Source organism: Cnephaeus nilssonii (genome assembly GCF_951640355.1).
Source record: "Cnephaeus nilssonii genome assembly, chromosome: 4".
NCBI lineage: Eukaryota > Metazoa > Chordata > Mammalia > Chiroptera > Vespertilionidae > Cnephaeus > Cnephaeus nilssonii.
Window position 1 is genome coordinate 73441169 of NC_137075.1, and position 288358 is coordinate 73729526.

Consider the following 288358-nt stretch of genomic DNA (forward strand, 5'->3'; position numbering starts at 1 on the left):
AGCAGTTTTGATTTTTGTGGGCTTAATGTGTTTAATTCCCCCATTACTGCGATGAAGCCGCAACCTTGGGTTAAAGTCTTTCCTAAGGAATGAAAAATGTCATTTTGTCTTATTATTTCGCTTAAGGGAGTAGTTATAACTTCTACCTATCTGATGTTCGTTCCTACTTTAATTGTTAACCGGGAGGTCAGTTCCATCTGTGCTGAGCCGTGTGTATTAGCGTGCCCTTGAATGTCCTGTGTGAACTGGCACGTGGCAATGGAGATGAGGTCACACTCTGCGGCATGTGTTGGTTTTGCAGCAAAACATACCTGATCACCCGTGCAGTTGCAATGGCTGAATGTAAAAAGGTTATGCAAAGGTAAGAATAAAACAAGTGCATTCAGTATCATTTTAAGGCAAACGGACATTCATAAGCAACTTGGAGATGGATGAAACATTAGATCAAAATTTGAGACCTAGCTTCCTGATATCAGCTCATCTTTTAGTCCTTCCCTCATAGAACCATGCTATTGTATAGCCCTTGCCAGTTTAGAAAGCACTTTCATGTGGGCTCACTTCTTATTTAGATTCCCAGGTCCTGGTTGCTACAACTGGGACATTTCACAACTAGCAGGAAAGTTACAGATTGTGCAGACTGCAGCCAGAGCCCCACACCCTCCCTCACAGTCCCTCATTCCAGCAAAAGGATTTTACCTCCTGAGTGGGAGCCTCTGGGACTCCTGGTCTCCTGCTGCCTTACTTGCAGCTGTGCCACTTGCTCTATCTATCACCGTGCCTTAACAGAACAGGTCCTAAATAAACATTTATCAAATTGATTTATTATCACTGGGCTGCACAAAACGAGTATAGGAGCTTTCAACACATATTTATTAATTCATTATTATTTAATATTTGCACATCCTCCCTCCCACAATATTACTTCTGTAGTTTTACTCAAAAATGACAATACTTGACGTGTTTTAATACTTCGTAGCACACAAGTTACTGTCACATGCATTATCTCATTTAATTTTCTCAAAATCCTTGTGGGATATATAGCCAGGATATTATTATTCCAGTTTCACAGATGAGATAACTGAGGCAGGTATAAAGAGATTGGGATGTAGAACGAAGGCCTCTCTGTCTCCTAAACTAGCCCTTTCTCCACTCTGTAGGCTGCCTTTCTCCTGCCTGGTTAACCTCTTTCCTTGAATCCCCGTCTCAGTGGTGAATGAGAGTAGGGAGGCCCTCTTCTAGGACGATCTCTTTGCTACAAGTTCTCTTCACTGTTTGCAGTGACTCTGGCCTTGGGCTAAGAATGTAAAAATAAATTCTTTTATTAAAAAAATCACTAATCCTGTAGCTTCTAAAATGTGTATCTTGATTTCAGCAAAGGGTTTATGATCTTATGATATCTACGTAAATAAAGTTGCTAGAAGATTTTATTTTATTATTGTTTCAATACCAATACCCAACTCTCCAGTGACTTCCACTATCAGAGAGAAGAACATCAGATGTTCACAGCATTACCCTGGTGCCCTGTATGATCTGGCTCCTACCGACCTCTCCAACCTTATCTTATACCCCTTTCCTGCTCATTCAGTAAACTCCAGCAACATGGAGTTCTTTTTGTTCCTAACATATGCCAAGCTCTTTGCTACCTTAGGGCATTTGTACTTGTTAAACCTGCTGGGTGGAATATCGTCAAATCCCTCAAATCTCGCAAAGGTGACTCTGCCAGTTAGTCATCTGCTCAAGGGCTTCTTGAAGGGTCTTTTCTTGGACTCCTTGTTTAGTCAAAAAAGCTAAGTAAGGGATAGTGTATACAGTGTGTGGCATTTCTCTTTGAGATTATTTATACAAACAAACACATACACAGAGAATAGCACGGGAAACACTCACAAGAAATTGATAACAGTGGTTTCCACTAGGGAGAACTGCAGGATGAAAGTCGGATTAAGAGACTTTTCACACTTTTGTATTATTTGAATTGCTTATCGTCTGTGTTAATACCTATTAAAATAACGAAAGCCTCTTTAAAAGAATGAGAAAAAAGAACTCATTGAATTATTCAAACTTTACAAATTGAAAATGTAACAAGAATAAATATTTAATATTTCACTTAGATTCAATAATTCAATTGTACAGGTCCTGGTGAAATGGACCCCACTTAAAAGCAGTTCATCTGAGAAAAACCTAAGATTTTATTGACCACAAGTTCAATACGACCCAACCATGTGGCTATTTAAAAAAGTAAATGCATCCACCCAACAGCAGCAGAATACACACCCTCCTCACGCGCACAGGTAACATTCTTCAGGATAGATCACATGTTTGGTCACAAAACAAGTCTTAACAAATATGAGAAGACTGAAATCATACCAAGTATTTTTTTCTGATCACAATTGAATGAAACTAGAAATCAATAGCAAGGAAAATTAGAAACTTGAAAAATGCTGTATGCAGAAATTAAACCCACACTCTTGAACAATCAATGGATCAAAGGAAAAATCAAAAGGAAATTAGAAAATATCTTGAGACCAACGAAAATACAATGTACCTTCTGGGAAGCAGCGAAAGCCGAACCAAGAGGAAACTTGGTAGTGATAAATTCTTATATTAAAAACGAAGTAGGAGCTCTAGCTGGTTTGGCTCAGTGGATAGAGCGTCGGCCTGTGGATCAAAGGGTCCCGGTTTCAATTCCGGTCAAGGGCATGTACTTTGGTTGCAGGCTCCTCCCCGGCCCCGGCCGGGGTCAGGGCTTATGCAGGAGGCAACCAATCGATGTGCTTCTCTCACATTGATGTTTCTCTCTTCCACTCTCCCTAAAAATCAGTGGAAAAGTACCCTTGGGTGAGGATTAATAACAACAACAACAAAAAGTCGGATCTCAAATAACCTAACTCTACACCTCAAGGAACTAGAACAAGAACAAACTAAGCTCAAAGTTAGCAGAAGGAAGAAATAAAGCTTAGAGCAGAAATATAGAAAATAGAAAAAGACTAGAAAAATCAACAAAACAGGATTGGGTAAAAACATGGCATTTACATGCAATGAAATATTATTCATCCATAAAAAGAATAAAATCTTGTCATATGCTACAATATGGAAGAACTTGAGGACAATTTGCTGAAGAAGACAGCAGGACAAATACTGCATGATTCCACTTATATGAGGTATCTAAAATAGTCAAATTTATGGAAGTAGAATGTACAATGTTGGTTGCTAGGGGCTGGGAAAAGGGAGAAATGGGAGTTGCTGTGCAATGGGTATAAAGTTTCAGTCATGCAAGATGAAAAAGTTCTAGATATCCGTTGTACAATGTTATGCTTGAGTTAACAATACTGTGCTATACTCTTAAAAATTTGGTGAAGTTTGATCTCATGTTATGTATTTTTTACTACAATAAAAAAACTGAGTGCACCTCACAGTAGCAATCAAAGAAATGCAAATAAAAAAATCACCACCTGTCAAATTAGTAAAGATTTTAAAATGCTGGTGATAGTTCCCTGAGGCAGGCTCTCCCACTTACTGCTAGTTACAGTATAAATTGGCAGGCACAAACGTTTTTAAAAATGCTTTGGAAATATGCATCAAAGGGTCTTAGAAATGTTTATACCCTTTGATGTAATAATGTTACTTGTAGGAATCTGTTCTCAGGCAGTAATAACAAATGTAAATATGTTTATTATTTATAAGACCAAATATAAGAAATCTTCCAGACATTCCATAAGGGAATAGTTAATAAATGTTGATAGATATGATGAAACAACAAAAATGTTATGAAGTCTTAGCGACAAGAGAAAACTGCTCAGAATATAATATTAAGTGAAAAAATGCAGGATAAAAAACTGTGAATGGTGGTTATAGACAGTATTATCTGTCTATACGTCAACAATTAAAAATAAAAAAAGATTAAGAAAACACAAAAAAATGTCATATGGGGTTGTTTCTGGGTAATGAGACTATAGATATTTGAAATAAGATTTTTTAACCACCCTCTACATTTTCCAAATTTCTGACAAAGAGCTCATATTACTCTCCCAATCAAGAAAAAAACAGGTATAATTTAAAAATGAAATGTGATCTAGGTTTCATGAAAAAGATGATCAGTTGTCCAAAAACATATATTATCACATATTGCAAGACTAAATTACTCTTTAGTCTTTGCAAACATAAACATCTAAGGTGGAATGCAGAGTGACCAAAAGTTAGACTCTTCATCCCAGAAATACTGAAAGGTATTTGATTTTTTTTTTTAATGTATGGCAAGATAAACATAAACTCTTTCACAAAATCTTTTAATTCTTACAAGGGGTAGACACAACAGGGAGAGAAATCAAGAGAAAACCTTACATTATTTTTCTGTGTAGTAAACATATGCCCTCTCGTTGTCCAAGAAGCAGCATATACTCCCTCTGGGGTGCTGTGGGTGGGTGATCTGATTCAGGAGAGTGGTTTAGGGGAGGCAGAAATGGAATGGCACGCAGGGAGGGAAAAAGAGGGTCTGCTCTGGCAGCCAGGTCAGCCAAACCCTCTCTGGCTTTCAGCGGGCTGGCAGATGGCACAGCCAGATTGTCCCACCAGCCTGGAGCTACTAACTAAAACAATTACATTCAAGAAGAGAGAAATGTATGCTACAATCAGATTCCTCATATTAGCTGAGGATGATGGGGTGATATTATAATTGGCTTAAGTTGTGAGCAAAAAAACTCTAGTCAGGGATGGATGGGCAGAAAAAGGTATAAGCTGGCATCCATAAGGACACAAAAACGGACTCTTTGAGAAAATCAAATTTATGTCCCACCACTCTTCTTTGCTTCTGCCCTGCCATTTAATCTCAGATGAGATGTGTTCTTTTACCTTCACTTATATATGTTTCCTTGAAATCAGAGAAAGCAAATTTAGGGAATTTGGGGTGAATCTAGAAAATATGTATGATTTCGGTGGGCCATGGTGTGTACATATATTAAAATAAACACAAACCACAAAACAAAAATCTTGAATAAGTTGACAACAGTTAAAAATTGAAAGATTTGTCATAAAAAGAAAGATCTGGGGCTTTTAAAAATTAAATTTAGCATTGGTGCGTTGATATTGTCCAATGACAACAATTAGCTGGAGATGAGTGACATATGCCCCTTTTAGGTGGCATGGGCTCACCAATTTGCTGCAGTCCTCACTTAGCCCATTTGCATTCCCATTCCTGGCCCCTGCACACATTCCTGAGATTTTCCTGTCTCAGTGATTTACAAAACCGGTGCGCCAGCCCTGAGCTGCCTAGTATAAAAAGCTTCCTCTGATACAAAAGTCATTCAAAGCAACCCTTTCGGTAAGTAACTCTGATAAAGACACTATAAACGTGCTCAAAGATACGCTGGGAAAGCAGAAAGAAAGATACTCCTCTGGAAGTCAGGGGTGCCGTGGGCAGACAGTAGAATAAAGGGCCTTAAAAGACTAGGACATCTTATGGGAAACTCACAGCCTAGTGTTTGGAACTTAGTAGGAGGTTAATAAATATTTGTTTCCATCCTCCTAAGAGCAGATGCAGAGCACAGCGAGGAGGAAATGGAGCCAAAACAGTGTAATGCAATGCACAAAAGCACAGCATGCCAAGAGAGAAGGAGGGAGGAAGTAATTGTAGCCCAGAGAGCAGTAGAAGCAACAGAACAAGCCTAGAGAAGTTAGCATGACAGAGCCAGGTACTATAATCACGGGGACTGCATAACTGTGACATGATTCTGACAGATCTTTGCTAGCCACACATCCATATGGTAAGCAGGAGCACAGAGTAGATAGATGAAAAGAGCATGAAGCACGCAGAAAACCAGACAGAAATTCACACCAAGACGCTGGTCATGGGAAAGAATTCAACCCTTTAATGAAAGATTGTTGATGAAAACTATAACCATATGTATAAAAATACAGAGAATAGGTAAATTTTGCAGAATAGCTATATTTAGTTGAAGAATAGCATTTCTATGCTTAGCTGAAATAAGTTGTTTAAAATTATGTTTTGTGTCGTTTTGGGCTTACCTTTGGTGAAGCTTTAGTTACTTGGGAATAATTTATTTCTAAAGCCTCAATTTAAAACAATAGTTACTGAGTGAAGTACAATTTCCTGAAGCATCATGTCACTACAGTAATGACCTGTCAGAGAATGTTAGACAAAGGGTGCTGAATGCTGGATGGAAGGTTAGAGATGCAATTCTTTTCTTCCCAGCCCTTTCTTAGGGTCAGAGCCAACCAGTCACTGTTTATGCATAGGGTAGCTTTTGCAGTATTTATTTCTTTAAATATTTAACAGTCTTGAGAGACAGTGACTGGCAGTACTATGTAGAGTTTCTAGCATGTTTTGAATGCTTAATAAATGGTAACAATAAAATCCTGCATGATGAAAACAGCAGTCAGTACACCTATTACACTCCAAAATATTTTAAAGCCATAGAAAGAACTATTTAGAAAAGTATAAAAAGCAAGCATGGTGCATTGACTACATTATAGTAATAAAGGAACATTTATATTCACTAAAAAGTTCAAATTTCCTCTTAAATTCCTTAAGGAATTGAGGGTTAAGTATGGGAAAAGTGGATAGAGCATGGATTTGATAATAAAACAAAAACACAACAAACTTCTTATTTTTTATTTAAAAAAAAACAAAACAAACCATGTGGAAACCTGCTATGGACGAACCCGTACAGCTACACCCTGTATAGTGGCGGGGTGCTCCAAGCGCCTTCAAAACTCCCTCTAATCCAGCACCAATTGGCAAAGCCCTCCCACTTTTTAGACATCCTCAAGTTTTGAAGGAGTTTGGTTTTGGAAGAGGAAGCACGCGGGTGCGTGTGTGCGACACCTCCAGATGGAAGCCACGACCCAGTGACACCGGGGAAACCAACGCTCTCGCACCCCAGAGGAAGTTCTGTATGACGTCTCAGCCAGGAACTGGGTTGCCTAGGAACCTGGACCGCCGCCTTCGGGAGCCGGCGCAGCCTTAACCGGCCCGGGAACTCGGCCGCGAGGGCTCAGGACCCCGCGCTGTAAGTTTAGGGAGGGAAGCGAGGAGGAAAAAAAACAGAACTGCTCCTTTAAGAACTTCCTTTCCCTTTTACTCTATGTTTACATAACACGGGGGCCGATCCGCCGCGGGGCCCGGCGGGGGAAGGCGGAGAGTGGGCGCGGGAGGCCCCACGCACCGGGGGCGGGAGCGCCGCGCGGGCCGGGGATGCCGGTTCCCGGCGGGGGGCGGGGCGGCTCCCACCTGCCCGCGCGGCGGGGCGGCTCCGCGGTCCTGCCCCCGCCCCTCCCCCGCCGCTGCCCCCGCCCTCCCGCCTTCGCTGGTTCCCTTCCTCCCTCCCGCGGGGTTTCGGCGGCGGCGGCGGCGGCGTTCGGCGCGGGCAGGTCCCCCTGCTGCCCGGTCCCATTTGTTGCCTAGTCTGGCTCGGGGCGGCCGCGACTCGCGGAGCTCCCGGGAGCCCAGCGGGGCAGCCGCGCAGCCACGACGGAGCAACCTCGGGACTGGCCGCCCCGCGCCCCCTTCGCCGCCGTGCCCTTCCCCGGCGCGCTCACCCCCTTCTCGGGATGGGATTGTAGCGGCGGCGCGGACTCGGCGGGGATCGCGGCGGAGGAGGCGGCGGCGGCGGCCGAGCGGGGCTCCATGTTTTCCCCCGGCCAGGAGGAGCACTGCGCCCCCAACAAGGAGCCGGTGAAATACGGGGAGCTGGTGGTGCTGGGGTGAGTTCGGGCATCCCCGACCGCGGGGAGCTGGGGGCGGTTGGCGAGCGCTCCGGGCTGCGTGGCCGCCGGGCGCCCGCATCCCCCAGCGGGGCCGGTGTGGGGGCTCGGGCGCTCTCTGGGGACCCCCGGAGCGCTCTCTGGGGACCCCCGGGGCGCTCTCTGGGGACCCGCCCCCCCAGGCACTCTCCAGGGACTCCGGGCGCTGGGAACGGCGGGAGCGGCTCGGGAAGCTGGGACGGCGGCCGCTGAGGCGGGAGCCGGGATGCGCTCTCCGCACGGAGGACGACGGCAGAGGGAGTGGGGGAGCGGGACCGCCCCGGGAGGCGGCGGCGGGGACTGGGGCGACCCCACGCTCCGCGGGGCTTGGGGACGGAGTCTGAGGTAAAACTGCGGGGGCGGGAGCCCGACTTCCCCGAGCGCGCCGGGCCGCGGGGGGTCGGTTGGGGCCGGGGCTGAACAGCCACCGTCTCGGGCTCTTCGCTGTGTCGCACGAGACCCCCCCCCCCCCCGCCCCCCGATTGGCGGAACGGAGAGGCCGGAGGCCCGGCCGGAGTCCTGGGTCCCCGCTCTCGGTGGGCCGGGGCCCCGGCTCGGCCGCTGCCCGGGGCTGAGTGTCTGCGCGGCGGCGTCCGCGGGCGGCCCCAGCATATTGTTCCGGTGACCGCGCGGGCCGCCGCAGCCGCGGGCAGTGAACTGTCTGTGACCCGGCGGGCGGGCGGGCGGGCCCCGGGCTGTCCGCGCCGGGGCGTCCCGGAGGGGCAGGGACGCGGCGGCCGGGGCCGCACCCCCTCCGCCCCTCCGCCCCTCCGCCCCTGGCCGCTGCCTCGCAGAAGTCCTCCGGGCGGCGGGAGCTCGCCAGCCTCGTCCGCCGCGCCGCCCTCTCCGCTGGTGAAAACCACATAAGAAGATAGTAATTATCTACCGTCGTTAAACGGCTGCAATTAGAGACTTCATCGACTTCCTGAGTTTCCTTGTGACATTTCTATTGTTTACCCTTCACCAGCCGGGAGGGAGGCTTTCCCGGTTTGCAGCCGGATCAAGGGGGCAGTGAAAGGGGAGCGGAATGGAGCCGGGGCCGTGCAGGGAACTCGGGAGAAGAAGGGGCGACTTGGGTGTAGGACTGGAGCTGAAAGGATTATTTTTTCTCCTTTGGATATGTCACTCCCGGGAAAAACTCGCGCTTTTGTCCTTCTCTGTTGAAAGGCCAGTTATTCAGAACATCCTGGGTGCTGATAAGTAGGCTTAGCGCACATGTGAGAAATCATGGGTATGGGGAAACTCAGAACTCTGAAAAAAGTGTTTGATAACCCAACACCTTGAAGTAAGTGCCGACTTAAAAATAATTGAAGAGAGAATTTTTAAGAGAAGCTTCCAGATACAGTACAGCCCAAAGTTGTCTCTAGTCCTCACTTGGTTGCTACAGGATTAAGTGCATTATTATTGGAAATCTCTCTGCCTCTTTTGAAGCGGTGCGCAGAGAAGCGTTTTTCTCACCTGCATCCAATTGCACTTAAAAGACAGATGTTAGGGTTCCCTGGAAGGAGGGAGGGATGACAGGAAAAAAAAAAAAAAAAGCCAGAGTTTAGCTTGTCTTATGTAACCTCCAGCCCAACCTAATTTTGTGGAGTTTGGTTTTGTTTCTGTGGCTGGCTTCAAAGTATGTTTAACATTGTGAACCTGACAGGAAAGATTAACTTATGCCAGAACTTTATTTCATTATTTCCTTTTGAGGAAATCATTGCTGAGATCTTTTAGAAAAGCAATGTGTGAGTGGGCCTGGAGAGGTTTTGTGTTCATAGCTGGAAGTGCAGGGCATTTCAAAGCCCTGAAAAGGATTTATAACCGGGATTGCCCTGGTATCACAGGCTTATGCTAAAGTAGGCTATGTAAATGCATGGTCAATTGCCTGTGCTCTGTCCTTTACTAATGCGTTTCTAGGAGACCCTGAGTATGACATAATTGCCATTTACCAGACACTCAACAGTTATGTATGCACCTACTGTGTGCCAGCACTGTGTAGGCATTGAGGATTAGCAGTGAACAAGGAGCTTTCATTATAGTGTGGTGTGGCAGGCATAAACAGAAAAAAACACATGTAAACAAATGAATAATAAATGACAACCCGGGGTTGCCAAGTGGTCAACAGAAGTGGGTTAACTTAGGAAATGTCTGCTCTACGCAGGTACTGCATTCTTTAGCTAGGAGGTCAGGGCAGGTCTCTGAGGAAGTGAACTGTGAGTTGAGACCAGACTGCTAAGAAGATGCTAGTTTGGTTTTTGAATACTTGAAAAGAGTTGTGGTCTTTTCCTTTTCTTTTTTGAGAGTAGGTTTTTGACTTTCTAGCAGTATTGAACACACTGAAGAATGCTGGGCGGGGGACCATGGGTAAGAGTTTTAAAAGACCCTTAGGACTTGAAACAGTGCTTTCCCTCTTAAAACAAAAACAGTCAAATAAACATTAGTATCAACTTTGCATGCCTGAGCATCTAGGACATAAATACTGGTAAATAGAGAATTTCTAGTAGATTTTCTTATTGATAAAATTAATCTTGAGATCCCCAAATGCTCAATATTGATAGAAGCTTTTGCTTATAACATGCAGTGCCTTCTTTTTTTTGGAAACTGTTGTGTGACACTTTTTTTTTTTTTCTCTTCTAAATTTCATAGTAAAATATTACTGAGAAATCCTGGAGTGCAGACTGAGGAATTGTATATGTCTATACAGTAGTGCAGACTGAGGAATTGTATATGTCTATACAGTGTGTGGTGTGTGTGTGTATATATATATATATATATATATATATGTATGTATCTGTGAGGAGCTATATTATGTATATGTCTGTGTCCATGTAGAAATAATTCTATATCCTTTCATGTGTTACACAATATTAAGGGAATTTCCAGGTAGGTATGATTTTAGTATAGTCATCACTTTCTTGGCAGGTAAGTGGAATTGACTTATTTCATGACTCCAACCAGTAAATGTATCATAGTCACAACTCTTTGTTGTGTCCATGATGGAATTAGAGGTAGAGAAAATGATTGGTCTGTCATTGGTTTAAACCAGGCTACACTGTGAAAGTTGGGGAAGTGTGTCAGGATTTGAGAGGCAGTTCAGTGTAGTGGGAAGAACATGAAGGTAATGGTCAGGAGACCTGGGTTTTATTCCTGCTTTCTTGCAGACTGGCTTTGTGATTTTGGCTTAGTCCCCCACTTTATCTCTGTTTCTCTGGCACTAATGACATATGATCAATGGCCTTCCTGGTCTGTATCCTATAATATTGTTCATTGTCTGAAAAGTGGAAAATGTGTAATTAACATATTCTGGGTAACTCGGCTTGTGTTGATTCTGTATATTCGTGAGCTGATGGTGCTAGAATTTGAATGGGAACTTCGTTTAAAAAGTAGAAAAGACCAACACTGTGATTGCTTTTTATGAAGTAGATATACAAGATAGGCTTTTTTGTTTTTGTTTTTTTTAGTTGTAGTGGTATACATACCAGGTATATATGGCTCATTGGTGTTAGTTTATACACGAGGGCATTTAAATTTGGTAAAATTTTCTGTTCCTTGTTTATGAAAGGCATTGATGTTTTGAAATTAAGTAGGCTGAAATAGCTAGAATAAGGAAGAGACAATCAGATAGAATTTTAAAACTGGAAGGAGCCTAAGAAATCATGATACATGTTCAGCCCTTTTATTTTGCTGAAGGAGAAACTGAGGCTCCAGGAAGGAAGATTTTTTTCAGGTTCATAGCTGAGCTGGGGCACTACACTGCCAGGTCACTTCAGTGCTGTCAGTTCCTCAGAGCTCCAGGGTTTTATTGTAAATTGCACAAGGGGAACTGAATCCCTTTTGGATCCAACTTGAAGCATGTAGTGTTCTTGCTGACTAATGGCCCTTCATGGTTTTGGGGAAAATACTGCTTATACTTTTAGTTTTCCTAACCTCACAGTTGAATGGATAGTGTATTTTTGCAAGGCTTTACTTTTCATTTGATGTTTCACAAATGTATTTTTATTGGCTCTTTCAACCGAGGGTTTTTAACCTAGGGTCCACAGATGCAATCCAGGGAGTCCTTGAACATGGATGGGGGAAAACGGCATCTCTGTTTTCACTATAACTCAAACTGAAATTTAGCATTTCACTAAATTACGGGAATAGGCAACAGACTCGCTGCTAGATTTGTTACTTACTGCATTGATACAGAGTCCCTATACTATTTTACTACAATTTAAAACTATCTTGATAACTGAATATAATCGACTTCACTTGTTATCCTTTGTATTTTACTTTATGCCCTTAAAAACATTTTTCTTAGAAGGGCTCAGCAGGTTTTACCAGACTGCCAATGGGGTCCTTGGCACAAAAAAGGGTTAAAACCCTCTACAAACAAAGGCTTATAAATATGACACATAACAAAGTATTTTAGTAGAAACGGACCAAGGCCCACATAAAGGTCAGGGAGTACCTGCCTTTTTTCCTTTGGATGGTGCAGCATTCTATCAAAGAAGACAAAGAGGACTGTTGCTTGAAGAGTTTATGGTCTTTACTTCTTTTAATAAGCAGCTCCTGATTTCTAGGTGCTGTTTTTGTTTTAACCTTGGCACTTTGCCTTGACTCCCCCTCCCCTTGGAGTAATAAGAAACCTTAAAATATTCTCTAACACTTTCCCTTTTCTCATCCTCTCTAATTTGGGCCCGAAGACATCAGACACTAGTATCCTTTCTAAACTAAAAGAGGCCTTTGAAAAAAAATTTTTTTTTAATAAAACAAAACCTTTACTGTTACTCAGTGTCTCGGTGTGTGGGGTGATCTGAAGAGCTCAGATCTGTTGGTGTGGAAGGAGTGTCTAATTCTGTAGGCTGTTATGGGTCATGATGTTCCAACTTTGGGTTGCTATATATTCCTTTACTAACTTTAGCCTTGTTTGGGGTGTGTGGCTGTCTGTATGATTTCTCGTCTGGCTTGCTCTGATTTGTTTCTCTAACACACCAAGACTGAAACCTTCACTACGACTTTTCATTTTTGGTTGTATTTTATCATGCAATCAATATTGGGGGATGTTTTATGTAAACAAAAATAAAACCAGGTTGATTCAGGTCCCAGCAACTTTACCAAACATGTTTTATGCAAAAGATAAAGCTCGTACACAGAAAACACCAACAAACTCAAAAACATACCAGTTGCTATATTTGAGGGAGACTAACATTGCCACTTTGGGCAGTGGTTTTGTATCTGCTGTGTGGGGATCAGCAGTGGCCTCCCTAAAGTATGTATGTGGGGCTATAGATTGGCTTTTGAATGGAGACCACAGCAACTTTGTGAACTTCATTGGGAGAAAAGGGTATTTTTAACCTCTTTCAACTTAATTAAAGACTTCTCCAGGGGTGTGCAGAATCTGTTTTATAAAAAGAAAAGTGAGGATAAGAATTATTTCATTATTCTTATTAGGCTTATTGTCACCTTCATCTTTTGGAAAGTAAAATAATGAGAGCAGAAAGTGCTTCATATTTCCTAGTTTTATCTAAATCAGCTATTTTCAACCACTGTCCCAACTACCTCATATGTGATGATCAATTTTGAGGTTGTTACCAGTAATTTATGATAAGTAATAAATAATAAACTGTGGGATCTTTCAAATGATTCAGAGATGTCCTTTTAATAATGTCACTTTTTTACCCACTTGTATTCTGATATGTTTTCTCAAGTGGGAGAGAAAGGGGTGAAGTTACATTAGGCAAGCCAGGAATTTATTCATTCAACAAATATTTATTGCGTGTCTACTCTTCCACACATGGGGAATACTAGTATAGCTAGACACACCGATGTTTCCTGCCCTCGTCAATTGTCAATTGCTATCTCATTCTTGTCACAGCCCCTTAGTGAAGAGCCATTACTGATACACAGTTCATTAATGTATTCCACTAATATATGAGCATCTACATTCCGTGTTCAATGCAGTGGTGAGTAAGGCAGGGCTGGTTGTTTTCTGTGGAGCCTACATTTCAGTTAGGAAGATAGAAAGCAATTTAGAGCATAAGCTATGATGGGGGACACATTAACAGGGTCATCTAACCCTGTGCCAGGATAAGAAGACAGTGGCCTGTGGAGGTGACAGAGAGAGAGAGAGAGAGAGAGAGAGAGAGAGAGAGAGAGAGAGAGCGCTGTAGGAAGAGGAGACATCTTATTATTCTAAGACCTAGAGGTGAGTGCTTCTAATGCTCCTCTGAGGACCAGAGAAGAGTGGTTGAATGAACTAGTAAGAGACATGAGAATGGGGGGACAGGTCATGAAAGGCTTATAAGTTATTGGAAGGATTTGGGATTTTATCTTAAGGGCATGGGAGACTAGCTGGTGGGAAAAGCAAAGGGGTGCAATGAGAAGTGAAGGGAGAAACTGAGGCTGGGGCCCCAGAGGCAGGCAGAGAGAGAACCAGAATGTGAGCCAGCAGGCAGCTGTCCTGGTTCCAGTTTCTGGTTCTGGTCCCCTGTGAGACCTTGTTACAGCCCCTTCCCAGAGTTCTGTGTGATTGGCCATTTGTCACTCAGTGACCAGCACTGCCCTAGGCACTGGGCCACATACAGCAGCAAATGAGATAGACTATGACCCTGCCTGTGTGGATGGTGACAGTTGAGCCAGCGAACGGGTAGATAAAACATTTAATCTCAGAGAGTGCTGTGAGGAAAATAAAGCTGGATAAAGGGGAAGAAGGAGATTGGGCAGGCAGGAGTGGGACTAATGGGGTAAAGTGCTAGGGATAAGGTAGTGGGAGGGGGCTTATAGACAGAATACTCAGGAAAAGCTTTTCTGAGAAAATAGCCCTATGTCCTCTGGGAGCACCCACCTTTTTAAAATTTTTATTTTCATTTTTCTGTTTAAGCCACCCTGCGTGGGTTCTGCTCCTACAACCAAAGAATTCCAAGTTTTCCATCAGTTAAGGAGGCAAATATATACAGTTTACCAAAGGGAAAATAGAAGTGTGAACAAACATGGGACATGTATTTAATATCTCTAGATACAAACAGGGTTCCGTCCACTGTGCTGCTCGCCACGTGCCGGGAGTGGTAATTGTATTCCACCAGAGTTCATTGAAACTGTCCAGGCTTTCCTTTGAAGTTTGCCCTTTGAGGGCAGGGACCCTTAAAGTGTGGGATTCTTTCCAGGTGCATGGTAGGTACTTACCAAATGTCTCGAAGGAATGGATTTCAGTGGCACACTCCAGGGCTCTGCTCTGCACCGCACAGACGTGTCTCTGGGGCAAAGGAACTCGATTCTGTAGCCCAGCTGCAGCTTTCTAAACAATCCTCCCAATCTTAAGGGCCCAAGTTGCAGGCTCCCTGCAGTACTAACCACCTCCTTTACTGACATCAGATACTCCAGTTTCAACCTTTGTTTGTTGTCCCTTTTGTCAGTCACCTAACAGTTATTTTGTCACCTGCAGAAAGTTCTGCTTTGAAGGGAAGCAGGCCATCTGTTCTGACTCCACCAGCTGCTCGGAGCTGCATTGCAGTGCACCATGGTGGCGTTGAAAGGCTGTGGTCATTAGTGCCTGTTAATGATGGCTGGAGGTACTATGGGATTCAGCCTCTTGGATGACAAACCTAATAAATATGCATCAGGGGTATTTTCAGTAGCAGGTTTTAAGACTATTGCAAGTCTTTCTCTATTGAGGTTTTAGTTCCAGCCATCCACTTAATGCTTCTCACTCTCAGACACTTAACTCTGTTTGTTCCCTGCTTTTCTGCTTGTGCAGAATCTGTTTTCAGGACAAGAATCAGTATTTCAAGCTTTGTACTTTCATTCTAATTAATGCTGGTTTAACAGAATCCAACCAAAACAGGCAGTTGCATGTTTCGCTTCTAGGCTTTCAGTATAAAACGGTTGTTTCCTAACCAAACCCCTCAAAAGAGCCCTGGAAGTCCCTCCTCCGTTCCCGTCCTTACCTGGCCTTCATGTGCTTCCTGCCACAGTGACAGGACATGGAACTTGTGATGGGTGAGCAATTAGGGTTTTCTGGAGCACCTGACTGATTGATTACCTTGAGGAAGGGCCCTGTCTGTACAAGGACTATAGGCACAAAGGAGTATGCTTCACACCAGCTCCTGGAAAATGAGTCAGACTGGATCCTTGTAGTACATGAGATTACTTTGTAGTTTGGGTGCTTTTGCTATTATAAGCTCTTGGATAGGCTTCAGAATGGAATCTGTAGTTTTCCTCCCTGTGTTTGTCAGTCATTTTTGCTTCTCAGCATAATTTTTCACATACTTGATCTATTTTCACTTAATAAGCTTTCAGTTGTTTGGCCCTTTAAACCATCTAATAATGGCCAAGTTATTGAAGGGGACATTACCTAACTTCCCCAGTTGGTCTTACAGCCAGTTGGAGACCAGATAAGGGAACTCAAGGTTTTGACTTTATCCCAAGTTCTTTCTCTGTTATCTTCAAATGTGTTCAGAAACAGTTCCTCAGATATGCATGCTGGACCTGCCAGAAGGAGGGGAATCCCCCCTTTTGAATCTGGGCTAGTTTTGTGATTCACTTTGACCAGGCTGCATAAAGGAAGTGAAGCTTTGTGACTTTGGGATGTTGCCTTAAGGGGTGTTGTAAGCTTCTGTTTTTGTCCTTTGTATTAATTTGCCTCAATGGCCATAACAAAATGCCACAGACCAGGTGGCTTAAACAACAGAAATTAATTTTCTTACAGTTTTGGAGGCTGAAGGTCCAGGATCAAGGCGTCAGCAAGTTTGGTTTCTCTCTTTAAAAAAAAAAAAAAAAAAAAAAAAAAAAAAAATATATATATATATATATATATATATATATATATATATAATTGATTTCAGAGAAGAAGGAAGAGGGAGAGAGAGAGAGAGAAACATCAATGAGAGAGAATCATTGATTGGCTGCCTCCTGCACGCCCCCTATTGGGGACCGAGCCCGCAAACCAGGAATGTGCCTTGGACAGAATCGAACCTGGGACCCTTCAGTCCACAGGCTGACGCTCTATCCATTGAGCCAAACCAGCCAAGGCTAGTTTGGTTTCTCTTGAGGCCTCTGCTTGGCCTGCAGATGGCTTCTCTCGCTGTGTTCTCTTTGTGTGTCCATCCCTGGTGGCAATTCCTTTTCTTATTAGGATACTAGTCATATTGGATTAGGGCCCGCCCATAGGACCTAATTTAACTTTAATTACCTCTTTAAAGACCCTATCTCCAAATATTGTCACCTTCTGAGGTATACTGGGGGTTAGGACTTCAACATATAAATTCAGGTCGTAATACCCTCTTAGAAGGCAATTGCCGTAAAAAGTCTGACAGCCCTGTTAGAGAGAGTGGCTCTGGTGGGTGTGAGATTATAAAAGCAGAGACCTGCCAACCTCCAGTCAGTCCAGCTGAGGCAGCAGACCTGTGAGTGAAGCCATCTGGATCCTTGGGCCCATCAAGCTGCCCTAGTCCTGTCCACATGGAGCAGAGATGAGCTGTTTGCACCAACCTCTGACAAAATAAAGAACTGTGACTGCCAGTTGTTTTAAGCCACTATATTGGGATGGTTTGTTACACAACAATAGACAACTCGGACGTCATAACACTACATCTGCATGTGGTTCAGTTGTCAGGACAGACTAATACAAAATAATTCCCTGAGTTTTTGTTGAGTTTTCTGTTTCCTTCAGGTTATTGATTATTTTAATATGCAAATTTTTAGCCTTTTAGATGAGATATTCCAAATGTTAAGTACTATATGGTCTGAAAATCTTAGCTTACGAAAGCATTTATTTAATAAATTTATCATGTATAAGTCATCTACGATTCTCTTTGCATTTGTTAATCTCCATAATCAATATTATCTCATGAAATTCACTGAGAGCATGACAGTTGAAGAATGGCCTGGCTTAGCTGAGAACCATGCTTCTGGTAGACTCGAACATAAGCATTTTTAACCTAGGACAGCTAATGCGTGACATGTTTTCAGGCTTTAAAGGCCTCCTGACATGAAATAACACAACTAACAGGTTTGAGTATGGAAGGTCATCTTTGCAGGTACAGGGTGGCGAATGGGCCAGAAGAATGTTTTAACACTGCAGTTGTTTGGGGAAATGACAGGATGAAAAACTCACTTACATTGGTTATTCCATGTGGAAGTAGCAGGCACAGTTCAGTTTTCTGAGAAGGTAAGTCAGCACATCTTTTTTCTTTTTTTATAGATCATCACCCAAGGCTATGTTTTTATTGATTTATTTTAGAGAGAGAGGAATAGGTGGTGGGGGGCGGGAAGAGGGGGGAGAAACATTGATGTGAGACAGAAACACTGATCGGTTGCCTCCCATACACACCCTGACCAGGGATTGAACCCCCAACCTAGATATATGCCCTGACCAGGAATCGAACCTGCAGCCTTTTGTTGTACAGGATGACGCTCCAACCAACTGTGCCACCCAGCCAGAGCAGGACAGATCTTATTTGAAATCTCCAAAATGGTCTGCGTTTTCTCTTTTGTCATTCATTTCCTCCTACTTTTGCCTCCCTTCCTCTGCCACTGGACAGTGACTCATGCTGGCCCTAGCCCTCCCTGAGAGATGGTAATGGTGGAAGAAAGCCATCAATTCTTTCACTCAGTAATGTGTTTCGGAAACTTGTGCTGGAACCTCTGAGTGCTTTGGGGTCCAACCCCACCCAGCAGAACAATCAAGGATAAAAGAATCTTTATGCTCTTAGCCAGCTGTCCTCTGGTGCCTTGCTTTCCCTGAATGCCCAAGTGATGGTGTCCCGTGTGCATTGTCCATTGACAGAGAGGATCTGCAGCCCCATGGCGCTCCTTCCCCAGACTGAGGAGGTTGTGTGCAAACCATCTATGAATCACCCTCGGGGAGGAATAACTGGGTGCTCTTCCTCCCAGGTAGACCATTTTTTTCAGCCCAGCGTCTTGTCTGTCTCGGACTCAGTTGTGCCAGCAGCAGAAGTGTGCGGACAGGTGGGACTGTGTTGCCTGTAGAACAGCCCCTTTGGGTACATTGATTCTGTTACCAGGAGAGCAGAACAGATTTATGTTCTTGTGATGTTTGCAGCAGGTACAGGCCCTCCGATCACTGTCCTGTTTGCTCCCCCTGCTTGCCCATTGCTCCCATATCAACCTCTGTCTCATATTCAGGGTTTTCTGCACCTTTTGATTTGAAGTGCAGGTCCCTCCCTGGTCAGAAGCCTACAGTTTAAAATCATCATTAATGAGGGAGCATCAGGATTTGAGCTTTCTCTCTCTCTTTTTTTTTTTTTTTTTTTCCTGCAAGAAGGAAGAAATTCTGGCCAGGCTGTTGCTACCTAGTGGCCTGGTTCTTTCTCACTTTGGGGAGGTGCACAGGATGATGTTTTAGTATCTTGCACTGAGTGCTTACTCTTAGGTCCTGTGCGAAGTGCTGCTCATGCTTGGCCTCCTTATGTTCTGACCAAGGGAGGTGGGTACCTTCACTCATGTGCAGCTGTTGAGAAACTTTTCCAGGTTCACTGGATTGTTATGTGACAGAGCTCTGATTCGAACCCAGGCCTTTCTGACTCCAACACCCTTGTTCATAAATCCTGCCTCTACTGTGTGTGTGATTTTGTACCTTCTTTATTTTTTTAACCAAATTCTTTCTCTACTGGATATTCTCATTAAACACAGTGACAAACCTTTACTCATTTAATGAAGTTACCAGTAAGGTCAAAAAATTTTTTTTAATGTTTACAACTTACATGTACTTTTTTTTGGGGAAATTACTTACATATGTACTTTTCCCCACTTATGTATTACGTTCCTAATGTTTTTTCAAAAATAAATTTATATATGATATCCAGGGAGTAAAAATATGAATTCTCCTCTTACCTGCCTTATTTACCTGAATATATTACAGTTAATGTTTCAAGGAAGACCTACTTTTATAATCCAAAATAATTCAAGGTTTATTTCTCTGGTTTTGAAGCTGTTCATTGAGGTGTCCTTCCTGGAGAACAGCTTTCTAATCTCATTAATTGTGGCATGCACCCCTGAAATCTTCCTTTTCTTATTTGCCGTTGTTGGTGATAATGTAGGCTCGCGTTTGTGTTTTGTTTCCTAGCTTGGAAAAGGAGCTTCAAGCACTGTCTTCTCAAGTAAAGGTCTGTCTTTTCCTGGATACTGGTGTCTCTGCATGTTGATTTTTCCTTTCCCGTCTCTTGATCTTCCTGTTAGTATTGATTAAGGAAAAAAACCTTCACATCTCCTCTCGGTCTCCTCACTAACAGTTCTTGACACAACTTGTTCGTCAGCGGCACTAGTTCAGCTAATCCGAAAAGCACAGGTCAGGAAAAGTGCCTTTTATTTGTTTATCCTAAGTGTTAACTTAGACCAGATGCCAACTTTAAGGCTTTGATGGAAGTGTTGACTTGGACCCTTTTGGAAGCTGGCGTGGATTCATGCTGTGCAGTTTCGGCCTTCCTGTGAAGGCAGTTAAGCCTTTTCCGTTACAGATGTGGAGAGGCGCATAGGACCCAGAATTTCTGGGGGGAAAAAATCTTAATAAACATGCGTCCTAAGATATCAGATGGCAAAATACCAAAGGACAAATATAGTATCTTGATAAGCAATATTAGATATTATATGGAGAAAAAGCAGAGACTTGGAAGCACTGCAGGGAAGTAATTCAATCTGGAGGTTCTGATAATGTAATAAACTACACAAGAGTGAAACTTGAGAGGTTTACACACCCTAGAATACCCTTCAATTGAATTATGGTTTTATAATGGTTGTCTGCTTATGTACTACTGTTTTAAATATATAAAAAAAATAACAACTCACCTTTCCCCCAGATGGGAGAGAGAAAAAACAAATCTTCATCACCTTAATAATCTGTGTGCCCATCTCCTCCTGTCCCCTTCCTCCCATGACTGTCAAAGCTCATGTTTTGTGTTTATTAGTTGAAATCCTGTTCTGGATAATTAAGCATATAGTCTCTGTGTTGTAGGGGAAATCAAACTGCTTCTCAATTGTGCTGAATACGGTTTAGCCATGGTGGCAAGCCTGCAGGCTTCTTTAGCTTGGAGGGGTACACCCTGATACCCTCTCCCACCCCACTACCCCTGTCCTGTCCCTCCCTGAAGAGAAGAGCATGGTTCTCTTGTTAACCTGTTTTTCAGGGGCAGCTGGTAGGGATGCTTCTCTTTTTGTAGCTAATGAGGTCTGAGCAGAGAGTCTTTCCCCTTACTGTGTTCGCCTGCCTCCTGGACACTGTATCACTGCAGGAGGCAGTAAGAACTTGGGGTCCCTTGCACGGGGGCCCTAGCCCCTGCCATGTGCTCGTTGCTCCATCTCAGCAGGCCTCAGAGGATGTGATGTCATCCCCATTGGAGAAATGGGGAAGCATAGATGCCCGGAGATTTGAATGACTCCTATGAGCCTGCATAGTTGTTAGTTTGTAAAGGATTTTGAAGTTTAGGAATTTGAATCCAGGTCTCAGATTCTAAAACTTACACATATTGTACTTCTCAAAGTCTATACATCGTACATCACTGTCAGTAATAACTTTTGATAATGATCTGAAAGGTGTAGCTCTTAGTGTTTGGCATTAGGTTCTGAAGTGTGTATACAACAATAGAAATGCTGGCAATATCCCCGCTGGACTGGCTGGGGGGGGTTGGACAATGAGGCAATAGCCCTGCGGGGAACCGGCCCCTCCTCGCTGCTTGATGGCTCTGCCTGCTAACACTTCCTTTTATGTTCTACTCCTTCAGGCCCACGGAAAGGGTCAGAGGTTGCCTGCTCTTGTTTTTCCTGTTACCTCCATTCAGATCAAATGTGGACAATAGCACTCGACTCCCTCAGGAGAAGGGCACTCCGGGGGCCCCTAAAACTCAGTTGAAGTGAATTTCTTTCTGATCTCATTGTATTGTTTTCTTTAATCCACTTGAAGACTCATTATGCTAGTTACCATAAATCACGTACTCTTGGAGTTTGCTTGTGTAGTAATTTCACCCCAATTTCTCCTAGGGTTAAATCACTTTTAAGTTAGGTGTCATAGACTCTGGTAAGTTTTAGGTGTCAGCACTAATCATTAACACTAATCATTTTCTTTCCTCCACTGACAGATTTGTAAAAGGAAATTTTTTTAAGGCAAACAATTTTTATTCAGCTAATACGGAATTTAAAAAGCTGTATGCTAAAAAGATGACATATAAAAATTTGAAAGAAGGAAAAAAGTCACCCACAATGCTAATATTTTTATTTTTTCACATACACTTTTAGTTATTGTCTATGTACAAAAATATTTTGTATACTTCATTGTATACCTAGTATATGACCTGCCTTTTACAGTGTTAGTTAACTGGCCTTCATTTTAAGAATTTGATAAATGATAGAAAAAAATGTCAAGTAAGCCAAAGATATTTTTTCTTGATCAGAGAAGCTATGTTTTTATAGGTTATCTAACACAAATTCTGCTTTTTTGGGGGGTTGGGGTGCAGTATCAGGAATTGCTATGTGATTTCTAAGGTTCTTATCTGGAACTACAGGTTTATTATATCCACTGTTTGAGATCTTTAAAAGATCTCTGAAAGACTAGTAGGTGCACTAAGGGCATGGCTCCTGAAAATAAGTTTCTTAGGCATTTAGAGGAAAGGACACTTTGAAAGACTAAATTCTAAACATGTCTCACCCAGTCCAGCCCAAGATAACTTACCTTATTGCCCTTGGGGCCTACCTCCCTGCTCCCCATTACACCTTCATAGCCCTGCCTTCCTTTTCATCTTCTGTGCTTTTGCACCGCAGTTCCCTCTGCTCCGGTCCTGCTCACCTGCTAGGAGTTAGCTCAGGTATACTTCCAGCATGATGCCCTTCCTGACTCTTCCTCCTTTCTCCTCCAGCCCGGAGCAGTTATTTCTAATGAGCTCTCTGTGCCTTGGAAATGTTCCCTTCTGGCCATTGCAGTTTCACTCGCCTGCACTCTATCCCAGCACCTCCTATAAGTCAAGGATATTTATCCAGCAGATGAAGAAATGCTGCCCAAGAAATGTAAGCATTTTTATATGGATGGCTTTCACCCCATCCCCAACCCACCCCTTTTCACCCCTCCCTGCTCTGGTTTCAAAGAAGGATCATTTACTCTTAAATAGGTATTTGGTTTACTTATATTACTTTAATTAGCTTCCTAAAAGTATAGTTCTGTTTGTGTCTTCCAAGTTGCCTGATGGGTGCTCCCTGACAATTGTCTGTTTGGCCTTGAAATGTGATGGTGGTGAATTTTTAATTTTCCTTTTAAACTTCAAGAAAGAGAAGGGGTTAAAGTGGATGAGTACTGGGGGGATGTGGTCTGAAGCTGACAGTAATTTCAGCTTTAAATTATCTTAGTGTGTAGTATTAAAAATCTCCCTAGAAAAATCAACAAACCCAAACATGTTTTGACAGTGATAAATCTTTATTTTTACTCAAAATTAGTTGCTCTGGTGTCTTATCTTTTCACTCTGAATTCACAGATAAATATTCTTTCCATTATTTTTTCCTGGTGCTTATCACAACTGGCTTTTGTGTTCCTATGCTGGCTGGGTCTGTGCTTTTTCACTCTGCATCTTTTTTTCCAAGTCCTTTCCTTTGATTTTTAGACAGCTTTGTGCTTATAATGTATATATGATGTTTACTGTTTAGCCAGTTTTCATGTGTTCTTTTTTTAGGTCCTTACAAACATACTTGTTTGTTGACTTTTTCCTTCCTTCAGACCATGTTAAGTACAGCTTGTTATATATTTGAAGCAAAACAGCTGGGGTACTCTGGAAGCCTCCTTGAGTTTATTTTTTCATTTATTTTCTTTTTTTAAATCATTATCCTGAAGAACCGGAAATCTTGCCATTAAATTTTGTTTCTCTTTTGCTGGAGAGAGGAATATAAACCATCTTTTTCTCTGGTTTTCTTTTATTCTTCCTCTCCCTTACTCCCAACCCTGCCTTCAGTTTGTAGAATTCGCCAATGAATGCTTTTCTCCTTTCTTTATTCCCACTCCAGTTCTTATAGGAACCATAAGAGATATGAAATGTCTAAAATGCAGGTTATTCATGGGATTTATAACAAATAAAACTGGAAATGTGATATAAAATAATGAGGTACACATTGGAAAACAGTATGTGGTGGTATAAATTAGTCTGAATTAAGTCCTTTTCCTTTGTGTTGTCTCTGCAACCTCAACGCTGCATTCTGAGCATCAAATCTGCACAAATCTGGTTCTGTAAGCACGTGTGCTGCCTCATGACTTACCCACAAGTAGAAGGAAAATGGTTGCTCTCAGTGCGTGCACAAGTCTTTGGGAGTGTGCTGTGGTCCATTTTATTTGTGAACTGTGGTTTTGCAAAGTGGCTTGTTCATTTAGTTTTGATTGTATCATAAGAGACTGTCTTATGGTGAGTACTGGGGTGATTGTTTTTGCCTTGTAGATTTTCTTTCTGATGAATTATGGGCACCTGCTCTCAATTTAAAAAAAAGATCCAGAAATTGCAGGTACGTTCTCAAAATGAGAAATAATGTTCAGGGATGGTAGCCAGAGATTTTGGTGGAATGTTGGTGGTTGATGAGTCAATTTATTACTGAAAATCTGTCTAAAGTGAGATTTTTTTCCAAGCTGACATTTTTGGCTTTCTGTTATAAATCTATTAGAGGCTCGGTGCAGGAAATTCATGCAAGGGGCTCTGCCCTCCCAGCCACAGCGGCTTGCCTCAGCCCTTGCAGCTGTGGCTTAGTCCGGAAGGTCGTTTGGAATGATGTCTGGAAGGTCATTTGGCTGTCTGGTCTAATTAGCATATTATGCTTTTATTATTATAGATTAGCTACACCTGGTGACTATTATTAAATTAAGAACAGCTTTATTTTTCTGTCAGAAAACATCCCCAAAGATGGATCTCTTGTCTCCTCTGGACCAGAAGTAATTGGGTAAAAAAAGGCTAAAAATATGCTGCATTTTCTGCTTATTAAGAAAATTTAGACAAGTAGGTAACAAGCTCAGCTTTATATGTTAAGGATTTCAGTTAACCAAAATGTTTCAGGTGTGGCATACTTATGGACTGTTGAAGTTTTAGGCTAACTGATGATTAAGTAGAAATCTCTATAGAGCAGTGGTTCTCAACCTTCCTAATGCCGTGACCCTTTAATACAGTTCCTCATGTTGTGGTGACCCCCAACCATAAAATTATTTTTGTTGCTACTTCAAAACTGTAATTTTGCTACTGTTATGAATCGTAATGTAAATATTTGATATGCAGGATGTCTTAGGCGACCTTTGTAAAAGGGTCGTTCGACCCCCAAAGGGGTTTCGACCCACAGGTTGAGAACCGCTGCTATAGAGGATCCTCCCCCTCTCCCCCACGAAATATAATAGACATATAACATTAGTTTCAGGTGTACAACATAATGATTTTATATTTGTGTGTACTTCGATATGACCACTACAGTAAGTCTAGTTAACATCCATCATCATATATAATTACAAATGTATTTTTTCTTGTGATGAGAACTTTGAAGATCTGTCGAGGATTTTGTTAAAATACAATATGTGGAGTCTGAGTCTGTCTTTCATGGCTTAGGCTTGCCTTGTTGATCCTTCTGAACATTAGTCATTGAATAACACTGTACATTTTAAAGGTAGAAAACTGGGGCCCAAGGGAATCCTCTGAAAATCTTTTTTTAAACATTTATTCCTATAAGTAAAATTTTGAAATAAAAATTCTCTGTTAAAGGTAACTTAGCTCTCTGTGAGAGTGGATTGTAGGGAAGGCACATGTGCTGGTTGAGGGTTGCACTGGTTCACCTCCATTCTGCATACTTGTGGTTGTCAGTATCTCCCGTGGTGTGGTGGAGTGCTGTGGTCCACAGCTGCTTTGGTCGTGCCCAGAGGCTCTGGATTTAGGTAGGTTGCTAGCAAAACAAACATATTTGCTTCTGTGGAGCATATAATTTAGAAGCATCACTGTTAGCTGCCAGATTATATTTTTAACCTTTTAACTGGTGGTTTCTCTTAATGCATTGGGCTGTTCAAAATGAGATTAAATCAGGGTTTCAGCCGAGGAGAATTGGTACCAGAAAGCAAAGCTATAGATTGTCATGTGTGAGATATCATTCTGCAGGGCTGTTCATTTGGAGTGATGACTTTGTTTAAACAAGAACAAAAATAACAGTTGACTCCTTCAGCCCACTGACCTTGGTAATTGTGGCATCGTCTGATGTAATTTATTGAATGCCAACTTTTTAAATTATGTTTAAAGCATGGAGTTTATATGGGACACCAGCCAATGGTCTCACTTTAAAGTGAATGGGTGTCTTTCTTCTCTCTTCTCCTTCTTCATTCCTCAGTCTTCTCCTCCTCCTTCTCCTCCTCCTCCTCTTCTTGTAGGTGTGCACTCTGAGACCATTCCTTTTCAGAAGACTGGCAGTTTGCCTTTGGCAGCTTCTTGTAGGAGTTTCACGTGGAGCAGAACCTGCCAGTGTAGAATTATGTTTTCCAGCTCCCCCATGAAAAGCCACTTCACACATTTTTCTCCTCTGGCTAGAGGTGACTGTTTTTAGGGTTGGTGTCTGGTCCTACAGGACTGGAAGGTTTGGTTGGGTGTTAGCATAACAAAGTGAATTTTACCCACCCCATAGAAACTTTGTTTTCATTTGCTTATTGCACTGAAAATGAGGGCACCAAGTTTACTGGGAGGAGTCCAAGATAGGGTCTGTAACCTCTTTCAGAAAGTGGTTTATGTCTTCTCATTAGCGTAAGAATACTCAAGTAACTTCTCTTTCCTTGGGAGATGCCTAGTAAGATGATTTTCTCAAGTGAAATTTAAGAATTTCTTTTCAGCTATTGGAATGGGTAGTAAGAGAAAAAAGGACTTTTGTGGTCACATTAACAAGTAATTGCTTCGTATTTGGATTAAAGTGGAGGAAAAGAATGAAAACCTAACATACCCAGAGATTAGTGGGCATTAGATCCTGTTCTGTGGCCAGGACAGCACTTTTCCAGGTTCCCCTCAAGGTAGCCTGGTTCCTTGTCACCTTCAGAATGTTGCTGATCTGAGAGTATTTTAGGTTTGATTCTTCTGCGATGATTAGGCAGGTGTAGACAAGGTGGTTTTGTACAAGCTTCCCCTCTTTAGGGCATTTAAGAGTATAGTTAGTGTAAGAAAGATGACTATTGACATTAACGCGTGGTCGCTAACATTTTCATCAGTCATTTAAAAAACAAGATGGTGTTGATCAAATGGAGGCTGGTGGTTTTAAGACCTTAAACTGTTCTGAGTTAATTTAAGTTGCGTATGTGCTTTATTTAGGAAGTCAAACATGGATTCATCTTTGCAGAAGAGTTCAGAACCTGTAGGAGTGATTATTCTTATGGAAATGTTACTTGATTCCAGGTATTTCTGTTTGAAGTGGGGACAATGAGCCGATCTGCTCTGGGTGGCAGGTCTGGGAGGTGCCAGGATGCCTCCCCCTGCTCCTTCACTGCAGATACCCACCTGAGGAAGCTGCCCTGGGTGCTGTCAAGTGCTCAGATGTGTGGAGGGGCCAGGCCACGAGTCCTGCCTCTCGCCTGCTCTCCCCTCCCCCCCTCCCCGCCACCGCACCAGCTCACCAGGGCAGCCTGCATATGCGTCTGTTACATGCTCACCGGAGCATTACAGTGCTCAGAAAATTGCTTTCTCCAAGGACTGGCTGTTTTTGTTTAGAGTAGTCATTTTTCATGAGGTAAAAGTAACTTCAGGAGTAGTTTTTGAAAATTGTACATGTAGTTATTAGTAAAATGTGCTGAGTCCCCAAACAGATAGTGTGTTTTTACATAGGTTTTGACACAGCACCTTATATTTGGAGTTTTAGTCCTATTATGGAATTGGAAAAGGCACTTTCCAGGATTTGAGCATTTCCTCTCTTTGGAATCCCCTGCAACTTTTTCATCAAGTCAAAATGTGATGCTTTTTGTCTTTCAGATACTAAAGTATTTATGAATTACTGTTTTTATAATATCTGTACAGGAAAATACTTTGAAATTCAACTTCCCAAGGGGGATATTATCTAAAAGGGTATTTGCAAAATTTGAATTTCTATAGCTCTGACTTTAGAAACTTTGTAAAATGATCTATTTGGCACATTTAAGAAAAAGTCAGGTTTTATTGTTAGAGATGTATGATTAATGATGGAATATTAAAGTTTTAAGGATTTAATCCACCAAATTAATAATATCATTTATTTTATTTCTGACTAGTTCATTTGTGGCATAAATAAAAGATAGAGTGAGCAAATTGTTTTCAGTATATTGTTATATTGTCAGTCTAGTAATATCTGTTGTTCATTCATTCAGTGAGTTTGAGGTCTCAGTAGCATGATTATGGAAATACTTAGTTCATGTTGAAACAATTATTTCTCCTGTGTTTTTGGTGTGTTTTCTCAGGTGCCTTTTCCTAGCCTGGCTTTCGCTTGCTTCCTGCTGACAAAGTTGATGAACATGTGGGGAAGTGGTGGGAAAAAGTGGGGGTTACAAGTGATTTAAGCTGGTTCAGTCACCGAGAACTGGAGGGATTTTCAGAATTTAGGCCACACAGTTGCAGGGACAGCTGGGTGGAGGTGGACTTATTGGATAAGCCACAGAATCCTTAATTATCTTACTGCATGCCTTGCTTCTTGGATACCCTAAATGATAGGGCATCACATACCCAATCGTTTTCCTTGGTTTGGTTTTGGCAGGGGGAAGAGGAGAGGGAAGGAAGGAAAAGGAGACAGATGGGCCAGGGAAGGTGGGACTGTAGGAGAGAGGATGAGATGAGAAGAATTGTGGGGCTGTCAACAGAGTGGGGTTGAAAAATTTTGGGTTTTCTTTGTATTTGGTAGTTTCAAGATTTAACTGTCTTAGGCTAATTATGAAACTCTATTAAAAATTGGTATATCTGTATTTTGTATTTGATTGCTTGTTTTCTAAGTAAGAGTATCCTATAGTTTTTTGTTGAGTGCTTTTAAAGTTCATTTCTTACTGAACTGACTCCTCTTCCCCCTCTCTGTTCCTTCTTTACCATTGTTTACCTTCTTTCTTCTTTGAGTATGTTTATATTTTGGTTTATTTTTTAAGTCTTAGATTTACTTTTGAGTCAAGTGCCTTAGGATCTTTTTAAAATGCTTACTGCCTTTTATGTTTTAGCTCCCCTTTTTTGTTATTGCTGTTCTTCCAGGTTGCAAAAAAATTTTAAAGTTAATTTTCTAAAAATAATAATTCTGGTAACCAGTGAGACTCCACCAGTACAGATGAAGACTAGAAAACCTAGGGCCAGGAGAAGCCCTGACAATAATCCTATCACACCCATTCCAGTTAGCCAGCTTCTGGTTGGTAACATTGAGCTCCTTTCTTTGGAGAGGGTGGTGCAAACCAACTTCATTATTAAAAGGGAGAAGTGAGATTTTAGTATTTGAGACTTGTCATTGTTAGGACATTTCATTGTTGTTTAAATTGGCTTTCATCAGAAATCAATGACTGATTGTCTGAAAATGAGTTTTTCTTCCTTTCTCCCTTCGGTTTCCTCCCTTGTTAACATCTTAGCACATATATGAATGAAATGAAAAATGCAGTCCTGTGGATTATGGCTAAGTCATGCATCATGGCCCAAACATGTAATTCAGACAGGAGTATCTCAGTTGAGTATACTTACATCTGAAAAGTTTGTAATTTGACAGAACTGATGCATCTTTTCCATTAATATATTTAGGAGTAGTAAAGAATAGTTAGTAACAAACCCCCCTACTCCCAAAACACAAACAGTTGAAACAAATTCCTTTCTCTAATGCCAGATACCCATTTAAAATGATTTAAAACAGTACCAATGTTTACTTTAAATGAACCATTTGAATATATTCTTGTTAGGTGCAAATTAATCTAATTTTTCAGAAGTAGTAACAGCAGCAGTAAATGCAACAGTAATAAATCCTTTATTTTTATTTTACCTTTAAATGGGGTCTAAAGAGAAAAGGACATTAAATTTAAGCAAACCTTTTAAAATGATTCCTTCTTTGAAAATAAGTTCCTTTTGGAAGTTCCTAAGTGAAGACTTACAGTAGAGGGTCATGTGCAGACACAGCATAGCCTTCAGCAAGTCACTAAACCTCTTTAAGAGGGTCTTTGTCAACATCTCCTTATGGAATGACAGCAGGAAAAGAGACTGTCCAAGGCTTAAAATTATATTTCGTTTTAAATTTGATGCCAAGGACTAATTGTGTTTTCAGTTTGAAATTTTAGTTCAACCACAAGATAAGGAAAAATTGATGATCCATCAACTAGAGCCAGTGAGTTCTAGTGGATAAGTGGGCCATTGACTTGTTATCAGGAAGATGGTGGTTCTCCTGCAGGCACTGGAGGAAAGGCCAAGAGAATGGGTGGGTACATGGAGCTTGGCAGGTTTGCTGGCCAGAGCATGTGGAAGTTGACAAAGCAGCTGAGAGCTTATGTCTATCTTCTCCCTCATCCATTATCATTTAGTTGCCCTATCAACTGAAGAGAGCATTAAGTAAGTAATATAAGAACAGCAGCCTTGTCTAGTTCAGTTAGATCCCTGTGGGATCGAGCCTAAACCAGGGATAGGGCCTAAACCAGCAGTCGGACATCCCTCTCACAATCCGGGACTGCTGGCTCCTAACTGCTTCTGCCTGCCAGCCTGATCGCCCCCTAACCGCTCCCCTGCTGGCCTGATTGACGCCTAACTGCTCAACTGCTGGCCTGATCGCCCCCAACTGCCCTCCCCTGCAGGCCTGTTCGCCCCCAGCTGCCCTCCCCTGCCGGCCATCTTGTGGCTACTTCGCGCAAGGGTGTGTTGCCACCTAGGCTTTTATTACATAGGATAACTCACAGCACTCTAAGTTTAAGGAGTATACACCATAAGGACTTAACATATGTTGCAAAATGATAGTCACAAGTTTAGTTAACATCTGTCAACTCATATAAAAGTATAACTTGTTTTAATCAGTTGAAGACCGTGATAATTTGATTAACAGTGAAAACATTTAACGCTTTTTGGGCATTCAGTGTACTATATGTATAGATCTGGGAAATCGAGCGCAGGCATAGATGTTGGACCAGAATATTGCCTGTGTCTTGAGTGCACTTCAGGAATGTATGTAGAGGACTGGCTGGCCTGTCAATGGCCAGGTAGGCAAATATACACCTTTTCTTCTGAGTGGAATTTGCCTCATAGTTTTTAGTATGTAATTTGTTTCATGGACCATATTAATGGATTTGAAATACTTTATTACAAGGAAAATACTTTGTAGCATTGTACAAAGGATATTGGCAAAGCTTAAATAAATTCAGGTTCATTGCACATGACCATTCAGTATAGTAACAGTATAGTTCTTACCTTTTTCCATTCTAGAGTTCTTTCATGAGCAGCGATGTCTAATTTACTGTAACTTTAGTGGCCTCTGAAAAAGATAGCTGTGGGCACACAGTTATTAACAGTGGTCTCCATTCTACCTTTAAAATATTTGCTCATCCTTTAAAATTAAAACATCAAGTTTTCTTCAAGTAAATAAACAATACATACATTATGCATTTATAAGTCTGTGGAGCAAAACTGGGACATGATATGTCTTCACTGTTGTTCTTTCTCATGAGGTTTTGTTCCACCCACAGCGCTATCTGTGAATACTTGAAGCTCACATCAGGAATTTGCTTCCATTTACAGTGATTGTCCTCGGATGTCTCGCACTCAGCAAATTTTCAGAGTTAGGAATTTAATGCTTAGAACTGATAGCTTCTCCTCTAATCCTGAGCTTCTTAGCCAGGAGATATTAGATTTCAGAAACTTTTGAGTATGCTTCATACAGAGAGAGCCATGTCTTCCCAAATTTGAAAATAAAATTATTTTCTGTTCTATCATTTCCCTGAACACTGTTATTAGAAGAAAGAGTTACAATAGGAAACCTCAGGGTTACCAGAAATCTACAGATACAGCAATGGCAAATTGAAACACCTCCTGATTTCTTCTTACAAATAATTGCCTGTTCTTAAGCAAGCTTCAATGTACTCATTGTTGGCGATGTAGGAAATACAGAAATGTATGAAGGGGGAAATACTAGTATGGCACCTCACAGGGTCCACCACATGGAGGAGACAGTTGCCACCTGTGCAGTGCTTCCCTGACCCTCCCTAAGTCCCTTTCTGCTGCTCTGTTGGGCAGACCCCACAGTAGTGGAGGGCCAACATGAATCCGATCCTTCGACATGCCTCTCAAACTGTTCAGTGGCTGCCAGGGCATGTGCTTATGTGTTTTCCTCTTCCCACCCCTTAGTCTCTATCACAGCATCTTGTGTTCAATGGACTAAATTCTAGTGTTATTTTACATTTGTTTATTTGCTTTTGTCTCTCTCACACTAGAATGTGTGCTCCTCGAGCGTAAGGACCATGTCACAGTTGTACCTGGCAAATGCCTGCAATATTGTAGGGACTTAGTAGAAATTTCTTAAGCAATGAATGAATGAATCTTTTAGGCCCTTCTCTTTGCATACTCATGCACACATAATTACATATACTAGAACATTTATCCTTAACCAAATTCCTTACAAAATTCTCATTTCTTTTTCCCTTTTCATTTTTTAAAAATGTGTTTTTATTGATTTCATAGAGAGGGAGGGAAAGGGAGAGAGAGATAGAAACATCTATGATGAGAGCATCTTTTGATCGGCTGCCTCCTGCACGCCCCCTACTGGGGATTGAGCCACAACTGGGGCGCATGTGCCCTGACCAAGAATCGAATGGTGACCTCCTGGTTTGTGAGTTGATGCTCAACCGCTGAGCCACACCAGCCAGGCTTCCTTTTCATTTTAAACATAGAGGATGTGATTATAATGATGCTTCTAAAAAAAAAAAAGCATGAGAGATTAATATTTATTTTTAGTAGAAATAGGAGTACATAGTCTTCCTATTTTAAATTAGAATGATCCAGACTACTGCACTATATTTAAAACTTTAAAAAAATTCAGGGCCAGATTTAGATCTTTTAAAAAAAACTGTAGGTCTTTTATTTTTGCTTTTTATGATATATAACTTTAATATTACATAAAAATTATAAAAATAGTCCAGAGTTCATGTACACCTTTTACTTTGCTTCCTCTAGTGTTTTTAGCTTGCATAACCACAGAACAATGATCCAAGCCAGGAAATTAACACTGATAGACTACTAGTACCTAAATCACAGATCTTTTTTTTTTTTAATTTCTTTATTAAGGTAACACATATTTGTCCTCATCCCCCCATTCCCATCCCAAACCCCTCCCCACGCATGCCCCCACCCCCCTGTTGTCCGTGACCACTGGTTAGGCTTATATGCATGCATACAAGTCCTTTGGTTGATCTGCTGTGTTGCTGACAATTACCTGAAAGAGAAGTTGGGGTGCTTCACTGGGCTGGAAAAAGTTTAGCTATATCAGAAAGCAGGTCTAATTAAGCAAGTTTATTCTGTATATATAAAAGGCTAAGTTGACTCATGCATGCACGATAAATATAAAGCTCTCACTGGCTTACCTTCCTTCTGAGGTTTGACAGTCTGATCGATGCTTCCCTGTCTCCGGGTCTGTTTTTGTTCATCAGTTTATGTTGTTCATTATTTCCCCTAGATGAGTGAGATCATGTGTAAATCACAGATCTAATTTATTTTTTGCTCACATTGTTCAGCTTTCTGGTCATTGGGAGCCCCTTCAGGTTGGCTCCATTTTTTGTAGAGCACTTCCTTGTTTTTTTGGCACCACAAGATGTTCAGACTCATCTTGTATTTTTCCTGCTGCAGCCCTGGAATCAACCATTTTCCCAAGAAGCTTTGGTTCATTTTATTGGAGAATGATATTTAGAAACCCATATCTGGATGTTAAGGGAGCTGAAGTTCATTACTCCTAGGCCCTCTCTCAGTGGACAGAGCTAGGGAAAACCCCAGATATATACTAACCTATGCTTGCATGCACATCTATATTTATTTTTATATCTACTTATATAAATATACTAGTAGCCCGGTGCACAGATTCGTGGACGTTGAAAAGAAATTAATTAGAAGAAGTATTTTAACCTTTTGGACTCGGATGTCGAGTGTGACTCGACACGGTTAGCATTAGAATAAAGGAATCGAGAAAAAAGCGAGCGAGTGCAAAGGGTTAATATCGCTATTCGCCCTTTATAACAGAAGTGTCAAATTCACAATGACAGATCGAAACACATGCCTGTGATTGGCGCCAGTGAGAGCTTTATATTTATCGTGCATGCATGAGTCAACTTAGCCTTTTATATATACAGAATAAACTTGCTTAATTAGACCTGCTTTCTGATATAGCTAAACTTTTTCCAGCCCAGTGAAGCACCCCAACTTCTCTTTCAGGTAATTGTCAGCAACACAGCAGTAAATATCAACATGAAGCAGATTATTATTGTAGATCACTCAGGGAGAACAAAGGGTAAAATATTTAACTGCAGCAGTGTTTGACTATATTCTGGGCAGTGAGAAAACCTGAAGTCATTTTCTGGGTCCACCATTTCTTATTTCTTTTCAGTCGGATCAAGTTTCTAAACTTTCTAAATCCCTGTTTTCTGGCTAATGAAAAGAAAATAGGATTCCAGCAAATCTCCTATCTACCTACTCCAGGACTTCTGTGAGGATCAAATGAGATGAGGCATGGGAAAACACTTCACAGACATTTGGTTACAGTGTGAAATGTTTCCACCTGGCTATAAAGCAAATCATGTTCCTGGGCTGAAGAAATTGCATGGAGACTAGTCGTTGCTAGGGAGAGGAAGCTGGGCTTTGCTACGTGATGTCATTACCCGGATGGACACTTAGCATATTAGCCTTTTATATATATATATATTAAAATGATTAGTTTGACTGATACCTCTGATTCCAAGCCAACACCTCAAGGTTCATTCTAGCCCTTGCCTCTTTCCTTATTTATACCTTCTTTCTTAGAAAATGAGAAACCTGGTTCTCATTGATTTAGTTATTTGTTCAATCCTGTTGTATTATTGAGGGTTCAAACAGAGAAATGGAACTGGTAGAAGATACATTAAAAGATTAATTGTAAGGAATTGTCTCAGGTCATTCTGGATGCTGGCCAGGCAAGTCAGAAATCCTTAGAGTATGCCATCAGGCAGGGCAGGCTGGGACTCCCAGGCACGGGGTGAAGCTGCGTCCACAGGTGGAATCTCTTCTTCAGGGAAGCCTTGGCTTTGCTCTTCAGGCCTTTCAATGGATTGAATGAGGCCCACACAGATAATCTGGGATAATCTCCCTTACTTAAAATGACCTGATTAAGGACTTTAATCACATCTGCAAAAATCCCCTCACAGAAACACCTGATTCGTGTTTGATTGGCTACTTGGGGATTCTAATCTAGCCAAATTGACACATGAAACTGACCATCACACTTCATGTGTGCATGAAGTAGTTACAGGTTTGTTTCTGTGTGAAACAAATAAGATATCCCATTTTGGATTATAAGCACTGTTTTCTATGTAAAATTTATAGATGTGACAGTGAATATAGAATAGTACTTGTCAGAGTCGCCAATTTTCCCTCACTGGACCCCTGTTCAGTCTTTTCCCAGTATCCCCAAGATTTGATACTGTGTCTGGTACAGTGAATAGCTGTTGAATTAATAAAATGAACAAGGTCATCCATCCTATTATTTTTTAAAATTAACTCTTTATTGTTGAAAGTATTACATACCATATTTTCCTGTATATAAGATGCTCCTATGTACAAGACGCCCCCCACTTTTCCAACCCAAAATTAAGAAATCAAAATTTTAAACATTTTGCTGGTTTTCCTCTTTAAGGCCTTCTTTTTTGGTATGTTAAGTTGTTCTTCCTGTTTTCTCCACTGTCTGATCATACACTCAGTGGGAGGAGGTCCACATTGTCTCTCTGCAGCTCTATTTCCATGCTCTTTTGCATAGCTGATTACATTCAGTTTGAATTTTGCAGAGTAAGACAATAGCTTACAGGTATTTATCTTTTTATTTTTTGACATCTTTATGGGCTCAGAATGCTCCAGTCCCTGTTGCATCTGTGCACTCTCCACTTCCACCTCCACCTCCAATTATGGCATCAGTTGATGTCACTAACAATAAGGCTCATAATTGGAGGAAGCCTGTTTGACAAGATATGGGCAGTTACAAACCTGTGAGGCTCCCTCCTCAGCTGACTTCCATGTATAAGACGCCTCTCAATTTCAGCCTAACGATTTTAGAAAAAAATAGCAACTTACACACTGAAAAATACGGTATATTTTCCTGTTTTCCCCATTGACCCCTTCTAGCCTGCCCTCCATCCCCTGCCCCAGTCCTTCTATTATTTCTTTCTTTTTTTTTTTTTTTTTTTTTTTTACCAACTTTCTTTTCTGCCAGTGTTTGCATTAGGAGAGAAGAGTGAAGTAGAAGACCCCTGTTTGGAAGGGGTAGAAAGAGACCAAAAGATGGGTGTTAGGTTAAATCCTGGATTCCAAGGAAATATTTTACAAATGTTCTCTTTGAGTTAGTTCTGAAATACTTAGTGAAAGACAGAAACCCTTTCCTTTCACAGAATCCCTGCCAGCCTCCTTTCTCTTCTCACTCCCCCATCCCCACTCCTTCTATACCTTCTGCTTGGTTTGTTTTTCTACCTTTGAGAAAAGGATAACTTCCCATAGTTTAAAGCTTCCAAATAGGTTCCTTGAGGGCATTCCCAGACAGCAGCAATGCACATTTTTGCTGTTTTGGACTAGTAGCAGCATAATGCAAATTGTCATTTATTTAACCAAATTTTGTGTTTTCCTATGCCGTGCATTTGGGCTTTAGAGAGAGAGAGAAAGATATGGATTCTACTAGTAAAACATATATATTCTAGTGCAGCGGTCACCAACCGGTGGTCCGCGGACCACTGGTGGTCCGTGAGGTCCGAAAGGTTGGCGACCGCTGTTCTAGTACACTGTTTTTCTAACTTGAGTAATGCATGGTTCTTTTTCAAAGGGAAAAAATTATCTGGCATCCCTAGTGTTGATTTACATACTTTTATAATAATGTTACTTAGGGATATACAAACACATAACTAGGAATAAACACCGTATGCTTATATCTACTTTACAACTATAAGCCAATTTGCACTGAAATATAAAACTACACAGTCACTGGAATCCAGATTAACTATATTAGTTTAACGTTATAGATGATGTTGTTTTGCTAAAACAAAGCACCATTTATGGCACGAAATACTGCATTGACTTATAAAGGCCAAGGTGTTTGAGTTCGGCATGCCTCTACTGCCATGGGGTGATTCAGTCTTTGTTCTTCTACAGTTCAGTGTGATTTCATTTAGCCTTCTGTTGATCCATATGCATCACCTGCCTCTGTTGGCTTCTTGTTAGTACCAGACAATTAAAGTGGTAATAGTTAGCTCCATCCTGATTCTAAATGCAGTACAACTGGGACACTGAGAAGGAAGATAGAAAACATCTTGATACATTATGGGCCCCCAAGAATATGTCCATGAATCCCCATCGGAGAAACATTAGTTGAGTAAAGAGAGAGGTGTGCAAACACATCGGTTCAGTAAAGAGAGAGTCATCATATGACTGAGTGTAGTACTGGAGGTATGTACAGGTACACTGGGATGGCGAGAGAAGGTGTCAGTGTTTAGGGTGAAACTTGAAGGGTGAGAAAGACTTTAGAGAACTAACAGCCTGTAGAACAGTGGTTCTCAACTTTCCTAATGCCGAGACCCCTTAATACAGTTCCTCATGTTGTGGTGACCCCCAACCATGAAATCATTTTCGTTGCTACTTCATAACTGTAACTTTGCTACTGTTAATGAATCATAATGTAAATATCTGTGTTTTCCGATGATTTTAGGCTCTACAGCAGCGGTTCTCAACCTGTGGGTCGTGACCCACAGGTTGAGAACTGCTAGCAGGATCGCCTAAGACCATCGGAAAACACAAATATTTACATTATGATTCATAACAGTAGCAAAACTACAGTTATGAAGTAGCAACGAAAATGATTTCATGGTTGGGGGTCACCACAACATGAGGAACTGTATTAAGGGGTCGCGGCATTAGGAAGGTTGAGAACCACTGCTATAGAAGGTCATGAGGGCTGGTGGCATGGGTATTTTGGTATTGATGGGCTATACTACAAAGGAGAACTTTTGAAGTTGATGGTAGCATTCTCACACACTCCTTACTATGGAATTCTGGTGTTTACAAAATGAGAGATAAATTTTGCTTGTGTTATAGCGCGATATAAGATTAAAGTCTTCATTTTTCTGTCGTTGAATAGTCTGTTTTTCTTTTTTACGGTGTTACTGAGATATAATTTATATGCTGTACCATTTACCTATTTCAGCATACAGTTGAATGGTTTAGTAAATTTGTATACCATTTATTTTAAATTAATCACCACAATGCAGTTTATAACACTTTCATCACCTAGAGTTTGTTGTAAATTCCTGCTCCCACCCCCCATCTCTAGGCAACCGCTGATTCACTTTCTGACCATATGATTTGCCTTTTCTAGAAGTTTCATATAAATAAGATCATACAGTATGTAGTCTGGCTTATTTCATTTAACATAATGTTTTCAAGCTTCATCCATGCTGTAGCATGTGTCAATACTTAACTCCTTTTTATGACAAAATATTCCATCTTATGGGTAGTTGTGTATCCATTCACCAGTTGATGGGCACTCGGATTGTTTCTAGTTTTTGGATTTTGTGAATAATATTGTATGGACATTTGCATGCATGTCTTTGTGTGGGCATATGTTTTAGTTTTTCTTTGGTAGATACTTAGTAGAATTACTGGGTCTTATATTTAACTTTTTAAGAAACTGCCAGACTGTTTCCAAAGATGCTGTACTATCTTACTGGGTGTATAGACTTATTGGCAAGAATGTTGTCACGTACAGGTATGGGGACAGCAGCACATGCACATGGGCAAAGGGAAGGAGAAGATGTGACAGTCACTGTGGTGGGATGGGTTGTTTCTTGGTCTCCCACTTGATCTGAATTCCTATACCAGCACCAAAGCGCATAGGGTGGCATTCTGGGGATATTGCTTTTTTCTGTTTAATGTTAATATAGTTCTTTTTTCTCTTTATGAAATCTGGTTTTATGTGAACTATTTGACACTGGGATGTTGAAGAAGGCCCCTGTAGTAATCTTCAACTGGGCAAAACAGCACCCCATAACTGTCTGTCCTGTGATGGAACCTTCTCCCTCAGATTTTAGAAAGTGAGGGAAAAGTGAGAAATGTGTAGGAGGATGAGTGGATATTTCTGTAAGTGTGTGGTTTCGGTGTGTGTTGAAAGGCAAACTAGAGTATTGTTATGTAATCATTAACCAGGGCAGCGTTTTGACCATAACTTATCAGTGTGACAAGTTGTCTTGAAATCAGATTTGTATGAGATGTATGTTCTATGTGTAAATAGCCTGAGAACAGACAGGTTGAGGTTTAATGTTTTAACAGCAGTAGATGGGAAGTCCAGATTACTTCATGCCTTTTGGTCACAATATGAAGTTTAGCACCAAGATCAGTATCTCTCTTCCCTCTTCAATCTGATTCCTTCTCTGGGTGTTGGTACCACAAGCCATACCACCCAGAACCAGGAAGTCAGCCTCACTTCCCACATCGTATGGGTTACTAAGTTTTTAAAAACCTTTTTCCTTACTTCTAAGTTGACTTCTCTTTCCTATCCCTACCATGTCAGTCACCTAATTTCTTTTCATCTTTCCTCCATTCCAGTCCATCCTTCCCTATGCTACTAGAGAGATAGGTTAACAATAAAAGGCAATTTATGTGACTCTATTAGGATTTATGTTAAAAAGTATGTGCATGTGTGTTGACTGTATAAACTATAAACTCTCCATGGTGTAAAGGCCATCATAGTGCAGGGCCTGCCTGCCTGTCTCCCTTGGTCCCCTGCACACAGCCTACAGCTTCTTGGAACTGCTTGTGGCTGCTCAGGTGTCTCTGGAGCGGGCAGCCTTTGCAGATCCTGCTCTGGTTGTCTTGGAGACCCTGTCCTTCACCACCCTTGTCCACTCTGAACATATACATTCATCCTTCCAAGACTTAGTGGTGGTGCCCAGGCTACCTGACACCTTCGCCGACACCTTTCCCTCCCCACCCCTCTCTTCCTGTCGCCTCACAACACTTTTACAAACCTCTCTATCTATTGGACTTTGTCCCAGGGTGCTGTAAGAGTGTGCTTGCTCCTTTGCCTCCTTGCAGGACTGTGTGCTCCTTTTCTCATATGCTTGTGACCCTGACATCTAGTTCAGTGTGTGGCACCAAGAATGCACTCAATAAGGACTTGCAGATGAGTGAGCTGAGGAGTCTGGGCTAAAGGGGGCGGGGCTGAGGGGGTGGGTGACAGATACTTGTGAGAGATGAGAGGCCATTGGAGGAGGCATGTTGGAGCACTCTGCCTCTTTCAGGATTAGACTTAACCCACTGCTAATTGATAGAGCTTCATCAGATACCACTTCCTTATGTGACTTGTTTCAGTAATCAAAAGCCCTCATGCTCAGAATGTGTAGACTTATATTTTATCCAATCCCTTTACACTAGGGTTGTAATAAAAATGAAACGAGGATTGTGAACTTGGATGCCAAAATGTGGGAACCTGTTAGATAAGCCTTAAACCACATACTCATGATTATTGAAAAGTGAGGGCTTTGCATATAGTGTCTCTTTTCCTGTTTAACTTTCTCTTTATGCATAGCTCTGCTTTATTCTGGTTAGATATTCTGGATGCGGCAGCTCATTCTTTGTCCTTTTTTATTTCTACAACTTGCCAAGCATGATCACATGTGGAATTGTGCTTTATAAAAGAATGCCTGCCTGAAGGAGCATGGGACTCCATGAACACAATGCTAGGAAGGAAGAAATGTAAGACTATATCTCATCACCAAGTAGTTCTCCATTCGGTTTCAATAGTTCCAGTTTCCTTGGAGATGGGAGCTCACCTTTTACTTTTTTGTAAAACTACATCACAGTTGGGAAGAATCTTTCTGTGGTTCTGCTCAATTAATTTTTACCTGAATTTCAGGAGTTGTATTGCCTCAGTTCATTTCCAGATTGTATCACTTCTCATACCTTTGAGGCATCTGTGAATAGGTTTTAAGATCTCTATTTAAAATATTGCATACCTTATATTTTTATACTTGGCCTGAGAGCCCGTGTCTGTCAGGGGATAATGCAAATATTTTGTCGTTTTCTTTTATTTTTAAAGGACATTTACTGTCTGTTGTTGTATGTACAGAAGACACATTTTTCCTGCCCTCTTCCGTTTTTGGTGATGGTGGGAGACTTTAAAAGGTCTTGCTTCCCCATAATTTTCTATGCTGGTCACAGCTGCATTGTGGATAGGATTGATGGTTTTTTGAGAAATCTATGGGATAGTCATTACCAATATTGTTATTAAGAAGAAACTTTAAAACAGACCTTTATAATTATGCTTGCTATCTTCCTTCTGAAGGCAGGTGTAAGGGTAAATAACGTAAAGTGCTTTGATCTCCTCAAAAGCAAAACAGTTTAAGGAGGAAATATTATGGGGATTATGTCCCTGGCAGAAAGCACTATGTAACTGTCAAGTGTGTGTGGTGGTTAACATTAAGATTCGGTGTTAAGTGCCAAAATGCCAACTTGGAGGAAACCATTTCCCCACAGATAACCAAAGTAAAGAAATTCATTTAAACAGAGTTTAAGAATGAAGATGGATTTTAATGAGTGCCATGTATATTGATTGATCCAATATAATCTTATAATTGATCCCATTTATTACCTCTTACCCTTTCGTTCTTTCCCCATTTTAAGTATTTTTTTCAGATTACTCTGTATCTGATGTAACACTGCATAGTGGAGTATTTATTAATGAATTTTGGGATTAGATACTTGCCTTCTTGTTTTAGTATGGACGGCTTGTGAGGCCTCTGTCCCAGGGGTAGCAGAGTGGACTCTTGATGGCAGTGGAGAGTCTGGACCAGAAGATGCCCAAGGTTCCTCAACCCTAGATCCTGAGAAATCTGATAGAACTTTATACACAAGAAGCCTGAAGTCTAAAAGATAAAATGATTTTGCCTCTTGGATGTTTAGAACTTAAGGAAATGACAGATTCAAGCTCATCTTTGTATGTTTACAGCTGGAGCTTAGAAAGAAAAAGTGAAAATGAGGTTGAGGGTAACCTGGGTGCTGCTGACCATTTTTCTGGCAGTGTTGTCTGCCCACACCCAGCACCGTACCCTGTTGAGCCTCTTTGACACATCTTTGTCCACCCTGAGAGCTCACATGTCACATGGCCTTTGCATATACAGCCCTTCTGTTTCTCCTTGCCCCCTCCCCACCTACCTGTGAATTTTTATTTCCCATCCAATGCATTTCTTTCTGAACTCTCTTTTGACTATTGTTTACCCTATACTTAACTGGCCCCAGGCATTCCATCCCTGGTGCTTTGTTATTTACACAGATCTGTTTTAGAACAACTTTGTATGTAAATGTTATTCATTTCTCAAGGGACTGAACTTGCTGAACATGTTACATGAACTTGATAATACCACAACCATTGGAATGTACCTGTTCAGTGAGGACATTAAGTCGGTATTTGGGTTTTCATCTCAGCTGTGTGATTGTGGACAGGCTGCTTAACCAATGCCTCATTTTCTCATCTATTAGATAAGGATATTCATAGGGCCTTCCCCATAGAATCAAATGAGTTAATACATGTAAAGTGCTTAGAACAGTGTTAAGTAAGCATTTAATAAGTTTTAGTTATTATCTGGACCAAAGCTAAGAAGTTATTAAGAAACAAATTATTAGTAGAGTTTATTTAAGAAGACAAAGCAAGTTTGGGGCTTAAATAAAATGAGGTTAAGTTTCTCTTAGCAAAGATCTCCAAATAACCCAAATAATAAGGCTGAAATTTAATAGGCATTTCCTCTCTCATGGAATAGTCCAACATTGAGCAATCCACGATTGCTATAGTCCACAGGGTCATTCAGGAATCCAGGTTTCTTTCATGTTGTTACCCTCAGAAAGTTGGTCTCACTCACATAGTATAAACTGTTCTATCTCCTGTATGTGTTCCAGCGCTCCGGGAAGAGCAAGGTCAGGGAAAGTGATTTTATTTTTAAGGAAAGGAGCCAGAAGTTGTATGCATCACTTGTGGTGCTGTTCCATTGTCTGCTGTGCCATTGTCCTAAAGAGTCACACCTAGCTGCAAGGGAAACTTAGGGGACTTCCCTCTTATGGACTAGTTAAGAGTTCTGCCACTGAATAACTGTAAGACATTGGGGAAATTGCTTAACCTCTCTGTGTCTATTTTTTATCTTTAAAACGGGGTAATAAGATGTACCTTATAGGGTTATGGTGATGATTACAGTAAGTTAATACATGCAAAGCATTCAGGACAGTGCCTGGTACAAAGGAAGCATTATTTAAATGTCAGTGATTATGACTATTATTTTATTAAAAGGAAGCAGGTAGAGTGAGGACTGGGGGACAATGAACAGTCTTCCATGAGAGGGAAACCAGACCCAGGCTCCCTAGCCCACCTCACTACCTGAGGTTTCTGAGTGGCTGCAGCTTTGTTGTAATTGCTGTAGGTCCCAGGAACTTTGGGGCTCCTGTCTTACACAGGTCTTGTATATGCTTCCTTGGGTCATTATGAGGAAGGTTTATGAGCTGAGTTTAGGGTTTTGGCCTCTCAAATTTTCCTTTCCAGATATTCTTTCACTGTAGCTTGTCATGTATATACTAAGGAAATAAATTAAAGGGAAATTCTGTTTATAACTATATTATCATTATAACATTTATTCTTCCTTATATATATCAGTAAAAAGATGTCTGTAAAGTGAGGTTTCATTTCTTGAAATCCATTTCCAGTTGATGTCAATTAGAGAATGTGTGTTAATGGGAAAGGCAGTATACAGTCCAGTTATTTCTTAACTCCTCCTGCTTTTTTTCTTCAAGACATTATTATCCCATATCTTTTAGTAACACAGTGGGCTGCATGGTCTATATATACAGCAACCTTGGCAGTTCTCAAACTTTGCTGCTTTGGGCACTATTCTAGGAAATGGTTCTGCATATGCCATGATAGAATAGTCGATCAAATAAATTGGGAAATACCGCATGCTGTATCTGCCACTTGGAGATTCATAGAGGACATATTAGCATATTAAAATTTTGAGAAAGATGATAGCAGAAAAACCTGTTTAATTTTCTTTAGCTCACCTGACAAACTCTTGAAAATGAACTTTTTAAATTTTATTTATTGGCTTGTTTGTGAATACCACTACTATAACTATTCTAGAAAACAGGGTTCTGTATATTCGGGTTTGGGCAGTATGAAGAGTCCTGACCCACCTCAAGGTTTAACATATCAGGCTGCTAATTCTGTGAGGTGACTGAAATTTCTGCTCTTATTTGTCGTTAGAGTCAAGGTGTAAATATAAAGCCCAGTAACATGTTCATCTGGAGAGAAGGTATCAGGAAGATGGTCCCATGTGAGGGCAATGGAAGTTTGACATTGCCTGATGGGTGGTGTTGAGAATTCTCTTCTAGGAATTAATCCAGAAAGAGATATTTTATTTTATTTTTTAAAAATATATTTTATATATATATATATATATTTTTTTTTTTACAGAGAGGAAGGGAGAGGGATAGAGAGTTAGAAACATCGATGAGAGAGAATTATCGATCAGCTGCCTCCTGCACACTTCCTACTGGGGATGTGTCCACAACCAAGGCACATGCCCTTGACTGAAATTGAACCTGGGACCTTTCAGTCCGCATGCTGATGCTCTATCCACTGAGCCAAACCGGTCAGGGCGAGGTATTTTAAATTTACACTTTTCAGAAATCTGTACTCTAATGATAAATTACCTGAGTTAAAAATTAGACTAAGGTTCTACATAAAAGAAGTAATTATATCCATATCAAGAACATCTGTGGTAGAAGTAGAAAACTGGGGATTTTTTTTAAATTTAAAAAGTACAAACTATGATGGATACAAAGTGTTTTTTTGTAGAGTGACAGCTGTGAAAAACTTAGTTCTGCTTGTCTGCCAGAGATAATCCATGCATAAATGGTATTTGTGAATGTAGCCATTTAACAATTTAGACACACTGTGGCCTTCTATTGTGTATAAATTTATATTTTCTTCTCACCCTAAGGGTTGATTTTATTTCTGGATCTTATTTCAGAAATGAGCACTACTATACCATTAGAAATTACAGAAATGAGGCCACCTTATTATTTAACAAAATACATGCTTTTAAAAATGTTTAATTCTCATTTTAAAATACTCAACATAGACATTTAGAAGATATAGAAAATATAAAAAAGAATTAAATCACATAATTATACTATCAATAACCATTGTTAATATTTTGGTTTATATATTTCAATTTTTCCTATGAATATTTAATATTTTGAACATATTAGCAATATCATATGTACATTTTGTTGTACTATTGTTTTTGTTAACCCTTTTTCATTGCTGTTAAGAATTTGTGGTAAATGTGATTTCACATGTAGTGTTACATTATCTACTTAATCCATTATTATTGAACATTTAGGTTATTTTCAGTTTTTTTACCATTATGTATAATGACAGAATTTAACATCTTTGTGCATGAAACTTGACTTGCATTTCAGTACTATGTGCTGAGCATAGAACCCTCAAATTAGAATTACAGGTCAAAGAACATGAGTACTTTTATAAGGGTGTTGGTGTATGTTGCTAAATTATTTTGCAGGGAGATTATTACCAATTAAGATTCTCACCAGTGGTATACTAGAGTACTGTTGCACTTCAAAAATTTGGTAATTATATTGGAAAATAATGATATCTTGCTTTCATATGCATGTTTTTTATTCCTGATGAGATTAAACATTATAAAAACCTAATAGCTACTATTATTTTTTTCTCCGATTTTCTATTCATGTTCTTACCTAATTTTCTATTGTGTATTCATGTGGATGTCTGTGTTTTTCCTTTCATTTGTAAAAACATTTACCTATTAAAGATATTAAGCTTTTCTCATATTTTTGCAATATTTTTTCTAGTTTTGTTGCATGTGTAATTTTATAATTTTCAATATGAAGAAGTTTCAGATTTTTATGTATTTAAGATCTTTTTCTTTGTAATTTTTTCTCATTGCTTTTATGTTTTAAACTTTATTTCTAATTCTGGAATAGTGTAAATATTCAACTTCGTTTTCTTTAGTTTTATGACTATTTATCTTTTGAGTATTTTAGATTTTGTTTTGTGGTAGAATGTAAGATGCAGCTCTAAACAGTTGCTTTTGGTGGTGGTGGTGTCTTTTTCCTTTCAAAGTAACTGGTCAATTTCTACACACAATTAATTGAATAATCCAATTTCTTTCATATTGACTGCTGGTCCTTCATCTTCTGTTACTTTCTTATATAGTTAAGGGTCTATTTCTGTAGAGAAGTATCTTCTGTTCCGTTGATTTGTGGCTTTTGTTCTCAAGTAATGTATTATTTTAATTATTATAGCAATAACACTAGTTTTGTGTATTCTTTTTCTGTAGTGTATATCCTTTATTTCTGGTTTAATGTTTTTGGTTAAGCTAGGACTTTTAGACTAGGGTTTAGTACAAGTGGTAATAGGTGAAACATTTTTATTTTCTTCCTGATTTTTTAATAAATATGTTTTAATGTTTTACCTTTAAATAATTTATGGGAAAGAAATATTCTTTTATTCTTGACTCCTAAAAACATTAATCCGGAACTGATGAAGAATTTTATCAAATCCCCTTTAAGTATCTGTATTAAGCCTGAATTTAGAAGTTATTTATAAAGTGAGTTTTTCTGAGTGAATCACATTTTACCAGAACTTGCACTGTGAATTCCAAAATGTGTCCCTAGAGAAAATGCTTTGGCCTCAAGCAAAATACATTTTTTGATGCCAGCATGTTTTCTTTCCCTCAAAAGGCAGTAGAACATTTTCTTAATTACCAGATAGAGAGAAAAACATCTTTAAGCAAGAGATGGAGTTTGAGAATGTCTCGTAGTCCTTGGCATTATTCAGAGGAGCTACAGTATCCCAAAACTCAAATTCTAGAAATCTTTTTTTTTTCCTTCCAATAAATTCTTTAATGAGAACTGAGGTCTGTAACATACATAGCAATAACTCCCCTGGCCTATGCCTTCTGCTCTAGCCCAAGTTTGGGGCTAACCAACTACATTTAATCCACATCAAATTTTAGAATTCTCGAGGGTAGAGTTGCACTAGGATTCAGAATCCTTCTACTGATAGGCTGTGTGACCTTGAAGATGCCTCTTCATTGACTTGCTTGACCATCTGTACAGCATTGTCCAGTAGAGTTTTTGTGATGGTGGAAATGTTCTATAGCTTAGCACGCATCATGTAGACACTGTCTACCTGTGGCTGTTGAGCACTTGAAATGTAGCTCATATGAGTTTAATTTCATTAAAATTTAAATAACCCTGTGTGGCTAGTAGCTATTATATTAGACAATGCAGGTATATACAATGAATAAGTATATATATATCTTAGGCCATGTGTATTTCTCAAACAACTTCTTGTGATGATGGCTAGGCATTTCCTAAGAATTTGCTTATATTTTAAGAATTTGTAAATTGGGAGATTGTGGCAGGGTGGGGGAGGCTCTGATGTGTTCTGATTCTTAAATTATTGATAATATGCCCCTGAATTCACATTATACTAGTATACATGGCTATTGACTGATTCCTATATCCATGTAAACATGCTATTATTTATGGTAATTGACAAGTTAATGTATTTTCAGGGTGAATATGAAGGTGTGTGTTTTTTTTTTCTCTGCAGCTGGTGGTTTAATGCTTCAAACCCAAATTAACTTCTTGATAATATGCATTGTAGCACTGAAGGACCGGTTCTTATACAAAGCAACCTTTTTATTTCTGATATTTTTTAAATCTTGTGTTTTAGCTATTAGTTATATGTAGGTGTCGTAGAAATTGAAAAATCTTCTTTAGAAAAGTTAATATGAAAGGGAGTGGATCTGTATAGCATCATTAGATATGACATACAGCCATGAATGTCTTCATGCTTTGTAGCTCATTAAAATCTATTTATATTTGGTATAAAATTACCCCTCTGTCCCCCAAATTCTGGTACAGGTAATTGAATAAAGCAAATACGTTTTATATTTTAAATTGTTTTGAAGACTCAATTGTTGTATACAATATCAATTATATATCTTCAGTAAGGAATCTGTTAGGGCATTGGCCATTACTGTTCAAAAGTTGGATTTGCTTGCTCTGGCATGTCCATATTTCTAGGAATTTCTAAAAATTCTCTATGCATACTCTAAAAGTTTAAAGTAAATAAACATTAGTAAAGCATATATTAGTGCCATTTTTTTTAGGAGTAGTAAGAGAGGCATGCCATGAAATTTTTAAAAAGGAAAGGAGATTAGGAAGTAATTATTAGAAGTAGGACTAATTATAGTAAGTTATGATGCAGAAGAAATTTCAATGCTAGTTTTTATTTCTGGATTTAATACTTACTCAGACTTTGGGCTAATAATCAAATTTCTTTGTACCATCAAGTTCTTTATTTTCTATGCCCCTAGCTTAATACGTGTTAGATGACGGCCTGAATGCTAGTTTAAGGTGCTTCCTTTTTTAGGCAGCCTCTGAGATGCTCACTTTTTAGAGGCCTCTTACTGTCGTAGAAGTTGTTTAGAATCAGTGCTTTACCAAATATTTACTAATTTTATCCTAATTCTTTTATGTCTAAATTTGGTTTGTAGAGAATAAGACCTTTGTATATACATTATATAGATTATTTGAGGGATGACAAATTTTAATTGGCATAATGATTTATTGAAAGGGAAAAATACGATGTATAATTATATATTTCATCTCCCTCTTTGAAGAAGTATACATTTTTTTACAAATCCTATTTTCTTCTAGCCAATTTAAAAAGGGACACATTTGAAATTATCTCTAATTTTAGACTTCTTCCTTTAGAATGAAAGAGTAGTCTTCTATATAACATTTTGATGGGTATATATTGGATATTGTACATATGTGTCTTTAGCCCAAAGTCTTTAGGTACTGAGGAAGTCTCTTAAGTTAATTTGCTTTTGAAATGCAGGGTATCATTTAATTTTTGCCACATGATGCTGTGTAACAAATCATCATCTCCAGACTCAGTGACTTAAAACAACAATCATTTATTCTCATGAATCTGTGGGTTGGTTGATGTGTCTGCTTTAGTGGTTTTGCTTCCCGCTGCAGTTAAGTGGTTTGGGTCTCCTCCACGTGCCTCTTATCCTCCTTGGCAGGCTGGCTGGGACATATTTTCCTATGGCTGTGGCACAGGTGCCAGACAGAGGATAATCCCAACTGCCAAGCACATTCCAAGGCCCTGTTTGGATCACATTTGTTAACATCCTATTGGCCAAAGCAAGTCACAAGGCCCCACCCAAAGTCCAGGGCAGGAAAATTAACTGTAAGGATTAAGTCATGGCTAAGGGCATGTCTTCAGTGAGGAGTGAAGAGTTGGGACCAGTAGTTCAATCTACAACATTCAATTTATACACCTGACCATCTTAATTTGGGTGATAAGAGGCTAAAATAAGCACAGGTTAAAGTGATGGAAAAGGAATATGTGGGACTTAATCTGTTTTTCACATGTATAATTGATAAAATGCATAAAGAAGTATGGAGTAAGATAGTACTACTAATTCAAAAATAAGATCTGATAAATCTTGACCTAGTTGTTCTTGACTTGTACAAATCTTGTACTGTATCAGATCCATTTCTTGGGTTTTTCTCTTCGTGTGATATTTTCCCCTTTTTTTAGGAATTAAAAATTACTGCAGGGTAATATTTAAAAAATAATTTTTGCCCATAAGGTAAAAAGTAGATTCTTTGACACAAAGCATTCATATGATATTAATAAATACTTAATCAGAAGTGTTTTGGACTGTTGGAGCCAACGGCAGAATAAAAGAAGTAGTCTTACATGTTTTAAGAGTAACAGAAATAGCCTTTCATATTCCTGATTCATTGCGTACCTCCAAGTATTCAGTGAAAAAAGCTGTTGTTGGCCTGCTAGCAATGCTCAAAAATCAAAGCTTCAATACAGTAAAGAAAAACTAGATCTTGTGTGATTTGGTGATAGTAACAATTTGAAATGGAGAAAACTTCAAAGGAGCAAATGGCTAACTATTGGTTAATATTCTTTTCATAAACAATTTATTTTTTAGGTAGAGTGGAGAGCATGTTCTTGTCTTTTGTTGGCCTGCGGGAGGAAGAAGCAGGTAGGGAAGTGTGACCCTCCTGAGTCCATAGATACTGAATAAGAAAGAACAGTGATTGCCCAGGGGTCAGGGTAGCTGTGGTGCTGTTGAGACTGGGGACAGCCTCCAGGTGTCTCCTGAGCTAGGTAGCTTTGCCCTCATCTCTAACACCACACCGTTCCAGAGTCCAAACTGTAGAATGTTAGGCCTCCTGACTTTATGGGGAAGGAAAGAGGTTCTGAGTAGTTCAGGGACTTGTGCAAAGTCACACATGAGATTAGACGCAGAGCCAGGATACGGTCTCCCTCTTGCCTTCACACTCTACCTTGTGCAGCAGGGGGCTGGATGAGTGTGGGTGGGGATGAGGGGTATAAATCCTGGAAAAACAGCTTAAAATCTTTTGAGCATGGGGTAGTACTATGTTCCTGATATAAAAAAAGGTTTTTATGTTTCACCTTGGGAAATATTTTGTATGGGGAAACTAGAAAACCTTGAGATAAGAGCAAGGCAATCTGGAGGTATACTGGCCACGTATCAACTGCCACAAGGATGTGGGAGTCTTTTGGAACTGTAGTCAGTAGTTAAAATAACAATCGCAACCTTCACCTTTCTTGGACTGGTTGCAGATAATTAGTTGGATGAAATGCCTTCCATGTCCATTTTAAATGGAAATGTTTACAAGAGGTTTTGGAATCTCTCTTTAAAACTGAATTTGGAAGTTTGTGTTTATCTTTGTAGCTGAGGAAACTGAGGCCCACTTAAGGTAAGCTTGCTGCACTAGCTAGGAAAAGCATTGGAGCTAGAATTCCTGTCTTGATCCCTATACCACTATCATTATTTCCATACAAATACGGTGACTGTTTTATTGAGCTTTTCCTCAGTTTTAAGGTACCATGCAGAGTGAAGGGGGAATGCAGAGAAATAGGAAACTCTCAGCGAGCATCCAGTCCAATGATCTATAATAATAAAAGCATAATATGCTAATTAGACAGGACAGCAGAATGTCCTTCCGGACAAAGCCACGGTGGTTGCAAGGGCTGAGGGCAGGCAGCCGGCAGCGGCAGCAACAGCGGGATAATGGGCGCAGCACTTTCCCCTGATCAGCCCGGTCACCTCCTGCAGAGGGAGGTCAGACTGCCACTTAGGTGAGCGGGCCTAAGCCGTCCTAGTAGGACATCCCCTGAGGGCTCCCGGACTGTGAGAGGGGGCAGGCTGGGCTGAGGAAACTCGCCCCCCCCCCCCTCAGTGCAAGAAATTTTCGTGCACCGGGCCTCTAGTGTAAGATAAATGGAAGATTAACCTGTGTTGTCACACAGGCCTGGTATAGAAGACTATAATTAGGTTCCATGACATGAATCATGTGTAGGACACCCAAGACACCAGGCCAGTGTCCTAATTCAGAGCTTACTGTTCTGATTTATTTTTTTTTGCCATTGTGTTTTGTTACTCAATTTCATTAGCATTTGTCAGTGTTTTATAGTTTTGTTACCTTGTTTGCCTTGTCCAAGTGATTGAGTCATCAAGAAACAAGGCATTTTTTTGTATCCTTTGGTGCTTCCCCCTAGCCCTTGGGGCCTAACTCACCTGAGGCACTTCATTTGATGTGTTTTGAATGAATATATAGATTTTCTTATTCACTAGATCTTAAGTACTTACTTGAAACAAAGACCATTCCCAAGCAGAAATGGGACATTGAGAATTTTCATTTTAATGCCAAGCCTAGGAAGATTTACTGAATGAATTGATGTTTAAAAGGCCTTAGTGGGTTATCACTAGAGGGCATAGACTGTTATGGTGCTGCCATCATTAGTTCTTTGGCTAGAAATTAAAGACTATTATTTATTTTATGAAACCCTACAAGATGCAGCATTTGCTAGGCACAGGGAAATAAATATTGTGTCCCTGGGCTTTATATGTAAAGTTCATTCAGGCACAGGGCAAGTCCAGATGTGGAAGATAGGTTAACTAATAAGGAATCTCTCTCTATATATATAAAAGGCTAATATGCTAAGTGTCCATCTGACCGGTCACTATGATGTGCACTGACCACCAGGGGACAGATGCTCAATGCAGGAGCTGCTGTGATGCGCACACTGGCCATTTACAGAGAAACGGCATCGCGGACCTGGTGCCCACAAAGCAACACTCGGCTTCCCCCAAGTTGGACAGACCCTGCCACCACCCCAGAGCGCCAGCCCACCAAATCGCAGCTAACACTGCGGAGACCCCATGGTGTAAAATGTGGCCCACAGCCCAGCCCAGCCCGGAAACAGTGGCTGTGGGTGCCAGGTAATGATGTCATGTAGCAACGCCTGGCTCCCTAGCGACAGGCCATTTAACAATAATCGGTATGGTGGATCTGGCAACCATAAAGCAACACTTGGTTTCCCCCAAGTGGGACACAGGCCCCGCCACCACTCCGGAGCAACAGTCCACCAAATCGCTGCCAAGATCACATGGCGCAAAATGCAGCCCACAGCCCAGCCCAGCCCGGAAACAGTGGCTATGGGTGCTGGATAGTGACGTCAGGTGGCAACGCCCGGCTTCCTCTCCCTAGCGACTAGCCTCCTTGGAGTTTCTTCAGCCCAGGAACATGACTTGCTTTATAGCCAGGTGGAAACATTTCACACTTTAACCAAATGTCTGTGAAGCATTTTCCTGTGCCTCATCTCATTTGATCCTCATAGAAGTCTTGGAGTAGGTAGATAGGAGACTCGGTGGAATCCTATTTTCTTTTCATTAGCCAGAAAATGGAGATTTAGAAAGCTTAGAAACTTGACCCAACTGAAAAGAAGTAAGAAATGGTGGACCTTGAAAATGACTTCAGGTTTTCTCACTGCCCAGAATATAGTCAAACACTGCTGCAGTTAAATATTTTACCCTTTGTAGTTACTTGAAACAAAGTGATCTACAATAATAATCTGCTTCATGTTGATATTTACTGCTGTGTTGCTGACAATTACCTGAAAGAGAAGTTGGGGTGCTTCACTGGGCTGGAAAAAGTTTAGCTAAATCAGAAAGTAGGTCTAATTAAGCAAGTTTATCTATATATTAGGTGTACCAGTTAATAATACAGATTTTTTCAATAGATAGAGTTACACATATGTTGATATATATGATTTGATATGTATGCTATTTTGTTGTATTGACAACAAGCTTCAAAACTTCGTATGTCAAATTTGCTGAAGGTGTTAACATCACAGATATTTTTACACTTAAAAATGTTGAATTTTGTGCCAAAAAAAGAGCATTTGCGGGAAGTTTTAATTCATTACTTTATTTTGAAGAAAAGTGCTGATGAATACTTTGGGAAATTTATGGTGAACATGTTCCATCTCAAGATACTTGTGAACGCTGGTTTAAATGCTTTAAAAGTGATGATTTCATGTGAAAGACAACGTCCAGGTCAACCGAAAAAGTTTGAAGACCGACAATTACAAGCATTATTGGATGAAGATGCGTGTCAAACTCAAAAACAACTTGCAAAAAGATTAAACGTTGCTCAGCAAACAATTTCCAATCGTTTATAAGCAATGGGAAAGATTTTAAAGGAAGGAAAATGGGTACCACATCAATTGAATGAAAGACAAATGGAAAACCTAAAAGTCATCAGTAAAATGTTGCTTCAATGGTACGAGAGTCTTTATTGCATTGAATTGTGACTGGGGATGAAAAGCGGATTTATTTTGAGAATCCCTAATGCAGAAAATCATGGGTTGAGCCAGGTCAACCATCAACACCAACTGCAAGGCCAAATCATTTCGGAAAGAAGACAATACTCTGCGTTTGGTGGGATCAGGAAGGTGTGGTGTATTATGAGCTTCTAAAACCAGATGAAACCATTAATACTGATCGCTACTGACAACAAATAATTTGAACCACGCTTTGATCGTGAAATGACCAGAATGTTCCAGAAGACATGGCAAAGTAATTTTGCTTCAGGATGACGCACCATCACACACTTCTAAACCAGTTAAAGACACATTAAAAGATCTTGCCTGGGAAGTATTAACCCACCCGCTGTATTCACCAGACCTTGCTCCTTCAGATTACCACTTGTTCTGATTAATGGCACACACACTTTCTGAGCAGCACTTCAAAATGTACGAAGAAGTGGAAAATTGGGTCTCTGAATGGTTTGCCTCAAAACAAGAAAAGTTCTATTGGGACGGTATCCACAAATTACCTAAAGGTGGGGGAAATGTGTAGCTAGTGATGGACATTACTTTGAATAAGGCACTTTTGATGTTTCTCTTGAAATTATCGTGTTTTCTTTGATTACAAAATCCGCCATTATTAACCGGTACACCTAGTACATAAAGCTCTTGCTGACACCAATCATACACATGTTTCGATCTGTCATTGTCGATCATGAATTTGGTTGACACTTCTATTATACAGAAAGGGTGAATAGCAATATTAAAATATTTCTTCTAATTAATTTCCTTTCAATATGCACGAATTCGTGTACCGGGCCTCTAGGTGGGATTATGATGATGTACTGCCAGTGCCGGTTGGTTTCTGTGCATTTTCTTAGACACAGTTGCAGTTGTGCATTCACTATTGTGGTGAGTCAGTTGTGCTCCCTGAAGACAGGTGCCACGTTGCAGGTTTATGAGACTCTGCCCGGCCTTTGTGTCTCTGGTGTCTAGTGTCCCTGGTCTGTTCATCTGCAGTGCACAGTCTACTTCGGTTACAGTAGTTGCTTGCGATTTATCTGTGACAGAGATGTCACTTTTGACGGAGGGCAGAGACTTCAGTCAGCAATGAGAAGCAGGCTGCATGTGGAACAGGATCATTTGACACTGATGACTCCTCTGCTCTGTAGCCACATTCTCTTTCCCAAGGCCACGTGGGTGCTGCTCTGTGTGTTAAGGCTGGTTAACATCAAATGTGATGCCTCCAAATTGTGACTGGGAGCTCCCTGGCATCGAGCCTCTCTCTTGCTGTTGTTTCCTATAGAAAATTCTATTTTGACAAATGCATTTTTAGATGGCAGACATCTTTTCAAGACTCTTTGTGTTGTATTCCAAGAAATTCCTTGAATTTAAAAATTGTCAGTGTCATCTACTGGAAAGAGTATGATATTTGGAGTCAGACAAAACCAGGTGTGGATTTGGGTCCCATCTGCCCTGTCTTAGTTCAAATTTGTGTGTTCAACCATTCAAGCCTTCTATCTGTCCACTAGGAGTAATAACATTTCAGGGTTTATTGGTACATAGTAAATGCATAGCAAATGCTACTAAAAAAACATTAATACATGAACTCTGAATTTTCATCCAAGGAAAACCCTTTATTTTTCTGAGGTTTCTTACACAGGGTTTTCATTATCCTTCACAGCTTCCAAGTACCTTTATTATGATGACCAACTATTTGCTTTGCCTATATGAATAGTTAAATTTTCATTACACATTTACTAAACAAGTCTCCAGATTTATTTTTAAATGTGAAGCTTGAAAGGCAACTTGTGGGGTTGAACCAAGGTACCCCTGTTCAGTAGCTGAAACAGGTATGTCAGCAGCACTTAGAAATCTTGTTTCTACAATCCTACTGACTGGACAGCTTGCTAGGCCAGGAAACATTCTGACCTTCTTTTGTGGAATAATAACTTTTTGCCTTGGTATGCAGAATCTTATCTCATGTCTGGGCTCTATTCTGCTATACAAAAGACAGTCCTTCTGTCCCATCATGTAGTTGATTTAGAAGGTTTGAGTGCTTGCCGTGTTCCCTGTGCACTGTGCCAGGTGCTGGAGATGGGCTCCCCATTTTCTAGAGGGGAGAGGGGGCAGATGGGGAGGCAGGAAGGGGGAGGGAAGACTCTGTGATAGTGTTCAGGAGGAGACAGTGCTTCACTTGAATTAGGTCAGGGGATGAAGGAGAGACTGAAGCAGGGAGAGGGATACTGTGCTGAAGGGTTGGGCTTGTTCCAGACATCTATTACTGTGTAACCAGCTATGCCAAGCTGAGTGGCTTGAAACAACAACCATCTTATTTATTGATTCTCTGGGTAAGGAATTTGGACAATATTCAGCTGGGCAATTCTTCTGTCCCACATGGTATCAACTGATGTCACTTGGTGGAAGTCAGCTGATGGAATGGCTGGTCTGGTGGGTCCAAGATGGCTTCATGCGCACAACTGGTACCTTAGGGTGGTTGGGTGGCTGGGCGCAGCTGGGACTTCCAACTGGAGTGCTCGTGCATGCCCTCCTCAGCATGGCAGTCCCAGGTTTCTTACATGGCAGCTCAAAGCTCCCAGGAGACCCAGGCAGAAACTGCAAGCTTTTTCAGACCTGGCTTTGGAAGTCTCCGACCTTCACTTCCTTCACTTCCTCCTGGTGATAAACCAGTCATTATGGCCAGCCCAGGTTTAAGGAGGGGGGCTTAGACTCACTTCTCAGTGGAATAAGTAATAGGAATTTGCTTATGTTTGATTTACCACACTATGTTCCTTGATGAGAGAGCCATTGGTGGACTTTCAGGAGACAGTCAGATTGAGTGGTAGGTGCATGACACATGACCAGATGCACTTTCAGATTTGGAGGCAAAGATCAAGCAGTGGTAGATTAAAGATTCAACAAGTATTGGAAGTGGGATATTCAGTGTGAAGTACTCTTCCAAGTTTCTTGACTGTGAGGAAAAGATGGAAGTGGGAGTGATGATCAGAGTAAGACTGACAGTTGGAGGGGATTGCTTTTTTTTAAAATCCTTACCCAAGAATATGTTTTCATTGATTTTTAGATAGGGAGGGAGGGAGAGAGAGAGAGAGGGAGGGAGAGAAATTGATGTGAGAGAGAAACATCGGTCAGATGCTTCCTGTACACGCTCCGACCAGGAATGGAACTCAAAACCTAGGTATGTGCCCTGATCGGGGATTGAACCCACAACCTTTTGTTGTGCGGGATGCTGCTCCAACTAACTGAGCAATCCAGCCAGAGTGGGCTTGCTTATTTTTAACTTTGCTTTTGTGCTTTGAAGATGGGTGAGGTGACCAATGTCCTGATCTTTTCCAAATCATATTTGTGCATTTTTGTTCTACTAACTGATTAATGCTGTTGAAATTCTCTCTTGTCTTTGGGATACAACTTTCTCTGGTCCTCATCCTTCTGCCTGTGACTAAGAAGGGGTTCTTTCTTTAAATGGTTTTATTTCCCAGGATCTGTCCTTCTTTACTCTCATCTACTCTCACGATGTTAACTGCCACTTGTATGGTGAAAGTACCCAAGTCTGTAACTTTTGTTGCCTCCTACATGCCTTCCCCTAGATGTCCCTGTAATTCCCATTCTTCTTTTTATTGATGTTATCACCCTGGCCTAGGCCAGAAGCCTATATGACATTCCCTTTCTCTGTCCCTTGCTCAGTATAGCTAAAAAGGTCACAAAGTACTATTGATTTTTGCCATTGAAACCAAGGTTCTTGACTGTGGCTGCAAGTATGCATCACCTGTGGACCTTGTACACGGTGCACACCTGGAGCCCTGTCCCAGAAATACTGAATCGGAATCTCTTGAGACTCAGGCATGCCTATTTTTATAAAGCGTCCCTGGTGATTATGATGATCTCCTACCATTGAAAACACCTCTAAATTTTTTCTCTAATTCTCATTTCCATAATCACTGCTTCAGCTTAGGGCTGTAGAATTTCCTGTAGCTGCCACAACAAATTACCACCAACATGATGGCTTAAAATACTGATTTATTCTCTCACTGTTTTGGAGGCCTCACGTCTGGAATCCAGCTGTTGGCAGGACCGTGCTGCCTCTGATGGCCTTAGGAGAGGAGCCTTCCTTGCCTCCTCCTGCCCTGATGACTCCAGGCATTTCTTGCTTGTGACTGCCAACTCCAGTCTCTGCCTCCATCTTCACACAGTTTTCTCCTCCCTCTCCCTGGGTGTCTCTCTACTGTGTGTGTCTTATAAAGACATTTGTCTTTGGATTTAGGGCCCACATGTAATCCAGGATGGTCTCATTCTGAGATCCTTCTTTTAACTGCGTCTTCAAAGACTTTTTTCCAGATAAGGTCACATTCACATGTCTGGGACATGGACATAAGTCTTTTTGGAGGCTACTGTTCAGGCTCCTGTACTGCTCCTGTGGCTATGATAGCTCTCCCCACCTGATCATCTGGATGCTAATCATCTGCACTGGGCTGCAGCTACTTTATACAGCAGTCTTTGAATACTGTTGTTAAATGGAGTCATCTGTCTATCTATCTATCTATCTATCTATCTATCTATCTATCTATCTATCTATCTATCTAAAAGGCTAATATGCTAAATGTCCTTCCCACTGTCTGACCCGTTGCTATGAAGTGCACTGACCACCAGGGGGCAGACACTCAACGCAGGAGCTGCCGTGACACACACTTGCCATTTACAGAGAAACAGCAGCGTGGACCTGGCCGACAAAGCAACACTAGCAACACTCGGCTTTTCCTAAGTGGGACACAGGCCCTGCCACCACCCCAGAGTGACAGCCCACCAAATCGCAGCCGACGCTGCCAAGACCCCAAGGCCAGCACCCACGGTTGCTGTGGGTGCCAGGTAGTGACTTCACGTAGCAACGCCTGGCTTCCTGGCTTCCTCTCCCTAGCAACTAGCCTCCTTGCAGTTTCTGCAGCCCAGGAACATGACTTGCTTTATAGCCAGGTGGAAACATTTACACTTTAACCAAATGTCTGTGAAGCGTTTTCCCGTGCCTCATCTCATTTGATCCTCACAAAAGTCCTGGAGTAGGTAGATAGGAGACTCGGTGGAATACTATTTTCTTTTCATTAGTGGAAAATGGAGATTTAGAAAGCTTAGAAACTTGACTGACTGAAAAGAAGTAAGAAATGGCGGACCTTGAAAATGACTTCAGGTTTTCTCACTGCACAGAATATAGTCAAACACTGCTGCAGTTAAATATTTTATCCTTTGTTCTCTCTGAGTGATCTACAATAATAATCTGCTTCGTGTTGATATTTATTGCTGTGTTGCTGACAATTACCTGACAGAGAAGTTGGGGTGCTTCGCTGGGCTGGGAAAAGTTTAGCTAAATCAAAAAGCAGGTCTAATTAAGCAAGTTTATTCTTTTTAAAAATATATATATTTTATAGATTTTTTTACAGAGAGGAAGGGAGAAGGATAGAGAGTTAGAAACATCGATGAGAGAAAAACATCGATCAGCTGCCTCCTGCACACTCCCTACTGGGGATGTGCCCACAACCAAGGTACATGCCCTTGACCAGAATCGAACCTGGGACCCTTCAGTCCGCAGGCCTACGCTCTATTCACTGAGCTAAACCAGTTAGGGCGCAAATTTATTCTTTATTCTATATCTATAAAAGGCTAAGTTGACTCGTGTGTGCGTGATACATATAAAGCTCTCGCTGGTGCCAGTCGCACGTGTGTGTTTCCATCTGTCATTGATGATCATGAATTTGGTTGACACTTCTGTTATAGAGAAAGGGTGAATAGTGACATTAAAATATTTTTTCTAATTAATTTCCTTTCAATGTGCGCAAATTCATGCACTGGGCCACTAGTTCATTATAATGTTGACTAGAGGCCCTGTGCACAAAATTCGTGCATGGGGGGAGGGTCCCTCAGCCTGGCCTGCACCCTTTCGCAATCCAACATCCCTCTCACAATCTGGGACCGCTGGCTCCTAACTGCTTGCCTGTCTGATCACCCCTAACCCCTCTGCCTGCATGTCTGATCACCCCTAACAGCTTGCCTGCCTGCCTGATTGCCCCTAACCACTTGCCTGCCTGCCTGATTGCCTCTTAACTGCTCGTCTGCCTTCCTGATTGCCCCTAACCACTCTGCATGCCTGCCTGTTTGCCCCTAACTGTTCACCTGCCTGCCTGATCACCCCTAACCGCCTCTGCCTCGGCCCCCACCTCGGCAGCTTCGTCCAGAAGGATGCCCGGAAGGTTGTTCGGCTGTCCGGTCTAATTAGCATATTATGCTTTTATTATTGTAAATGAGATACCATAGGAACTTAACTCTTGTTTATATTAATTAGCCTATAGTGAAATTGGTTTCATTATGTGTCATTTTGGTTTAAGTTGTAGAACCTATTTAACAACATTATGTGAGGACTCATTGTATATCCATTCATTTTAGTCTTACCAGATTCCCCATTCCTCTGAGGGTATGCCCCTTATCATGGAGTACCAGGTGTATAACGTGGTCCTTTTACCCTCCTTTCCCAATGTTTCCTTTCCTCTTGAACTTCTGCTCTGGCAATACTGAATTACCTGCAGTCCTCCTTGCCTTTGTATGCACTGTTGCACTGTACTCCACATTTAGTTTTGTTCAGAGTTAAAGACAGTTCAAGGTGTGTCCCTTCAGTAAAGCCTTCATTAGTGCTTGTTGCTACTAGTGCATAAAATGAGGAATGCACTTACATAAGTGTTTTATCACACTTGGTTTTGTGCCTTTCCTGCTTTTAGCGGAGAGTTTTGTAAAGAGAGGGAAGCTGATGTTCATTGCTGTAGCCCTAGTACTTGGCATTATAAATATTAATGAATGACCATGTCGCTTAACCTAATTAGAAACTTGTCTCATCTTAACTCTGGTTTTTCACTCATATCTTAGTTACTTCCAATAAGATTTTTCCCTGACCTAATTGTATTAAGTAAGTAGTCAGTATAAGGAGACGGGCATATCACTTAACCTGCAATATCTGCATCGGTGCTCAGGCAATTTAAGTTAAAATATCTCTGCATAGGTTAAGGTTGACATTTCTGGTTTTTGTTTTTTTCCCTTTATAATAGGTACGACTTGTAAGTAGTAGAAATCCACTTGAGTTAGCTGGAACTAAAAAGAATTTCATGAACAAGGGTCAGAGTATATCTGGGCCAATGGAAGCCTTTAAGGATCTTCTCTTTTCATCTCTATTTGCTACTTGTCTGTTCATCCGCTTCATCCTTCACTTTCTCTGCTTCTTCATGGACATAAAGATTGTGACATCCCCACAGCTCCCCTGCTTACATTTTACAGCTCTAGCCATCCACATACATGGGCTGGTTGTCTGTCTCATTTTTGTATTTTCCAGGATAAGGATGTCATTGGCCAGCTTGGGCCAGATGTCGACCTCTAGCCAGGGCAGGGCGGAGAGTCCTGGCCCGGCCATTTCATTCACAAAAGGTGTTAGGGCTCACCTTGGGCAGTGAAGGGATAGTGTTGTTGCGAGCAGATTCCTAAAACATGTGTGCCATACTCTTATTAGGTTAGATTCTATTGACCAGAGGATAGTTGAGAGGAAGATGCATCAGAGAGCCAGGGAAACGTGTGTGCGTGTATATATATGTGTGTGTGTGTGTGTGTGTGTGTGTGTGTAAAATCTGACCAGATCTGGTACCAGTTGCCTCTAGGCTACAGTGGTGAAAATTTCCTCTGCTTTGTTTAGAGTCCTGGCTGTAATTGATTCATACTTTCCTCTTAATACAGAATGTTCATCTTGATTTAAGTGATATGAAAAAATATTAAAACAAAGTGGGTTTTTAATGGTTGTTTACTCATGGATATGTTCATTATACTAATCACACATATATTTTAAAAATAATGTACACTATTCTGATCTTGCATCAGAAAAAGGATATGAACAGACTTGAAATAAATTATCTCTGTATTCTAGAGACATTTTTATGTAGCTTACTTTCCTTTGTGATGGAAATGGTAATATTAAAATACAGCAGAAATAACTTCTGGTGAAAATTAAAATCTATTGTCGTACTTTAGCTACCCAATTGTAAAACATACATACAAAACCACTTGATTTCAACCTTTACTGTTCTCAGTGGACCTCATGTCCCCTCTCTGCCATACTGGCCACCATGCCCTTCTTCTGGGTGTGAGTGGACAGTGGCAAAGGCAAGAGAGTTAAGACAGAGGCAAGCCACCAGATGTGCTGCCCCTGCCTTTATGGTTCGGAAGGAACCTTGGAGCTGTCATACTTATTCATGTAAATATGACCTTCTTTGGATTCTCTTCTTGAAAAGAATTTCCAAGAGGTAGAGAATCATCATGTCAGTGTGGCAACTTGAGACAGTGATTGAAACACACAAGGGCCGGTTAATTTAGAGTTAGAGAATACAGCTGAAAACAGAAACGCTACCTGCAATCCTGCATTTATATTTATTTATTTATTTATTTTGACTTACTCACACTGGACAGTTATTGTGTTGGCTGTTGTCTTTTTAAAAAATATATATTTTTATTGATTTCAGAGAGGAAGGGAGAGGGAGAGATAGAAACATCAATGAGGAGAGAGAATCACTGATTAGCTGCCTCCTGCACGCCCCCTACTGGGGATCGAGCCCACAACCCGGGCATGTGCCCTAACCAGCAATCTAACCCGTGACCTCCTGGTTTATAGGTCAATACTCAACCACTGAGCCATGCTGACTGGGCAATTCTGCATTTATTTTAAACACTGGTATTATCTTAAGGTATCCTATATAATAAAAGCATAATAAGCAAATCAACCGAACAGTGGAACGACCAGTCAGCAGGGGTGGGGCTGGCAAGCAGGCGGCACCAGGTCAGCCAAGGTGTGTGCCAATGGGTAGAGGGAGGGGATTAGGATGGGGGGGGGGGGAGGCAGCAGCAACCAGCGGTGGTGGAGGGGTGATGGGGGGTTGGGGCAGGGCCACACGGGCCGGCACCGTCCCCTGATCGGCCGCCTGGTCACCTCCCGCAGAAGCAGGCCTAAGCCATCAGTAGGACATCCCCTGAGGGCTCCTGAACTGTGAGAGAGTGCAGGCTGGGCTGAGGGACAGCCCCCCCCCACTCCCCGAGTGCACGAATTTTCGTGCACCGGGCCTCTAGTTAATATAGGAAATCTGCTTAAGGACATCAGATATTTTCCCGGTGATTTTTAAAGTTATTGGACAGTTTGTGGACTAAAACTCATCTTTTTTTACTTTGGATCACTTTATGGGCAATCTTCTGGTAGAGACATATTTTACATTTAATTTTTGCAAGCTATTTCTTGGCTAACCTGACAGCATAAGGTTCAAATAGAAATGGGAATGAGGGTAGAGAATTTAGAACATATAAGAATGCAAGTAACTAAATTTGGTCTTCTTACAAATAAAGATCCTACAGACATTAACATGTTTTGGGAGTGAGAGGTGAGGTTTAATTAGTATGCTATTTTCTAACTAGTTCATTTAGAAATATTTCTTGAGTGTTTCTCTGGGGTCCATTCAACGATGCTGGCTGAATTGAGCCAGCACTAATACAGTCTCTGTAGAATTCTCATTTGCTTATTTATACTCTGTCTCCTTCCAAAAAGATTTGAAGAGTCTGACTTTATAGAATAGAAAACCTATAATTACATTGTACATCACTCCTAAATTAAGTTTCTGGAAGAGATTTGAATTTCATTACAGCTGATGTCTGTTTTGCAGCCCTTTCCTTTTGTGGGGTGTTTAGTGGGCAATTCTTTATGACCATTCCTGTCTTTTCCCTTGGATTCCATCTAACTTTTCTTCTTAAAACTTTAAAAAAAATCTTTGAATAAGTGAAGTCTTTCATCTTCGTTTATAGGTACAATGGTGCTTTACCTAATGGAGACAGAGGCCGGAGGAAAAGTAGATTTGCTCTCTATAAACGACCCAAAGCTAATGGAGTCAAACCCAGCACAGTCCACGTGATATCCACGCCACAGGCATCCAAGGTAGGTGGTGGCTCCTGCACCGCCAGGAAGAGCTCAGCACTGTGGTGATTCCTTGTTATTCCTTGTCTTTTCCATTTTATTTCACTGTAGGACAGTGTTTCTCAACCATTTGAGGCTGAATAATTTTTGGTTGTGAAGGGCTGTCCTGTGAATTGTATGATATTTAGCAGCATCCCTTGATCCACTAGGTGTCCGTAGCACATCAGTCCCAAGCCACCACCAACTGCCACCAATGTTGTGACAACCGAAAATGTCTCCAGATTTGCCACATGTCCTCTGGGTGTGGGTTGAGAAAATCCCTCCTGCCCATCTCAGTATAGATCTCTGCTTTAGGTTATAGTGAAGCTAGCATATGTCAATTTAGAGTAGTTGTGGTTGAAAGTTAAAAGATATTCTTTATTCTAAAGAGTGTTTTTTTTGTTAAATCTTGGTATAAACAACATCAAGATTTGTTATTTTCCTTCTATAGAGTAGTGGGTATTTTCACGTAAGCTTTGTGTATGTGAAATTAAATTTGTGTAATTTTTAGAAAGATTGGAAGTACACAGAGCTAAATGCTGTAAGAAGTCTACTACACAAATGTCTTATAAATTTCGAGTGAATTAAGTGTTAATTTTTAGAATTATTTGATATGTTCTCTGATATATAAGTGGGACAAAATCTCAGTTTCCATTTTGGTTGATATATTCTACCTGTTAGGTTTATGACTGTTTTCCTTTTAATTAAAGAAATTCTTTAGTGTATAATATAGTTTCCTTTTCTAGAAATCAATTATATTTACCTGAAGTATTTCATTGGGTCACTGGTTGTACACATTTATCATCGTGGGTTTGGACCATCTGGAACAAATAAGAAACTTGATTCTCATTTTTACTATTCAAAGAGGAATGAATGGTTTCATGGAAGCACATGTGGTATTTATACTCAGTCTTAGAAACAGATCACTTTTGTTAATTTTTTTATTTAAAAAGCTCCTGTGATTGTTTCTGAAGCAGTTCCTGGGAAAAGTTTGTTATAATGTACCAATTAATACAGTCTTATATTAATGAGGGATGTTTAGACAAGAAGTATCAAGCACCAAGGAAACAGGAAAGGAAAGATGAATATTTAGTGGCAAGATTTTTTGCTAGGGAAGCGGGAATAAAGTAAAAATTTTGGTAAGGGAAGGATACTTTGTAGGGAAAACAAAGGAAATCAGCTTACAGAGATTCTGAGAAATGGAGGAGGTGAAATAGCAACAGAATTGGAAAAAGTCAAGGAAATATGAGAAGCATTTTATAATCCAAAAATATTTGGTGAAGGACACCAAGACAGATGTTTTTAAGCATGGGATAAGTGCCAAAAATATTCTATATTGTAGATGTGGTCATTATAATTTTGTCTCTGTGTTGACATTTATCTTTCCTTCCTCTGACTCTGTACCTTTTTATTATATTTACTTTTTTAAATCTCAGGTTTTATATTAATACAATGGTTTTAGATATTTTTCTTAAATTTTTATAGAAATCTTTGTTCAGGCTTCCTGTTATGATAGAATATGAAAATTAGGTCCTATTGGTAGATCATTGGCACTTTCTTACTCATTATTCACCTCTATCTGCTCACTTTAGCTGTTATGTTTCATATCTATACCTACATTTTACCTGAAGTCTTGTAAATTATAAATCTTTTGGTAGTTGTCTTTCTAAATCTGTGTTTAAAAGTATCACCCTCAGTACTAGTAGTAAGGCAAATTGGGATTTGGTCTTGACCCTCTCTCATTTTATAACCTGGGAAAAATATATTCTCAGGGTCTTAGTTTCCTCATTTACAAAATGAGAGTTGGCTCTAGGCAGAAGCCATGTTGAATCAGATAAGCTACTTTGGTGATAAGAAACACCAATGATTCTAGCTTAAAAAGAAAAAAGTAAAAATGGAGAAATTATTAAAGGATAGGTGATTACAGCTCTCAGAATTGGGGGAAAAGTTGACTAGGTTTTGTTCAAACCAGAGTATCAACAGGAGTTAACATGGATATTCTTTCAAGGGTGTTATAAAGTGACTTGGCTCCAACTACCTCCTATCTCTTTTAAAGGTTTTAAATTTTCAGGGAAGAGAATCTGATAGGCCCACTCTAGGGCAGTCAACCATGACCAAGGGAGATGAGTAGACCAGACATATTTATTGTGAACTGATCAAACACCCCATATTGCATTTCCCTCATGCATCTTATTCAACTCGGTGCCTATAGATTGAGGGCCTCAAACCTAGTATTCCATCCTACCTGAACCTAGTATCTTAGTCACAAATCCCTCCCTGCTATTCCCTCTCAGACTCCCATTCCTGACCAGTTTTTCCCTGTCACTCCAGCTGTCACCTTCTCTGTTGGCCCCCTTGACACAATCTCTTATCTATTTAACTTTTTCTTCAGATGCTCTTCCTACTGCCTCACTTTAACTGAATCTTGGTTTTTATCAATATATTCTTTTCAGTCATTTTTTTTTTTTACATTTTTCCCCATTCATGGACTTAGAAATGATCTTATTCTGTTTCCAGTTCAGTCTCTTCCTTTTAATACCCTACATTATTAACTTAAGCTGCCCTAACCCTACTCCTGACCTCCCTGACCTACAGTTCACTCTCCTGCATATTTCAGAGATTCAGTGCCTAGGCAGGCCAATCTCTCTTTCTTCCCAATCCCTGTTTAGCCATACATTGGCATCCATGGTTCATAGAGTACTTTAACTCAGTTTCAGTGACTGCCCCTTCCATTCCACTTTTCCCATTGACCCTCGAAAGTGACCATAATCTCCAGTTCATTCCACATGTTTTTACACTTCTTACTCCATCAAGACTTCTGGCCCATTTCCTTGACCTTAATTGCCTCAGTTGTTAGCTCACGTGGCTTTTCCATTTATGTTGTTGACTTCACCCCAGATTCCCTTTCTCTGGTACCTTTAGGCACCTGCTCTTTGTGAGTCCGTGGCTATGGGCCCTTCCCAATCTCTGCTGGATTGTTTTTCTTGTCTTTTTCTTGTTCACCTATTTCCCATCAGAGTGACCTTATCAAGAGTGGTTTGTCAGCTCTGAAAGTTCTGATATGCAGTATTGGTAATGAAAGGGTCATCTTTGATTGGAGTTACAAAAGTGAGAGCTAGATAGAAGGATGTGGTTACCATTACTAGAATTTGAACCCTTGGCCTTGTGACTATGTTGTTTCCTCCCTCTGCCATAATCATTTCCTCTGCCCCACAGTCTGGGGGCAAAACAGGGAGTACCCCTTTGCTGCTGGTAGTGGCAGTTGGGAAAGGAGACCTCTTAGTTTTCCATGCATGCGAGGGTCCTAGCTAAGTCAGGGGAAGATGGCAAGTATGTGCTACTGTTGTGTAATCTGTTTGTGTAATCTTTAGTTGTGTACATATTTGCTCAAAGATACTTCTCATATTACATAATGTGTTTTAAAAGACAGAATCCTTAAGTCCTGTTTTACTTTTGGCATTTCTGTTACACATACATAGGGCAGTGGTCAGCAAACTCATTAGTCAACAGAGCCAAATATCAACAGTACAACGATGGAAATTTCTTTTGAGAGCCAAATTTTTTAAATTTAAACTTCTTCTAATGCCACTTCCTCAAAATAGACTCGCCCAGGCCGTGGTATTTTGTGGAAGAGCCATACTCAATGGGCCAAAGAGCCGCATGTGGCCCTCAAGCCGCAGTTTGCCGACCACTGACATAGGGTATTTAGCAATTTATTCATTTGTTCATTTACTCACCAAATATTTGTCTAGCTAGCTCTTTCTATGGCCAGGCATCATGCTAGCTTTTAGATATACTACAGTCAAGAAAATATGCCTGGAATAGGATTTGGGAGAGGAACCAAGATGGCGGCAAAGGTGAACAACTAAGCTGCCGCCTCGCACAACAATTTCAAAACTACAACTAAAAGACAAAACGTCTATCACCCAGAACCACGGGAAAGCTGGCTGAGTGGAAGTTTTACAACTAAGAAGGAAAGAGAAAGGAGCGCAAACGCTGAAAAGCTGAGGTACGGAGGCGCACGAGTCGGGCTGGTGGCGGGCAACTGGGCGCATGGCTTTTTTTCAACCTGAAGGGAGACAGGCTCCCGATCACTCTGAAATCCAGTTTCTGGGGACACGCGGGGGACCCAGACGCCTACGGGGAGAAGCTGGACTGTCGGCCATCGGGTCGGAAAGTGAGAGTGACTTTTTTGCAGAGATGCACCCAGCAATCATTGCTGCGCTGGAGCAAGGGAAGCGGGGACTTGGAGACGCGGAGGGGCGGAGACGGCTGACGGCAGCCATCGCCGTTTGCCACGCCCTAGCCTAGTGATGCCCTGAGACCCCGCCCTGCCCTGAGACCCCGCCCCGCACATTCTACAAACCCGCCCAGGCTTCACACAGCGGCTTTTGCATATAAATGGCCTGTTCTGTGGAAGCTTAACCAAATAAACTGCAGCTCCAGTCAGACTGCTCCAAAACCGCCAAAGCCCAAGCAAAGAGGAGAAAACTGTAGTTCTTGCTGTAGCTCCTGCTGGGTGGCCTCAGACAGTAGCTGACCTGCACTCCTTTGGAGATCCAGAAACTAGTGTATCTAGTGGTCGGTATGAGACTACACCAGATTTCAATTACTCTCCTAAAGGACACATTCAAGAGGCAGACTCAGTGAGCACCAAAGCCCTACTGGAACAAGTTCTGCCCCATAAACGTTTCTCCAGCACAGCAATTCTTCCGTTATAGACACAGCGGGTCCTACAGCCAATTGGTGTGCACACAGTCCACAAAGGGGTGCACCAAGAGTGTTCACCTCAGGTAACGGGGAGGCTGACCCATTGAACCAATAGGACACCTAGTACACAAAGCTACCCTATCAACTCAGGGAAGCAGCAAAAATGAGGAGACAAGGAAACAGATCACAAACGAAAGAAATGGAGGAGAACAAACGACTGGACATAGAGTTCAATACCACGGTTATAAGGTTCTTCAAGAAGTTCATGGAAAAGGCCGATAAATTTAATGAGACCCTTGAGGATATGAAAAAGGACCAACTAGAAATTAAACATACACTGACTGAAATAAAAAATATTATACAGAGACCCAACAGCAGACTAGAGGAATGCAAGAAACAAGTCAAAGATTTGGAATACAAAGAGGCAAAGGACACTCCTCCAGAGAAGCGAGAAGAGAAGAGAATTCAGAAAGTTGAAGATAGTGTAAGAAGCCTCTGGGACAACTTCAAGTGTACCAACATCAGAATTATGGGGGTGCCAGAAGAAGAGAGAGAGCAAGACACTGAAAACCTATTTGAAGAAATAATGACCGAAAACTTCCCTCACCTGGTGAAAGAAGTAGACTTACAAGTCCAGGAAGCACACAGAACCCCAAACAAAAGGAATCCAAAGAGGACCACACCAAGACACATCATAATTAAAATGCCAAGGGCAAAAGACAAAGAATCTTACAAGCAGCAAGAGAAAAACAGTTAGTTACCTACAAGGGAGCACCCATAGGATTCTCAACAGAAACTATGCAGGCCAGACGGGAGTGGCAAGAAATATTCAAAGTGATGAATAGCAAGAACCTACAACCAAGATTACTCTACCCAGCAAAGTTATCATTCAGAATTGAAGGGCAGATAAAGAGCTTCACAGACAAGAAAAAGCTAAAGGAGTTCATCACCATCAAACCAGTATTATATGAAATGCTGAAAGGTATTCTTTAAAAAGAGGAAAAAGAAGAAAAAAGTAAAGATAAAAATTATGAACAACAAATACATATCTATCAACAATTGAATCTAAAAGTCAAGTGAATTAAAAATTTGAGGAACAGAATAAACTGGTGAATATAATAGAATCAGGGGCATAGAATGGGAGTGGATTGATGATTCTCAGGGGGAAAGGCGTGTCTGTGGGGGGGGGTACGGGAAGAGACTGGACAAAAATCATACACCTTTGGATGAGGACAGCGGGGGGGGGGGGGAGGTAAGGGCAGGGGGGGGTGGGAACCGGGTGGAGGGGAGATATTGGGGGGGAAAAAGGAGAAACAATTGTAATAATCTGAACAATAAAGATTTATTAAATAAAAAAAGAAAAAGAAAACATGCCTGCATGGAGCTAATTGTCTAGCGGGTAGGCAAATAGTAAATAATCATGTGAATACATGTTTAACTGCACAATGTGAAAAAGCACAGTGACGGAAAAGAATAAGGTGCTGTGAGAAAAGGTGGTGCAGAGTTGAGGTTGGGTAGGCAGGGAAGAATCTGAGGAAGTGGCTTGTGAGCTGTTAGCTGTAGGTATAAGGAGGAGCTAGCCAGAAGAACACAGATCTGGAGTTCTTGAGAGTGTGGTTGGAGAATTTGTTTTTTTTTTCTAAGTGGAAACATTGAAGAGAATGGCATGATATGACCGATAGTTTAAGTTTATTTATGTTTGTTCATTTATGTTTTAATGATGCAGGGCAACTATTTTGCTCTTACATAACCAGTAAATGGTATGATGATGGTGGTGGTGATGGTTCCTGATAGGTAAATATTTGGGGAGCAACATTACTGTGGAAAGCTCTTCATCATGATTTTCCCTTTTTAGATTGTGCTGTATGGAAATCTCCTTTTTGGGTTATTTTTACTTCTAAATAGTAACTGAATATCACTTGGTTCCAGTAGGCATATTTCAGGATGGAAAATATCAGTGGTCTTAAAAGGACAATTTAGAGGAAAATTAGGGCTATTTAGTGTGATTGGTACAACCAGGATTACTCTTTAGCTGTTTGTACTGGAATGGCTCTCCCGGTCGATAAGATATTGAAAGTCTTCCTTATCAGTCAGTGAATAATGTAATGGCAACCGTGCGAAGTGATACAATTAATACATAAATTTCAATGTAAGCTCTTTAGTTCTAGCTAATTTTGTAGGCTGTAATCGGGTTTACTTTTGAAGCACTCACTGTCTGTCTGTTTATCCAGCCTGGATCTTGGTGGTAATGGATGACATATCCCCCATTTGGATACATTTTACCCTTTTAGATATCTTAAACGTGATATTCTGAATCTTAGAAGAAAAAAAGGAAATATTAGTAATAAACTGCAACCCAGCACATCTTTTGATAGTATACAGGAATACAAACCTAAAATAAATAATTTTTATTTCTAGACTAGAGCACAACTTACTTCAACAAAAAATATATGAACGACCTAACTTTATATCTTAAGGAATGAGAAAAAAGAAGAAAAATGGAAGCCCAAAGTTAGTGGAAGGAAGGAAATAACAAAGAGCAGAAATAAATAAGATTCAAAAAAATAATAGAAAAGATCAATGAAACCAAGATAAACAAAAACAGACAAACCTATAGAGAGACTCCCCAAGAAAATAAGAGAGGACTCAAATAAATCAAATTAGAAATGAAAGAGGAGACATAACTGATACCACAAAAATACAAAAGATCATAGGAGACTTTTATAAACAATTATATGCCAACAAAATAGTAAACCTAGAAGAAAGTTATAAATTCCTAGAAACATACAGACTACCAAGACTAAATCATGAAGAAATAGAAAAACTGAACAGACCAATTATTAGTAAGGATATTACTTAAATTTAAATTTAAAATAATTTTCTGACTTAAAGTATGTATTAAGACTTTAAAAATACTTTTATGTGAATGTATCATGGCATTTAATGTTACAGTCCTGATTGTTGCAAAACATATCTATTGAGATCAGAAAACAACTTGTAAAAAACATAAATCAAGGCTGTGAAATTTCCATCATTATTGACATAGCTCCAACCTTTTCACAAATAAATGCTTTAATAATTTACTTAACGTGCAATATTTAAGATCTTGAGGATAGATGATGGGTTTTGTTGAATTTATAGAGTTCGAAGGAACAACATATGAGACATATTAAACTTTATTGTCATAATCAAGAAATATTGTCTCAATGAGAAATCTTTATCTGAAAACTTTATGAATTTTGTATAGATGGTGCAAGTTTAGTGTTAGAAAAGAGTTGTCTCAGTTGAAATTCTGGACAAACTTTTGGATATTTTCATTTGATACTGTCTTACTATGTTTAGTTATCGCTGCATAATGTGATAAGAAGATAAAAATCAAGTAAGCTACTTAACATCTTTTCTTGATATTTTTATATTTATCTTATATCAAATCTATGCTACCAAGTTAAATAACATATCTGAGAACTTAGAATTAAATTAATGAAGTATTTGCCTTTGGATGGGCAGCCTATGGTATTAGTAATGCAGACGGTTCAGATATCATATAAAGACTTGAATATTCACTTTAATAAAAATTGTGAGATAGAATTTTGATTTTTTTCGAGATATGGCTTTATTACATGCTATTCTAACCATTCTTAATGCTTTGGTTTTAGAAGAAGGAAATTTTCAATTACTAAAATAGGTAAATTTATTTGACAGCTAATAGGCGATAGAACATATAAAACCAAATACATGAAACTGTGATAGAGATGCAGAGAATATTAGAGAAACAAATTTGAAATAAAGCAAAATATTTGAAGAGAAAAACTATTAAATTATCCAACAAGTTACATGAAAATACACTTATTTGATGGTAAATTTGAAGAATATAATTAACTTGTAATAACATCTTGTTAATGTGTTGATTCTTGGAATTTAGCCAGTTGATATTTTCAAGGCAGATTGAAGGTAAACACAATTTTGTAAAATTAAGCTAGATAATTAAATATGACAGTCCAATAAGGGATTTCCATGGTTTTAGGTGGTAATAGTGAATATTAAAAATCTCAATATTATCTCAAAAATAGAGTTTAATTGACATTAGTTTAGTAAATGGTAATAGGTGATATACCTTGAACAATATTATGTTATGGAAAATATACACTGAGTGGCCAGATTATTATGACCACCTCATCAGTACTTCGTTGAGCCGCCTTTTGCCTTCAATACTGCGGCGATTCTTCTTGGCATTGACTCCACAAAATGTTGAAAGGTGATGCGAGGAATCTGACACCATGCCTGATGAATAGCACTGTCCAGTTCTATGAGATTTGATGGTTGTGGAACCAGCTGCCTGATGGCTCTTTTAACTTCGTCCCACAAATGCTCAATTGGATTGAGATCTGGCGATTGTGGGGGCCACCTAAGCAAAGTAAAGTCTCCCTCATGTTCTTGAAACCACGCCTGCACAATACGAGCACCGTGGCATGGCGCATTGTCTTGTTGGAAGAAGCCATCTCCATTGGGATACGCCAGTGGTCAGCAAACTCATTAGTCAACAGAGCCAAATATCAACAGTACAACGATTGAAATTTCTTTTGAGAGCCAAATTTTTTAAACTTAAACTTCTTCTAACCCAACTTCTTCAAAATAGACTCGCGCAGGCCGTGGTATTTTGTGGAAGAGCCACACTCAAGGGGCCAAAGAGCTGCATGTGGCTCACGAGCTGCAGTTTGCCGACCACGGGGATACGCCATCAACATGATAGGATGAACTTGATCAGCAACGATACTTAGGTATGTTGTGCTATTCAGACGTTGTTCCACACGAATTAAAAGGGCCCAAATCATGCCAGGAAAACATGCCCCAAACCATAACATTGCCCCACCAGCTTGAAGGGTTGTACTCATGCATGTGGGGTGCATGCTTTCATGCTGTTTCCGCCAAATTCTCACTCTGCCATCTGCATGATGCAACTGGGAACGTGATTCATCGGACCACATGACTTTTTTCCAATGCTCAACTGTCCAATCCTTGTGTTCCTGTGCGAATTGGAGACTTTTTATCTTGGTAACTGCAGACAGCAAAGGTGTTTGAACAGACCTTTGGCTTCCATATCCCATACGATGCAGTGTATGGCTAATTTGTCTACAAACGTCAGGTGGTCATAATAATCTGGCCACTCAGTGTATATCAAGACACAATTCACCCAGTGTCTTGTTTTTCAATTAAATGGGGGAAGCTATTGGAAAGATTTGGTTTGCTATTTTTAAAAAACTCAGACATTGCTTAGTTTGTGACAGATTCAGCAAATAAAGGATTACACCAGTAATTCCTAACACTTAACTGATGACTTGGAAATTATTAGTATGATTTAATGAGTGATTGGTACTTTAACTTGAAGCACTTGGGTACAGTTTTATACTATGTGCAGTTCATATTATTTAGAGAATAAATGGGACTACATTAAAATTTTATTTATATACTTAAATTTTTATTTATCTGAGTATTAAATATTATCACTCCTGACATAAATAATTTTCATAAATATATCTGTGATTAGGTGATTATTTCATTTTGGGTTTTACATAGCATGAGTTTTAACATCAAGAATTGGTTATTATTAACTATTACATTTCTGTAATTTTTGGCTAGTCACTTCTATGTTTTTTGATAGTTTTGCCATCGTGAATAGTGTAAATTTAGTAATTTGGAGCTGTTATTTTTCCTTCTTATTTTTTCAGCTTAGTTTTTTACATATGTTGTTCACAAAGTAACAAGAGTATGTACGCTTTCTTATTTAAGTACATTTTCTTTCAAATCTCCTCAAGTATTGAGATTTTACTGCTATGGTTAAGTTAGGCAGCTTGACATGCAATGAAGCAGCATAATTATTTATCACCATTTCCCCTTCAGATTTGTGTGAGTCTTTAAGGTAGACTGTAAGATATTTTAGTGTATTTTTAAAATTAAAATTTGCAGTATGATTCACATTACCTACTATGAATAATTCCAGAAAGTTGAATTCAGAATATTACATTTTTTTAAGTTTCTGCAGTTAATATAGTTTGACACTGACATTTTTGTTTTCTCTGACCCTTCTTCTAGCATAGATAGGTTCATTGTTGCAAACACTAACAACTAATGGGATTTTTTGTGTGTACAGAATAATCACAAGTTCAATGCCTTCTTCATTTCTGTTCATTGATATTTAGCAAAAAGTTCTGCTCTGCTGTGTGGTGTGGGCAAAAGAATTGTTCATTGTTTTATAGTAAAAGACATTTATGCCTTTTCTGTACTTATGATGTTCTTAACAGAATAATGGCTCCCAAAGATGCCTACCCCTTAAGTTCTGGGACCTGTGTTTAAGTCACCTCACAGCTAAAAGTACTTTGCAGATGGCATTAAGGGCATAAAATAGGGAGATTATCTTGGATTGTCAGGGTGAGCCCAATTTAATCACAGGAATCTTTAAATGTGAAAGAGGGAGGTAGAAGACTTAGAGATGCGAGGGTGTCTGGGCAGAACTCAACTTGCAGTCCATGAGCCAAGAAATGCAGCACCCTATAGAAGTTGAGAACAACTCGGGCTGGTGGCCTTTAGGGAAACAGAGACCTTAGTCCTATATTACACAGAACTCAACTCTTCTAGCAACCTGAGTGTCCATGGAAACAGATTCTTCCCCTGGACTTCTGTAAAGGGACATAGCTCTTGATTTTGGCCTTTGAGACTTGGGCAGAGAAACCCCCAGATCTGTGAAATAATAAATTTGTATTATTTGTAGCTGCCAGGTTTTGTGGTAATTTGTTACAGCAGCAAGACAACACACACACACACACACACACACACACACACACACACACAGTATATATACATACACACATACATATACTATTTTAAGGGAAATTAAATATGAAGGACTTTGATTACTGAGCAGCTTTTAACCTTGTGTTGGGGGGAAGGAAAAGATAGGGAAGCCAGGATGGAATTGGGGGACTGGGAAAGAAGAGATCTGTATTTCTTTCTTTTTAAAAATTCTTTTGGATCCAGAGTGTTGGACCAGAAAAGCCTGACTCTAGCATTCAATAATTTACTTACCAGTGTAATTTTCTGTATTACTGATATATAGTAATTCTACCATTGACTTGATGCATGTATTAGAAAAATCATACTTAATTTGTGTGTCTTTAAAGCACAATTTTATTAAAGAGTTGCTTTTAGCATGTCAGTGTGGGAGAATACTTGTATTTATACTTATAATTGTGTCTTTACTCAAATTTACTTGAATTATGACCCTGATTCAGGCAACTAATACTCATCTTTTTTTTTTTTTTTTTTTTGTGGAGGAAAAGAATCTTGCGCTGTAACTGTAAAAACATTGAATGTGAAAGTTGGAAGGAACTTATTCACACTGACCCCTCATTTTACAAATGAGGGGCGTGAAGAAGTTCAGAGAAGCCCAGTAAGGAGTCTCAGGTCACTAAGCCAGGTGCTGGTCTGTTGTTGCAGGTTGTGGGTGGAAAGTGCTGAGAAAAATGGGAACCAAGCTGGGTTCTGCTCCTGATCCTCCCACCTCCTAGGAGTGTGACTTGGAAAATCCATTTATTTCCAAACTAGGACTGCTGTCACTATAAAAGAAAGGAATACAATTGTTAGTAAAAATGGAAGTTGCTCTGTAGACTTAGGATTAGTGGCTCTGTTAGGATAACCCGTGGTTGGCAAACTGCGGCTCGCGAGCCACATGCGGCTCTTTGGCCCCTTGAGTGTGGCTTTTCCACAAAATACCACGGCCTGGGCGAGTCTGTTTTGAAGAAGTGGCATTAGAAGAAGTTTAAGTTTAAAAAATTTGACTCTCAAAAGAAATTTCAATCGTTGTACTGTTGACATTTGGCTCTGTTGACTAATGAGTTTGCCGACCACTGGGATAAGCTGTTCAGTCTTAAATCAGATGCTGTTCAGAAAGAGCCTTTTCAATGAAAACAACAGTGATGGAGGCTTGAGTTGAAGTAGTAGGTTTGTTTGCAGTGGTAGGTACCACAGTAAGGAGTAAAAGGTACATCAAAATTAATTCTGTGCAGCTGAAAAGAAGTCATAGCCTGCAAGGGAGGGTCAGAGAGGTGTCATTGGCTGACTTGAATTGGCTGTGGACCATTTTGTTACACCTTTGCCTTTCACATTAAAGTGCACGGTTGACCTTCTCTTGTGAGAATGTCCTTCAGCCTCTGTGAAGTCCCACTGCTGACTGATTCACAGGGATACCTACTTACAAGCTCTTCATTGATCACACCCATGTCACTGGTGAGGCGTGAATGAGGGGCTACAGGAACCTTTGGTTTGCCTTACAAAGTTAGAGTTGATGGGAGCTTGTTGGAGCCTGGGCGCCAGAAGTACATAACTCTGACACGTAACTCATCCTTGCTTTGCTGTTTGTTCATCCTTACTCCGCTGCCAGGGGAGCCCTGCAGGACCGGCCCTCTTTTCTCAGCTTTCCAGTCTGACCATTCAAGTGAAATTCCCCTGGTGGCCATGTTTTCTCTCACCTCCACATCTTTGACGTCTCATTTCTTAGAAAGTGCTCCAGCTTCTTACGCTAACCTGTACTCCCACTATCCTTTAAAACACAACCCAGTTGTCATTTCCTCCTAGAAACTCCCCTGACACACTTCTCTTTCCCAGCTTCAGTGAGAAGTCCTTTTATGAACTAAAGTTAAAAAAACATGTGTATAACCCTGCAAGTACTCTGACACTGTGTTAGAGTTGCCTACTGTCTCGGCATGCTGGACAGCAAGCTCCTTAAAGGCAGAGACGGTCTTTCTGTCTGTACTCCCATTGTCCAGCACAGTTTCTTGAATGTGTAGCCAAATAGTGTGCCTTGCACATGTGCTAGAACAGAACAGCTGGTTGTTCAAATGGGTCAGTAACTTATGCGTTGGTATTCTGCAAACGCAAAGGCACAAGCACAGGCCAGTTTATAACCCGGGCACATTTGATAAATTAAAATTACTCTTTTCCAATTGTTTCTGAATTTTCTCTGTTATAAATACCATTATGATAGCCAGCTTTTTCAAAAACTTGTATCTCTGATCTTTTTTTCTTCTGATCTCAGAAATCACATATTTGTTATTGACAGTTTTAAGAAGAAATGGTTAAGTTTTGTAAATTATGAAAATGAGAGTTGAATGAAAGTCTGGGCTTTGGAGTTTAGACTTCTGAATTCTTAATTTCCCTTGTTTACTAGCTGTCGACTTGGTGGCAAAATACTTTTCTGTGGCTCACTTTCCGTTTTTAGTACATGGTAGTGATTAATTAATGTTTGATAATATTAATTGCTTTCTCTGAAGAGTATTAATTACCTGTTATAAGAAATTATATTGCATAAATATATTATACTAGAGGCCCAGTGCATGAAAATTCATACACTGGGGGGGGGCAGGTCCCTCAGCCTGGCCTGCCCCCTCTCACAGTCCAGGAGCCCTCAGGAGCGGGAGGTGAACCATCGATCAGGGGAAGGTGACAGCCCCCATCACACCTCTGCTACTGCCACTTCTGGCAGCACAAGCCTCGGCTGGCCCTGGTTACTTGAGCCTTGGGTGGACCTGGGCGGCTGGGCAGCCGCCATCCGAGGCTTGCCTGCGCCTCGGGCTGGCCCTGGGCCGCTGGGGGTCTGAGGGGACTGGGGGACTCCGGAGGCAGGTGTGCAGAGCAGCTGGGCCCGCCTGCCACCCCAGTGGGGCTGAGGGGACTGGGCACCGCCATCTTGTGGCTATGGGCGCCACCATCTTTGAGGGCATAGCAGTCAATTAGCACATTCTCTTTATATTGGCTGTGGGCACCACCATCTTTGTGAGGGTGTGATGGTCAATTAGCATATTTCCTCTTTATTAGATAGGATTTATTAAATTATATTATTTATTAAAATATATATTAAATTATATTTAGGTAATATAATTTCTTATAACAGGTAATATTTCACCATGATATGATGAAACCTAGCATCCATACTTAATTATTGGTAGTTTGATTATATAAAAACTTTTATTTAAAATGCACTGATAGATTAAAAATTAAAACTGCGGCTTCATGATTTGAATATAGGTTTTCTTTGTAAACGTTACAATTTAGTTTATCATTTTCTTTAGGATCACAGCCTAGAAGAATAGTTTCTGAATTTTTGAGCCCACTAACTTTGAATATCATTGTATTTCATGACTGGATATTGTACTTATGAATTAGAACATTTTGATAAGGCACTCTTATGTGAAAATGCATCTGGCCTCAATCCGTTTTGGTTTTTCATGCATTCTTCAGACTGCCAACATTAGCTTTATGAACAAAGGTATAGTTTTATATATTCTAATGTAGAGCTACACCTTTGTTTCACATGAATAGTTAGATAAAAAACTTTGGTCATTCTATAAAGCCTGCTTCAAATTAATATGAATATCAGTGATTTTACCCTAGCATGAAAATAAATTATTTTTATTATTTTATCTTGTAATCTAGTATAAATCTAAGGATACCATATTTTTAAACTTCTAAATATCATTGATATTTAAGTTTTATAAGCTAGGTAGAACTAATATTGTTAAATTTGGTTCCCCTAAAATGTAAAAGAGAATTCTGGTAAACAGATTTTACCTAGAATTTTTTATTTTAAGAAGAGTTTCTTTAAAGTATACGAGTAATAAATGTAGAATTTGATAGATTTTCATAGTTTACACATCCTTTTAAGCAGTAGCCAGCTCAGGAAACAGCATTACCAGTACTTAAGGATCCTCTTGATCCCCATCCCAGATACCTTCCCACCCACGGTAATCAGTTAACTGTCATTATGACCCAATGCTGTATAGTTTTTGTACTTTATAAAAATTGGGTCTGTAGTATAGGTTGTTCATTATTGTATAGTATTACAGTGTGTGAATTTGTCTTGTTGTCCAGTATGCTTTACAGTTTTAGACACACTAAAACTTTAGTTAAGTTTTTGTAAATTATTAAAGTTATTTTTAAAGTTAGCTATTTTACATTAGGATATGAAGTCAAAATAAACAGAGTCAGTAACAGCTACCAGCATGCACATTTATAGCTTATAGTACTTTATAAAAATCTAACTACTTATTCCACAAGTTAAAAATGTAACCTCACTTAGAAAACTGATTTGCCTGCTAAGACAGTAATTATAGAATTGAATATTTCAGTGAAGATCTTTAATTTCACACTGAACTTTGAATTTTATGGTATGTTGTTTTCCTCTCCTGAAAAACATATACCTGTGTTATAGCTAGGGGCCTGCATGCCACATTTTTCTCAGTTTTTACTTTTGTGAACTAGGGAGGATCATTTGTGATGTTGGAGGCAGGATGAACACAAACTCTGATGTCAGATGAACCTAAGTGGAGTGAGTCTTGGCTCTTTCCTTTGCTAATCATGTGACCAGGACAAGCCACAGAGCCATTCTGGGTGGAACAGCCCCTTTCAGCCGTGAGGTTTAGACAGAATGGACAGTACATATGACACATGCCTCCTGGCCAGGGTGGGCTCTTGGGCATTACTAACTGTTCTTTTAGTTCCCTCACAAGGCAATTGAAGGATGGGATAGAATCATATGGTCTTTTGAAAGTCGCTCTGTACCCCTCCAGTATAGTAATTTTTGCTCATCGTAAACATAATCAGTGAATTGAGAAGACTACCTAACTCTACAACTTAAAATATTAGAGGACAACAAGAAAAGCCCGGAGTAAGTAGAAGGAAGGAAATAATAAAGATCAGAGCGGAAATAAATGACACCGAGACTGAAAAAACAATGCAAAAGATCAATAAAACCAAGAGCTGGTTCTTTGAGAAGATAAACAATTTTATTTCTATTTAAAGGGAAGTTACTTTTGTTTGTTTTTGAAAAATTGAATAAGAAAGCACCGAGACTTGGCCTGGGAGCTTAGTCAGTTGGAGTGTCATTCTGTACACCAAAAGGTTGTGGATTTGATTCCCAGGTGGGGCACCTGCTGGAAGCAACCCATGGTGAGGATGAAAAAAAAAAGTAGCTCCTATTTACCGAATTTTCTTCCACTTAGTGTTTTATTACACTGATGTATTTCTAGTGTTGTATGTTTCTTGTTCTTCATTACTCCCTAAACTGTGTCAGATTAACAGTGGTAACAGAGACAGATTATCGGGAAGGCCAGGGTTTCTCAGCCTTGGCACTGCTGTTTGGCTGGATCATTCTTTGTTGTGGGGCAGTGCTGTACACTGTGGCATGTCCTGGTCTCTACCCACTTGTGCCAATAGCACTCCCTGCTCCCAGTGTGACAACCAAAGATGTCTGAAGACATTGCTAGGCGTTACCCCTGGGGGGCAGAATCAGCTTAGCAAGGCCCACTGATTTAGATGAAGCTCCAGTCAGGATGGAGTCTGGTGCCGGGTGCAGGCTCTGGACTAAGATTCTCAAGGTGAAATCCTTGCACTTCTTTGGCCAGGAACAACCAGTTTTTTCATCTCTCAAGTGACAGAAAATAATATAACTCAGCTCATAAGTTGAAATAAGAGAGTTGATACAATGTAAAGTCCTTAATTTTTCGGATGGCACCCCCCGGCACATTGTAAATGCTCAGTCAGTGTTAACCATGATTATTATTACAACTCATAAAAAAATTGGGTATCCCCTCCCTCCCTCCCTCCTTCCCTCCCTCCCTCCCTCCCTTTTTCTGTCCTTCTATTGCTCCTTATTTTTTTTTGTGTCACAGAATAGAGACCTGAGGGGAAATCGTAGTTAAGAAAGTTTCTCAGCCGATTAATCTTTATTTTAAAAGCTGCATTGCCTGTTGCTCTGGCAGGCAGAGCGGCAGAGCGAGTTGATATAGGACTCTCTGACAGGGTTCCCTCTCCTTCAGTGACCCAGTGCTGCTTCGCAGACACCATGGCTTGAACTCGGGCTTTGGGGAGACAGGGGGTGCCTTACAAATTGACTTTCAGTATGGGGTTGATCTCTCTTTGGCCAGATTAAGAAGAGCTGGTCGCAGCTCTGGTCTCAGTTCTCAGAGCTTCTTTCTTCCCAGGGTTGGAGGCACATGAAAGACCTTGTCTCCAACCCAGGACAGATGGTGGAAAGAGACCTCCCGACAGGGGTGAGGACTGGAACAACGCTGACTTTCTGTTGCCCTAGTCAGTTGGAACTCCCTCTTTTTTTAATTTAACCCGTTATCTAATCTGAAAGGATGAATTCATTCTGCCAGAGCCTTGATTTCCGCAGTCATTACTAATTTAATATGTAAAAAAGCAGTGTTGGGGGAGGGGGCAGGAGTTTGGGTGGGGGAGAAGGAGCAACAAAGATATTTCTGAAGAAAAAAAATTTCTCTCAAATCTAAGAATGGAAAAGTACGAGGGAAGAAGGAGTTGCAAACAAATCTGTAATCATACATACCAGAACAGACTGGAAACAATTTAAATCAGCAAAACATTTCCTGTGATGATATATGCAATTGAATTACACTTAGTTTCCTGGTTAAAAGTGCATATGAGTTAATCCCAAATAGGTTAATGACAGGTATTTGAACATTGTATTGAGTTTCTGACTTTTAAAACACACTTTTGATAAAGAATAGGAATTTCCAGTTTCAAAATATATTTTAAATTAATATGAGCTTTTAAAAGGTAAGTCACCTTCCTGTTTTTATTAAAATGAAAGGGTGTATAGTTTGGCTTGGGTTTTTCTGTGTTAATTAGGAAGACTCTAGTTCCACCTGGTTACTTTTCCCAGTATGAAAACTGAGGCCTGCTTTACATCCCCCTGACTATTCTGTAGCTGCCAATTTGTACTTAATCCCTTCACCTCTTCCAACCATCCCCCAACGCCCTGCCATCTGGCCACCCTCAGAGTGTTCTCTGCATCTATGAGTGAATCTGTTTTCTTTTTAGATTTCATTGTTGTGATAGATACTTACTTATTGCCATTTTATTCATATTTTTACCTTTTATAATTGAAAACTAAAAGTTATTTAAAAAATAAAACTGAGGCTCTGGCTGGTTTGGCTCAGTGGATAGAGCATCGGCCTGCGGACTCAAGGGTCCCAGGTTCGATTCCGGTCAAGGGCATGTACCTTGGTTGCAGGCCCATCCCCAGTAGGGGGTGTGCAGGAGGCAGTTGATTGATGTTTCTCTCTCATCGATGTTTCTAACTCTCCCTTTCCCTTCCTCTCTGTAAAAAAAATCAATAAAATATATTTTAAAAAAAATAAAACTGAGGCCTAGAGTTATAGGAACCTCTTTAGGATTGCTTGCCTAGCTTGAGCTGAAGGCTCTTAATTCTATTAGTATTTTTGTTATTGAATTCTTATTTGGTTTGGGAAATTGATAAGTCTTTAACACCTTTTTTTTTTTTTTGTCAAAGTGTCACTGTTTCTGAACTTTGTGGACTCTTATGCTGCAAAAAGCACTTATAAAAACACAGCTGAGTGAAGATGTTTTTATTGCCTCACTGACCATGAGCATTCTCACTGCAGTGGTGGCATTTCCAGTGTGTCCTGCCTCTCTCCCTCCCAGAGCAGAATCTGTTTCTGTCTCTGCACCCTGTTCCCAAACCTGCTTCTCTCCAGCCGACTCTCCTGTACTTTCTGTCTTTCCTCAGAGTCCCATCACCACATGCCTTGTAGTCTAAGTAAGAACCTTGTAGTTATGCTTAACTTTTCTTTCCCTTAATGGACCCTCACCTCCAGAGAGTCCCTGATTCTGTGGAATCTACATATGCATTGACCCCATGTCCCCTCCTCCCCAACTCCATTGCAGTCCCTCATGCAGACACTTGTAGTGGTTCTTGAAAGGACAGATGGATAAACCCGTCCATAGATTTCCCACAACAATTCAGGTCACAGTCTCTTCATGCCTATTAGATGTAACTCAGATGTTAAATATGCTTTTAAGGTAATGTGAAGCTACCTCTCCTTCATATTGCCACATCTGCTCAGTGACATCACTTCATCCAGTTGAAAGGTTGAATCATTCTCTGTCATGTACGAGATATGGCCCCAAGTCCAGACACTGGCACGTGACATTTTTCACAGAGTGGCCCCCATACCTTCCCAGCATCCCTTTCTCCACTAGCCATGGGAACGCCAAAGACAGTATTTTTGGCATTCAAAATTCAGCCAGTGGGGAATTGTAGGGGATTAGTATGTTTATGATCTTGTCCTTCACATATGTGAAAATAAGGACTTATTGTTGGTTCTGTTATTAGAATTCAAGGGCCAGCTGTGTGGAGTTCAGATATCCCGGCACTCAGTGTGTGGTGTGATGGTCCTAATGAAAGCAGGAGAATTTACTTCCCACTGATGAGAATTAAATCTAAAGCTGAACAAGAATAGATCGATCTAGAGACAAATGGTAGGGGAGGGGGGGTTAGAGAGCTACCAAAGGACTTGTGTGCATGCATATTAGCATAACCAATGGACACAGACACTGGGGCAGGGGGGGCTTGCCTCAGGGTGGGAATGGCTGGGGGCAGGGTGTCAATTGGGGAAAAAGGAGACATATGTAAAACTTTAGACAATAATAATTAAAAAAAGATAAGAGGCAAGGATGTGGAGAACAGAACCCTTGTTCACTGTTGGTGGGATTGTAAATTAGTGCAGCCACTGGAAAACAGTGTGGATTTTTCTTTAAAAATGTTAAATAAAACTGCCACATGATCCAGCAATCTATTTTTGGGTATATATTCAAAGGATCTCTAATAGATATCGGCACTCCTGTGTTCATTGCAGCATTATTTACAATAGCCAAAATATGGAAACAACCTAAATGTCTGTTAGTAGATGAATGGATAAAGATGGGGTCTGTATATATATACACGATGGAATATCATTCAACCATGAGAAAAAAGAACATCTTGCCATTTGCCACAGCAAGGATGGACCATGAGTGCATTATATTAGGTGAAATAAGTCAGATAAAAACAAGTAATGTATATTATTTCTATGTGGAATATAAATAAGCCAAACTCATAGAAACAGACCAGAGTGGTAGTTCCCGGGGATAGAGGGTGGGGAAATGGGGAGCTGTTTGTCAAAGAGTACAAACTTACAGTTATAAGTTCTAGGGATCTAGTGTACAGCATGGTGATTATAGAAAGTTGCTAAGAGAGTAGATCTTAAGTATGCTCACCACAAAAAAGAAATGGCAATTATGTGACATGATGAAGGTGTTAGCTAATGGTATGGTGGTAATCATTTTGCAATATATAAGTGTATCAAGCCAACATGTTGTACACCTTAAATTTATATAATTTATATGTCAATCATATCTTAATAAAGTTGGGGGAAATGTGAATTACATGTCAAAAAGCCTAATCTGTCCAGCTGGTAGTTTTGGATGCCATTATTGGAGGCTGAGGACCAACATGAGCTGTGCTTTACATGTGTCATCAGGCAGAATGTGAATGGTGCTCCTGACAGAGGGCCATTTCTACAGATGTCTTCTCAGTTGGTGGAATATATCTTTTACTTGACTTCAAGATGTCAATTTATGATTACCCAGTGTGGGAGTAGGGGATGGGTTGGGATAGAATTAGGTAATTACTCATCTTAATAGATGAGTAAAATAGAACACAGAAATGCTTAAAATATTAACTGTGATTTTTAAGTACAATTTCCAAGATGGTAGAGGTTGTACTAGTATTTTGAAAATAGAATTAATACCAAGTGAAATTTAAAGCTAGAGAGAAGCAAAAGATTCCTTAGGAGTAATTTCTTTCCTTTAAATAACTGTATCTGTTTCTTCCAAAGCATTCAAGGGCATACTAATTGTGAATCCTGAAACTAATGTGTTTGGCATTCATTTCGGAAGAAGGTACTTCGGAATCTGTGTTTACTGAGAAATTTGAGCCTCAGAAAAATTTTAGTCCTTGATAACTTGCTATCTGGTGAAGAGACTGTAATTATGTCACTGTCTCTGGGTTGGTAATCTTTGCTTTGGAAAATGTATAATCCTGTACTTCAAACAATCTAGATTCATTGCAGATGTGGCTGTAAAAAAACCCCTTCAAGCCCTTGCTTTCCTGCATTCCTTTCCCTTGCTGATGCTGTGGGGCCTATTGCTGTAATTACACTACTGCTCACGTGAACCATTTTTAAGTCATTATTTTCAACCTTTTAAAAAGATTTTTCATTTTTGAAAAAAAATTTTAATTTTTGTCAGTTAAGATAGGAAATTTGCTTAATTTCATGGCATTAAATATCTAATGTTTAAAAATCCTTGCCTATTTTTGAATTATATTGTTTAATTAAAAAAAATTTAAGACCTCGTTGTTATACATATTGCATATATTTTCCTTGTGTTTTAACTTTGTTCATAGTGTCTAATCCCATAATTGAGGTTTGTTTTTTAACCTTGATGTAATTATATCTGGAATTTTTTTCACTTATGATTTGTAAGTTTCCTGTTTTGCTTAAGAAATACTTATTATCCCAAGATTCATATCTTCTCCTATTTTTAAATCCTTTTATTTTTTATATTTAGATATTTCTTCCATTTAAATGTTTTAAAATTGATATTGATTGAGCACCTCCTATTTGTCAGGCCCTGGGCTGTTCACTGGGATGGTAAAACAGACATGGTCCATGCACTAATGGAAATTATAGTAGCAGAGTCAGGCAATAAATAAGTAACCAAACAAATAAATATTTAATTTTTATATGGGCTTATGAAACAAACAATGATGAGGAATACGGTGCAAGTCAGGGATACGGGCTTAAGTTATGCTGAGTTATGAAGGGGGGATACAGTATATAGAATTTAGCCTTGCAAAGAGAGAGAGAGAAAAATATAACCAGCAGCAGACGTCAGAGTTGATTAGCAGAGAGTTGGACCTGCGATGAGATGAGTGTCTGGAAGTAACAGACCCTTCAAATCTTGGTAAGAGGCCTTGGTTTTAATCTAAGTGCAGTAGCAAGCTATTGGGGGTGAGGTTAGCAAGAGGCTTATGACTGAAGAGAGTTTTCCGCTGTTGATATGGAGGGTATAGATGAGAGCAGAGAGACTAGTTTGGAGGTTACTACAATAGGTTTGACCAAAGATGAGGTGGCTTAGACAAATGAGATGGTTAATTTTATGTGTCAGTTTGTCTGGGCTGTGGAGTCCGGATATGTGGTCAAACATTATTCTGGATGTTTCTTTGAGGGTAGTTTTTGAATAAGATTAGCATTTTAATCAGGGACTCTGATTAAAGCAGATTGCTCTTCATAATGCTGGTGGGCCTTATCCAATCACTTGAAGGCATGAATAGAATGAAAGACTGACCTCCCCTAAGAAAGAGGGAATTCAGCAAATGGTGTTCTGACTTGAATTTCAGCTTCAGCTCTCCCCTGGTCTCCAGCCTCCTGGCCTACTCTGCAGATTTTGGACTTGCCAGCCTCCATATTCACATGAGCCAATTCCTAAGGGGAAAAAGAAAGGTCTTTCTCTATATATGCACACATATTAGCTCTGTTTCCCTGGGGAAGAACCCTGATGAATACAACAGAGGTAGTGGCAGTAGAAATCAGAGAAGTGAGCATGTTTTTGAGGAAAATAAAACAGGACTTACTAAGTGGAATAAATTGTAATTGAATGGATGGTGATACTATTGACTGAAGGGAAGGCAACAGAAAAGAGCCAATTCAAGGAGAAATTCAAGAGTTTGATTTAGGACCTGTGTAGTTTGAGGTGCCAATGAGATCTGAGTGGAAGGGTTGAGGGCACAAATTGGAGATATATTTCTGGAACTCAGCAGTGTAGAGAAAAGGGCAACAGATTTAAGGTTGAGTACTGGAGAACCCAACCTTTAGAAAAAGACCAACAAGGAGTGAGCAGAAGACTAGCAGGAGAACCAAAAGAGTGTGGCACCCTGGAAGACAAGAGAGGAGTGTCTCTAGAGTAGAAGTGGGGTAGAGTGTCTCCAGAAGTAGAGCAGGGTAGCTGACAACATCAGATGCTACTGAATGGTTCAGTAAGATGGAGATAAAGAAGCAAGCGTTAGACTTGACAGCTTGCAAATGAGTGCTCACAAATTTTTAAAGCAAAGTTGATAGAGTAGTGGGAACAATGTTGAGAATGGGCTAAGGAGTGAATGGGATATGAGGAAGTGAAGAGCCCACCTTTGGCAACTCTTTGGCCAAGATGCACAATGATAGGGAACAGAAAAACAGGTGGGTAGTTCAGGGTTTGGAGATCAAGAGAGGTATTTCTTTTTTATTTTTTAATATAGATGATAGGAGGGCATGTGCATATGCTGATGGAGATGATCCAGTAAAGTGGAAGATTGATGACAGGAGAGAGAGGATGTAACTGAAGGAACAGGGCCTGGGGGAAATGAAACAGATGTGTCTTAGAAAATACGTAATTGTCTGTGTAGGTGGGAGTCTCAAGGAGGGGAGGGAAGGAAAATGGCACAGCTTTAGGCAGGTGTGCATATTTGCTGTGAGGATGAAAGAACTCCATCTGATGGGTTTTTGTTCTCACCACGATGAAAGGGAATGTAGTACTAGGAAGGAAGTTTTAAGAAAGAGGTAGGAGGAAGAGTGGGAAAGCGAATTCAAGAAGCAGAATTGCTAAGGTAGTGTTGAGAGCCCATTGGAGGGCTGAGACTGATTAAAAGTGACACTAGTTTGTCTTTGTTTTCCCAGTGTAAATATTTTTCTGCTTGGCTGCAGCTCTGGAAAAAGAAGAAAATTGGGTTAGAGTCTGACAAGCAGGACAAAGAGGGAAGAATTTTAACAGGAGTGGTTAAAGTAATAGATGGAATTTCTGTTTGATGAAAAGGGTACTGGTGAGTAATTAGAGACATCCAAGAACTGTGATGAAGGGATTTGAGCAAGTAATCTGTGTGGATGAGAGGTTATCTATAGGGTGTGAGGTAAGGGGTCCAAGTGTATTATTTTCCAGGAGAAGCAGTTGTTCCCCAACCCCTTTATTGATCAGTCTATTTTTTCTTGCCACTGTTCCCAGATATCAGATTTCCGTATAATCCTTGGGCCCTCTTTGGCTTTGTGTTCTGTTCCCCAGATCTCTTTGCCTTTTGCTGTTTTACTATGGGCAGAGCAGTGTCCTTCAGGCACATGTGCTATAGCTCCTCCAGACCTACCATCTAGAATGGAGTTGCTTGGTAAGACATACTGTGTTCATCCTCAGTGTCATTCTTGCCAAATTGTTCTCCAAGGTGCTTGTAGCATTTTATATTCCTACCAGCAATATATTAGTTTCTATTTTTCCACATTCCTACAAATAAAATTGAGATTTTCAAATTCGATCATTGAATTTTGGGAGAGGATTTGGTTGATCTCTCTTCATCATGCAGGAAGTTGAAAGTTTCAAGGTTTTAATTTTAATTCAGTCAGATAAATCTGTCTTCCTACCTCCACAACCCTTCCCCCACTTTGCGGCTTTTCCATGTGTCTCATTTAAACAATCTTTCCCTACCCTAATGTCATAGACATTGTTTTTGATATTGTCTTTTAATAAGTTTTAAAGTTTTGTATTTCATAATTAGATCTTTAAGCCGTGTAGAATTTATTTTGTGTAGGTTGTAAACTAAGTAAATATCCCATTTTGCTTTTCCTTGGCTTGACCCAATTTTCTCTGCACTTTCCCTCCTAAGCTTTCTCAATGTATATGAAATTCTTACATAAACATGTAGACTCACATATATAGCTCTCCGTTCTCTCCCTTGGTCTGTTTATCTCTGTACCAATACCATACATTTAATTACTACAAGTTTATGATAAATCCTATTGTTTGGTAAGATACATCCCACTCACCTTGTTTTTTAGGAGTGTCTTGACTTGATCTTTTTCTCTCCATATGAATTTTAGGATCAGATTGCCAGGTCTCCTCAAAAGGCATGGTAGGGTTTTGATGGGAATTGCATATAATTTATAGATTAATTTTGGGTAAAAGTTGTACATTATTGAATCTTCCTACCCATTAACATGATTTCTATTTAGTTAGGTCACTTTTTATGATTTTTAAATTTTATCTCCATAGAGATCTTCAATCTCTTTTAAAAAATTAGTTATCGCCGAAACCAGTTTGGCTCAGTGGATAGAGCGTCGGCCTGCAGACTGAAAGGTCCCAGGTTCGATTCCGGTCAAGGGCATGTACATTGGTTGCGGGCACATCCCTGGTAGGGGGTGTCGATGTTTCTCTCTCATTGATGTTTCTAGCTCTCTATCCTTCTCCCTTCCTCTCTGTAAAAAATCAATAAAAATATTAAAAAAAATTAGTTATCATTGCTATCATAAAATACATCTATTTTTAAAGTTAAATTTTACTGTTGTTTGTAAAATGGAGTGCTATTGATTTCTATACATATATTCATATAGTAGTTGGTTTTTATTTTCTACCTAGTTTTTGATCAAGCTTAATAATTTAACATTTTGTTTAAATGGCTTCCCTTTGCTTACAAAGTTATACATAACATACACATTTCTTCTAATCATTTATACCTATAATTATATCCTTTTTTCTGTTCCTAATATTGCATATTTTTATTTATCTTTTCCTTTTTTCCCCTGCTTAGATATTATCTTTATTTTACTTGTATTTTCAAAGGGCCAGCTTTTGACTTCACTTATTTTTTTCCAGTGTCACTTATTTTCTTAAATTTTATTAATTTTAGCACATAAATTTCTCTCCTCTTTTTACGGTAATTCTCTAAACAAAAACAATTTTATTTTCCTCATGTGTGAGCCAGAAGTTTCTGTCTTAATACTCCTGCTTTTCTCATGGGAGCAATCGCATGCTGTTCTGAGTCATCTTTAGTGACTGTCCTGAGTGTCTCCACATATCCATGTTTGGAAGTTGAATGTCTCTTTTGCTTGGGCTCTAATAGAAGCCATTTACTTCTATTCCATTTTGTGTTTATACAAGAGACAGTTTAGTCTGGGTCATTTCTCATCTTCCTATGTTGCTGCTGAAGTGGAATCCAGTTAAAGAACTAAGAACTATGAGAATGAAAGGGGCCAACTAATCACAGATGGTAGATTACCCAAACAAAAAAACTATTCTTTGTTATCAGGAACATTAAAATGGAAGGTTATATTTAAACTATCTCTTTAATTCACCCAGTTCTTTATGTTTTTTTCTGTTGACTTCTCAGGATGTGGTTAGCAAAGAACCAAGGTTTATAACTGACAAGTCTGAGTGAAAACCCTCACATAAACAATTAAGTTGAAAGGCCAGTTTGATGCATTTACATCCAAACCCTACTGGTTATATAGACACATAAAAATTGTTTGGGTAAATTAAAATATTTGCCTGGTGGTGTGGCTCGGTTGAGCGTCTTCCCAATGCACCAGGAGGTTGCTGGTTCGATTCCTGGTCAGGGAACATGCCCAGGTTTCGGGCTCTATCCCCAGTAGATGGCATGCAGGAGGCAGCTGATACATGTTTCTCTCTCTCATGGGTGTTGCTCTCTCCTCTACTTTCTCTCTAAAAAAAAAAAAATTCAATGAAAACATTAAAAAAAATAAGTATTTAAACATATGGGATAAATCAACCTCTCAGCTATTTCTCCAATATTTATGTATAACTTGAACTCAGTTTACTTGGATCTAGGGATTTAATTCTGCTGTATTGCAGGTTCTACTTATGGTCATGCTATGTATTTCTCGAAGTAATGATTGAGAAATCTTTCGTGACTTGATGTTGATTGAGTGTTTCTACAGTTTACCCTTGTTGTAGAAGTGTACCTTACATGTGTGGCAACACGTGGCATACTCACCTGGTAGACACAGGTCAGTATCAAGTAGGTTTTCTGGCAGTCGTCAGTTAAAGTAATTAACAAAGAGTTCGTCCAAACAGGGAGCAGTGATTTAAAGCCAGAATTCAAGGACTCAGTATAAATCTTTATGTCCTTTGTAATGTAGTTCACAATTCACTTTCTACATATTTATAGTTGTTACTTGAGGAAAACAGACTGGTTTTCTAACTACTCTTTTTTCTACTATCACACCACACTGCCATAATAATGAGAACTCAAATATAAAGTGCTTACTGACTGCCAGATAGTGTGTAAGATATTTTCATACATTTCCTTATTTTTCTTCTCAGCAGTCTCATGAGGTAGGACTTTTGTCATCCCCATTTTTCAGATAAGGACTCGGAGGCACAGAGTGATTAAAACAACCTCCCCAAAGGTCAGCCGGTGAGAAGTGGCCTGGAGATTAATATCTGATCTGTCTGATGCCTAAGCCTGTTTTCATAACAACCATACTCTGTATTCTTACCCTCGAAGGTGTAATCCAGAACTGGAAGTGATGACTAAGAAATCTTATTAAAAGATGGTGACATTATCAATAAAACCACCATTCAACCAAAAATACATTCCTGTGTGTTGAAATACTGAATTTTAGATTTTTGGACTGTTATAAGTAAACAGCCTACATATTCCATCAAAGGAGTACTCTGGATTTTCTGGAGTTTTTTCCATGAGAGTGTTTCTTAGGAGAAAAGTAGGAGATACAGAGAAAGATGAGCTGGAACCTGTGACAGATTTTTCCTGTTTCCTTTAAGTAGTCTTGCATGGCGCCTTCTCCTTAAGGTAAGATAGTCTTTTATCCTGAAGTCTTGCACCATAATGCATCCGGCAGTGACATTTATCCCAGAAAGTTGTAGGGATTGTTAAAAGGATAGCAGTGGCATTCCTTTTAATCTCATGCTCCCGTGTACAGCGAATTTTGCATGCATTCAACCAGAATTTATTAAAGGCCTATCATATAGATGTTATTTAAAAAAAATGAAAGAAAAGAAAGAAAACCTCCTCCCTATGTAATTTGGTTGAGTTGTATTGTCCAACTCCACCAGAAACCATATGGTGAAGTGAAGTGATGCTTTTGAGCTGCTAAATGTCTCTCTGCTATTTTAGTGGGTGGCTCAGTTGCACTGTGGCTTATCAAGATGTAGTTAGGAATGTTTAACCAAGAATTCCACTGGCTAATTATTTATAATAATACCAAGAGCCTATGCTCAATCAGTATGTATTATTTTTCGACAAAAGCTGAGTCCTTATTGCTGAGTCATTTTAAAGTTAAAACAGGCTTTTTAACCACAGGCTTTCAGTATTACTAATAATATTCACTATGATTGCAAAAATGTATTGAACTTTTACTCTGTGCTAGGTATTGTTCTAAGCACTTGACGTGTTGCAACTTATCTTATTCTCACAACCCAATGGGGTTAAGTTCTATTACCCCTATTTAATAGATGAAAAAACTGAGGCACAGAGATGATGAGGTAACCTGCCAATGGCACACAGCTGATAGGTAACAGTGCCAGATCAGCAAAGCCATACTCTTAACCAACTTAAATTAGCCAACTGGGACCATATAAGGTATCTTTAGAAAGGAATACTCTCTTATGGTCACCAGATAACAATGGGGATGATTATAGAACACCATCCTTTTAGCAAAAAATATATGTGTGTGTGTGTGTGCGTGTGCGCGTGTGTGTGTGTGTGTGTGTGTGTGTGTGTATATTAGGAAATTTTGCCTGAAATATAAGAATAACCCTGCAGTTAATAATTGCTTCCTTTTTCCTTTTGGCTTAGTTACAGTTTTTCTGTAATGGCTTCATACCTCCTTTCTCTGTCTCTCCAAATCTCTCCTTGGCATCATCTGACTCATCAGTTATCTGTCACTTCTGTTTTTGTGAGTGGAGACAGCCCTCCTGGATCCTCCCCTTGTTCACATCACTCTGAACTTGTTGCCCTTCAGATCTGCTGGCTGTCTCTCTGTCTCATCGGAGGCTTTCCTCTGTCTGGCGGTATTTGGATGTCTGTTCTAGTGTAAGGCTGGCTGGAATCTGGGTTGAGGGAAGGGATGGGGCTCCTACAGTGTGGGCTTACCTGAACTATGACTGAGTAGGGACACAGTTGTGTCTTTTGGGCGCTGTGTCTCCTGATGTGATGCTCTGAGAAGTGCACAACATATCATCTGAGTTATATTCTTGACAATATCTTTAACCTGAATCTGATATGAAGAAATAGCCAGCCAAATAGATCACGGGCATTTTACAAGATACCTGGCCTAGACTCTTAAGAAATCTCTATCCTGGAAGACTAACACACACACCACACCACACCACACCACACCACACCACACCACACCACACCCGGTGGGGAAGCTGTTCTCTGTTAAAGGAGATTAGAGATGTGGGACAGCCAAATGCAGGATTTTTAAAAATGCTATTAAAGTGGAATGTTTAAACACTTGGGGAAAATTTTAAACACTGGGAATTGTTTGATTTATTATAAAAACATTAATGCTTATTTCTCAGAGTTAAAAAAAAGGCTGTGAAATAATGAAAACATGATGTTTGTGAGGCCACTTACTGACTTACAATTTATTTAACAAAGATCCAATGGGCACCTGCTTTTGTTAGATCCAGTCCTCCTCCTAGTCGACCTTGCAGTCTGGTGTAAGGTCATCTGAATACTTATGGGTGTGGTTTCTGAAAGGGATTATGGCTGTATATAACTGGAGCTCCCACCCTACTGTGGAGAGGAGAGAAAATCAGCTTCTACAGAAAGTGACTTACTTTTCAACTGAGTCTTCGGAAGAATGACAGGGAGTTAGTTAACTCCACTCTCTGTTAAGTGAGGAGCAGGATGGGAGGGTGGAGAAAGTGTGGGAAGAAAGCCAGTGCAAAGCCTGTGGCAAGAGAGCATGACGTTGATTCCTGCAGCTGGAGGGGTTCGGTTTGGAGACCTGAGCCACAGCAGGGCTGCACTCCCCAAAGGAGCTGTCAGCCTTGAATATCAGGCAGGCACTAGGGCCCTTCAGCAGGGGACTGAGGGGATCAGATTGCCATTTAGAACAGTCCCATTGGAGATCACTTTGGCTTTGTAGAAATGATGAAAAGTTTCAAAGGTGGAGGTCAGTTAGGAGCTGCTGCAGCAATCCGGGCAAGAGATGAGACGTTTAGACTGAGCAGTGGTAATGGAAACAGAGAAGTGGACACAGGCACCTAGTAGGTTAATCGGAAGTCTGGATGGATCCTTAGACTTGTTGGATGTGGCGAGTGAGAGAGGAGGAGAAAGCTAGGATCACTCCCGAGCCTCAGACTTGACATGAATTGTGTGATCCTGGAGGAGGATCAGGGTCTTTCTGCTTTTCTTGGGGGAGGAAAAGACTTCAGTTTTGGATATGCTGAATTTAGGGCACATGTGAGACAAGTCAGAAAGAAGACTGAAATGTGTGGGTCTGGAGCTTAGAGTGAGGTTTGGGCAGGAATAGGGAGTTGTTAGCATAAAGATGGCGTTTAGAGAAAGAGAGAGTACAGCTCACCCTGGGGAGAGCTGTTTGATAAGAAGACTGGGTGTATTTGAAGGGCCTGGTAGAGAGGGAGGGTTTAGAGCAGGCATCCTCAAACTACAGCCTGCGGGCCACATGCGGGTGTTTTTGCCGTTTTGTTTTTTTTACTTCAAAATAAGGTATGTGCAGTGTGCATAGATGAATTTGCTCATAGTTTTTTTTAAACTATAGTCCGGCCCTCCAACGGTCTGAGGGACAGTGAACGGCCCCTGGTTGAGAGGGTGGAAAGTGAATGGGGGCTTCAAGACCAGAGGAATGGGCAGCAGGCTCTGAGGCTGTGCAGAGGTCAAGCAACGAGAGGACTGGAAAAGCCCCTCGAGATTTCTCTGTGTGAGGGTCAGAGGGACCTTAACGGATGCTATTTCACTGGCACATGGAGAGATGGGGGTGGTGTTGGGACAGACTTGATCAAATGGACTATGACTATGAGGTGGTGGGGAGGTGGTGACACAGATCAAGCATAGGAACCTCACGCAGTTTGCACAGGAGACGAGTGTGATATTGGTGGGGGAATAGAGGCAAGAAGGGTTTGTTCATATATTTTTAAATATAAAAGTCTTGAATGTGCTTAAATACTAAGAGTCATGAGCCTGTGGGGAAGGGGAGAGTGAAAATATGGGGGAAGGGGTTGCTAATAAATGATAGGGCAGGGTCCTGGAGAAGGCAGGAAACTGGCCTGAGCAAGCATAAAATTCTTTCATTGTAACAGGGAGGAAGGAGAAAAGCTTGGAAGCATAGAAAAAGGTAGTGACCCAATGGACGTTTAAAATGAATACTTAAAAAGCAAAACTATTCAGTGGTTTCGAAAGTAAGTAAAACTTTGTACCTTCGAAGAGTATTAATGTGGAACTGAAGGTGTGGCACGTGCTCTTGTGGAGCAATGCCCACTCCAGGGATGTACCCAGCACCGCGGCTGGCTGCTGGCAGGCACCTGTGCTCAGGGACACCTCAGTACTGCTGCTGGTCTTGGGGTTGGAAAGTAGTTGGGAGAGGGAAGGGAGTGGTTAATTAAATGCAGTTGAAATAAAAGGTTGTTCTAAGTACCATGGGTGTTTAAGGGAATTCTTGGAGAATTGGATTTTTTTCTCTAATCAGTAACCGTTACTTTGATGCATGAAAAGACCATAGATAACCTACCAAACAGTAGTTAGCTTGCAAGCAAATGTTCCCCAGCAGGAAGCGTGGCAGCCATTCTGGAGTTTGCTCCCTTTGCCAAGGCTGAATACGGAGGTGACACACCTCATTTACTAGGTGGGTGCAGGAGGAAGTGACCCGATTAGAACGAATGGTAACCACGGGAACTTTCTGGTATTCTGATTTACAGGGTCAGCGCCTCAAATTACTTCTCTTTACTTGATTGAAACAGATTAGTTGTGACTTGTTACCAGAGTTAATCAAAGACAAACAAAAATTATATTAGAAAGTGGATTTGCATATCATTCCTCCATTCCTCTTTCAAGGAAATTTTCAAGTTTTTCTTTTTAAAAATCCCTCAGCTTGTCCTCATCATACAACGTTCTCCTCCCCAAGTGGATTACAGTGTACTATGTCAGCCTTTTAAGAGCTTCCTTCCAGTTTCACATCACTGCCCTGGTCACACCAAGTGCTGCAGTGTGTTGGCATTTCAGAGTTCGGTAAACGACTGTTCATATGCTGGGCTGGATGCGATATTTCTGTTTCCAATATTCCACTAAAGGTCACTTTTCCCCTAGTGGTTCTACACTTCTAGAATACACAGAGTGGTTTCCCTTCAGATGTTTTAAAATAACATAAAAACTTGGCATCTGTTGCTAGCCCATGCAGTGTTCTATAGACTTTGCCCCTTCCTCCGGGAACATTTTCGTTGTTTCCTGCTACCCAGTGCTTTATCAATCCAACACCAGTTTCCTACTCAGTGTGTGGCCCTCCCACACTGGCTGTTAGCCTTTGATGTGGAACTCTGTCAAGGGTTTGCTGAAATTCCACGATCACTGCCACTCCTTTTATTAAACTTGTCAGAACTGTCCTCAGAGGGATTGGCTGCCTGTTACGTGAGGATGACTTGCCGTGTCAGAAAGCTTGTTGGCTGTGGCTAATCAAAATGTGCTCAACAGGTTACCAATTGAGGTTCCTTAGTTTTCAGTGATTACATTGCTATTGAATTGCGAGTCTGCAGTGAAATCCTGGGAAGACAGTGGAAATTAAAAACAACAAAAATTGCCATCCAAGAGCAGAGCAAACATAGGGTTTGAAGATTCATGAACTATATAATTTTTTATTGCCCTTAGACACATGGTAAGATTATTAGATCCTAATAAATAATATTCCTTGCACATTGCCAGTTAGGGCAGTAGAGCAAAAAATTACTGAATAAGCTCTGCGTGAACCCTAATATTGTTGATATTGTCATCATATCCAAATCAGAACAGCTTGCACTCTTGGCTCCTGACTGTGTCCCAGTCACTGTCCTCAGAACTCTATATCCATGATCTCATTTAAGTGCCTCAGCACATAGTATTTGAGCATCTACTACATTCCAGGTACACGGTAAGTACTGGGGATATTATGCTCACTATCATTCAGGAATTCAGAGTTTAGTAGGAGATCCTAGCAAGAAAATCAGAAGTTCCATTAGTGCATGATAGTGCTGGGGCGCATTAGGAATAGGGAATGATTTTTGAGCAGGTTCATTTTCCTACAGCAGATTTTATTTCCATAGAGTCAATCTCACACAATGTGGGTAAAGCACAATTAAGCTTTAATGTCACCTGGACCCACTGGGGGTAAAGGGTGGTGTTATTGCTGGCAGTAGAGGGCTGTAGGAGCCTTGGTGTGTCACTCAGTGGGCACTCCAGTGGGCACTCCAGTGGGCTTCAGCACCAGCTAATGGCTGAGTGGGGAGCAGCTGTCAGTCAGCTGAGCCCTTCCTTGTCAGCTGAGCCCTTCCTTGTCTGCATCAGCAAGGTCCACTAGTACAGAGCAGTGGCCCCAGCCAGGAGTGGACCCTGTTGCCTTAGGCTGTCCTGGGGATGTAGCCACCCTGCCTTCTCTCTGGATGGAATCTGGACCCTTATCCAGATGCCAGGCACATTGGGGACTGTCAGAAATTCAGGACTAGGACTCACAAGGCAAACTTCCATCTTTTTCAGACACATAGGCAATAAAAGCCAGACACTTCTTGCATGCCAGGCATGGCATTGGTGCCTACATCCAAAGTGCTGTGTTGTCATGTATTGAGCAGCTTTATAGAGAGAGCTTTAACAGTTTAGGAGTCAGTCTTGAGTGCCTGCCATGGTGGGGGCAGATGCAGGTGGGGAAGGGATTCTCAGGAGCCTTACTTGCCATAGCTTACAGGTGTGTAGAAGTGCCGAGCAGGCACCCTCGTCTGGTTTAAGAGCGTGTGCGAGGGCTTTCCAGGAGGGATGACATCCAAGTTGTGAAAAATGAATTGGAGGTGGGGGGAATGACTGATGAGATAGGTACAGCAGAATTTCCCAGAATTAGAACTATTTCCACTTGACAGGAAGGTGTAGGTGTAGAAGAGAGAGGGGCTGTTAGGAAACTTGCATTTGCCTTTCCCTCTGAGTTGACATTTGCATTTAAATGGTGCAGAAGCAAAGGTGGATAAAACTGCTGGCACCTTCACACAAATCAAGGCAGTGGCTCTGAACTGTACTCATTCTGTTCTTCATTGCCACAAAGCACCTGCAATTAAAAAAAAAAAATGCGGTTTCACTTGTTGAAGCAGTAAACGTTATTTTTTATTAAATCTCAAGCCTGAGTACACACATCTTTTGATTATGCAGGATTAAATGGGAAGTGCATATAAAGAAGGTCTGTCACATACCGCGGTATGTGAGTTGCATAGTCACTGGCTGGCTCCACCAGGAAGGTTGTCATGGGGTCATAATGTGATTGGGCTTTTGGGTTGGTAGGTAGCCTCTGAGTTGAGATGTCACTGCATTGTTGTGGCCTGTGTGTCACGTCCTGTGAAGCCTGTCCTCAAGTTGCCAATGTTTTTCCCCTGACATCCACGGCTGGGGTGAATGCTCACATAGTACTTAGTGCACATCCCTTATGGGGCACTTCGTATTTTATACGTTACGTATTTTCAGGTATGTTTTACAACTTTGTTAAGGCAGAGAACATATTTTATTGATGTCTGTTTCTTCAGCTCTAATCATATTGCATCTAGTGAGAAATACAGATTGTGGGGGTGGATGGATGGGTGAATATAAATAGACAGGCATTTGACTTATATCAAAATTTTAGAGAAATTTTATTATAGAAGTATTAAACAAACATGTTATTTATGAATTTGTGATTTGCAGCTGATAATGTTGCCAGACGGCTGAATTCCAAGTCAGAGGTGGGATGGGGTTACTATTAAAAAGGCTTTTTGATTTTTTGAAGTTGTAGATGTGGTTTCCTTTTTGTAAGAGGAAAAATCCATGCTACCAAAATTTAGAAATTCATACAAATGCATACATGCTGGCTTTCCCCAGGAGAAGTGTAGTTCTGTGGAGCATTGAGATAAAAAACTTGAAGACTAGGATCTTCATCTGCTCAGCAACAATCTATAATAATAAAAGTGTAATATGCTAATTAGACCGGACAGCCGAACGACCTTCCGGACATCATTCCGGACGTCCTTCTGGATGAAGCCACGGTGGCGGGGGCCAAGCAGAGGCCGTAGGGGCGATCAGGCAGGCAGATGAGCAGTTAGGGGTGATCAGGCAGGTAGGCAAGCAGTTAAGGGCATCAGGCAGGTAGGTGAGTGGTTAGGGGCCATCAGGCAGGCAGGCAGAGGCAGTTAGGGGCGATCAGGCAGGCAGGCGAGAAGTTAGGGGTGATCAGGCAGGCAGGCGAGCAGTTAAGGGCATCAGGCAGGCAGGCGAGTGGTTAGAGCAGTCCCGGATTGCGAGAGCAATGTCCAACTGTCGGTTTGCGGGATCGGGCCTAAACTGGCAGTAGGACATCCCTTGAGGGGTCCCAGATTGCCAGAGGGTGCAGGCTGGGATGAGGAACTCCCCCACCCCCGTTCACGAATTTTGTGCACTGGACCTCTAGTATATTAAGAAGACTTCCCTGTTAGGTGCTAGGAATAGCCCAGGTGGTCACTGTTTGGGGCAAAAAAACAACAGAGAACCAGTTGTAGATGTAATCAGAGAAGAACAAGGCAGTAAAATTAGCTGGAGGAGAAACAGGACAGAGACACAATTTTCTTAGGATATTAAATGTGTGTCCAAACAAACCAGGGCCTGTGTCTGAAGTCCATGAAATAGTCTATTCTCTCACATTGTTAGGTTCTGAGCATAACTGAGTTTTAAAATTCTAGCCTACATTGTTTAGCTTTTATTTTTATGTTTTCATTGAATACATTCTTACTACTTCCTCCTGAACTCTCTTGCCAGGACCAACTCTCAGTAGGTCACAGACCCTTGGTCTCTGCTCCTTAAGAAGCCATGACCCAGATACTACTTGTCTCAGGTATCCCTCCTCTCTTCCCTGGAAGGCTGGGCCCCATCTCCCTGAGGGCTGAGGCCTGCAAACCTGACCCCCAGGTTTCGCTGAGCAGGGGAGTTGGAAGACATGATCTATGAGATGAGGAAAGGGCGGTGGGTGAAGACAAGTGAAGGCATTCTGAAGACAAGTGAAGCTCCTTGGTGCTGCCTTATTGGCCTGCTTTTGGAGGAAAAGGAGTCTGATTCTGAAATGTTCTGTGGGAGTTGCATTGCAGGCGCATGCAGTCAGTGTCTGGGGCTGATGTGGAGAGCAGCAAGACTCCCAAGACTCCTTTTCCTTCAGCACCTCCTCACCGGCAAGTGTCCCTGAGGCTGGACACACATGTTACAGGGGACAGGTTGGCATGGACATGGGCTGAGCACATGCCTGCCTTGCAGGAGAGGTGAGGCATGAGCCATGACTAAGAAATCAAGCTGAGGCCAGTGGCCAGATGCACCACGGATTGGGAGGCAGAGTTCAGAGGAGGTTCTTGGTCTACACAAGCTGCATGTGCTTTTTTTTGAGAGCCCTGGCATGAAAGTGGATGGCTGGGGCCTCTTCCCCGACCTGCAGCTTGCCAGCCATTGCCCTTCACTCTTCTATTGACTCTGGTCCATCTTGAGAAGTATTCCTAAGCTAGAAAGAGACTGTACAGGCAGACAGCTTGAAGTATCAGGTTATAGAGAACACAAACTCTGGCCTTGGGAGACATCCTTATCACGTACTCAGGAAGTAGAGACACAGCCTGGGTAATGCTATCTGTTCTCCAACATGTGGGTGCAGTTACAGTTTGTATCATTATGAATTATTTTGATACCTGTTTTGCATCTGACCTTTTGGTCCATGCAAAGGTTTTGCACAGTAGAGGCAGAAGGAGGTCCAGAAAGGAATGAGTATTGCAAGTCTCATAGCAGCATACTCAAGAGAATAGAGGGCAAGATCAGGGTTAGCAGGGGAGGCTCAGAGCAGCCCGGGCAGCATGGGGCAGTTCCCAGGGGGAGAGGTGCAAAGGCCAGATTGCAAAGAATAAGTGGGAAAAGAACCAGGATTCAAGCAGCAGGATTCAAACCCTGAGAGTTTGGCAGTTTGATGATGAAAGGAAGAATTAATTATAGTGTTGTGGTGGTGTTTTTAGGATGGTGGAGACAAAAAATGAGTTTTGGGGGAAGCTTAATAAGCCAGTGGTAGAGAGAGGGGGCTTGAAGTAATAACACAGGGGCTCAGAGTAAGCATTATTGATAATAAGAAGGGAGATGCCAGCAAAAAGCTTAGTTTTATTTAGTTAGTTGGTTTTCTCCTGGGGGACATACTGGTTTTCTAAATGACAAATATGTGCCTCATGCAGCAGTAATTTTTAAGGATTTATTTACAAGATTGGTCCTAATGTCACTATGATATCCTATATAATCTCTCTATATAAAAGCCTAAGCAACCAGCCAACTGGCCGACAGTTCAACTGTCTGACCGGTAGCTATGATGCACGCTGACCACCAGGGGACAGATGCTCAACGCAGGAGGTGCTGAGCTGCGGTGACTTGGCAGCTGCGGTTCTCGGGTAACACACCCAGAACCATAGAGGAGGAAGCCTGATTCAGGGTGCATCACCCAAGAATCGCCCTCTTGCAATCCAGGACCCCTCGGGGGATATCAGAGAGCCAGTTTCAGCCCGATCCCCACAGACCAGGCAGAGGGACCCCACCAGTGCATGAATCCATGCACGGGCCTCTAGTCCTATCTAATAAAAGAGTAATATGCAAATTGACCATCACTCCAAGACACAATATGGCCACCCCATGTGGTCAAAGATGGCCGCCCCCATGTGGACACAAGATGGCTGCCCCCATGTGGTCAAAGATGGCTGCCCCCATGTGGACATAAGATGGCTGCCACAAGATGGCCAGCAGGGGAGGACAGTTGTGGGCAATCAGGCCAGCAGGGGAGGGCAGTTAGGGGTGACCGGGCCAGCAGGGGAGGGCAGTTGGGAGAGACCAGGCCTGCAAGGGAGGGCAGTTGGGGGCAACCAGGCCAGCAGGGGAGGGCAGTTGGGGGTGACCAGGCTGGCAGGGGAGGGCAGTTAGTGGCGGCCAGGCCTGCAGGGGAGGGCTGTTAGGGGTGACCAGACCAGCAGTGGAGGGCAGTTAGGGGCAATCGGGCCAGCAAGGGAGCAGTTAGGCATCAATCAGGCTGGCAGGGGAGTGGTTAGGGGGTGATCAGGCTGCCAGGCAGAAGCGGTTGGGGGCAATCAGGCAGGGAGGCAGGCGAGCAGTTGGGAGCCAGCAGTCCTGGATTGTGACAGAGATGTCCGACTACCCGGGCAGTCGGACATCCCTCGAGGCATCCCAGATTAGAGAGGGTGCAGATTGGGCTGAGGGATACACACACACCCCTACCCCTGTGAATGAGTTTCGTGCACTGGGCCTCTAGTTTTTCTCTGAATTCATTTTTGGATGTTAATGGCACTCCCCAGTTGGGCTGATTGGGTTTGGGGAGTATTGTTTGGAATATCCACAAATGATAACATGTCCATGATCATTGCTTTTTAAGAATAGCCTCATTTTTAATCTCTCTTCTTCTTCCCAGCCCTCCTCCTGAGCTTGTCCAGTGGGATGAATATTTTTTAAGTGGTTTCTTCTTGGTTTGGTGCCTTGGTAGGAAGAGAATTCAGACCCATTTACCTAAAGGGAAAGGAAGCTGGAGTCAGTTGTGGTTATGCATTGGGCACAGCCTTGGAGGGGTCTGGTGGCCGTGGCAACCTCTAGAGTTCGAGAGGTATATTCAACTTTTTTTTCAATGAAACACTTAATATATATTTTGTAACTATGAGATTGTCATATATTGAGGGACAAAAACACCAGCATTTTGAAATACTATGTTTGGTTAGCAGGAGATGTTGGTCAGAAGGGTAGACAGGTGGAGAGGCACTGAGAATGTGTCGAATGCCACATAGAGGGTGTTCCTTCAGATTCCATACCACTTGTGGTATGTCAGGGACCTAGGTGAGAGGTGGAGGGATAGCAAGGCTAATACAGGTCCTCCCCTCAGGGTTCACAGCTGGGGAGAGATGTCCCAGGAGATAAACAGTGCTGTGCTGTGCTACCAGCTTTGATAGGGGAACTCACAAGTGGAGGAACTGCATAGGGTTAGTACTCTACCTTTTTCTGTTGTGGTTTTTTTTGTTATTATTATTTAGAATACTGAGAATTTTTGTAACTTTCACTTAAACCTATATTTTGAAAATTTTGGAGCTGATCAGTAATTTGAGAATATGTGGTATCAGTAATTACTCTCTGGTTTTCACTTAGCTTCAAGATGCCTACATATCTCATTCATGAATCACATAGTTGTAATTATCTGGGTAATTGTCTCACTTGGTGATAGAGATGATGTCAAAATAGATCTTTATCAGGTTTTTTTTTTAAGACTCAACAATTTTTCTCTTATCCTCAGAAGTATAATGTACCCAGTAGGAAATAAATATTCTGTAGTGATAGACTTTAACATGTCTTGCAGGCTAAGCCCTTTTCATGGAGCACAAGGGGTTTGGGGAAAGGGCATTTGAGGATAGATGCCCTCTCATACTATTGCTGTAGCAAAACAGCCACCAGAAAAACCAACAGAAGGGAAATGTTCCTGATTGCATTGTTAGTGAATATACTTTTGTGTTCTTTTCACATGCTTTTGGGTTTCCTCAAATAGGTGCATAGAAGGAAACAATACTTGTTTTCTAGATTTGACTTATTTATAGCTTTTAAAAAACATCATTAGTTCATGAACCCAAACTAAAATAATTGATTTGATTTAAAAAGAAGATAATGTAAACTGATTGTTGAAAAATGCATGTTTGGTGTTTAACTGGAATAATGTTTTAACTGAAGTCTATATTTTGGTGGCAGCACACATGAGTTATGGAGCATTTCATTTTCAAAATTAACTGGGTTTTAAGAATCAAGTCTTGAAATGTAGCCCAGTTTTGCAAATAAAAACTTTAATTGAACTCATGGTTGTTAATTATACCTGTCAGCGGTTGTCAGTTCCACCACGGGAGTGGAATTTAGGTACCTGAGGTTTGTGAGTATCCATCAGTGGCTTAAAGTATATGGAATGTGACTGGGAAGTAATGACACTGCAGTGGCTTACAGAAATCATGCAGTTTTATTTTGTAGTCACATGTCACATTGCTATGATGCTGTGGAATATATGTCCCATTTGTGCTAATGTTATAATTTTATTTTCATATGGGAAATACATGTCAACACCATTTGAGACCTTGCTTAATCTGGCTTTTGTATTTTGCAAAGAGGTCAACTCTGAACTTTAAGGTAGTATTTAATTTTGCTTCATTGTTTAATCAGCACTATGAAAAAATAAAAAAATAAAAACCTGTATGCAGTTGCTGATGCATTTACTTTCCATGTACCTATGAAAAAACTTATCTTTTGTTTGCTTCAGATTTCATGTATGTGTGTGGGTTCTTGACTGGAGGGTGGGGTGGAGCTGTTAATGGTCTTGAAGTCACGCTCAATTGGGCTTGTTCCGTTGTTTGTTAGGGTTCCTTTCTGTTTTGTTTTCTGCCTTCTTAGCCAGTTGTGTTCAATCTTGTTCTCTAGATTCACTTCCAAGTTTACTATAGCAGTATATTAAACTACTTGTTCAACAGAGCATGAGGTAGTATTGTTGGATGTTCAGGTAGGACTGTTATTTTGTAAAATACACACATTAATATCAACAAGACAGGCTTTTCCTGCTGCAAACATAGTAGCTCCTAAAGGCAGATATTTCACATAATTTGTATCATTTTTTGTCAAATGTGTGACTGTCATATTTGTAGTGTCTGGGTTTTCATACATCTGATAACAGTTTTTCGGTGAACACTGCTAAGCAGTTATAAACCAATTGTGATTGCATTCATTTTCATCTAATTCACAAGGAAGAAAGGGTCAGAATTCTGCAGGCGGGGGTCATGCTGTTTTCAGAGCTCCCTCGCTATCAGGATTCATGTCAGCATGGCTCAGTCTTCTGGCTCCTTTAAAAAGCTAATTCAGTTTCTTTAGGCATTTACTTACCCAGCAGACAGTTGGCTCTTTGCCATGAGCTGTTGACAGTTCTTGCTTCTCCTGAGGATGATTAGCATGCAATGTTACAAATGTCCCTAAGAATAATTTTGCTTATCTATATAATAATTTAAGAATTTAATCATTTTCAAACATGTCCTGAGTTATCCAGTTCTTTGTCAGCATCTCAATTCAGTTCTGGAACTTTTGGGTGTTCTTTTTTAAGCTTTGCTATTCCCCTCCCTCACTGTAATAGTGTGTTAAATACATTAAGGAATGTGTTTCCAAGTAGGTTGTTTCTAATAATAGATTTCCTTATATTCTTTTGCTGCTTTATAGTGTCACACACCTCCCATTTGACAGTAATAACAGTCCTGGGAGGCAGAACTATTAGCAGTGTCTCCCCTTTTCACAGATGAGGAAACTGAGCCCTTGAGGGGGCAGTGGGTTTGCCCAGCTCCACAGCTTGTGAGTGTTGCAGGCGGGTCTGCACCCAGCTAGCCCCTCTGCTCCTGTGTTGTCACGGTAGGAGGACTCCTCTGGCTTTGAAGGGCCAGGGCTCCACCGGCTGCCACTTTGAGAGTGACAGCTGAGGCCAGAATCATTCTTTGCCCCCCTCACTACACCAGGGAGCCTTTCACAGGTTTGGATTAAACAAAACATTGGATACCGCTCCATACTGGAGGCGAGACACATATTTCATTACAGGAAGAACAAAAACCGCATGTACTAAAAAAGGCAATTCATGTGTTTGATCACTGTCTAACCTTGGAGATTTTAACATTGTGGCAGGCATCTCTCTATTCTCTTTTGTTGCGGCTGTTTTGGTCCAATGTGGTGATGTTTCTCCTTGGTAGCTTTGCCTCTGCCTTCTGCCTGCCCTTTACCCATGGTGATCATGCCCATCTCACATAGCATTTAGCCAACATTGTACACTCAAGCTCATGCTCGGGTAGCTAATCAAGAGCTACTATTTATTAAGGGTCATTTGCCAGGCAAATACTTTCTAAGCACGTTTCACACAGTGTTTCGTATAATTTCTCCCAGCCGCTCCATCAGTTGGTTCTAACCATCCCTCACTACACTCACTTTTTCATTTTATAGATGAAAAAGTGAGTGTAGTGAAGAAACCTGCCCAGTATTACACAGCTGAGGGCGACAGCTGAGATTTGAACCCTGTTTTGTCGGACTCCATAGCCAGTGGTCTCATAAGTGAGCTGACTGATTCTGTCCCAGCCTTTGCAGTTTCAGTCACCATGCTCTCTCATTATTTTCTGGGACATCTATTTTCAGAAAATGTAATCTGGTGTTTTTGTTTTTTAATGACTAGATGCTTTTGCACTTGGAGGGTTTTTTTCTATTCTGATGTTCAATCAAATAAAATTAGTCTAGTGTTTAAAATATAAGCCAAGGATTTCATCTTATTATTACTTATATCTTTATGGTCCTAAAGCAGAGAAGTTATTCCAGGTGGATCTTTCAATAAGAAAATGATTGGTGTTGTAACCAACACTACTACTACTTTAATTTTGGACATTTTCAAGGACTGTGTAGAAGCATTTTGTATAGAAGTTAATGTTTTGTGCCAAAGTTTAAAGCTACCTTATTGCTGCCTCCTCTTCTACCTCCCAGAAGTTTTCCTTTATTTTCCCAAGAAATGAAAATGTTACTCTGTTTTATCTTTCTGGATAATCTATACTAATAAAAGGGTAATATGATAATTAGACCGGGAGACCTTCTGGGAGACCTTCCAGATGTCCTTCTGGACAAAGCCATGGTGGCGGGGCCAAAGCAGAGGTGGTTAGGGGCAATCAGGCAGGCAGGGGAGAGCAGTTGGAGGTGAGCAGACCGGCGGGGGGGAGGGGGTGTTTGTGTGTATGGGGGGGTGTTTCTCTCTTTTCCATGTCCTGCAAGGAAAAGGACAGGTTCCTGAGTGGAGGAGCTGGGGGTTAAGAAATTAAAGAAAGAAAGAGACAAGAGGCAGGAATAGAGACAAGCCGGGAGCCGGGTGGGAAGCTGTCACTCTGATGGAGGAACAGTCACACTCCCCACAGGCAACACAGTGCATTTATTTATTTTCCAAAATACAAGGGGGTTTCATGGGAAAACTTAGGATCAAAGGAGCTTGGGAGGGCCCAGGTCCTATTCATTCCCTCTTTCCCGGTGCTAGACTGGATTTACATCTCAAAGCCTTCTCCTGGCACCTGGACAAAGGTAAGTTAGAAACTGATAACACCCCCGCATTCTTGTGTGTGTGGGGGGTTTGTAACCAAGACATGACTCTGCCAATGTCTCAGGCTCAGTTAACAACAATTTAAAGAATGTCCATGTGTCTTCCCAGGGCCCCTCTATGGGGGGGGGGGGCAGGTGGGGGCGATCAGGCTGGCAGGGGCGGTCAGTTGGGGGTGATCAGGCCGGCAGGGGGGGCAGTTGGGGGCGAATAGGCTGGCAGGGGGGGCAGTTGGGGGCGAGTAGGCTGGCGGGGGGGGGGGAGGCAGGGGGGGGCAATCAGGCTGGCAGGGGCCTTCAGTTGAGGCTGATCAGGCCAGCAGGGGGGGCAGTTGGGGGCGAGCAGGCTAGCAGGGGGGCAGTTGGGGGCGAGCAGGCTGGAGGGGGGGGAATTTGGGGGCGATCAGGCTTGCAGGCAGAGTGATTAGGGGTGATCAGGCAGGCAGGCAGGTGAGCGGTTAGGACCCAGCGGTCCCAGATTTCGAGAGGGATATCCGAGAGGGATATCAGAGTGACAGTTTAGGCCTGATCCCACAGGAATCATGCACCAGGCCACTAGTATGTTTAGAAAATCAGATCCAAGACTGTGCACAGGGCCACTAGTATATTTAGAAAATCAGGTCCAAGACTGTGTGTGTGTGTGTGTGTGTGTGTGTGTGTGTGTGTGTGTGTAAGAGAGAGAGGGGAAAAAGAAGGAGAAGGAGGAAGAAGAGGAGGAAAAGAAGAGCAGTGGGAGGTGGAGGAGGAGAAAGGAAAAGAGAAGTCATATAGGATTTAATTTGCCAAGAAGATTGCAGACTAAACTATAAAAAACTATTTACCTGAAATTATGATGTGTCTGTAGCATGCAATGTGGTTCATAGACACAAAAAATTTGGTCAAAATTATATGTGATGAGAGTGTAGTCCTCAAAGATGATAAATATGAAGGGAGTGGTCCTGTGATGGATATTGATGCAGCAGACAACATTCTTGTGCTGCTTTGGCCTGGACTTTCTAAGATGCCTGGGTCTTACACTTTCCTGGGCATGAGTAGGTTGAGTTTCTCATCCTTTCCTTTCACCTTTTCTAATAGTAAACAGACTCCTAAGAAATGAAGATAACTTCAAATACAAGCCATTGGTATTATGTCTCTTAATTCTTAATAGTTTTTTTTTTTAAATTAATATCGACTTACCTATAGTTAAAAAAAACACCTGTTTTTAATTTTTAGCATTCTGGTTGTTTTTAATGTGTAAGTTCCTACTCTTTATCATCCTTCCCTCTCCCAGTAACTGCAAGATGATTTGTTTTCCCCTTAGCACTCAGCTGTTACAGTCTCACCTCACCTCCTGCAGCAAACCCTCCATCCATCTTGAACAGGCTGGAATAGTCAGTTTTAGCTAAGAAGTCAACTCAAAGGTCTATGAGCTGCCAAATGCTCATAACAGGTTCCTTCACGCTCCTCCCAGGACTCACTGGTTGTTTATTGGCAATCTTAACCAGTTAATCCGTTTCCATTTCTGTAGGCAATTTAAAGGCAGAAAATTAGATGGGGGAAATCATACTTAGGTTGGTAAACTAAAAAGTGACATGACAGCCTGACTGGTGTGGCTCAGTGGTTGAGCACTGGCCCAGGAAGCAAGAGGTCACCGGTTCAGTTCTCTGTCAGGGCACATGCTAGGGTTGTGAGCTCAATATCCAGCAGGGGACATGCAGGAGGCAGCCAATTGATGTTCTCTCTCATTGATGTTTCTCTCTCTCCCTCACATATTTTAAAAAATGACATGACGTTTATTCATTTTATTCAGTTAGGCTCACTTGTTTATTTCTACGTGTCCTACCTTGTCCCATTCCACAAATTTCTATAAGGATGTCCTTTCTATAAGGACATCCTTATAGAAAGAGTCCCTTGTTGCGTCTATAATGGACACAGGCTCCTGGAAGAAGTACCAGATTGAAAAAACTCATGCTACAGAACAGATCACTTAAATGTTCTGTAACACTTTTTGTTGCTCAGCAGTGCTTGCCATGGGAATGCTATCACAAGCAGTCCAGGTAAACTTAAGCCAACAACAGACACCAAACACTTTCCTTCTTTACTAAATATGTTTCTTATCTGCAGACTGCAGACTTTTAGTTGTAGCTGTTCCTTGCCTCCGCTGTCTTTATAAGGCACTGGACAAGAGGCACACCAGAGATGTGTCCCAGCTGCTGACTCCTGTGACAGAGCAGGGCCACCAGCCAGGGTGACTGCGGGGGCTGCGCCACAGAATAATGGTCTAACTTGCTGCAGCTTTAAAATCAGATTAATTGCATTTGTCAAAGGTGCAGGGGCAGGGGAGTGTTTTACTGTTTGACACACAGATGACAATCTGGCTGGGAGCTAGTGTTTGGAGAAAAATAACTGAAAACAAAATGATAGTTTTGAAACAACAGCTGTAAGACACAGCATGGATTTATAGTTTTCTTCTGAAAAAGTCAACATTTCACCCCAGAAAAACACCCAGAAATCAAGCAGTACTCTTTTTGTGTTTTGGCATTTATATAAAAGGACCATACTGTATAAAGTGATTCCAGTACTGCTTGCCAATTTTGCCAAAGTCATGAGATTAAACAATCAGTCTGTTGGTTCTTTTGATCTGAAATTTTTAAGTGTGACAATGCAAAGGACAAGGGAGGGGAGGAAGGAAGGAGGGAGGGAAAGAGGGGAAAATCTGCATTGTGATTGCAGAGGACAGGGTGGGAGCACAGCCTTAAAATCCAGGTCTCTACATAACAATTGGTAGACACCGCCAAGGTGAGAGGAGCTAAAGGAGATGTGCATGAAAATGGGTAACAGGAAGGATGAAAGGCTACCCAGTGGTGCTAACCTTGGTGACTAAAACCCCAGGTCCTGTAAGGATTTCTGGAAAATATATAGAGTGTCATTGTTCAGATTGTACAGGTATTACTTTTATTCAGTTTTCAGAAATATATGATCCTGTCCTTAGAGCGGTGCTGTGAGGAGAGGAGGCATGTCTCACCCAGTTTATATTAGTAGACCAGATGGGCAGTGGGGCCCTATGCTATTCTGTGACATGAACTGCTGAAGCAGACCCAAAACATAGCCATGCTCACAACTGGCCATGCTTTCTAGGAAGCTGAAGTTGCATCATAGAATACACCCGAGACTTCTAATGTCTGATCCTAAAAAGACCAAACACCAGGTGTAACACTTACTTTAGGCAGCTGAGGGGAGGAAAGGCCTACCTAAGGAGAATCTGGGCCCAGGAGCATCACTTAGTCCCTGAGACATTAAAAGGAGCAGCTGAGGCCACCTGGCTGAGGGATGGAGCAGGTTAAGGTGAGACAAGCAGAGGAGGGTGCGGAGAAGTATGTCTCCAGTCTCAGCTGGCCCAGGACCTGTGGTGTTGGCAAAAGATCCTACGGTTTTGCCTGGTAACTGTCGAAGCAAAAATTTGGAAATAGGCACACATTCTTCAATGCCCCAATCTCTACCTACTCACGTGCTCAGGCATAGTCATTTCATTTGATAAAACAAATTACAGAAGACTCGTGTTTGCCACCTCCCAAACTGGGATTGAGTATCTTCTTTAAAATGTCCAGGTAACAAGACATTTAACAACTGGAGGGTGAAACTGAAGCACAAACCCATGGGTGCCAGAGATACATTTTTAAGAATTCACCCTCTTTTGCATTTGTGTAGATGAGCAAAAAATTTTACTGAAGGACATGTTCAGCTATCTGGAGCCATCAGTGGATGAGTGATTCTGTATAGATGAGTTTTATAAATAGTTGATGGCATAAGCATTTACATTTTATTTTAATCTTTTGGGTGGTTATATCCTCCCTGGGGATCAATTGTTCTTATTTCCCTTTTTCGTGAAAGAAGGTAGCAGTGCTCAGCAAATAGAATAGTGAGGAGTTTACATACATGTCTGAGAAGATATGGCAACCCTGGAAGGAACTCAATAAAGGTTAGCTCCTGCTTCATCCCTCCCACAAAGAGACTACAGAGCAAGAAGTCACTGACTGGAATAATAATTGTTTTGTATTGGGGTATATTTCCTCTATACATAATGGCCCTAGGCTGCTACTCTTTTTTAGTTTTGGACTGCTTTTGAATTTTTCTGCCTCCTTTTCTTAACTTGCTAAAAAAGTTAACTGAGCTCCTATGTTATGCTAGAAGCTTTTATCTATGCCACCTCATTTAATTTTCAGAGCAAGATGTTCTTTTCATTGGTGTGGCTTAATTAAATACATTTTGCAGCTGTGATAGTTGTTTTTTTTTTTAATTCCAATGCTTGATACAGATCAGAATTTGTTCACTTAATTAGTTGAAGGTAGCTATCCCTCACATCACTGTTAAAAGCATTTGAGTTGCTAGGCAAAGCCAGCATTGAATGACACTTTAAAGGGCTAGAGTAACAATATCTTACACTTAGTGGGAGCTCACCATATGACTGTGTACCAGGCACTACTCAAAGCCCTTTATTTATTTATTCATTTATTTCAGTTAAAACAGCTCTATTGGATTTAAATAGGAACTCTTTGTCCATGGGAAAAGACTAATGTAATATCATGCCTTAAAATTAAAAATATTCTAATTAAAATAATCCAAAAAGAATTTGTTTGGATGGAAGAGCTGTCTTTTTAGTTCACAATGATGGCTAAGGGGCAGGGGCAGAGCTGGAGCTAGCCCATACAAATGAGAAAATGTTGCCCTCTCTGGTTAGATCCTGCCATTGGGGCACAATGCTTGGTGAATGGATGATGTTTTTGTGCAAAATAGAAAAAGGCCTCCCTTTTTGTGAAGGACACAGCCCATCAGCAGGGTGTGTGGCTCAGGGAGCTGCCTGGCCAGACTCTACACAGTACCCCAGGTGTATGTGTGTATGGGGCCTGGCGGGGAGAGAGGGGGAGTGGAGGAGGCAGCAAAGATAGTGATGGAGAAAGTGCAGAGAATAAATGTGGGAGAGGAGAACAGGTACAGGGAAAAATGATAGTTTAGAACTGGTAAACAATCAAATAAATTATTTCACAATGGGGCGGAGAGTGGTGGTGGAGGGGTATGGGAGAATGGCCACAGCCAGGCTCTGCTAAGGCTAGTAAGGCAGTTTGGTCCTCGAAGTGACTATAGAACAGTGGTTCTCAACCTTTCTAATGCCGCAACCCTTTAATACAGTTCCTCATGTTGTGGTGACCACGAACCGTAAAATTACTTTTGTTGCTACTTCATAACTGTAATTTTGCTACTGTTATGAATCGTAATGTAAATATCTGTTTTCCGATGGTCTTAGGCGACCCTGCTAGCGGTTCTCAACCTGTGGGTTGCGACTGTATTAAAGGGTTGCGGCATTAGAAAGGTTGAGAACCACTGCTCTAGAACCTATGGTCAACGCCCAAAGACAGGGCTCTGCAAACCCCAGCAAAGTCACACTGCTCTTACCACCACCTTGCCACCGGGAAATCTCTCCTCAACTCCTTGCACAGGTCTTCACTTCTCTAACTGCAGATTTAAACACAGAGCTTATTCTTAAGCTCCCAGGACTCCCAGGGGCAAAGGAATTAGAGACACTGGAGAGGTGGTGTGAATTGTATTGGAGCTTTGGCATTCACCCCCTTGCTGATTCCCTGCCACTGAGTTTTCTTCAGCCCAGAGGTGGTGGGAGCGGGCCCTTGGTCTTTGAAGAATAGCCTGGGCTCTACTTCATATTATCCATATGGCCTGTGGACTGCAGATGTGCAGAGAAAGGCCAAAATTGTGGGTTGGATGTAGTCCTAATAATAGGAACACAAAATACGAAAGCAGATGTGGATTGGATGTGGAGAAAGAAAATCTAGTTGTAAAAGAGACTATGTATAGTGGATACAGATCTTGATTATTTTCCTTCTTTTCATACAGAAAATATCTGATCACTTATTAACTTTAATGAGGGCCAGGCACAGATTTTACAACCATGCGTAGTAACTTCCTAAAGCTGCAGAAGGGTGAAAGAAATCACAGTAGTGTTTTATTCTTTTTTCCTGTTTGGAAATCATTTGCTCTCATTTCACAGGAAGTGGATGCTATTTGCTAAAATTCCAGAAGGAGATTAATTTGCCAGTTTGTATCATATAATGCCCATTTTCCTCCACTCAGCCTCATTTTGGCAAATGTAAATGTGGTAGGATGTGAGAAAAAATGACTTCATAGTCTACAAAATAACAGGGCAATATAAACTGGCCATATGTGGGAGTATGGAGAAAAGAAAGGGGATTGAGGAATGTGTGTATGAGCTTTAAAAGTTCTGGTTTAGAACTCATGACAGGTTCAGAAGTATCCAGAGTAATACCTACATGGTGTAAATATTCATTTGTATGGACTGGCTTCAGGCAAAGTGCTCCATATTCAGAATACAGTACTTGCTTCAGCAAAGTGATTTCATATTGCTTTCAAATGTAGAGACTCATGATTTAGACTCAGGAGATTCTATGCTTGGGCATTCAGCTACTTGATCTTGTCCCAAATTTCCTATTCCACCAGGTAACTATGACTTGATGCACTTTTGCATAGTTTTTGTTAAGTTGGAATCTTCTAACTTGGAAAGTCCACTGCTATCTTGCCTTCTAATGGCTTTTTTTTTAAATGGAATTTTAGAGAGATAAGAGAGAGGGAGAGAGAGAAAAAAAAACATTGATGTGAGAGAAGACATCGATTGACTGCCTCCTGCATGCCCCCTACCTGGGATAGAGCCTGCAACCTGGACATGTGCCCTGAACCAGAATTGAACCTTTCACCCACCCAACTGAGCCACACTGGCCAGGTCTCTAGTAGCTTTCTAAAGACTCAGTTCATTCTGCAACTTAGATGGTAAAATTTTTGGTCTTGAGAAAAGGGTCATCTGTTCGAAGTTCAATGGGGGTAAAATTCCTACAACATAATATAATATGCTTTATAGCTTTCTCTCCTTTTAGAAACTGAACTCATAGACAAGTTCCACCCTCTATAGTTTGTCAGAAATTTGTTTTCATCAGTAACCCACAAAAGCAACTCAGAATTTAAGTAATCTATTTTATGTGTAATAGTTTAATTTCTATATGTATAAATGAAATGAGAAGGTTTTGCTTCATTTGTGCAGGGCTTGTTGTATTACTGTATTTTAAGAAGGTAATTTTTCCTTCATTGGACTTGGGAGACTCTTGAAAATGTCGATATGTAAAGTATAGTTGAGTGGAAAAGTAAAGGCCTAACCCAACATCTGCCCTTCCGTCTGCTTTAGCTGCCTTCTTTGCGTCCCCTCGTGCTCTGTGCATAATCCTGTCATAGCAGCAGCCACACTGTTGACTTGAAGTTGGTTTCTCCCTCGGTGCTCTGCCTGATTTGAGGGTGTTGGTTATGTGCATATATCTGTGTATCTTTGGTGTATGCGGGATGCTTGTATGTGGAGAGTGAATAAATACATGTAGACATGCATATACAATCTTGTTTGCTAATGAGGACCAAGAGAATGGAGGTCTGACCCTGGCAAATGGGTAAGGAAAAGGCCCATCCAAGAATGCAGAGCAGCAGTCGTATGGACTTGGGGACTCCGGAGATCCAGGTTGGGCATCAGGCTGCTATAAGGAGAACAATTTTGAAGCAAGGCAGAGAGGCTGGCTTCTCCAGAAATTTGGGTACATGTGGAGGTCAAATTGAACACAGGAAGGGGGTGAAACTGCAAGAAGTGACAGTGACCTCAAGGCTATAAGGGCTGGAAAAGGAACCAGTAAAGAGACCCTGGAAGCTTGCGATGTGCTGGTCTCTTCTGGAGCTCCTGGGTGATGTGAGATGAGGTCCATCATTTTGAACTGAAAAATAACAGGGCAATATAAGGTCCTGTGCCAGTTGTGTGCAGTGAGGAGCCGGGCTGTCCTCCCGCAGGCAGGCAGGAAGCTACAGTGAGGGAGGAGGGAAGGTGCCCTATGCTTTGGTTGTTCTCCACTCTTTGTGGATTGTTTTGGTCCTAGAGGAGGCAGAAGCTACCAAAGAGAACCACTGGGGGAAACCCATCCAGAGAAGCCTTCTAACTTGGGGCAACCCCCAAAACCACTTGGCCACAGCTGCCCGTCTATGTTCTCCTACTTCCCCAGGGTGGGAAAGGGGATCCTTGCTTCACTAGTTACCATTCAGGAGTTTAGGATCCATATGTCTTGTGCAAACTGAGGCACAGAGAGGTTGTGACCTTGGCGCAAGGTCATCCAGCTAATACACTATGAAGCCTGGATTTGAACTAGGTCTGGTTTCAGTATCTGTGCTTATCACACTAGTCTACACTCCCGTGGCTAGTGTAGGAACCGGCTGCCCTGGGCCAGGTTGCCAGGGGAAGGCTCAGAGTTCAGGTTAGAAAAGCTGCCTCTGGCTGCAAAAGTCAGGTTAGTGAGCCGAATTAACTCCCAGCTCCAATCTCTCCAAATAAACTATCGTATCTTTGCTGAAAGATAATATTTGGTTTATTCCCCCAGCAGTTGATACTTTCCTGCATTCACTGGATGAAATATTAATGAGTCCTTACAAGTGTTTAGTCTGATCCTTCACTCTCCTCTTTGAATAGAATCCTTTGTATATCATCAATATATCAATCGGTGCCACAAGGAAATGAAACATTCATCTTCCATCCTTTCATAAGGATGACTACAAGGCAGGTCGAGATTCCAGGAATGGTTGCTGTGTGTGGTTAGGATTCTTTTGATGCCAGAAGAAACTCACTAGAGCTAGGTCAGCTCGGGTTGGCAGAGGACAAGGGGTTGTAAAGTGATCACCGAGGTCTTGGGGAAAATTCAGATGCAGCTGGGCCGCTCTAGTTCTTGCTGATTCTCTTTGGGAACCTGCTCAAGTCTCCTCTCTCCCTCTGTCTTTCTGCTTATGTAGTTCTGCACTCTTGTGCCATCAGCCTAGATGTGGCCCATCTAGGTTTCTGAAACCCCAGTACACTTGCCAGTTTTCATCTTCTCTCTATGCTAAGGGGCATGCCACTTAGGTGACTTCTTAGAGCCAGACCTTGAGCCGCCGGTCAGCTTGTGGACTAACTGCCCTTGACACAGGCTGCCAGCCCTGCCGTGGTCACGGGTGTGCAGAGACTGGTCCTGCCTTAGTGCAGCCCAAGGCTGACCACGCAGGCCGTAGTGGTGCAAGCAGTATGTGGGACAGCCTGTTCATGGCAGATCTAAATCATGCAGTTTTATGAAAGGATGGAAGATGAATGTTTCATTTCCTTGAGGCATTTCTAATACATAAACATCTCCCTTGCAGAAGGGAGCTGTCTGCCCAGTTTTTTTGCTGGCTCATACCATGCCTGCTTTTAAACCAGGGGGAAGACAGTGAAGGGAGAGACATTTCTTCATACTTTCAGGCGGGAAGGAGTATCTTGTTTCTAGATGGTGGGGATAGGTCTCGACCACTGTGTGTTTTTTTATTCTGTTACATTAGCTTTGTGATTACAAGGAATCAAGTTGTTTTTGCTTCTGTTTCAGTGCTAGTGGGATTCTTCTCCCTCACATCTCTTTTTCTGCATCTTTCTACATACTTAGTGAGATATTATAGGAGGTTGCATTAGGAGCTGTGGCTGGATAACCTTTTTATAAACTTGACTGAACATTTTGACAGGTTTGAAGCTCTGATTTAATTAACATTTGTTCCTATGTGTATGGCATCAAACAGATAGTCTAATGAACCTACTTTTACTCATCTCTCTGATTCATCACCATCAACTTTGAGACTGATAGTAGTATTAGTGTCTGGACCATGTCAAGCCTGTCTGGAGAAGGAAACAGATGAGGCAATCCAGGGTCCTGAATTTTTAGCAGCGTCAGATATCTCTTCATAAGGTCATGAAACCCAGTAGAATGAGAGTAATGCTGTCCTTGGCTGATTTGCTTGACACATGTTGTGTAAGTGCACATTAGAATAAGAGGTGCAAACTTCTAGTTATAAAATAAATAAGTCACAGGGATGTAATGTATAGCATATGGAATATAGTAATATAATAACTTTGCATGGTAACATGATTGCTAGATTAATTTTAGTGATCACTTTGTAAGTTATACAGAGTGGGGCAAAAATAGGTTTATAGTTGTTCATATGGAAAAAGACATGATTATTACAATAGCTCTATTAACTGTTTCATGTCCTCACAACTGTAAAACTACTTTTCCCCCACCCCATATAAATGTTGAATAACTATACTATACACCTGAAACTCATATGATATTGTATATCAACTACACTTTCATTAAAAAAAAAAGAATGAAACAGAAAGAAATACACATTAGCACTCAAGCGTGAAGCTAAGGAAAGAGCATTTGAAAATGGAGCATCAAAGAAAACAATACAGAAAGCTATTTGTTATTTTAAATTTTGGTTAACTTCTCCATTTTATAGTGAAGTTTTCCAATATTTAATTTTGCATTAGTCCTACATCCAATTGTCTGAAGACTGACTTGGAGCCCATACTAATTAGGACTATTTCCCACCTTTTCCTCAATTGCTTTTTGCAGAGAAAGTGACACATGGGTTAAGAATAGACATGATAGTTTCCAAGTAGCAATATCTGCTGGGAGTTCATGTATCACTTCAACTAATTTATGTTCGTTGTGATTGTTTTTAGTCAAACTCTTTTGTGAGGGTGATAGAATTAAATTTTTAGAATTTATAAATTTGACCACTTTTAGCTATGCTAAGGTGTTTCAAAATAAGCCTATTTGATGTATTAAAACACGTACATAGGCATTCATGTACAAGTACTGACATAGCATTGTTTTAACTACAGCTCTTTGTACAGAGATAAGGTGTGTGATGAATACCAGGAGAAGACTTATTCTTAGGTTTTAATTATGTTTTGTGTGTTAACTTTTACAGCAGCTCGAATAGTTAAGTTGCTTTCGAGGAATGAATATGATTTCAGCGTATCCAGAGCCCTAGCCAGCTTTGAATATTGTGTGTGTGATGCATGCTTATGCTTGCCTTTCGTCTCCTGTTTCGGATAAAGGCAGTAGCTAAAGCTTTTATAATTCTGATTCTACTATTGTTTCTGCCTACTCATTGTGCCTTGTTTTTGTTGGTTTCTTTGTGTGTGTGTGTTTTTAGATCTTACTTTTTTTTTTTTTTTTTACTGTGAGTTCATATTTCTTAGAATTTTATCTGTGGTAATTCTCTGAGGCCAGAGTTAAGGTTGGGTGTCCCCTCCCCCCGACCCCAGAGATTATTACCTGTGCTTCTCCCAGGTGACTGAAGGCACTCCTGACCCCACCCACCTCCACCCCTGGAAGCTCAACTCTCCATTTGAGGATTTTTGGACCTCAGGTTATTTCAGGCTAACACTTGTGTAAGATCTAGCTTGTGATTATGAGCTCTTATAGGTGCAGGGGTCTCCCCACTACACTTAGCACCAAGATTGAGACAGGTCATTGTGTTTATGGTCCTAAGGTGTGAGTGTAATTCTAATTCTCCCAAGCTGAGGATGTGGTCCTTTGCCGTGTCTTATCAGACACTCCAATTTGGGCAGGCCCTGGGTTTTTTGTTCTTTTGCACCTGCCTTGAAGCACCACTATGAGACTGAAAACACAAGCTGAAGGCTACTTGGTCCAGCCAATGCCGCTACGACAAAACCACTTTTAGTCCCCTGCTTACCTCTCGGATGTGAATTCTGTAAAAGGGACTGTCAGCCCCATTGTCATATTCACTGCTCACTACTTGTTCCGAATCCCATTCTAGTCAGACAACTCTGATTTCTAGATCCTTTTTTTCTATACGGAACTAAATTCTGGTTTCCTTTAATTTCTTGAACATTCTGGTCCTTGAACAGCACAAGATAAATCTCCCCCCTCCATATGGCAGCTCTTTCCTTCCTCATTCTTCTTCTATCACACTAAGCTTTGTGGATTAAAGGCCCTAAAATCTCCATCCCCAAACACAAGGATCACTGATGATTTCCCTCTGTTTGGTACCTAGTCAGCTCCTCGGCCATTGCATATTCAGAATTGCATCAAATGTTCCAAATATGGCCCAACCATGTCAGAGTATGTGGAGGGCCCAGATACTTCTTTCAGTGCCCCCTGTGGCTTTTTGTAAGTAGCTTTTATGGTTCATTACAATTCACTGAGCTAATAATCAACTTTTCCCTCCCCACTCCATACCCCCTCTACCCTCCAACCCTGATCTTTGTCATGTGAACTATCTAAAGCCAGCTCTTATTCATCCTGAAATTATGGATAATAAGTATTTTAAAAAGGTAAATGATGTGCTGTTATCTGATTCCTCCCAGAATGGGCATATTAAGTCCCTGGTTTGATTTTATTTATCTTTGCTTCAGAATAATTTACTTGAATAGAAAATAATCTACAATCTCAAAAACACCTAAATTTTTGTTTAAAAGCCTAGAACTTTGACTTGATATTTTTCCAATCAATTCTGACTGCAGAAGTTGATAGTTATTCAGTTATAATTGAAAATAACTAAATCTACTGAATTAATATGCCTCTTGCAGTTATAGTGGCTCTTAAGATATTTTACAGAGGAGTTTCATTTACTATCTTTAATTTAAGTGAAGAGATTAAAGTTCTTAAAAATCTCATTTTATCCAACATTTGATGTCAATTGCTATTTTATATTGACTGCATTAATTAGGTTTCCTGCTGATTTCAGTCTTCCACTACATAATATATCAAAAAATCTATTAAGTATAATTTAGATTCTTGTCATAAATATTTTAGAAGGCTGCTCTAGCAGAGGTAGTAGCAGTTAAAGGTGTTTAATTTTCCTTAATCCATCTCCAATTATTTTGCTCTTCTCAAAATAAAACCTTGGTTCCTCATTTTTCTATTGTGATTTTGTGACTTTTGATCATGGGGCTTACTAGTTTGTGTAGACTTATTATAATTACATTTATGAAAAGATTTGTTCTAAATTTCAGGCAATGAATTTGCTATTTATTTAATAAGTTACTAAGATGATTTATGAAACTAATTGTTAAGGACATAAAGCATGTGTCCAAAAGCTAGCTGAATGGCAATTTCAGTGTCTGTGAACACTTCTGACAAAGATGTTAACCAGGAGGAGTTACAGGTTAAATTTATTTTAAGGTTCACATGAAAAGATTTGTTCTGTGAATAAGAAAAAGAAAAAAAAAAGTCATTGCCTAGAGGTAAAAGAGGTTTGGTTAGTAGAGTAACAAGTGAGGAAGGTAGCTGAAAACTTCTTGAAGTTATTACTTAAAGCAGCTCAAGCAGTAAATTAAACATGCTTTATAAATGGTGACAAATGTTTTTTCATTGATTTTGATAGGAAATATCAATTAATTCTAAATTGTGGAGAGGACTTTTTATGTAAATACTGTATCTGCTAGTGACCTGAAATATTATTTTAAGGGTAAATTCATCTTAATAAAATGGTAAAATCCACAAATAATCTTTATTACCTGCCTTGGTCTGTATAGTTTCAAACTGCAAAATACTTGACTTTATTAATGTTAGATAATCTAGAAATATGAAGAATAACATCAGCCAAGAGACTTAATGATTCTTCTCTGAGGAAACAGACAGGACCTACAGAAAAAGGCCTTACAAATACCAAGTTTTATAAATCTGTCTGCTTCAATGAAACAAATGGGACTCTTGATTATTCACTATTATCTCTGAATGAAAGAAAGAACTAAAAACTAAATATTTGTTAACCAAAGGTTAAAGCAGCTATCAATGATAGGAAGATAAAGGTGAAACAAGTCTCCCAGAAGGTAGAACAATGAGGAAGGAAAAATAAAGAATATTTGGGAGTCAATTCAAGAATTGACTCCCAACTAATGTGAGTTCCAGAAAAAGTAGTGGGGAGAAAGTTACAAAAAAGTGATTCAGTAGACTGCGTGTGCCTACAAAATTAAAAGTGCCATCATGGATTTTACATTCTGTTGGAATTCCCTTAAAAATACAAATGACTCACAACAAGGCACTTTATTGTGAAATTTCATAACACTAGGGATAAAGGGAAGATAGTAAAAAATGTCCAGAGAGGTCAGAATCTGGTTATATTTTAAAGATGAGGACTCCAGTAGCATTGAACCTCTCAATAAAGCGATATGCTACTGATGAGGGGCAATGAGTTCCCTCCTGTAGTTCTGTGCCCAGCCAAACCATCAAGTGTGAGAGGAGAACTAAGCCATTTTTAGACTTATGAGAACTAAAAAATTTACCTACTTGGGATGTACTCCACAAAAATGAGGGAGTAAAATTAAAAAAGAAGAAGATATGTGATCCAGAAAACAAGAGCTCCAACGCAAGAAGAAAGCCAAGGGAATTCCCAGGATGGTGACAGGGCCCACGGCTGTGTCGTGGTCCCGGAGGCCAGCCTACCCAAGAGGCAGAAGCCTCTGAAAGGAATGGCTCTACGTGAGGGGTGTGAACAGCAGGCAGAATCGCGGAGAGATTACCTGATGGGTTTCTGCTAGCTGTTTATAGTCATATCAGAAGTTTGGGAGTAAATTAGTTGTAGAAAAAGAGAAAACGAAGTGAACATAAAGTTATAATTAATTCCAGGAGAGAAAGCTGTTAAGAAAGGAAATACACTCATGGTATACTACAGATTCAGCTGTGAGCATTATATACATAGCTATAACCATGAAAACAGTGACTATCAATTTAATAAAAAAAATATAGGAGCACAGTGGGGGAGGGGAGTCTGTGTGAGAAAGCTAAATGCTTGCCTTGCAAAATAGGAAGTCAATACTAACGTGTGAATAAGTTTGTAGGTCACTTAACACTGAGCTAACTTGCCAAAGAAGTCTGTGTAATTTCCACCCAGTGTGACTTAACGCACAGGATAGAAAGCCGTCTTTCTACCCCTTGATTGTTGACTTCTCTAACCAGATTTCATCTGTGAGGGTAGAGGGATGGCTTTATAGCTGCAGTCCATGAAGGGTCTCTCCAGGACTTTCTAGGGCAAGCATGTTTTAACATAGTTCTTCTAAGGAATTACATATCTTTGGGTTACAAGGACTGCCTCAATGCATTCATTTTACCCAAAAGGCTCTGATCTCTGAAGTACGTTTTTTCCTATTTGAGAGGGAGCACAGTGTGGGAAGAATACAGGCTCTTGAGCTGGACTGTCTGCTCCCAAATCCTGTTTTTTTTGTGACCTTGGGCAAGTGAAGTCACACCTCAGTTTCCCGTTTATAAAATGGGATAATAATACTACCTCCTTCTTAAATGGTTTTGAAGAGTAAATCAGTTAATATATATTAAATCTTTCAACTAGTGCATAGCAAACATACAATTGTACATTATTTTAATATTTTTTTAATTTTTTAATTTTTTGCTGTTACTATTATTGTGTTTTCTTTATTCAGTCCACAAAAAATCGATCACTAATTCAGAAGTGGTTCATTGAAGCAAAAAAAAAAAAAAAAAAAGAATGACAGAAATAGAAATAAAACACTATAGCTCAAAATAACATCATAAACATAGTGAATAGAAACTCAGTGTAATTATAGAATGTGAATCTTAGTGTCCAGGGACCAGTGGATCTACCAGGTTGATGATTTCGCTCAAGTAACAGAAAAAGAAGAATTGTAAACAGAAAGAATTGCACCTCTCTGAAAATTGAATTTTACTTGCAGGTGATTTATTTGTTCATAGTCTCCAAAGCCTTCTCTGTTATGAGATGTTGTCAGATCATGGCATGAAACCCTCATGCTTTTGAGTCATTTTCAGGCAAAGTACAGTGGCCTTTCTAGTAAACCAGTTGAGTCCTCCCAGATCAAGAACATAATGTTTTCCAGGGTGAGGTTTATGAATTATTTTACTAGCGACCCAGAATAGAACAAAACCTCAGAGACATCAAAGTTGCATTCGTTTTAGCAAAAGCAGATTTTCTGAGAAGTTTGCAACATCAACCTCAAAGCTGATGGCAAACATACTCAAAGGGAAAGAGGAACAGATTATAGAAAAATCCCTTTATCAAATGCTGCCCTTGCTTGTCACATAACCTCAGTGGTGTGGTAGTATGGGAGCACGCCACGTGTACATGAAGGAGTATTTTACTATAGTTCATTGAACTCACTCATATGAGTCAGCTCTTAGCATATGTCTGGTAGCACATATCAGGGAGAAGTGATCAATGATTTTTCATTGAAAAACTTTGCTTCAGAAGGAGAGAGTTTTTAGTTGCTTTTTTGTGGGCTCTGATGTCAGTCAAAAGGTTCTTGAAGTTATTACTTAAAGCAGCTCAAGCAGATGACAAAGCACCAATAAGCAAGCAACCAAGAAGATGTCACTACAAATAATTGTCCACACTCCACTTTTTCCACCAAGAGGGTGATGAAGGCTCCATCATTAAATATATATTTTCCACTGGGCTGTAGGAAGATATATTCATCAAATAAATATCTCAGCTTTTCTACCTTGAATTTTGCTAGCTATCCTACCTAATAATAGAGTAATATGCAAATTGACCGCACCTTCGCTACGCCTAAGCCACGCCCACCAGCCAATCAGGAGCGAATATGCAAATAAACCCAACCAAGATGGCTACAGCCACTGAGAGCGGGAGGGAGGCTTGGGTTTCCGCGGTAACAAAAGAAGCCATCCTGTTGCCGGCCTAAGCCTCCACTCAAGGCTACAAAGTTTCAATTATAGAAGGTGAATTAACTCCAACAGAAATCGCTGCTGGCCACGGAGCGAGCAGCAGGCTTTGCTTTGCTCCAGGCTACAAAGTTTCAATTGTAGAAGGTAAACAAATTCCAGATACCAGGGCCTCCTCTTGGGTCACCAGGGGACGTGGCCAGCCTGCAAACCACCACAGGCCCCTCGCTCAGGCCGCCCCAAGGGAACCCCCAACCTTCAGGGCAAACCAGTCAGCCCCCACCCATGCACCAGGCCTCTATCCTATCTAATAAAAGAGTAATATGCAGATTGACCATCACTGCAACACACAATATAGCTGCCCCCATGTGGACACAAGATGGCCACCACAAGATAGCCAGCAGGGGAGGGCAGTTGGGAGGCACCAGGCCTGCAAGGGAGGGCAGTTGGAGGCGATCAACCCTGCAGGGGAGGGCAGTTAGGGTTAATGAGGCTGGCAGAGGAGGGAAGTTGGGGGCAAACAGGCTGGCTGGGGAGCAGTTAGGCAACAATCAGGCTGGCAGCAGAGTGGTTAGGGGGTGATCAGGCTGGCAGGCAGAAGCAGTTAGGGGCAATCAGGAAGGCAGGCAGGTGATCAGTTGGGAGCCAGCAGTCCTGGATTGTGAGAGGGATGTCCAACTGGGCAGTCGGACATCCCTCGAGGGGTCCCAGATTGGAGAGGGTGCAGGCTGGGCTGAGGGACACGCCCCCCCTCTGTGCACGAATTTTGTGCACCTGGCCTCTAGTCAATAATATATGTGCTCATGGTCCTGTTGTGAGTAAAAACCATTTCTATGATATCACTTAGTTTAGTCAGGTGGTATATCACATTTTTATCTTTTTAAAAAAGTCCTCTCTGATTTTAGAGAGAAAGGAAAGGAGGGAGGGAGGGAGGGAGGAAAGGGGGGATGGGGAGGAGAAAAACATTGATGTGAGAGACAAACATTAATTGGTTGCCTCCTGCATATGCCCTGACTGGGAATAGAACCCGCAACCCTTTGGTGTTCAGAATGATGCTTCAACCAGCTGAGCCACCCAGCAGGTCTTATCTTTTCTAATTTAATCTTTCTCTTCCTAGTCAATGACAGAAATCAGATACTGAGAATTTTTAAAAACTGGGTGAATATGCTGACAACTTGATCACTAAGAATTTGACTCATTTCTAGCATATGCTGATTTGCATTCAAAAAATATGAGGCAAGTGCACACAAAACGGTGAATGAAGAAGTTATTCACCACTTCCTCCCAGGGTGAAGCATTCCATTTCCCAGCTTTTAAGGATGACTTAGGTTTCTAAGAGATGCTAAAATAAATCTTTAAGAAGTTTCTCCATGATACCTGGGTTTATCCTTAATGCCAATATCTGTACAACCTACTGGAACAAAACACTGTATCCATTCCCAGCTGTCTATGTCACAATGAGTTATGATTTTCTAATTTATTTAAATTAAAATATATTAATTGATTTAGATTTAGGTGCAGGCTACTGCTCAAGCTAATAATGTAATTGAACCTGGATATGTTATTTTTAAATATTGTGCTTTATTGATATTCAGATATTTATGATGAACGTATAAAATTTGTTGATTACCATCATTCATCTTCATGTGTACCATATGCCCACTGAGTGAACGCATAGCTGGCAAAATTTGAGGTATGCTACCTTAGAGGTTAGTAGGTTATTATTCTGGTCTGGTGTTCGACCTGTCTTATTCAATCTGTACAGGCAAATTTCCTTCCTATGGGAACTGTTTCTTCATCTATAAAAGTGAGAATAGCCAGACAGTTTCACTCATTAACATATTAGTACTTACCAAACTGATAGACTTTTTCAACTGAATAGCTCCTTTGAATGTCACAGACCCTATGAATCTTAAAGTGACAGGAGACTAGGAGCATCTTGTCCATCCTTCCTCAACAGGCACACATCTCCCCTTAGCACACCTGGTACATTCTTTCTGTGAACTTTCCCTCATGGGGGGCACAGCAAGTGAAGCTTCCATCACGTGGGAAGGATGGCAGGTCCAGTGCTGGGCAACTCAGTTCCATTTTCAACAGCTGAAATGCTTAGAAAGTTTACATATGAATCTGATCTCTTTCCTGTAACCTTTATATATTGGCTTTTGTTCTATCAAAGCCAAACAGAAAAAAAAAAATTAAAAAAATTTAAATTAATAGCCTTTTAATTATTTTAAGTCAGTTACTAACCCTTCTCTAAAATATCACTCCCAAGGCAAATTGCTCCATTTCTTTCAACCCTTCTTCCTGTCTGTTTCACATCTCCTCTGTTCTCTTTCTCCTGTGTCTCTTCATCCGAGTGCTCTTCAGGACAATTGTGCTTTAGCTATATTGATTTAAATGATTTTCTTGTTATGTAAGAAGTAGTGTTTACTGAGGCAAGCCAGCTAGATGCCAGGAAGTGTAGGCTTGGCACAGTCCTGTGTTATTTAACCCATATAACTTTGCAAGTAGTCTTGATTACCGACAACACTGATAAGGTAGCTAAGACTTAGATATTAAGTAAATTGCTCGAGGTAACTTACCCAGGAAGTAACAGAGCTGTGTCTCCTATTCCCTTTTATTATTTCATTGCACCATTAACTCATATTGCACAACCTTTCTTACACTTAAAGTATAAGAAACCCTTTTTTGAATTAAAAGTATTGCATGGATTCTGAAAACGTTCAAATTATACAGAAATATAATTTCACCCCAGTAACTCTGCTGGTAGTGTAAAATGTGATTGCTTTTTACATTCTTGCTCTACCACTTGATTTCTGTACCTAAATAAAATGAAGATAAGAATATGTATCTGTTTCATTGTAAGGATTGAACAAGTTGATATATATATATAAAGGACATATAGAATAGTGTCTGGAACATATAAGAGCTCAAATGTTAGTTGCTCTTTTTTAGACAAACACATGGATATTCATATATATGAAAATAAATACACTACAGTCAACTAATATTTGACAAGCAAGCCAAGAATACTTAATAGAGAAAGGATAGTCTTTTAAATAAACGGTGTTGGGAAAACTGGACAACCACATGCAAAAGAATGAAGTTGGAACCTGTCATACATCACTCATAAAAATTAACTTGATAAGATACAGACAGTAGAGTGGTGAAGGCTTGCGGGGGGTGGGGGGGTGGGAGAGGGCAATGGGGGGAAAAAGGGACATATGTAATACTTTCAACAATAAAGATTTATATAAAAAATTAAACTTTAAATGTGTTAAAGACTTACACATAATGCCTGAACCCATAAAACTCCCGTGAGAAAACATAGGGAAAGAGCTCCCTGACAGTGGTTCTTGGCAATGATTTTTTAGATATGACACCAAAGCCCAAGTAATGAAAGCAAATAGGTGGGACTGTAGCAAACTAAAAATGTTCTGAGCAGCAAAAGAAACAACAAAATGAAGAGGCAATGTGCAGAATGGGAGAAGTATTTGCAAACCACAGATTAGATAAGAAGTTAATTTCCAAAATATATGAGGAACTCATACAACTCAAATCCAGTTTAAAAAGAGATGGAAACCCGGAATAGGTATTTTTCCAAAGAAGACATACAAATGGCCAACTAGTACATGAAAAGATGCTAAAAATCACTAATCATCAGGGAAATGCAAATCAAAACTACAATGAGATATATGGCTGTCATCACAATTGCTATCATCAAAAAGGCAAGAGATAAGTGGTCAGGATATGGAGAAAAGAATCCTTGTACACTGTTGGTGGAAATGTAAATTTCCATATGGAAAAAAGTATGGAAGTTCCTCAAAAAAAAAAAAAAATAGAACTTCCATATGATCCAGCAATCCATATCCAAAGAAAATGAAATCACCATCTTGAAGAGATACTGCACCCATGTTCACTGAAGCATTATTTACTATAGCCAAGACATAAAAAGAACCTAAGTGTTTACTAGTGGATGAATGGATAAGGAAAATGTGAGATATTACTCAGCCATAAAAAAGGAAATTCTTCAATATGAAACAACATGAATGGACCTTGAGGGAGTAATGCAAAGTAAAGTACATCAGACAGAAAGACAAATACTGTATGATATCATTTATCTGTGCAATCTAAAAAAAGCTGAAGTCATAGAAACAGCAGAATGGTGGTTTCTGGGGTGTGCAAAATGGGGAAATGTTGGTCAAAGGGTACAAACTTGTAGTTATAAGATGAATAAGTTCTGGAGGTCTACTATACTAGTAAGCATGTGACTATAGTTAATACTGTATTATATACTTCAGAGTTGATAAGACTGTAGGTCTTAAATGTTCTCACTAAAAAAACAAAACACAACAGTAGTTATGGGTGGTGATAGATATGTTAACTAGCCTTATTGTGGTAATCATTTCACAATATAAATGTGTATCAAATCAACACATTGTACACCTTCAATTTACACAATGTTATATGTCAATTATATCTCATTTAAAACTTGGGGGGGGGGGGTAGAAAGGTCTTCCCTACACAGGCTAATAGAACTCTTTTCCTTTAAAAAAGAAACACCTGAATGAATGAGTTTAACAATAGTTTAGAGACAGATTAGAATCAGTATAAGAAAATATCCAGAATAAAAAGAAGCCATAGAATAATTTAAAAACTGCTTAATCAATTAAAAATAAAGCTTAAAAAGTTATTAAAACAGGTTGAAATTAGTCTCTTCCATGGGATCATGAGAAAAGCATTTCACTGATCCACACAGGAGATTGTGGTAAGGTAATTTATATGTGATGCAAAATCAAAGGAGTTCCCCTCCTGGATTCCCAACGTCCCATCTCTGTTCATCCCGCCATGGAAAAAGCCCAACCGTGTTTTTAGCAAGGCCAAGACAAAGGCCAGTGTCCAGAGTTTCTGCTTCATCTTAGTCCTTTGGAGACCACTTGGTCTGCTGTGGGCCCAGTAGCTGCTAGACCCACATGATCGAGTGTTCCCAGGTGGGAGAGAAAGCTGAATGGGGCAAGTGCCTTACTAGGTGAGCAAGAGAAGAGCTCTCCCCGCCCCCCTCATCCCGCAGGATTATAATCAGGAGCTTTTTCAAAATAACCAATCAACTTCCCAACTTTGGCGGGCTTGCATTGGGTCTAACACCTAGCCAATGATCTTTTTCCCAGGTTAGACTGACATGCCTCTATCATCAAGCACTTCCCCTGTGCCATCTTGATTGCTGTTGCACATGTGTTTGCCTCCCCCTTTTGTTCTATCCACTCCTCCAGTGTTCTGCAGGGAATGGGGGTGGGCTGGGGTAGGGGAAGCTGTAACTTCCTGGTGAAGCAAACAGGCTCAGTGTCCCAGACCATTTGACTCAACAATGTCTGACTCCCCTTGCTCTCTTCTTATTTATCAATAACTAACTACCTACAGTAACATTTCCACAGGTAGGACAAATAGAAAGGAAGGAGTAAGAAGATAAGTAAAACATAATTATATCTAAGTAATTATAATGAATTATATGCCATGGTAGATGTTCCATTTTTTTTTAAATGAAAAAGGTACATATATGTGGAATGCTTTAAAATCAAAACAAGAATGGGGGCAGTCTGTATATAATACTCCCAACCTGCTTCGATCACCTAAAATGTATCATAGTCTTCCATATCATTATATGTCAGTATACTGTAGTTGTTTTTATAGCTGCAAAGTATATTCAGTTAATTTATTTAGTTCTTCCCTTGTTGATGGATATTCAGGTTGACTTCATGCTATTACAAATAATGATGTAGGGAGCAGTCTGCACACATATCTTCATTTATGAGGCTTGATTGTCTGAACCTACATATAGAAATTTACATTTGTCTCTTAGAAATATTTTATCTTGGTTGACTTGACCTGTTTTTATAGTATATCATCATTGGATAGATTTTGACCCTGACATCCAGTGAATTAATTCACTGTCTTTGGTTTTATGTCTTTTTTTTTTTTTTTTTTTTTTTAATGATCAACCTACTCTCCTTGACATCTTGAAAATTGTGGATTAAAAAGGTTGAATTTAGAAGAGTATAGAACAAAATTCTATATTTGCCATCAGAGGGCTCCTGTTAGGTTGAAACTGATCTTTTAAGCATAATCATTCACCCAAGTGTAAATCATTTTCTAGCTATATGTCTCCATTGTATGTAAAAGAATGTCATGGCAGACCTTATTAGATGCTTCATCAAATCTTGTTAAGAAAGTAGTCATTTAGTAAGTAGACTTTGCTACTCAGTCTGGGAGAATGATAAATTACTCTAAATTTTGGGAAACTTGAAATATAAACAACAGATGTCTATAGTTTGGCAAATGTCTGAAAAATGTCTAAAAATGCCCACAGTTTTATTACACACACACACACACACACACACAGTATGAGTGCTATTTTGATTCTGTTAGGCTACCTGCCACATAACTGACACAGGCATTTGCAAGTTTCTATTTGGAAATTTTTCTCAAGCTTAAAATTATTATTTTTTTAAGGATTTATGTATAATATATACAATTTTTAAAAAATCTTTGTTGTTCAGATTACAGATGTTCCTCTTTTTCCGCCCCATAGCTACCCTCCACCCAGTTCCCACCCCACTCTAGGCCCTCGCCCCCCACTGTTAATGTAATTAATTAAAATATATTTTCAGAATATTGAGTTGATTTAATCTTCATTAAAAGTGGTTGCATGAATGTGAAATAGCAAACAAAAATAATTTTCAGTGTCTACTATGCTCTTAGTATGCAATGAACATGTCACATGACCCAACTAAACATTGGCTTCATTCAACATAGTCAATGATGAGAACATTAAGTTTTGTGCACCATTTTATTCATTCTTCCACTTTTTTAGGTTTTAGAAGTTAGGAACTACATATATCCCCTGATTTGAATCTTTCAAAGAACTCTAATATGACAGAATACAGCTTATTATTCCCATTTTTAAGTTGAAGGGAGTGATGCACAGAGAAATAAAATAACTGCCCAGAAAAAGGGGTGATTCCTTCTGATCATGAGAGTCATGGAAACCTTCACACATGAGGTAGCTTTTAACCAGGGCTTACCATTTTGTTAAGGGCTGGTTGTGAAAGGGGGCATGAGACCCAGCAGGGCCAAGGCAGAGAGGCATGGAAAACCCCAGGAGGGTTTGGAAAGCAGAGTGGCTGGCACATATTTGGAGGTTGGGCCAAAGGGTAATATGAGACCACTTCCTATGGAGTCCTGAGTGCCTTGTTCAGGAATTGGGCTTGCATCTGCAACAGAGAGAAGCCAGTTGAGAGAATTCAAGGAAGGAGAATGGCTCTCATAGGGCCAGAACACAGTAGACACCTGCTGCTACTTACTATTCCGAGGGTTAGTTGTTTAAAACCCACAAATATTTTATTGCCCAAGGGAAGGACAGCACATGCTAGTTGTCTGTGTTCAGCATACCATTTCGGAAGAGGGTTTTCCTCTGAGTGAACACCTCATAAACATGGTTACTTGCCAGTTCAGAAATAAAGTGCACAGTCTTCTCTCCCAGTTGTTGCCTCGCCTTCTGTTTGCATGCTTCTGTTGTGCCTGTCACATGCAGGTGTGAGTGCTTTATCAGCTCCCCCTGGAGTAGTAGTTCTGTGAGTTGGCCATGGGAGATGGATTACCTGATGCTCAGATGTATTTATTGGTTTTAACAGATTAATATGGGTACCTTTTGGTTTCTGAAAATTCACATGTGAGATGTCTAAGCTTAAGGAATTAATGTCTACTAAAATTCAAACAATATTGAGCATTTACTCTGTTCCAGGCACCTGTCAGGGTGGGAGGGAGAAAAGGAAGGCAAGTCCTCGGGCAGTTTATAGTTCCTCTGTTTGTTTGGCATCATTTACTTATGTTCGGTATTTGTCTGTCAGCCTTGTCACAGTGCTTGGCTGTTCGTATTTACAAGTCTTGTCTCACTGTGAATGCCTTCCCTTCCCCCAAGATACTCTTTTCTTATTCTGTCTAAATCTTGTTATCTTAGCATCCCCCTCAAAGACCACGTCTTCCCAGAATCCTTATCTTCCAAGCTATGGTCAGTTTAATTCAACAAATCCTTCTGGAGCATTCTGTCAGGTACAAGGTCCTAGGTGAGTAGCCTGGGGACAAGAACTGTGTCTGACTTCATCTTTATAACCTCAGCCCGGAGCAGAGCGGGGGCTCCAAATATGTCTGTGTAAGTGGCTTATCGAGGAATTGCTATGAGAAGAAAGCAGTAGGAAGTGCGGGGAGCAGGAGAGAGCCAGAGAAGAAGCTGAGAAAATGTGCTTCTAGCTCAAGTGTAGCCCCAGCCTGATCCAAGGGAGCTCCGAAATATGGGACCACGTGTTGCCCACTGTGTGTGTGGCAGGGGCTCAGCCTTTTTCATTACTACTGGCTGCAGGCTGCTCCCGAGGGAAGAGCATTATCTTCCACTCATTTCTGAACTAGGTGGTACGAGGGACCTTTCCCAGAAAAGGGCTCCATTGTGAACCATCAGTAGCTAACACTTGCTGCCCACACAACCTACAGGGATTGGGGTAGGCGCACAGCCGCTCCTCTGATGCAGGCGGTCTTTATAAACAGAAGCCGACATTTGTACTTGTTCCCCTGAGTGTATCTCCTTCCATTACAAGTGGAGTTACCCTCCTAGGAAGATAGTGGTATAATATTTGTGTAGCACTTTGAACGTAAAAAATTAAGTTTATCTTCTTGTTTTGTGTCCCTGCAAAACTGTGTAAGGAAAATAGGATAGTTATTATTCATGTTTTACATGAAAACGTAGTAGCATATGAAGGGTAAGTGACTTCAGGTCAGGTAGCAGCAGTTTTCACTGGGTACTCAGCTTACCCCTGCAGCAGTCCTGTGGGGTGGGTATTGTTATCCCCAGAAGTTGTGATACAGGGAGGTAAGTGACATGCTGCATTCGCAGAGCTGGTATGCAGTGGAGCCTGCTTGACTCTACACCTGCTTTAGTCCCACCATAAGCTGCAGCCTCTGCGGTGGGTAGGCAAAGCCAAGTCCCAATCCCAAGTTTTTGACATCTACAGCTCTTAGAAAGAGGCCTCTAAGCATAAATGAAGGTCCATTTAGCATAAAATTTTAAATACCTCAGTTGTTTAAAGCTAGCATAGCATATCGGACGGAGTTGTTAAAGCTCTGGGGTTGCTACATCAGTAGTAGCCACATTTGTGATATTTTATTTTTATTTATTTATTTTTAAAAATATTTTATTGATTTTTTACAGAGGAAGGGAGAGGGATAGAGAGTTTAGAAACATCGATGAGAGAGAAACATCGATCAGCTGCCTCCTGCACACCCCCTCCTGGAGATGTTCCCGCAACCAAGGTACATGCCCTTGACTGGAATCAAACCTGGGACCCTTCAGTCCGCAGGCCGACACTCTATCTACTGAGTCACACGGGTCAGGGTGACATTTGTGATATTTTAGTTGTTCAATTTATGTTCATCTTGTATTCCTGTCTTGATTGACATGACAGCTTGAGACTTCAGGCACTGCGTACCATAATTCTCTTGTTTTTTTTTCATAGGGAACCATAAATTGATTGTGAGGTCGAACTCTGAGAATTTTTAGTTAATTTAAGAATAGCACAGGGTAATATCTCGGGCATCTAGAATGCTTGAGAGGATAGGGTACTATGGCTCAATAACTAAAGGATTAGTTTGGCAAACACTGTTGAGTGCTCTGTGCTGACATTGTGCTCACTAGACAGTAAGGAGGTGACAGTGTATAGACAAGTAAACTTTAAGAAAGGGAATTTAGGCCTTTAAAATTATGCTTTTAGCTAATGGTAGTAAATCCCTGTTTTAAAGTAAGACTGACCAAAGCAAAGATGTTCTTTCCTACACTGCGTTCATTAACACAATAATCTTTATTGGAACAGCTATGGTGTGAGAATAACTCAATCATGTCATTTGCCACGTCAGCCAGCTTTGAAAGAAGTCTTGGGAAATACAGTCATAACATTATTTATGTGAAAACACATCTAATCTGGACATCTAACCTGTAACATATGCATGATGGAGTCAGTTTGAGTCAGGTGAGAAAAATCATTCAGTTCAAAATAAAAAATAATTAGAAATGTCAGAAGCCAGGTGTGGTTCTGGAGAAAGGTGGTATCTAGAAAACATTTATTGAAACCTTATTGAAAATAAAAATGAACTTCAATTTGTCCCTGAATCTGTTAGCAAGGATTTTATGTTGAGGCTGAATCTTAAAGTTTGGCTTCTTTTCTTTAACATAAATTGTACATAGTTAGAAATCACAAAACCTCAGAACTTCTTAGGAAATAACTAATAAATAAAATAAATCACTGGTCAGGCTTGCCTATAACTTAAATAACAAAATATTTTGTTGTAGATAGATGGATATCAGACAGGTCTCCCCTCCTTCATCTGATTAATATAGGTCATATCTTTTAAAGTGACAGCTTTTGAGAACATATGTCCTGTCTTCTGTACATAGTCTTTATCTTCAGATTTGTACTAGTTTGTGCTGTTAAAAGGTACCAAGTGCCTGAATAGTTCCCTAGGATGCTCTGCATTATTACATAATATTTACTTTGACAAGCATCAAAGTTATTTTTCCTTTCAGAATATGAGTTTGAGTGTTTATCTTTTTTTTCATATTTGCCTGCATATATAGGACCCTATTTTAAAATGTATAGTGGACAATCAAGGACAAGTAGGATATGCCTTAACCAAAATTAGTTTTATAGCAAATAAGTATGTTTTCTACTGTAGATGTACACAATTGTTGGATAAAGTAGACACATACTGCATATGTGTCTGTGTACCAGGAACTTTTCTAAGTACTGGAGATAAAAGTGGTGAACAATATAGAAAAAGTTCCCACCCTCTCAGAGCTCAGTTTCTAATGTAAACTGGGAGGAAGACAGTAAGCAATAAAATAAATTTAGGCTATTAAGTGCCCAGAAGAAAATAAAATAGTATTAGTGAGAACTAGATTACTACTAGAGTACTATTAATATTTAATGTTATTAGGAGTGTTATCATTCAAGAAGTTGAATTGCTTATGGTTAAAGTTGCCATCACTTCAAGTTTCTATCCCCTAAACCCTCCTGGAGATTTCCTAAATGTATTCAAAACAGAGTTCTGTTTCTGCCCATGGAGAATTAACTACTACAGAAATTCTCTCCCTCCCCCTGCTGTAAACAACTGGAACACTGGACAAAATATTTTAAATAACTGTTTGCAGGGATTGCACAACAGGCAGCTCAGGGCTGTGATCCCTAAGAGAAGGGAAATAAAGGAGGGAAGCATCCTCCCCGCATCTTGTTGCCTGAAGGCAGTTTCCAGGCACAGGGATGAGGAACCAGACAGCCCTGTGATCTCACTGATTACAGTTGAGGCAGCCAGGATTTGTGAGGGAGAGCACCAGAGGTGAGGAGGCTTCCTAGGGAAAAAGAGTTCTGCATGCCTGCAGAGGGTGCCCCTTGAGCCCTTGGCTAAGTACTGCTTTGCTCACGTGTAGGACAAAACTCCACAGGGTGGGGAAAGAACCACTGGGGCCCTAGCTGGTTTGGCTCAGTGGATAGAGCATTGAGCCTGAGGACTGAAGGGTCCCACATTCGATTCTGGTCAAGGGCACATACCCGGGTTGTGGACTTGATCCCCAGTAGGGGGCGTGCAGGAGGCAGCCGATCAATGATTCTCTTTCATCATTGATGATTCTCTCTCTCTCTCCCCCTTCCTCTCTGAAATCAATATATATATAAAAGAACCACTGGAAAACAGTAGGTCAAATATTTTCTGCAGCTCACAAAGGGATTAGTTCATGTTCCCACCTGCAATGTGGAAAGACCTCATAAAACAAGGGAAATAGGATAGAGTCTGCAGAAGAGTATCACCTAAGTAATGAGGCTGAATTGTCCTAGATCAAAGTCTGCTCTGGACTTGCCCCAACAAAGCTTAAAAGCAAGCCTTGAGAGAGAAAACTGATCTGAAGTAACTTAACTGCCTGCCAGAACAAGTCTACCTTTAACAAATCCAGCATCCACAAACAAAGTTAAGTATTTGGAATCCAATAAAAAGTTACTAGAAATGCAAAAAAGCAATAATGCAAAAAAGCAATAAAATATGACTGATGGTATGTGTGTGGGGGAATCAATTAATAGAAACAAACCCAGAAATTACAGATGGAATTAATAGAAAAGAAGTTTAAAACAGCTGCTACAATTATAGTCCTTATGATCAAGAGTGTAGAGGAAAACATAAACATGTTGAGAGAAATGAAAGTACAAAAAAGACCCAACCAAAACTTACAAAAGTGAAAAATGAAATGTCTGCCGTAGAAAATGCACTAGTTGAGGTAGTAACACATTGGAAACTGAAGAAAAAAGATCAGTGAACTTAAAGAAACATCAACAGAAAGTATCCAGTATAAGGCATAGAGAGGAAAATGATTAAACAAAATGAATACAGACGCTATAAACTGTGGAAGAATATCAAGTGGTCTCAAATATGTGTAATTGGTGTCTTAGAAAAATGGGGGTTAGAAGAGGAAAGAACAGATTGGCCATAATTTTTTTTCAAATTTGATGAAAATGATAAATCCAAGATTTAACATGGTCAGTGAACCCCAAAGAGAAGCAACATAAGGAATACCACAGTAAGACACATTACAGTCAAATTGCTGAAAACAAAAATGAAAAAATCTAGAAAGGACCTAGAGAAAAATGAGGCAATATGTGCAGAAGAACAAAGAGTGAGAAACCAAAAATATTTATCAGAAATGCTGCAAGCAAAAAGACAATGGGTCAACATCTTTAAAGTACTGGAAGGGAAGGACAGAAAGATGGAGCAAAAAAGGGAAACTGTCAACCTAGAATTCTATACCTAGCATAAAAAATCTGTCAAAAAGGAAAGAAAAATAAAATCCTATTTTAAACAAAGCTGTAAATAGTGCCAGCAAAGCAGCACAAGAAATGTTAGTTTTTCAGGCAGAAGAAAAAAGATACCAGATAGAAATTTGGCCTTACACAAAGTACTTTAAACATGGTAAAGATGAGGTTAAATACAAAATACCTTTCTTATTTCTTATCTCTTTAAAAGATAATTAGCTAGTTAAAGCAAATGAATAATAATGTATGGGGCTTATAACACATAGAGAAGTAAACTGTATGACAATAACATTAAGGGCAGGAGGGAGGAAATTATAGGATTCTTGCATTGTTTATCCTGGGAATGCAAGGTTGTTTTATCATTAAAAAAAAAAATAAGTCAATGTAATTCACCATATCCACTGACTAAAAAAACAACAACACAACCCATATGATCATCTCAGTAGATGCATAAAAAGTGTGAATCCTAATAAAAGAGTAATATGCAAATTGATCATCACTCCAACACAAGATGGCTGCCCCTATGTGGTCAAAGATGGCTGCCCCCATGTGGACACAAGATGGCCGCCACAAGAAGGCCAGCAGGGGAGGGCAGTAGGGAGGGACCAGGCCTGCAATGGAGGGCAGTTGTGAGTGATCAGGCCAGCAGGGGGAGGACAGTTGGAAGGGACCAGGCCTGCAAGGGAGGGCAATTGGGGGCGATCAAGCCTGCAGGGGAGGGCAGTTAGGGGTGACCAGGCCAGCAGAGGAGGTAAGTTGGGGGTGACCAGGCCTGCAGGGAAGGGCAGTTGGGGGGGACCAGGCCTGCAGGGGAGGGCAGTTAGGGGTGACCAGGCCTGCAGGAGAGGGAAGTTGGGGGCGACTGGGCCTGCAGGGGAGGGAGGGCAGTTGGGGGAACCAGGTCGGCAGGGGTGGACAGTTAGGGGTGACTGGGCCAGCAGGGGAGGGAGGAAAGTTGGGGGGGATACCAGGCCGGCAGGTGCGGACAGTTAAGCGTGACCGGGCCTGCAAGGGAGGGCAGTTGGGGGCAACCAAGCTGGCAGGGGAGGGCAGTTGGGGGTGACCAGGCCTGCAGGGGAGGGCGGTTATGGGCGACCAGGCTGGCAGCGGAGGGCAGTTGGGGGCAACCAGGTCGACAGGGGAGGGCAGGTTGGGGTGACTAGGCCAGTAGGGGAGGGCTGTTGGGAGCGATTGGGCCAGCAGGGGAGTAGTTAGGCATTGATCAGGCTGGCAGGGGAGTGGTTAGGGGAAATCAGGCAGTCAGGCAGGTGAGTGGTTGGGAGCCAGCAGTCCTGAATTGTCCCAGATTGGAGAGGGTGCAGGCTGGGCTGAGGGACACCCCCTCCCCAGTGCACGAATTTCGTGCACCGGGCCTCTAGTAATGTTATTATCCATCAGCTAATGAATGGATAAGCAAGTCATAGTGTAGCCATACAATGGAATACCACTAATAAATAGAAAAAGGAACAAACTACATAACTATACACACAACATAGATAAATCTCAAAAGGTTTTAATAATTTAAAGAAGCCAAATACAAAAGACTATACATTAAGTTTTCATGTATATGATATTTTAGAAAAGACATAACTCTAGTGATAGCAAATCAGTGGTTGTTGGGAAAGAGGAAAGGAAGGGGGATTGGCTGTCAAGAGTCATGGGGGAACTGGGATGATGGATCCTTTATCTTGATTGAAGAGATAATTACATGATATTCATTTGTCAAAACTCATCTAATTGTGCACTTAAAATTAGTGAATTTTATTAAATGTAAATTATATTTAAGTAAAACTGATTTTAAAGTCTGCAAAATAGGTCTTTATAAACTGTATTTGAGGGTTTGGTGATCACCTTTGTGAGAGTAAATAGTATGATGAATACCTCAAGAAGCTCACATAATCTTATGCCAAGGTAGTACAGCATTTAGTTGACTGAGATATTCAGTTATGAAGACTTCAGAATGAATGTGGACAGACATATCTGTGTTCAGAGTAGGGTAACCAGGAGAGTAAAGAAATGGGAGAGGTATGTTTTGAAGAAAATCAGATGAGAGGTTTCACTAAGAAAAGGAGGCACTGCCCTAGCCAGTTTGGCTTAGTGGATAGAGCGTCAGCCTGTGGACTAAAGGGTCCCAGGTTCAATTCCGGCCAAAGGCACATGCCTGGTTTGTGGGCTAGATCCCCCCCAGTAGGGGGCATGTGGGAGGCAGCCAGTCAATGATTCTATCTCATCATTGATGTTTCTATCTCCCTTTCTCTCTGAAATCAATAAAAATATTTTTTTAGCCGAAACCGGTTTGGCTCAGTGGATAGAGCATCGGCCTGTGGACTGAAGGGTCCCAGGTTCAATTCTGGTCAAGGGCATGTACCTTGGTTGCGAGCACATCCCCTGTTGGGGGAGCGGGTGCAGGAGGTGGCTGATCGATGTTTCTCTCGCATCGATGTTTCTAGCTCTCTATCCCTCTCCTCTCCCTTCCTCTCTGTAAAAAATCAATAAAATATATTTTTTTTAAAAAAGAAAAGAAAAGGAGGCACTGTAGGTGATGTGCAAAGCAGCTGTTTCTAAATACTTGTATGGAGCTGGGAATTCCCTCTGCCCCCTGAACGTTCTTGCTATAGGGAAAAAAGGTTTTCCACTTGTTCACGTTTGGCAACTTTTTGGACTGGATGGTTTGGGCAAGGATGGTATGCTATCAAGGAAATTCTAGAAACTACTGAATACTAGTAATATGCCTCAATTTTAACTTGTGTTGATATTTTTAATCTGTATACTATGGTTGCACAAATGACTTAAATTAATTGGCCTCCTTGATTTCTCCAGCTTAATCTCTCTGCCCCAGGTGACAGTTTTGATTACTGCTTGTTTTTGTAACTCATTCTCATAAATTTTACTTGCATACAATGCCATATTTTCCTGGTTCTTCCTTACTTCTGCTTTTTCATTTCTGATGATGGAAAGAGGGTTTTATAGGTTACTGAACTACATTGCTTTAAAGTGATGCAAAAAGCTGTGACCTCATAAATTAGATTATGAAAGTTTATATAAACCTTCTCCCCCAAACTTGGCAATTCTTCTCTAAAAAAAGCAATGAAGCATAATAGCAGAGTATGCACTGCAGTGTATACTTGCCCATTCACTTAGGAAATCACTTATCCACTCCAAGTCAGTTTTCTTACTTTACAAAATGGGGATAATTATACCTATGTCATGGTTGCTGTGAGCACAAATTATTAAGTAAAATATACACGAAAATGCTCTACCTTGAAAAGGCACTGTATATGCAGAAATTATTACTAATTTGGTAATGGGTACAGATGTTTATTTTATAAATCTGTTTTTGGTTCCTTATTTCTAGAGTGTATGCAAGCAGATGATTTTATACATGTAGATTGATAATCTAATTAGACTTAACACATAAATATATGACTGAGAGTGTTGGTTTTTCAAGTACTATAAATGAGACTTGTCTACTCTGGTTGTATAGTTTTATTCTTGAAAAGTTGCTTTGATAGGTGGCATCTTAAGGGCTTACCATTCAGCACAGGCTTCATCCACTAGGTAGCAACACATTTTTTTGGGTCAAATATATTCATATTGTCTCTTCCCAAAAATTAGAGGCAGGACTGTTTATTTTAAGCAGCAATCTAGAGGCAGAGTCCTAAGGCAAATCCATCCTTTCATTTGTCTTCCTTTAGCTAGCAGTATTACAGCATTGGCCTTGGTCATTTTTAGCTGCAGTTCTAGGAGTTTTGTTCCACAGCATCACCCAAGGAGTAAACATTGTGTTTTTTACTGCATGGATAGATCTTCTAATCAATGGTAATAATCTTATTGACTTCATAACCAAATCATATTTGAATCCCATTATTCTCAATATCAAGCCATTTTACTTTCCCAGTGATTTTTGATTATGTGTAAACTAGAGGCCCGGTGCACGAATTCGTGCATTACTGGGGTCCCTCGGCCTGGCCTGCAGGATCGGGCTGAAACTGGCTCTCTGACATCCCCCAAGAGGTTCCAGATTGCGTGAGAGTGCAGGCCAGGCTGAGGGCCCCCACCAGTGCACCATCCGGGTCGGGGAGGGACTGTGGGAGGGCTCCAGGGCATGTCTGGCCCATCTCGCTCAGTCCTGATCGGCCGGACCCCAGCAACAAGCTAACCTACTGGTCAGGGCGTCTGCCCCCTGGTGGTCAGTGCATGTCATAGTGAGTGGTTGAGCAGCCTTAGCATATCATTAGCATATTACGCTTTGATTGGTTGAACGGACGACCAGACAGCCTGACACTTAGCATATTAGGCTTATATAGAATGGATTGTCTACAGATTTTCCACATCAGACTGTTTTTCTCTGAGATGTTCCAGTGCTGTCCTGGTCACCATTGGATTTTTGTTTATATGATATCCCTATTCCTTTGAATACATTTGTGTTCTCATCAACAATAGCTAGAATGTAAAAGTTTTAAGATAGAATATGCATAGGAGAAAGCATTTTTGTAAATAATACCTTCTATTCATTTTTGTTAGTGACTCTTTCCATCTGAGGATTGTTCAAAAGGTTATTGCACAATGCTAGATGCTCTGATTCTTTTGCCCAAGGATTTAATAATCTAGGGACCCAAGCTTTCTTTACTTACCCCAAATTTCTTTTAAATATATAGACAACAGACAAATATTGGTGAACATGTAAGAACTCAGGACATATAATTTTTATAAGCTCATACTGAAGAAATTACCAGAAGACAAATTTCAGCAAAATAGGAGGTGAAGGGAGACTTTCAAAGAGACTAGCATCTAATAATTGAATTCAGTGTGCTCTGAAGAACTAAAACAATAGAGAGTGATTGCTACAGAATAGAATATAAAGGTTATAAAGTCTGACAATGTAGAAATAATAAATAATAAAATAAAAGGTGAGAGAGGAAAAGATGAGAGGTAGTGTATGCATGTTAATATCCTTAGATTTTATATGTGGGAGACAATACCTACAATTTAAAACAGAAATATATAAGTATTCAATGGTTTAAAAAAGCAAACTGCAAGAAACATTATAAAATCAATAAAAAGTGTACGGAGGAGGATGGTAGAGAGGAAATGAAAAAAATCTCATTTATCATTGCTCTTATGAGAGAGTTAATGAGTGCAACCATGTTTAAGTAGTTGTATATATAAAAGTAACCACAAAAGTAGAAATGTAGCTCTTCTGAATAAACATGTAAAATCTTACCTAATAAAAGAGTAATATGCAAATTGACCATCACTCCAACACACAAGATGGCTGCCCCTATGTGGTCAAAGATCCTGCCCCCATGTGGACACAAGATGTCCTCCACAAGATGGCCAGCAGGGGAGGGCAGTTGGGAGGGACCAGGCCTACAAGGGAGGGCAGTTGGGGGCAATCAAGCCTGCAGGGGAGGGCAGTTAGGGGTGACCAGGCCAGTAGAGGAGGGAAGTTGGGGGCGACCGGGCCTGCAGGGAAGGGCAGTTGGGGGGGGACCCAGGCCTGCAGGGGAGAGCAGTTGGGGGGACCAGGCCTGCAGGGGAGGGAAGTTGGGGGGGGACCAGGCCTACAGGGGAGGGCAGTTAGGGGCAAACAGGCTGGCAGGGGAGCAGTTAGGCATCAATCAGGCTGGCAGGGGAGTGGTTAGGAGGTGATCAGGAAGGCAGGCAGGCGAGCAGTTGGGAGCCAGCAGTCCTGGATTGTGAGAGGGATGTCTGACTGCCGGTTTAGGCCCAATCCCTGTGGGGCATCCTCCGAGGGGTCCTAGATTGGAGAGGGTGCAGGCTGGGCTGAGGGACACACACACCCGTGCACGAATTTCGTGCACTGGGCCTCTAGTATAGAATATAAGGCAAAGATAGCATGGACCATAATGTGAGGGTTTTTTTTTTTAAAGGTACTGCAGAAGCCCAGTTCACATAGTATCAAACATGTAATGAGCCTCATTATTTGCAGTGTCCATATTTTCAAATTCGCCTGCTCACTAAAATTTATTTGTAGCCCTCAAATCAATACTCGTGACACTTTCCCAACCAATTTTGGACATGAACAGCTTAGTGAAAATTTTGAGTTGCTAGCTGAGGTTGAACAAGGCAACCCTCTGCCTTTTTGTTTCAAATTTCACACTGGAAAAAGTTTAGCTATATCAGAAAGCAGGTCTAATTAAGCAACCTTATTCTATATATATAAAAGGCTAAGTTGACTCATGCTTGAGTGTGATACAATATAAAGCTCTCACTGGCGCCAATCGCACGTGTGTGTTTCGATTTTTCATTGTTGGTCGTGAATTTGGTTGACACTTCTGTTATTAGAGAAAGGGTGACTAGCGATATTAAAACATTTTTTCTAATTAATTTCCTTTCAGTGTGCACGAATCCGTGCACCAGGACACTAGTGTATTCATAAAATACTTGTACATAAATATTTATAACAGCCTTATTTGCAATAGCCAAGAATAAGAACTAACCTGATGTCCATCAGCAAATGAATGGATGAACAAATTGTGGTTTACCCTTACAAGGGAATACTACTTAGCACTAAAAGTAATGGTCTATTGATACATGCAACAACATGGATAAATCTCAAAGTAATGATAAGCAAAAGAAGCCAAACCAAAAATAAAAAAATACATAGTGTAAGATTTCATTTCTGTGAAACATTAGGAAATGCAATCTAGTCTATGGTGACAGATCAGAAATCCTTGGCTGCCTAGGCATGAAGAAGTGGTTGGAAGGGAAGGATGAATACATAAGGGCATGGTGAGGAAGCGTCTATGGGTTTATCTCTAATAGAAAAACATATCCTCAGGTGAGGATAAAAGAAAATAATAATTAAAAAAAAAACATGTTAAGCTTCATTCACAATAGAAATGTTCATTAAAAGCACAGTGATGTGATTTTTCACATACCAGGCAGTTCGGACTATAACACTTAATAATTCACTGTGAGTGTGGGGGAAACCCACTCTTGTACACATCTGGTGGGAACTTAAGGTGGTATAACTTCTGTGAAAAGTAGTTTGACAGTAGCTTTCAATAAAGTTCACATACCATGTGATCTAGCAATTTTATTTCTAAGAATTTACCCTATAGATATATCCTCCCATATGCAAAATGAATACATGGATGTTCATTGCAGCATTGTTGGTAAAATAGAAAAAAATAATCTTTTATTGCTTAAATTAAAAATGAGATTTATTGGATAAATAAGCCTATGTCTATGCATCAAAAAAATGAGACAGCACTAATAGCTAAGGATATAGACCACTCTACAAGTTGTACTGTTAAGTGAAAGAAGCAGGGAACAGAATGCCCTGTACAGTATGCTATCATTTCTTATGCATATTCGGTGCTAGTATAGACATAGATTTTCCCTGAAAGGATCCACATGAATCTAGTAATAGTAGTGCTGTCTGATTCAGGTCTGGAATTGGAAGGAGCATTTGATACTTTGTGTACATATTAACTAATTAAAAATATTCTTTGCCTTAGAAATCAGTCCAGAACCTGGAGGACCTTACAAAAGTAAGTATTAACGTATCTGATAAAGATTATTAATGTTTTAGTAATAAAAAATAGCTAAATATAACAGTAATTATTGTATGTTAGGCACTGCACTCTGGGTCCTTTACAAATACCATTTCAGTTTTCCAATAAACCTTCAAGGTAGTTGGGGTACTTTACAGGTTAGGAAATAGATTCACAATATCACCCAAGGACACACAGATAATAAGGCTCTTTTAAGGTCAGTTGATTGAGGCTTGAGGAGTAACATCCAAAGATATATCCAAGCTTCTGTCCATAACGTTTGTGAATGGCATGTGGAGTGGCAGACCACACAAGTCAGTTACATGTAAGTTTCCTGTACTTCCAAGGAAAGACAGTTACTGTATTACTTAAAATTTTTTATATTAGGATTGGAACTTGTATGATTCCAGCAGGCTCAACATCTTGAAAATACCAACTGCCAAGATAAATGTTTTCTTTAGAGAGTAAATATTTTCATGTTTCTATATAACTATGATGTGGCCTTCTTGAACTGGTTTTATTCCATAAAGAAAATGAGATTCTTTAGCAGATGGACAAATTTTAAATGTAGGCCAAGCCTTAAAAATAAAAATCCAAGTAAAATGAGGGGGGGGGGATTGAAAACATCCCCTCTTTTAAATGAGGGCTTTTGCTTCTGGCACTATAAATAATCAATAGGGTTTTGTATTTTGTTTTATTGTGAGCAAGGGTAAATTTCAGTCTTTTTATTCTTCAGGACTCAAGGGATCACTTTGACAGCTGATAAACCGGCCTATATTAAAATAATTATATGGCAGGTCTTTGGGTATCTTAGTATGAAATCGATTTATGCCAGATTCAGTTTATAACATCTGGAAGTTTGCCTGCTCATGGCAATAAATTAGGGCTTGCATTTACTATTGAGTCACTGTGACACATAGTTGAAGGAGGTTACCTATGTATTTTTTACCCAGTACTCTTTAGAAACAGGTATATGTTGTTTATCCAGTAAATGCATTATTAAAAAGAAATATGTAAATTACTAAACAATGAATTTTACTTTTTCAACTTCATCATCTTGCAAAATGTTATATTTTTATTTATAATTCTTATTTATTAGGGTTCATTGTTTCAATTAGCTTTGTTTCCTGTGGAAAGTAACATATGTATGCGAATACTTACTCAGATTACAAGATGTTAGATGTTGTACCAGGCAGATTCACATGCATCCTTTAAAGCATTGTCCATTACTAATTAATTATCTATCCATAAAGTTTACCAACCCCTGTTCTTATGTGTGACTAGTTAGATTTCTCTTCCCCTCTTTCTTTTTTGTTTTTAATACATTTTATTGATTTTTTTACAGAGAGGAAGGGAGAGGGAGAGAGAGTCAGAAACATCGATGAGAGAGAAACATCGATCAGCTGCCTCCTGCACACTCCCCAGTGGGGATGTGCCTGCAACCAAGGTACATGCCCTTGACCAGAATCAAACCTGGGACCCTTCAGTCCACAGGCCGGTGCTCTAACCACTGAGCCAAACCAGTTAGGGCTTTTCCTTTCTTTCTTAGTCTTAAGGTGTACAACAAAGAAACCTCACCATTGTTTTAATGTTCACTGGAATAATTTTCATTTTGCAAATATATTGCATCTTCTCTTCCCATGCCCCTTCTTGTTCATATCTAGAACCATAAAATGTTTAAAAGCAAATGAACAGCTGTTTTGAAGAATGAATTTTTGGAGGTCTATTTCTCTATCTCTCACCACGAGTGTGGTCCTCCACCCTTTTCCAGATGACCAAAGGGTGGTCCTCGCTGCAAGGTTAGATTAGACCCTGGGGTAGCCAGTGGTTCTGATGTCTACTGTGTGCATGGAGATGGGTGAAGTCCAGAGCACTGCCTTGAATTTCCAGGATGGTGCCCCTTCCTTGTCCTTTCCTGCATTGTGGGAGCTGCCACTTAGAGACAGTGTGGGGAGATGTCTCCAGGGCCTGTACTAAGGTGTGCACTTAGAAATAGTCTGTCAATTTTGCTATACTTAAAGTTGTCCCAGAGGCTCCTTACACTACCTTCATTTTTTGGATTCTTTTTTCTTTTTGCTGTTCTGAGTGGGTGTTTTTTGCTTTCTCATATTCTAAATCACTGATTTGATTCTCAGTGTCCTCTACTCTACTGTTAATTCTTTGTAAATTATTCTTCATTTCAGTTAGTGCATCCTCCACTTTTCACTAGTCCTTTTTTATGTCATTCATGTTCTCACTAAGTTCCTTGAGCATCCTTAACACCATTGTTTTGAACTCCGTATTTGGTAGCTTGCTTGTTTCCATTTCATTTAGTTGTTTTTCTGGAGATTTCTTCTATTTTTTCATTTGTCACATGTTTCTTTGACTCCTCATTTCATCTGCTTCTCTGTGTTTGGTTCTATGTATTAGGTAGAGCTGCTATGTCTCCTGGAATTGGTAGAGTGGCCTTGTGTAGTAGGTATCCTATAGGAGCCCAGTGGCTCAGCCTCTCCAATCACCTGAGCTGGGCACTTTCGGTGTGTCCTGTGTGGCTGTGTGCACTGTCCTGTTGTTGTTGGGCATTGATTGCTGTTGGCATCACTGGGAGGGATTGACAGCCCCACACCTATTGGCTGTGCAGACCAGCTGCTACTATAGCAGAAGGGCTGCTGTGCAGGAGATTCCCCTTTGGAGCAGGACTTTCTTCAGTGGGGCTTTGGTGCTCTCCAAGTCTGCCCCTTGAGTGCGCTGCTTGTGGATGTGGTAGGGTGATCTGAAGCTGACCACCGGGTGCACTAGCTCTGGGGTCTCCAGGGAGGTGCAAAGTCAGCTAACTGCCTGTGCCCTGCCTGGGGCCACCCAACACAAGGTACAGAGTGATCCGCAGATGGCTGCTACTTGTGTTGGGCTTCGAGGCCAACCTGTGAACCAATGCAGAATGCTGCTAGTGCCGGCCCTCGAGCCACTTACCAAGAGGTATGGGGCACACTGAAGCCAGCTGCTGCTTGTTTGAGAGATTTTGGGAAAGTCTGAAGCCTGAGTTAGGACAGGCCATTCATATAGAAAAGCTACTGCAAACAGCTTGGGTGGGGCTGCAAATTGGGTGGGGCAGGGTCTCAGGGAATCACCAGGGTGGGGCAAACAGTATGGGCCAGATTGATGGAGATTCAGATTTGGTGACTGCCTGTTGGCACTGTGGCAGGGAGGTGTCAGCAAAGGAACAATGACCTCTGCTGGCACTTTTGTCTGGGAGAAAGCTGTCCCCTAGTTCTTGCTCTATTGCCAGACAGTTTAGTTCCTCCCATTTGTTGATGGGTCCTTTTAAGTTGCTGCCCTGGCACTGAAGCTCAGAGAGAGTGAGTCCAAGTAAGTTCATCACTGGTCCTTTAAGAGGAACTGCCTGGGACTCCAGCAACTCTCCCTATCACTTATCCACAATCCCTGCTGGTTTTTACAGCCCAAAGTTACGGGAACTTCACTTCCCGTTACTGGAACCCTGGGCTGAGGGGTCTGGTGTGGGGCTGGGACCCTTTGCTCCTCACAGGAGGCCTCCACAGCCAAGATAGTCTTTCCACATAAAATGCCACATGTGGGTGTCAGACTAGCCTGTTTTGTGCCTCTGCTCCTCTTACCAGTCTCAATATGGCTTCTTTAATTCTGTAGTTGTAGGACTTCTGTTCAGCCAGATTTCAGGTGGTTCTGAATGATGGTTGTTCTGATTTAGCTGTAATTTTGATGTGGTTGTGGGAGAATGTGAGTACTGTGTTTACCTATGCTCCCATCTTGACCGGAAGCCAACTTCAAGCATACCAACATTTGCATCATGGGGATACCAGAAAGGGAAGAGAGGGAGCAAGAAATTGAAAACCTATTTGAAAAAATGACAGGAAACTTCTCTTACCTGTTGAAAGAAATACACATACAAGTCCAGGAAGTGCAGAGAGTCCCAAACAAGATGAACCAAGATACATCATTATTAAAATGCCAAAGGTTAAAGACAAAGAATCTTAAAAGCAGCAAGAGAAAAGCAGTTACCTACAAGGGACCACCCATACGACTGTCAGCTGATTTCTCAACAGAAACTTTGCAGGCCAAGAAGGGAGTGACAAGAAATATTCAAAGTAATGAAAAGCAAAGACCTACAACCAAGATTACTCTTCCCAGCAAAGCTATCATTTTTAATTGAAAGCCAGATAAAGAGCTTCACAGATAAGAAAAAGCTAAAGGAGTTCATCACCACCAAACCAATATTACATGAAATGTTGCGGGGTCTTCTTGAAGAAAAAGAAGAAGAAAAAATATTTAAAAAATATGAACAATAAAATAGCAATAAATACATATCTATCAACAATTGAATCTAAAAATCAAAATAAATGAACAAGGAATCTAATGAACAAAATAAAATGATGAATAAAATAGAACCAGAGGCATAGAATCATGGAACAAAGTGACAAATCTCAGAGGGAAGGAGGTGGGGTGGGAAGAGATTAAAGAACTTATATGTATACATACATTACCCATGGACATAGGGTGTTGAAGTCCTGGGGTGGGATGGGATCTGGGTGGAAGAGGGGCAATCAGGGGAGCAATGGGGGGGACACCTGGAATATTCTCAACAATAAAGGTGTGTTTTTTAAAGAAATAGGTGTCATTTAGGGAACTAGTGCAGACAATGTGGTTGGTAATGTGATATGTTTATGTATGTAGACGTGTGTCCCTGTCTGAGAAAACTGCACTTCACCCCTACTTCCAAAAGAGATGAAATGAAGTAACTGAAAGAGGAGATTGTACATTAGGTTAGCTTAATATGTTTTAAAAGTACAAAGACATAATCTATAAAAACTTGAATCTGAACCTCTCATTGTTCAGCACTTTGTGATGAACTGTGTGGATATAGAAGTAGCTGAAGCATCTTTGCCCTTAGACAGCAATGACTTTCCTGGACACAGTACCAGCACCTGTAAGATGACAAAACTGAGGCTCAGGGTACTTAAGTAAGGTGCCGAGCCCTTAGCCAGTCATTGGTGGAGTGGGAGTCCAGCCTGACCTGTACTGTCAGCCATGCAGTATACTGCCTGCATTGAAGACTTGTTTAAAAAGACAGGAGTTCCTGCCCTCAAAGGGCTTTCCATCCGATGTAATGGTGGGATTCCTGGGGACAGATGTCCGCCAGGCACATGATTGTGTTCCTGCCCAGCTTTCCAATTGCAGCGCTCGCTATGTTATGTTTCCTGAATTGTATCTGAGTCAGGTCATCCCGGTGAACTGGTGCACCACCGACCAAGTTCACCCTCAGTGGAATTAGGAGCGACTCCAAATTAAAAACAGGGTTTCCTCCAACGTTCTTGCCCTCTCTGTTATCCGTGTGTGCTGAATTGCCTGCCTCTGCCCTAGCCCCTGTCCAGGACTATGCAAGTAATTGGTTCTCTGCCAAGGTTTATCCAATAAGTAGCTCAGGGAGCTGATCCCAGATGGGCATGGGAATGGCCCCGTGCCAAGTTCAAAGTCCTTGCCTTTAACAAATAGACATCACTTTTTATTTATTATATATAAAACACCCTTGGTTTTGATGAAAACCAAGTTCGAATTTTGTGACTTTCTAATCATAGTTATGATTTGGACACTCATTTGAAATATGAACTATTAAAAAGATAGAATATTTGAAAGAGCATGTTCATGCAAAAATAAATTATGAATTTCTTTAGCCAGTTCCTCTGTTTAGAAATAGCACTCATACATATTTTATACATAAATTGACAAGGATGGCAGAGACCTCGTCTTCCCTATAACAGTTTGAACCAGACTGATTGAGGATTTATTGCCTAATTATACTTGTCAGCCTGACATAAAAGTCATTAGTTCTGGAAAAACATGTTTGTCATACTGGGAGTATCTCTAATTAATGTAGTCAATATCTAATATATATTTTAAGCTAAACAGAGTAGTAATCTCCCAAGTGTATGTTACAGACTAAGAGGAACTGATGGTAAACCCCTTTGGGTCGTGAGGCAGTGCTCTCGGTACAGGTTTGTATTGGGGGAGAGACTATCCCATGTTATATACTATTTCCTCTGCTCGGAATACAGTGAAATCAATGCTATGGACATCGACTCCCTCTGTTGATACAATGTAAAGATAACTACTAGTAAAAACTCAGAGAGGTTATGTGATTTGATTACAGTTGGTGAGTAACTCAACTAGGATTCAAACCTGGGGCCCGGTGTGTTCTTTTCTCAACATCAACTGCACTAACCAAGTTGATCTCTGCAGTGTCCACACGTGGTCTTATTCTGTCTTCCTTCAGTACATATAAACCTGGAGCTCAGCAGGACAAACCAGGTAGTCATATTGAGACAACCATCTGGCACGAATGTTTTCTTTTGCCCAACGTTCAGCCATGTGCTGGGTTATCAGTAGGTAGTGCAGTGAAGCGATGCACTGCCAGTGACCTCCTGGGGCAGCTGTCTTGTGACCGTATGCTGATAGCCTCCAGTACAACCCCCTGCCACTGCTCAGACCACAGTGGACACAGTGCTGCATAGTAAAATCATTCAGCAGTTATTGCTGCACAGTTCACCACAAACTCATTCATTTGCTCACAAATGTGCACATTTCTGCCATAAACATAAACATCAGAAGTTTTTTTGAATGGAAAAGGTTCGATTCATTGGCCTCATTCAGTCCTGCCCCAAACAGATTCCATTATTATGTTTTCCCACACGGATTAAAATGTTGTTTCTGTAGCAGTGCACCCTGTCATTGAATGCTTGTACTTAGGAACCAGAACGTCTGTGAGAGGCCAATGTAGTTATTTTCCATTTTATCAGGTCCTTTCTTGCAGCAATAGTTTTTCAGTTATTTATTTAAATTGTACTAGTATACTGGGCTGAAATAAATTAACAGTTAAAGTGGCTGAAATTAAACCTGCCTAAAACATGCAGAATAATTGGCCAGGGAGCCAGTACTTATTCTATCATGCCTTACTTAAGAGGGCGAGTTGTGGGCATCATTTCGAAGGTTATTGGGAACACAAACTCAGATTACATTCCTTGGTGGAACTCCAAAGACAAAGAGGTCACTGGCTCCCCGAGGAGAGTGTACAGGACATTTCCTAGGTCTTTCCCCAGCAGATAGGCTATCAGCACATCTCTGACTTCTTTCTGAGGGGTTCTGTTGGGCACCGACGGATGGGGTGCAGTGAATAGCATCAGAGAACACTGCTGTATTCGGGCATGTGATGCAGAGCTCTTCAGAGCAGCTCTGTGAAAACTTGAGATTCATCTAGAAAAGGTCCTTCAACACATAAGCCTCACCAAGGCCCTCTCTTTTGAGAGACAAAAACAACACTAATTATATCTACTCATGGAGCAAAGAACGTATGCGGGTTGCTGGTGTTTCCAAAATCGCATTCATTTGCTTTAGTCAGGTGCTGTGTAACACAGGAGCAGGGACTGCCCTTCTGTAGCCGTCAGCATCCAGGACGTCTGGACAAGAGGGGTTGGTCAGCCCTTGAGTCATTTGCTTCTAAGACACAGTAACAGAAAATTAGGTGTGGATTTGAAGAAAAATAATTTCATTTCATTTGAAACTCAGATTCTCTCTCTCTCTCTCTCTCTCTCTCTCTCTCTCTCTCTCTCTCTCTCTCACACACACACACACACACACACACACACACACACACACACACAGAGTCTAGGTTAGTAAGGAAGCCCCATTTGTATACCTAATATAGGTGGTTTGCAAAGTTTGGCTTCATAACATCTGACATAACTAGTTATTTTCTTCTCCTGTCTTCCTAGTATCTCTTCTATTCCTGCTCCAAATGTATAAGGACTAAAAATTGTCCAGATGACATGCTTTTGCTTCCTCTGAAAATTCTTTGAATATGCTCCAGATTCCTTTTATATATTGATCTATAAATATTCATTTTACAATATGACTCCTAATATAAAATTTTCCTCACATCTCAGTCATCCAACAACTGAAGATTATCCCACAGATGATGCCTTCCTATGTTCAGGAGCACATGAAACTGCCTTTAGGAACACAGCCCCTCTCTTTGTAAAAGCACCCCGCTCCCCATTCCTGTCCCATGCCCTTGGGCATGGGGAAGGTGAGCACACAGATTACCATAATGTTTTTTGTGATTTATCATAAGTACTAATAAATCAAAAAAAAAAAAAATGCCCTGGCACCAGTAGGCCTTGAGAACTGCTTGGTTCAGTGATCTTCTGTTGTGTAGCTAACTACTGCAAAACTTAGTGGTTTAGAAAAAAAACATTTAATTTTGTTCATAATTTTTGCAAGGGTTGGGAATTTTGAAGGGTGCACACAGCAAATGCTGGGGCAGCTGAAACTGAAGGATTCATGTCCATGGTGGCTCCTTCTCTCCTATGTCATTTCAGTCTCCAGGGACTCACCTCCTGGCCTGGGTTTCTTATGCGATGGCTCAGGACTCCAAGAGCAAGTGTTCAAGGGTGGCAAGGGGAAGCTGCAAGGCTTCTTCTGACCTAGCCTCTAAGTTCCAGATGTCACTTATGCTGCCTTCTGTTGGTCAACAAGTTACTAAGGGCAGCCCAGATTCAAGGGAAGATGAATTAGATTACACCTAATCTCCAAAGTAGAAAGTTATGGGCTGTCAAGGAGCTGATTGTAAAACTCCTTTGGGGAATCAGTCAGTTTTGTAATTACTGGTTGCCCAACAACTACTTTGTATTTGAGGAGAAAAGTGAAATGTTGCATATTGTTTCTTCTATTTTGTATTTGATTTTTGCTTAATGCAGTAAAATCGGTGACCCTGGCTTTGACTCACCATTAGTTTAAGTATGGTAATAGTGCTAATTGTATATGGACAGCAGTGGCAAGAGAGGGCTCTGAAATGACAAGAAGCTTTTAAATCGGAGTGATTGGGAATGTAGTTGTACTTTTGACGGAAATAGGAAACCCAGGAGGAGAAAAAACATTTGGGCCCAACAATGAAATGATACTTTCTACTGCAGGTAACAAAATACTCAACCAAAGGCAACCTAAAACCCCCATTTTTCTCATAGAAGTCTGGGCAGATAGTTTCAGATTTGGTTCAACTCAAAGATGTCCGGCCCCAGACTGCTTTCCTGAGCATCTTTGGCCTTCCTCTCTTGTTGCAAGATAGCGACCTCAGCTCCAAGCATCACATTAATTTTTTTTTTATTGATAGAGAAAGGAAAGGATCTCTCTTGATGTCTCCCATCCCTAAGAGCTCCACACTGGTCAAGATTGGGTCACATCCCATGTGCTGGCTTCAGAGGAGACTGGGAGAGCTGGTCATGGCGTGCTTTGGCTTTTTAGTTAATGGGAAGCCAGCTCTGCTAATAGAGAGAAAGGCATTAGGTAGGAAACTAGCGTCTGCCTCAGTGATGAATTCCATTTTCTCTCCCTAGGCTCACTTAGCAGCCTTATACTAGTAGAACTTGAACTAAATGGGCTAAATCATAACTATGATAAATTAGGATTTTTTAGAAACCAGTTTCTCAGTGGGCTTTTTCTCTTTTTGTGATTGAGAGCTAACCCACTGCTTCTTAACAAATAAAAATATTTGATTATTTTCCTTACACTTTTAAAATATGAATGAAAGCTCTTTGGCTGCCATGAAGACATATGTCCATCCTATTATGCATCGTGCAGGATTGCCTTTCTGGTATCATTACATGTTATACATCTTCCTAAGTGCCTTCTGTGTGTGAGAGTTTGTAAGAGGAAGAGAATTTCATAGACATTATGAACCTTTTTTGTTTCAGAATCGAGGCTCAGAACCAGGACAACCAATTCTCTATTCCCCTGAATGGCAGAGAATGACCGAGCCGGGCCCGTGTCACAAGCAGAGTAAAACTCAGAAAGCATAGATCTCAGCTAGAGAAAGGAAGTGTTTTGGCTCAGAATGGGCATAGTGTAGGCACCTGGAATTGCAGAGTAGTGCTTAAATTCCTAAGCTGGGTAAAGTTGGAAATCCTTTATTCTGTGGATCTGTAATTGTAATTGTCTATGCTGTAATTGTCCAGTGGTGATATTTTTTAACTGGATAAGATTCACACGTAATAAATTGGGGCTGAGAGTGTCACTAATGGTACCTTTGCTGGTGAACAGTAGGAGGAGGAGGGGAAGACCCGAGGAAAGAAGCCCTGACTCTCATCTTGCATCTGGAGCAGTGTATGCTTTCCTCTGGCATCCATTGAATGCCCACATGCCCACAGTGCTGGGCACGGAAGGAGAGACCAGATCAGGTCTGCCTCTGAGGCACTGGCAGCCACCCTGCCTTCTCATCACTGTAGAAAGTGAATGTGGGAAATCACTAGTGTCTGCCAGCAAGCTGGTTGAGCTGGTTTTCCTTATAATTTTAAAGTGTTTAATTTCCAAATTTGAATTGGTATAGTAAAATCACATTATGTTACAGTAATTGTGTTTGAACTAAATTATAGTGAGTGCCAAGAGAAGGCCTTAGCCACTCTCTGATGTTTCAGAAGTAGATTTCAAAGCAATTTGATGCCTTAGGGAAATTTTCATTTCCATAATACCTGAAAAGATTGACTCAAGTCAATGAATCTGTCATTTACTAAAAGGTGTATTTCTAAAAGTCCTGTTTTAAATGTTAAAAGTATTGTTGAAAATTTGATATTTCTAACCAAAATAAAAAAGCTTAATGCCTTATATACTTCTATAAAGTAAGCAAAAACTGATGTTAAGCTTAAACTCCTCCCCTTAGCTTCCCCTAACCATGCAGATCTGGCCCCACTCTAGACTTTAATATGCAAACAAGATTACATGAGCCCTAATTCATGTCATCAGGGGAATCGGGCACCTCTCCCAGTGGTGGCCTTAGGTGTCCTGGTTTTGACTGCCACTTTTTGCTCCAAATCTTAATCCTGGATTGAATCCCAGGCTTCTAGGGCCCGCTTATTGCCATGCCTCTCCCCACTGTGGATACAGCCTGTTTGGGCCCCAAGGTACTGGCATTCAGGGCTCTTTTATGCCAAGCCTCCTCTCCTGGCTCAGCACTAACAGGGGAAATCACTGCAGAGTGAGTTAGAGGTGGCTGGCACCCCTCGCTCCCCTGTCATCCCTGCTACAGGGCACTGCATTGCCTGCTGGCTGGGGCCACCCACCACCTTCCAGGACTTGCTTCTCCCTGCAGAATCTCTTTTCCTACTTCCCAGTCTTTCCTACATCCAGAGGCTTCCAGAATGTAACCCTGGGATGGGACTTCCTTAATCACAAAGTCTCAGGAAAGTGTTTTTCTAACCCCAAATCATCCACCTTTCCTAACCCTGGTGATTCAGATTTAGCCATATTAAAAACACACACAAAAAACAAAACCTGGCAGAAGTTTGAAATTATAAACTTTCTTTAATGGGCTCAATATTCAGGGTGTCCTGGGTCAGGCATTCAAGCCTCAGAGTCCCTGAGCTTTCTTCCCTGTTTGGGGTTGGCCAGCAGGGGTTTGCTTACATCTTTGAGTTTCTCTTTGCTATGGGCATTTCCCAGGTATGGCGCCACTTCCTATAAATAGACTTTTTAATATGTTTCATAGGCATATAATAGTTTGAATCAGAAGAATAATTTTAGAATAATACACCTTAGAACATGGGTCCTCAAACTTTTTAAACAGGGGACCAGTTCACTGTCCCTCAGACCGTTGGAGGGCCGGACTATAGTTTAAAAAAAACTATGAACAAATTCCTATGCACACTGCACATATCTTATTTTGAAGTAAAAAAAAACAAAACGGCAAAAACATCCGCATGTGGCCTGCGGGCCGTAGTTTGAGGACGCCTGCCTTAGAAGAATTGGGTCCAATAACAACTTAGGGCCTATAAAAGGGCTATTTCTGGTGCCTGCCAGAGTGGCACAGAGGTGCCGGGGGGCGCGGTGTCTAGGCTGTGTGAGGTCATGGGGGGAGTACAGCGAGTCTACCTGGGGCACCGATGTCCCAGCAAATTTGGAAGACCTGTTTAAATGTTAAAACTACAAGCATGCTATGGAGTAGAATACAAAGTTTATAATAATTTTAAGGTAGGAAGTTTTACACATGAAGAGTTTCACGTCAGGGCTGCTATCCCAGATGGCTCCAGGGGGTCAGTTAAGGCAACTATGATAGAAGTTTGAGAAACACTGTGCCTAAGAAAGTACCATCATACAAAAATGTGTAACTTGTAAAAGGTGTTATGTTATGGCATTGGTTACTCCTTATTCTGCAGACAATTGGCAAACTACAGACATTCTTGTTTTATGTAGAATGTGTGCCAAGAAAGTTACTAGGTGTACCAGTTAATAATGCAGACTTTTTTCAATAGATGGAGTTACACATATGTTGATATATATGCGATTTGATATGTATGCTATTTTGTTGTATTGACAGCAAGCTTCAAAACTTCATATGTCAAATTTGCTGAAGGTATTAACATCATAGATATTTTTACGCTTAAAAATGTCAAATTTCATGCCAAAAAAAAGAGCATTTGCGGCAAGTTTTCATTATTTTGAAGAAAAAGTTTTCATATACTTCAGAAAGCTTATGGTAAACATGCTCCATTTCAAGATACTTGTGAACACTGGTTTAAACGCTTTAAAAGGGATGATTTCGATGTGAAAGACAAAGAACGGACAAGTCAACTGAAAAAGTTTGAAGACCAACAATTACAAGCATTATGGGATGAAGATGTGTGTCAAACTCAAAAACAACTTGCAGAAAGATTAAACGTTGCTCAACAAACAATTTCTGATCATTTACAAGCAATGGGAAAGATTTTAAAGGAAGGAAAATGGGCGCCACATCAACTGAACGAAAGACAAATGGAAAACCGAAAAGTCATCAGTAAAACGTTGCTTCAGTGGCACAAAAGAAAGTCTTTTTTGCATCGAATTGTGATTGGCGATGAAAAGTGGATTTATTTTGAGAATCCCAAACGCACAAAATCGTGGGTTGATCCAGGTCAACCATCAACATCGACTGCAAGACCAAATCGCTTTGGAAAGAAGACAATGCTCTGCGTTTGGTGGGATCAGGAAGGTGTGGTGTATTATGAGCTTCTAAAACCAGATGAAACCATTAATACTGATCGCTACCGACAACAAATAATCAATTTGAACCACGCTTTGATCGTGAAATGACCAGAATGTGCCAGAAGACACGGCACAGTAATTTTGCTTCGTGATAATGCACCATCACACACTTCAAAACCAGTTAAAGACACAATAAAAGATCTTGCCTGGGAAGTATTAACCCACCTGCTGTATTCACCAGACCTTGCTCCTTCAGGTTACCACTTGTTCCGATTGATGGCATAGACACTTTCTGAGCAGCACTTCAAAATATATAAAGAAGTGGAAAATTGGGTCTTTGAATGGTTTGCCTCAAAACAAGAAAAGTTCTATTGGGACGGTATCCACAAATTACCTGAAAGATGGGGGAAATGTGTAGCTAGCAATGGACATTATTTTGAATAAAGCACTTTTGATGTTTCTCTTGAAATTATCATGTTTTCTTTGATTACAAAATCTGCCATTATTAACCAGTACACCTAGTATGTTGGAGTTGATTCATTTGTAAATTGAATACTTGTAAATGCCATAAACACTTTTTAAAAAACCTTAAAATAAATTATTGTATACATACTCCCTGGTTATTAGTTTTGTAAGTTTGAGTTTAATAAAGTTATTTTTCTTAAAGTAGACTTTTGTCACTTAACTATAAAGATAAACATCAACTCATCTTAAATTGGAAATAGTGCTATATTAATTTGACTTTCTAAAAATGTCATTTTATCAATACCATTGAATTTATCTGATTCGTACCAATAAAAATTTAAGATTATGTTTGTTGCTGAAGTGGAGTAGTGTAAGAAGTATTTTTTAGGTTCCTGATCACATAAAATATATTTATTTTTATTTTTATTGCTTAATATTATCTAATGAAGCCTATACGACAGAACATCAGTTTGGTCATGCAGTTTCTCAGGGCAGCTGATTAAATAAGCATGAGATGAACCAGGCTAACTTCTAACTTGATTTGGAATGTTATACTATTTATTACTCTAAGCAATTATGTGAGCCAAATATAAATGTTCAGACTTTTTCAGTAGCATGCTGTATATGTCCAGCTATTTCCAAATGCTTTCTTGATCTTCAGACAGTATCATCTTCAGTAAGTGTCTAATAGTTAGGCTTATTAAAGTTTTATTGTACTTAATGTAAAGGAGTGGAGATGAAGATAAAGTAGAATGGATAAAATGTCATTGAAATAATTTGAAGTACAATTTAAGTAAACTTTGTTGTTAATTTGGAAATGTAAAAGTATGTGATCACAACTTAAGATGTATTCAAATATATCATTATGGAGGAAATAAGAACAATATTGTATTATTGATTTCTAGATTTTTTGAATAAGACTATTAACTTTAGTCTAAAAATATAAAGGTAAAACTAACTTAGCTACCTTATTTATTAATTCAATAACTATCTGGGTTAAGCAACTGCTTATAGAAGATTTAAATAAGATGTAAAACAGTATGATTATCAGCTAGAAAAGTCCATTATTATATAGATATCCTTACAGAACATTAACAGTTTTTTCAGAGAATCTTTTACTATGATTATAATCTGTTACACAGGAAAATACCATAAAAATGTTATTGACTTATGTAATGTGAAATAAGTTTTAAAATTTTAAATCAATCATATTAGTCTAAAATTTTATCACTGAGTTAAGGTAACAGAGAAAGTGGATGTTTTCTGGGCTATGATTAAATCAAGAATTGCAAACTAGTAAATTAGCTTTGAATTGAAATAACTAAAACATTTTTCATATTAAGATAGAATATTGGGTAACACCAGAATTTCGACTATTGGCTGCTCTGTAATCAGGGCACAGCACAGGGACAGGCTCTGAGTGTTAGGAAAATGCTGACTTGTGTTGGGTTTTGCTGGTAGAATGATGTTTCTACTACAGACTGAATTGTGAGTAAGTTGTTGAAATTAAATTTTAACAAATTTTTACTTTTTATATTTCATTATTAGGCAATCAGCTGCAAAGGTCAACACAGTATATCATACACTCTGTCAAGGAATCAGACTGTGGTGGTCGAATATACACACGATAAAGATACGGATATGTTTCAGGTAACATGTTTTTTTTTAGTGGAAATTTTAGGACATTATTCCTTCAGTTCTGTATTTTGATATGTAATCAGACCTTCTAGCACATTAGCTTTTGGTGATGCCCAAGGGGAAAGAGGTGAGGATAATATAAAAATTATTCCTATTTGGTTTTTGAGAGACTAAGAAAACTTAATTCTAAAACTGCAGAAGGAATTATAAAGGCTACATTCTCAGATTTCAATGTAATAAACATAGACTTTAATAATAAGAATAAAATTTTTATAGCCAGCTGCTTTTAAAAGCCAACATGTTTAAAATACTTCCTAAATAACACTTGAATGAAAGGTGACATCAAAAATACAATTTTAGACCTTTTTAAAAACAACTGGGAACATTATATAGCAAAACTCATTTGATATGACTGACAGCATACTCAAAAGAAATATAAAAACTTAAGTGCTTTTATTATTTGGAAGGGAGGAAGCAATGGAGGGAAGGAGGGAGGTGGAGAGGGTCAAAGGGCCAGGGAACTGAACATTTATCTCAAAAAGTTCTGTTTAAAAAAATGACACTAGAAAGTAGAGGTTCAGGAATAGTTCTAGTGATATATATATTAGAATGTCCAGAAATACATCAAAAGAAAGGAGGAGGAAGGAAGTAATAAAGGGGGAAAAAAATCATCATTAATTTTAAAAGAGAATTACTATATCCAAGATTTGGTACTTTAAAACAACAGAAAATTAAAATCAAGGCTAATAAAAAAAAAAAGCAAACACAAATTGGAAGCCATGAGGCTTTGCATTTATATATGGAGAGTTAAATTATTAAATGACGTTGGAAACAAATGTCAAAAAAAAGAAGTATAGATACATCAAAAAGCATTAAAATGACTCTTGCAAATAAGAAAATATGCCCAATTTATCAGACTGGCAAAAATCCAAAAGGTTTTGTCAAAGATGTGGGAGACAGGCTTCTACATGCTATAAATTGGTATGATCTCTATAGGATGGTGATTTGGAAATACCTATGAAAAATACAAAATGTTTACACTTTTAGACTCAGCTCTTCTCCTAAAGCTCTTCTCTTCCTAGAGATTTACCTCAGAGATACCCCTGCATACTTACAAAATGATATTTTTATCAAGTTACTGTTTGACGCATGGTTTACTAACAAAAGATTACGAACAACCTAAATATACTTCAGTAGGGGAACAGTTCCATGAATTTGGGGACATAGTCGGGGCCTCCAAGACTATAAAACAGAATAAGCAGACACAGAGTTACAAACATATTTAAAGAATTAAATATTAATACTGCCGAAACCGGTTTGGCTCAGTGGATAGAGCGTTGGCCTGCGGACTCAAGGGTCCCAGGTTCGATTCCGGTCAAGGGCATGTACCTTAGTTGCGAGCACATCCCCAGTAGGGGGTGTGCAAGAGGCAGCTGATCGATGTTTCTCTCTCATCGATGTTTCTAACTCTCTATCCCTCTCTCTTCCTCTCTGTAAAAAATCAATAAAATATTAAAAAAAAGAATTAAATATTAATACTATTAAATATATTTATATTGAGTCATTGATAGCATTATATTCAGTTAATATTAATGTTAAATGTTAGTAATGTAAATAATATTAAATATATTAAATTGTAAACAGCATATTAATCATTAAATATTAAATAAGTATTATTAAATGTTTAAATAATGCTTATATGCATTAAGTAAAGCAGTTGCCTTTGAGGAAGAGGGCTAGGCAGGTGATATACAGGGAGGTATTTCATACTTTTTTATTTCTTGAATGATGTTAATGTGTTAGCTATTTTATAAAAAGCTAAACAATTATGGGTAGATAGAGCCATCATCATAGTCATGGTCATAGGTATAGACATAGTATTTAAGTGCTAGTTTGAACTCAAAAGTAAGATTTATCAAATTCAGACAAAATATTAAGTTGTTTTACTCTTCATGCCATTTTATTTTATAATATTCCCAATTATTTTCTCATTCTACTGAATAAAATCTCTTAGTAGTTTTAGATGGTAACATTAGTATCTATATAGTTGAGGAAAATGTTTAAGAATATCAATACTTTTTCAATAGTTATTTCTTAAAACGTGTGAGTGTGTTTATTTCACAGTGCTCAAGCTCACTCATAATCCTCCATTCATCAGTTTCATGAGTGCCTACTGTGTGTCAGATACTCACCTAGTTCCTGTACATAGACCGCTAAGGCTACCTCTCATGGAGCCTACATTCTAGAGGCAAATAGACCACAAACAGCAGGTATTCCAGGCAGAAGGCCAAGGCCTCAGGGGAGGAGCAGAGTGAAGGAGGAGGGAAATGACCTGAGATGACCGTGGAAAGGTAGGCAGAGGCGGGGAGAGGTAGGGCCTTTAGGCCAAGTAAAGAACTTGGGTTTTATTTTAGGAGTTTGGGGGAAGCTGTTGGAGGATTTTAAGTAAGAGAGAGCTACAATCTGATTTATGTTTTTAAAAGATATCTCCAGCTACTTTCTATAGAGGAGAATGTAGGAGGCCAGTGTGAAACTGGAAAACCAGTTTGGAGGCTAAGGTAATGCAATCCAAGTAAGAGTTGGTGGTAGCTGGAACAAAGGTGAGGAAAGATGTGTTTTGGAGGTAGTGTGGACAGGATTTCAACAAGATTAAACATGGGTGTGGATGAAGGAATCAAGGATAATTCTTGGGTATTGATTTTTAGCTTGAGCAAATTGGATGCCAATCATTGACATAGGGAATCCAGGGGCTAAAGGGGATCTAGGTTCTGTTTGGAACATGTTACATTTGATATGCTTATTAGACATCAAAGTGTGTGCATTGGGTGTGCTAGTCTGGAGCTCGGGGGAGAGATCAGGGCTTTGTGGCTAATAGCTGGGATTTGATTAGATTACCCAGGGAGAGAACAAAAAGAGTAGGAAAGGGAGCTATTTACCAACTAGCCTAGAAGGGTTTCATTATTTGAATGCCAGGTACAAATGTGTCAGCATATGCTGGCTGATTATAAGCCCTGGAAACCTCAGCAAGAGCCTTGGGGAGAGAAGCTCGGTTGCAGTGGGTTGAGGAGAGATGTTAAGGGAATGAGTAAGGAAATGGAAGCAATAACTAGTGAGGGGTTTTCAAGAAGTATTGCTGTTAAATGAATCAAAAATGAGGTAATAGTTTGAGGGTTGCCTGCAGGCAAAGGAAAGTGTTTTTTTAAAGATGAGAGACTAGAACAGTGCTACTCAAACTCCTGGGCAGAGCGGCGAAAAGTCTGTTAACAGTAACTGGGACCTCGTTTCTCCAACTTAATTTGTTCTGGAAGGCTGTTGGAGAAGCAATGTGTTCGAAAACCGAATCATGTTTTTTCCATTAGAAATGTAAATTGAATTAATCTGTTCCAGACCCAAAAATGATTCAGTTTTAACCTTTCTTATATATACTACATGTCTAATTTACTGTTTAATTTATAAATATACACTTTTTAAATTTATCAACCCACCCACTACTAGCTTTAAATGAATTTTTCATATATCACTGCCTCAGAAATACTATCACCAGCTAACTGCTTTTCCTTGATCCACTCAACAGCAGTTTTTCTACCTATTCAATTGCCTGTGGTTGTTGTTTTGTGAGCATTTTCACATTCTTAGCAACATTAGCACTTCTGATGGCCTCTTTATGTTTTAATTGTGCTAATAGTATATTTGGCCAGCAACAAAAGCATTCTCTCCTTAGTTTGTTGCCTGAGAGATGCTTTTCATCATGCTGAGGTATCAGCATGAAAGGGTTTTCAGGTCCAAAACTGAAGGTTTTGGTCAACCAAGACATTTTTTTATGAAAAACTTGGTCGAGAACTGAATTGTTCAAGATGGGAGCTGTTTGAGAACCGAGGTTCGTGCAGAGTGAGATGAGTAGGAAATTGGAAGCTGTTACAGCAGTTTGGTATTCCTGAAGCATCGGAACAGATGATCATTTTTCTAATACTCATGTTATTGTATTTTTATAAGGTATCAGTGGCAAGTTGAAATGTACAAAACAAAAAAAACTGGTTCTTTCCTCCTCAGAGGCACAGTTTGAGAAGCTCCAGGATGTGTTTGATAGCTGATGGCATGATCCAGTCTCCAGAGAGAAATTGATGATGCAGGAGAGAGGGGTGGCGGGAGCAAATATTGGGAGCAAAATCCTTAGGAAGTGGAGAACATTGGGTTCTCAGGCATCAGTGAAGAGATTGGTCCTGAATAGCAGCGGCAATATGTCATTCTTGCCATAGGAGGGAAGCCAGATGATGTTACAGCTGCAGGGGCGCGGGAAGGATTGGTCTGGGAAACCTGAGGGAGGCCCTTTCAGGTGCTCCCGAACTGTCTTACCTGTACTGACTTCGACTGACAGTCAAGCAAACCCTAACTCTTCTCAGATATATTAAAATTTAAAGTGCTGAATGATGCTGTGTCTGTATCAGTAGTAAGGGTTGAAGTTCTCCATGTGGCTACTGTATGAATATCAGCACTGTATGAATATCGGATGAAATACAGAAACATTTGGCTTATCTACATGACTGCTCTTAAAATAATGTAAAGTTGATCCAGTAAACAAAAGAAAAAACAGGACCAAGTTTTTCCATAGTGGGTGAGTTTTCAGTAGGAAAGTGGCTCAATTTTTTTCCTGGCAAAAGCCCCCTGAAGTTTGTGTTCTGCAGTATCTATAATAATAAAAGTTAATTAGACCAGACATCCTTCGGGACACAGCCGGAGCTGCGAGGGAAGCCCCGGTCCCGGGTGCCAGAGGGAAGCCGGTGCCGGCAGCCGGGGGAAGGAAGGCCATCAGGCCTCTAGTAAAATTATACTAGCACTCTGCAGGTTAGTTTTAAGTGGAAGTGAATTGATAAACAAATCTCATATGACCAGTCAGATAAGTATCATGACTTGAAATAATTGATCCTAGCAGTATGTTCCAGCTGGAATAAAATGTCATGTATTACAGTCAATTTCAGTTAATTCATCAAGACATTAATTTAATACCTTGGGATGAGATCAGAATGGCCTTTCTTGAAGAGAATAATCTCTGTAGACAAGGAGCAGTTGTGTGACATTCTATTGGAGCGTGGTTTTAGCTTTGAACTTATAACAGAGCTTAAAAAGGCATGAAGGTGACAAATGAGGTCAGAGACTGTGTCGTTGTGAGAACTCTGGGTTTTGTGACCAGGCAATTTTGGAACTTTTCACATTTTCTAAGCTTCATTGGAATAGAGTTTCAGGACGGGTTTGTTTCTGAGCTTTATTTTCTCCTTTATGCTTTCCTATATTTGTGAAATATTTTGTATAAGTATTTTTTACTTCTTTAATTGAATAAAAGTCTTTTAAAGTTAAATAAATCAGAGAAAGACAAAAGCTGTATAATATCACTTACATGTGTCATCTTTAAAAAAATAAAAATCATAGAAACAGAGACTAGAATGGTGGTTTCCAGGGGCTGAGGGTGGAGAAGGAGGGTTTGGTAGAGATGTTGGTCAGACAGTATAAACTTCCAGATGTAAGATGAATAAGTTCTGGGGATTTGATGTACCACATGGTGATTATAGTTAATAATGCTGATTATATACTTGAAAGTAGCTAAGAAAATAGATTTAAAGGGGGCTTTAAAAAAATTAGAGTGGTCTGATTCAGAACTTCTGAGTTACACGCCCAACTTTTAAATGAATCTAGCAGAGAGGAGAGTCTGCCACTTCAGAAAGATGAATTGTATAATGATATGATTTTGTAATACCTCTAATTTACATTTTATGTTGCATTTTTAAACAAGTTACAGGCTTTCTAAACCTGAAATGCATACATTCAGGCAATATGCATCTAGTTAAGTTGATGAGTTTCCGTGAGCCCAGTGGTTTAGTTTATTCCAGACACATTTCATTAGGACAAGAAATTAAGGTTTGTAAAAGAAAAAAAAAAAAAAAAAGAAGAGGAGAAAAGAGATGTCTGTTGTTGGTTGGTTTGCGATAGTCTATGCATGAGAATGTATATGTGAGACTTACAAAAGAAATTTAATATTGTTCCAGGAAGCAAGCAGAGCTAAATTTATGCACTATATATTAATACTTTCCCTTTCATACATTCAGATAAAAAGTATATTATATTGCTTATATTTTAGATAGAATTTTGAGATCCAGATAAAGATTCCTGGGAAATTGCTTTTTGGGGACCTTATATGTACACATCTGTGTTCTTCCCATTGGCAGCTTCGGAATCAAAGTCACTATTGTTAGAACATTAATATGTTTAGCAAGAAATTATTCACTTACATGTAAGTGATTTTAAATTAAGAAGTCTCTTTGGCATATATATAACATCACCGTTTTCCAGTAGAGGTTCATAGAAAATCATTACATAAACATTTTACTCTTTTGTCTTGAGATTTCCTTATTTGTAAACAAATACTTCTGTTCACAGAACAGAACAATTCCTGTCTTAGTTGGATTTATTGAATATGAAAAGCTTTGTTAGAACTGTAAGATCTGGCCAACGAAATAAATGCGTTTGGCAGCATTTAAACTTACCAAGGAAAGAAAGCCAATATAATATTATTGGCAACTTTTTAGACTTTCCCAAGAGAATTTTTTAAAAATCCCTAATTGAAATATTAAGACCAGCTTTTTAAATCTTTCATTTGACTGCATCCAAACTTCGGCTGACTTGGATAGCCCTTTATATCCTCCTTACACTGAGGAATGGTAACAGGTTTTTGATCTTAGGTCTGAGTTAGGGCTATTTTTTTTTCTTTCCTTAAATTCTGACCTTCAGAGCAGAGATAAGGAATGTTAAAGGGTCCTGAACTCTCACTCCATTTGAGCAAAGTATGATGACATGATATTTTTTAAGTGAGTTATGAGTGCTTTTATTTACTCAGGTGGGCAGATCAACCGAGAGCCCTATCGACTTTGTCGTCACAGACACAGTTTCTGGCGGTCAGAACAGTGACGAAGCCCAGATCACACAAAGCACCATATCCAGGTTTGCCTGCAGGATTGTCTGTGACAGAAATGAGCCTTATACAGCACGGATATTCGCAGCCGGATTCGACTCTTCCAAAAACATATTTCTTGGAGTAAGTACTATTAATAAGTACCTTGTTTCAAGAAAAGCACCCACTGTCTGGCCAGTGTTGCTCAGTGGTTGAGCATTGACCTATGAACCAGGAGGTCATGGTTCGATTCCCAGTCAGGGCACATGCCCAGGTTGTGGGCTTGATCCCCAGTGTGGGGCCTATAGGAGACAATGATCAATGATTCTCTCTCATCATTGATGTTTCTCTCTCTCTCTCTCTCTCTCTCTCTCTCTCTCTCTCTCTCTCTCTCTCTTTTTCTCTCTCTCTCTCTGTCTTTCCCTTCCTCTCTGAAATCAATAAAAATATAAAAAGAAAAAGAAAAGCACCCATTATTATCATATATGACATATAATTGTGACCAAAAAATGTGTTTTATGTGATGCCTCTACTTCAATTTTGAGATTTTAATTTTCAGATGGCCAGTTTGAAAAGCTGTTATTAAAAATCTGAAAATAATTGCCATTGTTTTATTTGTTATATGTATAGTAATTAATTTTTTAAAGTATATCTCAACATTGTGCATAATGTATTTATGATAGTTTTAAGGGGGTTTATTTTATAGAGAAAATAAATGTACAAATCTAGATAGAGTTCAAAGGAAAATGTTAATTATTCATTCTTTCAGAAATTGAGTGTTTGCTGTGTTCCATATTGGGTTATAGATGTGATATCACAGAGAACAAGACATTAAAATTTCTGCTTTCATAGGGTTCCATGTAATTTAAACCCAAAAGGTTTAATGAATATCCAGTTTTCATATAGTTCTTTTTAAAATATATTTTTATTGATTTCAGAGAGGAAGGGAAAGGGAGAGAGAAAGATAGAAACATCAATGATGAGAGAGAATCATTGATTGGCTGCCTCCTGCAGGTCCCACACTGGAGATTGAGCCCACAACCCAGGCACCGGGCATATGCCCTGACCGGGAATCAAACCGTGACTTCCTGGTTCATAGGTCGATGCTCAACCACTGAGCCAAACCAGCTGGCCCATATAGTTCCTTTTTGAATCAGGATATTTTTGTAGGGAAAATAAAAACACTCAAAATGGCCTAAACCATAATAAAAATGCATTATCCCACATTACAGGAAGTGCCAAGCAAGGCCAACTGCACGGTTGCTTGGTTCAGTGGTTCTGTGACATCTGAGGAACCAGTTTTTTCTGTCTTGCCCTCTCCCTCTGGGCACATTAGCTTCCTCAGGCGAGGTCGTCCCATGGGTGAGAGATGCTGCTGCACTACCACACACCCCTGCAGCACGGCAGCTTCTGGCCGAAGAGGAGGCGGCAGAGGCAGCTTATCCCTTGTCTCTTGACTCTTACTAGAAATTTTTCCAGGCAGCCTCCCAGAAGACTCAGTCAGGTCCCATTGGCCAGATCCGCCACATGCCCACCCCTAAACCAGCCATTAGCAAGGAACTGGAATCATCATACCTTGCTTATCGTTCTCAGGATTTACCCCTAAGTCATGTGAACAATATCCGCCTCGAGAGAGGATCAAAATCCCTGCAGCACAGTCAGTCGTCCAGGTGTTTGTCCTGCTATTACAACAAGCTGCTGAGCCTTCCTCGACGTCCTCTGTCCCGATTCAAAGGAAAATATAGTGGCCGCAGATTGTTGGCTTCACATTTGTTGAAATTTTGTATGTTTAATAGAAATGTTTTCCCTTCTTTGCACATTTCCCTGATAATGAGTTCTTACAAAGCATCTTTAGATGATGAGATGAAAGCACTGCACAAAAAAACTGAAGATTCTGGAATCACCTGGAGGGAGGTGGGTGGGTTGTGAAAAGGAATCTGTGAGGGAGAGGCCCAGGCTTCAGGTTGTTTGTTTTTAAGCTCCCGAGATAAATAGAATGTGTCTCTGAAGATAAATTATTCATCCATTTTACCACTTCTTCCATATTGTTGGACTAACTGGATATATTATTCTGATTGGCTTTAAATTGAAAATGAAAATTCACCACTTCCATCCCCTCCGAACCTACCCAATATTTTAAAGAGATTCTAGAATCCCTTCATTTAGCATGCTTTCTCCACTCTCCAGGAAAAGGCAGCAAAATGGAAAAACCCCGATGGCCACATGGACGGGCTCACTACAAACGGGGTCCTGGTGATGCACCCCAGAGGGGGCTTCACTGAGGAGTCCCAGCCCGGCGTCTGGCGTGAGATCTCTGTCTGCGGAGATGTGTACACCTTGCGAGAAACCAGGTCAGCCCAGCAGAGGGGAAAGCTGGTGAGTAGACTTCACTCTGAAAAAATGCAACTGGCTACAAAGACCTAACTTGAGGACTGTCGTTTTCCTCCCCGAAATTCAGAAGTTTTGTACAGGTACGCGTGCTGGGTACCACTGGCCCAGGAGGGTGAGAATTCTGCAGGCCCTGGAAGCATGAGGGAAATGGCCCTATTTCCTCTAACGATTAAGCTTTCCTCATAGCAGAATACATTATCTTTTGCTCCTTACAACCTTAAGAGCAAAATCATTTATTATGTCCTTCACCACAAAATTCCACTTAAATTCACTAAGAATAAACTTATTTTTAGTGTTAAACTTTACTAATTTGGAAAAAAACTTAAACAGTCTAAAACTAATTAGTGAAAATTTTAATTTACAGAATTATTTACTAGACCTTCTGGAACTAAAAGATAATTAGCTTTTTTTTGAGTTTGTAATAAGAAAATTAATACATAATTCCCTATATATATATATAACTCACCAGAATCGTAGTTATAGCTTTTTATTTGAAATAAGTCATATGTGCATTGACTTGGCATGCTAATATTTTCCTAGAACTATTATTACTTATCCCAAATGCCCTAAAGCAGTTGGTTATTTAACCCTTTCTTCTATGGAGAATGATCTTGCCATGGCTATGGGGCACAGTGTGCAAGGTTTTTTAAATTGAATTTATTCGGGTGACATTGGTTTCAAGTGTACAATTTAATAAAACATCATCTGCACACTGCATCATGTGCTTATCACCCAAAGTCAAGTCTCTTTCCGTCCCCATTTATCTTCGCTTTGCCCATTTCCCCCTCCCCGACCACCTTCCCTTTTGGCTAGCCCCACACTGTTGCCTATGTTTATGTGTCATATATATATTTATTTATACACACACACACACACACACACACACACGTTTTGCTTAATCCCTTTTATCACCCAGCGCCCCAAACCCTCTTTCCTCTGACAAGCTGTCAGTCTGTTCTATGTATCTATGCTTCTGTTTCTATTTTGTTTGTTGAGTATTTTGTTGATTAGAGTCCACATTTGAGATTGTATGGCATTTGTCTCTCTCTGAATGTCTTACTTCACTTAGCATAATAATTTCCAGGTCCATCCATGATGTTGCAAAAGGTAAGAATTTCTACTTCTTCTTTTTTTTTTTTTACAGCCTAGTAGTATTCCATTGTGTAAATGTACCACAGCTTTCTTATCCAATCATCTAAAGGTTCTTAATAAATTTCCCACTCCAGTACTTTTAGTTAAATGTTAGATAGAAACTAGAACAAAAAAGAACAAATGGTTTCTTCAAAATTCCCATAGAAAAAACTTAGGGAAATAGAGGATTGTTCTAGCATTTTTCAGAGAGAAAGATGATAACCAAGATTTTTAAGGTGGAAAACAAAGATGGGGGCGCAGTTTTACTAACCTGGCTTTTCTCTCCTTGCTATTTATTATCAAGGAATGTTTTTTAAATTTCTATTTTATACCATCACTCAGCTACAGGTACAACTTCTTTGATGATAAAGCCCAGTCTTGGAGCATCATGGCTAAGTAAATATGAAGAGTGTTTTTTAAGAGAGGCCAAGCAAATTCAATAAACTTTGTCTAAACGATTTTAAAGAGATTATAAATAGGGAAGAAAATGTGACAGCAGTTTTTCCAAATAACTTTTTGTCTCTGATCACCAGATAGTCTTACACAACACTGACCTATGTTGGCCAGCCTGGTTATTACTCATTCTAAGAGCAACAGTGAGAAGTCAGTAAAAGATTGCTGGGTGCAGGCACTGCATTAACATTTCAGAGACATCATTAACTCCTAATTTAATCTTCACAGCAGCCTTGTCAGGGAAGTGGAATTGTCCCACTTTTATGGGTGAGGAAGGTGTGGAGTAGAGAGGTTACTGTATTTTTCCATGTATAAGACGCTTTTTCTAAAATTGTTAGACTGAAAGTCGGGGGGGGTGGGAGGGCGCGGGGTCTTATACATGGAAGTCCGCCGAGGAGGGAGCCTTGCAAGTGAGTAGCTGTCCATACCTTGTCAAACAGACTTCCTCCAATCACAAGCCTTATTGTTACTGATGTCAGCTGATGCCATAATTGGAGGTGGAGTTGGAGAGTGCACAGATGCAACAGGGACCAGAGCGTTCTGAGCACCTAAAGATGTCAAAAAATAAAAAGATAAAATACCTGTAAGCGATTGTCTTACTCTGCAAAATTCAAACTGAGTGTAATCAGCTATGCAAAAGAGCATGGAAATAGAGCTGCAGAGAGACAATTTGGACCTCCTCCCACTGAGTGTATGATCAGTGGAGAAAACAGGAAAAGCAACTCCTTAAGATGCCAAAAAGGAAGAAGGCCTTAAGAGGAAAACCAGCACAATGTTTAAAATATTGATTTCTTAATTTTGGTTTGGAAAAGTGGGGGGCGTCTTATACACGGAAAAATACAGTAAATATTGCCCAATGTCACAGAGTTAGAAAGTGGCAACTGATTGGATTGAAACTCTGATTGAGAGTCTGGACTCCTGGCCATCACTCAGTACTGCCTTGTGAGGAGTCACATCTGGCTCTCATCTGAGATGGTCACACCAGAGCATTTGCCTCCTGGGCAAATGTAAAGCATTCGCAGCAATCCACAAAAGGGCTTCTTTGTCCCGGAGGGCACACCTGGGATGCGTGTCTTGCCCACTCTGGGAATTGTGTCGTGACCCAGCTCACACTACTGTAGTGTGCCAGAGAAGTCTACAGTGCCACAGAGATAACGCCAAAATATGTTAATATAGACTAATGTTAGTTTTCCCTGGAAGTGACCCTGTGCTGTACTGTCTGGTAGTATATCATTGACCCAGCCAACAGTAAAGGTTTCCAGTTTCTGTCAGTCTGGTCTTGGACTTGTGGGTGACACAGTGGGGATGAAGGGACATCCTCCTGCGATCCCCACTTGAAAACTTGGAGAGCAGTTTATCTCTATCTGAGAAGAGAGCCTGCTGATTCTTTGCACTTCCATTCCAATGTGTGATACTCTGGTCCTATGCATGTTACCAGTAGCAGTTGATAGGAACTATCAGGCTTGAAATAGCATTTGTAATTTAATACGGAAATATTGAAACTAAGGTGTTTAGGTAAAAGTCCAGAATATTTGTTATGACAACAGTCTTTGCCTCCTGGTAGAGGGTTTTATATTAACATCATATTCAGTGATTAATGTGAATCAATATATTTGCATGTTTTTAACAAGTCACCACAGTTGCTCATTATTACAGCACATGATGAGCCCTTGGTACTTTAATTAAGTGTGGGGGAAATATTTTTTCAGGAGCTTAAACCCCTGAGTAAGTAAATAGGCAAATGAACTGTGAATTGTGTCCTACTCATTTATCTAGTTAACTAGAGGCCTGGTGCATGAAATTCATGCACTGAGGGGGCAGGAAGGTCCCTCAACCCAGCCTACACCCTCTCCAATCTGGACCCCTCGGGGGATGTCCCACAGGGATCAGGCCTAAACCGGCAGTCGGATATCCCTCTCATAATCCGGAACTGCTGGCTCCCAACTGCTCGCCTTGCCTGCCTGCCTGCCTGATTGCTCCTAACCACTTCTGCCTGCCAGCCTGATCACCCCCTAACCACTCCCCTGCCAGCCTGATTGACGCCTAACTGCTCCCCTGCCAGCCCGGTTGTCCCCAACTGCCCTCTCCTGCTGGCCCGGTAACCCCAAACTGCCCTCCCCTGCTGCCCTGGTCGCCCCTAACTGCCCTCCCCTGCAGGCCTGGCCACCCCTAACTGCCCTCCCCTTCAGGCCTGGTCGCCCCCAACTGCCCTTTCCTGCAGGCACCCCTAACTTGCCTCCCCTGCAGGCCTGGCCACCCCTAACTGCCCTCCCCTGCAGGCCTGATCTCCCCCAACTGCCCTCCCTCCCCTGCAGGCCTGGCCACCCCTAACTGCCCTCCCCTGCAGGCCTGGTCTCCCCCAACTGCCCTCCCTCCCCTGCAGGCCCAGTCGCCCCCAACTGCCCTCCCCTGCTGGCCTGATCGCCCACAACTCCCCTCCCCTGCTGGCCATCTTGTGGTGGCCATCTTTGACAACATGGGGGTGGCCATCTTGTGTGAGGGCATGAAGGTCAATTTGCATATTAGCTCTTTATTATATAGGATGATAACATGGTAATATGTATAATACCGCTCTAGTAGACTCGAGTATTTTATTAAACTATATTGGCTTTCTGTAAAATTAGGTAAATTCAGTTAAGTTGATTTGCTCACCTAATTTTAGGTGAAATTATAAAAATAACCATAGTGTTGCCCAGCCCGAGTGGCTGAGTCAGTTGAGCTTTGTCCTGTGCACCGAAAGATTACAGGTTCGATTCCCAGTCCAGGCACATACCTGGGTTGTGCATTCAACCGCTGGTCAGGGCATGTATGGAAGGCAGCTGATCCATGTTTCTCTCTCACATGTATCTCTCTCTCTCTTTCCCTTCCCCTATCTAAGCACGTCCTCTGTCCCGTGAGTGCGAGTATTAAAAATAACTATAGTGTTACTACACATAGGCTGTACCAAGTGCTCTGTGGTAATTCTCTCTCAGACATCACTCAGAGCAGCCCCAGGAGGTCAGTATTGTTACTGTTACCATTTACAGGTGAGGAAACCAGGCTTTAAAAGGTTGTCACTTGCTACAGGTGGAGGATGGGGCTTTGAATTCTATTTTCTAAGCTTAGCCATCTGATATTTTGGGGCCATTAGGTTTTAACTATCTCTCACTTCCACAACCCTGTCTTTTCCTTCTGCCTTCTCTTTGTCCCCCTTTTGTAGAATCCTATATAATAAAAGGCTAATATGTAAATCATCCCCTCAGGAGTTCAACTGACCAGGAGTTCGACCGCTCACTATGACATGCACTGACCACCAGGGTGTGGCACGGAATAAAGGAAGGCACCGTCAGCAGCCGGGGGAAGGAAGGCCCTGATCAGCCCTGATCACTGGCCAGGCCTAGGGACCCTACCCGTGCACGAACTTCATGCACCGGGCCTCTAGTTTAAAAAATAAAATCCAAATCCTTGCCGCTGCATAGTGGTATCTACCCCATTCTGCCCCCAACACTGTATTCTGGAGAAAAGTTACACATTTTGTTCATAGATAGAGGTGGCACACAAGAGAGAACAGATCAGAGGAAAACAGGCCACTGTGTGGGCAGCCACTGTGGTGCCGAAGGCAGGCCACAGGTTCCAGTCCTGCTTCTTGCATGTAGTAGCTCTGCATTCTGAATCAGTGACCTCTTAGCAAGACCTGAACGATGAGTGGGAGTTCCCCAGGCGAGGGGTAGATATGGGTGGGGTGTGATGGAGAGTGCTACTCAAAGGGCACTTTGTGCGCATGCCTGTGGGCAATCCAGCTCAGAGCATCCATACACTTGAACTGAGTGCACTCAGCACAGGCAGCCCTGTTTCACTACGAGCTACAACAGCTGAAGTCTAGTGGCCATATTGTGAAGGTTAATAGTTTGGGCTTCATCCTGATGGCATTGGAGAGCCAGCACAGTCGTTTAGGCCAGAGAATGACTAAATTTCTGATCTTCCCCTCCCTCTCTTCTCCTTACATAGTTCGTTTTCTGCACCCCAGCCTTAGTGGGGGGAGGGGGGTGCCCTGGCTCTGTCCTCAGCCTCCTATCCTCCCAGGGACCCCTGTGGGCAGTCTCGTCCACTCCAGGCTTCACCTAGATGCTGATAAATCCCAGATGTGCTTCTCTGAGCCACACCAGCCTTCTGTGCATTACACTACAGACACTCTGCACAACCCAAAACTACACACCCAAAACTGACTTTACTATCTTTCCTCCCAAATCTGCTATTTCTTCTAGATCATCTGTCCCCGGAAAGCCCCGTTCTATATAGACAGTGAAGCCAGATACGTAAAAACCTTTCTTCGTGAATTCAGAGTTGAGGGCTGTGAGTCCAGTTCCTCCACATCTAATACCTGTGCCCCTGATATTCTCTTTGCTGAGCTGCACCCACCCTCTTTGCCTGGAGAGAGAGAGAGCTCCCACTGTTTCCACTTCCAGTTACAGACATCAATCCGGCCTCCACACTTCTGGAAGGGACCTTTTAGAAAGGCAAATCGTTGTTTTATAACTTCCTAAAACTGTCCAGGGACACCCTTTGGGCACCGAGGCCAACTGATCTCTCCACCCTGGAACTCCTGACCTGCCCCCACAACACCCTGCACCCCATCCAGCCATGTTCAACTACCTGTTGTACCTTGTTGAACCCCTTGTTCCCTCAATGCACATGGTGTTTGGCCTTCTCCTGCCTCCTCCTGGTGTGCCTCCTCTCCCACCTGCTGACTCCTAACTACATCTTTTTCAAATCTCTGTTCCAGGAAAACCCTTTAAAAACCACCTCTGACTTTGCCATCATCAGAGTAATGGTACCAAACATTTATGCAGTGCTTACTGCATGCCAGACATTGTTCCAAGCACTTTACTTGTAATGACTTTTTAACCCTCACAATCCCTAATCTGCATTTTACAGAAGAGAAAACTGACACACTGAGACTCGAAGGTCACAGAGCTAGAAAGTGACAGAGTCTCGATTCAGACCCCGGCAGAGTCCCCGTTGGGACTGCTGTGATGTGGCCTCACATAGCACTTGCAACACCTTACTGACCTTTAGCTGGAGCCTGTGTGGCTCCCACTATTAAAGAACAAGGCTCTTCTGGGTGGGGATGAGGTTTTATTGGTCTTGCACCCCAGGGCTTAGAGCACATGCCCCGGGCTGAGGCAGCAGTCAGATTCCTGCTGACCCAACTGTGCTTGTCAGCTGTTCATCAGTCTTGTGAGCACCTCGGTGCTTAGCCCAGCCCCCAGCCATCCTCCCAAAGTGAAGGCTCCCACTGAACACTTGTGCTCTGGCCCTCAGGAGTGCAGGGTAAAAGGTGAGTTGTTGGGAGCCAGGAGTCACCGAAGGCGCGTGGATACCGCGGTCATGATGGCAGAGCCCCACAGGGTCTCTGATCAGCTGTGGCAAAATGCGTGTGGTCATCACTGGATGGACTGGGTGGACATCTCCGGCCCCTGATGAGATCGGAGGGTAACTGTGCTATTGACTTAAGGAGGAAAAAAATGTAAGGAGATTTGTGCTCATTGAAATTACCTCCACATTAACTGGACACCTCCAGCTACACAGGTTGTGCCTAAGGCTTTGCGACTGTGGCATATGTAGTACTAGAGGCCCGGTGCATGAAATTCGTGCATGGGGTGAGGGGGTCCCCTCAGCCCAGCCTGCACTCTCTCCAGTCCGGGACCCCTCAGGGGATGTCCGACTGTTGGTTAGGCCCGATCCCAGTTTAGACATTGCTCTCACAATCCTGGACCTCTGGCTCTTAATTGCTCACCTGCCTGCCTGCCTGGTCACCCTTAACTGCCCCCCCTGCCAGCCTGGTCACCCCTTACTGCCTCCCCTGCCAGCCTTGTCGCCCCTAACTGCCCCCCTCTGATGGCCTGGTTGCCCCTAACTGCCCCCCCTACTGGCCTGGTTGCCCCCAACTGCCCCCCCTGCCGGCCTGGTCACCCCACGCAGCCTGCTGTCAGTTGTTTGGTCGTCCCTCACTAACCCCCCTGCGCCGGCCTGGTCGTAGGCAGCCATCTTGTGAGGGTGTGACAGTCAATTTGCATATTACTTCTTTATTATATAGGATATCCAGTGTTCAAGAGAGGAAACTGAGGCTCAGAGAGAGTAAGTTACTCCCCCAGTCCTGTCTTTAGTGAGATAAACTGCCTCCCCATGCTTACTTCAAAGATGACGTGTTTATTTTGAATCGAGAGAATGTCAGCGCTTTGCCAAATTTTGTTTTTTAAAGGCCTGTCTGTCCACTTGCTCTAGGTGGAAAGTGAGACCAACGTGCTGCAGGACGGCTCCCTCATCGACCTGTGCGGGGCCACCCTGCTCTGGCGGACAGCTGACGGCCTCTTCCACGCTCCCACCCAGAAGCACATCGAAGCCCTGCGGCAGGAGATCAATGCGGCGCGGCCGCAGTGCCCCGTGGGGCTCAACACCCTGGCCTTCCCCAGCATCAACAGGAAGGAGGTGGTGGAGGAGAAGCAGCCCTGGGCCTACCTCAGCTGCGGCCACGTGCACGGCTACCACAACTGGGGCCACCGCAGTGACACGGAGGCCAACGAGCGGGAGTGTCCCATGTGCAGGACTGTGGGCCCCTACGTGCCTCTGTGGCTCGGCTGTGAGGCAGGATTTTACGTGGACGCAGGACCGCCAACACACGCGTTCACCCCATGTGGACACGTGTGCTCGGAGAAGTCTGCGAAGTACTGGTCTCAGATCCCGCTGCCGCACGGAACTCACGCGTTTCATGCCGCCTGCCCCTTCTGTGCCACGCAGCTGGCCGGGGAGCAGAACTGCATCAAATTAATTTTCCAGGGTCCAGTCGACTGATGCCCTTGGCAGCCATCTACGACTTTATTAACAAGTTACTGTGAAGATTTTTGCCACTAACTCTCGATTTTACCTTTTTATAGTGTTGTTTATTAAGGGAGGGGGCCCGAGGCTGGGAGGAGGGGGAACGTGGTGAGGAGACGCGCTGGGAGTTTGAGACCAGTGGTGTGTTGTATGCTCCAAACAGCGGCATCGTCCTTGAAATCGGCCTGGTTAACCACATGATCTCTGTAATGATTGGACTTAAAGCGCCATGCTTTTATTTCAACCTTGGGTTTTTAACAAGTCTTTTTCCCTTTGTAGCCTTGGATAAAACTTTAAATCATATTTTCCAAATGAAGAAATTTATTCAAAAGTTGTTGGCTCGTAATATGCCATGGTCCGTGCTGCAGGGTGTAGGTGTTACCTGAAAGACCTACGATGTCTGAAAATACTTGATACAACAGGCTAGAATCTGACCAGATACCGAAGGGTAGCTCTATAAAATGTTATCAATGGACAGGAGACCTTAGGCACAGGTGGTGGTTTTGAAATCTGGGGCTTTTTTTCTGATTTATTTTTCTTACTTTTTGGGGGAGAGAATATTCATATGTTGTCCTGTTTTCTTTTTAACTTTGGTGGAATATAGTTATTTTATACACACATTCACCAAATACCTTGGCATTTCAAACAAAGAACTTTCCATAACTTTTTAGTTTGCCTTTTGTTATTTCTAATATATTTCATCCCCGATACTCATCGTGCATGGCCAGAACTGTTCAGTTTATTAAAATGTAGCAACTTTTGAAAATCCATTCACTGAGGGTGATTATTACAGCAGTAAACATGGCCTAGGTACTATAATACCAAGTTTATTTGCTTACTGGATTGTTTAAGATTTAAGAGCGATTAAAAGTGAGATTTTACTTTATAAAACCACTCGTTGGGGTTTCATAAGTTTACTTTTCTTCCTAAAGAAAGCCAAAATTCTGTGAGCCTAAGAGCAACACGTCACAATGACACAGGCGTTTTTATCTACTCCCTCTCCGCCATCTGTCACCTTCCCTCGCAGCTTACAGAGCCCTGGAAGTTTTGAAAATGTTTGCAAATCAAGCTTCATTTAAATGTGATCATTAGATATACACAACACCAAGTGGTACATCTGCAGAGATAATTTGAAATTCCTGATTTCAAGAGAGCAAATGAGTGTTTACTGAGGAATAATTAAATTGAAATTTCAGATGAGCCCCTCCAACCCTCTCTGTTTTTTCCCTTCCCCTTGGAATAATAATCCGTGGGTGCCCGTTCTGTGTGGTACCAGAGCATCACTGCTCCCAGAATGGAAATCCTACAGGACAGAGCTGGCTGAGATGGTGGGTCCCTGCCACATGGAACAAGTATTTATTTAAGCTAACATCCTCTTCAATTGACCACTGCACATTCATACTACATTTTTTAACCTTTATAAAGATATCTAATTTATATGGTTCTAATATACTATATCTGTACTTGAATTGGTTTTTCCTTGTTTTGCCTACTGGCAAATATTTTGCCTATTTTTAATTGTTCTGACCCATTTTTGAATGTCCTTTTCCTTAAAGTGGTAAGCTATATTACTCTTGATTGCTGCTGTTTAACTTGACTTAATGTATAAGAAGTTCAGCCTCTGTTATAAAATAGCTTTACTCTTCCATGGAGACTATTGTGTAGGATGAGATGTTTTTGTTTTGGTAGGTTTTAAGTGATGTGAAAATCCAACGACAGTCCTCTTACTGATCGCTTACCCTGTTCTATGTAGCATACTCTACCTGCAGACAGAAAAGAAAGCAATGGGGTTGCCTAACTAATACGTCAAATGCCTCTTAATTTAGCCAGAGTCGCCAGTGATTAGCTTTCACTGATAGAGTGTGTCCTTTCATTCTGTGATTCTTCGGGCTTCACAAAATGGTAAAGGAGGCACACAGTCCCTCTTCTTGCTATAGAGCTAGAAGGTGGTTTGAGGACTCTAGATACCCTAAAGGTATTTTGTAAGGTAAATGGTCTAGCATCCAGAAAGACTGGATTTTGCCTATCAAAAAAAACTTTTTTTCCAGAAAGTTGTGCTCTGATATAATTTTCCATTTCAAGAACTATATAGGAGTCTGGCAGTTCTGCATACAACATATGCCTCAAAACAAAATTATCTTCCAACCTGAAAAGTTTCTGACTTTTAGCAAATTTGGATAGCTAAATGGAAGCTGAAATTTGGAAAATAAATTTCAAACTCTTGGAAGGCACTACATCTCGTCTTTTGATCTCCACATGAGATCCCTCCCACCTGCCTAGGACACCACAGCATGGGGGGAAAGTCTGCAAAAAGGAAACCATGTTCATCTTGGCCATGTCTAGTCAGATCCCCTTATGATCTTGGCTAATGAGATTTCTTTCTCAGAGTTGAGAGTGTCAGTGTGTAGGAATAAAGAACTCTAATCACCAAAGTAGAGTAATCTAGTTCAGAAAAGGTAACCTCTCAGAGGTCATTTCTGTTTTTATGTCTTGCTTGCCACCACATTGAAGGGTGAGTCTCACTCCCCTATGTGCATTCATAGGAAATTACTGACCAATTATCCCCATCTCGGCCTGACCAAAATGCCTTTTGTGAATAGGTTTCCAGAAGTTTGGCCCCAGTGATGTATTCCCATTGGTATTTTTTTTCCAGTTGTTTACTACCAAAAAAAAAAAAAAAAAAAAGAGTGAATGGGGTTACAACTCAATATTTTTCTAGTCCAGAATTTTTTATTAATAATCGGTGCTGCCGGGTCATGCATGCTGCAACTCTTAACATTTCCCTTATTTGGTTATGCTTTTTGCAAAAAGGGCTACAGTTCACACTGCAGAGTATTAAGCTTTCTGGGTTTTTTCCCCCACTGTGGCCCCAAAGAATTAAAATCCTTTAATATAAATAGAGCATATTTATCATTCATTGATAGTTAATTATAGAGTTTGGTACCTTTGTGCCTCAGGGAAGCCACGTGATATAACTGGTTATAGAATTTCAGGGTTAGGGTTTAGAGAAAGGAGAAAGCCATTGGAAAAATGATGGGCTCCATTAAGGAGACTAATGAATCTGGATGCAGAAATATGCCAGGAACTGGCATACACATGATTGTAGTAGAATTTATTTCCAGTATCAATAGGGAAATTATTTTTAAGTTTTGCCATATACTGTATCAGGAGAGTTGAGAGTGCTTCATAAAGCTTCAATGCTTTATTTTTGCTTACATAGAAAAACTCCAACTCCTGTGATGTGGGAGCTCAGTATTGTTGTTTGGGCACTTTTGAGAGTGTAAGGGAAATGTTTCCCACATCTTGATTTAAGTGTGACACAGGTCACAGAATTGTCACCTGCCGTCCTATGATTTTGATAGACTTCTTTTGTTTTTAAAAGCCATTCTGTTCTCTGGACTTGCATGAAAGAGTTATGATCACACCATTGTTAATGCTGGCTACTACCTAGCTGTCTTCGAGTGATCCTGCCTTGTGACATGGAATTTCTGATAGACAAGCCACGGAACCTTGATTCTAAGCCAGGTCCAGCTCCGTTCCCTTGCCTGTCAACCTTACATCCCCACAGTCCAGCCTCCATGGGCTGAAGGTATGAAGGTCCGTCATCGGTGCTGGAAATGGAGCCACCCTGTGATCGCTTCTTTATGACCCAGTCAAAGGCCAATGAGGAGACTAGGATCTTTTGGTAAGAGTGTAAGAATTATTGAAGCAGTAAAACAAGACTTCTCAGTATTTCTTTTTTATAAAACTTACATCCTCTCAAGTAAATTTTAGTCCTCATGAACAATCCTTAGAGGAAGATAGGGAAAAGCAAATATTTTTCCAGTTCTATTTAACTTTCTAAACAAAATAAACTCAATGAAAGGGAAGCTGGGGTTTTTTGTTTTTTTGTGGGTTTTTTTGTTTGTTTGTTTGTTTGTTTGTTTTAGTGGAGATGACAAATTGCTTCCCTGTATTAAATAGTCTAGAAGTTAAGGGGTGGTCATATTTACCATGTATAGTGTTATGAGCAGTTAAATTTTATGGCTATATTTGTAAAACTGTTCTTTTATATTTCATGTCAAATTGAAAAATTTATTTCTTCACTATTGTACCTGTGGAAATACAAGCCATTTTACAGGAAAAACCTTCAAAAACTATTAAACAGATCTCAGTATGTTTCTGAGTGGTTGTCTTCAGACTCTGTGGCTATCCTGGGTTCATCAGGACATTCACTAGGAAGCTAATACAAAAGCAGACTTGATTCTTGTATTTAAGCTTATTGTTGTTTTATATTCCACACAGTGCGGATGTATTAAAATCTGGACACTGAAAACCCCCTTAATTTTCTTATGGAAAAAAACTTCATCGGTGCTTATATTACTATTTCTTGTGACATTACATCCCTGTCAAATAAATCTAACTTCTAGGAGATCTTAACCTGGCTTGTAGGATTAATGGATTCTCTTTCTGACCATTAAAGTCATATTGCTACTTTGGTGAAAATCTTCATTCACACTTAACAACACAAGGATTATGTGTAAGCCTTCAGGCCTTAAACTGATGTCTTTCGTAAGAAAATATATGTATTTATGATAATTTTTTTCATCACGTTGATATTTAAAGAATCTTAGTATTGTTGAGACAGATTTTTCACTTCCACCAAAAGAAAATGCACATTTATGTGGGCTTTTATTTCAGGAGTTAAGTGTTCCATACTTGAGCAAATCTATCATGCCATGAGTTGTAAGATGTGTTATTAAGGATGAAGATAGTTATAATTGTAAGAAGATGCATCCCATTCACAAGGGTACAGTATTCATGGGGAAAGAGCAGTGTTCAACAAATGGAGTTGGGACAACTAAATATTCACATGCAAAAGAATGAAGTTGGACACCTACCTACCTTACACAGTATACAAAAATTAACTCACACTGGATCAAAGGGCAAACACCACAATTCTTAGAAGAAAGCAGAGTAAATCTTTGTGACCTTGGATTAGTCAATGATTTCTTAAATACAACACCGAGACCTACAACCAACAAAAGAAAAAGATAAATTTGACTTCATCAAAATTGAAATGTTTTATGCATCAAAGGACACAAAGTAAAAAGACACCCACAAAATGGGAGAAGATATTTGTAAATCATATGCCTGATAAGGGATTTGTATCCAAAATATGTGAAGAATACGTAACTTATCAATAAAAAGCCCAGTTTAAAGATGATGAAAACATTTGGATATTTTTCCAAAGAAAACATACAAATGACTAATAAGCACATAAAAAGATTCTCAATATCATTAGCCATTAGGGAACTACAAACCATGAGTTATCATTTTATAGCCACTAGGATAGCTAAAATGAAAAAGTAACAAGTATTGGCAATTTGTTGAAAAATTAGAACCTTACACTGTTGGTGGGATTATAAAACTGTACAACTGCTTTGGAACATGCAGGTTGGCAGTTCCACAAAAGGTAGACTATACAGCTACCATGTGACAGCATTTTCACTCCGAGGTATATACCCAGAAGAATTAAAAATGTGTTGACACAGAATTTATACATGAATGTTCATAACAGTATTTATAGTTACCAAAAAGTAGAAATGACCCAAAAGTCCATCAACTGATGAATGGACAGATAAAATGTCATGTATCTATACAATGGAATATTACGTGGCTATGAAAATTAATGAACTGATACATATTACAACATTCATGAACTTGGAAACATGTGAAGTGAAAGAAGCCAAGCACAAAAGGTCCTATTCAGTATGTCAGAAATAGGCATCTCACAATACCTGATTAAACATATCCTGGGTACGTTTAAGACTCCCATAACCACCAGCAAGAGCACTGAAGACTAATAAGCAAAGAAAAAAATATACTCTCACAATTGAAGTGGAAGTAAAAAGATGGGAAGAGGAAAACCTTTGAAAACAATATGTTGACAGTTTATTATTCATTTTCTTTATCTATTTGTGTTTAGAAAATAAATTACTTAAGTCCCAGCAGATACATATTGGAACTGTGGAATTTCTGTAGGAATAAGTATCGGTGTGCTCTCGGGTACTTGCCAGAGTTTTAACAAAATTATGGACAGCATTAAGAGTAGCAAAAATCACCTTCAATATAACCTTTAACAATTCAGTTAGTTCAATGTCATCAAAATAAGTTTGAACAAACTTGGACCAGTCCTCTTTTTTTGCATTTTCTTTGTTTTTAATAACCTTTTAAGTGATTTCTCTTGTTTTTACTGCCTAATTTGAAAACACCAAGCCCTTGGGTCGGATGTACCATGCCCACGTGAAAAATTAAGCACCCAAAGAAAAGCCAACTTATAACAGCTTTGGGGAGTAGAGAGTGAAGAGGGCAGACTGGTGAGGAAAAGGGCAGGCCTGTAACTGCAGTGCTCACTCCCAGGGGTGCAGCATCCACAGCGACCTTTCCAGGGACAAGATGGACAGCGCTGCCCAGCAGTACAATCTGCACAGAGAGTCTGTACTGAAAGGAGGGGGAATGATTCATCGGCCGAGAAAGACCTGGACAAAAGCAGCCACTTCTGGAGGAATCATTTGTGCGAAAGCAATGAACACTTCCTGGAGAGCCATTGCAGGAGGCAGATGTTTAGATAATATACATCTGCTTTGTGTTTCTGTAAGGCCTTCTGCCTGAGAGCTGCAGGACGTTAACACGAACATGAACTAATAAGCCTCGTGGCACTGCTGCGTGATTGATAGACGTAACAGCCACTTCACAGTGCAGGGAAGGCAGCCCCTGCTCAAAGGTGCTAAAGTCATTTACCCAAAGGAAACAATGGCAAACTCTTCCAAAATGGGCTGTCGGTTCTCCCCACGCTCGATCAAGGTGCTTTCTCACTTGGCAGGTCAGCAGTTTCAACAGCATGTTTTCTTCGGTGGGACACTAGCAACGATGAAGGGGGTGCAATGTATACCCTGGTTTCCAGTGGTTCGTTCCAAGAGATCCATCTTCAACGTAACTGGGAGTTGGTTTGAAAATAAGCCTTAGATCAAACCTTAACTCCTTTCTCCCTGGGTTGCCCAGGAATTAATCTGTTTGCTAATGCTGGTCTCTCCTGGTCTGACCGTGGCCTTGAGCTCTGCAGTTGTGTGCTCATGTTGCTTAATCCAATTATGCAAAGAACTTAAAATATTATGCGAATATCAAACATCCCCAACAGGTCTGTGTAGGCATTAGTGTAATTATTTGATTTGCTATTTTAAGTCCTGAAAAGCTCATGAAATTGCCTTTGAAAATAGGGTGTGACATCTTGACAACAGACAATGCCGAGCGCTTAAAGGAATCTAACTGGCTTGGTCATACTTCGCCCTGTAGGTGCCTACATCCTACTCCTCTCCATTATCACCACCTGTCCTAGTGGTGGCGTGTCTGTCCTCTTTCTCTTCCAGACCCACATGATTTCAGTAGAATAAGTCAGAAGGAAACAAAGCAAGGAAGTCAAACAGAAAACCCCAGAGCTCCTAGTCCTTTTTAGAAAGAAAACGGCCACCTCCCTTTCACAAAGGTAGGATGATTCTGCCTTGGCACATGTTTTCAAACTTCTCAGAGAGTAGCCAGCTTACCTCAGAGTCACTGGTGGTCTTAATTCCCGTGTGTTCTCTCTTTTCTATAGCAAGAAAGAGGAGCTTCTTCTTTTCATAAAGCAGGGCATCATTTACTTGCCACTGTTTGCCATTCAGTCTCCAGACCCTGTCCTGTGCCCACACCAGTGCCCACGTTGGATAAGACTATTACAATGCTTGCAAATTACATTTAGTGCTTTGCATCCTCAACCCGCCCGCACCCTATTGTCTCCCAGACCCTCCCAACACCCCAAATGCTGGCACTGGCTGAGCAGTGATGGGGTGACCTGGCCTTGAGGTGGCAGAGCCGGGAAGGACAGCACCTCCGGTTTCCGCCGTGAGCGGGGAGCCCCGGGACCTGCATGGATCGGATGTAAGCCCCAGCACCTGGGACTGGTCATTCTGTAGAAATTCTGTCACTCGTGCCCCAGTCATCTCCATAAGGAGTGGGTGCTTATCCACATGGGACTGCACATGTTAGGAGGAGGGCGTCAGTGAATGGCCATAATTTAGGAGAAGAAAAAACACCCTAAGTGATTCTGATACTGTATCTGGGAGGCCGGTTAAAATCATCCTCCTCGTAGACTATGTAGCTTTTGAAAAGCATATTTTGTCCTTGAGTTTCTGACTGGTGTGGGTGAATCACCAGGGCAGGAGGTAGGAGGGAAGGGGAGAGGAGTTGGGGAGGGTGTGTGTGTGTGAAGGACAAGTCAGCAGAAACAGCACATAGTCAACCAGCCACCTGAGCCTGCACTTCCGGCCTCCACAATTTCCTCAGAACTCTCTTCTGTGTCGAGGTTAATAAACTTAAAGGAAGAACTAAAGATCTTGTGAGAGAAGAGAAACCATCCCGAAGTGCTCTGGAGTGGGGATGAGATCATTTCTCAGTGTGGGGCTCTGTGGTTTGGCCTTGGGAGCCTGGGTCCTAGGCCATCCAGGGCTCGTTTGTCTCACTTGAAGAATAAGACCGGAGTTGGCTGAAGGACCGTCCCTGCTGCTCGCACCCTCATGATTAAGGTTTTTAGGGGCGGAAACAGCCTTTTCCTTGGGAGTTTGTATTGCAACCTTTGAAGCAACCATAACAAAAAACCAGAGGGCATGAAATCATTCCTTCTGAGCTTCCAGAGAATTCGTGTTTTGTGACAGAAAAGGAAATACTTTCCTAATCATTGGAGCCCCTGCTAGACTAAAAATTGGCAGGGTTGAATGGTTTTGTGACAACAGGAAAATTTATAGCTACAAATTTAATTAGGATCCTCACTTGAAACTGTCAACAAAATGAAAAGGCAAACTATGGGATGGGAGGAAATATTTGCAAATCATATGTGATCAGGAGTTAATATTCAAAATATACAAAAACTCACATAATTCAATAGCCATAAAACAAACAACCCAATTAAAAAGGGGGCAGAGGAACTGATTAGACCCTTTTTCCAAAGAAGACATACCAATGGCCTATCCTATATAATAATAGAGGGGTATGCTAATTAGCCCAGACGCTATAACAGTCACGACCAGTCAGGCACGTAATAGTCACAACTGGTCAGGCCTGGCCTGGGAGCGGCCACTGGCAGGGGCGCGCGCAGGCCCGTGGCGCCGCTCAGCCTGGAGGCTGCCCAGCCGGGGGTCGCGAGCAGGCCCGAGGCATCCCTGCCCTGTGCTGAAGTGGAGCGGCCCCCGGCAGAAGTGGCCACCAGCAGAGGCTCGCGCAGGCCTGCCCAGCGCTGACGTCATGCTACCTGCCTGTGTGGTGCTGCCTGTGTGCATCCCCACCCAGTGCTGAGGTGAAGCTGCCTGCCTGCATCCCTGGCCAGGGATGTGACACTGACTGCCTGTGTCCCTGACAAATAGCAATATTAAAATATTTCCTCTAATTCCCTTTTGATGTGCATGAATTTCGTGCACCAGGCCACTAGTGTATGTATATGCATATATATATGCATAGTTCCTACATATCATACATATAATACCTTTTTTTAAAAGCTTGATAAGTACATTTTAATTGAGTTAAAATATATGTCACATGAAGTTTGCCATTTTAGTCATGTTTAAGGGTACAATTCAATGGCATTAAGTACATTCACATGTTGTGTAACCATCAAGCTAATGTCAGCTACGTTTTTCCTCTGGTGAATGTGGTCAGAGGGAACTGGAGGTAATTCTGTGGAATCCAGGATGAAAAGTGATCCATTGCAAGCAAAGATGCCTGCTGCACCTTTTCATGCCCCGTGGTAGCAGCTGGCACATGTATTTCATACAGCTGCATGTCTTTTGTTACCACCGTGGCTTATGAGCACGTAGCTGTTGGTTTGTGCTCATAAGCCTCGGTGACTGTCCCAAGCCCTTTGGTTCCAGTGTGGCCCATTAACCTCGCATTGAGGCGTCTTTCCAGCTCCAATTGGTTGTTTCATAAATAACTCCCCAGTGCAAAATTAGGAAGTTGAGTACATGCCTCTTAGGAGTCAACTCCTACTAAATGAAATGGTCTCCAACATAACTACAGTAAAACTGCCATTGTCCTGGTAATTAAGAAATTATTTATTGTATTTGCCAATGTGTTGTCTGCAACTGCATTGCAGACACATTCATCACTCTTTTTTTTTTTTCATTGATTTCAGAGAGGAAGGGAGAGAGGTAGAGAGAGAAACATCAATGATGAGAGAATCATTAATTGGCTGCCTTCTGCATACCCCCTACTAGGAGTGGGGGGCATTGAGCCTGCAACTCAGGCATGTGCCCTTAGCCAGAATTGAACCTGGGACCCTTCAGTCTGCAGGCCTAAGCTCTATCCACTGAGCCAAACCAGCTAGGACTTCATCACTCTTAACATCTCTAAGAAGAGAACCTCTCTCTGGCCCCCCTCTTGTCACAATTCTAATGTCACTGACTTTGCAAAAGAGCCACATCCCCAGTATTCCCAGGCCGGGGATTAGTTTCCTCCATACAAATACAAGGACATGGGAGCGACACTATTGATAACTGCCACGCAATCGATTCCATTGTTGGGAACATTTGGAATTTTAAAAGCTAAATAGTTTAGATCCCTGCAGTTCATTATGTACTTTAGGTTAGTTTTTCACATTTCCTGACCACACAAGACAAGTTATATGCCAAGTAAATAGATTTATGAGAGCTTCGCTCGCCTATCAGAGGCCTTGGAGTCGATGCTTCCAGTACCCACTGTGGACTTTGGATCCACGTTAAATAACCTTCATCAGAAAGGATGGAGCTGGGAAAAGGAAAACTTCTCAGGAGAGGGCTGAATGCCTTGTATCAAGCAATACACCCAATTCACGGCCTTGCCTGGACTGATGGGAAGCAGGTAGTCCTGACTGATGTACAGCTTCAGAGTGGAGAGGCCAAGTTTTGGGGGTTCAAAGGTCATTGGACAATTTGAGCATGTGTATGGGGTGTCCTGGGCCCCACCTGGTACAGCTGACATGCCCTCTCTGCTCGCTGTCCAGCACAAGCAGCATGTCACTGGGTGGCAGCATGTCACTGGGTGGCAGCATGTCACTGGGTGGCAGCTGTTCCCAGTACTGTGGAAACCAGAAAGCCGTTGGTGTCTCAGACCTGTGAGATTAGACAATCGCACCCTGTCCCTCCCCAAAGCTGTGTGTGGCACCCAAAAAGGGCTGTTCTGACTGTGTCGACTGCACATGATGCCTCCATCTTCCAAAACGTTCACTGTGATAGTTCCCCGGTAAAAATGGACAGCAACACCCGGCCTGATGTGCATGTTGGACCCACGATGGCCAGAGGCTGGAGGTGGCAGCAGCCTGCATGCCTATACTAGGGGCCGTGCTCAGAAGACTCCTCATAGGTGCTCCGCCTGCCCAGTGTTTGATGTGGTCAGTGATGTGCGCTCCATCGGAGCCACTGTGGACTCACAGGTCGTCAGTGCCACTGAACTTCCAATAAATAAGATTTGTGGCTTATGTGCATCTGAAACGTCTGACGTTCCACCTAGTAGTGAAGACACTTGTCTGTATAGCTCACCAGTTACTGATGGGATGCCTTCTGTGGATAAAGGGCCAGCCTCTTAGGGAACAAATTCTGACACATCCATGTGTCCCTTTTCTTCCTGTTCAGAGCCTCTGGACCTAACTCATATACATGTCAGTAGATGTAAGTCTGAGGGTAATGCCCTTATTTGTCTAAGAAAAAAGGACTACTTGACAGGAACTGACCTGGGTTCTTCACACTTGGTCCTTGTGACCTTTGAGAAAGAGGTGACCTGGACCAAAAGAGTCACCATTTCAGGCATCTAGTTCCTGATCTAATAGCATTTAATCTTAAAGCAATGGTTGTGGCAGTGGCTTCCAATACTTATAATTTTTATCTGTTCTATCAATCCATCATGTATGCCAAACATCCAGCAAATTCAATTAGAGAGCAGTGAAAGACCCAAAGGTATATGTCTCTTGACAGAGAAATTATTATTAATTTTGATAGGAAAACAAAAATCCACTGATTCAACACTTCTTCCTTCTTCAAAGTCTGATGAGTATATCATCCGCTTGATGTTTAGAGAAGTAATGTTGAAAGAGGAATTTCTGGTAACAGTGAGTGAAAACCAGAGTGGCTACACTCCTTTCAGTGCTCTGTTACATAAAGCAGAGAGGAAAAAGCGAATTGCAAGTCTTTCCCCAGATATCTGTCACCCAAACAGAGGGCTCTGTAAACAGCTAATAGCAGTAGTCAAGGTGGAAGGCCTGGAAGGCCCTTTATTCAAGAATTCAAAAGCCCTCCATCCAGTGTCTGTGAGGACCCCACAGCCCTGGAAACTCCAGATGCCCAGCCTGTTAAGCAGTCAGCGACGCTACCCAAATCCAGCAGCACACCAGACTACACCAGCTCCCCGGAACCTCTTCATTTTCCTCAAAGAAAGAACTTACAACGGGAAAAGGAAACTTATCAGCTCTCTAAGGAACTGGAAATTTTTTCTGGGAAACTGAAGCACAGCGACGTCTTTCTGAACTCACAGACTCCCTCTGTGGAAAGAAATCCTCTCCCGTGGATCCACGCTCTCGGGATCTGCCTCATGTCCACCTCTCTTACCAGAAACGCTAGGCAGCATCTGTTGTTGAAAAAGGAAAAAGAGACGTGCTTCTCTGCAGTGGCAAACTAAGGCTCAGTACAGGTCAGCAGACTTTCGGCCTCACTCCTATTGAAATGCTGTGTGACTCTCTGCTGATAGTGAAGGCTTCATCCCGCTCACTTTTGCAGCCTCACAGGAGAGAGTCATGAGAGATGCAGCAGCTCCAGGTCAAATATCTTCAGAGACTCTGTCTCTTTCTCTCGACATCTTTAGAGACCTAATAGCCCAAAGTTTAGATGCCACCAGGTATTTTAACCATCGAGGCAATAGGACCTGAGACTTGTTTGTAGAGCAAGCATGTCAAACTCAAAGGCTAACACGGGCCAAATAAATGAGGCATGCGGCCCGTGGCCCATGCGTTTGACGTGCTTATTGTAGAGTATTTGCTGCATAGCTTTTCAGATGAGACCATTACAAATAAGATCTGGTTTCTACTATGGACTCCCCCGATTTTCACTGTGGCACGGAGGTGAAGCACTTTCTGTGGTTGGCTCAACCACTTTACCCGCCTTCCCCCAGGCTGAGATTCACCCTCAGAGCTCAGAGCACAGTCTCAGAAATTGCTTACATAGTCATGAGGTATGGTTTAGTCTGAGGGTGGGATTCCCAGAACAAGGGAATATAATGGTGCCCTATGGATTGTGTTGTATGGTTTCTCTGAGGCTTTCTGTCCCTAGCCCAGAGCTGTGGTAAAGCTGTCTTAGAAGCACTTAAAAGGTACCTCAGCACTGTCACAGATCTTTCCCTTGGCTTAAAGATGAGGGTAAGGAGGGCATACCCTCCAGGATATTCTTTTTAGTCCAAACCAGCAGGAATCTCCAGAGCTCAAAGGAAGATCAAAACCCATTGACTGCTATCCCCAGGGCTCCCTAGAACAGGAATTAGTTATCATGTGGGCTGGACCTCCCAGAATTTACACCTAACCCTATTGCTTTGCTTCCTTAGAAAATCCTGGCCAAGGTTCAGATACTCCTAAAAACTGGCCTTGGGCAAATTTCAAATGACATTTCAGTGTTTTGACCCTTCTAGACCGCACTTGGATGTGTGCTGATGTTACTAGTACAATGCCAAGAACAGGTGAGTACTAAAGCGTGGTTTCCTGCTCTTGCCTCTCCTGATTTTCTCCCCTGAAACTCCCCCCCAGTTTTGGGATAATAAAAAACTAGAGGCCTGGTGCACAAAATATGTGCACTGGGGAGGGAGGGGGTGTCCCTCAGCCCAGCCTGCACCCTCTCCAATTTGGGACCCCTCGGGGATGTGGGATCAAGCCTAAACCAGCAGTCAGACTTCCCTCTCACAATCTGGGACTGCTGGCTCCCAACCACTCACCTGCCTGCCTGCCTAATTGCCCCTAACCACTTCTGCCTGCCAGCCTGAACACCCCCTAACCACCCACAACTGCCCTCCCCTGCCAGCCTAATTGCCCCCAACTGCCCTCCCCTGCTGGCCCGGTAATCCCCAACAGCCCTCCCCTGCAGGTCTGGTCCCCCCCAACTGCCCTCCCCTGCAGGCTTGGTCATTTCAATTGCCCTCCCCTGCCGGCCCGGTCACCCCTAACTGCCCTCCCCTGCTAGCCTAATCACCCACAACTGCCCCCACCCCTGCCGGCCATCTTGTGGTGGCCATCTTTGACCACATGGGGGCAGCCATCTTTGACCACATGGGGGCGGCCATATTGTGTGAGGGTGTGAGGGTCAATTTACATATTCCCTCTTTATTATATAGGATACCCTATTTTTTCTCCTCATAATCAACTCTTTTTTAAAAAATATTGTTTCTATTGTTTTTAGAGAGAGAGGAAGGGAGAGGTAGAGAGAGACAGAAACATCGATGAGAGAAACATCAACATGGATTGGTTGCCTCCTGCACGCTCCCTGCTGCGGATGTACCCTGACTGGAATCCAACCAATGACCTCTTAGTGCATGGGTCGACACTCAGCCACTGAGCCACACCGGCCAGGCTCAACTCTTAAATTGTAACTTTAATTTTGGTATTTTTCTTTTCTTTCCAGTCAAGTCTTAGAGACCAGTACAGAGTCTGTGAGAGAAAATATTTCAGAAAGTTGGAAATTTCACTGAATTGGGGTAGTTCTAAAAGGTATCAGTTATTATAAATAAGGGCTAAAGGGCCAGCTTAGTATAGTGGAAAGAGCCCTGACCCCAACTCTAGGTAGACACAGCACTTCTCACTGCCTTCAAACACAGTTACAAATTTCACTTACGGCAGAGTAACCCGTCGGTCTGTGTGGCTAGTCAGCACATCTGCAGATCCATTGTTCCAGCCATAGAAGCTTCATTAACCCATACTAGTAGCCATTTCCCCCCATTTCCTTAAAAATTATCTGAAAGAAATATTTTACACCCTTGGGGACTCCTGTTTATCTGTTATAGTTTATGAAAATGGAGCTGGGTTAGGAAAGAAGCAAGGGCCCATTTTGTGGTTCAGATGCATTAGAGAGTTGGTGGGATCGTGGAAGTGAAAGCCACTGGTCTGTACTCAGTTGCTTGAGAGCAGTGTCTGAGGTCTGAGGCCTGGCTACGTTTTCTGGGTGAGATGAAAGCACACTACTGTGAAGCCTAAAGAGGGGGCTGGGGGACCCTGTAATAAGTTCAAGGTGGGTGCCTCAATGTGTATGTTATAATCAGCATTTCACTGGCAGTCTTCAATAAAATCACTCATGGTTGGTGCAAAAAAATAGATTTATGATCCATCAGGTTTTCTAAAATATATTTTTATTGATTTCAGAGAGGAAGGGAGAGGGAGAGAGAGATAGAAACATCAATGATGAGAGAGAATCATTAATCAGCTGCCTCCTGCATGCTCCCTATTGGGGAATCGAGCCCACAACCCGGGCATGTGCCCTTGACCTGAATCAAACTTTCGACCTTTCAGTCCCCAGGCCAACACTCTATCCACTGAGCCAAACCAGCTAGGGCTGATCCATCAGTTTCCATACAAGTATTTTAAACAGAAATTGGGACTGGTATACTGGTGGGGAAGACTGTCTCAGAGAACCCTGATTCAAAGAAGTTTGAATAATGTGAGGGCAGAAGCGAAGAATTACACCAAAAGGCAAAAAAGTTTTCATCTATTGTGCCCAACTTAACCAAAGCAGGGAAATGAGAGTTGATGTCAACTGTGTGATCTCCACACTGTGATCAGCAGCCCTATGAGAGTGTGAGTCCTCAGTGTCGAATCAGTGTCGAATAAATACCAGTCCGGAATGCAAGAGGCAGTGGGAAGGGAGAGAGTGCCTGCAGGCTGTGGGCTGGGCTCTGGCTTCTGCATTTTTCCAGGTTGGTAAGCATCCTGGGCCACTGGATTGAAGGTGAGTTCTAATCTAAGGATTAGGCAGATTCCTTGCCCTGGGGAAGCGCCTGCTTGCTGCCATTCAGAAGCAATGATGTCACTCGCTCCTTCAAACTCAGAGTTTTCTGACAGCGTCAGCTCTCTGCATTCTCTCCCATTTCCTCCTCTGATGAGAATCAGCTATGGAGTGGAGCTGGCATTTTAGGGAGCTTTGAAAGGAAATCTTCTACGCCTTCTTACTCTGATTTTCCTCCACGTGGGGAGCAGCTAGCAGACAAAATCACAGAGGACTTAAGTCACAGGTTAATTTGATTTCTGGTGCGGCTGTCTCCCCAGATTGCTTGTCTCCTCCTTTCTAGGCTCTTGCCCAGGAAAGTGCAGAATTACACCTTGATGAGTTACCATGGCACCCTCTATACATTATCTTTTCTTTAATTGATTTTAGAGAGAGAGGAAGGGAGAGGAAGAGAAACATTGATGGGTTGCCTCCCATATGCATCCTTATGCATCCTGACTGGGGATGGAACCTGCAATCTAGGTTTGTGCCCTGACCAGGAATAGAATCCACGACCATTTATTGTCCAGGATGATACTCCAACTGACTGAGCCACACCAGCCAGGGCTATACATTATCTTTTTAAAGGTTCTAGACTCCATGGAGCACATGCTCATGAAGCCAATACCAGGTGGATAGTTACCTAAACAGTGGTTGGCAAACTGCAGCTTGCGAGCCACATGCGGCTCTCGAGCGGCGGTTTGCCGCTCTGTTGACTAATGAGTTTGCCGGCCACTGACCTAGACTCTCGATTCCAATAATTACAAGCTGTTGTTGTTCCTTGTGGATTAAGCCCCTATCCCAGTGGTCGGCAAACTCATTAGTCAACAGAGCAGCAAACCGCGGCTCTTGTGAGCCACAGTTTGCAGACCACTGACCTAACAAGATCAGGGGCCTGTTAGAAAGGAGGGGGTAGAGATTGAATTCCCAATCAACATTGTCCACCTCGGTGTCCTTGAGGAATCAGGCACGCCAAGATGTCATCTGTACAGTTGCCATAAAGCTGATAATTCAAACCCAGTTTAATCCGCAAAACCAGTACACTTCCACAGGGCCACTTCCATTCTGTATCGATAACCTGTAACTGGGAATTGCCTTGTGCCCCCGACTCTTATGTTCCAGTGGGTTGTTACTGACTAGAAATCTGTGCTCCTGGATCTGCCACAGAAAGCAGTTGGAATTCTGTATAAACGCAGACACTTCCTGATGGTTTCTGGGGAGAGCCATTTAGTGTGGGCCTTTATGCAATGTGTTCTCACTGCTCCTATTGCTAGCAGGCGTGCACAAAAGGAAGAGAGAGTCAAATGCTCCATCAGGGAAGGCGCTATAAGCCACACTAAAGGGAGTCAGATACCACTGTTTGAACTGCTTAGTCTCGTTTTTGAAACACGAGACTATTTTTTTTAAATGCCTGGGCCTTAAATCTGGACACTCCACTTCCCCTTCCCTGTGCTCAAATTTCACGGGGCGCTGCTGTAGGGATGTATTTCTGGGGATGACAATCGGTATCGGGAAGTCAGTGATGAATGCGCGGACATTACTGGGGCAATGCAGTTTGCAGACAGGGACTGCGTGAGAATATATTTTCAGGTGCCTCTGCTGGTATTTAACTTGGAGACTGTATATACAGTAAATCAGGAAGGCTGATAATACCGTGCATGGGGCATGTTTTATGTATGGTCCAGACAGCGTACGAAGGCTGCCTCGCAGAGAGGGTGTGGATTTATGGTCTCATTCTTGCAGGTGGTGGCAGCTAATATGTTGTAGCTCTCTGTCTATACCTGGGAGTATTTATTTTTTGGTTCATCCTGAGGTGAAGGCAAAGTATAAGGTAAACTATGGGCTTTTTGACATAAATGCAACCTGTGCGGTGATTACATAGCTTCTAAAGGATGGGGAGAGAGTCGAGATACAACACACTTCTCCCCAGATCTTGCCAAGACTCGGTTTCTTGGGGGCAATATCACACAGCGGGGGTGAGATGTTTGACTCCCTGGTGATTCTCTCATTTCACCTGTGGGGCAGGGATGACTTACCCAATAGGAACAGTAGGTGCAGTGCCTGGAACCACAAAAACGTTTTAAATTTCTCTTACAATCAGAAGATAAAAATGAGTATAATAGTAATGAAGATTGTAAATAATGATGGATCCAGGAGAGCTGGTACTTGTTTTTGCACTAATGAAGTTGTCAAAAAATTTTAATGTTATTTTTAAGTGGGGGAAGGAGCGCACAAAAAAACAAACAAACAAAACAAAATGCCCGCGGCCCATGAAAGTTACAACGTGTCCCTATGGTAGAGGAAGCACTAGGCTTAAAATCGAACTGCTGTCTCCCCAGGCAGGCCCGGACCGTGGCATGAGGCCTTTGGGGAGGGTGAGCTGTTCCTGGTCTAGAGCTGTCTTTGAAGAACCTCAGGGAGGGATGGGGCCGCCTGTGAAACAGGCCCCTTTGCCCATCCAGAAAATGCTCCCACGACCAATTCTGTCTGCACCCCCCCTCAGCATCACAGGACCTCTCAGCCGCCCTGTGGGCGGCTCTCCAGCGCAGTGTTTCCTAGGGCTGCCATAACAAAGCACCGCAAACTGGGGAGCTTGCACAATCACACTCGTTTCCCACAGTCCTGGAGGCCAGAACTTTAAGTCAAGGTGGGGGCAGGCTGGCTCCTCCCCAGGGCTGTGAGGAGGAGTCTATCCTACGCCTCTCCTGGCTTCTGTGGCATCGCCTTGACCTCTGCCTTCGTCTTCACCTGGCGTTCTCTCTGTGAGCGTGTCTGTGTCCAAATTCCCCCTCTTTATACGGACACCAGTTACTAAAGTAGGGGCCACTCCAGTATGACCTCATCTTAACTCATTACATCTGCACCCACCCTGTTTCCAACTAAGGGCACATTCTGAGGTGCTGGGAGTTGGAATTTCAACATATGAATATTGGGGGGCACAAGTCAGCCCCCAAACTGCAGTTCACACTAACCCTGTGTTCTAAGTATGGGCTTCGAGTGAGAGCCCCTTAGGCCTGAGGTTGCAGAGAGCAGCTCAGCATGAGCCCTCTGCACTTCTCTCATTTCCCTCCTTCCCACCCCCATCCCGGGGTGGTGTGTGCACTCTCATTCCAGGGGTGTGAGCAGGGGTTCTCGTGCCCAATGCTAGCTGGGGATTAAAGGAGACAGAGAGGAGGGGTCTTCGTCTCGTACCTTCACAAACCCCAAAGCCTGCTTTTCAGCAGGAAGAAGAAAGTAGGGAGCGTACTGAGGCGGAGAGAAGGTGAAACGGAAGGTCACCAGACCTGAGAACAGAGCGGGAGGTGGTGGGCAGGTAGGACCAGAGCCAGAGGGTTATGCCTGATGGTCTGTGTGTCAGCTGTTCATTAGCAGGGGGGTGAGGGGGAGCACTGCAGGTGGGGCCCAGGAGCGTGGATGCCACGGTTGGGACGCAGGTGTGGGCGTGGGGAGGTCGGGGGGTGTTTGTAGGGCTGGCCTGGTGCCCAGGGCGCGTGGGAAGCACTGAGCAGTTCAGCAAAGCAGCTGCAGGCATTAGCCAGTTGACTTAATCAGCAGCGTTCGCCGCCAAGGCGCGTCATCTTTGTGCAAATGTCACAAGGCACAGGAGTGGGAGCCGTGGAAACAGAATAGGCTTGGGAGCCTTACAGAACTGGGTTTCAGTTCCAAACTCTGGGTCCACTTGGCTTTAAGCAAATCACTACCTCTCTGGACCCAAGTTCCAACATCTTTAAAATGTGAATAATAATAATAGTAATACCTATCCCCTTAGATTGTTGGGGACCCTATATGCAGTTCTACCAAGTGTCTGATGGAGTCCCGGCATGTGGTAGGTGATGAACAAATGGCAGGCAGTAATGGTGGTGACGGAGTCTGGTACCAGCCCAATGCCAGCCTCGTTCAGACAGGCGAGGTGCCTGAAGTTGAAACCAAGGCTTGAGCCTTCAGGAGTTGTTCTGAGCTTCAAATGCACACACAGAGTCTCGGGTACTGTCCCTGGATTAAAGTTATCATAAAACAAGTATATACAGGTAAAAGGAGCCAGGATTGCACTGGATGTTTTACCCTTTACTGTCATTGACCAGGTGGCTGCCTACTTAGTCCCTTGGCCTTTGACCTCTGCTCTGATCTGTGAGTGGGAAAGTGAGGAGAACAATAAAGGCTTATGGAGTGTGCACCATGTGCCAAGTCCCATTATTTACATTTTTGTATGTTACTTTCTATAATCCCACAAAGTGGAGATTGGAGCGAATGCTGTTATTATATCCCCATTTTTACAAATGAGAACAGTTAAGGCGGCAGAGTCATGTTCCAGAGCACTTGCCCGTCGCCACTGCTCTTCTGCCTCATGTCCTGGCTTCCCTCCGCTCAGTGACTCGATTGAAGTGGGGTGCGTGTGCATGTTGGGGTATAGAAGGCACCCAGCCCTCACCTCTCACCCTTGTGCAGGGATGAGTTGTCTCATTTCAGCTGTTCTCTGTTTTTTTTGCAGAACTTCTTGTTCCTTAAAGGATACAGGAAATGAAGGAGGCGGAGTTTCAAAACAAAACTGAGACCAAGGCAGCTCTCCTCTTAAGCATCTCTGATAAATAAACATCCCCAGTAATAAGCTTTTTGGTACCTGACCTCTTTCTCTGTAATGTTAATGTGACTCACTTCACGAACTATATCATGACGTCTGCTCAAATATCTCCCTTCCTTTTCCTGTGTTACAATGGCTCATTGATTCTGTGGACTAGTATGCTGCCTTTAAAAATGGCAACTTTTCACCCTCGCCGGCTTGGCTCAGTGGATAGAACATCGGCCTGCAGACCAAAGGGACCCGGGTTCAATTCCGGTCAAGGACACATACCTTGGCTGCAGGCTCCTCCCCGGCCTGGGCCTTGGTCAGAGTGCGATGTATTTCTCTCACATTGATGTTTCTCTCTGTCTTTCCCTCTCTCTCCCACTCCCCCTAAAAATCAATGGGGAAATGTCCCCGGGTGAGGATTAACAAAATAAAAATGGTAACTTTTCAAGTTAAAATATGTAACAATGTGGAAAATTATTTACAATATACTGTTCCGTGACAGTTGCACACTAGACATGCATGCATGTAAAATTTTGACGCATGAGGACAAGGCCCTGAGAGACTTGGGAAAAGAAACTTTCCAAAAATCACACACTTCTTTAAGTTTTGCAGTTACTTTAAAAAATGGAAAGAAAGCAAGATGTTTACCTGTGCCTTCAATTATAAACCTAATTCGTACACATAGACTCAGTTTCTTAGAGCTGGGAAGGCTGCTAAGATTGATAAAAATACCTATTAAAATGACAGAGAATTTGCTGGATGCTGGGAAATGTATTATAGGATAAGTAATGTGCTTTTCTTATCCTGCTTGAAATTCCTAAGTGGCTGGAGAACTTGAGAGGAGGAAGGAGATGAAGATGAAGAGATGATCTTTCCCTTTAAAATGTTATCTCACACTGGGTGCAGAGAATAAATGGGGCAGCCTCCAATCCTTTGAGGAGGGAAACAGCACACAAATAACAAGTAAAATATGGACTAAATGAAATGTTACTTAAGCAATCTCCCTAGACACATTTTTCAATGAAATCTATTAGGTATGTTTTAGTTCTTCATTTTCCTTGCTAACTGAAAGTCTTATTTGCCCCTGTTGCTTTGCTCTGCCTATAGTTTACTTGTTGAACCATTTCTTGTCAGCTTTGGACACTTAAGGTTTGCTGGAGTAAAGTGAATTTTTTTTAAAATCCTGGCCTGAGGATATTTTTCCACTAATTTTTAGAGAAAGTGGAAGAGAGGTAGGGAGAGGAAGAGAGAGAGAGAGAGAGAGAGAGAGAGAGAGAGAGAGAGAGAGAGGTGTGAGAAAGACATTGATTAGTTGCCTCCCACATGCTCCCCACCCTGGGACTGGGACCTGCAACTTACATAAATGGCCTTGAACCTGCCACCCTTCAGTGTGTGGGCAGACGCTCTAACCATTGAGAAACACCGGCCAGGGCTAAAATGAATTTTTTATAATTCAGCTCTTCTTATTAAGACATTTTTTAAGATATTGCACATAAGAACAGTATTTGTTCAAAAAAGTGCCACGCTTTTGTGCATCTGTAATTCATGTGCTTGGTTGGTCTGGGTCACCTACAAGTTCAATGCCTCCTTAGTACTGATGCATCAAAGGACTAGGAGGAATTAATCAGCTGCATTCCAGAATGGAGCCTTCATTCCACAGGATGTGTGGGTCATTAACAAAAGCTCATTTTCCCCCATTGCAAAATGTTACAACATAGAAATGAATATGGCTTGGAGTAAGTCCAATCCAAGCCTAATTTTCATTCAAGGTAAGCCCTTAGGTTAGGTTAGAACTAGACAAACTAATTATCTTCCAATCCTCGGAGGTCAAATCCAAACATATTCTGGGTCATTCCTGTTGCCAGAGTCCCTAGGTGATGTGTTTCCTTAAAGACTTTGGTATTAAGGAGATCCCTTGAGAAATCAATATAAATGATGAGAGAGCAACAAACTCGGAGCAAACAAACTCGCTGAGAAGGTCCAAAATGAACCCACTGTTCCTGAGTAAAAAGATTCTAGAATATAATGGCCAAAGAATAGGTCCCAGTGCCCCAGCTGGGTGACTCAATTGGTTAGAGCATTGTCAAGGCCATGTATCTAGGTTGCAGGTCCAAGTCCCAGAGTGAGGAGCGTGTGGGAGGCAACTAATCAATGTGTCTTTCTCCTCTCTCTCTCTCTCTCTCTCTCTCTCTCTCTCTCTCTCTCTCTCTCTCTCTCTTCCTCTCCCTACCTCTCTTGCACTTTCTCTAAAAATTAGTGGAAAAATATCCTCAGGCCAGAATTTAAAAAAAATCCACTTTACTCCAGCAAACCTTAAGTGTCCAGAAAGGTTGCAGGTTCACATACCCAGGTTGTGGGTTTGATCCCCAGTCGGGGTGAGTATGGGAACCGATTGATGTCTTTCTCTCTCTCTCTTCCTGTCTCTTTCAAAATCAAGAAAAACATAATTTTAGGTGAGGATTTTTTTTAAAAAGAAGAAGAATAGGTCCCAATGAAGAAGAAGAAGAATCAGAGCTGGGAAATGTGTTGAAGTTTCCATTATTAAGGCCATTGGTAGGGCAGAGACTAGACTTGTCGCCAGCTGCCATGTGTTGCTGCTCTACCATTCAAGGTGTGGCCTTTGGGAGACTATCAGTCTCAGCATCACCTTGAGGGCTGCTACAAATTCAGATAGACCATGAGTGGATTTTGTCTGTGTTTTTTTTCATTTGCATTCGCCTAGTGTCTTTAGCAGTGGCCAGCACACATAATTGCTGGGCGAATTAATTTCTTGAGCCCAATCCAAACCATTGGATTAAAATCTCTGGACGCAGGTCCCAAGAATCTGCATTTTAACATCAGCATTCTCTGATGGTTCTTAGACACAGTCAGCTGTGAGAACCATTGTGCTACTTACTGGGCATAGTTGCTGACCAATACACTAATAGGCTTGAATGGTTCCCCTGAGCAGACCACACAGTCTAGATGCCTAAAGACAGAGGAACAGTCATACCTTGGTTTCTATGGCAGCAACAGTGACTATTCCCTGACATTTCATAAAACATTTACACTCATTATCTCCGTGTCTTAGGTTAAGCAGTTATTCTTATCCCCATTTTACAGGTGGAAAAACATGGACATATAAGCAAGGCCAAATAATTAACAAAATAGGAATCAAAACCTACCCCAGCAGCCAAAGGTTAGAAAATGCTTTTAGCTCCTTGGGCGAAGGCTCTGCATAAATCCCCAGCGTGATTATTCCCAACACTTGGCACAGTATTAGACCACTTTCCCATAATCACTCCATTCTCTTTTATGAGACTTGAGGTTTAATTGGGGTTCCAATAAGAGATTTTATGTGTTTAATGGATTTTGGTGTAAAGAGCAGACTCTGAAATGCTAGTCAGAAGGCCCCCTGACTTCTAATGAAGCTGCCCTTGGGGGAGTAGATTTTTAAAAAGACATTACAAGTTTATACTCTATAGAAGCAGACATGCAAATATTTAGGGTGGGGAGGAATAGGGAAGGGGTCTAGTGACTCCTAAAACTTTGGGGTCTGACAGGCATGTGCATTCCAACACCTACTGTTAGAATAGTGACAGAAATGTAAATTGTGGATCAGCCAGCACCGGTTTTAGGAAGAATCCTGTGGGGGTAGCAATGGGACGCTTGGACAGCTTCTCCCATTAGTCACTTCCAGGGGCCTGGGGGAACGGGGCACCTTCCTTGCCCTGGGCTGCCCTCCTGGCTCCTGCACCTGTTGGTCTTCCTCCTACACCGCCCCCCCCCCCCAACCCTCCACCGCCAGAAGGAACACAGACTCTCCAGCTCCCCTAACCACACCCCTTCTTCGCTGTCTCCGAAATGTGCATCGCTCACTTCTTTTTAAATACTTAATGAATTTTTCAACTGGGCACCAGAAGGAAATGGGATTAACAAAAAGAACAAGAAATGAGGAGATTAAATGTTATGGGAAATCTTATACTTCTATCAGAGCAATTTCCCCCAGGAAATTTTATGGCATATTGCTGGCTAGGCATTGTTTCACATTCCCAGCACTCTTGGGAATATTTTAAATACCAGACAGGTACAGAGACATTTTAAATTTAATGTACTTAGAATACTATATAGTACATATGTCCTCACTTAAGTGCTTTGCCTACACATGGAAGCCAGCAATTCATAAGTGAACTCACCCACAACCAATGGCCCTTTGCCCTTCCTGGGTGGGAATGTGAAACAAGGACCTTCTTTGCATCTCCGTTCAGATGGCAAAGCTCCTGGTCCCGGAACTTCACTAATTCTCTCTGCCTTTTATGAAAATGTGAATAATGCTAACAAGTCTTCGTACAGACCCAGTGTCCAGTGGTTTTCAAACTCGAATGTGCATAAGAGACATTCAAGGTACTCATGAAGAATTTAGGTTCTAGTCCCAATCCCACAATTGATTCAACAGCCAGGGGTGGAGCGGGAGGGGGTGATGAGGGTGGAATCTGAATCTGTAACAATCTCCAAGGTGATTCTGAGGACCTGCACTTTGAGCACTGAAAGACCTGTGAGACATGAATAAGACTTGGGGTCACTCTTGGGGTCCCTTCCAGAGCTATGTAAGTTCGCATGGGTGGAGCTGTGGGCTTGCGAATGAAGGATTCTTCCTTGTGTGTGACCTCTGAGGCTTCCTCCTGGTGGGCCGCAGGGCACCGTGTATTAATTAGGATCATTAATCAAGCTCCTTCACCTATCTGGGAGGGCCTCAATTTCTTCAATGTTTATTTAGTTTGCCAGCAACTCTGGCTCGTCATTTCAGACTGTGGGACTCAGTTTCTTCTTAAACTATTGCTCTGTTGGTCCTCAAACTTGGACGGGCACTCTGTCATCGGCACAGCTTCTAAACATAGGGTGCCATGTTCACCCCGGGCCCATGCAGCCAAAACTCATGGTGTCTGTGCCAGGGATCCTATGACTGTGTATTTCACAAGCTCTACTGGGGGTTCAGGTGCCACCAACCATTACGTAAGCCAGTTATTCTCAAACTAGAGGCCCAATGCATGAATTCGTGCATGGGTGGGGTCCCTCAGGTGGCCTGCGGGGATCTGGCTGAAACCCACAGTCCAACACCACCTGCAGCTCCTGCCTGCTGCTCCCGCTCATCCCGGCCCCACTGCACCTGCTGCAGGCTCACGCCCAATTAGTCCAGATCAGGAGAGGCTCACGCCTCCACAGCAGTGCTCGCCAGCCACAAGCCCTGAATCTGGCACCCTCCCGAGGGGAGTGGCCTATGGGATAGGGCCCAAACCCAGCTCTCGGACATCCCCCAAGGGGTACTGGATGCAAGAGGGTGCAGGCCAGGCCAAGGGACCCACTGGTGCACAATCGGGGCTGGGGAGGGACTGCGGGAGGGCTCCAGGGCATGTCCGGCCCATCTCGTTCAGTCCCAATCGGCCGGACTCCAGCAGCAAGCTAACCTACTGGTCATAGCATCTGCCCCCTGGTGATCAGTGCATGTCATAGCGAGCGGTTGAGCTGCCTTAGCATATCATTAGCATATTATGCTTTGATTGGTTGAACAGTCGACCGGTCACTGGACGACCGGACAGTTAGCATATTAGGCTGTTATTATATAGGATGTCACATGCATTAAAATTACCTAGGGGTCTTATTTAACCCAATCACTGAATCTACCTGCCAAGTGTCTTGTTTGGTAGATTTGGGTAGGGCCTGAGAATCACGATTTCTAGCAAGTTCCCTGGTGATTCTGATGTTTATGGCCCAGGGCTCACACTTAGAGAGCCACTAAGTAAGCAAGTATCTGGGCCCAAGTCATTTGGCACATGGCACCATCATACCAAATATTGGGCCTTAAAACAGCTTGTTATAAAGAGAAAAGCTTCCATTAAAACCCATGAACTTCCTGTTTCTAGCCCAAGAGGGCCTTTTGTTCTCAGATCATGGACAGAGTAGCAGAGGTGTTTGAGAGACACTATTTCTCCAGATGTTTTGTGCTGCCTCTCTATAACTCACCTGGAGAGCAGCCCTGTCACCTTAATGTCACCCAGGCCATAGCCATCACAGGCCAGTGGGGAGCTGGCCCTCACGCACCCTTTGCTCATCATGCTGTGCTGTCCAGTTCAGGCTTAGTTAGCCCTCTAGGCAGTCCTTGCTCTCTCACAGGCACTGTCTCAAAGACTGAGCCCCTCCTTTCCATCCCTGCCCCCTCAACAGAACTACAAAGGCATTAGTTGGTAATGTTGATTTTACAGGCTGCTTCATGGCGGATAGAGAAGAGATTATATCACACTCTGCACAGCAACACATCTACTAGTAAATCTCCACCTTTGTTGTTTCCCTTTCTCCTCTGTCACCCTGTCTTCTCCCACCAGTTTTTTCTTAGTCTCTTCCTCTAATCCTGAAGAATTCAGGTGCCTTACCCACCAATTTGTATCCTCTGACCTGAAGCAATCTAACACCTCCATCTTCCTCCAGCAACAAAGGGGTTTTCTTTGGAAAAAATTCTCATTACAAATCAGTAGAGAGTTGTAAAATCATTTTCTATTCCCCACTCCCACCCCACCTTGCCACAACCTCCAGTAGAGATTCTCTTTAGGGGAGGAGGTTTGACTTTGGGGAGATTGTAGTCCACCTCTCTCCTCAGTGAGGTTCTTTTTCTCTCCATGAAAGGCTAGCCCAGGCACAGGTGGGCAACGGGAAGTTTTCTTCTTCTCTTTCTGAGTTCTCTAAGGTTGATCACAGACAGGCTGTGGTGCCACCACTGCCACTTGGATGAAGTATGGTGCTCTGGAACTTTTGGGAAGATGGGGGTGGAGATGTGCTTGTAGATGCAATGTGGACCCCTGGAGCCTTTTCTAGCTGGGAGAGGGCAGGAAATGTACTTCAAGACCTCAAACCCTTGGAGAGGCTGATATCTACCCTTAGCTACATCACCATCAGGTTTGGACTATCCCCATGAATGGACACAGACCTTCTCCTCTGCTACTCTCTGTGGTTCTTGAACATGACACCCTGTCCCCTAGAAGATGAGTTAACCTGGAAGCTGGCCACAAAGCGCTTCAAGCTTCTTTTGAGTCTCCTGCTGCATCTCAGAGTTCCATGACACAGCATGGAATGACTCAGCAAAGTCAAGGGAAGGCAGAGAAGACAATCAAAGGGAATTACAACTTTTCGATTAGAGCAGTGAATAAAGGCCATTATTAGATTGTGCCCACAAAGCTCAAATTGCCCAGATTTGCAGTGTCACCTGCTGACTGGGGCCCTTTTGTATTACTTTTTTTTTTTTTTTCACAGACTGATTAGCATTTTATTGTGTTTTTCGGGGTGGAGAATGTAGTAATTTTTAATTAAATTTATTGAGTGGCATTGGTTAATAAGATTATATATGTTTCAAATGTACATTACTATGATACATGTGTGACCACCACCCAAAGTCAAATCATCTTGTGTCCCCATATATTTGGTTCCCTTTACCCTTTACAATCCCCCACCTTCCTTCCCTCTGGTAACCACCATACTGTAGTCTGTGCCTCTGAGTTTCAGTTTTATATCCCACATATGAGTGAAATCATATGGTTCTTAGCTTTTTCTGACTTATTTCACTTAGCATAATAATCTCAAGGTTTATCCATGTTGTCACATATGTCAATATTTCATCTTTTCTTATGGTTGAGTAGTATTTCGTAGCATATCTGTATCACATTTTCTTTATCTAATCATCTATTGAAGGACACTTTGGTTGGTTTTATATGTTGGCCACCGTGAATAATGCTGCAATGAACATAGGAAGTGCATATACCTTTGCTAATAAATGTTTTCAAGTCTTTCGGGTAGATACCCAGGAGAGGGATATAATAACTCTATTCTTAATTTTTTGAGGAACCACCAGACTGTTTCCATAGTGACTGTACCAGTCTACATTCCCAGTAAATGAAGGTTCCCTTTTCTCTACAACCTCTCCAACACTTGCTATTACTTGTCTTGTTGTATTACTCTTGTACTGGCCTCTTTCTAGAAGCTATTCTCTGGGCCCCAAGCATGGCCTGGATCTCTAAGGCCTTGGGAGACTGAACACAGGAGACTGTGCAGGGAGGCTGTGTCCCTGAACTAGACTTCAGAAGAGGTCATTTTCTGAGTCTCTCTCATGGCCTCATGGAACCTCTTTCTGTCCTTGAGGAACTTTATTATCTAAAACTCAGAAGGATCTAAAAGGTGTTGAAGATAATGAAAGAAATAAAATATACTAAACCTAGTAGCTAAATTCGTCCTTTTGATATTTTGCATGTGCTTACAATTCTTTAAGCTCCTGTAAAATGATCACCCACCAAACTATTAATGTGGGTGTGTAAATGGCCACTGTCCTTCCCTTGTGCCCCTGCTTGTTAGAGACGCCTGGCTGTGGCCCAGCTCTTCCGTGGACCAGGGTAGCTGTGGCCTTGGAATTACATCTCCTCTACTTGCTCTGCCCCGTATTGATAGACATAAATGTGTTTAAATTTGCTAATGAAGATAGATCCATGTTTCAGTGAGATTACCATCACTGGCTGATTATTTACCAGTGTGTTTCATCATAAAGGAAGCAGCATTACAGAGATGCGTTTGGAATTTGTCTTTAAATTTGAATGCCTCTGACCTTACTGCTGTGTGCATTTCTCTGCTGGTGAGTGAAGAGGTTTTCTATGGGCACCAAGGTTAACTCTCTTCTTTCTCATCACCTGGAAGTGTTCACCAGCTGGACCTCTGATGAACAACTTCTGGGCAGCATCATGCTCTGACAGCTTGCTTGATGGATGGAGCTGCCAGGCATATCCTCAATCCAGAGACGGGAAGGACATTGCCTTACCTATCAACTCTATAAATCAGCAAATAAAAATTAGTAACAAACTAGGCCCAGGAATTCTTTCTCAATATAGTATTCTCATAGATCATAATCTTTGGAATGTGTTTAAGGGGAAAAAAGAGACTACCATTCCTTTGTTTTAAAGAATTAGCATTGATTTACTCAATGAAAGGATTTATGAGGAAGACATCTGGAAAAATCTGTACTGTAGGGACAAACCTGTTCTCAGTGGCCTGGAATATCTTACAGGGTTGCTGGAGATCTGAAGCGCAGTAAGGGGGATGTGAGAGGAAATATCAACACCAAAGGGGGGTTGGGCAAAGTGGGCAGGGCAGAGGTGAGAGTCAAAGTGAGACAAGCAAGTGTGTTCCTCACCTATCAGAAATGATCACTTCCACAGGTCCTAGAACATTTATTTATAAACCCACCTACTTACTTCCACATCCGTTTTACCCGGTAGACTTTGAACCCCTTGATGGCAGACCTGTTCATCTGTGTGTCCCCAGGTTCCCAGCTCTGTGCCCAAAGCAGGGACTCAGTATAAGGTCAATAAATGAATGAATGGGTTTGGGCACTTTAGCAAAAATAATTAGGGTAAGTCCTGTTGAAGAAAGAACTCCATAGCTTGGCAGAAACATGTAAAAAACATTACACAGATTATGAATATATAAAAAAAGAATTATGGGCCCTGGCTGGATCACTCAGTTGGTTATAGCATCATCCCAATATGCCAAGGTTGTGGGTTCGATCTCGGGTCAGAGCACATGCAAAAAGCTACCAATGAATCCATAGATGGGTTGAATAACAAATCGATGTCTCTGTCTCTCTCATCAATCAATACAATTTTTTTTCAAATGGAATAATGGGGAGTGATTGCACTGATAAATAAAGGCGCTCTTACTTTATCCTTAGCGGAGGAAACAAAATTCATAGCAAACAGATGATGCTCTGTGTGTTCTATATCAAGTTCTTCCCTGGGGAAGAAAGCATCGGCTGGGCTCTACATTTTTCTAGGTCACCACAGTTACCACTTTGCCCTGCTCCAAGCTGGCATTCATGGAATTGGTGTCTCTTCCTTGGGAGTTTGGTGGTTTTAAGCCAACCATGATGCGGCTTCTAGCTCTGCCTGGCCCTCCCGTGTTCATGTTACTTAAACTTCAGGGTCTCAGCTCCTCCATCTGTGAAATATAAATGACAAGACTTGTGCCTTGGCGGCTAAGCAAGATGTGGATGAAAAGTCAGGGAGGTCTGGAAGGCGTTTGCATGGCACAGGGGTAAAAATAGCCAAAGACAGATAAATGCAGTCAAATATTTTGTCACTTGCTTTGCCTTAACGTTTTCGCTACTCTTCATGAAAATGGAAAGATGTCCTTTTCGCAGGTGGCAGCTGCTGTTGGTTGCAGGAAGCTGCTGTCTGCTACTGATAAACAAATGACAACTTCCCCAGTGCCTCCATACATTGCCTCAAGCAGATCTGCGATTAATTTTTTGCTGTTTGTTTTTTATTTGTTTGTTTTGACCATTGAAAAAGATTTGGCTGGGGTGGGTGTATTTCCCTCTTGACTTAATCCTTTTGGTGTTCTGAAAACGTTCCAAGGGAGAAAATAAACCCTTTTACCCAGTTTGAGTCAGCTGCTCAAAACACAAGCTAAAAATAGCTGCTTGGGAAGCTGCCAGCACTGCTGTGCTCTGCCCCCAGGATGGCTAACCCCTCCCAGGGCCTTTCAGCGCCATGAGCATCTCCCCTGGCTTTTGCTAGAGTTGGTCCTTCTCGCTTTTCATTTGGGATGTCCTTCGTGTGACCCATGCAAAGTCGCTGTGATTAGGGAGAGTTGGGTGTGATCCAAACGACACAGTGTTCTTTGCAGACCTTCTGCATGGAGGCGCTTTCCCATCGAAGGGATCAATTTCTGGATTTAACTCTCTCTATTTCTAAGGGGCTTATGCATGCACTTCTGTCTCCTGGGCAATTTAATGAATCAGATGCATCAGTATGTCAATTGTAATAACAGCAAAAATAACATGATTGATATTAAAAGCTAACATTCAGTGAATACATGCCAGCCACTTTGTAGGCATATATAAACATTATTCCATTTAATCCTCGTAACAAATTCGTGAAATCCATGCTATTAATAGTCTCCATTTTACAGATGGAGAGAATGAGGCTCAGGGAAGCTGTGTGACTCGCCCAAAATTTCAGAGCTCAAAAGGGCAGTTGAGAATTTAAACTCAGGCCTGTCTGCCCAGAGTCTGAGCCCTGAGCCAGTGTGCCAGGCTGAGCAGGTGGTGTCGGGCATGGCATCCTTCGGGCCTGTCAGTGCTGCAGTTCTGGGTCTCAGTCTCTCCCTTCACATTTCTCTCTCAAACAGGCTATTCAAAGCCGAGGCTTGGGTGAATGTAGGTCTTAACTGCAGGCTGCAGTAACTATGAGGTGCAGGTGGTCAAAAACCTAGACCCAGGCTCCCGTGAGTGCCACGACTCCCTACTGGCCTGGAAAAGTGAGTCATTAAGAACATGGGCCTGGGAGACAGCATGGAAGGATGGCTTTATTCTTATTGGTTTGGAGATTTGCTAAGATGTTGTATTCATCCAACATCTCTTGGGCTTAATGTAAATTCTTCTTAAAACTGGGGGTTGGAAGTAAGTGCGGGTTAATCCATAATGCAGTTGGCTGGAAATGTACACATCAGTAGAAGGACTAATGTGTCTGAATCCCGTGACGGGACACAGGTTCACAATCAGCGGGGATGCAGTGCTTTTTCTCAGACATCCCTGTTTCATCCCTGTCTCCCTTGTGTGAAGGGAGACAGCAGAGCCAAAAGCACAAGGCCACCTTTGGACGATCCAGGAAGACTGGGACTCATTCACAACCAGGCCACCCAACGGTGAGGCAAGAACTGGGTTGGGTGTCTTTCAGGATCCAGGAGTAAAACTCACTCTTCTCGGTTAATCTAACTCTTACTTAAATGTAAGGATAAAAGTAAAAATATAAAGCATGCATTTAGTTGGTTATCACAGGAATAATAGCATTATAAAACAAATTACAACATGGGAATCTGAGAACCTCTCATTTCATCTCCTCTCAATCTCTGTCCGTGCAAGCTGGCTGTGTTTCTGATATAAAATTCTCAAAGGCCTTCAACTCTAGGAAATTTTCTTGTATTATTTTAAAAAGTAATCATCCCCCCTAATTTTCTGTTATATCTTAAACTCTTATTAGTGGAATGTTGAAGTTCTCAGAGTAATCTGCCATGTTCATTGTTTTCTCTTATATTTTACGTCTTTGGGTATTTATTGTGTTTCAGGTGACATCCTCCCAAATTTTCTAATAAATTATTTTGTTTTAGTAATAATACTAATTTTTAAGAATGTTTCCTATTCTGTCATCGCTACTTTTTCCATATTCTTGTTATGGCTGCAGAATTCTCAAAACTGTGACATACGAATTTGAATTTTCAAACTGTTTTCTGTATCAGATAGCATCTCTGTTTTCTCCAGAACAAGTGTTTTTCTTCTCCTCCCCTCCTTCGTTCTCCTCTTCTTCTTTGTATTCTTAATATTCCTTCTTAATCCATGCCATTGGTTTTCCTCAAATGCCTGACATCGTGTGAAGGGCCATGCTCATATGTGGGGGCCCTCTCTCTGTCTGTTCTCTGGCTTCTCACCTGAGTGATTGGGGTGACTCTGGCTTCCATGAAAGTGGAGGGGTCATGTCAACAAATGGCTTCCTCTGAAGGAGCAAGGGTAAAGAACACCTCCACAGCTACCAGAATAAAGCTGACTTCACACTAGGTGGACAGTGTGGGAAGTTCTTTGGTGTATTTCCCTCTGGAGAGAGTTCATCTCTCTCTTCCTCTGTTGCAAAGATCTGGAGTTTCCCCCCGGACCCCTCTCGCCATGGCCCTTTTCCAAGCAACGCTCTTATTCTGTTTACTATTACTTCCTACAGGTCTCACTTGCTGCCAGGTGGGAAGGAGGGAGCGGCAGCCAGGACGTGGGGAGCAACCCCCCCTGCCTTGGCTGTCCCGATTTGGAGCCTGGCTCTGTCAAGAGAACCACTCCCTTCTCTGCCACAACAGCTCTCCTCCCTGCCAAGCCTTCTACACATGTTCCAGCTTTCTCTTCTGTTACTTCAATTTGCCCATCCATATAATCCCCATTTACTTTCTCTTCAGGAAATTCAGAAAAAAAAAAAAACTGATCTGCTTATAGTACCCTTACTGTTTTCAATGCTGCCACAGGTATTTTTTCCTGTTAAATTTTTGCCACCATTTCTATCATATCTTGAGAGGAAGGGGAGGAAATGATATACACTCAATTTACAATCTTGAATTTAGAGATACAACCTGAACTCTTGATGATCTCAGGGCTTTACAATCTTAGGCAGGTGGTTAGGTGGAACATGGTTAAAATTCTGATGTAGAAACCTTAGGAATACCTGCCCATTGAGATCTGACTGTAACTACTTGTCAGTCTGCTTCAATGTGCTTCCATAGGTAATTGTTTTATTTTTCTCCCCTTTCTTACCTGCATTAGACAGAGAGTAAAAATTTCCCACACCCTGGGAACATTTGAAGATTAAGTCCTCTCTGCTTTGAAGGAAGGGGGGTCACTTTTGTTGGGTTGGTTGGTTGATTGCTGATAATTTTGACTCTATTGGTAAAGAATAAGAGAATACATTTGCCAGCTGGGGTATGTTGAGGAATAAAGATAGGGTATAACTGGGGATTGAGAAAAGGCTGGGCAAGTTGAAATGTCTGAAGAGATGGCTTTTAGACAGGGCCTTGGGCATCAAGGAATTAATGTTGGAAAAGTTGTCCAAGAAGAGAGAGATTCTGCTTGTAGGAAATCACAATGGAGTGAGGGACATTTTTCATGCTCAGGAATTGCCTCAATTTCTATAATACAGAAATCATATAAATATAAACAGCCATATAACTGTTAGGTGTTTTCTATGTCCTAGGCACTGAGCTAAGTGCTTTATCCATATTGTCTCATATAATCGTTATAACAACTCAAGGAGGTAGATGTCATGTGCTATAGCCATTTCACATCATCCACATCTCATTCTATGTACCTTCCTGTGTTGCTGGTATGAGAAATATGAAAACTACATTTCCCAGACTCCCATGAAGCTAGGGTTCTGGATTCCAGAAAGTTCCACCTGTGAGAGGCAATGGCCCAAGGTCGGGAAGGTGGTGACTATTCGCCTGCTACTGCTGGTGCTGGCAAGTAAGGTCAGATGGATGTGCGCATTTGCCACAGGGAATTCCATATTTCAATGTCAAATCACCAGCTTTGTGGGGATGAGAACAGTGGTGGCAGCAGCACAGTGTCCTCATAGCCTGAGGACGTTAGCAATGGTGCTGTGCCCTTGAAGTCTGTGGTCCATTGGTGGCTTACCTGCTACTCCAGCCAACCCTCCAATTTTATAAGCACTATTTCCCTGCATTAGAGTCATCTCTGTTTGAAATACCTGCAATGTTTTTTCTATATTAAACTCATGTATGCTACTATCATTTCCACTTTATAGATGAGGCAACTGAGGCTCAAATAGATTAAGTACCACACTCAAGATCACCCAGCTATTAAGGGGTGATCTGAATTTGAACCTACATGTATCAGACTGCAAAGCCTAGGCACTTAACTACACATTATTGATTCTTATTTTCCATCTGAAATTGGCTCATACTAATGTAGACTGTTCAGTCCTTAATATTCAAGGGTGGACCTAAGACTGGTCCACCAACAATAGACCATATGCTTTCAGGATGAGTGGGTCACTCATGGGTTTCACTGAGGTTAAACTTTTGCCTTGATCTGAATGAGGTACCTCAGACCCTTCAAATCACTCTAGCAGCTCTGAATTTTCTATAGATCTTAAAAAATAAATTCTGTTAACTTGGTGTAATATATGCAGACAGGTAAGCGGGAGCCTGCAAATTCTTTTTTAAATTAAAATAATGGGAATACTCTCGATCCTGAAAACAGAAATCTTTTGCAATTTTCAATATTCTCATCACCCACTGACACTTTATTACAATGTGAGTAAAAGCTGAATATCCCAGAGGTGAGCCAATGACACAGAAAATACAATTTAAGAATTTCTATTTCCCCAGATTAGGAACAGTTTGTTGCTATAAAGATATTTGTCATTTTAAAAGAAAGAACTTATGAGTGGTGGTTATGATACATTTGTTCGACTCAAATACTAATAGGAGCGAGGTTATTCACCATAGTTAGAAGGGATTTGGGTCTCATCACATCAGCTCAGCTTCCTCCTGTGCGTGCTCCAGTCTTGTGGAGAGGAGAGAGTGTGGTAAGGACGTGCTAACGGACATCTCATTTCAGATGGAAATGCTTTGTTCTACAGTAATGCACTCATGATTCTGTGTGCATCTGAGCTGCTGAGCTCAGAAAAGCCTAGGGATTACCTAGCTGGTGTTCTTAAGCCATGCATGCATCGCTCTACACACACGCTAAAATCACAGATGCTCCACTTCAGATGGCAAGGAGCGGTGTAAGCCCATTGTAACTGGGATGAGCACTCAAGTCTGATGTAGTAGCAATCACCAGTGGATGAGAGCCTGAAGATTTCAAGTTGTTATTTCCAAGCACTTAAACTATTTATCTAGTCTGGATGAATAGAGAACACCCAAGCTCTAATTGAAAGCGGTTGGGATTGGGGACATTAGATGGTGTCCTATGGGGGACCTGTATTGATTCACACAGTGGACGAGGGAGAGAGTGAGAGAACCAGGTTCACACAGGCTGAAAGGGCTAGAATCATCTACTTCAACCAGGTACTTCATAAAATCCATTTCACAGGCCTCTTCTAACTATATCTAAGGATCACTCCAATTGGGGCCAAGAAAATTCTCTTTCTTTAATCAGAAAATCATTCAAGAGTATCAGATGCTCGTATTAGTGCCAGGTATTTGTATGTGAAGGAGACTTTAATATGTATAGTCATTGTAAACTTGCATTTGTCAGAGAGGTCTGGTATGTACAGGGAATTCATACAAATAAGATCTAAGGAAGGTATTACATCTGTTTTCACTTTAAAAGGGTAATTTCTAATCTGTGTTTGAGGTCTCAGCATAATGGTGCTATAGAGTTTCATTGTGAATTTAAGAAAAGCAATATTCACTTTTCCATGGGAAATAAGTCATGGTTTTCCTAAAAGGAGTTAATGGAAGCCTCCACTTCAAGGACACTCGAAAGCTACATTTCTATCTGGTGCTTCTGAACAATTGTTTTTTGGGGTTTTTGTTTTTTTTGGGGGTTTTTTTGGCAGCCTCTTTAAGTTATGTGAAACATAGCTTTTTATAAGAAACAAAAAGACCTCTTAGCAGCAAAGTAATGTTCACAAAGTCCAGGTACTCAAGGTCATGTACTTGACCTACAAAAAATCTCTCAGATGCTCAGCAGAGCCTCTCCATCCCTATTTTGCCCACAAATCAATGAGCTTGATTTTCTGGTTATAAAACAGATTGGAAACAGAGATCAGAAGGGATGTCCAGGTCGCTACTACAGATGGAAGTTGGAACACAGGAGTAGAAATAAATGCTATAGAATGTAGAAATAAGAATTGAACGAGCACAAGGTGCTGAGGATATTTCATATATTGGAAAATAGGCAGCACTTCAAGTTCCTCAAATAAACTTCAAGGGCACAGATTACCTCCTAGTGTAATCATGTCCACAGTGACCACCCCAAGGTATCCAGGAAGTGCTTGGGATTCTCTTTCTAAGATTCAAGGAAGAGTGAAGCACATTTTAGAAAGGTTATCATTTAGAAATACAAAAACTAAAATTGGCGATTGAAGAGATAAAACCATTCCGATGAACTCATTTCCCATGAGAATACCATAACCAGTGCTTTACTACGTGAGATTTTATTTGAAAGAGAAAAAAATCAAAACGTTTATTATCTATTCTTGGCTACAAGGTATGTGTATATATGAACATATGTTAGTGAATTTTGGCAACATATGTATGTACATATATAAGCATAGAACATTTCCATACTGTTTGAAGTGAGTACATATGGATATGCATATGTGGTCATCCATATTTTTCTGTGATCGGAAGGCTTTTAAAAAGTGTGTGAAGGTTTACATATTATGAGCTGGTTAGATTTTCAGTTTTGCCATTGCTTAATGATGCAGGCTAGGTATTACATCACCTGTTTGTCAGAGCCTCCCCTTGCCCATTAGGAAATTGTATTTCCCTTGTAAATCTAAGATTCTTCAAATACTCTAAACACAAATTTTGGGAAATAAAGTGTACAGGTTTTTGAAGTTTATTTTAATGATGAATTTTTGCGATTGTGGGGTCTGGAACTGAGATATAGGACAATAGTTGTAGTGATAAGGCCTAATGTTTAACTACGTGACCATTTACTAAGCACATTCACTCCATATGTTTCATTTAGTTGATATAGTCTTAAGTCTTCTAAAATCTGTAACTATTAACCCTTTTTTTTTCTTTTAGGAAACTGGGTCATTCACTTTGTGGTAGAATCTCATTCTAGATTTGGCTGATGAGTTTACATGATGACATTTCTCTATTCTGCATAATTTGTAAACTAGTATTTACATCTAAAGTCTTGATTAAATTCAAATTCAATATTTTTTAAAGGATACCTTGTAGGTGGGGCTATGACTTTCCATTGAATCACATCAAAAGGCTCATCATGCCTGCCTGTCTTTCCACTAATGCCTTTAAGACTGATCAGTCAAATCAGGTGTTGTCAACTTGATCCATCCATTTAAAAAATTCCCCATGAAAATTTTACCCAGTACTTTGAGCAGTCATCGATCATCGTCTAGAATAGACCCATTATTAAACTGGGTGTTCCAAAATGATAATTTTCTAATTCCACTGTTCCTTATGCATTTATTAGCTGGAACTCTATAAAGAAAAGTTCGCCCTTATCAACTAGTTGGAAGCCCTAAAATATATTTAATACAGGAAAGGCAGGATAGCTGTAAAGCCCATGTTTTTCCACTGTGCTATCCTTGAAAAATACCTCTTCCCTCCAGATGGGATCTGATAGATCAGGCCTGGCATGGGGATGAGGACCTGGCATGAGACAGAGGAGGTCCTCATCCTTAAGTCCCAAGAGAGTCTATCCAGATTGAAGCAGGATTCCTGTTGGAAGATGGGGTGAGAATATAGGGCCTGGCTTTAGGAAGAAAAGGCTTCCAAAGTTCAGGTAGGTTTTCAGGTGCATCCCAGGAGGCTAATGCAAGCACAGAACTGGAGTGTGATGGGGAAATAGAACAGAGACCCCAGGAATATGGACCAGGCACACTGGATGTGGTTGAATAAGGGAGGAAGAAGATCAATGGACATGAGAGGGTCTAGGGTCTCAACCCAAGCAAAAAGGAAGCTGTCAAAGTGTGGCTGGGCTCCTTGAAGTGGACAAGGAATGTGAAAGTAAAAGTGGGACTGAGCCCTGGAGTGAGTGTTCGGGAAGGTGCTTGCGAAGGGCCTACATGTGGATGGTTGAAGGATTGTGCTATCCCACTTGGATCCCAAGATGACTGTGAATCAGCTGGATTGGCACTAGCCACTCCCCATGGATTAAAAACTCCATTCTCTTCTGTGACCGAACAAAAGGGACCTGATTTCCAAAGCGATGTAACCAGAGAAAATGGGGCCATCTGACCTTATATGGCCAATCCATTCACCACTGATTCAAACAGTACTACCTGGTCAATGAATCCTCCATCATGCTTTACCCATGTCTGACCCTACTCCCATCACAATCACATAAATTCTCAAAAAAATGAAAGGAAGGAAGGAGGAAGGAAGGAGGGAAGGAAGGAAGGAAGAAAGGAAGGAAGGAAGGAAGGAAGGAAGGAAGGAAGGAAGGAAGGAAGGAAGGAAGGAAGGAAGGAAGGAAAGAAGGGGGGAAGGAAGAAATTAAAATGTTTTAGGTTCCAGAGCCCAGCTCCCTGGGCTAGAATGACTGGGATTTATAAATGCAAAGAATTGCCCGGACCTCTGCATCAGACCCTCTCTCCTTTTGGGAGCTTTTCCAGAACCCTGCCCGCTATTCTATTTAGGAATTGAGGAATTGACTAAAAAGCAAACCTCTCTAACCACTCAAATTAAATTTTCTTCCAGCTACATTACTTACACACACGAGTGTCGAGAATTATTTTTAGACTTAAAAAAATAGCAGTTTGCTGGCGCTTGTCATCCAATCTGTAACAGATTTCCAGAGATTAACACTTGTGAGTTTTTTGGCTGCGTTTAATCACAAAAGTAATTCTGTGTTCCCTCAATACGCTCTGCTCTGGGGATAAAAATAGCAATGCATTCTGGTTGGGTGAGTCTCGGCCACGGGGCTCTGCTCCCCTGCTGCTGTTTTAATGTTGTGATGGAATTGCTGTCCTTTTTTTAAGGGCATGTGTTTGCAAAGCAGCAAATGAGGGGGGTACAGTATCTGCTGTGCTGCAGGCTCAGCAAGGCCCTCACATGCTTGAAATGAGATCTTCCACAGAGCAAATGAAGAGAATAATTGTGTCTGATTATCTCGCCAGATTTTACAACTGAGAAACTATATAGTACATCATTTTAGAAAAAAAAAATTGCTTTTGATAACAAGGACGTGTATAAGTAAAAACTACTCCGTAACAACCATCAGGGACCTGGCTTATCTTTTCTTGTGGAGTGGCCTCTAATTGACCCTTTAAAAGGGAAGGAAACTCCAGTCGGAAGAGCATAAAGCAGCATGGGTCCACTTCTGCCCTGATTTGTTTTCTTGTATAACGCGAGTTGTTTAGATCTGCCGATATGAAGCTGTGGTGCCCCACAGGAGATAAACATCCCCGCAGTCCATTTACATTGATCATCCTGTGAACGTCTGATTCTGGACTCCAGAAAGTCTGATGTTCCTGGGTCTCAACATTCCTGCGGTGGGTTTTCTAAGCATCAAGAAAGTGCCCACAGAGAGAGGTATGGGAGTTCATCCCTCTTTTTGTGAGAACCTTCAACACTCGGTGCTGCTTCTGCAGCATCTTACAAGATGTCTTATTCGTTGCTCACTTTGTGTTATCTTGTAAATGAAGATCTTGGTGGCAGAATTCCTGAGCCCGTAGGGGACAGTCCTCCTTTACTTGACAATGTGGAACCAGAGAAAGAAGATATCTACTAAAAATGGCTCCCAATGGCTAATTGGGCTCAAATTAAAAACAAAACAAAGCAAAACAAACAAACCAAAAAACAGAGCCTAGCAGCCATTTCTACACAGGGGCCTCTCATGCAAACTTAACTTCAGGGAGAGCTACCTGCCTCTGCTCTGAACTGCCTGCCTGCACCGAGGCAGTGTTTCTGCCATCTGAGCCAGTCCTCATGATGGAGTCCCTGGAATCCTATTTCAACCAATAGGGCTGAGGCTTTCCCCATTCAACTGGAGCTAGGCAACTATATCCCCATCAGCTTCTTCACCAATCAATCCGAGTGGCTCCATGTGACCAGTGCCCTTTGGACCAATCAAACTATGTGGATTTGGAGTCCTCATTTGCATGGGGTCAGACCAATCAGGGATAGGACTTCTCGAGATATATATATATATATATATATATATATATATATATATATATATATATATATATATATATATATAGAGCCAGCTCCCCTGTGGCTTGGCACGTTCCCTTTCCACTGAACACTGAGTTTCCATGGGGCTGAGCTGAAACACTGAGGATGTCTCTCTGGAGCAGAGCAGAGCTGACCAGTGCAGTGCAAAGCAGACCAGCCAGGAGCTGAGGGAGCTGTCTATCTAGAGAGGGGCCTGGCCCTAGGACTGCCTCATAGCCCTGCTGTTTTCACAGCCATGTGGTATCACATTTGAGCTGTTTTGCATTGAATAAACTTTCCTTTTTTATAGCACCCCAAACTGGGAATTCCTGTTGGTGCTAAATTGGCACCAAGGACCATGGGTTGACAACTACCATCCCAGGGAGACATATAGTTTCTTAGTGCTCACAACTGATTTAAAAACAAAAGCAAAAACATAATAGGATTCTGGCCGCTCCAAAGGCAAGTGAGTTCTGCATCTCTGGGAGAATTTCTGGCTCCCACCAGAGTCCTCTGCAGCCCTCCCTGCCTACTTTCCTTCAGGCTCTCTTTTCTGCCATATGCTTTATGAAGCCCAACTAACAACTCAGGCAACACCAATCTCTAACTTGGATGACTTCTCAGAAAATGTACTTTCTTAATGATCAATTAAGATGATGTCTTACATTGACTGACATGATTAAAATCATAGCATTTTAGAGCGGGAAAAAAAAAATCAAAGAACACCTAGTTCAGCATTTACCCAAAGTGTAATCGAGGAAACCCTGAAAAGAGGGATGTCATGGGGAAAGGATTCCACACGTACGAGGATTCAAAGGCTGCCATAGCAAAGTCCCACAAACAGGGTGGCTTACACAATAAAATTTATTTTCTCACAGTTCTAGGGACTAGAAGTCTAAGACCAAGGTATCCACAGGGTTGGTGTCTTCTGAGGCCTCTCTCCTTGGCTGGCAAATGGCTGTCTTCTCCCTGACCTTCAGCGTCCTCCCTTTGTGTGTGTGTCATAACTGCCTCTTCTTTTAAAGATGCAGCACAGATTGGATTAGGGCCGACCCTAATGACCTTATTTTTTTATATATATTTTTATTATCTAATGGCCTTATTTTAACTTTAACTCTTTAAAGACCCTATCTCTAAATACTGTCACATTCTGAGGTACTGGGTGTTGTGATTTCCATGTATGAATTCGGGGAGGGACAGAATTCAGCCATAACAGGAAACAAACACGTTTGAGGAAGAATGTCAATTCCCAATCGCACTGGCTAAATCTCAAAGGCTCTCAAAAGCCATTGAAGTTACAAGCTGGTCTAAACACGTTTAACCTATTGTTTCCAAAGTTTCTTTAATTTAGAATACTTTTCCCCACCAGGTAATTTTTAAATTCCTACAGAACATAATTTAGAAACACCAATTCCATCCCTCCTCTCCATTTTACAGATGAGGAAACCGAGGCTCAGAGATTCAAGTGACTTGGCTAAGATGAGTTTGTCAGCAGCTGGAGCATGACAGGATCTCATCATTATAGATCCATAACCTTCTGGCAGCTACGCCCCAGGGGGTCAGTCTCAGAGCCAGGGCACCTTTGAAGAAGGAATTTTATTGTTTACTTAAATCCCTTAAGTGAAATCCTAGGGCGCTCAAGTGACCATCTCAGGCCCCCTTTCCTCATTTCCCCAATTCTGTGGAAGACCAGACTCCCAGCAGCATTTCAGTTACCGTACACTTCACTGGCAAAACCGAATCAGAAGCGCCTCCTTTACCCCAGCCCATGAAACTTTCTCTCCTCTTCTTCTCTTCTCCAGCTCTTTATTGCATGTAGTTACTATACTTTCAAGAAGTTCTTACAATCCTCCTTCCACCTCTCTGGGCTTTTCCTACTATTGCTGATCAACATCAGAAATGCCAGAGGAACTTGTCTGGCATAGAAGAGCTCTCCTCGGGGGCCAGAGTGGAGAGAGGGAACTGGAACAGCGATGGCGGGCTTTCTTTGAGCAGAATGCAGGAGATGGGAGGTCAAGGACTACCCTCGAGGTAATAAAGTCTTACCTCCCCGCCTCCCAGCCTTTCTCTGTGTTTCTCCCTTAACCCTGTGTGTTATCAAGGCAGCTTATATTGTTCATTCAACAGACCCCACGGGGAGAGAAATACTGGGTGTAGGGGGCTCCCTCTGGCTTCTCCCCTTTGAGGAGCGGCCCTGGCTCTCAGATTCCACGCCTGACAATTCCATTCACCTCATGGCCAATAACTCATCAGGAATGGCAGTCATTTATGGTAGCATATCTTTCTGAGGCGGAAATGTCAAAAATATTACTGGTGGTGACAATGTACATAGGCAAGAGTTCACAGAATACTTATTCTACTCCGGCCCTAAACGTGCCGCTCACTGCCATCTTCTGTTACGAAGCCCACTTACTTACCCACACATTTTTATTTCAGAACCACCTCAGAGGGACAGAAACTGTAAGGACAAATTGTTACAATTTCTGGATGAGAGTAGCGATTTCAGTCTTCTCTGGAGCATTATCTGTGTGAGCACCCAGCATTTGGCCCTTGGTATGTGGTTTTAAAGGTTCCCTCTGAGAACATGGGGCTTTTAAATCAGTGGGACTCACTCTCTTTGTAGTTGACATTTGATGAGAAAGAACTTGGGAGAGCCAAGCCCTGAACCCTGGAGATTCATTCCCACCTTTCCCCATCTCTACCGCTCCATCGCTGGATTACTCAGTGTCTCTCGACCTTTCAGACTTGCTTCCTGTTCCTGGCCCAAAATGAGCCCTTGGACATGAAGGCAGAGCTGGCCTCCCCTGCTCTCCTGTGGGAAGCTCCTCAAAGCTGGTTTGCCCTGAAGTCCCTGGCTCTATCTGCTTCCAGCTCTTCTGGTCACCACCACGTGCCTCACACGTCACTGGCCCCGATACAGTTCTTCTCACTGGCAGGAATGAGGGACCTCTCTGGAGCTTGGAGACCAGAAATAATTGCACTTTCCCACGCTCCCAAGAATTTTCCTTGGGACTTGTGGGAGGAGCCCTGGAACTTGGTGCTGCTCCTGTGATGTCTGGGTTGATGACTGTGAAGGGCTCTGGAGATAAAATGCCGACCGAGGGATTGGCACAGACATATCGTGTAAAGATGGCCAAGAGGAGGATTTGGCCACAGGGGGATTTCTTCTCTTCTCATATGTAATGCATCACTAGCTCTGAAATAACAGACATAGTAAATAAACCTGAGAATATTAAATGAAAGCAAAAACAGGCTTTTAAAAACCTCAGCATTAAAAAAACAACAGTAAAAAAAACCCACAAAGTATACATCGTTCCCTCCAAAAAAACCATCTTTGCATGATTCTTATCTCCAGTCATTTTTATTGGAGACATTTCTGATATGTTATTGTAATCAGCTTTCTGAAATCAGATGCGTGGCTCATTACTCTTGCATGGTTGTTCTATTCTCACATTTCTCAAACAAACAAGGGAACCAGGGGGCGTGGGGATGCTAATTGTTCCATAACCCTCATACTGTGACAGCAAGGCTTGTCCAATGGAAACAGTGGCAAAACGACAGCACTGAGGCCTGATGGAGGGTCCTGTAGGTCATCAGATAAACACTAAACAAAGCTTGTCTGTATTTAGATCGATTCTAAATGGACTGTCTTCGGCCAATGTGCCTAACAGGGTTCCATGTAGATATGGGTTAGCAAAGACAGCTGTGAGAAATAGATGTCCAGAGGATCGTCTTTCCTTTTTTTCTCCTTAAATCAATAATTGGCATTTATTAGTTGCAAGTATACCCCCAGTTTGGGGCTGTGAGTACTGTTCTAAGGGAAAGAATTATGATCTCTAATGTATTGGCTCCCCACTGCCATCTTTTACAGCTTTATCAATTGCTTCCTTTATCCCTATGATCACAACATGTACACCATCCCCTCCTAACCTGGACAACCATGGTAGGAGAGATTTCTGATCAGCATATGAGTTAGACCAGGATCCAACATCTAGAGAAGCCTCTGGGGCCTGAAAAGCTCTTGGTGGATTGGGGAGGACCATCCAGGGCAGCAAGGCCTGTGGACTGAAGGAAGCCGTTGGAGAACAATGTCAGCTAACAAGGAAGTCAAAGAATTCTGGTTGGTTTGGTGAACAATCACTTCCTGGTTCTCTGGATAATCACTGTAGTGACCTCTCTTTTTTCCTGCTCCTGCTGTCCTATCTGTTTGTCCCCCACAATTTCCCATTGTCCTTGTTCAATTCCACTTCACTAAATACTGGTGTTTATCTATACTATATGGTGTATTCGTGCAGCTGATGTCATGAATAATTTGCCCATCCACAGTGGAGAAGAAAAACAGGAAAAGGGGAAAAGAAAGAGGATTGCCCCTAAATTGTGAGGCCATGGTTCAAACAGAGAGACCTAGACTTTGAATCCCTGCTCTGCCTCTTGCTAGCTGAGTGATTCTGGGAAACCTACTGAGCCTTGGTTGCCTGGATTGCAAAATGAGCATTTCAGGGTTGCTGCAGGATTAGAGGTAGTGCACAGGTTCCTGGCTTATCATAAATGTTGAGGAGAGGGTTGCTATTAATATTTTACATAGAGTTATAGTATATATACAATTTGACATCCTGCTTTCTCATTTAACACTATATATAATACTAGAGGCCTGGTGCACAAAATTCGTGCACGGGGGTGGGGGCATATCCCTCAGCCCAACCTGCACCCTCTCCAATCTGGGACCCCTAGGGGGATGTCTGACTGCTGGTTTAAACCCCACAGGGATTGGGCCTAAACCAGCAGTCAGATATCCCTCTTGCAATCTGGGACTGCTGGCTCCTAACCGCTCACCTGCCTGCCTGCCTGATTGCCCCTAACCACTTCTGCCTGCCAGCCTGATCGCCCCCTAACTGCTCTCCTGCCAGCCCGATTGATGCCTAACTGCTCCCCTGCTGGCCCGATTGCCCCCAACTGCCCTTCTTTGCTGGCCTGGTCACCCCAACTGCTCTCCCCTGCCAGCCTTGTTGCCCCCAACTACCCTCCCCTGCCAGCCTGGTCATCCCCAACTGCCTTCCCCTGCAGGCCTAGTTGCACCCAACTGCCCTCCCCTGCAGGCCTGGTCACCCCCAACTGCCCTCCCATGCTGGCCTGTTCACCCCCAACTGCCCTCCCCTGCCGGCCATCTTGTGGTGGCCATCTTTGTGGTGGCCATCTTGTGATGATGTGACGGCGGCTATCTTGTGGTGACCAACTTGTGACTGTGTTGCGGCAGCCATCTTGTGACAACATCGCGTGACACCACCTAGGCTTTTATTATATAGGACAGTGATGGGCAACCTTTTGAGCTTGGTGTGTCAAACTTCGCCAAAAAACTGAGCATAACTCCGGTAGTGTGTCACTTTGAGGAAAAAAATAACTCCAAGACTCTAGTCGCAAATGTTTCATCCTCAGGAGCAGCAAATGTTTCATCCTCGGCATGCGGCCGCGTGTCATCAGAAATGGCTACGCGTGTCAGTGCTGACACATGTGTCATAGGTTCGCCATCACTGATATAGGATAAGCATCTTCCCATGTTCTACAAAACTGTTTGTGAACATCAGTTTTAAATGCTAGAGAATAGTCCATCCACCAAAAAGGATATACTGTAATTACATTCATATCTCTTTATTTGGGATCCTTAAGTATTTTTGGTTGGGTTTTTTTTTCCTCCTTTTTTTTGTATTAGAGAGGATGCTACATCTTTAAACATAAAGCTTTATCTGCATTTAGGTACAATTTCTATGGACTTTATTCCTAGAAGTGGAATTACTACATCAAAAGGTATGGACACTTTGACGCATCTTAATAGGTAGTTAGCCAAATTACTTTCCAAAACTCAGACACTTGTGTGGCCTGTCTCACCACACCCTTAGCAGTCAGAGAAGACACCACAGGTTGCCTACCCATGAGCCATTATTTTCCCTGTTGATAGAGTCTTGTTTTGTTCAGATGTCCATGCTCCCTCTGGGTATAAATCTGGATTAGTCTAAACAAATCTTAGTAATCTCATTTCTCTTGCCAGTGGCTGGTTTAGAAGTAGCCATATGACCCCGTCCTGGCTAATGAGATGAGAAGTGAGGTTTACTGGGTAAACTTTTTTTATTTTAAAAAAAGACAAAAAATACTGTCCCTTCTTCCACTGGACATTGAACCAGAGCAGCCTAGGTACAATACCAGTAAAGGAGGGAAACTTAATTCAACTGCTGAAACCCTGAATTAATCTACCCAGGAGCCACCCTTCCTTAGGACTTTTTTCATTTGATATGATATTATATACATGTTATTTAAGAAGTTTGATTTGGTTGTTTCATTACTGCAGCCTAAAAGCATTCTAACTGGAACACCAGCATTATGATTATTAAAAACCTTTTCCAAATCGACTCACATGTGCAAAAGAGCATCTTCATTTTGTTTGAATTTGCTATTCCTTAATCCCTCATGAGATCACATGTTAATTATTCATCTATTTATTAATAATTTGCATTGTCTTTTCCTAATTTATCTGGAAACTTTTTTTTTCAAAGAGCAGTGGTGCCCTAGCCTGTTTGGCTCAGTGGATAGAGCATTGGCCTGCGAACCTAAGGGTCCCAGATTCAATTCCGGTCAAGAGCATGTACCTCGGTTGAAGGCTCCTCCCTGACCCAGGCCCTGGTCGGGGCTTGTGCAGGAGGCAACCAATCAATGTGTTTCTCTCACATTGATGTTTCTCTCTGTCTTTCCCTCTCTCTTCCACTCTCTCTAAACATCAATGGAAAAATATCCTCAGGTGAGGATTAAAAATAAATAGATAAACAAATAAACAAACAAGCAAATAAACAAAGGGCAGTGGTCTATGGAAGAGGATCGTTTGCATGTTGGACTGAGCAGGTTGTGGCATCGAGAGAACAGTTAAGGGCATATTGGGACTGAGTCTAAAGATATCCAAGGAGGCCTGTTGCTCCTTTTCATACAAACACTCAACTTTCGAAATATCTTCAGCCCAATGAGATGGGCTTCTACCCAAAATATGGTAATGATGAAAGTCAATTACAGGACTGTTTGTTTACAGAAACCTAGACCTCAGGGAGGACTGTCTCTCAACAAGAAGGCAGGGAGTCTGGTGGGTCTGGTGGGTGAAAGAAAAATAAGGCTTATGAAAGTGAAGGAAAGGTTGTGAGAGGACAAACACCCACTAAGAACCTGCTGTACAGGAGCGCGTATAGCATTTCTCCTCACTTGGTCCTGACTTGCCCAGTTTCACGCCAACAGGGTCCCCAACCCCTGCCCCATGGGACTTACTTATGTTTCTGCTCTAGCATAAGAACATTTATATTTCCCACCTAGAGAAATGTTCCAATTACTCTAGTTTTGAAATAAACTTTGAACACAAGCACTGGGGCAAGAGACTGATTCATCTCCCAGAAAAGGGAACATATGAAAATGATTCACACTTTCTTTTTATTAGCATATTAGAGAGTCACAGTGTACCAAGTCATCAGTATTAAGGCGATGTGCAATGGTCAGATAAGTAGAAATTTAAATGGCCTGGGTTTCATAGGAGGTTTTCAATACTATGAATAGTCAGTGAATTCAAGCCTGCCTGAGATCTGTCCTAAGTGAAGTCTTGCCAATGAGCACATGGATAATACATGGCTAAGGTTGTTTTATAAAAGACATTGACTAGGTTCTAGTAGCTTCCATCAAAGTCTTGTTCTAAACCATCATAAATGAACAGATCAATAGTTAATGTACTGACCAAGTTTAAAGCCAAATAACTCAGATCCCAAGACAAATGGATTTTACTCATTTGTAATTCAGAGGCACTTTGATACACAAATTGATGTTTGTTTAGCCAGTTTGTAGGTCCCAAGGTCCTGAGCCTGAACCTCCTTTCATGAAGCCCACAAAGACCATCTGCGTAGTGTGGCTCACTAATCCGAGCTTGCTTCTCTTGTTCGTTGTTGAGATTTATAATTGCCCAAGTTCCTTTATTAGTGGCATCTTGTCGGAATAGAACTGATTATCTTTGGTAAGATTCTTAAGATGCTGGCCAAATCAAAAAGTGGACTCCATACCAAAGTTGAGAGTGAGAGAATATGAGAACATGTGTGAGGTGGGGAGAGGAAGTATGTTTTTAAAAGAAATATAGGGCAGTGTGAGGGTGCCATATAGCCTGTGTATTTGTTGGTGATGGGGTTTATGCCACTTCACATTGCTTGTTAGTTGTGCCCACTACTTAGTGATTTTAAAAATAGTATTGCTTAACTCTAATGTGAATTATGTTGGAAAGAATAGGAAAAAAATAGATTATTTGTGTTTCTATCTGCCTACTCTTTATATGCAAAATTATAACATAAACAGGCTCCCAAAATAGTACTTTTCTGCTCACCCAAAGAGATCTTCCACTTAGCTTTGAATTATAAAAGTCCCTGGTCCTGATTTAAAGGGACTAGGTAATGAATTAGGCTCACCGAGGAAGGAATAGGAGGAGGCAAAACTAACTTTAACGAAGGGCTCAGATTTGACTGAGTTGGTTGATGTTTGCCAGGGGAGGGTAATTTTTCAGTTTCTGGAGTGAATATCTGGAAATGCAGAGTCCACACTTGTGGTCTGAGCTTTTCTTTTCCTTCCTTGGTTGAGCTCTGGGTGGCAGTACCACTGCTGCTGCCCGTTTAGCTACAAAACCAGTTAATTCTTTAAGACAGACAATGTTGCCTGGGCCCTGACCAATGCCCAGCTGGCTGGTAGGGCAGAGCCAGGACAGTGTTGGCTGATAAGACCTGAGTTTTCAACAGCCTCTTCTCTCTCAGCCCCAAATCATAGGAGTTTGCCTTTGGCATCCAGTCCCCACAACCAGAATCATACCTGCATCAGACTCCGATTCCTGGGAATCAGGATCTCTGCAAGCAGTTAATCTAGATGCTAAATCCTTACACCACAGTGTTTGATTTCTTCCCAGAGTGCACTATGGGTTGTGACTAATCTTAGCAAGGTCTGGGCTGGGGAACAGTTGTATATATGTGGCTGGAATATATAACTAGTTTTTCAACTCTCCTTTAACCTTGTAATTCTTTTCCCAACGACTTATTCAGCATCACTGTCTCAGGGAAGGGATGACTCCACAGACAGAAAATAACACAAAAGGACTCAATTATTAGCTTTTTGGCTTTTAATGTCTTGGCCTCAAGAGAACAGAAAGAACTGAAGTGTGTATAAGAGACGTGGGAGAAGTAATGAGTAATAACAAAGAAGCTTTCCCAATCCACACTGCTCCCCCTCCTCTAGGCTAAAGTGCCCTACACCCCTTCCCACACTCAGGAAAACAAAGGAAGCTAGGAGAAGAGAGGAGAGCTTAGATGGTGATGAGTCCTTGATGGAAAAACTCTGTACCATGCTCCCTTCCTGGGATGAAGCAAGGAGAAGGTTTCACAACAGAAAGTCCAGATACATTTGGGAATAACACTACAGAGGACATCTGGTTTTACTTTCCCAGATAGACTCTAGGAATGAGGCAAGACCCCCAGGTAAGTATGGCTGTCCACTCTATCCTGGCTAATGAATTTGAAAAACCCTCGGAGTAGACCTGTGAATGGAAGGGGTGAAAGAGATAGCTGAGGGCATGGAATGATTCTTTTGTACCCAAGAGTGCTACAGAAGTGACAAATGACTGGATTTATTAATTCTGGGACAAGTTTCTTCTAGTCCTAGAATGACGTGGGAGCATTAGGATTATCTTGTGTGCCCAAGAGGGTCCTGAGAGTTAGCTGACCCAAAGACACTGTGATATGGCTTATACAAGTCGTTATGAACAAGTGTCCACATCCCATCTCAGCAGCTGTGGTAAAGAGCGATGCCCACTAAATCGGGATGCTCCTCATACCCCTAACCTTCATTCATGGGCCTTTTGTAGCCTCAAACTGAGAGGCAATCACAGAGAAAGGGTAGGAACTCAGAAGTAACTAAAATTAAGTTTCTACTGTTTGAAAGAAAGAGGTTTTAATATAATTATTGACTTCATTTATAGAAAAGTTAATTTGTCCACAACTGAGTTTGTGAACTGAGATTCAGTATGACTTAGGGTTCAGTAAGATGTAGCTTGTACCATCTGGTCTTGTATAATGTTCTACATGACCTCTGGTCACAGCCCAGTGTCTTCAGTCCCTCTCTGGCATCAGATTATCCTGTCCACACACTCCATGTACACTTACTTCATCCCAACTGAAAGCCTCTTTGGTTCCAGTGCCCCCCGCCCCCTCCTACCCTCCTTAGTCTCCCCTTTGACACTCCTGGGAACAAGGCAAACTTCCTCCTGTGTGTGTGTGCAGGAGAGTCCGAGGACTGTAAAAGTTCTCTTTTGTTTGCATCTTTCCTTCTGTATTGCTCCTGCACCACACTGCCTGGGCTGTCTTTGAGGACCATGTTCTTAAAAATCCATTGTCAGTGCCAGAACCTTGGCCGTGGGTAATACCGAAATATGCAGACCTGCACCCGCCTCATGCCCTTCTTCCTCCGAGTCCAGGCAGGATGCCTCTTCACGGCACAGATGCCTCTTGTTTTCCCTAATGCTTTTCAACACTGCACCAATCCTATGACTGAGTCACTTTGTGTAAGTTTATAGCCATGATTGCCATGGAGAATTTCTCTCTCAAGTTTTTCATTGTTTGTGTGTTTTATGCACCATTTCCCTCCAGAAAACAGCTCTGCTCTGAAGTCAGTATAACTGCATCACCTCTATGTTCTTTTCATCTCAATCTTGACCTTAGATGATGTGGACTTCTAATATCCACATGAGGCTAATTAAAACTCTTATCTAATGAGTCATGACCCAACACATTGGAGCAAATTACTTTCAATAAGGTTGCCTGAGGTGAGGGGTGGGGGACCTTCACCCCTCAGTTAACACAGCTGGAAAATGCAAAAAGAAAGTAAAAAAGAAGGTTTTTCTGCCCTTTGATGTAGCTCTACTGCTTTTATGCTCTTAGAAGCCTGAACTTAGACATACAATTAACCTCATTCAGTGCAAGTTTGATATATGAGTAAAAATATAGCTCCATAATTATGTAGCAGGTAAGATTTTTAAAACCCAAGTTATTATGTGTGTTAAAACATAACACTTTACTTTTCTAGTCACTCCTTTGACACTCCCAGGAGCAAAGCAAACGTCCTCCTGTGTGTGTGCATGAGCGTATGAGGACTGTGAAAGTTTCCATCTCTCCTGCCTTGCTCCTGCAGCACGCTGCCTGGGCTGTATTTGAGTACCATGTTCTTAAAAATCAGTTGTCAGTGCCAGGACCTTAGCTGTTTCCTCAAAGCTATTGTCTGTGCTATGAGTTTAAAACATGTGTTTAGAAGTTCAAACGCAGCAAGTGGACTTTCTTGTTCTTTCCCATTCTTTTCTTTCTCTGGGGCCAATGAATGATACACCTCATCCACAATAATGGTGTGTCTGGTCCAAATGAATGCAGCTGACTTAGGAGGCAGGGAAGAGGGGAAGTCGTTGCAACAAGTGGCAGGATGAGGGGACTTGGGTTAGTTTGACAAAATGTTATCGCATCCCAAATCCCTAGGGTGAGATCCTTCGTTACCATGCTTGAGTCATCTGCTCTGTTCCCCACACTGCACAGGTCTACTTTCTCCACAGGCCTTACTTCTGTGCTCTTTTCTTTGGCATTTTCCTTGCTCTGCACTTCTGCCCTTCCTCTGTAGTCCTGCCTCTCGGCATGATTCTGTGCTGGCCAGTGGGTGCACCTGGTGGAAAAGAAAGTCAATGGCTGCTGACTTTGGGTCCTTGTTTCCTCCTTCCCTTCTCCTTTCTTTTTTCCTTTCCTCCCTTTCTTCCTGACTCAAGGTGCCAACCATCACAGAAATAGCTGCTTCCAGAAGGTGACTGCAAAATCCAGCAGGAGCATGGGAAAGGAGGCTGGCAGAGCCTGTACCCTTCATGCTATCTCCTTGACAATTTTATTATCACAGAATCCAATTTTCTGCAGAGTAACTGCCTTATTGACTATCATTCTCTTCTTTAAAATTTTGGGGGTGAAGTTTGATTGTAAAATATTTTCTGTGTTTGAAGCATGGCTTTGAATCATACTTTGAAGAGAAAGCTATTTCTGTAAGAGCACAACTCTAAAGAGGACCCATGATAACCACAGAGTTCATTTCTATTGAGAACTTGAGGAAAGCTGTCATTCAAAAAGGGAAGGGAGATGTGCTGTGCTTTCAAAAGGCTTAGTGTGGTCCTAGAGACACGTTTCAAATGGACTTTCCAAGACAGCTCTTGTATCCCCCATAAGGAAAATTGTTTTATTATGAAACTCACTTGATGTTAAATACCAGTATAGATCTGACTACTATCTATCTTAAGAACAGACTTACTTGGCGGGCTCAGAAATTCTCTGTGTGTGTATTTAATGCTCTTACTGTTGTGCTCCCAAACACTTGTGCTGCCTTACACATTAAGCTGGAGTAAGCTGTCAGAAAATACAATTTTAACTGAAAAATTGTATGTCTTCAAAGAAATTTGCATATAGTTGCATTTTGTTTTCATTTATCCAGCATCTCAAAGTGATATAAATGGTTCCGGTAACCAGCATGAGTTACAAAGTGATCTGCACATGGTTGCTACTTGTGCTTGGCTTGGAGATGCCCAGGAGAGGCTAAGCTGTGAACCAAGGCCAGCTGTCACTAGTGCCAGGCCTGGGGCTACTTTGTAAGAGGGACAGGGCACACTGAGGCCAGAAGAGGCCTGAGAAACTTTAGGAAAGTCCTAAGCATGAGCCAAGATGGGCCATTTGTATGGAAAAAAATCACTGGAAGTGGCTTGTGTGGTCCCACAAGTTGGGTGGGGTGGGGTTTCAGGGAATCACCAACAGGGACAATTAGTGTTAGCCAGGTGAAGGAGACTTAGATATGGTGTCTGCCTGCTGGATCTATGGGAGGGAGGGCTCAGAAAAGGAACAATGGCCTCTGCCAGCACTTCTGTCTGGAACAAAGCTGTCCCTCGAACTCTTGCCCTGATGCCAGACAATTCAGTTCCTCCCTCTATGTCCCTGCTACCTTTTGAGCTGCTGCCCCAGTCCTGGAGCTCAGAGTGAGTGAGAGAGTTCGAGTAAGTCCATGTGCAGGCCTTTTAAGAAGAACTGCCTAGGACTTCAGCAGCCCTCAGTCTTAACCTCAATACCTGCTGGTTTTACCAGAAGTTATGAGGATTTCTCTTCCTGGCACCGGAACCCTGGGCAAGGGGGGCCTGGTGTGGAGCTGGAACACCTGCTCCTTAGGGGGCACCTCTACAGCTGAGATATCCCTCCCAATTTTTAGCTGCCACATGTGGGTGTGGGACCAGCTTGTTCAGAGTCTTCTCCCCTCCTACCAGCCTCAATGTGGTTACTTCTTTATATCTTTAGTTATAGGACTTCTGTTCAGCTAGATTTCAGGTGGTTCTAAATGATGGCTGTTCTTTAGTTTAGTTGTAATTTTGATGTGGTTATGCGAGAATGTGAGTACCACATTTACCTATGCTGCCATCTTGACCAGAGGCCCAGGCCTGAAAGATCTTTGAAGATTGAAGTTTACATATTGCTCATCTGGGTGTCCTCAGCACTTAAGAAAAAATATGCCTGAGACATAGCTATTGTTCAAGAAGTGACTGATGCAAAAAAAAAAAAATGGTGCTATTTTCTAAGAAATACCCAGTGGTCTGTTTGTTCAAAAGAGAGAGATGAACTCAAAAGAAGGACAGAACCTTCATGGAGGAAGTGATCTCCATGCTAGCTCTTAAAGAATGGGGAAGATTGAAATAAATAGGGTTGGGGAATAGAGCCAGGAAATCAGTTCAGACAGAAGGAACAGCTTGAGCAAAAGTGGGAATATGGCAAGGATTAAGACAAAACTTGTTTAGAGAACAGCAGGTAGACTATTTGGCCAGAAACTTGGGCTTTTTATTGAGCAATGCATTAAAAACTCAAATGCTTCTTGGAACCAGGTTTATAGCACAATAAATAAATAAAACATGGCCCCATATAGCACAATAGGGAGAGGAAGGAACTGTGGCAAACTGGAAAACACATGCCCCACTGCTGCTCCATGTCAAATGGTCATACATAGACCTTTCAATTTCCCAGATAACATAGAAATCCAAGTTGTGTGTGTGTGTGTGTGTGTGTGTGTGTGTGTGTGTGTGTGTATCCATCCTAGAGTGATAAAAACTACAAAATTAACATTGCTATAAGAGAATTAAACTCTATTGTTTATTCAAATTTCACCTTTTTGTTTTTTCTCCTAATGTCCTTTTCTGTTCCAGGACCCCACATTTCTTTTAGTGATTGTTTCTTTGGTCTCCTCTAATCTGTGGCAGTTCCTCAGTCTTTCCTTGTCTTTTATGATCTTGACAGTTTGGGTGAAAACTGGTCAGTTATTTTGTAGAGTATCTCTCCATTTGTGTTTGATGTTTTCGCATGATTCAGTTGAGATTATGCATTTTTGGCCAAAACAGCATGGAAGCGATGTTGTGTTCTTCTCAGGGCATCATATCATGATGTCAATACATCTTATTTACTGTTGATGCCCACTGTGACCACTTGGTTAAGGTGGTATCTGTTGTGTTTTTCACTGTAAAGTTGTCATTTATACCTCTGTAAATGATAAATATTTGGAGAGATATTTTGAGGCTACCAAAATAACCTATTTCTTCTCAAACTTTTGTCCACTGATTTTTACCATCCATCAGTTAATCTTGCCTACAGCAATTATTATTGTGATGTTGCCTAAAGATGATTTTATATGTCCTTCTTTCATTTTATTTGTATTAGAATTCTTCTGTAAGGAAAAGCTGGCCCTCTCTGCCCCCCCTCCATTTACTTACTTATTCAATTAGTAGAGGCCCAGTGCATGATTTTGTGCATGGGTGGGCTCCCTAGGCCTGGTTGGCGATTGGGGCTGATTGGGGCCAGCCGGCCTGCAGGCCAGGGCGGGAAGGACCACAGTAGGTTGGCAGGCCATGGGAGGTTGGCTGTGGGAGTGCACTGACCACCAGAGGGCAGCTCCTGCATTGAGCATCTGCCCCCTTGGTGGTCAGTGCTTTGTCATAGTGACTGGTTGACTAGTCATAAAGGTCGCTTAGGCTTTCATGTATATTGATTATGTTAGTATGAACTAATGGATATTCATTTTGTGGGTTATAATCTAATACTATTGTTATTATTTTGTTGTTCTAACTGTCCAAATTTCTCCATGGAGAGTTTCTCCAGGTTGGCTCCTATGTCCTTTTGACATGCCCATCTTTTTTGAGCACTCCCTACATGATGTTCCATTATCATCAATCATTTCTCTAAGAAACCTTGGTTCTTCTTATTGGAGAATAAGTATCTTGACTATAAAATGTAGAAAATTAATTCAAACATTTAAACAACACTGTGGATGTATATTTGGTCCATAGTCTTTCATTTAGTGACATCTGATGTTAGAGATCAGTCAGCTCAAAGCAGGAGGGATGGGTTGGGTGAGAAAAATCTTAAAAGTCCAATGAAAAGTTTGGAATTCATGCAACCAGCAATGGGACATGGGGCACTATGGGTGAGTTTTAAGTAGAAGTGTACATAATATGCTAAAGTCATGTTTTGGGGAGATAAACAGGAAGACAGAAAGTTAATTCAATAAAACATAAGTCAAGTAATAAAAGTCTAAATTAGGGACTGCTCTCTGCTGACCTCTCATGCTAGAGAGCCTTTCTCCTGTTATTCTCCAGCCCAAATCCTCCTTATCTCTCAAGGCCTCCTTTTCCAGAAAGTCTTTCCTGACTCACTCCCAGAATTTACCCTTCTTCCTCCGTGTACCCCTGACCCTAGTTGGTTGGTAGTTCCCCTCTACATGTATCTCATTCTGCCTTGTATGCTGGTGCTGTGTTTCAATGCTTGTTTTACCCACTTGAATACTTAGTCATCATGATCTCTTCCCAGTGCCTAACCTAGTTCCTTTCACATAGGAGATGTGTTCAACTCAGAACTGAACACAGGTGGTGGCTGACCTTGGCCTGTACCTCCTGGGAGGCCCCAGAGCCAACACACCTGGTAGACAGCTTCAGATCACGTCAAAGCACCATCCAACCACTTCCACAAGTGACACACTCAAGGGGGCACCAGAGCCCTGCTAAAGTAAGTCTTTCTCCATGGTGTGGGACCCTGCATAGCTGAGCCTCCACAGTGGTTGTGGCCAGTCCTTGCTGTCAATTAGCCTGGGGGTAAACTCCTCCCATTGGCATGCCAACAGCAATCAAGGCTCAACTACAAGAGGAGGATGTACACAGCTCAAATAGGGGTTGCACCTAGAGTGCCCAGCTAGGGTGAAAAAGGGATCAAGAAGTACAAATTGGTAGTTACAGAATAGTCATGGGGATGTAAAGTACAGTGTAGGGAATATAGTCAATAATATTATAATAACTATGCATGGTGTCAGACAGGTATGAGATTTATCAGGATGATCACTTAGTAAGTTATATAATGTTTAATTACTGGGTTGTTCACCTGAAACTATTATAATATTGTATGTCATCTGTAATTGAAAAATCAAAAATTAAGTAAAAAGGAAAAAAAAGAGATCTTTCAGGCCTGAAGGAAGTCAGATAAGAAAAGCAGCAATTAGCAGTTATGTGGGAAGTGCTATAATAGAGCTATGCACAGAACACTAAGCTTCTCAGAGGAGGGATGGAGCACCTCAGTTGAGTCTTGAAGGAAAATGAGGAATTAGGTAGAAAGTGATGAGGACTGAAAAGTAGAGAAGAGCCTTCAGACGAGGGGAAAACTTAACCAAAGGTTTGCAGACCTGCCTAGCCAGTTTGCTCAGTGGATAGAGCGTCAGCCTGTGGACTGAAGTGCCCCGGATTTGATTCTAGTAAAGGGCACATGCCCGGTTGTGGGCTTGATCCCCAGTAGGGGGCATGCAGGAGGCAGCCGATCAATGAGTTTCTCTCATCATTGATGTTTCTATTTCTCTCACTCTCTCCATTCCTCTCTGAAATCAATAAAAACATATATTTTTTTTAAAGGCTTGGAGACCTGGAAAGGTAAGTCGGAAGGGCAACTGCAAGTCGCTTAGAGTACATGTGTTTACAGGTGAGTTTGGGCTGCTAGGAGCACATGGCCTGGTGCAGTAGCCAAGTTCTTATGTGCCTTGTCACCTTCACTTGATTATTAAGCCCGTGAGGGTAGAGGAATTGGGGGCCATAGGAAAGAACATTAAGCTTCAAGTTAAAAGTCCTCACTTCTACTAGAGTCTCCGCTCTTTACTAGAGGTTATGACATTTATAGTTAAGAGTCTACTTATAAGCTCTGTGGACTTGGGCACGTTACTCAATGTCTGTGCCTCAGTTCTCTCATTTATAAAACACTACAGACCACATAGAGCATTGAGAACAGTGGTGATAACCACGGTGATCACAGACACTGACCCAACAGAATAAAGCTGGACCAGTGGGAACAGACACTGGTATAAAACACTTATAAGTGCAAACCAGGGTGTGCTGGCTGGTCATCAGCATGGCTTCGAGGAATAAATGAGCTAATCTCTATAAATTGCTTGGCCCAGTTTCTGGCACAGAGTAAGCAATTAATGAGTGTTAGTTATTAGAACTATGTCCCAGGCACTGATAGGTATTCTATCCCATGTAATTCTTATAGCAATTCTGTGGAACAGGTGTTGTTCTTTCTGTATTTAACAATTGAGGAAAATAAAGTTGAGAGAGGTTGAGAAACTTGTCCAAAGTCACAAAGCTAATACAGACAAGAGCTAAAGTTGGAAACCCCAAGCATTGTGTTCAGTCCCACTGCATAATTTGCAGGACCAAGTGCAAAATGAAAATGTGGCCCATGTTCAAAAATTAAGAATTTCAAGATGATGACAGCAAAACATTAAACCAAGTGTGGGGCTTTTCTAAGTGTGGGGTCCTCCTGCGCACGTTGTACTCCTTTGATGCTGGCCTTGACGGTGTTGTTTCCAAAACACCGAGTGTGCTGGAAAGAGAACCAGCATGAAAGAAACCTGAGCATCAGCCTCAGAAATGAAGGAGTAAATATGGGACAAGTGGAGACCCCTTGGAGCTTCACAAATGCCACTGTAATCTGCTAATAGCTGCTAATGAGCACAGAGGTCAGTAGTACAATAAAGAATTCAAGAAGCAGAGCAAAGAAGAGCTCACCCAGGGATATGATCTGCTGAAATATGGGATGGGAATGGACTTACACCATAATGTGAGTTTATTGAATTGTTCTGATTTTTCCATACTCCAGGAGTCTAAGTATGGTCTGGGTTAAAGATCACTAAAGACCTTTATATAGCATATTTATTTTATTTGTAATATATTTTATTGATTTCAGAGAGGAAGGGAGAGGGAGAGAGACATAGAAACATCAATGATGAGAGAGAATCATTGATTGGCTGCCTCCTGGGGATTGAGGCCACAACCTGGGCATACATCCATGACAGGAATGGAACCCAGGACCCTTCAGTCTGCAGGCCGAAGCTCTATCCACTGAGATAAACCAGTTAGGGCTATATCAGACTTATTTTAGTTTGAACTCAGCTGCTTCTTGAAATCGTGAGTCTTAACATGGATAAATGTATCCCAATTACTGACCACATTAGCTAATACTATGGGAAAACCTACTCAGCAAGGACACTTAATTTTAACTTTGCTCAAGCAAGAAGAGAGAGAAAGGAAGGAAGGAAAAGGATGTCTGTTGAGTCTCCCTCTTAGTTTCCCCTGACCTTGCTGAAGAACAACTTCTCCTGTGTTGTAGAGAGGACTGCTGAGGAGGAGATGCTTTTTTGCCAACTCTGGCCACTGTCGGACACTCAGATGCTGCATCCATTTTCCCGATGTGTTACATTTATCTGAAGATGCTCAGGCACATAAAAAATAACATCTTCATTTAACAAATGGGAAAGCTGAGGTACCGTGGTGACACCCCAAACTATCCGTTACTGTAGACCTCCAGCACTAGTTTTAAACTAAATTTTCATCAGTTCTATGCTGAGGATGAATCAATAAATTAACCAGCATTATATGATATTTACTAAATTTCCTTTTCCATGTATAGCAAGGATTACAGAGGATCTATCATTGAAAGAAGGGACTTCAGGTCTTCCTGAAATAAGAACCCTCATGCTCATGTCCTAGGTGTAATGTGATGGTGATTAAGCTGGAGGCCCTCCCGACCCCCATGGGATACTAAAAATACTAGAGAACTCACCTTCAGGGGGAAGCTCACTGAAGATGAGGGGTGAGGGATGATGAGAACTGCAGAGTTTGACACCAGACAGTTATCCATAGGGCATGCTGAAGCCCTCAGAAACTTGTAGTAATTTTTCTATCAAAGAAGTATTAAACCCAAAGTGCCAGACAGACTCTACCTTGCCTTCAATGCACAGAATTCAATGGCCAGGATGTTGGGTGTAGGCTAAAGGAGATGTCTCACTAGATTTGGCCATGTCCTTTCCATTTTGAATAAAAATAATTCCATCTTGGAAAAGTAGGTCATCTCAGTGGTGGATGAGTTGCAGTCGAGTGGAGCAAGGTCTACTGGGAAATGGTTCTATCTGCTAACAGGTGGGCAGAGTCCCCCAATCCTGAGGCAGGATGTCCTGGGGGACTTCTGCCCTGTGCTGCATATGAAGGCCGTCAGAGAGCACAGCATGGTCGGGGTGGGATTGGTGGCAGAGTCTAGTCATTATGTATCCATCCTGACTTCTTCCTTTTTGTAACAGAGCTAGGAATAAGGCAGTGTGGTTGGAGACTACACTTCCCATCCTCACTTTCCCCCCTTCATCCAATAAGGGAGTTTTTCTTTTTCTTTTTTAAGTAACAACTTTGCGGAAATATAATTAACATACCATTTATGGTGTACAAGTCACCCATTTAGAGTGTACAATTCAGAGGCATCTAGTACATTCACAAAGTTGTTCAGCCAATAGTATAATCACTTTTAGAATATTCCTGGGGTTTCCTTCAATAATTTCTGCTTATCTTATTTCTTTTCTTTTCTTTGTAAATCTTCAATGTTCTTTAATTTTATTTACTTATTTATTTTTAATCCTTGCCTGAGGACATGTTAGAGAAAGGGAGGGACAGAGGGAGACAGAGAGAGGGAGAGAGAGAGAAAAAGAGAGAGAGATACAAACATCAATCATTTGCCTTCTGTATATACCCCAACTGGGGATCGAACCCCGCAACCCAGCTATGTGCCCTAACCAGGAAGCGAACTGGCAACCTTTCGGTGTGAGGGATGATGCTCAACTGAGCCACTCCAGCCAGACCATCTTATTTCTTACTTTTCTTTTCTTTGTCCTTTTTCATCCTATGCCCTTCCCATTTGCTTTACTCAGCAAGAACTCATTTATTAGCCAGCTTGCAGGATTTTCTGCTTTTTAGAGAAATTTTGTATGTAAATTTCATTTCCTTTCCTAATTGTGTTGTCCTATGTCTTTTCCCCTTTCCCAACCTGAGCCATCTCCTTCTGCTTCACCTGATTGTCCCAACATCTCTAAATCAGAGGTTATCATGTGGAGAGTACATCTCTCCCCCTAAGGACATGGATGTACAGTTCACCAAATCCATGTCTATCATTAATGTCCTAAAACTTGGCCACTTTGCCATTAGGAAAGAAGCAACTGTTTTTCACTGCATATAAAGGAGAAATACTTTGGAAGAGAAAAAGGCTTCACTGCCTTGATTGTTAATGTTGCTAAGTCTTCAATAAAAAACAAAATGAAATGTAAATCAATATCTACATGACATGGAACGGGAGCTAGCACGGAGCTGTGCTGGACCAGGAGGCTGGTGGATATTGCTGGAGCTGAAATGCATGGGCTTGGATTTAACATATCGATTAAGCACAGCTCAGTGCCTTCAGCTGGTAAGAATCAAAGCGTGAGGCTAAACACTAAATGAGCTGCTTACCTCTACCTCACTGCAGAGCCAAAATGAGGCAGCGATTTTTTTTAATCCCTGCACCTCCTGTTGCCTGCCAAAAAGAATTAAAGCAGGGAGAAAATATGCCTCCTGGTGTTTGGGGAGGTGCAAGATACATTTAACAATTGATTTATGCTTAATCGCTCTTGAAGCTTCATTATTCCAAGTATTAGTATGAAAAGACCGCCTCCTCCAGCAGCCTTATTTGTTAATGTACCAACGGTAGCAACAGATGTGCTGTTTTCATCTACAACCTGATCCACTGACTAGCTGATTCATCTGCTTCCGTTTTCATCTTCCTGTCATTGATTTATTAATGCTGCCTTACTTACCTGTGGTTCTTTTATGGGGTGGGCTTCCTCTGGTATGATCTCAAGAGAGATGTTTTGCACCTCCCCCCCCCACTTCCCCCGCCCCCCGCCCCGACTTCCCCAATGCATCAAAAACCCAGCCCCTTCCTCCGGTGTTCTTTATCACCACTCCAGAGATTAGAGACTTTAATCATTTAGTAACTGAAATAACCTCCGCGGCTTGTGGAGTTAATGGCCAATTTGTCTCCAGTGCACAGAGTTCCACTGCTTTTCCCTGCTAGGGAATGGGCCGTGCTTGTTCCATTGCTTCTTCGCGCCGTGGGCAGTCGGTGTGCTGTCTGAAGGCCCGGTGAAAATAATGGACGGCCCTGGGTCGCTCAGGACCACAAGGCATGGTTCAGCGTAGCCCAGAGAACACAGCGCTGCCACGAGGCTGTTAACATTTGAGTTGCTTAGAGATTTGGTGTAGCTTTTAGTGCCAAGCAGCAGAGAAAGGGAGGATAAACAAGAGGGTGGAAATTCTAGGACCATTTTCAGAACCATCAGAGGAGCTGTCTACTCCAAATGCCTAATGGACTCTTTTGGTTGTGTATGTCAAAAACAAACAACAACAAAAAACAAAGAAAAACAAAAACAAACAACAACAACAAATATATATATACTAGAAGCCCGGTGCACGAAATTCGTGCACGGCGGGGGGTTGTCCCTCAACCCAGCCTGTACCCTCTCAAATCTGGGACTCCTGGAGGGATGTCCGACTGCCCGTTTAGGCCCGATCCTGGTGGGATCGGGCCTAAACGGGCAGTCGGACATCCCTCTCACAATCCAGGACTGCTGGCTCCCAACTGCTTGCCTGCCTGCCTTCCTGATTGCCCCTAACTGCTTCTGCCTGCCAGCCTGATCACCCCCTAACCACTCCGCTGCCAGCCTGGTTGATGCTTAACTGCTCCCCTGCCAGCCTGTTTGCCCCCAACTTCCCTCCTCTGCCAGCCTGGTCACCCCTAACTGCCCTCTCCTGCAGGGTTGATCACCTCCAATTGCCCTCCCTTGCAAGCCTGGTCCCTCTCAACTGCCCTCCCTTGCAGGCTGGGTGCCTCCCAACTGCCCTCTCCTGCTGGCCATCTTGTAGTGGCCATCTTGTGTCCACATGGGGGCAGGATCTTTGACCACATGGGGGCAGCTATATTGTGTGTTGCAGTGATGATCAATCTGCATAGTACTCTTTTATTAGATAAGATAGAGGCCTGGTGCATGGATGGGGACCAGCTGGTTTGCCCTGAAGGGTGTCCAGGATCAGGGTGGGGTTCTCTTGGGGCGTGGGGTGGCCTGAGCGAGGGGCCTGTGGTGGTTTGCAGGCGGGCCACGCCCCCTGGCAACCTAAGTGGAGGCCCTGGTATCTGGGATTTATTTTCCTTCTACAATTGAAACTTTGTAGCCTGGAGCAGAGCCAAGCCTGCTGTTCCCTCCGGGGCGGCAGCCATCTCTGTGGCAATTAATTCACCTTCTACAGTTGAAACTTTGTTGCCTTAAGCGGGTGGGCCCGGCCAGGGTGTGCGGAAAGCTTTGCTTCCCCTGTTGCCGCCGGCAACCCTGGCCTGCTCTCTCAAGCTCCATTCTGTTGCCATTTGTTTGAATTTGTTTACCTTCTATAATTGAAACTTTGTAGCTTGAGTGGAGGCTTAGGCCTGCAACGGCTATGGAAAGCCTGGCTTGCTCTGTTACCTGGGAAACCTTGCTCTCTGTGGCTGTAGCCATCTTGGTTTGGGTTAATTTGCATACTCGCCCTGATTGGCTGGTGGGCGTGGCTTGGCTGGTGGGCATGGCTTATGTAGCGGAGTGATGGTTAATTTGCATATTACCATTTTATTAGAGAAGATGCTTAAGTGGCCATCCAACCGTTCAACTGTTCAACTGATAGCTATGACAGGCACTGACCACCAGGGGGCAGATGCTCAATGCACAGGCATAGAAACATGGAACAGGCTGATGAATCTCAGAGGGAAAAGGGGAGGGGAGCAAGAAGCGATTAACCAATGATCTTATATGCATACTAGAGGCCGGGTGCACGGATTTGTGAACAGGTGCGTCCCTTGGCCTAGCCTGTGTGAATTGGGCCAAAACCAGCAGTCGAACATCCCCTGAGGGGTCCCAATCTGGTAGTTGGACATCCCTCTCACAATCCAGGACCTCTGGCTCCTAACTGCTCACCTGCCTGCCTGCCTGATCGCCCCTAACCACTCTGCCTGCCCCCCTGCTGGCCTGTTTGCCCCCAACTGCCCCCACTTCTGGCCTGCTCGCCCCCAACTGCCCCCCCACCAGCATGGTTGCCCCCAACTGCCCCCCCCTGACAGCCTGATCACCCCTAACTGCCTCTGCCTTGACCCCACCACCATGGCTTTGTCAGGAAGGATATCCAGAAGGTCTCCCAGTCTAATTAGCATATTACTCTTTTATTAGTATAGATAGATTATATAGGACTAGAGGCCCGGTGCATGAAAATTCATGCACTGGAGGGGGGGGTCCCTCAGCCCGGCTTTCCCCCCTCTCACAGTCCGGGAGCCCTCAGGGGCAGGAGGTGACCCAGCAATCAGGGGAAGACAATGCCCCATCACACCTCTGCTGCTGCCACTGCTGGCAGCGCAAGCCTTGGCCCAGCCCTGGTTACCTGAGCCTCAGGTGGCTCTGGGCAGCTAGGCAGCTGCCATATGAGGCTTGACTGTACCTTGGGCATCGGCTGGGCAGCCACCATCCAAAGCTTGCCTGTGCCTAAGGCCGGCACTGGGCAGCTGGGGGGCTGAGGGGACTGAGGGACTCCGGAGACAGATGGGCCTGGCCTTGCTGTGCACCTGCTGCCCCAGCGGGGCTGAGGGGACTGGGTGCCGCCATCTTGTGGCTGTGGGCACCGCCATCTTTGAGGGTGTGGCAGTCAATTAGCATATTTCCTCCTATTGGCTGTGGGCGCCACCATCTTTGCAATGGTGTGAGGGCCAATTAGCATATTCCCTCTTTATTAGTTAGGATAGGATTGCTTAAATGGGGGGAAAGGCTTTTTTCAGCAGGAGGAAATGCTGTTGGCAGAGAAAAACACATAATCCCTATATCTGAATTGATAGCCAGCCATATGCACTATACTGCCAAAGCAGTCATTAAAAAATTAATCTTCTTTCTTCCACCTTAAACCAAACAGCTGTTGCCCTTAAAACCCCTCCTCAGCCCCCACCTTAGGTTCTGCCTTCGTAGTTCACCCAGATTAGGTTCTGATTGGCCGGTTTCTATGCTAGTCGGCATCTCTAGGCCTAATTTTGGGCCTGATCAAAGAGACAGGGCTGATCAGCAGCCCCACGGAGGCCCAGAGAGAAACAGAGGTGTGGCTGCTGGTGAAGCCCAGAGAGAAAGAGAGAGGCAATGGCTGATCAACAGCTGCCACTGAGGCTGCAGATCAGACTCTGCCTCTCTCTCTGCAGGCCTCTCTCCAGGCCTAATCTGCAGTTACCTCAGCAGTCAGTGTTGGGTTGCTGCCCCAGCACCAGCTGCAGTCAGTGCTGGGTCGCCACAGCAACCCAGCACTGACTTCTGGTGTTCGGTCATCCCGTCTGGTCGTGTTGACCCTAGGCTATTATTAGTATAGATTGGTTTGTTTTGAAACTTGGGACCCCTAGTAAACTGAATATGCTGTGTAAATTGAGGCTTACAAAGGCATATTTCACCATAAAGTTTTACCCAAAGATTGGAAAGTAATTGCTTGTTGCACAGTTAAGGTTTCTGAAACTCCATAGGTATGAGTAGGTAGGTTGGTATAGTGGATGTCAGGATTCTCTGTTCAGACCTCCCTGGAGGACTCAGTCACTCATGCCCTTTCCCTCACCCCATGCCAGAGGCTGACCTCTCTCAGCTAGGAGCTTTGATGGGCCTTGCTCTAGCTGAAGAGAGCCAGCACCTAGCTCACGGTCATGCTTCCTTCATAGGGACAGCCCTTACTGGGCGACTGATACAGGGTAAAAGCCTGGCCCCCTCATCCTTTTGCTGTTGTTGTTAATCCTGACCCAAGGATATTTTTTCCATTGATTTTTAGAGAAAGTGGAAGGGAGGGAGGGGATATCAAAACTCAACCTGGGTATATGCCCTTGACTGGGAATTGAACTCATGACCCATTGGTGCACATGCTGATATTCTAATCACTTAGCAACACCAGCCATGGCCTTCGTCCTAATTTGGGAACCATCTGCAAGGCCATCCAGATCCAGAGCTTCCCAAGGGATCAGCTGAACCTTTGTGGTGACCACTTTACCGTTCATCTCCCTCTGCCCAATTCTGCTTCCTTTACCTCCCCCTCAAGGGTTGATCCTGAGAACACTTCCTAATAAGCTTTCTGTGGACAAATCTGTCTCAGATTCCCTGGGAGCCAGACCTGCAACAATTGGTACTGAGAGTGATCACAAACTAAAGGCTATGTGCAAAAGCCAGAGAGCCTTCCTACAAAGACACTCATCTGCAGTCGGAGGGCAGAAGAGCCAGGAACAGCTTCCTAGAAGTAGCAGAGCTCTGGAGAAGATTGGGTTCTCAGCTCCTGACAGGTTGCTGTGCCTCAGCCGGGAGTGGGACCTTGAGACATGGGATAGGTACATGTGGATTGATGTGCTAGAAAAACATGATCTGGACCCACAGGTGTGACCACTCCTCCCAGTTCAGGCTAGTGCTCCTCCCTTGCTTAATGTGTGCAGAGATCTCTGCTTTGCAAGACAACACACTCCTTCTTCCCCAAATCCACTCCTGGCTCCCCTCCTGGCCAATAGACAAATGCTGAGGGTTGAATCACAGCATAATTTAGCTGGGAACTCCTAAAAGAGGAAATGACTATACCTAACCCGTTCTGGCAAGAGCCAGGACTGGATCCTGAGCGTGCTGGATCACTGAGGGCAGAAAATAAAATTGGACAAAAGAGAGGTATGGAACTGAAGCATCCATCTTATATAAAAACTGCTGTTTGAAATTTTAACCCTGCTATTTGGCTTCTGTAAATGCTTGCTTGCTTAAATAATAAGGAAAATAAGACTACTCCCACTTCAGAGAGGCCATTAAACCTTCCCCAGATGAAGTTATCAGTGCTGGCACCAGGCCAGGCCTTTGGTTGAGGTCTCAAGGCCCCAGCACATAGGGGCTCTTTAAGAACTTGCAACAGGGGCTGGAAACACCCCATATTTGGGAGACAAAGAAGGTAAAAAACATATAAGTAGGGAAAGTTACTCCATGTTGGAGTCCAGAATTTGAGAGACATTTTCCTCTGAGCCCGCATGTAATAAATGTAACTCCATCTCTAAGTGTTGCTTGGTTCTTCTCCGGTTTTCTGTAACAGAACGGCTGACCAAGCGGCAATCCTGTGCAAACTGTTCGTGCCAGTGGCTGACTGCTGTGTGGTTCTGAGTAGTAGGCCCTGGACCTCGAGGTCCAGCGGCTGGGACCACCCACCTTGAGGAGAAGGGAGGTGCTCGTGGAGGAGTCCACACTATGTCTCTAGAAAACCCTGACTCTCCTTCTGGAAATATGGAAATTGGGATTCCTGTGGGCCAGCGGTTCCAAAGAACGGAGATCGTAATGAAGCACATCTAGGACATCCTGGATAGGATGATTGCCAAAGAGGAAAGGCCCATCAAAAGCATTGCCCACAGTCACAAAGAACTGACTGGCCTGTGCAGCCAGTTGCGCGTTGAGCTATTTCAGGAGAAGGAAAGACCACCGTCTCCCAACTAGAAATGGATGTGCAGACTTGAGTAGAACTGACACGAAAACAGAAAGAGGAGTTTCAGTGAGCTGAGACTACTGCAAGAAGCAGATCTAGAACGATGTGAAGATCTTTGCCTCCACACTATGGCACTGACAGTGACTCCAGCAGCCGCATTCGGCCTGCCTTAGGGGGGACAGTCCACTGCTTCCCAGTGTCTGGACTGCCACCTTCTGCAGCAAGCCAGGCCTCACTGTTCAGGGGGGAAACCCCGTGCTGGCCAGTTTGGAACCGACAGGGAGAACCTGGAACTCAATGGAAGCTTGAGTTCCTGGGAGAACTCAATTCAACCAACACCCATTCCTAAGAAGCCCCGATCAGCCAGCCAGCTGTGGCTTCCTGTGCCCAGACTGGACCTATGGTACAGGGGTGGCTTTAATTTCTCTTCAGCTTAGGTTGCTTGAAACCCTGGCTAGGTTCCATTACCATGGGCCTAACTTACTTACAGATGAAAGTCCATCACACGCTCAGGGGGTCCTTAGACACTTTGTTTTGGCTCAAGAAATGCTTTACTAGCAGTAAGTACACATTTTAGCATGTGGAACCTAACATTCCTCTACCCCCTAATTGCACTTGCTAAAGCACGATCAGGGTGCGGCTGACTCCACAGTGTAGGGAGATGATTGACTGCCCCTCCTTGGGGTGTGGGGTATGAAGTAATGCTAGCTTGTGCAGGTGTAATTAGCAATAAACATCTTTCTTGTTTAGGGATGCTTATTTAGTAATGCTGTAGCTATGATAGCTTTGCCCTCATCTAAAGGCCTGTCCCCACCACACAGGACAGCCGTCCTCCTGATGAGAGTGTCTATGCATCAGAAGTTGAAATGGCCTGACCTGCTGCCAAAGAGGTGACAGGGAGGTCATAGCTCCTTTTGTAAATTGTGCACACTATGTTACAAGGCATGTACACATGTGCTCATCAGAACTCTAGTTCTTCAGTTTTTCTATGTCCAGCACCCCCCATACCTGTACCCACTATGCCTGAGTTTGTCTACTTGTTGCAGCTGGCAGCCAGGTTTGGAGGCTGTTGGAGAGATCTAGAACTTTGCACATGTCAGTCCTGGGGAGTTGTTCCCACTGTAGCGTACACCAGGAGGCCCCTTTTGTTTGTTTATTGTTAATTCTCACCTGAGGATATTTTTTCCATTGATTTTTAGAGAGAGTGGAAGGGAGGGGGAGAGAGAGAGAGAGACATTGATGTGAGAGAGACACATTGATTGGTTGCCTCCCACACATACCCTGTCCAGGGCTGAAATGGAACCTGCAACCCAGGTATGTGGCCTTGACTGGGAATTAACCCTTTGCACTCGCTTGCTTTTTTCTCAATTCCTTTATTCTACTCGGGATTTAATTTTTTAAATACCCCAGATTTTACAAAGCGCGGCAGTAGAATAAAAAACTGGAGTTTCTTTTCATACAAACTTATTTATTTGGATTTTTTTATATTTCAAATTATTGATACATTCAATAACTGTCACACTCAACATCTGAGTGCAAAAGGTTAAACCATAACCCTTTGGTACGTGGTCTGGCACTCTAACCACTAAGCAACACTGACCAGGACAAAGTCCCTTCTTTACCTATCCTATTGGTCACTATGATTATCCCCAAAACATTATTATTTATTCTCCTCCACCTGCGCAGTACTGCTGTTGGAGCACTGAATAGTTCTCAGAGGCTTCCCAGTGTGGCTAGGTCTGCACGTGGGAGCCCTTTCGTTTTGTCATGTGTATACATGTCCTGTTTTTTAAATAAAGTTTATCCTTAACAATATATTTAAATACAGACAATAGCATGGTGAAGGCCTGGGTTGGGGCAGGAGCCGAGTTGAGGGGACAATGGGGAGGGGAGACATCTGTAATAACAATGCATTTCAAATAAATAAATAAAATATGTTTTTAAAAATAAAAAGAGAGAGAGGTTATGGATATGAGATGATTCCCCAGCGACAGAGAATGTAACATCTCAACAAGGACCCAAGGGAGACAGTCTCCGTGCTGCTAGGATGGCTTTTGGAGTTGGAGAAATTGACAGCTCACACGTATGAAGTGCATATGCCAGAACTTCCATGGGAGATGGCAGGGGCAGGACCAAAAGACTCAGAAGCAGACATGGTGGAGTAACTATACTATGGAAGGCCAGAAAGTTCTTGGCATGTGCTGCCTCCAGAACTTGGATCCTCATACACTGGGCAAAAGGGGAATACCCAAACATTTCAGACACTGTTGGACAAGGGGTCTGTGCTGACCTTGACCCCTGGGGAGCTGAGGTGTCATCCAGGCTCCTGTCAGTGTAGGAGAAGGAGGCCAGGTAATAAAGGAGGTCCTGGTCAAGCCCAACTTTCAGTGTGTCTGCTAGGCACACAGACCCACAGGGTGGTCTCTTCCCTAAACCTGGAATGTATAATGGGAACAGAAATAGCTGGGAGTTGGTGGAACACCCAAGTTAGCTCCTTAGCTGTGGGATAAGAGCTATCAGTGTGAGGAAGGCCAAACAGAAACCACCCACTTTCCCCACTGACCAAGATAGTAAGTAAAAAACAACTTCACAACCAAGGGGAAATGGCAAAGATTAGAGCGCTATCCTGGAAACAAACTAAAGCATGCTGGGGGTGGGGGATGATGCCAATTACACCCCCATTAATTAACCAGTCAGCCCCCAACAAAAAGCCAGACAGAGCTTAAAAAAATGAGATACTGAATTGCTGCAAACTCAACCAAGGAGTAGCCCAATTTCAAATGCTGTGCCCCGTGCGGCATCTTCGCTACAACAAATTAACATGGCCTCAGTACATTGTGATTATTGAATATGGATATATTGGTTTTCGTCTTGGTCAGAAAGACAGATAAGAAACAGTCCATAGTCACTTTGGATGTACAAAAAAATAAATAAATACATTTATGGTCTTTTTCCAGGACTATGTTAACTCTACTACCCTCTGATGAAAGTTCAGTATCTTGGAATGGGCACAAACAACAAACAAGGCCATAAGGCACAAGTGGCCCAGATCTGCATGTTATCCCCTGATACACTGGTACCTCGCCCTCAGCTACCTGACCACCTAGCAATGTAGAGGAGAGGTCAAGTTTGGTTCATGATGCATATGCTCAGTAGGTAGGTATAAGCTGGACACCCTCACTGTGGGCAGAGCTTTGGATGATTCCCCTGCCTGTCTACTTTGATAGGTAGAAAGAGACGTGTCTGAGGTTAGAATATCTATGGACTCATGGACTGTCTAGGGCAGAAGTTTGGCAGGTTGGTCAGGGGTCTGGAAAGAGAAGGATAAGAAAATTGAGCCCTAGCCGGTTTTTCTCAGTGGTTAGAGCTTTGGCCTGCAGACCAAAGGGTCCTGGGTTCGATTCTGGTCAAGGGCAAGTACCTTGGTTGCAGGCTCCTCCTGGCCTGGGCCCAGTTCAGGGCTCATGCAGGAGGCAAACAATCGATGTGTTTTTCTCACATTGCTATTTCTCTCCGTCTTTCCCTCTCTCTTCCACTCTCCCTAAAAATCAATGGAAAAATATCCTTGGGTGAGGATTAAAAAAGAGAGAAAAGAAAATTGAGAACAAGGAGGTCTGAGGAAGAGGGCCAGCTGGAGGGGAGGATACACAGAGGATGGGAACCATTCTCCAGGGTGCAGATATCCTAAATCAGCAACCATTAAATGGCAACACTGAGGTATAAAGGTCTGGCCTGCTCACTCCAATTCAGGACAACCCTGAAGGGCCACCCAGCCTCAATGCTCCCTGTGGGATTAGCAGTGGTCTGCAAACTGCGGCTCGAGAGCCACATGAGGCTCGCAAGCCGCGATTTGCCGCTCTGTTGACTAATGAGTTTGCCGACCATTGGATAGGGGCTTAATCACAAGGAGCAACAACAGCCTGTAATTATTGGAATCGAGAGTCTAGGTCAGTGGTCGGCAAACTCATTAGTCAACAGAGCAGCAAACCGCGGTTCGCGAGCCGCAGTTTGCCGACCACTGAGCTAAGGCATTTTTAAAATCACTATATGTAGTTGAACTTCTTCCACTACCCAATCCTGCCTCCTTCACTCCTCCAGTCAGCACTCAACAAATCATCTGCATTCAACTTCCATCTCAGATTCTGTTTCCTAGAGACCCCACCTGAGACAATGGCCACATGGGTTTTCATAATTGGCATTTTTACTCACAGAGCTCCATACCACTTTTAGTCTGACAGGCAGGCTAGTGTAAGCTAAGCCAATAGGGAAAATGAAAAAAGTCAGGAGCTATTATTTGGCCTGCCACCTAATAATTCAGTGGCCAAGTTTGCATGAGACACAGGCCCTGTCTATCATTGAAGTTCAAGGTCAGCGTTTGCCCAGGTGTTCTGTAGTCTGACACCAAGTCTTCTCTGCAGCCACCTCCTCCATTTCCTACCCCACTCCCAGCGCCTGGCAAGTCAGGGCTGTATTAAGAGGTGGTAAGAAGGAACAGAAAAGAGAATGTAAGAAACAGCAGCAATCAGAGGTTAACAAGAAAGCAGCTAATTGGCCATACCAGGTATGAAGCCCAGGCTCTGTGCAAATGTTCTTCCACCCCGCTTCCTTCCATGAGCCTGCACGGAATGGGACTCCCGGGGAAATCCTCATGCAGACTTCTTCTGCTCCAGTGCATTCCACCTCCATAAATTAAAACGTTTAATTAGCCACCTTGTGTTTAGGAATATATCAGGACGGAAACCTAAAAGGCCTCTCCTGTGGGCCAAAGCCTCTTCTCTCTGCCCTAATAACGTCAAGGGTTGATTGCGTGCGCTCCTGCCTCCCTGTCTGCAGAAGCGAGTGCTCTTTGTGGGAACTCCACTGCTTGATGTCCCAGAGGAGCTGGGATAGTTAATGGCCTCGTTCACTGATACACTGGCGTCCTCTGTGGTGCTGGGTTTTCTTTAGGCATCTTCAGAGAGCCCTGAACAGAAATGGTCGCCCTCTTTGTTGGACCTTTCTTATCCTGCGCTTGGACTCATTTGCTCTGATTTGGTTCAGAGAGTTCACTTTATTTCCTCTCTCCCTTGCTCCCATCTCTGCAGATCTGTCTCTTTTTTTAGCTGCCTGACAATGCTTTGGGGCTAAGTAAATGCAGGGCCAAACTTGGGGATTAAATATTGCAGTGACTTGTTTCAATTTTTTCCGTTTTAAATTTCAGGCTCCCTTAGTTGAGTTGCAAAATGAAACATACATTCCATGGGAAGTTAGAAGCTTTAAGATTGGAGAAAGGATGTGAAACTCAAATTCTTATAGCTTCTTACTAAAATAATCCTATCTAATAAAGAGGGAATATGTTAATTGACTCTCATGCCATTGCAAAAATGGCGGCACCCACAGCCAATAAGGAGGGAATATGCTAATTGACTGCCCCGCCCTCAAAGATGGCAGCTCCCATGGCCACAAGATGGTGGCACCCAGGCCCCTCAGCCCCATCAGGGCTGCAGGCGCCCGGCCACTCCGCATGCCTGCCTCCAGAGTTCCCCAGTTCCTTCAACCCCCCTCCCCTCAAGGCGCAGGCAAGCCTCGGATGGCAACTGCCCAGCCACCCAGAGCCACCGAAGGCTCAGGTAACCAGGGTCGGCCAAGGCTTGCACTGCTGGCAGTGGCAGCAGCAGAGGTGTGATGGGCCATCACTTTCCCCTGATCACCAGGTCGCCTCCTGCCCCTGAGGGCTCCCGGACTGTGAGAGGGGGCAGGCTGGGCTGAGGGACCGCCCCCTCCAGTGCATGAATTTTCATGCACCGGGCCTCTAGTAATAATAACAATTCTTCACTTGGATAAAGCTAGCGAGGCTGGACATGCCAGTCCCACCCTGCCCCCAGCTTTGCCCAGCTATAAGAACTGATGATTTTCAACAGGAAGGTCCAACAAGAGCCAGTTCCTTAGCCAATCCAAACACGCTGAGAAGTTTATCTAGGGTCCCACTCCCAGCAGGCATGAGAGTTAGAATTCAGTTCTTATGCTTGATGGTTGCTGCTCAAGGAGCTGCAGTTTTTCTTGAGGACCTTTTTGTGTGTACATACAGCAAGGAAATTTTGTGATGCTTCATGAACTTTTCTTCTTGGCTTGGTGCTTCCATGAACCCCAGGCCCCTAGTTCAACACCATGACCATCTGCTTAACCCTTTCTCCCTGCGGAGCTGCATGCTGTTTTTACACACACCCGCATCCCTGCTACCCCAGCTTGAAGCTTCTCTGCTTGAATCCACATGAACTCCACCCCTTCTTAGAAGGCACTGTGATTATCCAGGTGCTAAGGAATATTCTCTCCACCCAGAGACATCATTTACCAGTTAGACTATTTGAATAGTAATGCTATCCTGGGTGATGCCCAAACTTCCCATGTTCCCAATTCATTATCTTTGCAGGCTCGTCTTCTTCCTGAGAGGCCAATGCTATAGCTGGATCGTTCCTCTGATCCTGAACCCCATCAATTCCAGCTTATTTTTATTTCCCCAACTATGCACCATTGGGGGCCTGGGATTAATTGCAGCAAATCCACAGTTGGCTTGCACAGAAACTTCAATAGGGAGAAAACTTAAAAAACATGCTCCCATGCAAATCTTAACTAGGCTTGTGTTTTTCAGTTAGACACCAGATGGGTTGTTATGTTAAGACATGACTACAATGCTTCATATGTATACTAGAGGCCCGATGCACGAAATTTGTGTGGGGGAAGGGGTCCCTCAGCCTGGCCTGCACCCTCTCGCAATCCGGGACCCCTTGCTCCTAACCACCCACCTGCTCGCTCCTAACCGCCTGCCTGCTCACTCCTTACCACTTGGCTGGCCACTCCTTAGCGCTGCCACGGAGGTGGGAGAGGCTCCTGCCACCGCCACTGCACTCGCCAGCTATGAGCCCGGCTTCTGGCTGAGTGGCGCTCGCGCTGTGGGAGCGCACTGATGACAAGGGGGCAGCTCCTGCATTGAGCGTCTGCCCCCTGGTGGTCAGTGTGCGTCATAGTAACCGGTTGTTTCACCGTAAGGGTTGCTGGGCTTTTATTATATGGATTTTTTCCCACCCCAAAACCTTTTGAAATGAGAAATCATGTCACATGAAATGCCTACTTGCCCCCCAAAAGCCATTGAAATGTGTCTTGGAAAAGAGTAGCTTAACCTGAGCAACTCAGGTAAAAGTCATCTTTATTCTCTTTTCTCTTGTGAAAGCTGAACCTCAGAGAAGTTTCATGCCTTAATTTTCTGCCAATAAAGATCTTAAAGTTCTTGGGGATATTAATTTGACTAATGTACTAACCACTTCTAAAGGCTGACTCTCTAATTTCAGAACCCAGGGATTAAAAAATAAGAGAGATATTTGCTCATTTTCAAAACCAGCAAAATGAGGGAGTTAAATTTTCATACTGTGACCCATGTGAGACCTAAGGGTCCCTTTCTATCGGTTATCTAGATACGTGTGCCTTGGATTTTGTGAAAACCCCTTGTTCCATATTTACCCAACTGCAGAATGCAATTAGGGTTCAATACTTCCCTGTGGAGAAAAGAAATAAAGAAAATAGCATATTTTAAAAGTTGAGATATGTTTGTGTAAGAACTAAATATTGCCTGAGGATCTAGTCCAAATGAATAGATAGTTTTGAATCCTAAATGAAATTCGCAACTTCTCATCTACTATCTGACATTATTCGATTGTGACTATATTAGTTGGCTATTGCTGCTATAACAAATGACCACAAACGTAGGCTTCAAATAATACACGTTTTTACCTGTCCGTCTCACTGGGCTCAAGTCAAGGTCATAGGGCTGTGTTCCTTCAGGAGGCTCTCAAGAGAACCTATCTTCTTGCCTTTTCTATAAGTTGCCTGCATTCCTTGGCTAATGACCCCCTTCCATCCTCAAAGCCAACAATAACAGGTCTAAATCTTTCTTGCAACCTACAGCTGACACTGACTGTCCTGTCCCCCTCTTTCATTTGTGAGTACTCTTGTGATTACATCAGGGCACCACATAATCCAGGATCACCTCTCATCTCAAAATCCCCAATCACATCTGCAAAGTCCCGTTTTCCAGATAAGGTAACATGTGCCCCAGTCCCCAGGAGTCAGAGGTGGGCATGTTGGTGGTGGTAGGACATTATACTGCCTACTACAATTGTATTGAAGCATAAACAACTTTACATATTCTTTGTTAAATATCTTCATTCATTTTTTAACCTCACCCAAGGATATGTTTATTGATTTGAGAGAGAGAGAGAGAGAGAGAGAGAGAGAGAGAGAGAGAGAGATCAGTTGAAAGATCAAGCAGTTTCCTCCCAAATGTGTCCCAACTAGGGACTGAACCTGCAACTTAGGCATGCTCCCTGACCGGGAATCGAAACCCACAACCTTTTAGCTCCAACCAACTTAGCCACCCAGCCAGGGCTTCCTTCATTTTATGTCAGAAATCAACTCCTGAGGAAGTTTTAAGGATTGGTCAAGGTTATTCTAGAGGACCCTCTACCACTCTCCATTGCTTAGTCACGACTCATTCAATTTCTTGAGGAAAGAGTAATGTTTTTTGGATCTGAGACACAGAGATGACTACATACATTTGTCACCTTCACTTTGCCAAGTCTCCATTTTATTTAATTCTGTAGAGACTTGGCATAGTGCCTTTGGAAACTGGCCACGCCCTAAAATACTGCCAATTTGGGACTTGATGAGAAAGATTATGAGATGCTTGCTCGAAATAGTGCCGCTTGACTGAAGATGTATGACAGCATCATCAGCAAATAATAAGGAGATTTTTTAAAACAGTCTTCGTGTTGGGGCTGTCTAAAGCAAGGTGTGCACCCTCCCGGCACGGCTCTAGCATGGCCATTCTCATTTTGGTCCACATTGCAGGTTTGAATCTATGGCAGCGCTATACCAGTTGATACAATGCAGCCAGCCGCTGCCCCCGTGTGTTACAGATGTCCCGTAGCTCACCATGGAGGATCCGGACTTAATTCATTTACCCTGGCTCCTCCGTGCCTTTCCCTGCCAACACAGCTGCAGCACAGCTCCTCCATCGAGAAGCCTGGCAGCCTTCCCAGCTGGCTGCTACCTGCCAACACTTTTCTGAAGACGAGCCAGAGGAGGGAAGAACAGGAGGGCAGGGGCCGAGGAGGAAGGGAAGGGAAGATGCAAATCTAATTGCATTGGCTTCAGCCCCCTTAGATCTCCATGCTCCCAGAGGTGGTGACACACTTGAATTCAGCAGCCTTCACTCTGTTGCTTGTAAAAGGCCTTTTGAGATGTGGGCATGCTTTGCTGGGGTCTGAGCCTCCAGGATTGCCCTGATCTTCCTTCCTTTGCAGTTACGCAGAAACGAACACCCCGCTGGCTAGAATGGTGGCCTCCCGTGCAGAAGAGCACTGAGCTGCCGTTCTGATGTCTCTTCACTAATCGGCTAATTATTCAATTGTGTGCTTTTTTCTCATTTCCATAGTGTGCTACAACTAGGGTGAGGCCCTTTCACTAATGTCAAACTGTACAGCCTTCCCACATGATAGTTGCTGCACTTTTCCTATGAATTGACCTATAAAATGTGTGACCAAAAGCATCTGAGTTCAGTAAGTTTTGGATAAATTTGTGTTTTGTTCACCACAAAGTATCTACTAACATTTAAAAACCAGTGAAGACGAAGAATGCGGCAGTACCTGGTGCAAAGTCTGTGCCCCGTGATATGAATGGGATGAATAAGACAGTGCTTGCTACGACTACAGACTCATGGGCCTCTTTACCAGAACTTGACAAGCTCGAGAGGAGGTGGCTCAGGACGGGGGGCACCACCGGAGGGAAATGGAGACTGAACTTGCCCCGTTGTGTGTGCTGGGCTGGGACTGGAGCAACTCTGTCAGCTCTCAACGGGAATGTATACGCCCCGAGGGAAAGAGGAGACTTGTTCAGAGCTGGCCCACCCACAGGAACACACAGTGTTTAGATCCCCCCTTTCACGGTTCAGAATCCTTCCAAGCAAACAAAGCTAGCCTGTAGTTTGGGGCTTCAGTTACACCCTTTCAGTTTATATCACAAACCTGACAAGGAAAAGTGACCCTACAGCAGCTGCAGCTAAGGGGGGAACCATCCAAGGAGACAAGACACCAGCCAGGACAGCCAGCGCTAGCCCACACCAGGGGCCGCCCCTGGGAGAGTGGTTTCAAGCTCTCTGCTCTCCTGCAAACAGGTTCCAGTCCCAAAGAGGTGTCTGAAGAGAGGACTGGATAGAAACCGGTGATAAAATATTTGGAGACCCATCAGGTATGGTGATACATTCCAGTGTCTCAGAATGGACAACTTGCCAGAGCTCTTCAGAAGGGACCATCCCTGACTCCCACCCTAATGAGGAGGCATGGACCCTGAGGGTTCCAAGGTGGCTAAGGTGATCATGCAGGGACTCCAGGCAGAGGCACTTAACCACGGGTAAGAAGGTATTTCAATATTTAACAACTTCAAAAGCGATACCCCAGCCTATTGGCTGTTAAAGTCTGTAATCAAGAACTCTAAAGGGTTTTGGAGCCATGGGGAGACTCTATTGATAGAATCCCATTTCTCCATTTTTCTCTCACTGTTGCTATAGCAAATTCAAGCCTAAACTCTCTTTTCTTGAGAGGATGAGACTTCTGGATAAAAGCATCTTTTCCCGAGGTGAAAAGGGAAATTACTATGTCCCAGCCCCTGGGTTCCATGTTTTACATCCATGGTTTCACATCCCCTCACAGCCACCACCAGGTGAGTATTTATTGTTCCCATCTTACAGACAAGGAGCCAGGTCCCCAGGTCACCTGGATCCATCCAATAAAGGGTGGATCCAGATTCCACCCAGATCTACCTGCCTCCTGAGCTGCTGCCCTTCCTTCCCACCACATCACACAATGGTAAAGGTTTCCTTGTTGCCTCTGGTGGGATACAGTTATCCAGGTAGGCATTAGTGCTCTATATTCTGTCAAACAGGTCCATTGTATTCTCTTTAACATCTCCCTCCCCCCAAAAAATCAACTGTTTTTATATAACAATATTCATTTTATTTTCATTTACTAACTCAACTAGCAACTCACTAATCAACCTAATCACACTGAAGTTACCAATGCTCAGGGAGCAATAAATAGCATCACACTTAACTTCATTGAAACATGTGCTTGCTGTACACAACAAGGCATTTTAACTCTTTTACTTAGGGCTCTTTATTATCAAAGGAAGACAGAGTTCAATTAAAAACACATACATATTTACATACACATGGACATTCCCCAAAAGATAAGAGCTGCAGTAATTCTGAAAGAGTTCCTTAGGTGTTCCTCTAAAGGATTTTCTATGGAAATCAATTTCAGGGACTTGTTCATGTGAGCAATTGTCTCGCGATAGAGATTAGGTCCTTTCATGAAACCTTTCCATCCCCATTGCTCCTCTGCCTTTTTATCTTCTACTGTTTGTCGATAGCGTGGTGTTGTAAATACCCATCAAATACAAATCAATAATGATGAAATTAATTGGGAGCAGACATTTACCTAACATCTGATACACACCGGATTGCTAAATGACGGGCCAATGAGCAAAGCCTTTCTGGTGGGGAGTGAGCGCTTATGGAGCAAAATGATTTGCTGCTGACCCAGCCTCCTACTCCCTAGGTGATGTGTCCAAATTTTATCCTTCACAGCGTAGAGGCAAAAGACCATCATCACCTTTCAGGGGCTGTAGGTGGGAACCACATGAATGAAAATGAGCTTTGTAGGTATTACATGCACTCTACATGCAAAAAGACAAAAAAAAAGAGTGTAACATTCCATTGAGTCCAAAGAAGGAGCAGAATGGTCTATTGCAAATATTTTAGGATTTGACTCAATAGCTGATGGACTCTAGTTCTTGTGTCCTGGACAAAGATTTAAACCATTGTAGGCTCTGGATTGAAGTATTTTATCCGGACTTCTCATGAACATGTAACTCTTTAGTTCCCCCTCAATCTTGTCAAGCATATTGTGTTTCAAAAGATATCCCTACTTTCTGCTTCAACACCTTGTTAATGTAATTTTATTTTTAAATGTATTATATAATATCTAAGACATTTTTAAAAAGATGAGGATAAATACAATTGATACCCATGTATCCATCACTGAGCTCACAAATTAAAACACTGGGAACACAGTTAAATTCACTTTATGCGCCATGACTTCTCAATAGAGCCTGTAACTTCCTAAGAAGTTATTTCCTGAGAGGTGCTTTGTGAAGATTTAGAAATGGCCCTTATGTCTCTGGCCTCTGTGTCGTCAGAGTCAGAGGTGACCATGTGATTTTCGAGGTTGTGGGTGAGCCATGCAATGCCTGGACCTTTTGAGCACTTCTCCTCCAGCCTTGTCAGATGGAGGTGCGCATGACTGCCTCTTGCAGAGTCCGTGAGAGGGCCCAAAGCCCTTGACCACAGTTCTGCGCCTGAGCGGCCAGAGACGTCAAGGGGAGCGGGCCAAGCTCCTGAACTTGAGGAGCATTTGACTCATTGAGGAAGAAGGGGTGCCACTCCTGAAGCCTCAGCCCTACAGGGACAACTGTGTGCTGCAGGGTGGCCTGGGCCTGGGCCGGGCTGGGGCTGCGGGCAGGTCCATCTGTCCCTCCACAGCCTCTTCTGAGCAGGGCATCTCCTGCAGCTGTGGGACTGTCCTGGCTGAAGCTGTGAGCCAGTGCCTTCGTGGGTCCTTTTTAGTGAGGAGAGAACTCAGAATATTAACTGTCTTTTATATTATTCTATGGTCATTAGCCTTCTGTAAAAAAACAAAACAAAACAAAACAAAAACAAAAAATCCCCACTTTTCTTATTTTTAAAATCATTGGGCCTTAAAAAGTGCAGAGAATGTGCAATCATTTGCCCTGTTGCTCCTGTTTATTGCAGCCAAATAAACATATACCCCACACTTATTTACGTTGCAGACCAGTGTTTGTTTTTTCCTTACATGGGAATCTTATTAAGGCAATAAATCAATGTTAACCTGGGTTTTAAATTGTCCCAATATGTTTGGAGAATTTGCTGGTTTAATTTTCCCATTTTTAATTTTCAGTTAACTAATTTAGTTTTGCCAATCGGGATACCACAATCATAACAGGTGGATTTATCTTGAAACAAGGAAGCCCGACATACATCGCTGCCAAAACAAAAGAGGAAACCCCAACGTTTTGTCCTGTAACGAGGCGGCAAAGGGGCACAGGTGCAGAAGGTACCATCCCGAGCATGGCAAAGGGCCTGAGCCTGGGCTCTGGGAAGTAGCACCACTCGCTGGCAAGTCATCCTGAATATCCGGTTCTGTATTTTCTCCACATCTCCTTTGACCGAAAGTCTTCGGTGCATCTGTGAGGGACTGTTTGTGGCCCCCACCAAATTCACAGGTTGTAGCTCTAACCCCAACATGAACATATTTGGAAACAGGGCCTTTATGGAAGTAATTAACATTAAATGAGGTCATAAGGGTAGGTCCCCGGTCCAACAGGATTAGTATCCTTGTAAGAAGAGACACCATCAGCAAGCTCTAGCTCTCTGTCTCTCCCTTCCTCCTGACCCCTCCCCCTCTGCCTCCCTCTTTCTCTTTCTCTCCTCACACACGCAAGTAAAGGTCACATGAGCACCCAGGGAGATGGTGGCCACCTGCAAGCCAAGGAAAGAGACCTCAGAATTAAACCTTTTTTGCAACCGCCTTGACTTTGGACTTCCCAGCCTCCAGAACTTCGAAAAAAACCAACTTCTGTTGTGTAAGTCATCTAGTCTAAGGTAGTTTGTTCGGCATCCCAAACAGACCAAGACAATCTCCTGGCAGTGTTTTCCCAGCGACACTGTGAACTGTGACAATTAATTGCTGGTGTTCTCCCCCCTCCCGCAAGTGCTTGGAGTTCCAGCAAGATCTCAGCTGTCACCTCTAAGGGGCTACAGTACCACTCAGCTGTAAAAGAGACCCAAACCCCAACTATGATTGGAGACCAGATACCAAGGAAAGCATTTTCCAGCCACCAATCCTCAGGGGGATACATATGGAGGCATGAATGCGTGTGTCTGCTGGGAAGGGGTGACGTTTGCAAAGGACCAGAACTGTCCTCAGCCCCCTGGCTGCATTGGACTTGTTCTTCACCCTGAAGCGTGCAACTGGGGTTGAGAGTGTGGGCCTCTGGAAAATGCTGGCTCAGTGAAAGCTGTTTGGGAAGCTGTTCTGTGTAGTGGAAAGAGCATTGGCTTTGGAGTCACACAAAGCTGGGTTCAAGTTCCAGCTTTTTACTGCATTAATCAAAGTAGTGCAAGCAAGGGCTTCATTAGCTCATGCAACTGAAAAATCCAGGGATCTGCTTTGCTTTTGGGCACAGCAACATCCAGGCACTCAAAAGATGTCATTGGACATCTGTGCTCTCTCTCTCTCCACTTGGAGAAGTCTTCCTCAGCAGCTCTGGGCCCACATGACCCTCAGCACTGAGGACGGAAGGGTGGAGGAGGAAAGAGAGCCTCTTTGCTGAGGGGCACAACAAAGATGTTGGTGAGGTTTCTGATGGGCCTGTTCTGAGTCACATGTACACCTCTAGGTGGGAGGGTTGGAGGGTTGGTCCCATGTGAACCTGGGAAAGATAGTGCTATGACTTAGAAAGGAAGAAATAATATGAAATGTGTTCCCAGCATAGCTCAGGGCACAGAAAGGAGGTGTAGTCACTGATAACTCCCTCCCTTCTTCCTTTTCCTGCCCTGGTCCTCTCTTGGAGACCTGGGGAAGGTCAGGGGATTGGGATGGTATTGAAGATGTTGTGTTGTGTCAGGCTGAGAACTTCAGAGCCCACGCAGTGAGGTTGGAGATACTTAGAGAAAGCTTGGAGTACTGAACTAATTTTTCTCATGACTGCTCTACTCATGTATTCATTTATTTATTATTCAGTGGCTTATTGTTAGTGATTCCTTATATAATATCTTTGTATTTTATCCATAATAATAAAAGCATAATATGCTAATTAGACCAGACGTCCTTCCGGATGACTTTCTGGACGCAGCTGGGGCTGTGAGGGCCGAGCCCCTTGCACGAATTTTGTACATCAGGCCTCTAGTATAACCATAAATCCAAATGAGAAAAATTTAAACAAGAAGATGTCTTCTTTTGTTTATCAGATCAGTAAAGTTTTAAAAGTCTGGGAGTACAGCGTTAGCCAAAATATGAGTGGAAAAGGCAGGTTCATTTATATAGTGGTGGTGATGGATATAAATTGGCTCCATCCTGGTAGAAGACAGTTTGGCAGTATCTGTTCCGGTTAAGATATGCATCGTCTCTGACCCAGCAAGTCCCCTTCTAGGAATTTCTCCTGCAGAAACATTTGCAGATGTGCACTAAGATTATTATACGAGAATTTTATTCATTACTGTTCCTATTCAGGAATATTGGAAACAACCCAAATGCATATCAATGGCAGATTAAACAATCCTGATGATACTTCCATATAATGGGATTCTGTGGTGGCGTCAAAAGAGCGAAGCAGCTGTGCACGTGCGGACATGGAAAGATGTCCGCTGTGGGGAGCCAGGCTTGAGATACAGAAAAGGCAAAGTGAAAGGGGCATTGTGCCTGCTCTTTTTCAATTTATATATCCTATAAAGATCTATAATCACACCCACTGAGAAAATATCTGGGTGAGTATAAAGGAAGCAGTGTTTATCTCTGGGGTTACAGGGGCCTTTACTGTTTCATGGCATACACTTGCCACTTTAATTACAGGCATGTGTTACTTTTACTATCAGAGATAACAACAGTGATTCTTAAAAGAAGAAAAATATATTGAACATAGAAAAGGTGCTGCATACTCATTTTTAAAAACTACCGATACCAGCCCTAACTGATTGGCTCAGTGGATAGAACATCGGCCTGTGGACTGAAAGGTCCCAGGTTCGATTCTGGTCAAGGGCATGTGTTGGAAGCCGCCCATTGTCTTCACTAGCAGAGAGGTGTTGACAAGCAACCCGGAAGGCTGGAGACCTTGAGCTCTGAAAGGTCAGAGCTCTGCACCCACTGTTTAGTTGAGACAATGGTAGCTGAAGCAACTTGCACCTTTTAGTTTTATGTAAATCCTTGCTGATTGGTTATTATTGGAATTGCCTGCCTAAGGGCTATGGGTGGATCCCAAAACCTGAATAAAAGGGATAGCAAGGCCAGAGCAAAGTGGAGTCCTTCCTCTTGAGCTGGGCTCCCGCCTGGCCCCCAATTCCCAAATTTATATTTTCTTGTCTAGTCTCTTTCATTTGTGTGCGGCCTCCTCCAGAACCTGAACCTTGAACCTGAACCCTGAACCACGCGGGATGTGGGGGAGACACTCACAGGCATGTACCTTGGTTGTGGGCACATCCCCAGTAGGAGGTGTGCAGAAGGCAGCTGATCGATGTTTCTCTCTCATCGATGTTTCTAACTTTCTATCCTTCTCCCTTCCTCTCTGTAAAATATTTTTTAAAAACCTACCAATACCAGAGAGCTTATGATGCAACTCTGAAAATCAGGGTGTTTCTCTGAACATATTTGCAGGCCAGTGTCTATATTTGGGGAAGAGAAGGCTCTTTACCGTTTCAGGTGTGTATATTCTAACTGTGCAAGGCCACTGTACATCATTAAAGTATACTTTTTCCATTGATCAACGAAGTAGTAGCCTAATATCTCATTTCCTAATATTTTAACTAGAAAAGCCCATAGCTAAGATGCTGACATGAACAAAATTTAGAAAGTGACAAGCCTCACTATATTTTACATTAATTAGAAGGGGGAGATGTGGTGGAAGGGGGACAAGGGGAAAAGGGAGTTGGGAGGAGGAAAAAAGCATTCGGATGCTCTATTCAGGAAATGATATTCCTTTTCCCCTCCATTGTTGAAAATACAGTTTATAAGCCTTTAGCTTATAGATTCTTTCATACTCTCTCTCTTTTCAATTTAACTTTTCAGGCACCAAAGTTTCGTGAATTCTTACAAGTTCTAAAACTCCTAGATGACATGGAAACTATTCTGCTGTTATAAAATGGTTTATTGTGCCCTCTCCTGGATTTTTTTTTTTTTTTTAATTCTCAGGCTGGTACCTGACCTTGGCTGCTCAGAGAAAATGTACATTTGCACCTAGAAAATGTAGCCAGAGCTGGGTTCCCATTGTGCTAATTGCCCGTCAGGTTTAGGATAGAAGAGGTGGGGATTCCCATTCACACTCTTGTCTGGTTAGTCCACGGTCCTGACAGTTGGTGATCAATGCCAGCTTTCCTGTTCACAGTGAAGGGGTGTAGGCTGGGAGTGAAATGGCTTGTTCACTGCCGCCTAGCACAGGCAGCAAAACCCAGGCCTGCTGACTGCCGTTCTAGCTAGCAACCCCACTTTGTTCTTTCCATGGGTTTGTCGTGAAAGTTGTTCAAACGAAGTCTGATGCCTTTATTTTGGTGGAAATGGCTCGGGTGCTTGATTCGAATGACGAAATGCCTATTTCCCTTTTAGCGCATGCACAGTCCAGCAGGTCTTCTTGTGATCATATTCGACACAGTTTCTGCCCATCAAGCCCTAGCCCCCTTCCTGGAATAAAGCATGGCTTTAGCTCCAGGGGCTGCCGGAGCCTCCTGCCCCTGGCATGCTGCTGCCAGGGGTACCAGCATTGGCCGGATCACAGGCCCATCATCTCAATGCACTTCGGTGTTCAACCTGGGGAGGAAATCTGACCTGCTCTTGGGGGCAGGCTGCCAGCTTCCTGGAGAAACAGTGGACACCGCCATCACCTGGAGCTGAGCTGCAACATCAGAGCTGGGCGGGGAGGGCCTCTGCAGTAGATGGAGGTCAGGGGCTTAAGGCCCTGGGTCTCCGCCCTCAGAGGCAGCGAGCTGGAAGCCCCCACACTTTGGGCCCCTTTCTAGTCATTGGCTTATGAATGTCATCAATTCCATGAATAGGTAAGACCGTCACAACACAATAACCCTGGAAATGGCCTGAGGTTGTCAGCTCATAATGAAAGATCAATAGACTAGAGATTTTCTCAAATGAACAACATCCTAAGATTCACATGCTATTTCCAATAACCAGTTGTAAAAGGGAAATGAAGTGCTAAACCGTCAATATGAAAAACACATTTTATCAATCACAGTAGAGGAAAGAATGAATCTGCTTTCTAGGCTCTCTCTAGTAAATAATATTACGAAATTGTTGATGTATGTGGAGGGGATCAAAGAGCACCCAGCTAAAATAGGAAACAAGGAACTAGAGAGGATGTCAGCTGTTAATGAATGCATTGTGCTGTTTTTCTGGATGTTGCCATGTTTGGTATTTGTCACTGTTTTAGATATTTCATTTGCTTTGATTTCTTTTTTTCACTCTAAATAAATATTCATTTTGCTACCTACATTCATACTCTTTTACTTAAAGAGGCACCTCCCCCCCAATTGCATATCCATCATCTCCCCTCAAAACCTGGATCAGCTTTGCATGCCCTTCTTGTTCTATTCCTTGCTGCGTATGTGTGTGTCATGCTGGCCAGGCATCGTCAACATTATCATTATCTGCTTTGTGACTGTCTATTGCTGCTGACTTTTCAAAGAGCTGTCCCATCTATAATCTTGGATCCCTAGTTCAGTGATCCAAGATGACTTGTAGCATCTCTTAGTTACTTAAACTCTTTGTGCTTTAGTTTTCTCATCTGTAAAATGGAGATAATCCCAGTACCTACTTTATAGGATTGTTGTGAGGGTTAAATGACTTAATGTATATAATGAACTCTGAACTGTGCCTGGCACAAAGCAAGCACTATGTATGTGAGAGCTTGCTATTATTTTTTCTTTGCTCATTTATATGCACTTCACAATACACAGTAGACGAGGCATCAGGCTTTCTCCACCCTCTTCTCCTTCCTCCCCCTCAATATAATTATGTTGGAAAATTGGGGGAGGCAAAGAGGTTGGCAGTAGTAGGATTTATGATAAAAGACAGGAAAATCATCATATAGGAAGTCAACAGATCAAGTAAAAATTCATAAATCCAGAAATCACCATAGATGTATGTTATCTAGAAATACAGACAAATACCAGAAGCAATAGTTAAAAGATTTGAAAGCTGTGGCCCCTGAGGAGGGCAGGAGGGCTGGAAATTACTGATTTTCACCATAAACGTTGACTCTTAACTATGTGCATGTGTAACTTTGATTTTTAAAAATTTTAATGTTACAAATGTAAATATTTGACTAAAAATACACTTTTAAAGCATTCTTTTGATTGGAAGAGCTGGGGTTTTCTTTCTTTTTTTTTTTCCTGAAGTGATAACAATGCTCTTGGTTACTCTTTGTCGTCATTTTCATCCGAAAAATTAATAAGCAGAAAATTGCAACAAAAAGGAAGAGGGTTTAGGTAAATTATAAGTAAGCTTTCCCTTGTGCAAACCTGTGTTTAATTGGGCTGCAGCTGGCGCTAATTTATTCTCTTCACTATCTCATTTTGGTCTTGCGTGTGCATTTGCATGTGTTTGTGTTTTAAGTATCTCACAATTTGAAGCTTTTATTTAATGGCATGAATTTGGGTACAACTGGAACTGTTCACGAGAAGCTTATCCTAAAGAAGAATTTACTTTTTTGTTACGGCTGTTTTTGTACACCTGGGAGCTACTGACTGTAATTGGAATACAGCTGGGATGAACTAGCTTGGGGGTTACTATCTGATCATATTTGATCTTATTTTCCCTGTATATAGTTCTCTCCATTCATTCCCTCCCTCTCCCCAGTATTTGATGCACCGTGTGAGGGTGGGGATGGGGAGGGCTGGGAGGAAAGAAGCCCTGATCTGCTGGTGAATTTGCACACTGGTTCATTGGTCATGAAATCCATGCGTGAGCCTCTCTCTGGAAAAGGCAGCATTCTGGACACAAAGTAGAAAGGCAATTGGCTTTTTTAGTTTGAAAAATGAAGACTACCACCCAGGCATATTTTTCTTATGCCTCAGAGTATTTCTGCTGTATCTGCTGGATACCAATTGCATTTCATTATCATCTAACAACTGGCATCAGTCATGGTCCCATCTCTCTGAGGCTCACGGGAGGAGCAATGAGCAGGACATTTTGTTGTTGATCTTTTTTCAGTCTAGGTACAAGGAGATGATTTCCTTTCATCTGAATTGCAAGTCATACTTGCAGCCAAGATTAATCACTTGGTGAACATTCTGAACTATTCTTTTTCCTTGTTCAGATTTTTTAGAGCTACTATCTGGCTTTAAAAAAAAAAAGTAATAGCTAAAAATATTTTTTAAAATTAAATTTAAAAGTAATAACGTTTTTTAAAAAAATATTTTAAGTAACAGAGCCCACTGCCAGCTGTTTTGTAAGGCAAACCTGGAGATTTTGAGTTTGAGATTTATTACATCATATCACAAGATACTACTAAATTATTCAGAGACTCACCAATGAAGCATTGAAAGTAACTGTTTAAAAACAAAGCACGGTTGAACCTTGAAAACATTATGCTAAATGAAATAAACCAGGCACAAAAGGACAGATATTGTGTGATTCCACCCTATATGAGGGACCTGGAATAGTCAGATCCTTAGAGACAGAAGGTGGGAAGGTGGCTGCCAGGGGTTGGGGGCAGGGGGTGAGTGGGGAATTCTTGTTTATTGGGTCAGAGTTTCTGTTTGGGATGATGAAAAATTCTGGAAGTAGATGGGGAGGTGGCTGCACATCACTGTGAATGTACCTAATGCCACTGAACTGTACACCTGAAAACAGTTCATTTTATGTTGTATATTTTACCACATTAAAAAAAAATACAAAAAGCAGGTTTCCTGTGACGCCAGTACATTCCAAATTATATAAATAGACACATTATGCAACTTGGTGAAGTCAGAGATATTTACTCCCCCACCCCTAGCCACCAGTCAGACGTTTCGGCCTTTTTTTCCCCCATATTTGTTCCTCAACAAGAATAAGCAAGGGAGAATACATTTAACCTTATAAGTACTGCTGATTATTGGCCTAATCCCTGGCCCTCTTGGAACATGAGGTTAATTACAGCCTAATCAACATTTAAGTTTGGGGATCATCTGTAGATTTCAAGTTTCTCTCATCCCACTTATCCTCAGTGATGGTGGAATTATGCTTGGATGTGTGGTAACTCAGTGCTGTCCTTGTTACTCTCCCCTAATTGGGACCAGCCTTCCCGGCAGCTGCAGAAAGAATTTCTGTGCTAGCTCCGCCAAGGGGGAGCAGTGGGAATTCCATAGGATTAGAGCTGGAATTTGGAGCCCGGTGCAGAGGCTGGGATGCTGCAGGTGGACACTTGGGCTATTTGTTACATAAATGCTTCCACGGCACAGCTAACGCCTGCCTGTGTTTTCTCATCTCTGAACAACGTCCTTCCGGTAGTGCTCATACATAAGAACTGCTGGGAACACCTTCCCCATCTCCCTCTCGTAGGGCAGCATCCTGGGAGGTCTGCTGGGTAGTCACTGAGGTGAGCTCAGTTCCCATTCGTCCTTTCGGGACTGGGCACCTGCTCTGTAGTGATCTACTGACCACCGGGAGATGAGCAGTCAGAAGTTCAATACGTTTTACACTTTCCTCCCTTTAATATACTTAAAATCATGCCTACCACCCAGAAGAATCTTTTGTTTCAACTCTTCTTAATATGTCAAAGTTCATGGAGAGGTAATAAGTTACTGTGTCTTTGTCTCTCTGATGAAAGCATAATTATAAGGCCTTTAGCCCAGTATCCGGTCATGCTAGATGTCATGGCCAGGGCTATTCCATTTTCTGCATGTATATAAATACCTTGCACTCTACCCATTCATAGATTATTCTAAATAAGAGCATTTGGGGGGGGGGCGGGGTTAGGGAAGGCTTAAAACTCAGAACTATGTTAAGTATATTATTCTCTAAAATAGGCTTTATCATAGATGTCATCATTGAGCAAAGAATTTTTAAATGATTGGAATACCTATAAAAGTTGAGAGAAAAATGCAGTTGTTTTCTAATGTTAAGAAAAAATACTACAAGTCCAAAATCTGGGAATATGGAAAGGGGTGACTGTATGCTATGTCACACTGGAGCAATGTCCAATGGGCCCACTTAAGGATTACTTAATTCTCTAGGGGTTGATATGTACCTTTGCATGACTTCTTATTCACTAGTGATTTGTGAATGTTACATTGTAGTAACCTTAAAGCAATGCCAGTGATTCTTATCTGAGAGCAATACAAATGAATTTTGCCCACAAAGACATTATTTTTGCCTGGTAAAGAAGATTATAGCCCAAAGGTCTAAGTTTTATTGCCCTGTGTGACATTAACCAATTGTGTGTGTAATTCAGTCATTTATTCCGGTGTGGTTTCTTTCAACAACTACAAATACATCCGTTTCTCCCATATTCCTTTGAGCCAGTTTTGGTCCTTCAATGAGATAAGTAGGTCTTTAGAGTGTGCTCACTTTACTTGTTTTTATCCTCACCCAAAGATATGTTTATTGATTTTGGAAAGGAGAGAGAGAGAGAGAGAGAGAGAGAGAGAGAGAGAGAGAGAGAGAACACATCTTTGTAAAAAAGAAACATTGATTGGTTGCCTCCCAACTGGGGATAGAGCCCGAAACCTCTTTGATATGCGGGACGATGCCCAACCAACAGAGCCACAAGGGCCAGGGTGCTCATTTTGCTTTTCTATGACAGTCATGTTTCTTTGTGACATTTTGAAATTCATCTGCTTCTCAAACCCTAAAAAGGCAAGTAACCAATGGTCAATGACCACGCTGGTGAGAAGCCACCTTTTTCGCAGTGAACATCGGAGACCAAGAAAGGAGTTTCCATGACACAGCAATGTTACTTGTTTTCCCGCATGGCCAAAGTCCAGGTGGGTTTAAGATTGCCGACAACTTGCCTAGGCATTGACCTGAAACTAAGTTCACTTGGGAAAGATGGTGGTGCGAGCAGGAGAGGAGGTGTGGGAGGAGGGGAAGCAAAGTGAAAAGAACATCCTGTGGGGAATGACTTTGCTAAAGTTCAGATTGTGAAGGGCCAGAGTGCTCACTAAGTGTTACAAATGCGAACCCAAGAAGGTATGAGTCACACTGTGTGACCTCAAATACCGGAACCCTGTGAAAAACTCCACCTCGAATACAATGGAAAGGAACATTGTATATTTAAAGGGGGGTTGGGGGGGGGGTGCCTTACAGAGCCATGTCATGATGAGATTCACCTCCCAGTGGCTATTTCTGGTTGTGAAAGGCAACCCTCCCTAGACCTAAACTGGGAGGTGAAGATGAAAATGGAGAGAAAAGTGGTCGGTGTAATAAAGTAAAAGTTTTCCCACAGCGTCTCTAGAGGGAGGAAGTGTGTGGTCCCTGAGGGACCTGGCGACGTGAGAAGAGATCAGTTTCCACGAGAGAACAGGCCGGGGACTGCAGAGGCAGATCCTCCCCTGGAGACGATGGTCTTGAAGAAAAGTCACGTCCAGTATTTGATTAAGATTTTCCTGCTGCTCTATATTGCCCTCCGCCTTTCAGTAGAAATGTTACCTTAAGCAACAGTCCTGTGGAAGGCGTGCTTTGGGGCATGGAGGAGCAGCTGAGTTCTCAGGGGAGGATGAGAGGGGACAGAAGCCGAGACGGGCAGGAGGAGGAATTCACTCGGAGAGGTCACAGAAGGAAGTCACTGCTCTCCTCTCCTCCCAGCTCCCAAAAAGCTCTAGAAATGGGAGGAAGCATGCCGGATTCCCGACGTTTATGTGCAAGGGGCTCAATTCATTTTTCTTAATTAGAAGAAAGAATGACTCCAAAATCCTAGAGAATTTGGGCATCCAGTTTCTGTCAGTATACCTAGAAAAAATCTGGAGTAAAATGAGCCATCAAGACTGGATTAAAGTCATCAAACGCAACCCAGTTGCAGTCTCAGTCCGTGGGTAAGTCACACGTCTGTCTAACATGTTCTTGCTAGTTCAGGGCAGGGGCACAGCGGGTTTGGTTCTTCAGGAAAAAGACCAGCTCACTAAGATAAAACAAGGCCAGGGTCTGAGAAGGGCCCTGGTTGAAAAGCCCTGATGCTGGAGCTTTCTTGGCTTCACGTTCTGTTGGCCCCTGGACTCCAGGTACTTTGAAAGGAGAATTTAAGGAAATGACCGCGATGTCTAACCTCTCAACTCGAGATCATATTTAGAAAAGGAAAGCGTGAATCGTTGTCAGAGCAGTTCAAACGCAGGGTTTCTGATAGAAGGTGCTGGAGCCTGGTCCTGGTGGCTATTTTGGCCGACGTGGTGCTGCTCGAGGGATGGTTCCCCACAAATCAGCAAGGGCTTTGCTGGGACCTGCGCCGCCACCACTGCTCCGAAGAGGCTGATTGAAAGCCAGGGCCTCCCGAGGAGAGGCCACCAATAGCTGTCACACAGCAGGGTTTCCAGGTAACCCTTCTCCTCAGCTTTCCAAACAGATTTGCGGATTTAGCGGTAATCCTTTTGTTTCCACTGTTTGGCCTGAAATCCATTAGCTTGGGTGGTCCAGAATCCATTTTGTTAAAAATTCTACATTTATCCTTTCCTTGTATCAGTAATAGATTTTAGAGGGATTTTTTTTTGTTACTGTTGGTTTTGCTTTTTATTTTTAGTTAGAAAAGAATAAGGTGCTGGCAGCAGGCTAAACGGGGATAAAAAGGCATTCACACAGCTTTTTAGGAATAAACGCCTGAAGACACTCCAGATTCAGAAATTATATGGTTCTATTTTTATACGGCTAATAAAACAGTCCTTGTGCCATATAGAAACATGTCTGATGCTATATGTTTTTCAAAGCACATGTAGGCAGTTGATTTCATCAGCTCTTCGGAAGAATCCCATGAGGTAGGCACAGTGAGTATTATCTTCCCTTTCTCGTCTCTCTTTCCCCACCGACCCACCCACCCACCCACAGTCCTCACCCTGAAATGTCATGATGCTAACACAGAAATCCAGCCTGGTGACGAGATCCCCAAATTGGCAAAGCAGCCAGTGGGGAAACAGATTGGATCTCAGGTTTCCTGACCCTTGGTCCAGAGATCTTCGCTTGTTTATCTGTAAATAAACTCTCCCATTAATTTCTTTCACTAATTAACTGGAGTTGCTGTCATGCCATTATTCCTTACTCCTATTTGCCCTGACCTATGATTCTGGTGGCTCTAAAATTATTAGATCCTAGGGCCTGGCTCTACCAGGAGCCAAGGACATTGTGTTGGGCCTAGTGGGAGCCACTGCTAAAGGGGTAAATGAATGATTGGCTGAACTTCCTGCTCTGGGGAGCTCTGTCCATTGTGCCCACATGCTCTGTTCTGGCTTTTCTCCTTCTCTGGCTACTCGGTCTTGTTGACAGGTCCATCCCTCTCCACCCGGGCCCCTATTTCCCCCTCTCTTAGGAAGAGGGTTCAATCACGGCCTCTCCTTCAGATGTCATCTCCATGCCAACACCTTTGAACCCATTTCTACCCCAGACCTCTCTGAGCCCCGACCCTTAAATCTAACCATGTATTTCATATTTCTACCAGGATGTCTCAAATTCCCAACATGCCCAGACAGAACTCATGATCTTCCCTCCTCCCCAAACTTGTTTTCCTCCAGGGTTTCCTATCACACCTCCCATTGCACAAGTCAGAAATCTGTAAACCATCCTTGGAACTGCTCTCTTTGCCACACTCTTGAGCCTATTCATTGCCAAGTCCTGCTGGTTTTGCTTGCTGAGTACCTGGTGATTTTGACAGCTTCCCTCCACTCCATCAGCATCTCCCTGGTCTATGCTGCTATCGCTCACCTGGACTTGCGATAGAAGGCCTCCTACCTGTTCTTCTCAAATCCATTTTTATTTCTCTCTTATTCATTGTTTTCACCAAAGGCTCTTCAAACCACTCATGTGATTCCATTGAGCATCACCATACCATCGCTCTCTCTCTATGCTATGGCCATACAGGCTGTCCTTTCGTTTCCGCAATGAGCCCCACTCCACACCTTTTTTTAAATCCTCACCCAAGATATTTTTAGAGAGAATTAAAGGGAGGGAGGGAGGGAGGGAGGGAGGGAGAGAGAGAGAGAGAGAGAGAGAAATATCAGTGTGAGAGAGACATATAGATTGGTTGCCTCCCACACATGTCCCAGCCAGGGTCAGAGATCAAACCTGCAACCCAAATACATGCTCTTGACTGGGAATCAAACATTGGACCCTTAGGTCCACAGGCACATGCTCTAACCACTGAGCAGCTGGCCAGGGCTCCCCACACCTCTTTTTGCTCCCTCCTTCCACAACCCCTACCTTTGCAGGGCCTCTACTCATGGTCTTTTCTATGTCTGGGGACTCCTCACCCCTAAAAAACCTTAACCTACTTAACCTTCATGCCTCATCTCTAACATTTCCTCAAATGCATGTCATGTTCCTTTTTTAGATACTCACATACACTCATGCTCTGGGCACATGTGTCTCAGTTTTGTAATTACATTTCTTCATTCAGGCCACAACCCTTTGCTGAGTGCCTCCTAGGCACTGCTCTAGGCACTTGAGATCCATCAGGGAACTAACCAAACAAAACTCCCTGATCCCATGGAGCTTATGTTCTATGGGTAAGTCTATGAATAATTATAAATTAATTTCTGCTTATCTTTTTAATGTCTGTCTTACACAGGGCTCCATGTTCAATGAGAGTTGGCATCCTGTCTGTTCTTGCTGACAAGTACCATCAGCTCTCAGCACAGTGCTAGTTCCCAGCAAGTGCTCAAACATTTGGAAATTAATGGATATTTACATTTGTTAATTAACAAATGAATGAATGAATGCTCTTTTAATACTGTAACTTGGCTTACACTGAACTTATGATATTTTAATATTTGATAAATATTGTGATACATGAGCTGAAAGAAAAGGCCATGTGGAATCGCCAAGACAATCTGTCTCCCGCTTACACATTAACCTTTAAAAGACATGAACAGCCATTCCCTTCTCCCCCAGCTTTTAAGTGGCATCTGAAGAACTAGCTGAACTTTGCTGCCATCTTTTGGCCAAAGTTAATACACACAGATGAAAGCTACATCCCATCATATTTCAAGTTCTGAGTATCAATGAAAAGTCCCACGACCACCACCGAGTTCTATCTTTGCCTAAAGATGCAAGAACATGTTGCCAGTTAAGAGGAAATGTATGGCCACACCAGTGCCTATCTCTATGATAACTGTGTTTGCAAAGCTATCTCCTGCCCTCTCTCTTCTACATCCCAGCACCACGGTAAATGCGTATACATGTGTTTTATTTATGCGAACTGTGAATGAATAACAGTTTTATATCAGAAGTGGTGGGGCACAGACACAGATATTAGCTATGATTGTTATTGTTAACATTATCAGTATTATAGAGAGCCTCCCCTGCAAAGCAGATGAGCTAAAGCAGACTAGCACTGCTCTGCTGTGAGCTCCTCCATGAAAGAGGACAGGAGGACACCCACCCCAACTCAATGTCAGATTCTCTCTATTCCTCTCTCCCATTCTCTCTCTCTCTCTCTCTCTCTCTCTCTCTCTCTCTCTCTCTCTCTTTCTGCCTCTCTTTCTCCCCCTTTCCTGGGAAGCCTATTAAAACTACTTTTTGCTTCTTTCCCAAGGAAGAGGAACAGGAGCCACCATCTGGTTGTTGAGAAGCAATTTGGTTTGGGAGCCTCAGTGTTAGATTTCCCAGGCCTCCTTGGAAGAGGATGTGTAATTTTGCCCAATGCCCAAACCACTCAAAATGCAACCTTTTTTACTTGTTTCAAGGTGCAACCTTTCTAGAAACTGGTGAAGGAGAGTCCTCTACTTCTCCTGCTGAGTATAGAGCTTCAGGAATGCTCCCTTTCTCCTGGAAGGGGTCCTGAGTGACCTCTGGCCGCCTCGTCGCACACTCTGCCATCCAGGGGAGGGAGACGCAGCGTCCCTTCAATAACACTAGGATCCCAAGGACTCACAGCTTCTGCACGTCCACGTGAAAGTTCCCGGTTGTTGACGGTGGTGCTAGACCAAGGTTATTAAGAGATGTTGCCTAGGGAGGGGGACCTGGCGACCTGTCCTGAGTGGTCTCCCCGGCTCATTTCCATAGTTGAGGAAAGATGAGCCTGTGATGTTTTCTAATCCTTTGAGTCCATCTGCCCAGAACCTGGGGTGTGCGTGTGCGTGTGCATGTGCATGTGTGTGTGGCTTTTCCCCATCATTTTTTTCTCTGCTCTGTGACTGTGGGTCACTAGTGCCTGGATGGGCCCCATTCAAAGTAAGTTGTACTTTTTAATATTGGGTGTTATTTTATTTGTTTTATTTCCTTTGTTTCCCCCCAATTGCTGCATGTTCAGAGTCTTTAAACGTGATTTTAAAACAATTTTTAAGCCATTGAGGAGAAAGATAAGACATGTCTTCAGGATTGATGGTAGGCGTTTGGCCCAGTTTGTCAGTGCTTGGTCTGGGACAATGGAGAGACATGTTTCCAGCCACGTGTTTCAGGCAGATCCTTTTCTCCCCTTCCCTGGGGTGGGAGGGTGGATGCAGTTGGTGCTTTTTAAAATTCTCTTGTTTTGTTTCTGTAAGCTTTCCCCCGGGTATCCTGGAAGGGACCTCTTCATCACCACATTGTGGGTGGCTGTATCCAAAGTCTAAATAACGGGCCAGATAATGTGGAGGAACCTTTCCTGAATTCATGGAAGGGAAGGGCTTGTGAACCACAACTGAACTTCTTAGGTAAAAAGCTGGCTGGGGAGAGGGCTCAATTTTAATCAAATTTCGTATTCTCTAACCACAAACTGAGCTGCAAAGGCTATTTTGATTATAAAGTGAGGGTTCCCATACAGCCCAACATCCAGCGCAGCATCCTCGGAGTTGATGCTTGTTCCTTGCGTGTCTTCACGAGTCCCTCTCTGGTGCTGAGTTGGATTTGAATTCCTGGTGAGAGGCCTCAGCATGTCCTTGGGCTGGGCTGGGCCAGTAAACAGATGCCTGAAGTGTTTCTGTATTATCACGGTCAATAGTTCAGTGAAATTTTGTACATTGTTTGGTAACATTGGCATACATGATGCCCCTGCAAGTTCCTGTTCCCCTTTGGTGGCGGGGGAGGGGGGGGATTTTCCAGTTCCAAGTGAACTGTGCACTTGCAAAGCTCTGAGCAGTAGGACCCCTTTGCCTTCCCTGCCTCTGTGTGAAAGAAGATGCCTGCCAGCAATTTCCTGGGCTGACAGATTAGGCTCGAAGCCTCTGAGCACAAGGGGAAACAGGAGAACTGGCTGGATCAGGCCGGTCATTTGGGAAGACTAACGTTGGCTGTGAGGCTCCTACTGAAGACCTCACGTGGTTATTGAAGAAACCTTTGTGTCGCTCAGTAAGCTAAATGGGAGTTTTATGCAGGGAACAAGGAACTATTCATTTCTCCAAGGTTTAACTTTTCAGAGGAGCCCTCAAAATAGAGGGCCCTTCACTTTTGAGAACACTAAAGCTTTTTGGTGACTTTGGTGAAAAGGGCATGAAATAACTGATGAAGGCAAAGGTGTTGCAGGTGGGAAATAATGGCTCCTGGAACGGAATGTCTGGGGAACGTCTGGTGTCCCTGAATCGTGCATGAACGTCTATCTCCCTCAGTTAATAGATTGCAACTGTAGACCCAACCAAGCCTCTCCCTACATCAGAATAAAGGTGAAAATACTGATGTTGAGGTCCCAGCCCCAGAGGTCCTGATATAATTTCCTGGGTTTGAGTGGTTCCGAACACCTTCTAGTACTGACTCATACAGATTCTCAGTAGATGGCCTATAATCTAAAACTAAACGTTGATCATTGAATATTTACATGGCATTTGTTTGGACTTTGGGACCATTTGTCTCCATTCCTATATGTTTGTTTATTTTTTTTTTGTTTTTTTTAATTTATTTTTTTATTGCTTGAAGTATTACATATAGGAGTACATATAGTAGTACATCTATCTCCTTTTTGTTTGTTTATATTTTTGCTTAAAAGTGAAATCTCAGGCCCTTTCCCTATCAGGGACCTGCTCTGTGCTTTCTCCTGCTCTCTCAGAACACCCTCTGCGTGGGATGCTCCTGAAGGGCGCCTGCGCTCTCACTTTCCTGTCTTGTCTTCAGAGGAATTTGGCTGAGTTCCTACGAGCAACACCATGGGCAGTTTGAACGGCTCCCCCTGCCTTTTACTCAAAGGCCATGTTCTCTGCTGACAGTGTAACAGGTCCCCAAGACAGAAAGCAGGATCTGGAACCCTGTCCTGCTCCAGGTAAATGCCCTGTCCTCATGGGCAGATCCCCCCAAACCACTGCCGGCGCCTTCTTCTTCCCCCTCCTCCTCCTCCTCCTCCCCTTCCCCCTCCTCCCCTTCCCCCTCCCCCCCTCCCTCCCTCTCTCTCTCGTCCCTGTTGTCAAAAGGGAATCTTACTGTGAGGATGTTTGAGCTCCAGGGCTGCAGCTGCCAGTTATGGATCCTATAGGCCACAACCAGTTCACATCCTCTTGTACATTCCTTACTATGCCATTTCTATCTCATCTATAACCTGTTGTGAGCTACCCCTCCAAGGTCTAAGTGTTTTTCACGTGTTACGCAGTACGGTTTTGGAATTTCTGGTCTTCGAATTATTCCGGTGTCCTTTTTAGGAGATTACATCTTAACCAATGATCAATAGTAGACCATTGTCTTTCAGAAGGGGAGCGATGAGCAGCTGCATTCACTGTGTCTTTCATGAAAATTCTATTTCCTATTGATTTTTGAGAGCCTGCACCGTTTTAAATGTTCACACCTCTCAGCATTGGTAAATCCAGGGATTTAATAAACCCAGAGATTCCCATTTACCATGGCCAATTAACCAGGGAAAAGGGCACTGTTTTTGGTACCCTAGTCACCTGGATGACAGCCAAGAAGTTTTGTCATTCATAGTATTCATTTTTTAATTTTTTTAAATTGATTTCAGAGAGGAAGGGAGAGGAAAAGAGAGATAGAAACATCAACGATGAGAGAAAATCATTGACCGGCTGCCACCTGCACACCCCACACTAGGGATTGAGCCTTCAACCTGAGCATGTGGTCTGACCAGGAATTGAACTGTGACCTCCTGATTCATAGGTTGATGCTCAACCACGGAGCCATGCCAGCTGGGCTATAATATTCATTTTAATTAAGCATGTAAGTATTGGAGTAATCACCACTTATCAACAGAATCTTGTTAGCAATGCTTTTATCGAGCTTATGTCTCTTTTCACTGCATCCCCAATCTTCCTGCAACAGTCACTTTAAGCCCTTCTTCCAGTAGTTGAGCTCTTTGCAATGAGTCTCTGTATCCAGAAGTCCCCTGGATGATGCATTAGCTCCCCCTACTGGCTCACTTGTTATCACCATGGCCATAAACAATAGCAAGGCAGTTCTAGGTTTATACTCCTGTGGGAAAAACAACTATGCTCTATTTTAAGTTAGTGGGTCAGATCCAAGAAGATAGAAGACATGCTTCACACACATTTCTTCCTGTTTCATATCTCAGTCCCTCCGCTGTCTCAAACCACAGGTGCTCAACACTGACATTGCCTTGGTCCTTTCACCTCTATTAGGGTCCCTTTCTTCCTCATGTCAATACTCCCACCTCTGCCTCTCCTCTGCAAGGTGCTTATGGGAACAAATGTCAATAGTACACTTGAATCGATGGAAAGACCAGATGCCGACGCCATTTGGGTACATTTGGAACCCCGTGGGCCATGTGGCCGTCAGGATAGACAGTGAAGGCATCTAGGCGGGCAGAGGTCAGTTTTCAGGTCCGCAAATCCTCACAAGGGGGAGTGCATACCTGGGCTAAAAATATCCTTGTGATTGAGTATCAATTTGATGAGATTGGAGAGTTCTGCACATTAACTCATCTGGGCAGATGCCAGCAACCACTCATCTGGCTCTGATGTGTCTCAGGAACCTCAGCATTCCTAGCAAACAATATGAGCACAGAGCCCAGAGGTTGCCACAGACTCCTCAGTCTCTCCGGCCAGTGCTGTCTAATTTCATTCTTAAACCACAGAACTGCAGTAAGAGTCTGTACTCAAGCATGTCTGAATCGTATTAACAGGCTCTGAGGTGAGCCATGGGCTCTAGCTTACGATCTGTAGAGACCTATTCGGAAAAGGCCTATACCCTCACCTGCTTTCTGTTCTCAGCCTCAGTTTTCACCTCCCACTAACTGAATAGGATATACTTGGCTCTCCAGGACAACCCAGAGTCTCTGCTCTGAGCCTGTAGGGATACGCACCGTCTACCAGAAGGGCCTTCCCTCCAACTCAGAGAGGACCCCAGAGCTCCCAGCTTCACAGACAGACGCTGTGCCGGCTCCCATCGGTGCGTCTCCTTTTCCTATAGGGTCATACTACCATGTGAGATAAGACTTTACACTCTGTGTGGTGCTCCATGGTGGCCAAAGATTGCCCCAGAAGTGGTCCCATTTCCCCGTATCTCCAGCACTGCAAATGAGGACAGGCCTGTGTGAGCTATTGCACTGGGACCCCAGAGAAGAGGAGTTATTAAAAGGGTAATAATGATGCCCTAGCTGGTTTGGCTCAGTGGATAGAGCGTTGGCCTGTGGACTGAAGGGTCCCAGGTTCGATTCTAGTCAAGGGCACATGCCTGGGTTGCAGGCTTGATCGCTAGTAGGGGGCGTGCAGGAGGCAGCCAATCAATGATTTTCTCTCATCATTGATGTTTCTCTCTCTCTCCCTTCTCCCTTCCTCTCTGAAATCAATAAAGATATATTTTAAAAAAAAAAAAAAATAAATAAATAAATAAATAAATAAATAAAATAAAATAAAAGGGTAATGTGAGCTTAGAGGGGAGACAGATCTGTCCTCATCCAAACTTTTTCCCTGAGTCATAGTGCCGTGACCTTGGGCAAATTACTTAACCTCCCTGTCTCCGTTTCATTCGTGACATGGAGATGATAACGGATTGCAACATTGTTGTGAGGATTGAACAAGAGAAAGTGTTTGAAACACGGGAACATAGACAGCACTTGGGAAATGGCAGCTACATCATCACCATCAGGATTATCCCCAAGTCAAGCCCTGGCCCAGCCAGGAACATTCACTGTTGCAGTCCGGCTTGCCCCATATGTTTGGGAGGAAGGATGGAGTGTTAAACTCCAAGAAGAGTTACCCAAGTTAGTTTTGTTTTCCTCTCCACATTTCCAAACATTTTCTTCAGAACATCATTGCATGGATTCCAGTATTGGGACTCAAGAGTGACAGGTTCGCCTCTGCCAATAGCCATTACAGGACCTTCCCAGGGCCTCCGTTTTCTTAGCTGGAAAATGGGAATTTATATACTATTCTCTTCCTTTTTTGGTTAGTCCTCACCTGAGGGCATTTTTCCATTGATTTTTTTGTTTTGTTTTAGAGAGAGAGAGAGAGAGAGAGAGAGAGAGAGAGAGAGAGAGAGAGTAGAAGGGAGGGGGAGAGAAGCACCGATGTGAGCGAGACACATCGCTTAGTTGCCTCCTGCACATGCCCCAACCGGGGCCAGGGATCGAGCCTGCATTAGAGGCCCTTGACTGGAATCGAACCCATGACCCTTCAGTCCTCAGGCAATGCTCTGTCCACTGAGCCAAACCAGCAAAATTGTTCAAAGCGTCGATGAGGTGGGGTACATGAAGTTCTTCATATAGCATCTGGTATATTGCAGGAGTACAATTTCTACCTTTTGCCTCTAGGCTTCAACACCTTTATTTGTGTTAAAAAAGAAAAAAAAAGGTGTGAATAGTTGGGACTAGTTTTTCTTCCAGTTTTTTCAGCTCTAGTGTCCTGTGACTTGCAACACTCCATCCTGGCACATATGTCAGTCCCCAAATCACAGACGAGGATCTGGGAGACAAGATCCTCACTGAAGGTTTGAAGCCCTGGGCTCTTGGCCCCATGGCGCTAAATTCTCCTGCCCTACCTGTCTGTGCCGCCTCACACTGCAGTCAGGGGCTATTCTTCCTAATTTCCTTCTATACACTCTGTAGCTCTCCTGTACCTCTTGAAACCTACATATTTACGTTTATTGGCCTGGCCTCGTTGCATAACACATTCTTTAAAAAGCTGTACTGTGTTTTGTATCCACGCCATGAAGGCCATGATCTGATTTGCTTCCCAAACCAAATCCTCAGGCGATCTTCCCACAGTGTATACCGTGTCCTCCCACTCAGCTCATGAATTAAAAATTGAGGTGTTGCTCTCAAGTTCTCACTTTCCTTCACCGCCTATATCCAAGCCAACCAACATGTCCTGTTGATTCCATCTTGAACACATATCCAAACATGCCAGTTCTGGCCATTTCCACCACTGCGGCATGGGAGCGAGCCACCCTCACTCTGATGGAGGTTGAATGTAATAGCCTACTGCCTGATCTCCCAGCTTCCTCCTTCGCTCACCCACAATTTGTGCTCCACATCGGAAGCAGAGTGAGCTTTTAAAGAATGTGACTCAAATGCTTGATATCCTTCAATTTTCTTTCCTTCAGTTTTTTAAGGCCCTGTATGACCTGGCCGTGACCTATATTTGCAACTTTATTCCAGACCATTCTCTCCATTGGCCATGCCCCAGCCACTCTGCCCATCTTTCTGTCCTAAGATTCTCGCTGTAGCCATTGCCTCTGCCTGGTGCACCATCTCCTGATCTTCATCTGACTGGCTATCTTCACATCCAGATCAAGGGGTAAATATCACCTTTTTAGGGAGACCATTCTGGATACCCAATGTAAATGTCCACTTAATCACTCCTGATCCTGTCACTTTAATTTTCTGCAGAGCAAGCATGGCTAAAATTTTTCTTATTTAAACTTTAATTTTCTGTTTCTCCCATTACAATGTACGCTCCTTGAAGTTAGGATTCTGACTTATCTTCTTAGCTGCTATAACTGGGGAGCCTAGAACTGTGCATGGCCCAGAGTAGTAAATAAATTACTAAGCGAATGAATTCAAATGCTTTCTGCTTTGCTTTACATCAATATGTAGCATATCACACCACTAGAGGGCAGTAAATCACCAAATTGGGATGAGAATATCGGTACCTTTTATACCACTTTCCAAGATAAACTTGATTTTAATCATTAATATAACATACATTTAAGAAAAACACTCCAATTATCAAGAAAAGGAGGGGGTGGGGGAAAAAACATTCTCTAGATTTCCAAATTAGCCACCAGTTAAAGCCACCGCGGGTGGGGCGGGGGGCGGGGGGGGGGGGGTTGGGCGGGGGGGGGGGGTTGTGGGGGGGAGTTTATTCCTTGAATACAAACAGTGGAAAAGTTTTAAACAGACTTCCTGTTTAAAGATGCTATTCAGATGTAAATAAAACCCCATTATGGGATATGACAAAGTATTAACTTCAGTGATATGGAATTGTTTTGGAAGTCAGAGAGAAATTAAGCAGTACCATATTTTCTCCATCTTTTACACACACACACACACACACACACACACACACACACACACACACACACAAATTCCTTGGTCACTATTCTTATTTTTGCTTTTGAAAGTTTGAATCCTAGTCAGTCTGATGGAAGAAGAGATTTTATTTTATTTTTTAAATATATTTTTATTGATTTCAGAGAGGAAGGGAGAGGGAGAAAGATAGAAACACCAATGATGAGAGAGAATCTTGATCGGCTGCCTCCTGCATGCCCCCTACTGGGGATCAAGCCCGAAACCCGGGCATGTGCCCTGACTGGGAATTGAACCGTGACCTCCTGGTTCATAGGTCAACGCTCAACCACTGAGCCACACCGGTTGGACAGGAGTTTTGTTTTTTTTTCTACTTTTTATAATTCCATTCCATTTTGAGTTTTTAGTTCTAAGCTTTTCTTTTAAAGAAAGCAACATGGTACGTCCAGGATATGCCTTCAAGCAATGAGACACCAAAGTCTTCCTTTGACGGGTCCACCCTGTGGCCAGAATAACCTGACAACTAAAGTCCATGATAAGGACAAGGCTTCCATTTCTTGAGGCTGCTGCAATTCCTGTCATTTGAGGCACAGAAAACGGTGGATTACACAGCTGGCTTGTCTGTTCAATGACAAGAGGAAGGAGGACACAGCTCTCAGTGGGCTCAAGGTGGCAGTGTAGAAATGCTTGAAATGAATTACACTCTGAGTCAACTCTTCAGTGAAGGACTCATTTGGTGGTGGGTTAGTTGTAAGGACGGTTCCCAAAACACATTAAGTCAGCCACCATGACAACTGGAAGGCTCTACTGGAATCCACAAGTTTCTAGTTGCCCTATGTTTAGAAGTGAGAAATGACTTAGAGGAAAAATTCAAGCCTAGGTAGGTAAAACCTACTTTTTTATACTGTTGCTGATGCAACCTAGTGAGACAGAAAGGCTTCTGAAGTGGGAGTGCTAATGGCTGTGGGAGTGGGGGTTGGTCAGATAAAGCTGGGACAAATGGATTTCCAGGGATTCACTGGAGGAAGGGAGGAGCCTAAGCTTTTCTAGTCACTTAGTATCAATGAAAGTGGTTTAGTACACCCACCATGTGTGCTGTGAGGAGGCAATAATCAAGATCAGTTTGTTTGCTTCTTTAAATTCTTTTGAGTAGGGCAGGATCTATTGAATCATCAGATCTATTATAATATACCACAGGCCCAGTGCACGAAATTGTGCATGGGTGTGGTCCCTAGGCCTGGCTGGTGATCAAAGCATGAGCCTCTGGCATGGAAGGGCAGGTCCCAGCTGACCTCTGGGTCCTGGGCAGCACCTGGGCCCCTGAGCCCCTGTGCACCCACACGTCCCCCTCTGCCTGAATCATTGGGCCCCCACCCAGCTCCCTCAGCACCTGGGAGCTGGGTGGCGGCCCCGCCCCCCACCACTGCCACGGTCACTATTTATAGGGCAATAGGTGGGGCAATTGGGCCCTGCTCACACCCACCTTGGCCGGGTGCCACCCACTCACCTGCTCTACCATCCCACTGAGGTCCCACTCTCGTCTGGGCCCATTGGGGCCAGCAGCTCGCTGCCAGCACCACATTGCCAACACCTGCCATGTTCCACACTGCCCCCTGGTGGTCAGCATACATCATAGCAAGTAGTCAAACTCCCGGTGGAGGGGGCAATTTGCATATTAGGCTTTTATTATATAGGATTGTCGGTAACTCAGCAAGAAGTATGTGAAAAACATGAGAATGAGCCCCCTGTGATCTCCTTCACTAAGGGAAGAGAACATTATCTTCTACCTTCATGCTCTAATTTTCCACCACAAAAGATGCATTATATATTCATTCAGCAAACACTCCTTTGTTGAGCACCTGAAAAATAGTTACTACATTCAAGAAGTCAAGTGGAAATGGAGTTATGAGAGATATCAACAAAACTATGGAGAATTCAAAGGAAGAATACATTAAGCTCTCTGGAAATCAAGTAATATTTCATGGAGCAATAACTTTGACCTTAAAAGATGAATAGGATTTTTAAGTTGATGGATTTGAGTGATAAAAGAGGGCATCCCAAACCAAAGGGACAGAGTAAGCAAAGATATGAAGGAGCGATAATTTAGTGTATAGGATATAGAAAGAGTATAGGCAAAGTACGGGAAGTAGTCCGTGATAAGGCTTTAAAAGCAGTGTTTCTGAACCCAGGGAGATTTTGCTACTCAGAGGACATTTGGCGATGTCTGGAGACATTTTTATTTTTCACAACTAACTAGGGGGATGTTACTGGCATCTAGTGGGTAGAAGCCAGAGATACTGCTAAATATTCTACAATGCACAGGACAGCTTGCCATAACATCCACCCAGCCCCAAATGTCAATAACTGCCAGCATTGGGAAACGCTGTTTTTAAGGAAGGTTGGTCTTGGTCAAGGGCACCTTAAATGGGATGGAATTTATTTGGTAGGCAGAGATTCAGAAGTGGGGGGACACATGTGGGGTTTGAAGTATGGGTATAAATGTATCAGTTATTGTGATTTACAGGAGTTACATGGGTAAAAATGTTCAGGCTTTCTCCTCCCTCAACTCTGTTTGCACTACGTGGCTAGCCAGCCTCTGCTGTGCTAGAGGGTAATAGGTGGAAATGCAGACCTGGAGAAACCCAGATAAACTAAAAAAATTTTTATATGTAGGGACTCAAAACCTCCAAGAGAAGAAATGATGCAAGAGATGGGGATGAGAAAGGTGAGAGAGAAGAGTAAGGACAAAAATCAGCACAAATTGACGTTATGAGGAGGGAATACTGAATTATGGGCAGGTACTAAAATAAAAACCTTGCCTCTGCCCTTGACGAGCTCTTACAGTTTCCTAAAGATTACACATAACCAAGTCTCTCATTCACAAGAAAAAAATATATGTGTTTTCATAAGACTGCCATTTTTCAGAACCTTCAATGATAAATATAAACTAGGTGGCTTCAACTAAAGGGAAGAAGTCATCCTGGGCTGCTTTTCTTGTGGGTTTTTCTTACGTTGAGCTTGAAAGAAAAACCTGATGGAAATATCCAAGTCTGGTATCAAGTTATTTCTGTCTTTTGGGCTGGAGATGGATGTGACACAGATGTCTACACCTAGTCAGTTGCCCCTTGTTAGAGGTGGGTCATTGCAAACATGGCCAATGGGAAGCTGCAGTGGAGACACTTAAGGCTGCAAGAATATCAGCTCTTCATGTCACAGTCAGCTGCTCTGGTCTGTGAGCCTCTGCCAACTTTGTGGCTAATAAGCTTTTGGCTCAGTGATGACGCAATGGTGCCAATGACAAAGATAAACAAGGTCCTCTGCCAGGAGCAAAAGCTGAAATCTTTCTGGTAATTACAACCTGATATGTGCATGGCCGCAGGATTGTGGGCCATCTTCACCACAGCAATTTACTATCTATCTGTAATGACTGAAGAGATTTTATACTATACTAGAGGCCCGGTGCACGGAATTCATGCTTGGGGGGGAGGGGGTCCCTTCAGCCCAGCCTGCACCCTCTCCAATCCGGGACCCCTCGGGGGATGTCCAACTGCTGGTTTAGGCCCAACACCAGGGATAGGGCCTAAACCGGCAGTCAGACATCCCTCTCACAATCCTGGACCGCTGGATCCTAATTGCTCACCTGCCTGCCTACCTGGTCACCCCTAACTGCTCCCCCCTGCTGGCCTGATCACCCCTCACTGCCTCTGCGTCCCGACCTGATTGCCCATAACTGCCCCCCCCACCAGCCTGGTTGCCCCTAACTGCCCTCTGCTGCCAGCCAGGTCACCCCCAACTGCCCCCTCACTGCAAGCTTGGTTGCTCCTAACTGCTCCTCCCCACTGGCCTGGTCACCCCTCTCTGCCCCCCCCTGCCAACCTAATCAACCCATCTGCTCCCCCTGCCAGCCTGGTCACCCCTCATGTGTCCCCCCCCACCCCCCCGCGCCAGCCTGGTCACGCCACACAGCCTACTGTTAAGTTATTTGGTCATCCCTCACTAACCATCCTGCTGGCCTGGTTGTAGGCAGCCATCTTGTGAGGGTGTGAGGGTCAATTTGCATATTACCTCTGTATTATATAGAATGTTGGCTGCCATGGGTGCTGCATTGTAATGAATTTGTCAAGGCAGAATGGCCATTCCCTTCTTGTAATTTCCCAGAGCAAATGGAGTTGGAAAGGAATAAACGTTAGGAAGAACACCCAAGGAGCTCAGCCTTTCTCAGTAGTGGTCAATCAGAGATGCACCAAATTAAGAAAAGTTGGTGATGGGGGCATTTTCTTAAAGGGTGGGAGAAACTTTGTTTCTCTATTTTATTTGGAAGTTTTCTGTATTTATCTAGAAATGGTTTTGAATGCTACTTACAGCAAGCTCAATAATGAAGGTTTATTATTTTATTCCATGATAAGAAGTGCTACATGGATGTATTTTGTGATTACAACTTCTGAGATGCATCAAGAAGATAGGCTATTTCTATATTTTCTGTCCCTCATTCTTAGCATGTTACCTTTTTCATTTTTGCTTGTTGCTTCATGTGCTTCCAGCCTCTTCTATCAAGAAAGGAACCCGGCTGGCATGGCTCAGTGGTTGAGCATAGACCTGTGAACAATGAGGTCATGGTTCAATTCCTGGTCAGGGCACACGCCTGAGTTGCCGGCTCAATCCCCATTGTGGAGCATGCAGGAGGCAGCCGATCAATGATTCTCTCTCATCACTGATGTTTCTATCCCTCCTACCTCTCCCTACAGATCATGGGCCAGAACTGGGTCATGTGGCCCCTCCAACCTTTAAGGGAAGCTGGGCAAATGAATGTCTGTCAAAGAAGACCATTGTCATGACAGTTTAGACCAGCCATGTTCATCTCCTAGAGCTGGGCTGTCTATTCTCACAAATAAATGGGGTTCCATTAGTAAGAAAGGAGAGGAAGTATTGGGTAGATAACAGTGTTTCTCAGGACCCCTTGCTGTGACAGACTCAATGGTCTGCAGATGTGGTTTTTACCTGGTGTGGGATAGAAATACAATGGGCTCCATCACTCTTTGCACATATTCCTGCAGCCTTGAACACCTTCTCCTTCCCTCCCTCTTCTGAACTAACCTCTCCTTCTGTGCACAAGGAGATTCCTAGTAATTCCTGCTCATCCTTTAGGTTCTACAGAAATCATCTTCATAAGACCTTCCCTGGACCCACATTCCAGTGTTAGACATATCTATGCCTGCTCCCTCAACAAACTCTACCCTGGCCTGTATCACACTGAATCACAGCTGTCTCTTTTCTTATCTTTCTTCACCACCAGATTGGGTTTCTTGAAAAGTTTTATTCGTATATGTCATATTCTATTCCCAAGACTGAGCCCAGAGGCTGACACAGACCAGTTGAATCAAAGAGAACTCCAAACAAAGTTTTTTTTTTTTTCCAATTTTTTTTTATTAAGGTATTATATGTGTACATATCTTGCCATTGTCCCCCCCACCCCACTCCCATATATGCCCTCACCCCCCAGAGTTTTGCGTCCATTGGTTATGCTTATATGCATGCATACAAGTCCTTTGATTGATCTCTTATCTCCCCCATCTCTCCCTAACCTTCCCCCTGTAATTTGACAGTCTGTTTGATGCTTTACTGTCTCTGTATCTATCTTTTTGTTCAATTTTATAATGTTCTTTATTATCCATAAATGAGTGAGAACATGTGGTATTTTTCTTTCATTGACTGACTTATTTCACTTAACATAATGTTCTCCAATTCCATCCAGGTTGCTGCAAATGATGAGAATTCCTTCTTTTTTATGGCAGCATAGTATTCCATTGTGTAGATGTACCACAGTTTTCTGATCCAGTCATCTGCTGACGGGCACCTAGGCTGTTTCCAAATCTTAGCTATGGTGAATTGTGCTGCTATGAACATAGGGGTGCATATATCCTTTCTGATTGGTGTTTCTAGTTTCTTCGGATATATTCCCAGGAGTGGGATTACTGGGTCAAATGGGAGTTCCATTTTCAGTTTTTTGAGGAAACTCCATACTGTTCTCCACAGTGGCTGCACCAATCTGCATTCCCACCAGCAGTGCACGAGGGTTCCTTTTTCTCCGCATCCTCGCCAACACTTGTCGTTTGTTGATTTGTTGATGATAGCCATTCTGACAGGTGTAAGATGGTACCGCATTGTTGTTTTGATTTGCATCTCTCGGATAATTAGTGACGTTGAGCATGTTTTCATGTGTCTCTTGGCCTTCCTTCTGTCTTCTTTTGAAAAGATTCTATTTAGGTCTGTTGCCCATTTTTTTATTGGATCATTTATCTTCCTTTTATTAAGTTGCATAAGCTGCCTGTAGATGTTGGAGATTAAACCTTTATCAGTGATGCCATTTGCAAATATGTTCTCCCATGTAGTGGGCCTTCTTGTTGTTTTGTTGATGGTTTCTTTTGCTGTGAAAAAGCTTTTTATTTTTATGTAGTCCCATTTGTTAATTTTCTCTTTAGCTTCCACTGCCCTAGGAGCAGTGTCAGTGAAGAATTTCTTTTGGCATATGTCTGAGATTTTGCTGCCTGTGGATTGCTCTAGTATTTTTATGGTTTCCCGTCTTATGTTTAAGTCCTGTATCCATTTTGAGTTTATTTTTGTGTATGGCGTAAGTTGGTGATCAAGCTTCATTTTTTTTGCATGTATCTGTCCAATTTTCCCAACACCATTTATTGAAGAGACTGTCTTTATTCCATTGTATGTTCATGCCTCCTTTGTCAAATATTAATTGAGCATAGTGGTTTGGGTCGATATCTGGATTCTCTATTCTGTTCCATTGATCTATATGTCTGTTCTTGTGCCAGTACCAGGCTGTTTTGAGAACAGTGGCTTTGTAATACAGCTTGAAATCTGGTATTGAGATCCCTCCTACTTTATTCTTCTTTCTCAGGATTGCTGTGGCTATTCGGGGTCTTTTTTTATTCCAGATGAATTTTTGGAGAGTTCTTTCAAGGTCTGTGAAATATGCCGTTGGTATTTTAATGGGGAGTGCATTGAATCTATAGATTGCTTTGGGTAGTATGGACATTTTAATGATGTTGATTCTACCAATCCATGAACATGGTATGTTCTTCCATCTGTTTACGTCTTCCTCCATCTCTTTTTTCAGTGTCCTGTAGTTTTCCGTGTATAGGTCTTTTACCTCCTTAGTTAAGTTTATTCCTAGGTATCTTAATTTTTTTGGCGCGATGGTAAATGGGATTGCCTTTTTAGTCTCTCTGTCTGTAAGTTCACTATTGGTGTATAGAAAGGCCATAGATTTCTTGGGGTTAATTTTGCATCCTGCTACTTTGCCGAATTCATTTATTAAGTCTATTAGTTTTTTGACGGAGTCTTTCGGATTTTTTATGTACAATATCATGTCGTCTGCAAATAAAGACAGCTTTACTTGTTCTTTTCCAATTTGGATGCCTTTTATTTCGTCTTCTTGTCTAATTGCAATGGCTAATACTTCCAGTACTATGTCAAACAGGAGTGGTGAGAGTGGGCATCCCTGTCTTGTTCCTGTTCTTAGGGGAAATGTTTTTAGTTTTTGTCCATTGAGTATGATGT

The 288358-nt window shown here is 42.2% G+C and overlaps 1 protein-coding gene and 1 pseudogene across 3 annotated transcripts; both read left to right on the forward strand.

The window, feature by feature from the left end:
* The first annotated feature begins 7168 nt into the window (after positions 1-7168).
* Positions 7169-178050, forward strand: PELI2 (pellino E3 ubiquitin protein ligase family member 2). 2 transcript variants are annotated; one of them, XM_079769545.1, is made up of 7 exons: positions 7169-7716; positions 63547-63676; positions 144426-144458; positions 159489-159590; positions 166465-166662; positions 168706-168894; positions 176758-178050. In XM_079769545.1, the coding sequence occupies exons 1-7, from the start codon at positions 7640-7642 to the stop codon at positions 177322-177324; spliced, it is 1296 nt and encodes a 431-aa protein (XP_079625671.1). In that variant the 5' UTR covers positions 7169-7639; the 3' UTR covers positions 177325-178050. The 2 variants fall into 2 exon arrangements, with proteins under 2 accessions (XP_079625671.1, XP_079625672.1); XM_079769546.1 differs by lacking the exon at positions 144426-144458.
* A 10104-nt stretch (positions 178051-188154) lies between these two features.
* LOC307098296 (WD repeat and coiled-coil-containing protein-like) lies at positions 188155-197334 on the forward strand (annotated as a pseudogene). Its single transcript has 5 exons — positions 188155-188433; positions 188469-188634; positions 188670-188900; positions 189024-190278; positions 197190-197334. The product of its transcript is annotated as a WD repeat and coiled-coil-containing protein-like (transcript).
* Positions 197335-288358: the final 91024 nt, after the last annotated feature.

Bases quoted from the DNA above. Each gene is read 5' to 3' on its own strand.
- PELI2 (XM_079769545.1), top strand. From the start codon at position 7,640: ATGTTTTCCCCCGGCCAGGAGGAGCACTGCGCCCCCAACAAGGAGCCG. The intron at 7,717-63,546 runs GTGAGTTCGGGC...CTTCGTTTATAG, and splicing joins GGGGAGCTGGTGGTGCTGGG to GTACAATGGTGCTTTACCTA. The intron at 166,663-168,705 runs GTAAGTACTATT...TCCACTCTCCAG, and splicing joins CCAAAAACATATTTCTTGGA to GAAAAGGCAGCAAAATGGAA.